The sequence below is a fragment of the Carcharodon carcharias genome, chromosome 17, assembly GCF_017639515.1.
Source record: "Carcharodon carcharias isolate sCarCar2 chromosome 17, sCarCar2.pri, whole genome shotgun sequence".
In the NCBI taxonomy this organism is placed as follows: domain Eukaryota; kingdom Metazoa; phylum Chordata; class Chondrichthyes; order Lamniformes; family Lamnidae; genus Carcharodon; species Carcharodon carcharias.
In genome coordinates, this window is record NC_054483.1 from 3,770,650 (window position 1) to 4,059,007 (window position 288,358).

At 45.6% G+C, this 288,358-nt stretch overlaps 3 protein-coding genes and 1 long non-coding RNA gene across 13 annotated transcripts; 1 reads left to right on the forward strand and 3 right to left on the reverse strand.

The window, feature by feature from the left end:
- Positions 1 to 22,381: 22,381 nt before the first annotated feature.
- LOC121289860 (transmembrane protein 150A-like) lies at positions 22,382 to 64,405 on the reverse strand. The gene is made up of 7 exons (XM_041209767.1): positions 64,307 to 64,405; positions 58,596 to 58,643; positions 54,424 to 54,510; positions 51,701 to 51,768; positions 49,092 to 49,219; positions 43,754 to 43,931; positions 22,382 to 27,829 (listed from the first exon to the last, which is right to left on the reverse strand). Exons 1-7 carry the CDS (start codon positions 64,369 to 64,371, stop codon positions 27,591 to 27,593), a joined length of 813 nt encoding a protein of 270 aa, XP_041065701.1. The 5' UTR covers positions 64,372 to 64,405; the 3' UTR covers positions 22,382 to 27,590.
- An 8,174-nt stretch (positions 64,406 to 72,579) lies between these two features.
- Positions 72,580 to 79,475, reverse strand: LOC121289804 (peptidyl-prolyl cis-trans isomerase-like). 2 transcript variants are annotated; one of them, XM_041209642.1, is made up of 6 exons: positions 79,260 to 79,475; positions 77,517 to 77,547; positions 76,902 to 76,990; positions 74,701 to 74,797; positions 73,785 to 73,860; positions 72,580 to 73,029 (listed from the first exon to the last, which is right to left on the reverse strand). In XM_041209642.1, exons 1-6 carry the CDS (start codon positions 79,326 to 79,328, stop codon positions 72,894 to 72,896), a joined length of 498 nt encoding a protein of 165 aa, XP_041065576.1. In that variant the 5' UTR covers positions 79,329 to 79,475; the 3' UTR covers positions 72,580 to 72,893. The 2 variants fall into 2 exon arrangements, with proteins under 2 accessions (XP_041065576.1, XP_041065577.1); XM_041209643.1 differs by lacking the exon at positions 76,902 to 76,990 and having other exon boundaries at positions 79,260 to 79,422.
- A 944-nt stretch (positions 79,476 to 80,419) lies between these two features.
- Positions 80,420 to 99,836, forward strand: LOC121289879. Its single transcript, XR_005945667.1, has 3 exons — positions 80,420 to 80,478; positions 98,180 to 98,261; positions 99,635 to 99,836. It is a non-coding gene; the product is annotated as an uncharacterized LOC121289879 (long non-coding RNA).
- A 3,238-nt stretch (positions 99,837 to 103,074) lies between these two features.
- LOC121289994 (zinc finger MIZ domain-containing protein 1-like) lies at positions 103,075 to 242,922 on the reverse strand. 9 transcript variants are annotated; one of them, XM_041210093.1, is made up of 19 exons: positions 242,823 to 242,922; positions 192,474 to 192,627; positions 184,614 to 184,731; positions 181,527 to 181,735; positions 167,207 to 167,405; positions 160,319 to 160,591; positions 153,999 to 154,181; positions 151,440 to 151,520; positions 149,566 to 149,737; positions 146,692 to 146,833; positions 140,356 to 140,566; positions 138,504 to 138,609; positions 133,898 to 134,058; positions 132,942 to 133,009; positions 128,605 to 128,673; positions 126,903 to 127,150; positions 119,437 to 119,597; positions 111,477 to 111,722; positions 103,075 to 104,082 (listed from the first exon to the last, which is right to left on the reverse strand). In XM_041210093.1, the coding sequence occupies exons 2-19, from the start codon at positions 192,521 to 192,523 to the stop codon at positions 103,975 to 103,977; spliced, it is 2,805 nt and encodes a 934-aa protein (XP_041066027.1). In that variant the 5' UTR covers positions 192,524 to 192,627; positions 242,823 to 242,922; the 3' UTR covers positions 103,075 to 103,974. The 9 variants fall into 9 exon arrangements, with proteins under 9 accessions (XP_041066027.1, XP_041066030.1, XP_041066026.1 ...); XM_041210096.1 differs by lacking the exon at positions 242,823 to 242,922 and adding an exon at positions 242,308 to 242,390 and having other exon boundaries at positions 153,999 to 154,178; XM_041210092.1 differs by lacking the exon at positions 242,823 to 242,922 and adding an exon at positions 242,308 to 242,390.
- Between the last annotated feature and the right edge of the window lie 45,436 nt (positions 242,923 to 288,358).

Here is a 288,358-nt window from a genome sequence, read left to right on the forward strand (position 1 = left end):
ATTTCCAGCACTTTCTCTCTTTATTTCAGATTTCCAGCATCTGCAGTATGTTTGCTTTTGTGCAGAGCACGGCCTGAACCAGGCTCCTATATATGTTTGATAAGACTTCACCACTTTGTCTACCTTATCTAAACCTGCCATAATCTTGTCCACCTCTATGAAATCTCCCCTCAATCTCCTTTGCTCCAAGGAGAACAACCCTATTTTCACCGTTCTAACCTTGTAGCTAAAACCCCTCATCCCTGGAATCATTCTTGCAAATCTCCTCTGCACCCTCAAGGACCCTCACATCCTTCCTAAAGTGTGGTGACCAGAACTGGATGCAATACTCTAGTTGTGGCCTAATCAGAGCTTTATAAAGGTTCAGTATAACTCCCCTGCTTTTGTGCTTAATATCTCTATGTATGAACTCCATATGCTTTGCTAACTATCTCATTTTGTCCTGTCACCTTCAAAGAAGTCCCAGGTCCCTCTGTCCCTGCACACTCTTTAGAGTAGCTCACTAAGGCTCCTTTCGCAGCACTTTCCAAACCTTTACCATCTGGAAGGACAAGGAAAACAAGTGCATGGGGAACACCACCACCTGCAAGTTCCCCTCTAAGCCACACACCATGCTGACTTGGAAATATATCGCTGTTCCTTCACTGTTACTGGGTCAAAATCCTGGAACTCTCTCCCTAAGATCACTGTGGGTGTGCCTACACCACATAGACTGCAGCATCTCAAGAAGGCAGCTCACCACCACCTTCTCAAGGGCAATTAGGGGGTGAGCAATAAATGCTGACCCAGCCAGAGATGCCCATATCCCATGAATGAATTTTTTTTAAAATAGTCCATTCCGATGAAAGGTCATTGGCCCCAAATCTGCTTCTCTCTCCATAGATGCTGTCTGACCTGCTGAGTAGTTTCAGTATTTTCTGTTTAGATGGATCACACGGTAGGCCGTACGTGGTATCACAAGATTATTTTGTGCCTCGTTATAGTGAGAACTGTTTTGCTTTCCTTTCAGACAGAGGCCTTAAGTGTCCAGTGTGTTTGTTAGAATTTGAGGAAGAGGAGAAGGTGAAGAAAATGCCATGTGAACATTTCTTTCACTCTGGATGTATTGTGCCCTGGTTGGGAAAGGTATGTGAACACAAATATGTTGTCTTACAACCTGGGACTTCTCCATTGAATTTACAATTTTCTTACTTTTCTATCCCTCAAACTTTCCTTTCTGGGGGCACTGACTCTTATTAGCCAATCTCTAGTAGTAATCCCTCTTGTCCCTTTGTGGTGACCCTCAGAGTGTGACAAGGTTCTAACCTTTGCATTCACGTCTTTACCAGTTGCCTCTTGCCTTTTCTCTGCAGACATGGGGTCAGTTTGCACACGAGTTCTGATCACCTTGAGCTCTCTTCCCTCCTTTCGATTTAGTGACCACTTCTTTGTTGTCCTGGCTTGGCCACCATCGAGTTGTGGGTGAGCCAAAGCTTTCTCAGTCGACAGCGTCGCATTTGGTTCCGGTTTAAAACCTCCGGCTCCCACCTGGCTGAAGCAGGTTGTGTCTCAGTTCAGTGTTCTGTTGAATCCCAAATTGAGCTTCAAACCCATATCTTGCCCACTGTGAAGATTTCCTACTTCCAATTTGGCTGCACTCACCCATATCTTATTATCATCTTAATTCACACTTTTGTAATTAAAAGTAATGTTTCAGGTGGAGATCCTTCATCAGAACTAGGCCACACACTAATGAAAGCTCCCATAGAATTGTTACAGCACAGAAGAAGGCCATTCTGCCCATCGTGTCTGTATTGGCTCTCCTAAGGAACAATTCACATACTGCCGCTCCCCTGCCCTCCCCACATCCCTGCACATTCCTCCTTTTCAGATATGTAGAAGATTTAGAAAATGTAAAAAAATTATGGTACAGAAGGCCCACCATGTCTGCACCCACTGAAAAACGAGTCCCCAGCCTAACCCCCCATTTTCCAGCATGTGATCCATAGTACTTGAGGTTTTGGACTTCAAGGGCATATCCAGGCACCTTCTAAATGAGTTGAAGGTTTCTGCCTCTACTACCCTTTCAGGAAGTGAGTTCCAGACTCCTACCACCCTCTGTGTGAAAAAGCTTTCCTCATCTCCCCTCTAATCTTTCTACCAATCACTTTAAATCTATGTCCCCTAGTCACTAATCTCTTTGCTAAAGGAAATAGGTTCTTCCCATCCACTCTAACCAGCCCTTCCACAACCTTGTACACCTTAATCAAACCTCCCCCCAGCCTCCTCTGTTCCAAAGAGAACAACCCCAGTGTATTCAATCTTTCCTCATAGCTTCAATTTTCCAGTCCTGGCAACATCCTTGTAAATCTCCTCTGTACCATATATATATATATATATATATATATATATAAAGGATTCTATATACCTTCTTAACCACCTTACTGTTCTGTTCTGCTACCTTCCGGGATCTGTGGACATTCATTCGAAAGTCCCTCACTTCCTCTACATCTCTCAGTATCCTCCCATTTATCATGTAATCCTTTGCCTTGATTGATCTCCCCAAATGCATCATCTCTCACTTCTCTGGCTTGAATTCCATTTGCCAATTTCTGCCCATCTGACCAGTCCACTGATATCTTTCTGCAGTCTACAGCTATCCTCCTCACTATCAACCACATGGCCATTTTTGTGTCATCTGCAAACTTCTTCACTTCCCTTACATTTGTGTCCAAATCATTAATGTGTACACAAAAAGCAGGGGACTTAGTACTGAGCCCTGCGGCACCCTGCTGGAAGCAGCCTTCCAGTCGCAAAAACACCCTTCAACCATTACACTTTATTCCCAACCGTTGAGCCAATCTTGTATCCAACATGCTATATTCTCCTGGGTCCCATGGGCTTTTATTTTTTTAACCAGTCTGCCATGTGGGAGCTTGTCAAAAGCCTTTCAAAAAATCAACGTAGACCACAGCAACTACGACTCTCATCAGTTCTTGCAATCCTTTTGAGATACCTCAAAATTCAAACAAGTCAGACACTGAATCAAAGTGTCGGTCTTTCACTTTTAGATGCTGTTGTGCATCTCTTGCATTTGTTTTTTTATTTCCATACCCATCATTTTATCCTGTTCTGTTTCCTTCCATTCTCTTACTCTTATTTGAGGTGAGCCCTGGGATTCACTCAGTCCCTCCCCTAACAGTATAGGTGAGATTGGGAATGTGGCATGTATTTAGGGCTTTTCTGTCAATCTAGGCGACACCAGCTCACTGTCTGCATCACTCAATAAGGAGCAAGTCTCAATTTAAAACAAAAACAGAATTACCTGGAAAAACTCAGCAGGTCTGGCAGCATTGGCGGAGAAGAAAAGAGTTGACGTTTCGAGTCCTCATGACCCTTCGACAGAACTGTTCTGTCGAAGGGTCATGAGGACTCGAAACGTCAACTCTTTTCTTCTCCGCCGATGCTGCCAGACCTGCCGAGTTTTTCCAGGTAATTCTGTTTTTGTTTTGGATTTCCAGCATCCGCAGTTTTTTTGTTTTTAAGTCTCAATTTAATATTGTTCTATTTTCTTAGACTAATTCCTGTCCATTGTGCAGACTTGAGTTACCGACGGATAATGAAGAGTATGAAGAGTACAAACAAGACAAGGTAAGACAATTCCATCCTAACTCTCAGAGCAGTGTCAGAGTTTTGACTGTGCTACGTTTACTCCTCTCAGAGTTGATATGCATTTTATTGCTCTATTGTGAGGGTATTCTAAAATGTCCTTGTGCTTGAGGAATCCAGTTGTGGTAAAAAGCTTTTTCTGATAATTCCCATTATGTGAAGCCAGTTGCTCTATTTGTAAATCCATGCAGACAAACAAGGTGGCAGTGTATCCCTTCAGGCCATTTCATTGCATTGTAATTTACAGAGAGACAAATGGAAGGATTCTGAACTGCCTCGTTCTAAGCATGGAAGCCAGGTGAAGATTCAGTGGATAAATGCATGATGTGCACTGAGATTCTCAGACTTGCATCGTGAGTCAGCTCATCTCAGTGTGTGTGCCTCACCGCACCTTTGGATGAGGGAATGGATTAAATACTGAGTCATCAGTTCGAGAAAAGCACATGTCCGTCCTGGCAGAAATCACTATGTAAATGGGAGAGGAACCCTTGTCCTCGTTCCAGTTATCTAGAGATTTCTGCTGTCTGAGAATACATTGGGGTTGGGAGTTGGCATGTTTGATTCCTTATCTTTGATTCGGCTTGGAAGTAGTGCTTAGGCAATTGAATAACTTGCTGACGTTCACTATGTGCACTTGAAGAATAGCCTCTTGAGTGAGGTACTGGATGGTGCCTGACATTCATCCAGCGAGAACTAGGAAATAGGAAGCAGAGAAAAAACTTGCTGTCTCACCTCTTACACCAGTGAGCAAAGAACTTAATGTTTCTGTCCTGAATCATCAGCTGATGAGATTAACACGGTTGTATAATTATTAAACTAACATTTTGTTTTATTTCATGGTATCCTTTTGTATAATAAAATCCCAATAATATATTAAACTGCGCTGAGAAAGTAACTTCTCAACACATTTATGTAAATTCTGCTACTTAGAATAAAGTTGACTGACTTTCTTGGTTGTGACATATCCTAGAAGCCTACACTGAGGATCTTTCATAACTTTCTACATTTCATTAGCAATGTGCATTGATAGCATAGAAGTTGTTATTAAGCACGCCAAGCAGGGATGTTGGCTTGGGTCTTGCTAAGTGAATGGTTCCTGGGTACACACTGCAGATTAATGCCTCTTTGTTCATCTGTCAGGAGGAAGCAGAATGTGGCATTTGATGGAGGAGTGGCTGCCAGTAGGCAGGACTATGTCACCTAGTTTTTCCATTCCTGCCTGGTTGTTTAACATTGGCTTGTTTTACTGTTGACTTTGCATCTGAGGAATACATACTGGAAGCAAGAGCTGTGGGGAACCTGTGAGCTGTGGAGAGACCCTCTCTCTTTCGCTCTCTGCAGTGAGCTGATAAATATATAAATATTCTAAAGAGAAGCTTCAATAAAGGAAGACCCTTTGGCCCATTTGAACTCGCCCTCCCAGAGTACCAGCCATCTTCTCATTACAGAATCTGTCTGTGTGTTAAATGAATTCATTGCCCTGGCCTCAACTGCACTTGGCGAAAACTATTCCAGCTGTTGAACAACTTGTAGGTTTAAAAAATGACTAGCTGCGCTTATCTGCCCTGAAGTTGCTTGGTCTTTTTATCATGCAACATCAGTGTATCTGGAATTATAACTGTGACCATACCTTTTCTAGTTAAGGGTACCATATACTGGTGCATAGTCCCCTCTGAGGTGGACCTTTTTGTGCCTAGAGAACGCGAACTTAATTAGAACAAAATAAAGTTGACAATGGAAAAGACAAGTATACAACAATTCTGAGTAAAAGACTGTTACATAAATTGAGGATGTAAAACAACTGATCGGAAGATGTCAGATTCCAAACTAACCACCCACTGCAGCCTAGAGAAAGGAAAAAGACAACCAGCTGCAAAGGAAGCTGTTTTTTTAAATATTCCTTCATGGGATGTGTGGGTGTCGCTGGTGAGAAGGTGGTGGTGAGCCGCCGCCTTGAACCGCTGCAGTCCATGTGGTGTAGGTACACCCACAGTGCTGTTAGGGAGGGAGTTCCAAGATTTTGACCCAGTGACAGTGAAGGAACGGTTGATTTATTTCCAGGTCAGGATGGTGTGTGGCTTGGAGGGGAACTTGTAGGTGGTGGTGTTCCCCTGTGTCTGCTGCCCTTGTCCTTTTGGGTGGTAGAGTGGGTTTGGAAGATGCTGTTGAAGAAGCCTTGGTGAATTGCTGCAGTGCATCTTGTAGATGGTACACACTGCTGCCACTGTTCGTCAGTTGTGGAGGAAATGAATGTTTAAGGTAGTGGATAGGGTACTGATCAAGCAGGCTTTTCCTGGATGATGTCAAGTTTCTCGAGTGTTGGTGGAGCTGCACTCCTTCAGGCAAGTGGAGATTATTCTGTCACACTACTGACTTGTGCCTTGTAAATGGTAGACAGACTTTGGGGGATCAGGAGGTGAGTTACTCACTGCTTACCTGGTTTCTGACCTGCTTTTGTAGCCACTGTATTTATATGACTGACCCAGTTCAGTTTCTGGTCAGTGGTAACCACTGATAGTGAGGGATTAGTGATGGTAATGCCATTGAATGTCATGGGCAGATGGTTAGAATCTCTCTTGTTGGAGATGGTCATTGTCTGGCAATTGTGTGGCGTGAGTGTAACTTGCCACTTATCAACCCAAGCATGAATGCTGTCCAGGTCTCACCGCATTTGCCACAAACTGCTTCCGTATCTGAGGAGTCGCGAATGTTGCTGAACATTGTGCAATCATCAGCGAACATCCCCACTTCTGACCTTATGATGGGAGGAAGGTCATTGATGGTCGAGGGATCTATTAGGCAGTCTAGGACTAGTTAACCACATCTAGGTGCAGAGAGTTTTTTTTTAAAGTAGATTGGTGAGACGCTGAAGCTTGGAAATGTAATTTTATTTTATTGTTGCTCCAGGAAAGAAGAAAACAGAAGGAGCAGCGCCTGGAATATCTGCACGGTGCCATGTACACGTGACCACCAGCAAGTGGCCCTACTGGGAACGTTACAAGCATTACTGTGCACTTTTCTGACTTCCTATTAGGCTCCCTGAGCTTCTCATTGTCTTAGCAGACTGTGCTCTACTTGTAGTTCCTTTCTCTTTGAAACAAAAGCAGAACAAGGATGCGGTGCAGTGTGCTTCCCACACACACATTGTTCCCCACGTTTACGCAAAAACTCTTGCTACTGTTCTTAACATTTGTTCTGCAGTTTGGCTGGTCCAGTAATGAAGTCTCATCTTCCACTACCTGTTCTTTATAAACTCAATTCCATTTTAAAATTTAATTCAAAAGGTTATAGTAAACAATGCTTTTGTAGGACAAAGTGGGACAAGTATTAAATGCGTTGTGTGACAGAATCCCTTTGCTGCACTAAAAGAAATACTCACATGTACAGAGCACCTGAACATGTTTTTGTGACTTCTTGCTGTGTGGGATGAAAGTCTTTTGTATTGAAATCATATCCAGCAATCCATTGTCCAATTTTTTAATTAAAAGTTATTTGATATAGTTTTCCCCTTCCTCTCCTGAAGCCACTGATTCTTGCTGAGGTATGTTGCTGCTGCTGCTCTTGCTTAAGCAGATGTTTCCAAGGGAGAGTGTATAGTGCATGTTTGTCAGTTGGTCAGTTGACTGATATAATATGACCAACTTACATTTACATTAACATAGGTAACCATTCCAAGCCACTTCACAAGAAGGTGAATAAGGCAACCATTTATAATGGGGTAATAGTGCTGGAGAAGCCGGTTGATAATATTGTAGCCGGAAAACTGCAAGAGAAATTGCATTTTTAAACTCATAACTCAAAACTATCCTCGTCTTAGCCTTTGGTGCTTTGCTTTATAACGTTTTTAACCTTGCAAAAGTAATTTAAATCACTTTTTCTATGCAAAAATCTATCCTGGTTGTAAATCTCTGTACTACTTTACTGTGACTCGCAATAAGTATACTTAACCAGCAGTATCTTGCACTGGAATTTTGTTATATTATGAAACACTTTCTGTTGGAAATGAACTGTTTAACTGAGTGTTGGACTTTGGATTTTGTAGGGAAAGAAATTAACTTGTTTTGTTCCTAGAAGCTAACACTGGTCCCCACAGCACCGCAGACTAGGGTTGTGTACAGTGAGAAGTGCTAGATCTATTTCTAATAATAGAGTATTCCCTCAACAGATTCCAGTAACTTGGAAAGTACTGAGGGAATAGTCCTAGGATCTACAAAAGCAAAATACTACCAATACTGTAAATGCTAGGAAAAATCAGCACATCTGGCAGCATCCATGGAGAGAGAAACAGAGTTAACGCTTCAGGTCCAAAGGCCTTTCATCAGAATAGGGAAAACTTAGAAATGTAACAGGTTTCAAGTAGGTCAACTAGAAGAAGGTGGAAAAAGATCAAAAGGAAAGGTGGGTGAAGACATTAAATGTGAATTTTAGTGGCTATCTATCAAACACTATCTATAGCTAGGATCTGTGTACAGGGAAATGGACCAGGAAGGATCTGGCCAGTGTTGAGCTCAACAGACCTCAAGTCAATTTGACTTGAGGAAGAGCATTTGGTCATCTTTGACTCATCCACCTAGAATGACCCCAACATTCTCCCATTTCTCCATCCATTAGTTTGATTACAGGATCTTCACCTCTACTGCTTTATCCAGGTGTCCATTCCAAGCGTTGTTCATCCTGTGTGAATAGGACCTCCTCATGCACACCTAGAGCCCAAGTTTTACTTAACCTGATTTTTACTTTTGGATCGGGATAGCAGTAGCGTTGTCTCAGACACCTCAGGCTAAAGGGGAGGAATCAAGTTTACTGCATAGTGCACAAGCACGGATTTCAGACAAGAATGGGATGTCTTTGGTTGTGATGTCTATGTTTAATGTCCTTTTAACACCATCAAGACTCGGTTAGGAAGGATGACCCACCCACCTTGGGCAAGGCATTGGAAGATGTTGGCACTGGGACCTGTACTCAACAAGGAGCCAGCAGCTACAAAGAGAAAATTAGTAGGGAGACAAAAAAATATCAAACAGCTATGTTTCTGTTGAAATTCCACTTTACCTGATGATATTTTGTTGTATGATGCAGGATAGGATATTCCTATACACTTTTAACTGCAAATAAAGACATTTAACCTGCATTATTGAGTTGATTATTTATTTTTAAGGTCTGTTTCCAATTTTAGAAGATAATATTCCTCCCTGCAGCAGCTGGACAGACGTGGGACTGTTTGTAACTTGTACTGGCTGTCAGTACGGTAATCTGGATCAGGACGATTCACTAATTGTGAAAGAGCTGAGGAAATGGAATTGGACCAGAACCAAAAAACTGTTTCAGGTGTGCTAATATAACCAACTCAAGCTAACTTCTATCCTCGCTAATTCGGGACACTGATTGATGTTTTGATGGCTCATTGATTAATGAAGACCCAGGAAGTTCCAGGCTTTGGTCTTTAGATCAGTAGAAATGGATCTTGGTCCAGCGGAATGCTGCTGCTCTAGGTTCTTTGAGTAGGCAACACCCAAAAAGAAATCAATCAGCCAGAGCTTAAACCAGAAAATGGAAATACTCAGCATAGCTGGCAGCATTTGTGGAGAGAGAAAAACTGGGCTAATGTTTCAGCTTAATGACTTCTCTCAGAACTGCGATCCTGCTAAGTAAGTATTCCTTGTAGGATACCGCGTGAGGGCATAGACATGTTGGTGGATTGGGCAGACAGGTGGCAAGTGAAAAACAAAAACAGAATTACCTGGAAAAACTCAGCAGGTCTGGCACCATCGGCGGAGAAGAAAAGAGTTGACGTTTCGAGTCCTCATGACCCTTCGACAGAACTTGAGTTCGAGTCCAAGAAAGAGTTGAAATATAAGCTGGTTTAAGGTGTGTGTGTGTGTGTGGGGGGGGGGGGGAAGAGAGAGAGAGAGCGAGAAGTGGAGGGGGGTGGTGTGGTGTGGTTGTAGGGACAAACAAGCAGTGATAGAAGCAGATCATCAAAAGATGTCACAAACAACAGAAAAAAGAACACATAGGTGTTAAAGTTGGTGATGTTATCTAAACAAATGTGCTAATTAAGAATGGATGGTAGGGCACTCAAGGTATAGCTAGTGGGGGTGGGGAGAGCATAAAAGATTTAAAAATATTTAAAAATAATGGAAATAGGTGGGAAAAGAAAAATCTATATAATTAATTGGAAAAAAAAGGAAGGGGGAAACAAAAGGGGTGGGGATGGAGGAGGGAGCTCAAGACCTAAAGTTGTTGAATTCAATATTCAGTCCGGAAGGCTGTAAAGTGCCTAGTCGGAAGATGAGGTGTTGTTCCTCCAGTTTGCGTTGGGCTTCACTGGAACAATGCAGCAAGCCAAGGACAGACATGTGGGCAAGAGAGCAGGGTGGAGTGTTAAAATGGCAAGCGACAGGGAGGTTTGGGTCATTCTTGTGGACAGACCGCAGGTGTTCTGCAAAGCGGTCGCCCAGTTTACATTTGGTCTCTCCAGTGTAGAGGAGACCACATTGGGAGCAACGAATGCAGTAGACGAAGTTGGGGGAAATGCAAGTGAAATGCTGCTTCACTTGAAAGGAGTGTTTGGGCCCTTGGACGGTGAGGAGAGAGGAATTGAAGGACAGGTGTTGCATCTTTTGCGTGGGCATGGGGTGGTGCCACAGGAGGGGGTTGAGGAGTGGGGGCTGATGGAGGAGTGGACCAGGGTGTCCCGGAGGGAGCGATCCCTACGGAATGCCGATAGGGGGGGGGTGAAGGGAAGATGTGTTTGGTGGTGGCATCATGCTGGAGTTGGCGGAAATGGCGGAGGATGATCCTTGGAATGCGGAGGCTGGTGGGGTGATAAGTGAGGACAAGGGGGACCCTATCATGTTTCTGGGAGGGAGGAGAAGGCGTGAGGGCGGATGCGCGGGAGATGGGCCGGACACGGTTGAGGGCCCTGTCAACCACAGTGGGTGGAAAACCTCGGTTAAGGAAGGAGGAGGACATGTCAGAGGAACTGTCTTTGAAGGTAGCATCATCGGAACAGATGCGACGGAGGCGAAGGAACTGAGAGAATGGGATGGAGTCCTTACAGGAAGTGGGGTGTGAGGAGCTGTAGTCGAGGTAGCTGTGGGAGTCGGTGGGTTTGTAATGGATATTGGTGGACAGTCTATCACCAGAGATTGAGACAGAGAGGTCAAGGAAGGGAAGGGAAGTGTCAGAGATGGACCACGTGAAAATGATGGAGGGGTGGAGATTGGAAGCAAAATTAATAAATTTTTCCAAGTCCTGACGAGCGCATGAAGCAGCACCGAAGTAATCATTGATGTATCGGAGAAAGAGTTGTGGAAGGGGGCCGGAGTAGGACTGGAACAAGGAATGTTCCACGTACCCCATAAAGAGACAGGCATAGCTGGGGCCCATGCGGGTACCCATAGCCACACCTTTTATTTGGAGGAAGTGAGAGGAGTTAAAGGAGAAATTGTTCAGTGTGAGAACAAGTTCAGCCAGACGGAGGAGAGTAGTGGTGGTGGGGATTGTGCGGGCCTCTGTTCAAGGAAGAAGCTAAGGGCCCTCAGACCATCCTGGTGGGGGATGGAGGTGTAGAGGGATTGGACGTCCATGGTGAAGAGGAAGCGGTTGGGGCCAGGGAACTGGAAATTGTTGATATGACGTAAGGTGTCAGAGGAATCACGGATGTAGGTGGGAAGGGACTGGCCTCCATCCCCCACAAGGATGGTCTGAGGGCCCTTAGCTTCTTCCTCGAACAGAGGCCCGAACAATCCCCGTCCACCACTACTCTCCTCCGTCTGGCTGAACTTGTTCTCACACTGAACAATTTCTCCTTCAACTCCTCTCACTTCTTCCAAATAAAAGGTGTGGCTATGGGTACCCGCATGGGCCCCAGCTATGCCTGTCTCTTTATGGGGTATGTGGAACATTCCTTGTTCCAGTCCTACTCCGGCCCCCTTCCACAACTCTTTCTCCGGTACATCGATGATTACTTCGGTGCTGCTTCATGCTCTCGTCGGGACTTGGAAAAATTTATTAATTTTGCTTCCAATCTCCACCCCTCCATCATTTTCACGTGGTCCATCTCTGACACTTCCCTTCCCTTCCTTGACCTCTCTGTCTCAATCTCTGGTGATAGACTGTCCACCAATATCCATTACAAACCCACCGACTCCCACAGCTACCTCGACTACAGCTCCTCACACCCCGCTTCCTGTAAGGACTCCATCCCATTCTCTCAGTTCCTTCGCCTCCGTCGCATCTGTTCCGATGATGCTACCTTCAAAAGCAGTTCCTCTGACATGTCCTCCTTCTTCCTTAACCGAGGTTTTCCACCCACGGTGGTTGACAGGGCCCTCAACCGTGTCCGGCCCATCTCCTGCGCATCCGCCCTCATGCCTTCTCCTCCCTCCCAGAAACATGATAGGGTCCCCCTTGTCCTCACTTATCACCCCACCAGCCTCCGCATTCAAAGGATCATCCTCCGCCATTTCCGCCAACTCCAGCATGATGCCACCACCAAACACATCTTCCCTTCACCCCCCCCCATTCGGCATTCCGTAGGGATCGCTCCCTCCGGGACACCCTGGTCCACTCCTCCATCAGCCCCTACTCCTCAACCCCCTCCTACGGCATCACCCCATGCCCACGCAAAAGATGTAACACCTGCCCCTTCACTTCCTCTCTCCTCACCGTCCAAGGGCCCAAACACTCCTTTCAAGTGAAGCAGCATTTCACTTGCATTTCCCCCAACTTCGTCTACTGCATTCGTTGCTCCCAATGTGGTCTCCTCTACATTGGAGAGACCAAACGTAAACTGGGCGACCGCTTTGCAGAACACCTGTGGTCTGTCCGCAAGAATGACCCAAATCTATCTGTCGCTTGCCGTTTTAACACTCCACCCTGCTCTCTTGCCCACATGTCTGTTCTTGGCTTGCTGCATTGTTCCAGTGAAGCCCAACGCAAACTGGAGGAACAACACCTCATCTTCCGACTAGGCACTTTACAGCCTTCCGGACTGAATATTGAATTCAACAACTTTAGGTCGTGAGCTCCCTCCTCCATCCCCACCCCCTTTTCTGTTTCCCCCTTCCTTTTGTTTTTTTCCAATAAATTATATAGATTTTTCTTTTCCCACCTATTTCCATTATTTTTAAATATTTTTAAATCTTTTATACTCTCCCCACCCCCACTAGAGCTATACCTTGAGTGCCCTACCATCCATTCTTAATTAGCACATTCGTTTAGATAATACCAACTTTAACACCTATGTGTTCTTTTGTTCTGTTGTTTGTGACATCTTTTGATGTTCTGCTTCTATCACTGCTTGTTTGTCCCTACAACCACACCAGCCCCCTCCACTTCTCTCTCTCTCTCTCTCTCTCTCTCTCTCCCCCCCCACACACACCTTAAACCAGCTTATATTTCAACTCTTTCTTTGACTCGAACTCAAGTTCTGTCGAAGGGTCATGAGGACTCGAAACGTCAACTCTTTTCTTCTCCGCCGATGCTGCCAGACCTGCTGAGTTTTTCCAGGTAATTCTGTTTTTGTTTTGGATTTCCAGCATCCGCAGTTTTTTTGTTTTTATCTCGGTGACAAGTGAAGGTCAATGTAAAGAAGTGTGAGGTGACTCATTCTGGCAAAACGAATATGGAGAGACCGCAGTATAAAATAGAGAAGCTCTAAAGGAGGTGCAGGAACAGAGGGACCTCAATGTACATATACATAAGTTGTTGAAGATAGCTGGGCATGTTGAGAGAGCAGTTAATAAAGCATATAGTATCTTAGGCTTTATTAATAGGGGCATTGAATACAAGAGTAAGGTGGTCATAATAAAAACAAAAAATGATGGAAAAACTCAGCAGGCTTGCCAGCACCTGTGAAGGGAGACACAGTTAACGTTTCGAGACCGCATGACTTCTTCAGAGCTAAAGAGAGGTAGAAATGTGATGAATTTTATACTGTTTAAGAGAGGGTGGAGCAAGATAGAAGGTCAGAGACAAGTGGGAGCCAAGGAGAGATTGACAAAGATGTCATGGTCGCAAGACAAAGGGAGTGTTAACGGTAGTGGTAAAGACTAAAGAAGGTGCTGAAAGTGGCATAAAGATAAGGAGGCAGAATGTGTTAATAGTAGAACAAGGATATGTACTCTGTGAAAGCACAACATAGAAACCAGTGACAGGTGGCCCTGTTTGGGGTGGGGGGAGGGAGGTGGTTGAGGGAAAAGGATTTTAAAAACTTAATAATGAAAAAAAGTAAAATAAAAAAACCCAAAATATTGGATTAAAAAAAATGGGGTAAAGATGGAGGAGAGTTCATGGTGTGAAGTTATTGAACTCAACGTTAATTCCGGAAGGCTGTAAAGTGCCTAATCGGAAGATGAGGTGCTGCTCCTCCAGTTTGTGTTGGGCTTCACTGGAGCATTGCAGTAGGCCAAGGACAGACTTACAGGCATGAGAGCAGGATGGGGTTTGAAATGACAAGTGACAGGAAGGTCTGGATTATGCTTGCGGACTGAGTGAAGGTGTCACGCAATCTGCATTTAGTCTCCTCAAGTAAGAAGGTCATGTTGAACTTGTATAAGACACTAGTTAGGCATCATCTGGAGTACTAATTTCAGTTTTGGGTGCTATACTTGAAGGATGTGAAGATATTGGAGACAGTACAGAGGATATTCACAAAAATAATTCCAGGGATAAAGAACTGTTGCTATGAGGATAGATTGGAGAGGTTTGGACTGTTTTCCTTGGAGAAAAGAAGGCTGATAGGAGACTTGATAGAGGTATTCAAGATCCTGAGAGCTATGGACAAGATAAATGGTGAGAATTTTTTCCCACTCAAGAGAGCATCAAGAACTAGAGGGCACAGGTCAAAATAGTTTCCGAAAAAAGTAAAAGTGATGTGAGGCAAAATTTTTTCACCCAGAGGGTGGTTGGAGTCTGGAACGAACTTCCTGAGAGTGTGGTAGAGGCAGGTTCGATCGAGACATTCAAAAGGCAATTAGACTGCGATCTGAAAAGAGAGAATGTGCAAGGTTAAGGGAAAAGGCAGGGGAATGGGATTAGGTAGAATGCTCTTTCAGAGAACCAGTGCAGACTTGATGGGCCAAATGGCCTCCTGCACTGTAAGGATTCTGTGAGGACAGGATTGGTTTCAGCTATGGCAAGGCATGGCATGGTGGAATAATCTGTCCATATTTCCTATGAAAGCTGATACATCAATAATGATCAATTGGGACACTGACTTGGGATTTACTTGGGTAAATGATGCCATGGAATCATACATTGGTCTTTGGGAAGAGGAATTGGTAACCAAAGAAGCAATCTGCAGTAGACTCCTGCTTATAAAATGCTGTTTCAAGGTTATTTTGGAGAGCTCCCACAACACTCAAGAAGCTCGACACCATCCAGGACCAGGCAACCTACTTGATTGGCACCCAATCCCAAACATTCACTCCCTCCACCACCGATGCACAGCGGCAGCAGTGTGTACCATCTACAAGATGCACTGCAGGAACTCACCAAGGCTCCTTAGACAGCACCTTCCAAACCCATGACTGCTACCATCTAGAAGGACAAGGGCAGCAGACACATGGGAACACCACCACCTGCAAGTTCCCCTCCAAGTCACTCACTATCCTGACTTGGAAATATATCGGCCGTTCCTTCACTGTCGCTGGGTCAAAATCCTGGAACTCCCTTCCTAACAGCACTGTGGGTGTACCTACACCACAAGGACTGTAGGGGTTCAAGAAGGCGGCTCACCACCACCTTCTCAAGGGCAATTAGGGAAGGGCAATAAATGCTGGCCCAGCCAGCGATGCCCACGTCATATAAATTAAATTACTTTCTTGTTGACGGATACAAAGAAAGATATGCATTTTTGTAGCGCTTTTCATGACTGTCAGACGTCTTGAAGAGCTTCACAGCCAATGAAGTACTTATGAAGTGTGGTCACTGTTGTAATGGAGCAAACAGTTTGCTGAATATTTGAATATTCCTTGGTCTGGGTGGCTGCGATTGAGTGTTAATGTATACTATGGGTGGCTGTGATTGAGTGTTAATGTATACTATGGGTGGCTGTGATTGAGTGTTAATGTATACTATGGGTGGCTGCGATTGAGTGTTAATGTATACTATGGGTGGCTGCGATTGAGTGTTAATGTATACTATGGGTGGCTGCGATTGAGTGTTAATGTATACTATGGGTGGCTGCGATTGAGTGTTAATGTATATTATGGGTGGCTGTGATTGAGTGTTAATGTATACTATGGGTGGCTGTGATTGAGTGTTAATGTATACTATGGGTGGCTGTGATTGAGTGTTAATGTATACTATGGGTGGCTGTGATTGAGTGTTAATGTATACTATGTTGTATGACTGAGGAAACCCTTATCTGATGCTTTACAGTGCCAAATCAAGGTTCTTTGTGCCTTAGTTTCAGCATTACAATAACTTTGTTGTGTGAAATGAGGACAATTGTGATTGTGCTCCATCCAAAAACCATCTACAATCCACCCTATTCTGCCCTAACCATTCGCACACTCTATCCCGTATGTTTAATCTCCCAAGGGGAATAAAATCCGGCAATCATTATTTAAAATAACATTTCTTATATTTGTTCATGTAATACTGTTGTTATTCCACTAGGCAGCACCATTACACTTTGCCGACCAGGTCAGTTAAGGACTCTCAAAGTTCAAATGATGACGTATTCTCCAACCCCACTCCACAAACCCTCCCTTACTACGTTATTTCTCAACTACATCATTTAGTCTTCCAAGGCTGTGTACTATTCTCCAGGGACAAAGTCACAGATAGACACATCTTTTATTGATGCTGATACCTTGTGTTTTAGCTGGCAATATAATCATTTTTATAATCTTTGTTATTCTTATTGAGCCTCATTATGGCAAAATGTCTCAAAGTGTTTTTACACAATTAACTACTTTGCGAGCAGTTATTTAGATGCATGCATCAGCCATTCTAAATCAGCAGCATCACTGCATTGAGGCTTTAATGTGTCTGGTAGTGTCTCTTAAGGGAGGAATGCCAATAAGGACACCGCTAAAGCTCTTTGAACAGGCAAAGTGCTATTCAAAATAGTATTTAAAGTAGAACATCTCTGACTCTGCAGCACTCCCTCAGTGCTGCAGTGGAGAGTTGGCCTAGACTATTTGCTTCAGCTCAGTTTAGAGTTCAAACCAATGCATTTCTGACCCAGAAACAATATGTTAACCACGCAGCCAAACTGTGTGTTCCTTTTAGAGTGGAAAAGGCATGAAAATGCTCGTGCGTTGACCTGTATCTGCAAGGCTCATGTTGAGATGCTGAGACACAATGAATTTCTATTGTGACCGAGGGAGCATGGTCCCTGGGGATGGAGGGAGCCCGTCCCTTTTGTGTCACCTTTTGACTTGGGCTCGGTTCATCTTTGTGTTCACACAGGGCAGTCAGGACCTACCTGGAAAATATTTCCACACCCCAGTGTTCTCTCTGCTTTGGGTTTATAACTCCACTTCCTCGTCCAAATGGAAATTCATCAAGTATTTGCAAGCTGTTTGAACTAGCGGACATCCTAACGGAGCCTAATTCTGCTGTCATCGCTGTCCACATAGGCAGGAATCCACTGGTCACAACCCGGCTGATCATTCCCCTTCTAAGTCTGAAATACTGAGATCAATTATAAAAGCCCTGTGTCCCCACTGGCTAGGTCTGTACAGTGCAGGGTTCTAATCTGCTCCTTTTAGTTTCACACGGCTTTGTGCTACCCAAAATGGTGCATTTGCACACTGAGGAGTGATATTTGCGATCAACAAACACATTTAGGCACACATGCACAGGTTCCATGGTGAGCCAGATTTACAGTTAGAATTTCCTTTGAAACAATTTGGAAATGTATTTGTAAGTGGTCCCTTTGGAGACGATGCAATGTTTTTTGATTAGCTCCTGAAAGATGGTGTTTTGCTTACAGAAGGTACACTAATAAATCTCAGTTTCACTGTCTATCTCTCACTCCTCACTCCCTCCCTTTTCACTCTGTACATAGAGCCATAGAAAAGTTACAGCACAGAAGGAGGCCATTCAGCCCATCTTGTCCATGCCAGCCCAAGGACACCCGGGTGCCCTTTCTAATCCCACCTTCCTGTAACCGGCCCGTAGCCCTGCAGTTTACAGCATTTAAGGCGCAGATCTAGGTACTTTTTAAAAGAGTTTAGAGTTTCTGCCTCTACCACCAACTTGGGCAGCGAATTCCAGATACCCACAGCACCTCTTTTTCTCCATTCTGCACTTGATCTGCTTGCTGTCTCCATTTATCTTCTCTTTGCTTAGAAATAAACCCCAATAAAGCTCAACCATTCATGCTTTACCCTGTTTTTAAGAAAAATAATGTCATAATCTGACAGATTGTACACAGTCCAGTGAGGCAAGCTCACCATTACAAGCATAAATGCACTGGAAGTTTAGAGCTTGCTAGCTGATTTGACTGGCTGAAACTGGGAAGCAATATGAGTTCAAACCCTAGGTTTTATAGGGAACCACAGGCCAATGGCATGAGTAAACTATGTCAATAACTGGTAAACTCTAGTATTTTTAATACTTGTATTATGTTACAAATCTTATCTCTAGGAATAGGTTTCCTTTCCAGCCAGGAATTCAAGAGTGTGGCTGGAATGATTTTCATTAACTATTTGGAACAATTCCATTTGTTTTCTACTTTTATTGACCATCTTTCCTCACTGCTTTTGGTTGATTGGTTTTCTTACATCTTTAGTTTTTCATTAGAACTTTAGCTACTTTGCCTGATTTTGATTGGTGCATTCCTTGCCTGTTGTGATGTCCTGCAGCTTTATCAATGAAAGATTTGAGCTTGCCAGGTGCAACTGCAACACAGAGATGTCCTACATGTTGCCAATTGACAGGTAGAAATTTGCCTTAGATGCAAGACGTTTATGGGGCATAGTTCCCAGGATTAAACTGTTGCATGAAGCAAGCAATTAAGTCAGTCCCATTTCCCCCGCTCTATCCCCGTAGCCCCTGCAAGTTTATTTCCCTCAAGTGCCCATCCAATTTCCTTTTGAAATCATTCATTGTCTCCTCTTCCACCGCCCTTGTAGTCAGTGACTTTCAGGTCATTACCACTCATTGCATAAAAGCAAGTTCTTCTTTACATCTCCCCTGCATCTCTTGCCCAAAATCTTTACTCTGTGTCACCGAGTCCTTGTACTATCAGCTAATGGGAACAGTTTTTCTTTAGGATATGGCTTGTACTGATACCCAAGCATTACGTAGCACTAATCTTCAATAGTGTTGTGCATGGGACATCAAGATCAAAAGTAAACTTTGGGTTGAAGCAGTGTTGGGGGCTGAGGGATAATTGAACAAGTACATGGATGTAAAGCAGTTCAATCCCTATTTTAAGCTACAAATATTTGGTCCTTTAATATTGTCCTGACAAGTTCCTTGTTATACATTTATAATGGAAACTACGTCAACATGTCACAATTACAACCTCCAGCCACTGGAAGCACTGTAGCCAACTCTTCCACTGTGTGGGTAAGAGTTGAAATTACAGCTTAATAAGTCTTACACAGACAGTTTCCATTATGACTGCGGAAATATGAATTTAAAATGGGAAAAAAGGGTGACAGGAAGTGCCTGCCAATACCAAATTTTAAAAATATAGCTTTAGTTTAGTCTTTTATTTAGTCTTCAGTTTGTTATTTTCCAAATGTCTCTGTGATGTTATTAAGCAGAATATTTGAGGTAAAATATTTGAAGTTAAGAGCTTTTATTCAACATTTCCTCCAAATTTGAATACAATCTTTAATCAATTTTGTTTAAATGAATAATCATTGTTTTTCATGTTCTCAGGATAAAGAAATAAAATGAAGTTGGCTGGTATAATCATTTAGAGTCCATTACAAAATATAAAGGTTCTTCTTTCAAATTTGACATTGTTTAAAGTTCATATGTTTGGTATAAACAGTCACTTGAAGATACCATATTTTTCAGGAACATGATCTCAGAAAAAGGTAAAGAACTCATACTTTACCTCATTTGGTAATTTATACAAAAAGTTCTGATTAATTTCACCATTCTAAAAGTGGTATTATTGTCAGTACTTTTCCATCGGAAAGTGCAGTAAGTCCAACTTTCTATGGATGAACTGACCTTGGGATGGTTACAGCACAAAAGGAGGCTCTTTGGCTCATGTCTGTTCTCTGCAAAAGCCTTTTCCCCACAGCTCTGCTAATTTTCTCCCTTCAAATAGTAATCTAATTCCTTGTAGAAAGCCGTGATTGAGTCTGCCTCCCTTTCAAGCAGTCCATTCAAGATCATGACCACTCACTGAAAAAAAATAAGCCTTTTCTCATGTCGCCTTTGGTTCTTTTACCTTAAATACGTGTCCTGTGGTTCTCAACCCTTCCACCAATGGGAACAATTTCTCCTTATCTACTCTGTCTAGACTCCTCATGATTTTGAACACCTCTATCAAATCTCCTCTCAACTTTCTCTGCTCAAAGGAGAACAAGCCCAGCTTCTCCAATTTATCCACATAGCTAAAGGCCTCCATCCTTTCTAGTAAATCTTTTCTGCACCCTAAGGCCTTTCTAAAGCGTGGTGTCCAGAACTGGACACAATAATCTAGTTGTGGCTGAACCAGTGTTTTATGAATGTTAATCATAGCTTCCTTGCTTTTGTACTCTCTGCCTCTATTTATAATTCCCAGGATCCTGAATGCTTTCTCAACCATTGTTCCGGCATCCCTTGTAGATTTGTTCCTTTTAGTTTATATTACCTCTCATCTTCATTTCTTCCTGCCAAATTCTGCATTTCATTTCATCTGTCACATGTCTGTCCATTCCACCAAGCTGTCTATGTCCTCTTGAAGTCTATCACTATCCTCCTCGCAGTTCACTACATTTTCAAGTTCTGGGTCATCTGCAAAGTTTGAAGTTGTGCCCTCTACACCTCAGATTATAGTTTCTAAAAGCTTCTCCACCACAAAGGTTAAACTGACTGGTCTGTAGATGCTGGGTTTGTCCTTACATCTTGTTTTGAACAATGGTGTAACGTGCCATTCTCCAGTCCTCTGGCGCCCTTGAATCTAAGGAGAATGGGAAGATGATGGCCAGTGCCTCCACAATTTCCACCCTTGCTTTCCTCAGCAACCTAGGATGCATTCCATCTGGTGCTTTATCAACTTTTAGGTACAGCCAGTCCTTCCAGTACCTCCACTTTATCAATTTATAGCCCATCCGGTCTCTCAACAACCTTCTCTTTCACTATGACTTTGGCAGCATCTTCTTCCTTGGTTAAGAGATGTACTCATTTAGTCCCTCAAACTTTGCCTCAGCCTCCTTTTTGGTTCCTAATAGACCTCTTGCTATCCATCCACTATTGATATGGCTATGGAAAATTTGGATTCCCTTTTTTGTTACTTCTTTCCACTCATTTCTCTTTTTGTTCCCCCTCTGAACTATGTTCAGCCTGGTTCTCACTTGTATCAACAACCTGACATTTGAGAAGCCCTCTTTTTTCTGTTTCCCATATTCCTACATGGCCTTTTCACCTACAGCTCACCAACATTTTTTACTGTGCTTTGTGCATTTACACAGATGCACTGCAAACTTACCTGAGACTCTCTTGTATTCTCTCCTAATCTGATCCTACCCAATACCTTCCTACTTATTCCCATAGTGCTATCCATCTCTCCCAAATGCTTGTGCACCTTCCTTCTTCCAATACTATGTCCCAGTGCCCAAACCCCTGCCACATTAGTTTAAACCCTTCTTATAGCACTAGTGCATCTCCCTCAAGGACACTGGTCCCAGCTCTGTTGAAGTGCAACTATCTGGCCTGGACAGGCCTCAATTCACCCAGAACTTTCTGCATATTTGGTTACCCAGGAAATGAAAAGCATCCTGAAGTTCCCACATGGAACAGGCTGTGCATTCAATGGGACCGAGGTGCCCTGCCATATCTCTAGTTATTAGGCTACTATCTAAACCTATCAGACTTTAGACTTCGGAAGAAAAGGTTAAAACTTGAAACCTCAAACTTTATAATCCAGGTTTGATTATTCTAGTTCCTAATCTTAGATTCCTATCTCAATACTTACCTTAGATCATGAACTTTGTTCCCTTGGCTTCTGCCACTCCTTCCTCTCTGCACTAATTCTGATGCCATTCCTTTAGTCGTGGTCGGCTGCCACTCTGTGTTCTTTCATCTCTAGTCACGGCCTCTCCCAAGCTAGCTGCCACTCAAAATCATTTCTCAAACTTCCATGCACAGGTGTCTAGTTGGAGGGGAAGCTTCAGGTTTTAGTCCCCTCCACCCAAAGGAAACCTGCATGAACTCATGAATGGCCCCTTGAACAGAAGACATTGTCAGACAGAAATTGTTACTCTGTGGGTGAATTATGCAGCAAGTACTAAGAAGGTTTGCCAGGAAATATTTGATTAGCTCAACTTTTTTTTTTAAGTTGGTAGATTTCTCTGACCATGGGCTCTGTTATTTCTGTATGATATAGTTCTTCCTCTTTGGGGGCAGGCGGTGGGGTCAGCTGTAATGCCGGACTATCGGAACAGGCAAATCTGACAGAGGGATGAAAGAGGGACGTTTAGTGAAATACTGACCATAGTTGCCCAAAGGGATGGTGCTAGTTGGACTGTGCCCCACATTCCCTGAATGTGATGTAGGTGCGACGAATTCATGTGAAGAGCGGACAACAAAGAAAGAAACTTACAACATTTAAAAATGTTTATTTAAAAAAAATTAAAATCCTGATACATGATTTAAAGTTGTGGTTCATCGCAAGGCTATGAGGACAATTTCTGCAATAGTATTGAACGTTTTTGTTTTCTGTAAAACCTGGTCAAAATACAAGGCCTCTTTTACGCACAATGTCAGACAGAAGAATTTAAAAATATTTGTTAAAAATCTCACAGTCGACAAGTATTTCCCTTTTTAAAATAAATTAATTAAAAACATAAGAAGCCAAAGTACATGTTGTTCTCAGCCTTGTTCTAATATTGAAGGTTTGTTTCTTAAAATGTAGCTGTGGCTGGGAGCACAGAATGCCCTCAGACAGCCAGGAAACCTTCAATTGTGCCACCCTGGTTGTACATGTAGTTTCCCTTCAGTTTAACATTCCTTGAGCAGCTGAAAGACTCCAGGCATTTTCCCCAGTGTAAACCCATCAAGGTAACAGCGTTCTTTGTAATTTCGACTGAGCACATTATTTCTCACAGCGTTTAAAAACCCCGGCTTCATCCAGCTCTGTTCACTTCTGCTAAAATTTCTGCTGCTGCCCAGGGGCTCCTAGGCGGAGCCTGCAACTTGGCTAGTGGAGTCCAACTTGGTTTTAAGTCAACCACTCAAATTTTACACTTAGTGTAAGACTGCAAGAGGCCCCATCGTTTCACTGCTAATTCTGCCACAATTGGTTACCCACAACTTCCTTCACTGTAAGTAAAGAAAACCCTATCGGCCGGAGAGGCCAGGGCAGTTTTGAGTTCGGTGATGATAGCAATGTGAAGGGCGGAAGGGGAAGTGCCTCATTTGGCCTCTTTAGGTTTGGCATGTGGGGCTCTAGGAGTGTGGAAATCAGTCAGGTTACCTGCTGTTGACAGGCAATATATATATAGATTGAGCTCAACTGTGCCACCCCCTCCCTCCACAGCTTAATAGCCTCTCTATACTCACTGTTGTTGAGGGGGGGAGGAGGGGTGGTCTTGTGCAGTGGGTAACGTCCCTGCCTCCTGATCCAGAAGCTCCATATTCGAGTCCCACCCTCAGACTTTGTGGCCAAGGAAGGTGCGTTCATATCATGGCCCAACAGGTCAAGTATCAAACTGGAAATCCTTCCAGTTGGCGTCAATAGCGGGTGCTAAGAGTGGGAGATTCCTGGTCAGCCCATGTGATGGGAAGAACGTTGGAGTTTCCACCATCACTATCCATAGCTCCAGAATACAACATGCACGTAAAAGTGCCTGTTGCCACAGCAACTCCCTGAGTGAATTGTAATAGACCACTACTACTCACCGTTGGCTCCCAAGTGAATAGCATTTGGCTGAGCTTATTGAGGAACCACAACCCAGAGTGGGGGAGGAAGGCAAGTTATCTTAAAAGACACTGCACAGCTAAATAACATTTTGAGGGTATGGGGAGCATTTGGTTCATGAACAATTAATCCTACAAATGTAGATACCTTGCTGGAATGCTTTGTTGTACAATACCCCACGAGTGATTAATGACTGCACTCAGTGGTACAGGTCACACCGTGTTCCTTGTTGCAAAAACAGAAAAAGGCAACACCTCATTAAGGAATCTGACCACCTTTAGCAGAGCAAACAGTTCATAAATTTCTGTCACTGGCATTTTTGGCAATAATGCAGGGATGTGGACAAATGTGAATTGATGTTGGATGAATGAAAAACCACCTGTCCCAGGGTCTAACCTCAATTTGGCAAACTCCATCTCCACAAACACAATTGTTGCTACTCAATCATGTTTGTGTGCACCAGCTTTTCATAACATTGAGCTATATAGTACAAGGTAGCTTCAGACAGTCTGTACCCTTCAGGAGCTGGTCCATTGAAAGGGTGAAGTGTCTGCATCTGGTTAGATGCACAATGGCTATACTATGGTCACCTCAAAGTGGCAAGTAAGCAAGGCAGACCAATTTTCCTACAGTAGATACAATCCATGCACTAATCTTTCTGCTGCCTTCTATGGAGCAAACTGTGGCACAGCATCCTTTGGTGACGAGAGAGTCATTTAGGCCACATTTCACACTAAGCAACCAACGATATGCTAAAGATCTAGGATGTTTTGTTTTCTTCTTAGGGAAGCCTAGTCAAATGACTGCAAATCCTGGTTCTGGTGTGTGCAAATAACTGAGAAATCTGAACAGCCATAATATTTCACTTGACACACAAACCGTTACAAACAGATCTGAATGTTGGTGAGCAGTGTGGGCTCATTTTATACTCTGTCTTCATTTGGCTTTAAAGCAATTCAAGATGTCTGGTGATCATGAAAAGTGCTATATAAATGTAAGTCTTTCTTTCCGTCTGAGACTTACGTGTTCATTTTTTTTAAACTGTACTTCTCAAGGGCAGACGTGTCAGTGCTAGAAGCAGTTATCTTCCCTTTTTGCCCCACACCTTGGTGATATTTATTCCTCCAGGATTATACTCCAGCTCTGCTCCAGTTCTCTGTGATACCACTTGGAACCATGGTCCTAACTGAGAGCTTCTAAAGGTCTTTTGTGAGGAAATTTCTCAATTAGCGTTATGATGAGGGCGTTTTCTGCATTTGGAGCCTTTCCCCCAGCAACAGAATTCAGGCCAGCGAACTGATTCATTGAGGACCCTGATCAGCCAGCAGGCAGACAGAAGATGCTATAACACATCATCCAGGCTCCTGTCAGCCTTCATTCTTAGCAGAGTTCAAACCCTTCAGCGTGACATATTAGACCAGTGTTTAATACATAAAGACACCTATTCCTGGATTCAAGGAGAGAGATAGGAAAACTATTCCTGCTGCTTTGGGGGTCCAGGACCAAAGTCTAAAAAAAAGAGCCAGACTTTTTAAGGAGTGAAATTAGGAAACACTTCAACACACAAAGGGTGGTAGAAGTTTGGAACTCTCTTCTGCAAATGGCAATTGATATTGAGTCAACTGTAAATTTTAAACCTGAGATTGATAAAATTTTTGCAAATGCTAGGTATTAAGGGACATGAGGTGAAGGTGGGTATATGGAGTTAGATTGCAGATCAGCTGAGACTGAATGGTGGAACAGGTTCAGAAGGGCTAAATGGTCTTCCATTTTCCTACAGGGTCCTCACCCAATTTACCCACCATAACAGCTGGCATGGGCTCGACAGGCTGAATGGCCTCCTCCTGGGCTGTAACCATTCCATGATTTCTCTGAAACCAGTCCTGTCAGAGAGGGCATGCCTACCAGTCCTTTTTGAATGGATTTAAACACTGGAAGGCTGATTAGGACTCTCGGCAAAGAGACCGTGAGGGTAATATTTCTTAGACTGCAGTATAAAACAGGTGACAGTAAATCAACACCATCCCCTTTTCCAGTCCACCCAGTTTGCCTCATCAGTGATTTCACTGGATCAGATTACTGAGCCAATGTTGCTCACTCTGTGCTACCTTTTTTGTCCGTTCCATGAGACAGAAGTGAAAGGGGACAGTATTCCAACCCACTGCACACATCACCATCCTGGCATTTGCCCCTGTAGTAAATAGGTTGCCCCTTATGTCAGAGTGGTATGCTCACTGACTCTTTTGGCTTCACTGTTGTGAAAGTACTTGGGATATATCCTTGTACCTCAAGGTGGGCAAGAGGTCAGAAATCGTCACTGGCTCTCCCTGTGTTTAAGCATGTAGTGTTTCTCCTAGCTTATTAACAGTGATTGAAATGCTAGCTACGGATTTGGAGTATTACTGCAAAAAGAGACGTCTAAACAACGACATAGTTCCATGGCAACTTCACTTGCCAACCAATCAGCACTCTCTTCACATACAGTATAAATTGTTGTTTTCCCCCTTATATTGGTATTCTTGCGAATGTCCTGAAGAGTGCAAGACAAAAAGCTTAGACATGTCTCTTTCTTCAGCAATACTCTAGTTGTGTACTACTGAGCTACAGAAGTCTATCGTGGCCTCTGCATATATGGCAGCGATCAGCAAACACACTGGGGTAATCTCCTGTTCCCTTATAAGACCAATCATCTAGCTTCAAGGGGAGGGAAACACCTAGAAATTTCAACGATCCAAAGCCTGACAGGAAAGACCTGATCGCTTGGGTTAAAAGAAATGCGCTTGGCCTATTCCCCCCTCCACCGCAAGTAGCCCCTTCTTTTTTGCAGAGGTGAGCAGACTAGGGCTCACACCAGAGGACTCTCTCTTTTCATTCCTAGATGCAACAGAAAAGTCACAAACTGAGCCTACAGAAACTAAAATCTCCCACGTGAATTTGAAAACCGTATAATCCAAACCCACTTCTTTTAAATTTAACCCACTAAAGTATCACTTGACAAAAATAAGTGAATAGGGGAGAAATTGCACAGTTGAATGTGTTGTGTATCGAGAGAGGGGCTGGCAGTGCTATCTATCCTCTTTCTCCAGCCCTGTGCATAAATCCAAGGCTGAAAAATGCTCGTGACCCGTTCAATTTATATTTATGGATGATCAGCCCTCTGGGAAGTAGCGCCTGTTGATTTAAAGGGACCGTGCCACTCGCCCACTCTTGTTTTGGTAAATTAAATCTCAAACTCACACCAAGATTTACCGCAGTAAAGAACAGCCTTCTGTCTGGTGAAACAAGGCTTGCGTACCCTGGTGGTCAACTCTGTAAAGCATTGCCCGGTGTGGCTCAGGCACCCCACTGTGGCATTTTTTTGTCTCCGCTGCATTCGCTTCTGAGGAAGATTAGGGATTTTTTTTTCGGTTTCTTTGTAGGGAGCCTAGTAAGAGGGTTGCAATGCCCTGTTTCTGGTGCGTGGAACAGGTGGAGAGTCTGAACATTGCTGAAGAGACATGTTGCTGAAGTTTTTCTCTTTGCACTCATCAGGACAAATGCAAGAATGACAAGTTTCAAATGATCACAACAATTTATACTACGGGAGAACCCAGGTGATTGATTGGCAGGTGGACTCTGATTGGCTGAGGTATTGCCATGGAGAAAGCAATGAGGAACTATAAGCTCCCTGTTATATTATAACATTTGGCTTTCTTGCATTTGTCCTGATGAGTGCAAGATGAAAAGTTTTGGCAACATGTCTCTCTTTACAGCAATATTCAAGTTGTGTACTACCAAGGTGGAGTTATTTATAAAAAAAAAGGGAGAGTGGCACAGACACAAGCCAGTAATCCAAATTAATTCAGACTTCCTGTGTAGCTGAGGGGACTACTCCATTTCGCAGCAGCTCCAGTTAAATCATGGCGATGCTCTCCAGGTTACTGTTCAGGTGTGCAGATGTGCTACTCCCTGGTGATTTCAAAGCCTTGCTCTTCCCTCTCCTCATAATGGCCAGCACGGTCTCGTTGGTGATGGAGGCAAAGTCAAAGGAGAACGTCCCATAAAAAACCAGAACGTCGACGGTAAAAATCCACTCGCAGACAGCGGCGGCATGTTGGAACAGAGCGCTCTCATGAATAAAGAAGATGCCACCTGAAGACAGCTTTTAAGGAAATCGCTCGCAAGGAAATGACTTTGCACACAAAGAACACATACAGTTATTACTTTTAGGCTCCTGTCTTTGTTCCTTCCTCCCTATATGGGCACTGATTCCTTTCAAGGTACAGTTCCACAGGCAGATCTTCTGCATATGGCTCAAGGGGCTACTCTTTATGTTGGCATCTAGACACTGAATATCAGCAGATTGTGCTGATAGGGGCAAGTAACATTCCCACCACACAAATGTCAGGCAACAACTATATCCAACAAGAAATAATCAAGCCATTGCCCCATGACATTCAATGGCATTACTAAGGCTGCATCCCCGCCCCCCCCCCACGATCAACATCCTAGAGTTCACACAAGAATTAGGACCAGGAGTAGGCCATTTGATCCCTTGAGCCTCCTCCTCATGGCTGATCTGATCGCCTCAACTCCACTTTCCTGCCTGTCCTCCATAACCCTCGATCAAACCTCGTCGATCAAGAATCTGTCTAACTCAGTCTTAAATATATTCAATGGCCCAGCTTCCACTGCTCTCTGGGCAAGAGAATTCCACACACTAACAACCCTCAGAGAAAATATTTCTCCTTATCTCAGTCTTAAATGAGAGGGGTTACCATTGACCAGAAGGTTATAAATTCTGTGGTGTACAAGAGCAGATCAGAAGCTGGGAATTCTGTGGCAAGTAACTCACCTTCTGACTCCACAAAGTACATCCACCATCTACAAGGCACAAGTCAGCAGTCAGTTGGAATACTACTTGCCTGGATGAGTGCAGCTCACACAGCACTCAAGAAGCTCGACACAAGCCAGGGCCAAGCAGCACGCTTGATTGGCACCCCATTCACCGCCCTAAACCCAAACTCCCTCCACCACTGGCAACAGTGTGCATTGTATACAAGATGCACTGAAGCTACTCAACCAGGCTCCTTCGACAGCACCTTCCAAACCCATGACCTCTATCATCTAAAAGGACAAGGGCAGCAGAAGCATGGGAACACTACCACTTGCAAGTTCCCCTCCAATCCACATGCCACCCCGACTTGGAACTATAACGCTCTTCCTTCACTGTCGCTGGGTCAAAATCCTGGAACATTCTTCCTAACAGCACTGTGGGTGTACCTACAGCGGTTCAAGAAGGCAGCTCACCACCACCTTCTCAAAGGCAATTAGGGATAAGCAATAAGTGTTGACTTTGACAGTGATGCCCACATCCCATGAAAGAATAAAATAAACTAATGGATGGATGGTATCAACCTCAAACATCTCCACTCTGACAATCCTTGTGCTCTTTTTAAGTGGGGAGGTAGTGTAGAAATTGTGGACGTAAGTCGATTTTAACCTCTGTCACCCTGGAGACTAAATCCAATTTCAGTTCCTTATTCTGGTCCAGCTCAGTTAAGTCAGCAGGCAGAGGGGATCTAACCCAGCATTTTCCTGCTCAATGCCAGTGAAAGAGGTCGAGGTAGCAATGGAGATGCTAAACAACCTGTGTTCAAATGGCACTTTTCTTGGACTCTCTGTAGCAAGGCAAGTCGATCCCTGCCCTTTATGCTGCACTAAAGGGCATAGCTATGGAAAGTTCCTTCCCGATTCCTCAAAACTAACCCAGGAGACCACAATGATCACAATTTGTATTATTTGGTACCTACCTCGTGTATGGCCCCAACTCTGGCCCAGTCAGGAACCTGACCAGCTCTCTCTCCCTCTCAGTGGTACACGGTGAATGAGCTACCAACTTGTGTCATGGGGCCCCCTATTCTCTCGGAAAAGAAGCTCCTAACATCTAAACTATTTCCTCCTTTGCCCAATTTATGTACATGACCCTGGGTCTTCCACAACCTATCCAATTGAAATGAATTTTCTACTTACACACAATCTAGTCCTTTCATTATTTTATAAGATCTCAATCAAATCGCCTTTTAGCCTACTCTCTAAAAGAAATACAGTAGAAATTAATCTTACTTGGTAAGGAAAATGGGTGGTTTGCTCAGCTGACTGTAATACTCACCTCCCAATATTCAGTTCCATTGACTCCATATAACAATAATTCTCATTTATATAAGGGCTTTAACATGATAAAATGTGCTTTACTGACACCTTATAGAATAAAATTTGATATTAGATGGCCAAAAGTTTGGTCAGAGGGGTAGCTGTTAAGCAGTCTTAAATGAGATAGAGAAGCATGTACAGGAAAATAATTCCAGAGCTTAGGGCCCAGGCAGCTGAAGGCACGGCCACCAATGGTTGAGCGATTAAAATTGGAAATACTCAAGAGGCCAGAATTGGACTGCTGACATCTCTGTGGAATGGAGGAGATTACAGAGATAGGGAGGGATGAGGCCACGGGGGTAGGGGGACTTGAAAACAAGAATAAGCATTTTAAAATCAAGGCATTGCGCAATGGTAGTCCGTGTAGGTCACAGAACTGAACAGGACTTGGTGAGAGTAATGGCACACAGGCTACAAAGTTTTGGATGCCCTCAAGTTTACGGAGGCACAACGTGGGGGTGGAATGTTAAGAGGCCAGCCAGCAGCGCACTGGGAATAGTCAAGTGCAGAGATGACAAAGGCTAGAGGTAGAGCTTAGAGGTTAAAGGTGGCTGATGCCGTATTGCCTGTTCTACTCGATCCTCTCTGTATGTCTGAAGGTAATAGCAGGACAAAGTGGTGACGTGACCTACAGTCACACACGCCACTGACACCCCTTTCTGGCCCCCACAGCATAAACCCTGGGCAGATACCTTTGAAGAGGTAACGCCCTCATGTAGATTATCTTGTTCTTTGCTCATTTTACAGATCACACGTTATCAGACTGCATCCTTGCTTTTAAAATAAACAAATGCCTTTGAAATAAAAAAAACTGGGAAGGCAGCCAAATACTAAAGTGCAGTCTGGACGGAAATCGTGTGAAAGGCGAGGACACTGAACATCCTTCAACAGCAGGAGCAGTGCCTGGTGATTTTGTTTACTAACCAGCAACAGGAAGCTACCTGCCCCCACGTTTTGCTGTTGTCATAGTAACAGATTGACCCCTTGTGCTTCAATGGGCCAGTTTGTGAATAGAAATGAGATTTATTGGCAGACTGAAGGCAGATTAATGACTCCAACTGCATAAGCGCTCCAACAAGAGTCTTGTTATCAACCTTTGAACTGAAATACCCAGGCTAAACGTTAAACAACTCCTCCTCCGTGAATACTCTCAATGCCAATCTCAAACTCGCTGCATTGCCTCTGACTCCAGCATCTTCCTCCCAGGTACTGCACGACTGTAACATGCTTCCTCCCCGTCAGCTTCTTCATTCTGAACAATCGACAGTCCTTTAACATTCTACGCTTGGTTCCTCAGTTTCTCTCCTCCCCTCTTTTCCTCATCATCTGTCGTGGCTGCAAAGGCCAATTCGTCAGCGGCAGTCCCTTCCACAGCTGGCATAGATGAATAGCGTTGGCCCGAGGTTGATTGATGTTTTTTCCCTTCAGCAGGCTCTCTTTTCCACCATCTGCTCATTTCTTTTGTCCTCTGCTTTTTCCACGCCCTTCCTGACTGCTCGTCTCCGGGCGCTCCGGTCAGCAGTGAGGACTTCTCATGCATCGATTCCAAACCCAGCCAACTTGAAGTCTCGCTTGCAGACGTCCTTCTCTTGCAGATGTGGGCAACCAGTCAGTCTCGTGCCAACAGCGAGCTCGCCGTAGACCATATCTTTGGGGATTTGGCCGTCATCCATTCGGTTCACATGACCCAGCCCTCGGAGTCGCTGCTGATTCAAGAGGGCAAACATGCTGGGGATCCCCGCACATTAGTGTACATTCATATTTGGCACTATGTCCTGCCAGGATATGCCCAATATTCGTCCAAGACAGCAGAGGTGGAAACTGTTTTCCTTGACTTGCATAGGTTGTCCATGTCTTACTACTGTAAAGGAGGGTGCTGAGAACACAAGGGTGTACACACGAGGCTCAGTATTTTTGGATAGTTTAGTTGTTGGTCCTCACTCAACCGCTCAGCTTTGACAGGACAGCTTGTGGCCTTGGCAATCCTGATGCTGATTTTGGCATCAAGGAATAGGTTACTGGTAGTTGTTGATCCAAGGCATGAGAATCTATCGACAGTCTCCCGAGTGAGGTTGTCAATGTTGATGGAAGCTAGTGTCTCTATACAGCCTGGCCTTTCACTCTGGTCTTCCTGATGCTGATTGTCAGTCCACACTCCTTGCAGGCCCAGGAGAACCAACCTATGAGCTGCTGCAAGTGAACTTCAGTATGGAATACCAGTGCTGCGTCATCAACTTTGATCTTAGTGTGCAGTCTTGCCAAGTTGAACAGCTTGCCGTCAGTTCTGGCGTACAGGTGGACACCCTCATTCGAGTTGCCGAAAGCCTATAATAGCAGCAGTTTAAAGAGACTGTCTTTCTAACCATGACGATATCCTGGCTGTGGAAACCTTTCACTTGGGTTTCTCAATATGTAAAATACATTAAAGCTTAAAAATTACGGGCAGTGACGCTACTCCAACAACAGTTAATCAAATTTTTTTCCATAATTTTGACAAAACAGCTTGTATTTTTATAGCCTGTTTAATGTAAGTAAAATATCCCAAGGCACATCACAGGAGCATTATTACACAAAATTTGACACCAAGCCACCTATTACATGCCTGAAAGCTTAGGTAAAGAGGTAGGAGTTTTAAAACAAAGTGCAATGCAATTGAGTAATATCGTTTAGCCATCCCCAATAATAAGACAAGTAATGGCTGAAACCAAGTTCACTCTAAGGAAGCGTTTACCACCTATATCACTGATACGTCATCTGGTTGCCAGTTCTTCAATTTATGGGAGTTTTCAATGCGCACACACCTCATTTCTCTGTGGCCATCATCTGGAGGGGTAGTCAGCATCATCTGCACCTACACACCAACTCTGTATACCGGCATCTCAGACGATGAGCATTACTATGACTCCCTAGATGACATTCTGAGGAACAGTCCAAATGGTGAGAGGCTGTTCACCCTGGGTGACTTCAACGTACATGTTGGAGCAGACATGGCCAATGTGCCTGTCGTTATGGGGTGGGCAAGATCAACAATAACGGACAATGTCTTCTTGAGCTTTGTGGCCCGAATGAACTCGGCATCACCAACACCTTCTTCCAGGGAAGGCATTTCCATAAAGTATCATGGCGTCAACCAAGCTTTGGACAATGGCACCAACCAGACCTGGTCATCACCAGAAGGCGCGATTGGCCGTGATCTCCACACCCAGACCTGCCACAGCGCAGATTGCAACACCGACTACTTTCTTGTCAGCAGCAGAGTGAAGGTGCAGCCTCAACTCCAAACTTGATGGCCTGCCACTTAACCATATGCCTTGCACAAGCAATGACGCTAAACACCAGCACTTTACACTGTTGCTAGAATAACTGCTACCCACCAAAGATTTACCAGGAAGCTTGGAGGTCCCTAAGCTCAATTATCTCAAAGCTGCAAAAGCATAATTTGGTAAATCCACAACAAGGACTGGTTTGAGACCTACTCAGCAGAGATGATATTTGTCATCGATGCAAAAAACAAAGCCTGCACGATGCACTCCACAAGCCTGTAATTCACACAGGAAAGATAAATGTGGAAAGCTTCATTTAACTTCCCTACATGAATCCCAAGCACTAAATGCTATTATTCGAAACTGTTGGCAGCACTACCGGGAGCCATCAAAATTATACAGTGCCTGAGATAAATAAAAAAACCCGCGACAGGAAATACTGGGTACACACAGCAGTTCACAGCCAGTGTCCGATAAGAGGCAGAAGGTCACTTGGGGCCAGTTTACCCAAATGCAATATCAGAATGTGATCTTCACCCAAGTCTTTTCAGTTACTGATGCTGATGGAAGTGCCACATGTTGCCAACGTTTTCTATTCTGATTTGATACTCGAGAGCTGCAACTGTATCTAAGTCAGTTAGTGACCTGCTATGAGTGATGAGGCTAACTTTAGTTCACTTGCCTGCAATGTACACTTAAACTGTGCTGCTCATGCAGGTTTTTTGCCATGTGGCATCAGAAAGAGCCAGAAAATAGGGAGGCGTAGGTTTGTGCTGTCTGAGAATCCATGGAGCAGGCCACAATGATGCAGGATGCAAAAGCAGTTTCCTATTTAGCAAGCTCCCCTATGTTACAAAAGAATAGTGTCTGGTTCACCTGATTCATTCACAACAGTTCAAGTCGAGGCTTTTGGGTGCCCAGTCAGTTAAAGGAGGAATGTTTAGTGCATGGGAACCTGAAATAGTAACAGCTAAGAAAAATGAGAATTTATCCCCAAGAGCTTTTTTTGAACTGACTGAATTTTTCTGAAGAAGTGACCATTCTGAAGCAGTGGACAGAGAAATACCTACGGATGTTATTTATGTGGACTTCCTGAAGACATTTTATAAAGTCTCTCATAAGGGACAGTTAGTTAAAGCTGAAGCCCATGGAATTAAAAGCAATTTATTGACCTGGTTAGGAAATTGTGGCTTTAGGAGACAGAGTAGGGACAATGATTATTATTGGCAGGATGTGACTAGTGGTGTCTTGCTAGAGCTCTGTCAGGGCCTCAAGTATTCACTATATTTACTAACGATTAGATGATGGGGTAGAAAGCCACCTATCCAACTTTTCCAATGACGCAAAGATAGGCAGCACTGTAAGCAGTGTAAATAGATGCAGAAAATTACAAAGAGATATTAATAGATTAAGTGAATGGGCAAAATTGTGACAGATGAGTTTTAATGTAGGCAAATGTGTAGGCAAATCCATTTGGACCGTAATGGATAGAACAGAGTACTTTCTAAATGGTGAAAAATTAAAAACAAGGAGGTCCGGAGAGACTTGGGGTCCAAGTACATAAATCATTAAAAAGTCATGAACAGAAAATAATCAGAAAGATGAATGGAATGCTGGCCTTTATATCTAGAGGATTAGAATACAAGTTGGTAAAAGTCATGCTTCGGTTATACAAAGCCTTGGTTAGACCACATCTGGAGTTACTGTGAGCAGTTCTTAAGCAGCATATATCGGCCTTGGAGAGATTGCAGCGTTGGACCTCCAAGAGTCAAATTACACAAACTAGGGTTGTATTCATTGGAATTTAGAAGGCTAAGAAGTTCGAAGTTTTAAAGATATTAAGGGGAACAGATAGAGACCTTTCAAGAGTGAAATTAGGAAACACCTCTACACACAAAGCGTGGTAGAACTTAGGAACCCTCTTCTGCAAATGGCAACTGATGCTAGGTCCATTATTAATTTTAAATCTGAGATTAATAGATTTTTGTTGACCAAAGGCATTAAGGGATATTGGACAATGGCAGCTATATGAAGTTAGGTTGTAGATTAGCCCTGGCCTCACTGAATGGTGGAACAGGCTCAAGGAGCTAAATGGCCTCCTCTTGTTCCTAGGTATCTTTCCCATTTATCAGGATCCGTGCTTTTTTTTGCATTTTTGTATGCTTTGCCTTTAGTTGTGTGTGTTGGGGGTCTTACCTCTTTAGTCATCCATGGCCCTTTTTTTTTGACAAGGGCAGCTCTTGCTTCTTAGCGGTATAAACTGGTTCTGTGTAATATTAAGTTTCTTTTTGACCTTGCACTGATCTACTGTCGTCTTACCCATGAACAGACTTTCCCAGTTTACTGTGGACAGTCTCGGTCTCATCCCATTGAAGTCAACCGTACCAATATCTGGAATCTTAGTAGCTGTTTTATGTTGCTCCCTTTGAAATACTATTTTGAACTTGATCATAATCATTAGGTAACAATAATGCACTGTTGGGCTGTTAACTAAATCTGGTTCGTTACTAAATCGAATATGGCATGGCTCCTTGTTGGCTCTACGAAATAATGTTGCTGAAGATTATCCCAAATACATTCAAAAAATTTAATAGCTTTCGGACATGTGCTAGTCTGCTTGTTCCAATCTATATGAAAGTTAAAATCCGCCATTAAAACCAATCTGCCTTTGCTACACGCTTGTCCAATCTCTGCATTTATACAATCTACCATTTACGAGTTGCTATCATGGGTGCTATTGCACAACTACCACCACAACCTTAAATCACTTTCTATTTCTTAATTCTACCCATAAAATCTCTATTACCAGCTCACATCTCATTATATCCTCTCTCATCATTGAAGTGATTTCATGCTTATTTCCCTTTACCATATCCCCTATCTTTTCTGTGGATCTTATAACCTGGCATATTTAGTTCCAGTCCTGACCATCTTGCAGCCATGTCTCATGTCATACCCTCCAAGTTGAATTTGCGCCTGCAATTCATTAAATTTGTTCATTAGACACTGGGTTTGCATAAGAATGTTTATTTGGGCCACATACCCTAACTTGTCCCTCAACCTGACACTAGGTGGGTAACATACTGGCTCAATATTGCTTACAAAGGATGTTATCCCTCCCCCTGATTATTGAGTCCTGTACAACCACATTGCACTTCCCTCCTCCTCCTCCCCTTCCCCATATTTGACAGTCTTGAGCTCCAAGGTCCACATTCTGGTTGTCCTTCAGGCAGTCTTTATCCTTGCCCTCAAAGCAGGTTCATTGTACTTGAATCTTGCTGAATAGAGAGATGTGTTGCCGAAGCTTTTTGTCTTACACTCATCAGGACCAGCACAAGAATGCTAAATTTCAAAAGATTACAACAATTTTTATACAAAAGAAAATGGTGCAAATTGGTTGGGAAGTCAACTCTTATTGGCTGAGGAGTTGCCATGGAGAAATCAATGGGGAACATCGGCTCCTGTGTAATTCAAAAAAGGCACAAGGCCTGAATATATTCCTTTTGTTTGCAGAGAACAGGTCCCTGCATATGAATGTATACCACTTCTAGCAAGTGTAAAGGAGCCATGTTATGGGCTCGACTGATTATATTATTTAAATGGTTGTTAGTGTAGCCATTAGCACACTCAGGATAGTTCAGCAAGTGCTGCTCAGTTGCCTCGGTCAGAGTCAACTTGTCAACCAATCAGCACCCTTTTTTCCTGTAGTATAAATTATGATTGTTTGAAATTTGGCATTCTTGCATTTGTCCCAAGGAGTGCAAGATGAAAATCTTCAGCAACACGATTCTCTTTTCAGCAATATTCAAGTTCTGTACTATTAAGCAACTGTTTACATTATACTTGTTGAATAGGATTAGCTTCTGTGGATCCTCATTCTCAGCTGGGTTCCCCTGCACACTATGGGTCACGCTAACCCCATTCTGCTCTGCCATATCTCAGTGTATATTATTTATATCTATGCTTTAGTTTGTTGTTTTTTTATTTCTACACACTAACTTGCACTAAGCACCAAAACACTGGACACAAATTTTAAGTTGTTATTGCCTCAAGCTTACATGAACCACTGTAAGTATCGGAGGCAAAAAGCCTCCTTCCCCCTCTACATCAAATTTCCAACTTTTACACTCCCTTTACCCAGTGCTCACATTACACATATTTATTATTAAAAACAAAATTACATCAAATCATTTCCTTGCTGGTCCAGCCCAGAGACTTAAGCTTTGATCATTGGTCTGTGTCAAGTTCAGTGATCTCAGCTGAGATGGGATGCTACAAGTCCCCTGGGCTAGGGAAGGAAAGCACGTTGGGGTATTGGGAATGAGGACATTATTGGGCTAGACTGCTGAATACTGGCTATGGTGGAACTGCCCGTCTATGCTCCCTGTCTAGGGATCACACTTAAAGGATGAGCCAAGGACAATGCCAGAAAGCGTCTGTCACTTGTGCAATTGTACTCCAGCAGAGATAGAAATAAAAGTGAAGGGAAATATTGATAGTATAGGAAGTTGATGACACAATGCTGGCTTGTATATTTAATTGTGTGCTTTTCCCTCTTGTCAGTTGTTGTCAATACACTAAAATAAGTGCACTAACACAGTAATATTGACTGAAGCCCCCTGCCCTGGCTGAACAGAAACAGGCTGAGATTTCCCCAGGGAGTCCAGAGTCAGGGCAGAATGAGGAGACAAAGTCTTTAATGTGCCAAGGGGTTACCGTCCAATCCAGACATCTCTTCCCCTAATCTCCGACTCTGACTACCTAATGCTTTCCCTGATCAGTTAAGGCGGACAAGATTGATATTGATATCACCATCACAATTTATTCCTAGGTTGCATAACATATGAATCTTCAACATTAAAGCAGTTCATTTCCTCTCTCTCAACCACCCCCCACCTCCCGAGAGTAGGGTTTTAAAATGTAACTGAAATAAGATTATTTAAATAAGGTTGTGTAGCTTTAAACAACCTGCCAACACGGAGATTCTGAAAACACCCAGCTCTTGAGCATTGCCTTATTTGGTGAGGGTTCTCCTGCAACTGCCAGCCCCGAGTCAGCATTCATTTTCTTGTGCAGAGATCTGCATTAATTGTTTTCTCTGCCGATGCCAAATCTTCTTCCCTTTAAATAAATAGTCTTGCAGCATTTCTGGCTGCAGGAAAGGCTGGAGAGATTCACTGAGCTAAGGGGATTTTTCTCTTCCATGAACAACTTCTGTATTGTGCTGCGGAGGATGTACTGCTGAGAGTGAGGGGGCGCTGGTTATGGTGATCGTGTACCCCAGCTTCTGCAGTCATAACAGCTGCAAAACCCAGCAGCGCTCCTAATAAGCAGTTATTTTACTATTTAAAAGATGTGAAATTATGATCCCACTCCCACCATGGATCAACCAACACACATACCCAGCTTCTTTCACCAACTGGTAGCAATCGGACTCTTCACTACCCGACTGGATGATGGTTCATTGTTGAACAATGTCCCCAACCCTACTATCTCCAAAATCTTTATAACTAAAACATTTTTCCACGCTGCTATGTTTTCCCTTCCCTTCCAGGTTGCCTAGGAGATTAATATTTAATTGCTGGAAACTCCAGCATAACCCTGGGGGCATTGGCAAAGACCTTATTAAAATAAGACGGTAAAAGATCTGCTGCTACTCGAAGAGAAGCATGGGAGGAAGTTCAGTCAACCCCAGTTCCTACATTCCAACAGTGACTCCACTGACTGCAAAGTATTCAGTGACATCCTAAGGGTGTGAAAGACGCTATATAAATGCAAGTCTTCTGTACCAAGAACAACTTGCTCTGTCATAGCATTGCCAGGTTTGGCAGTCGAATGTGAACTGACGCTACATGCTGGCTCTTCCGTTGCCCCTCTACACTCGTGCTTTCATAGAAAACAAAAGACACATGCACACACAGCAAGCACACAAGGAGGAGGAGCAGGGGTACACCATTCAGCCTGTTGAGCCTGTTCTACTATTCAGTATCATGGCTGATCTTGGGCTTCGACAGTGTTTTCCTGTCTGCTCCCTGAGAGATGAAAAATCTGTCTATCCCAGGCTTAAAACGTACTCAACCATGGAGCATCCACAACTCTCTGGGGGTAGAGAGGGTAGTTTCACCCAACTATACTGTCTCCTATCCCTACCACATTCCTTTTCACTACCCTCACCACATCAGGATGCCAGGGCCAGTTTCCTCCTCCACCCTGCAAGTCCTTCTCCTCATTATCAGGTAGCAAGCACCTCGTGCCTGTTGGATAAACTCAGGGGCTGAATCTCCTCCATCGCTACGTGCTGGTTCCCCACACCAGCCAGCCTCAGAGTCTCACCCTCCTGCCCCTGGCTATCGACAAACTCCAAAGTTCTGCCTAACCTAAGGTGTGTGGCTGCCTCCTGGAACAAAGCATCCAGGTAACTCCCTCCTTCTGCACTGCCCCACAATGTCTGCAACTCCGACTCCAGCTCAGCAACACGGAGCCAAAGTTGCGCAAGCTGCAGGCGCTTACTGCAGATATAGGTGTCCAGGATTGCAGTGCATTCCACAGATTCCCACATGCTGCAATCACCGCACACCATCATCCCTGTCATGACTGTCTAACCTTATTTATTTAATCCATCAATTAGTTATTAATTTACACAGCTAAAGTAATAGCAAGAAACCAATTTTGTGCACAGTAAGCTCCCATAAACAGCAACATGATAATGACCAGTTCCTCTCTTATAATAATGATGATGATTGAATATCAACCAGAAGACTTGGGGTGAGTGGCTCTAATCTTCAACTCGGTGCCACGGAATCTTTTACATCTAGCCGGAAGGCAGATGGGACCTCGGTTTAATGTCTCATCTGAAAGGTGGCACCTCTGACAGTGCAGCACCCCCTCAGTACTGCATTGGCGTACCTGTGTAGATTTTTCTGCTCGAGTCCCTGGAGCAGGACTTGAACCTGGAACCTTGTGACTCCGAGGCTAGAGTGCTACCCACTTTAAAAAAAAGTGAAAAAAAGACTGGCACACAGCGAGACCAGCTTAGATCTGTTGGCTTAGTGCAGAAGTTCCGAAGCTCTGTGTTGCTGAACTGGAGTTGGAGTTGCAGATATCGTGAGGCAGTGCAGAAGGAGAGAGTTACCTGGATGTTTTGTTCCAGGAGGCAGCCACACAGCTGGCCTACTGGTTGAGTAGGCGTGATAGGAGCATGAGGAGGATGCTTGGATGAGGTTAGAGTCGAGGAGAATGCTAGCTGTAACTCGCTCATAGGTAACGGCCACCATATAATTTCTCTCTGTTACCGGCACTGCAGCACGCCCCTGATAATTGACCCTGCTCGCCCCAAATGTCAGGCAACCCCTGGAAACTATTCCAGGTCCCCAGTTTAAACGCCTTTGATGCAGTTGAAAAAACAAAGTTGCTTTCTGTCCGGCCTGTAGAGAGTCAATTTATTTTTGCAAGTGCTTGCAAGCCCCGGGGTCTCTGCTGCCTTCAAGAAATAAATCAATCGCAGCCCGTGACCCTACTTTTAAAATCTGTTAAAAGGTTCTTTGGCCTGCAGTCTGGGACTCTGTGAAATCTCTTGTCTTTTTCAATCCCTGTATTAAAGTCCTCGTGATGAGTTTAATTGCTCTCCTTTAAAAAGTTCCTTCATTGCCTAGTGCTCTGCCACTTTGAGGAACCTTCCTCTTGCCCTGCTTGGATTCTGTGCTGCTACTTCTTTGACACCACCTTAAACTGGCAACTGAACAAATAATGTCATCAGCGCTCACGGGTGGGTCTGCAAAGCAGCCCAGCGTTTTGACTCATGCTGCCCTGTTTCACCTGGAAATACCCTGAGTTCAGGCCCATTCTGGTTCTGCCTGGGGAGGATCATTCACCCTGCTCCAGCTCACGTCCTCAATCCGAAGGAGGGACACCATCATTTTCCTTTCAGTGAACTGTCTTGCACTGTCAAAGTGGCTGGAAAATTCCTCAGATCGGCCCAACCTGCGCTGGGGTCACTTTTCCAGAAGCATAGCGGATGCTCCGTTTAAAATGTGTAGGCAGGACTTCCACTCCCCTTCCGGAGAAGTCATGGCAGTGAAAGGGGAACAAGCTCCAAGGAATTTCCCAGTCAGTGAATACCAATGATATCCTAAAACGTAAGGTAGCCGAATCAGAACAGCTGAAGTGGCAGTGCCTCTGGGCAAACTTGTGCTACCAGTTCTAACTACACAAACATTAATTAGGCAAAAAATGTTTTCGAGTGGGGACATGTGTGGGACATGAAGGGAGCTCAGCAAAACTAGCTTGTCATTCTCTGGTTTAACAGAATTTCTAGCTTACAAAGTGGAAATTCCTCATAACAATGGCATTTCAAAATGCAAGCCCGAGTCGTTGCTACAAGTTGTTGCACAATGTAATGGCCACTCAAGCAAGGAGCAGCATTCCTGCTGACTGAACAGAAAGTATTGCTTACCTTTTGTGTTGTTTGCCCATTCTCTTGCCCATCTCTCTCAAATTTGCTGACTCTCGCTGAGCTAAGGTGTTGCTAAGTGCTGTAAAAGACCTGAAATTAGCGCCAACGCAGCACAGGCCAGCAATCGTGGCTGGGTCTGTAATAATCAGCGGCATGCTACCTTTATCGAGCGAGCCCAGGTTTTGGGATTTGCATTATTGAGTTAGTGAAGACTCTTTACCGTTGTCAAAGACAACATAACCAGAGGGAACATATCCGCCAATGGAAGAACCTCTGACAACAAGACAGGATGGGTCAGAGAGCCAAACTTCCAATTAACTCCCATCCATAATGATTTAATATTTAAAGATAGAGCCTCAGAATCAGTGTCTCGCATTTACAAAGCTAGCTTTCCTAAGCTAAAGTTCTGGGGTTGAAATGCAGCTTAGAAATTGCCCTGGGAATGCGGTCAAATTCAAGGAGTTGCTTCAGTTCAGCACAGGCGATGCTGGGAGCACCATCCACTAGGATTAACATTCTAGGGGACAACAGCACATTTGTGTACCAGCCAAGATCACAATTCCCTGCCGCAGCATTCATTCACTTAAACTATAGCGCGAAGCCAACAGAGATCAGAAAATCCCGGGGTCGATTTCTGTTTATGCAGAATGTGGGGTTGGGGTGGTGCAGGCACTATTCCAACTGGTCTAAACAAACCATCAGCCGGGGATTTCCACTATTCTGTGATCGCTATTAAGAAATATTGACAGAATCTACAGGAGCGAGCTTGGCTCCAGCAACCCTTGCAACCACACAGCGCACTGCCACTCCCTGTTGCTTACACATAACAGACAATCATTAGACTGAGGTATGGGACAGATTCCCCTCCTCATGGAACCAGGCCTCAGCAAGAGTCTCTGCACAAGGACACAATGTTTTTAAGTTATCAGCTAGAGTTTTGCTTCCAGTTCTGGTCACCACACTTTAGGAAGGATGAATGTACAGGGCAGATTTACCAGAATGACTCCAGGGGTTTTAGCTGCAGGGTTAGATTGGAGAAGCTGGGACTGTTCTCCTTGGATGAAAGGAGGTTCAGGGAAGATTTGATAGAGGTGTACGATAGGTTTAGATAAGGTACAGAAAGAAAAGCTGTTCCCAGAAGCCAATATTTGTAGGCACTAGGGGGGCACTGATTTAAGGTTTTGGGTAAGAGGTACAGAGGCTGATGTGATGAAGAACTTCCTTTTAACACAACAAGTGGGAATGAGCTGGAACTTGCTGCCTACAAGGGTAATGGAAGTAGAGACAATGAATGATTTCAAAGGGGAATTGGATGGACACTTGAAGTAAGCAAACTTGCAGGGCTATGGGACTGACTGGGTTGCTCTACAGAGAGCTGGCATGGACTCGATGAACTGAATTGCCTTCTCCTGTGCCGGGATGACTCCATGATTTTTCACTGTTCCTTTCCTCCAGCTACATCCGGGTGAGTTGCTGGGTCAGCAATCACTCCCAGCAGACAATGATTTCCAGAGTCCCAGTGGCTTGCCTGGAGATTCCCCACAACAGCACGTAGGGAACTCAGTTCATGGCAAATGTTGAGCCAAATGAGTGCCAACTCGGAGACATGCCAAAGATTTAAATTCAGATTCAGATGAAAATTTAGCCTCACTTTACAAATCAGAAATTGAAACAAAGCTCCCTCTGAGGCTCATTTTCCAGTCTCCATAAATACTCTTGGGGGAAGAGGGGGTAAGGAGGGGATTCAAACCGCATGAGTAAAGGCACCCAAAAAACTCAAACGTACCCATTTTGCAGGCTCTGTTGGTAGCAGCAATCAGGCCCTCAGAGCTTTCAATTAGCACAGGCCCACTGGCAAAGAAAAAGTCACGTGCGCACGTTTGAAGGGGCCTCGGCACCAATTCTAGGACTGACACATCTTGAGTTCTCGCTCCACAGCCACCGTTGGCTGCTTCGGAGTTCACCGCCCCAATTCCCCATCCCACGGCCCCAATGGAGGTCATGACCCACAGCTTGGGAACCTCTTGCCTGAGCAACGAAGACCCCAGCAGCACGGGCGCTAAGGCACCTCACTCAAACATTATACCCGCCACCACATCACTGATAAAACCGATGCATGTTTGGACGGAGTACCGGACAGAAGGATACTGAGGGCAAGAGAGATTAAGGCCAGTATGGCGAGGATGACCCTGATGTGGCCGATCCAGTGATCCAGAAGTGATATTGCGACTTTGTACGTCAGAATGCACTGTAGGCAGATAAAAACCATACCCGCAGGAAAGGCCACTCCAGCACCAATGTAATGCAAGCTTTTAACATGGTCAACCTGGAGAAATAGGAACAGGTCTTAATGCATGGCCAATAATCAAACACACTAGCTTTATACAAAATAAAAACAAAGTGCTGAAAATACTCAGCGAGGTCTGGCAGCGTTCCCTGGAGAGAGAAACTGAATTAACATTATGAGCTGGATATGACTCTTCAGAACTGAAGGGAGGTAAAAATGTGATGGGTTTCATGCTGTTGAAAGCGGGGACTGGTAGAAGAACAAAAGGGAAGGTCTCTGATAGGGTAGAGGGTGGGAGAGATTAAATAACAAAGATGTCATTGGAACAAAAGGCAAAGGGAACGGTAATGGTTGCAGTAAAGAAACAAAGCATTGGTCCAGACTGAGTGTAAATGGCAGAATAAAGACCAATTCTGTCTGAAAGTAGAAACATGAAAACAAGATACAGGCTGGCACTTGGCAGATAAAAAACAAAATGGAGGGCAAGGTTCATGGTCTGAAGTTGTTGAACTCAAAGTTGAGTCCAGAAGGCTGTAAAGTGCCCAACCAAAAAATGAGGTGCTGTTCCTCAAGCTTGCGTTGAACTTCACTGGATCACAGCAGCAGGCCGAGGACAGTAATGTCAGCATGAGAGCAAGGCGGTGAATTAAAACGGCAGGCACCGGAAGGTCAGGGGCGTGCTTGCAGACAAAGCGGAGGTATTCCGGCAAAGACTGCATTAACCATTCAACAGTAAAATTCCCTAATTGCAAAACACAAGTATAAGTTTTTTTGAGTCCCAGAACATTACATATTATTCAACGTATCATGGATTTGAAAATCCAGAGATGAAGAGTTCCCACCTGGGGCAGCTATCCCAATAACTTTGGGGACCCATATCTCAACAAGGTGTCAGCACTTTCAGGAGAAAATTAAAAGACTCATGTCCCCTCCCCTGCTCAGGCACTGGTGCCCTCTAGTACTTCAATCAAACAGCCAGCATTCACGTGCAAGCCTGCTTATTAATTATTCAACCATAGCTGACTTTGAGCTTGGTCCCTCCCAAAATTCACATCTGCACCCTTTCTAGCAGGAGATATAGGACAGCCATCAGGTGCAGGAATCACCGGGAGGTCTGGCCCCTCCCTAACTCAGGGACGTTGAGCCTAACTAGAGAGACAACCCAGCTGAAATCAACCACTAAGCTAACCTGGGTTTGCATCAGGCCTGTACAACCCAGAACCACATCAGCCTCTGAACGAACAGGGCAACCACTTTATCTTAACACACCCAGAGCATGAATAAATGGTGCAGTATGGATGCTGCTCTTAGGGGGTTTGATTTGAGCCGCATTGTTGGGCAACCTTTTCTTTTTAACCTGAAGAGCCTTTCTACAAAACAAAATTAAAACTACTGGGAACCACAAGACAAAAGTTCAGCATTTCTAAGCCAAATACTTGGCAAATCCCATCACGGCTGCTGGTAGAGTTTAAATTTAATTAACAAATCTGGAAAATAAAGCTAGTCTCATTAATGGTGACCATGACAACTATCGTCAATTGTCGTTAAAAACCCATCTGGCCTACATGTGACTCCAGACCCACAGCAACGTGGTTGACTCTTAACTGCCCTCTGAAATGGCCGAGCAAGCCACTCAGTTCAAGGGCAATTTAGGGGTGGGCAAGAAATGTTGGCCTTGCCAGTGACACCCACATCCCACGGAAAAATAATATATTTTTTTAAATTGCCAAGCGTCCCTAGTAGAAAACATAACTTTCATTATTATAAATAAAATGGTATTGAATTTATTTAATCAAGGGAAAGAAAAAGATCAAAATTAAAATAGGCTGACCTCTGAATTACCATGTTTATTGACCTTACTGTAATTTTGTCAGTAAAGTCATCTTTAAAACAAACTTTAACTTCACATGAGTAGAGTTAAGAACATTTTTTTGGCTTGTTGATTCTCGTGATAAAGCTTCTAGTAGTACATTCAGAATAATGTGTCATCTCTGCTATATTTGAAACAATATAGATCGCAACCTTAAAACCTTTTCCTTGAACCAAAGCCATTATCTATGGCGTGTTGTTGCCATGCTGTGGCCTGTGCCGTTCAAACAACTTTATTTGGAGCACAAGGAGGTTTTTCATTCAAAGAATCATTTGGAGTGGTAAAGTGCAGCATAATGATTAGGATTTTTTTTACCCTCACAATAAAATCACAGCTGTTAATTTTTTTTTCTTGCTTTATCTTTTCATGTTAATGCAATCGAACCAGGAAACGGTGGCAGTCGCAAATGAGATGTTAAAGAGTCACATGAGCTTCAGGAGCCGCAGGTTGCAGAGCTCTGCGCTAAGTGAAGGGAGCTTTACTCTGTGTAACTCATGACGCACCTTTCCTGGGAGTGCTGAGTGCCTGAAATGTGAAGTGTTCCATTCTTTACAGCACTAAACAGCTTCTGACGAGCACTAAAACTTCACAAAGTAAAACTCAACGTGCTCTGCTGACAAGCAGGCCTGGCAAATGAAAATCCCAAGAGCAAATTGCAGGGATAACATTTCTCTAATTAGATAGAAGGCAGAAGTAGTTTATGTAACGACAGACCACAGGAATGGAATATAACAGGAATGTAATTGAATAATATTTGGGAAGTGCAGCGTTGTAAACAGGCCCACACCTGATCTCACCCAGCCACACTGGCTGTCTGCCAACCTGCTGGGTCTGTTTGAAACAGAAAGTGATCACTCCATAATGGTGCCCGAATCCCCCAAGGCCAGGTTTTGGAAATGGTTAAAAACAGATGAGGAAGGAAGCTAAAGCATTTAAATTGTCTTTCTCCTTAATAACAACTAAAGATGGCTCCATTCAGCAAATCTGGACGTCACACAATCACCAACATCTGGCAAATTTCGGTCTCAGACACCAAAGCGACACTTTAAGTGACATCCAAAACTCTGCTGCCAGGTCTTAACTCACACCAACTCCTGTATCACCCGCTGTGCTCACTGATCTACACTGGCTCCCAGTTAAGCAACATTTTGACTTTAAAATTCTCATCCTTGTTTTCAACTCCCTCCATGGCCTCTCCCCTCCCTATCTCCTCCAGCTCCACAACCCTCCAAGATATCTGAGCTCTTCTAATCCTGGTCACTTGAGCATCCCTGATTTTAATCAGTCCATCATTGGTGGCCATGTGTTCAGTTGCCTAGGCCCCTCTGCCTCTCTACCTCACTTTCGTCCTTTAAGACGCTCATTAAATCTCGACCAAGCTATTGGTCATCTGACCTGATATCTCATTATGTAGCTTAGCAACATACTTTGTTTTATAATGCTCTTGTGAAGCGCGTTTCATCATGTTAAAAGCCCTATATAAGCTGTTGTTGGCCCCTGATGGAACATGTAGATGTTAGGTGATGTGGGCAAGATCAGGCTCTTTCTTGTTCCTCTCCTGCCACTTCACACAAACTCTTCCAGTCAAGAGTGGACACATTGCCTGGAAACTGGACACACAGACCCACACGGACCGGGACCCAAGCAGAGTGTCAGCAGCTTTAGGAGAGGGGACAAAAATAGGGGAAAAGCACACCAAAACATAAAAATCAAAATTCCAAAATCCACAGACCTCCTTTGCCCAAACAAATGATGTGTGCTGACTCCTGCAAATAGTGTTATCTGAATCCAAGTCTCATCGAGATGTCAACATCTTTTGTGCACAAAATTACAGTTTGTCAGCTCCAGCTAGAGTGTAATTTTTTTTTGAAAAAGCAGTATTCATACATCAAGCTAAAATCTAATAATTACTCACAAAGGTCACCTTTTCTTTTGCTGGCTTTCTCACCAACAGGTAAGACGGGGAGGTGTTGGCAGGGTCATAGGTCCAAAAGTGCCAGTCAGCCACTAGCACTTTGACCAGTTGGAAACTGGACAGTGTCAACCAGGCAGCAACTGAAACTCTGGTCACCAGGTTTAATAACAACATTTAATACACACATTAATTGCTTTTCTCCTCATTTTGGCCTTCCCAATACCTCAGAGTCATTGTGGCACAGGAGGAGGACATTCGGCCCATTGAGTGCATGTCGGTCAATCTCTGTAGGTCAATCCAGTCAGTCCCATTCCCCTGCTCTATCCCCATTTATTTCCACAAGTTTATTTCCCTCAAGCGTCCGTCCAATCATCACCTCCGTGTAGGCAGCGAGTTCCAGGTCGTTACTACTCTCTGTGGAAAAAAGTTCTTCCTCACAATCCCCCTCTATCTCCTGCCCAAAATATTAAATCCAAGCCCCGTAGCCCTTGTACAATTAGCTCATGGGAACAGCTTTGTCTACCTTATTCAAACCTGTCAGAATCTTGTCCACCTCTATCAAATCTCCCCTCAATCGCCTTTACTCCAAGGAGAACAACCCCAGCTTCTCCAACCTAACCTTGTAGCTAAAGCCCCTCATCCTTGGAACCGTTCTGGTAAATCTCCTCTGCACCTGGTAGCCATCCTTCATTTGAAAGCCGTTGGACAGAGGGTTTGTGGCAAGCTATTCAACTTGTGTGGCAACACATTCTTCAGGTAACGATGACCCAAGGATACTGAGTAGCGCCAAGGAAGTGAGAAACCTGGATCATTATCCCTCTTCCTAACTCATCGGTGAGCTTCTAATTGTGTCATTAGACAAGAGCTAACAACAGCAAGGCCAGCGACTGAATGCTAAGTTGTTTGGTCCATGTGGTTTAATGGTTTTTACTTTCATGGGATGTGGGCATCACTGGCAAGGCCAGCATTTGCTGCCCATCCCTAATTGCCCTTTAATAGTGTGGCTTGCTACGCCATTTCAGAAGGCAATTAAGTGTCAACCACATTTCTGTGGGTCTGGAGTCACATGTCGGCAGGTGTCCTTCCCTAAAGGGACATTAGCAAACCAGGTGGGTTTTTACAACAATCGATAGTTTTATGGTCACCGTTACTGAGACAAGCTTTGTATTCTAGATTTATTAATTGAATTTGAATAGCTGCCATGGTGGGATTTGAACCCATGTCCCCAGAACATTAGTCTGGCCCTTAGGATTGCGAGTCCAGTGACATTACCACTACGCCACTTTCACCCCTTATTTAGTCGCAGGATAATCACAAGAAGTGCTCAGAAAATTAATCCCCATGCTTTTGTAAAAAGGGTCCAGCACAAAGATTTGTTAACCTTGGCACGAGGAAAAATAGAACAGGGCCTTACTTGGAAATTTCCGACCATGATCAGGCCAACCGCATTAATGCAGCCGGTGACCAGGGCTCCCGTGTTGATCCACATGGGACGACATCTCTCCAGAATCTGACCGTAGCGTAGGACACAGATCACCACCACTGGATGGACACAAGAAACACAGCCGATCATTAGCAATGACAGGCACAACACTAGACACATGCAGAAATTAGGGCCATTTCTATCGCTGGGCACAGGCTGCATTTAGGACAGTTCCTATACTTAGGCTCATCAGATAAAGATTTTTTTTTAGGTGAATTTTTGCATTAGTCAGGGTGAGTCATATCAGGCAAGGATTTGAAATATTTTGGGCTCTCACTGTCATCACCAAGCACTCAGACTCTTCGGCAGCCTTGTACGTATGCAAATCAAAGCTCCCTCTGCAATGCCCAATCAAGTAATTATGCAGGTAACTAGCACCGACAGATGGGCAATAAATGCTGGCCTAGCCAGCGACACCCACATCCTGTAACCAAATTTTAAAAACGTAACACCTGCACCTCCAATCCAGATACAAATAGAGTTAGATAGAGAGTAAAGCTCTCTCTATACTGTCCACATCAAACACTCCCAGGACAGGTACAGCACAGGGTTAGATACAGAGTAAAGCTCCCTCTGCACTGTCCCCATCAAACACTCCCAGGACAGGTACAGCACGGGGTTAGATACAGAGTAAAGCTCCCTCTACACTGTCCCCATCAAACACTCCCAGGGCAGGTACAGCACGGGGTTAGATACAGAGTAAATCTCCCTCTGCACTGTCCCCATCAAACACTCCCAGGGCAGGTACAGCATGGGGTTAGATACAGAGTAAAGCTCCCTCTACACTGTCCCCATCAAACACTCCCAGGGCAGGTACAGCACGGGGTTAGATACAGAGTAAAGCTCCCTCTACACTGTCCCCATCAAACACTCCCAGGGCAGGTACAGCACGGGGTTAGATACAGAGTAAAGCTCCCTCTGCACTGTCCCCATCAAACACTCCCAGGGCAGGTACAGCACGGGGTTAAATAAGGAGTGAAATTTCCTGTACTCTACTCCTAACAACACTTCTTAATTTTGTTACAAATATGGAATATTTGTGACTATATTTAAAGATCATAAAAAATGAAGTTGAGCTGATGACGAAGGAATGAAGAATAAAATATAGCAATGCTGCCAAAGCAAGCAGTAGTATTTCCTGTCGACATTTTCTCATTCCTGTTGATGACAGAGACAAATGCTGAGGTAGTTTTATGGGTGCTTTCTACAACTTATCCAAGTGTGAATTCTTTACTTAGACTGGACATTGAATGGTAACCATGAGGTGAGCACACTACCTGACACCAATACCCAGATCAACTACAACCGTATTTATATAGTACTTTCAACAAATTTGAGCCAAGGTGCTTCACAAAGACATAATCTGACAAAAACAGACACAGAGCCATTGAATGAGTTATTAGCAGGGGAATATCTAAACTGGTGAAAGAGGTGAGTTTTAAAGGAGGGTCTTAAATGAGAAATGGGAGGTGACGAGGTAGAGGGTATGAGGCAGGAAATTCTAGAGCTTAGAGTCTAGACAGCTGTAGGGACTGCAGGCAATAGTGAAATGATGTGGCAGGGGAGAGAGAAGGCAATGGGGAGAGTGCAATGAAGCTATTGTCAAAGAAAGAAAGAGCTCAGGTGGTTAGTAGAGCTGAAAGGTATAGAAATGAAGGGCAAGGCCAAGATGGGATTCTAAAACGAGGAAGAACCTTTCAGATTTGAGGCTTGTCACCTTCCAGAGGAAGTCTCAGTGGAAAGCACCTCCAACATGGCCCTGTCTGAAAACACGAAACTCAGCACTGTTTCCGCTCATGGGTGTCCAGTATAAGAGGGGACTAATATAACACAGTTACAAACAGATCTGATCCAACAAATCAGAGGTATTTCCTTACATAGTGTAAGGTGGGAATGAGGAACTTGTTGCCACATAGGGTGGTTAAAGCAGATTGTCACACTTAACAGGATGCATTCATGAGGGAGAAGAGAATATAGGGATATGGCCGCAAGGTAGAAAGAGGTAGTTTGAGTGGGAGGAACCAGCATGGAACCAAATGGCTGTTTCTGTGATGTAATTCCTTGAAGCACAGGATTCAGACCAGAGATCTGCTGTGTTATTTAGGTATATATTACATAGTGTGTTACCAACGTAGCCATTCAAGGTTGTTGCTCCTCCTCACCCTCTCGCTCTAATGGCTCGGTGCACTGTGCATGTGGTACTAAGGGACACAGATGAGGAAATCTCCCAAACTCGATCTGTGCTTACCTATTCCACTTCAGATTAAGTGTTATTGAAGCTGCTACCATTGGGTTTTGTTCTGGACTGGGGCAGAATGTTTGACAATACACCTCATTCTACGGTGAAATTACTGGCCAGTATTCAAAAGCACCAAGACAGCTTAGCAAGAGGCCGACTTTTAAACTACAGCCGTGCTGCTTTTACACAAAAGTGGCAGGAATAACTGATTCCGAACGGAAGCAATAAAGGTTTATGCCTCTTGTGAAGTAATCCTACAGTCCAGTTGCTACTTCCAGTAATGAATCAGTGGATGACTTACCCATAAAAGCCCCCACATTGCCAATTAAACTGAAGAAGCAGCTTTCAGGAGGGTACGAGCCACATTTACTGTCGAGGAAATATTAAAAGCAAGTTAGTAAAGAGGTTTGATTCGATAGCTGCTCCCCAGTATTCTCCGCTCCTGAAGGCACTTATCCGGCTGGGTTACAGTTCCCCAGGGGCTGCAACCTATCTAACAGCCTTAACAAATGGGCCATTTTACACACAAGAGATTAGAATTGAGTATCACTGGACTTTTTGACCGCAGAATTGTCAAAATTAAGCTTAGTTCAATCTTCCTGGGGCAAGGTTATCCAGTAGAGATGTAAAAGAAAAGGGAGGGGTAGGGAGGGGAATTGGCTAATAGGGTCCTCTTCTTGGATCTGTTGCCTTGTGTGTGCCAATTATTTACCTTCCTATTATATGCCCAGTGATTATCTTACCCTTTGGGGAGCCAGGAGGTGAATTACTTGCTGCAGAATTCCCAGCTTCTGACCTGCTCCTATAGCCACAGTATTTATATAGCTGTGCGTATAATTCAATAAATGTACATGTAACTCATGGAGGTGCTGCAAGAGAACTCAAATATGAATGCAAATATGTTTGAAAGTGGGGAAGGAAGCAGTTTATAAGTATTATCAGCTGGTACGGTCTAGTGCTACAGAATTTAGCAATGTTTTTCCAACATTTTAGGAATAAAAATGTAACTCCAATTTAACCTTTACTGATTATTTTTTGGGAGAAAACAGTTTCCTCTGGCAGGAGGATTAGTAACTAGAGGACAAATTTAAGATAACTGGCAAAAAAATGCAGGGAGAAGAAAATGAAGATTGTTTTTACACAGTGAGTTAGGGACGACTGCCAGAGGACTAGTGACCAGCTATAATGATTGCTATATTTAAAATAGGAGATAACTCCTATTTATATGGAACAACTATGACCAATTGCCTTAATGACAGTGGCAGGAAAAATAATGGAATCCTTACTCATAGATGCAACAGAAAAACATCTAGAAACCCAAAATATAACTGAGAAATCAGTACAGATTTCAAAATGGAAGGCCGTGCTTGACCAACTACTGAATTCTTTCAAGAATGGACAGAAACGATGGATAGAAATACTGCAGTGGACATAATATATTTGCATTTTTAAAAATCCTTGGATAAAGTACTGCATACTTTAGACTTATAGCAGACTAGTGACCAAGGTCAGACTTGTGGAGTTAGGGGACAAGTAGCAGAATGGACAGCAAATTTGGCTACAAAACAGAAAACAAGGGCTAAATATGCTGATAAGGTGAACATTGGAGTGTGCAATTGACACAGAAGAGGCAACAAAATACATTAATAAACATGCAGCATAGATGTGCAACTGGCAAATGATTTTCAACATAGTTAAAGTGAGGTGGTACATTTTAGTAGGTGGAATAAGGTGGTGCTGGGGTAGGGGGGGTGTGTGTATGCATGTGTGTGTGTGTTCTCTAGGTTTTGTGAAAAAGCCTATATTAAGGAAAGACTGGCTCCAGATCCCTCCTTTACTCAGTGAATGAGCAGCAAATTATAACTGTGCTGTCCTCACTTCTTGCTTTCTCTCATCTCAAGGTGACTCACTCTCCCTCCATTTCACCAAAACTAAGCAGAGGCGTTCACGAGTGCGATTGGAGGTTAGTGAAAAATATATCCCGGAATAAAAGCAGAAAATCTGGAAGTACCCAGCCAGTTTGTCAGCATCTGCGGAGAGAGAAACAGAGTTAACTCTGTAGCAGTTCACAGATGCTGCCAGTTGCTAAGTAATTCCAGTATTTTCCATTTCTATTTCAGATTTCCAGCACCTGAAGTACTTTGCTTTTATAATATATTATTGGAAATGGGCCAAGTGAACCTACTGGAGCTGAAGTTTCGATGGAGTCATTGCTTTACTGCATTGCTCAATGCAGTCAAGTTGTTGTGTTGTGGTTTTACTTGCTGCCTAGCCATTGCAAATCCCTTTTCTCCCAGAATTGCTCTCGAGAAGGCGATGTTGAGCCCCCCCCCACCCTTCTGGAATTACTCTGGTCCACGTGGTATAGGTCCAACCACGGTGCTTATTCTGTGACAGTTTGATACAACTGGGTGGCCATTTCAGTTAAGAGTCAACTACATTGCTGTGGGTCTGGAGTCACATGTAGGCCAGACCGGTCAAGGATGGCAGATTTCCTTCCCTGAGAGAGGGTAGTGAACCAGGTGGGTTTTTAATCCAGTAGTTTCAAAATCGTTAGCACCTTATGAGATTTATTAATTAATTGAATGTAAGTTCCCCCCGCTGCCCTGGTCGGATTTGAACTTGCGTCCCCAGAGCTTCTGGATTATTTGCCCGGTAATACTATCACCACGTTACCACCCAAACTTTTCTGAAATAAAAAGAAACCATACACGCACATGGTAAAGGTCAAATCAAACAAGGGAAGCTGGAAAGCAGAAATCAGTACAAATGTTGCTGGAATTCAGGACAATGCTGAAAACAGATGGCAGATTAAAATTAGCCTGACAAGGACTAGTTTATAATTTAGGCAGAAATCATTCAATTTAGGTCCTTATTGAAAAGAACCAATGAAAGGCCTGACTTGAGCTATTGACCAGTCTTCTTGTTTTGCTGCATCAATGGACATGCTGCATAATTTTTTGCTCCATGGGTCAGACGACTATTGGGTGCATGCAGCCAAATCGATTAAAAAGTCTCCCCTACCTGACCAATGGGATATCCTGAACTGTGCAGCAGCTTTTCGGATAGCCATGCTTAGAGGTGTCCTCGGAGCAGGACTCGTTATATAACCTTGGGAATAAAAGAGAGAGCTCGTCAGCAGCAAACTAGCTTCAAATCATTCTCGTGTGGAAACTGTGCGCTTTCGTTTTCGAGGGCACCGAATCTGCAATCAATGTGTGTGGGCTGTAACACCCAGAATAATGCCCTAAAAGCAAGGGTCTGTCACAGGGCTGGGAAATACTCGGAATGGCGGGGGGGAACGGTTAGCAGACAAATTCAAGAAAGGGCACTTTCCCCCATACAATAATTCCATATATTATCTGGGGCCCAACAATTGAAGGGACACATGGATTGGGAAGAGAGCATGCAGTTTGATTGGCAGAGCAACAAGCGAACATGGGAAACAGCATCTGTGAGAAGCTGCTCTTCCAATCACAGATTCTGTCTCTCCCATACTCCAGCTCCTCCAATCACAGATTCTGTCTCCCCCATGCTCCAGCTCCTCCAATCACAGATTCTGTCTCCCCCATACTCCAGCTCCTCCAATCACAGATTTTGTCTCTCCCATGCTCCAGCTCCTCCAATCACAGATTCTGTCTCCCCCATGCTCCAGCTCCTCCAATCACAGATCCTGTCTCCCCCATGGATCTAACTCCTCCAATCACAGATTCTGTCTCCCCCATGCTCCAGCTCCTCCAATCACAGATTCTGTCTCCCCCATGCTCCAGCTCCTCCAATCACAGATTCTGTCTCCCCCATGCTCCAGCTCCTCCAATCACAGATTCTGTCTCCCCCATGCTCCAGCTCCTCCAATCACAGATTCTGTCTCCCCCATGCTCCAGCTCCTCCAATCACAGATTCTGTCTCCCCCATACTCCAGCTCCTCCAATCACAGATTCTGTCTCCCCCATGCTCCAGCTCCTCCAATCACAGATTCTGTCTCCCCCATGCTCCAGCTCCTCCAATCACAGATTCTGTCTCCCCCATGCTCCAGCTCCTCCAATCCCAGATTCTGTCTCCCCCATGCTCCAGCTCCTCCAATCACAGATTCTGTCTCTCCCATGCTCCAGCTCCTCCAATCACAGATTCTGTCTCCCCCATGCTCCAGCTCCTCCAATCACAGATTCTGTCTCCCCATGCTCCAGCTCCTCCAATCACAGATTCTGTCTCCCCCATGCTCCAGCTCCTCCAATCACAGATTCTGTCTCCCCCATGCTCCAGCTCCTCCAATCACAGATTCTGTCTCCCTCATGGATCTAACTCCTCCAATCACAGATTCTGTCTCCCCCATGCTCCAGCTCCTCCAATCACAGATTCTGTCTCCCCCATGCTCCAGCTCCTCCAATCACAGATTCTGTCTCCCCCATGCTCCAGCTCCTCCAATCACAGATTCTGTCTCCCCCATGCTCCAGCTCCTCCAATCACAGATTTTGTCTCCCCCATGCTCCAGCTCCTCCAATCACAGATTTTGTCTCCCCCATGCTCCAGCTCCTCCAATCACAGATTCTGTCTCCCCCATGCTCCAGCTCCTCCAATCACAGATTCTGTCTCCCCCATGCTCCAGCTCCTCCAATCACAGATCCTGTCTCCCCCATGGATCTAACTCCTCCAATCACAGATTCTGTCTCCCCCATGCTCCAGCTCCTCCAATCACAGATTCTGTCTCCCCCATGCTCCAGCTCCTCCAATCACAGATTCTGTCTCCCCCATGCTCCAGCTCCTCCAATCACAGATTCTGTCTCCCCCATGCTCCAGCTCCTCCAATCACAGATTCTGTCTCCCCCATGCCGGCTGCGCCAACTCCTCCAAAGACAGGTTCCCTCCCTTCCAGCCCTTGCTGCTCTTCCAGAATCTATGATTGGAGAAGCAGCAAGGGCGGGAAGTAGGGAACCGGTTACTGGAGGAGCTGCAACAATTATCGTAGGTGAGGATTCATCCAGCTGGAATTTTTCACGTTCTTTGTGATGAGGCCTAGAAAAAAAATAACAGAAAAGGAAAAGGATGGAGGGGGCTGGAAACTCAAACGAGGCCAGGAGCAGGTCTGGAGGAGTCGCCAGCACCAAAAATGAACAGGGGCAGCAGCCAGCAGAGAGAAGGTCCGACACAGCTTAATTTTGTGTGGTGGAGGGTGGAGGCTGGGAATGCAGTGAGCAATGGGAAGAGAAATGATCAACCATTCCGATTCATTTGGTCTTATATTAACTTACCGAAACTGCTAATGCCTGTCTGATTTCGGTGTCCTTGCATCAAATAGTTGGAATTTGAGATTAATCAGATCTTAGAATATGATTGTAAACTGGGAATTGTATTTAGGTAATGAACAGAGACCTTTCAGAAGGCAGGGTAGGCAACCTTAGCTCATTGATGATGACAAGAAGAGATGTAATGACAGACACTGAGAAAATGATTGATAGACATAAAAATGTGAGCAAACCATGTTTATTTTTTGATCTTACAAACAGTTTATTGTGAACATAACATTTTCATGAGTAAATAATATATATTATTAATAACATATATAGATATATTCTATCGATAAGTATTTGCTACTTTTGGCTATAATGGAAGCTTCAATTTTGATCAAAACCATTACCCCTTTTCCATATCTTTTCTCTGTTCCGGTTTTGTTTGAACCACTATTGCCAAATAAAGCTGTTACATTGCAAAATAAGTTTTTTTTTAAATCTAGCACTGACACATGGTTAGCACACTATTTTGATCCCATTAATCCTTGGCTTGAAATTGGATGACTTGCAATACATTATAGAGTTGTTCCCATTGGTATTTTCTTGCTACCTTGTCTATCTAAAGAAGCAAACCCTGAAAAGAAAATTCAACACATATACAGAAGGTAAAGCGTGACTGCAACGCCTGATAAAGGAATTAGTGAGAGTAAAACAGGAACCCAGAAAACCAAGAAGTAGCCCCTGAGAAAATCTCAAAAAAGAGCCCTTGGAAGAAAGTTGTTCTGACCCCTGGTTAATCATAGGAGCCAAGTGCAAGGAAGTTCTACTCAGGACAACCAGTAAACAGCTTATTAACAAGGGCAGGAATTAAACACCAGCTACCAGTCCGGATCATATCAATGTGGCAAAAATATTACATTGAATCAACTCCTTGCTGAGCCAGTTATCACAGGATTGCAATATGTGCACACAAACACAAATATTAAAAGGAGGTTTTGCGGCCCAGCAGCGATAGCGACCCTGCCTGTGAGCCAGAAGCTCCGGGTCCTCGTTCCCATTCTGGGCTTGATGGCCAAGGAAGGTGCGTTCATAATGGGGCCAAACAGGTTGAGTGTCAACCAGTAAATCCTTCCAACAAAGGCATGCGGGAAAGAGTGGGAGAGATTCCTGGCCAGCCACTACCATCACTATCCACAGCTCCACGCTACAAGATGCAGATAAAATGTGCATGTTGCCACAGCAACTCTGACTCTGAGTGATCTGTAACACACCACCGCCACACATTAAAAACTTAGCGAGGTCCTAACTCCTGACTTGCTAGGGGCACAATTTGATGGCTATGATAGTCCATTTTGACGCAAGTGGAAGGAGGGATGGGGAACGACAAAAAAAAACACACACAATTGTGTATACATAAGCTACACACTACTATGTATACACACAGACACAAGGGTCAGGCACTTGATGCAGCTCCAAACCTACTTAAGCAGAAAATATTTAAAGATATTCCTTGAGGGTTATTTGCTGCTCATTTAATATTTAAACAGACTACAGGAGGCCAAGGACAGAAACAGATTTCAAGCCAAAAGATTGATTCCAGTGTTGGGTGGGAGAAATCAGAGAGACACAGGAGCTGATCACTGTTAACTCCCATGTGCCACAATGCTCCAAGTTCTGTCAACCTCTGAGATGGGCTCTCGAAACATTGCATTACACTCCAAATCCCCTTCCCAAGTGAGGATTATTTTGCTGCCACTCCACCACATCTAAACGTTTACACAGTTTGCAGAGGACATTTTCCCAGCTGTTCTTATCCTACTCCCAGCAGAGGCTGACGTATTTTCCACCAGGAAATGGAAGCCTGACTGTTTTTTTGTAAGAAAAAAATAGCTTCCCTAGCACAGAAACCATTCACACTGCTGCTGCAACGAAGATTGATGATGGAAAAATAAATTGTAAATATCGTACCAGTTCCCGACAGGACAGACGTGGCGGTTCATCACTGCCATTGCGTATCTGAAAGGGAGGAACCAGGAGTTAGGGTACGCAGTGGATTTAGAATGGTGTGGGTCAGTTAAGCTGGTTAATCAGATCAACATTGCCAATTCCTGTTAAGAATTACACTAATCTCATCATTTTTGGCTGATTGCATTGGATTATAGACTTAAATACCAATGACAACAGAATTTCAGACTTACCGTTGGGAGGGGGGATTTTTCCCACTTGGTTTCAGAGAACCCTGTAGGTTGGTGTTTCTCCAATGTTTTTTGTCCGTGGACCACTGAGACAAAAGATCTATGCATCTACTTACCCGCTTTCACAGAGTGGTTACAGCACGGCAAGGAGGCCATTCGGCCCATCATGTCTGCACCAGCTCTCTGAACAAGCAACTCCCTTAGCGCCATCCTCCCAAATTCTCCCCGTAACCCTGTGCATTGGTCCTTTCCAAATAACAGTCTAATTCCCATTAGAATGCCTCGATTGAACCTGCCTCTACCACACTCTCAGAAAGTGATCCAGGCCTAAACCACTCGCTGTGCGAAGAAGTTTCTTCTCATACTGCTTTTGCCAATGACTTTAATTCTGTGCCCTTCCCCCTCTTGCTTGCCACCGCAAAAAAAGACTCAGCAGAATCGATGGGAAGAATGGTGTCATTTTTAATGAGACACAAATATTTGCATTCAGGTTGGAGAGTTGCCACCTCACGCCAGGATCCACGTTCAGCCGGTTCCTGGTGTTTCACAGTCCTACAGGTGTTGAAAAGCCTACCTGGGTGTTGGGACAGTGACATAAATCTTGCCCATCAAACTACATGATTGTCACTCGCACTCAGGACAACTGGTGTCCTGCATGCGGAAACCAGTCTGGTCGTGTTACGTGAGTGGTATGGGGGGAGGGTGGGGGAGATTCTGGACTGTTCTCTCATTTGACATAAGTCACGGTGTTGTGCGTCAGCGACTTGCATTTTGGACCAACCCACAAACCACCTGGAGGACCCTCACGGACCAGCAGCGGTCGAGAGGCGACTTGATTGAAACTTGTAAGTTCCTGAGGGGTCTTGACAGGGTGGATGTGGAAAAGATGTTTCCTCTTGTGGGAGAATCTAGGACCAGGCGTCTCTGTTTAAAAATAAGGGGTCACCAATTTAAGGCAGAGGTGAGGAGAATTCTTTTCTCTCAGAGGGTAGTGAGTCTTTCTTACCCTTTCTCACAAAAGGAAGCAGAGTCCTTGAATATTTTTAAGGCAGGTGGTAGATAGATTCTTGATAAAGCAAGGGGATGAAAGATAATCGGGGGTAGGCGGGAATGCGGAGTTGAGGTTACAACCAGATCAGGCATGATCTTATTGAATGGGGGAGCAGGCTCGAGCGGCCTCACTCCTGTTCCTAATTCGTATGGTCGTAATGGACCCCACTTTGAGAACCACTGTAAGCAAACAGATACCACAAGTCTACATTTCTCAGCACTTCGGTTCGGTGGTACTCGTATATAGTGACAGACTCCCAAAAGTCAGATGTATGTCAACATATAAAACATCAGGTCTTAAAGCCTGTAGGCATAAAAACCAGACAGAACCAGCTGATGAGAAAAATAGCAGACAATTGTTAAGCTCCATTTGTAGGCTGCTCAGACACAAAATCTCTCCAACATTCTTTTTTTGGACATCATCTGTTTTGTATTTCTACTCATAGCTGCGATTTCAGTAGTAACGGAGGCCACTGCAGTCCTGAGAAATAAACAGAATCATAGTACAACTGGCGGAGGTGACCCAGGATAAGGGAGAGAACATTAAAGCAAATTATATTCAGCATTGGCATTAGATGACCAGATGATTCAGCAGGGTTTTAAGCCTGCCAACTAGGTTCACACATGATCAATGGGCAGGTGGAAGAGGCGCCTAACGCAGCTCATCTCTCTACCATTGATACAATCGACCACTCCATTCTCCTCCATTTCCACACTATGATCACCTGCATGACTCTTAACCCCTACCTATCCATGTGTAGACAACAAAAGTCTTCTTGACCCCTTGCACCCATTTCAAGGGTGCCCCAAGCTTCCACCCTTGTTCCCTCCTGTCTACATCCTTCACCTTCGAGGCACCATTCACAAGTCTATCAAGTTCGAGAAGGACCTCGTACTTAGCGTTACTCCTTCATCACCACACTAATCTGCTTAGCAAAGCAGGTTGTAATTCTGCTGGCATTGTTTTCTCTGGAAAATGCAAAAACAGAGCCACCAGCTTCAGCTCTAGCCAAAACCTCCATATTCTTAATCCCAGCCTCTCCCTAGCTGTCTCCTGCTAAAACAAAGTGCTTGAGCTTTGGGCTGTGTTACCTGTCACTATGTTTGGGGCTACTAAATGCAACCAGTTGTCAGTTGTGGATCCACCACTTATTTTCTGTGACGTTAAGTTGCTCTGGCTGAAACCATACTTCCAATAAAGCACAACTTGTTCAAAGTTGATGGTCCCACTTCACAAGAGTAAAGTACTTCTGCCTAGTGCATCAGGACTATCACTGCACACTCCTGTTTTTATATGTATCAAAAAATTATCCACCAATAATTAAAGATCCAGTGTCACCTCTCATTTTAAACTGGGTAATTCTAATGCCTTGATCAGGAAAGCAAAATAAAAATGCATAGTTTCATCAACAACACAAAAACAACCCTCACCCTCAGATCTAAAGCAGTCCATGTCCAAATGCAGCACGACATGGACAATATCCATGATTGGGCTGACAAGTGGCAAATAACATTTATACCACACAAGCACCAGGCAATGACCATCGCCAACTAGAGAGAATCTAACCATCATCCCTTGATGTTCAATGGCATTACCATCACTGAATCCCCCACTATCAACATCCTGGGGGTTACCATTGACCAGAAACTGTACTGGACCAGCCATATAAATACTGTGGCTACATGAGCAGGTCAGAGGCTGGGAATCCTGTGAAGAGTAACTCATCTCCTGACTACCCAGTGCCTGTTCACCATCTACACGGCACAAGCCAGGAGTGTGATGGAATACTCCCCACTTGCCTGGATGAGTGTAGCTCCCACAGCACTCAAGAAGCCTGACACTATCCAGGGCAATCTGCCCGCTTGATTGACACCCCTTCTACAAACATTCACTCCCTCCACCACTGACGCACGGTAACAGCAGTGTGTGTACCGTCTACAAGATGTGCTGCAGGAACTCACCAAGGCTCCTTCAACAGCACCTTCCAAACTCATGACCACTACCACCTAGAAGGACAAGGGCAGCAGATACATGGGAACACCACCACCTGGAAGTTCCCCTCCGAGTCACTCACCATCCTGACTTGGAAATATATCACCGTTCCTTCACTGTCACTGGGTCAAAATCCTGGAACTCCCTCCCTAACAGCACGGTGTGTGCACCTACACCACATGGACAAAATCCTGGAACTCCCTCCCTAACAGCACGGTGTGTGTACCTACACCACATGGACAAAATCCTGGAACTCCCTCCCTAACAGCACTGTGGGTGTACCTACACCACATGGACAAAATCCTGGAACTCCCTCCCTAACAGCACGGTGTGTGTACCTACACCACATGGACAAAATCCTGGAACTCCCTCCCTAACAGCACGGTGTGTGTACCTACACCACATGGACAAAATCCTGGAACTCCCTCCCTAACAGCACTGTGGGTGTACCTACACCACAGGGACAAAATCCTGGAACTCCCTCCCTAACAGCACTGTGGGTGTACCTACACCACATGGACAAAATCCTGGAACTCCCTCCCTAACAGCACTGTGGGTGTACCTACACCACATGGACAAAATCCTGGAACTCCCTCCCTAACAGCACTGTGGGTGTACCTACACCACATGGACAAAATCCTGGAACTCCCTCCCTAACAGCACTGTGGGTGTACCTACACCACATGGACAAAATCCTGGAACTCCCTCCCTAACAGCACGGTGTGTGTACCTACACCACATGGACAAAATCCTGGAACTCCCTCCCTAACAGCACTGTGGGTGTACCTACACCACATGGACAAAATACTGGAACTCCCTCCCTAACAGCACGGTGTGTGCACCTACACCACACGGACAAAATCCTGGAACTCCCTCCCTAACAGCACGGTGTGTGTACCTACACCACATGGACAAAATCCTGGAACTCCCTCCCTAACAGCACTGTGGGTGTACCTACACCACATGGACAAAATCCTGGAACTCCCTCCCTAACAGCACTGTGGGTGTACCTACACCACACGGACAAAATCCTGGAACTCCCTCCCTAACAGCACTGTGGGTGTACCTACACCACATGGACAAAATCCTGGAACTCCCTCCCTAACAGCACTGTGGGTGTACCTACACCACATGGACAAAATCCTGGAACTCCCTCCCTAACAGCACTGTGGGTGTACCTACACCACATGGACAAAATCCTGGAACTCCCTCCCTAACAGCACTGTGGGTGTACCTACACCACATGGACAAAATACTGGAACTCCCTCCCTAACAGCACGGTGTGTGCACCTACACCACACGGACAAAATCCTGGAACTCCCTCCCTAACAGCACTGTGGGTGTACCTACACCACATGGACAAAATCCTGGAACTCCCTCCCTAACAGCACTGTGGGTGTACCTACACCACATGGACAAAATCCTGGAACTCCCTCCCTAACAGCACGGTGTGTGTACCTACACCACATGGACAAAATCCTGGAACTCCCTCCCTAACAGCACTGTGGGTGTACCTACACCACATGGACAAAATCCTGGAACTCCCTCCCTAACAGCACTGTGGGTGTACCTACACCACATGGACAAAATCCTGGAACTCCCTCCCTAACAGCACTGTGGGTGTACCTACACCACATGGACAAAATCCTGGGACTCCCTCCCTAACAGCGCTGTGGGTGTACCTACACCACATGGACAAAATCCTGGGACTCCCTCCCTAACAGCACGGTGTGTGTACCTACACCACATGGACAAAATCCTGGAACTCCCTCCCTAACAGCACTGTGGGTGTACCTACACCACATGGACAAAATCCTGGAACTCCCTCCCTAACAGCACGGTGTGTGTACCTACACCACATGGACAAAATCCTGGAACTCCCTCCCTAACAGCACTGTGGGTGTACCTACACCACACGGACTGCAGCGGCTCAAGGAGGCAGCTCACCACCACCTTCTCAAGGGGCAATTAGGGGTGGGCAATAAATGCTGGGCCCAGCCAGTGACGCCCACATCCAGACACAGGTTAGGTAGGTATGAAGTTGGAATTGGTCAGATAAGCAACCCTGGGAAATGGGCAATGGCATCTGCTGAAGTGACAGGACAGCTCCCTGGGGTGTCAGACATCCTCAGCCGGCGGCCGGCACGAGGAGCAGGCGCAGTGTCAGGCACCGTGCAAGAGCAGGCGTGGGTGGTTGACGGGCGGCAGCAGAAGGAGCAGGCGCAGTCCCAGTCCCAGTCCCGCGGGTTGTCAACGCCGGCGGCCGGGAGAAGGAGCAGGCGCAGTCCCAGTCCCGCGGGTTGTCAACGCCGGCGGCCGGCCGGAAGAGCAAGCGCAGTTGGTTGGTTGGTTGGTGGGTGGGGGAGGGGGTGGAACGGCAGGCAGGGCGGCTGGAAACGGAAAGAGCGGAGCAAGCCAGCGAGGAAAAAGCCCGTACTCACACGATCCATATGCCGGTGATGGAGAAGGCGGACAGGCTGACGGGGAGGACGAGCCACGCAGTCATTGGGAAACCCGCAGCCCCTTAACCTGAGACCCGGAGGGAGGGGGGGGGGGGGGGGGGAGGGGCGGGGGGGGAAGAGGTGGCCTCCGCCTCCCTCCCTCCCTCCCTCCCTCACAGACAGACACTCACTGCCGCCCAGAGAAAGCCGCTTCCCCCTCCTCCTCCTCCTCCTCCTCCTCCTCCCCCTAACCCACCCCGCAGCCCCGGCTCCACTCGCCGCCTCACACGCTGCCCGCTCATCGCAGCCCGGGCCGGCTTTCACCGCGCACGCGCGACGCCCGCGGGGCCCAAAGACTACAACTCCCGGTAGGCATTAGGAAGGAGGCGGGGGGCGGGGGGGCGGGGAGAGAGAGAGAGAGAGAGAGAGAGAGAGCGGTGTGCTTTACGTCATCGGAGTGACGGGGTGGACCCAGCCAGTCAGGGAGCGCGAGGCGCTGGGGAGGCGGGGCAGCGCGCAGCTGCAGTCTCAGTGCTTTAGGCTCAAGAGTGAATCCTGCAGCCTCTCCCAAGTGCATTGGTAATGCTGCAACTTTTTGCATCAAAAAATAATAAAGTAATAGGTAATGCTGCAACTTTTTGCATCAAAAAATAATAAAGTAATAGGTAATGCTGCAACTTTTTGCATCAAAAAATAATAAATTAATAGGTAATGCTGCAACTTTTTGCATCAAAAAATAATAAAGTAATAGGTAATGCTGCAACTTTTTGCATCAAAAAATAATAAATTAATAGGTAATGCTGCAACTTTTTGCATCAAAAAATAATAAAGTAATAGGTAATGCTGCAACTTTTTGCATCAAAAAATAATAAAGTAATAGGTAATGCTGCAACTTTTTGCATCAAAAAATAGTAAAGTAATAGATAATGCTGCAACTTTTGCATCAAAAAATAATAAAGTAATAGGTAATGCTGCAACTTTTTGCATCAAAAAATAGTAAAGTAATAGATAATGCTGCAACTTTTTGCATCAAAAAATAATAAAGTAATAGGTAATGCTGCAACTTTTTGCATCAAAAAATAATAAAGTAATAGGTAATGCTGCAACTTTTTGCATCAAAAAATAATAAAGTAATAGGTAATGCTGCAACTTTTTGCATCAAAAAATAATAAAGTAATAGGTAATGCTGCAACTTTTTGCATCAAAAAATAATAAATTAATAGGTAATGCTGCAACTTTTTGCATCAAAAAATAATAAAGTAATAGGTAATGCTGCAACTTTTTGCATCAAAAAATAATAAAGTAATAGGTAATGCTGCAACTTTTTGCATCAAAAAATAATAAAGTAATAGGTAATGCTGCAACTTTTTGCATCAAAAAATAATAAAGTAATAATAATAATAAAAATAATAATAATCCCATTGCCCTGTCATTTTTTTCCCCTTCAAATATTTATCTCCAATTCCCTTTTGAAACTCTGTTGAATTTGCCTTTCAGTTTAAGGCAGTCCAGATCACAGTTCAAAACTGTCCTTTTCCCCTGATGTCACCTCTGGCTCTTTTGCCAAACATGATTGATTTTTAATCATGAATGATTTTCAAACTTTGCAAATGACAAAATTCGGGAGCAAAGTGAGGACGGTGTTAAACGCCCAAAAGGAGTTGCAGAATGGGCAGGGAAGTGGGTTAAGAAATTTATTGCAGAGAAGTGTGAAGTAATTCAATTTTGGTAGGGACAATGAGGAAAGGCAATATAAAAATAAAGGGTACAATCCTAATGTGGGAGGGTGCTCAGTAACAGAGGGGAAAAAAATTATTGAAGGTGACAGGGCAGGTTGAGAAAGTGGTTAATAGAGTATACAACATCCTGAGCTTTATAAATAAAGAGAATAGAGCACAAAAGTGAGGAAGTTATTAAAAACCTGTACAAGCTACTGGTTCGGTCTGAACTGCAGTACTGTGTCCATATCTGGACACCACACTTTAAGAAAGATGTGAAGGCGTTAGAGAGGGTGCAGAAAAGATTTGCGAGAATGGTTCCAGGAATAGGAACTTAAGTGATATGGAGAGGTTAGAGAAGCTGGGGTTGTTCTCCCTAAAGAAAATTGAGGAGCTGTAATAGAGGTGTTCAAAATCAAGTAAGAGTTTCTATAGATATTTAAAATAGAGTTAACAAACTCAGCGTTGGTCCAATAGAAAGTGAGTCTTCAGAATTAATAATGGAAAATAAGGAGATGGCAGATGAATTGAACAGGTATTTTGCATCAGTCTTCACTATAGAGGATACAAGTGACATCCCAGAAATAGCTATAAATGGAATGAAGGAGACTCAGAAAAATTAAAATCACCAGGTAAGTGGTACGGAGAAAATTGTTGGAGCTACGGGCTGACAAGTCCCTGGGTCTTGCTGGACTTAATCCTAGGGTCTTCAAAGAAGTGCCTAGCGAGTTTTGGTTTTAATTTTCTAAAATTCTCTAGATTCAAGGAAGATTCCATTTGATGGGAAAATAGCAAATATAACACCTTTATTCAAAAAGGAAGAGAGACAGAAAGCAGGAAACTACAGGCCAGTTAGCCTAACATCTGTCATAGGGAACGTATTAGGAACTATTATTAAAAACACTATAGCAGGGCACTTGGAAAATTCAGGGTAATCAGGCAGACTCAACATGGTTTTGTGAAAGGAAAATCATGTTTAACCAATATATTGGAGTTCTTTGAAGAAGTAACATTTGCTGTGGATAAAAGGGAACCAGTGTATGTGCTAAATTAGGATTTCCAGAAGGCATTTGATAAGGTGCCAAATCAAAGGTTATTGCGAAAAATAAACATTCATGGTGTAGTGGGTAACAAATTGGCGTGGGTAGAAGATTGGCTAACTAACAGGAAACATAGGGTATGCAAAAATGGGTCTTTTCCTGCTTGGCAAGATGTAACAAGTGGTTTGCCACAGGGGCCTTGACTTTTTACAAAGGTAGGATAATAAGATGTGAAGCATACATAAGGAGGCTGCAAAGGGATATAGATAGGTTAAGTGAATGGGCAAAGACCTGACAGATGGAGTATAACATGGGAAAGTGTGAAATTTTCCATTTTGGCAGGAAAAATAAATAAAAAGCATATTATGCTTTAACGGTGAGATTGCAGAGCTCTTGAGATGCAGAGGGATCTAGGGGTCCTAGTGCATGAATCGCAAAAGGCTAGTCTGCAGGTACAGCAAGAAATTAGGAAAGCTAATAGAATCTATCATTTACCGTGAGGGGAATTGAATGCGAAAGTTGGAGGTTATGCTTCATTATAAAGGACACTGGTGAGACCACATCTGGACTACTGTGTACAGTAATGTTTCCCTTCACATATGGAAGAATGTAAATGCGTTGGAAGCAGTTCAGAGAAGGTTTACTAAACTTAAATCTGAATGGGTCTAGTTGTCTTCTGAGGAAAGGTTGGACAGGTTAGGCTTGTATCTGCTGGAGTTTAGAAGACTAAGAATCAAACATATAAGATCCTGAGGGGTCTTGACAGGGTGGGTGTGGAGAGGAGGTTTCCTCTTGTGGGAGAATATAGAATTAGGGGCCAACGTTTATAAATAAGGTTGTTGGGGGTGGGGTGGGGGGGGGGTGTCACCCATTTAGGACAGAGATGAGCATTTTTTCTCTCTGAGAGTTGTGAGTTTTTTGAACTCTCCTCCTCAAAAGGCAGTGGAAGCAGAGTCTTTGAATGTTTTTAAGGCAGAGCTAGATAGATTCTTAATAAGCAAAGTGGGTGAAAAGCTATTGGGGGTAGGCAGGAATGTGGAGTTGAGGTTACAATCAGATCAGCCACGCAGAGCAGGCTCACGGGGCCGAATGGCCCAATCCTGCTCCTAGTTTGTATGTTCAGGAGACGTTTGAGGTTTTTGCGTTCCCTACGATGCCTTGACTTTGCCTCTGCCTGCTCCCAACTAAGCCTCCCGATGTGTTCGGTGCCTTCCCAAATAACCTCTTCCAATTTGGTTGGTCACAAGCCAGAGACCCCCAAGTCGGTGGAGATATTTGACCTCTTCAGGGGTGCTTTGAGGACATCCCTAATGTTGTTTCCTCCTGGGAGTCCCCTGCCGAGTTCCAAGTAAAGCAGTTGCTTCAGGAGTTTGGTGTCAAGCATACGAATGATATGCCCGCCCACTGGAGCTGGTTTTGACTGATTAATAGTTGATACTGGGCATATTGGCTTCGGAAAGGTTGCTGCTTTTGGACCACCTTTCTTGTCACCGGATATAGAAAAGCTTGCAAAATCGCTGCCGATAGTACTCCTTCAATGTTGTGAGATGCCTGCTGTAGGTTGTCCAAATCTCCGAAGCATATATATATATAGGAGTTCAGGATCACTGCTACCCGGTAAACCATAACCTTAATCTGGACAGAATACATAGGAAGAAACAGTTCCCTGTGACAGAAGGATACAGAACCAGAAGGCACCAATGTAAGGTGAATGGCAAACAAAGCAATGAGGGAAAACATTTTTACGCAACGAGTATTTAGAATCTGGAATGCACTAGAATGTGGTGGAGTCAGATTCAATTACAGCTTTAAAATGGCAATTGGATAATTATCTGGAGAGAAAACACTTACTGGGAACAAGCTGAAGAGTGGGACTAGGCGAGAGGCTCTTGCAGAGAGCTGGCGAGCACATGGATCCAATGGCCTCCTTCTGTGCTGTGACCATTCTACAGTTCCAAATCTGTGTCCACTGATTACCATACCTTCTGCCACTGGAAAGAGCTTTTGCTCAATTACCCTGTCAAAACCTTTCTTGATTTTGAACACCTCCATCTGATTTTTTTCTTTCCTGCTCTCAGGAGAACTGCCCCAGCTCCTCCACATAACTGAAATTCCTCATCCCTGGTACTGTTCTAGCCAATTTCTTTTGCACCCTCTCTAAGGCCTTGCCATTCTTCCTAAAGTATGGTGCCCAAAATTTGTCAGAATACGCCACCTGGGGCGAAGCCAGTGTTTTCTAAAGTAAAACTTAAAACAGAAATCTGGATGTTTGCTGCGGTAATGACTGTGAGCGTTTGCTGTTGAAACTCCATCAAAGCCGACAGTAACTTTGCAAGTCTGGACATGCGCAGAATTAAATGAAAATGCAGAAGTTGCTAACAGTGAGCCTATGCTCCTCCAGAGGGTGCACTGGAGAGGTTCCCACAGACTGCAATCTCTGTTGCAGTCATTATTTGGCAACACTTTCACTTCTACACTGTTAATCACGCTGCAGAGACCCTTGAAAAAGTTGCACCTTGCCTACACTTTCTCCCACCTTACCTCCTACATGAACTTTTATTTTATCCTCTCAGTTTCATCTGTTATAACGGTGCAATCTTCCATACCAGTGTTTCTGATATCTTCCCTATTTTCTCAATTGAGAATTCCCCTCCACCTAGGTTGAATTTTCCCTCAATTGTGTCCATTCCATTTCCTGTGGTTTTGCTCTCACCTTCCCCCAGAACCACGATGGTGTTCCACCTGTCCCTCTCCTTCCAATTCACCAGCCTCCACATTCAACAGATCATTCTCTGTCACCTCCAGCGTGATGCCAGCACCAACTGTTGGATGTGATGCTGCAATCAGGCAGCACTTGAAGAATCCCGAGTGCTGGAATCACTACACTAACAACCATCTTAAGATAATCAGTCAAACTCAAAACGTGGCTCATTTACACTTGCTATAAGTGACATTCATACACAGAGACCTATCCTTTGCAAACAAAAAGAATATGTTCAAGACTTGCATCATTTTTGAATTATCTGGGATCTTGGGGAGCCTATAGTTGCCTGTTGCTTTCTCCATAGCAATGCCTCAACCAATTAGTTTCTGTGCCAACTAATCAGCACCCTTTTCTCCTGTAGTATAAATTGTGGTGATTGTTTGAAATTGGGCATTCTTGCATTTGTCCTGATGAGTGCAAGACAAAAAACTTCAGCAACAGATCTACTACCAAGGGATTGTTCTTTCAATTTAGTGTACCATATTTGCTGCTTATAATGCAACCTATACATTGGGAAAATGCAAATACAGATTAGGTAGTTGTATGGCTGAATGCCCGTCTGCAAGCGTGACTTCAATTTTCCAGTCTCCTGTCATTTTAATTCGCTGTGCCACTCCATTTAATGACTTTGGCATCCGACACTTCCAATGAAGATCAAGGAAAAGCACCTCACCTTTGGGATAGGCACTTTACAGCCTTCAGCTCTCAACGCAAGTTCAACTTCAGATTACAACTGCTGCCCCCCATTATTTTTGGGCTTTGTTCCTGTTTACACCTTTGCTGCATCACCATCTCCTTTCATCCCTTGTCACACCTGCCTGCCACTCTTAACCAAGACCTTTGTATTTTATTCTTCCCTCCATTTCACTCATTTAAAACCTGTAACATTTATCAGGTCTGATGAAAGGTGAGCAACCCAAAACAAACTAATTTTTCCCCGCAAGTGTTGCCAGACCTGTGTATTTCGTTGGAAAAGTTCAAATGTCCAGCAATCCGTTTTGTTTTCCTTGCTTTTATACTGCACAATAGCCTTCTCAACTTGTCCTGCCACCTTCAAAGATATGTACACACCTACAGGCATCACTTGAAACATTAACAGTGCTTCTCTCCACAGATGTTGTCAGACCTGCTGAGTTTTTCCAGCATTTTGATTTTTATTTCAGATTTCCAGCATCCACTATTTTGCTCTTACCATCGAGTTTATATTGCCTCTCATTCATCCTACCAGATTGAATCTCACTACATTGTTAAATTCCACCTGCTGTGTGCGCGCATGTTACTAGTCTATGGCCTCAAGTCTGTTACTATCTTCCTCGTTGTTTACTACATTTAAACTCGGTTTCATCTACAAACTTTGAAATTATGCCATGTGACCAAAGGCTGATCATTCACAAAAATCAGTGCTCCTAATACTGACCTCCAGGGGGCACCACTATACCCCAATTTGCCCTTAACCAATTGTGTATACACTGGCTTCAATCCTGCAAGTATGTTGTTAAGTAGCATTTTAAAGTCCATGTACAGGATCTACTGGGCCTGCATTTACTTTTTTTAAATCTAAAATTTACACTTTTAGAACCACTTACCACCTCTTGTGCTAGTCTACTTTCATAATCTCAAATTCCTTGGTCTTTTGTTAACTTCTTAAGTTAGAGTCTGCTTTTTAATAACTTAAGCCTCTTCCTTTGAATTAGTGTTTTAACTCATTAGCCACACTTTTGAGGCCTATGGTGTTTTTTGGGCCTTAAGAGGAATTCCTATTTGTTGCAAATTCATTCCCCATTGCCACCAAATTAAATTGTCTGATTTGGCTTGGTTTGCTAGAACTTGCTATGTTTAAAATTGACTGCATTTGCCAATACATCCCTCCTCTAGAAAACCAAGCTGGCTGTCTAGCTGACCCAAGTATTTAACTTATTCTTTCCTGGGATGTGGGCATCATAAGCAAGGCCAGCTTCATTGGCCATCCCTAATTGGTCTTTAACTTATGCAGCTGGAGACCTCTGCAGAGGGCAGTTCAGAGTCAACCACATTGAGGGTCTGAAGTCAAATGTAGGCTAGTGAGGATGGCAGGTTTCCTTCCCTAAAAGGATATTAATAAATCAGTTGGGTCTTTAAGAGTGATAGTCTGATGGTCATCTTTTGAGATATTAACTATATTCAGGATTCATTAATTGAACTTAAATTCCACCAGCTGCCATGGTGGGATTTGAACCAGTGCCCTCAGCATTAACCTGGGTCTCTGGATTACTGGTCCAGTGACATCACCACTAGGCTGCCATCTCCCTCCACCCTATTCAATTATGGACAGCATACCATGTTGAATTTTCCTACCTTAAAAAGGAAAATTCTGATTGGAACATTAGATGTCATAAACTATAACCTTTGATGTCTCCATTACTATTACCTTGTTTGTATTAATTGAATCCCCAAATCAATACTTCAGGAAGTCTGGTATGCTGACCTCGGACTCTTGCTGGAGCTTTTGCACAAGAGACCAGTTGCCTTAATATTAAACAAAATGCTGAAAAAACTCAGCAGCTCTGAAGTCATACAGACATCAACTGAGCTCTCCACAAATGCTGCCAGACCTGCTGGGTTTTTCCTGTCTTTATTTTAGATACATCTGCAGCTTTTGCCTTAAAAAGATTGCCACCACACCTGAAGGTTGTTAATGCTACCCTCATTAGGAAACTTATCTGTGGTGAAGTACACAGCATATTTCTGGAATTGCAAAAAATGCATAAGCAGTAGGTGACAAGTGTTCACTTTATTTGAATGAAGTGATTTAGTACAAGGTGACAGTAAATAATTACATCTGGATGGTTGTTCCCATTACAAAACGAGCATCAGTTCAGTAATTAAATGAAGCAAAGCACTGCCATAATACTTCTAAGTACTTTGTGGGTTACACCTGTCCAACTAAGCCACAGCATGAATGATTAATCATGACAAACAGATTTCAATTTGACAATGATCTTTGAATCTTGCTGTTTTTCTGACAATGAGAAAAGAGACACCAGTCATTAGTTAGGCTACATGCAGTAGCTATTGCAGGAATGCTTTCATTGCAACTCTCCACAGTCAGCAATGCTAACAGTAACATTTGTCTGCCCAGTTCTTGATCCTGTTGCTTCCATTGATTTCACAACATTCATGCCTTCTACAACTTTTCCAAACACAACATGTTTTCCATTTAACCTGAAAAATATGAAACAACAGCTCAACTTTCAGAAATTCCATATTGAGCCAACTACCTTTAGAAGTAGATTGTGTGCCCAGACTCAATGCTCAGCTTTGAGGTCTATGGTGACCAACAAGGAAATTGGATAAATGTACAATAAAATGGAGGTACAGGGAAATAGCAAGGGGGTGGATTAACTGAATTGCTCATTTCAAGGAGCAAACACTCCATGGACTGAATGTTAGAATTTACACAGCACAGGTCAGTGCTGAGGAATCAAAAATTGAACAGTCACTACTGTCAAGTCCCCCAGTGACAGAACATTCAGACTGACAGTCTCAGCCATACCACAATACTTTAGCCCCAGTGAATTACCAGATAGCCACACAATTAGGCTTATGAGCTGCTTTCAGCATTGTAACAGTGGAACTTCATTAAGGCAAGTCAGTGACTGAAAGGCAGTGGCAAGACCTGGGTAAAAATGTCAGCTAGGGTTTGTGTCCCAGATCACTTCAAAAAGCTGCTGCCTTACGTAGATCCCACAATCTCAGTCCAGGGAAGGTTAACTAGCAAAAATTTCACAGCTGCATTTGTTCATTCTATCTGGTGTTTTATCCTCTGGCCTGAACATGCTCAGCTATGGGGCAACCATATGATTGGTTTCCTATATTATATGCTATTCCATTTATGGACCCAATTTTTTGGGGATCAAGAATACTTGCAAAGCAAAATGCAATGAGCCCAGCACCAGACTAAAGATAAGGATTCTTACCAATCAGTAGCTGCAGTGCAGATGAAGAATTGTGACCCATTTGTATTAGGCCCAGCATTGGCCATTGACAGAATACCTATAATTAAAACAATATTAGCCCTATGTTTTCATTTTGGTAACTATGTCATAAAAAAATCAAGTACTCAAAAGCTACACAACTAAAAGACCAAGGTGGCCTGAAGATGCTTTATCCATAGGAACACAGGTCTGCAGTTCCTAACTGCAATGCTTCAGGCAAAGGAGGATCAAACCCCTACCACTTTCTTGACTACTCCAGGCTGCTCTTCATGTAGTTAACTAACATTTTACAAACTAAAAGGCAAGTTCCTTGAAGTATTTGCAGGCCTGTACAGTCCTTTCTTCCCTGGAGAATAAGGAAAGAGATGATATCATTCCAACACAATTCTTACAGGGTTCAATGCTTAAAGGATGTTTCCCCAGCTGGGGGGGGGGGGGGTCGAGAAACAGGGGACACTCTGAATAAGGGGGAGGCCATTTAGGACCTGAGGATTTTCTTCATTCAATGGCAAACCTTGGAATTCTCTGCCCGAGGACTGTAGTGGCTCAACTCACTGACTATGTTCAGATTGAGATCATTAGATTTCTGCATATGAAAATCAAGGGATATGGGGATAATGCAGAAAAATGGTGAAGAAGATAATCAGTCATTGAAGGGCACAGCAGCCTTGAAAGACTGAATGGCCTACTCCTGTTTTTATCTCTTACATCAAACACTCCCTCCGTGGCAATTCCTGGAGTCAGACTTGAACACAAGCCCTGGCCCAGACACAGGTGCTGTTATCTGAGTCAACTCCAGTTTAGACAGGGGATACCAGCTGACACCCATGAAAAATCAGAACAAATTCTTCATTTTGCACCAAATGTTCAGTTGCAGGTTGTGCAGAAGTTATTTTACCTGGGCCATCATGCTTAAGATGGAAGTTCTCATCCTCAAATTTTGAACCATAAATGGACTTTCCACCAGTGCCATTGCCATTTGTGAAGTCACCGCCCTGTGGAATGCAGAGACTAAAATCATTTCCAGAAAGTTTTAAACCCAACCTTTCTGCACTTGAATTCAAGTCAACCCCTGGTAAAAATACATGAACATTTATTCCACCATACTGCAGTGTCATTTTAAAGAAGCCTCAGAGGCCAAGGATTGGAACTATTGCATACAAAATTGTGCAACAAGTTGTGGGTTCCAAGCTCCTCTAAACTTGCTTGACACCCAGTGTGTCATTCAAAGACTTCTGCACTGATAGAGATGCCATTTTTCAGATGGGATTTTAAACCAAGGCCCTATTCTGCGTCCCTCTGATGAAATGTAAGCACCTGTTAGACTACACTGCCTCACTATATTGCAACTCACTGCCTACTGTCCAGTAGGAAAACACTTATTCACTGCCCCAAATGTAAATTTTTAATGCCACCACTATCTCTTGTGAAAGATGGCTCATTTCTACCTCACAGCTGCTGCCAAATGGTGATCCATATTCTACTTTTCAACCACCAAAATCTACTTGGTCATCCAGTTCCTCTTCCTCCATGCCCTCCAGTCCATTTCACTCCACCTTGCCTAAAGATTTAAGGTCACTCAGCTTTAAAGCTTATTAATGCAACTCCCAACCTCATCTCTTCTATAACTGAAGTACGGTCAACCAACAGAAATAGTATATGGAAGCACTCAGCTTTGGAATAAGTGGCCTGACCAGTGTTGTGCTATTGTTTTTAATCCCTTGTAATTTTTATTCAGAATGTGGGTGTTGCTGGCAGGGTCATTATTTAATGACCATTCCTATTTGCACTTAAGGCATCCTTCTTGAACTGCCAGTCCATGTGGTGTGGGTATACCCTTGTTAGCAATTTTGCCCAACAGTGAAGGGACAGCAAAATAGTTCCAAGTCAGGAAGTGTGGGGCTTGGGAGGGGAACTCTCAGGTGGTGTTGTTTCCAAGGGTCAGCCACCCTTGTCCTGCCTGCTAGGTGATCAAGGACCAATTTTGGAAGACTGTCAAAGAAGCCTTCATGAGTCTCTGCAATGCATCTTGTATATGATCACACTGCTGCCACTGTGTGCCAGTGGTAGAGGGAGTGCCAACCAAGCAAGCTGCTTTGTCCTAGATGGTGGAGCTTCAATGTTGTTAGAGCTGCACTCAAGTGGAGAATATTCCACCACACTCCTCACTTGTGCCTTGTAGATGAGGGAAAGGCTTTAGGAGTCAAGTGATAAGTTCCTTGCCACAACTCCCAGCCTCTAATCAGCTCTTGTTTTATGACTGGTCCAGTTAAGATTCTGGGCAACAGTAGCCCCCTGGAATGATGGTGGAGATTAAGCAATGCTAATGCCATTGAAGTCACAGGGAGAAGTCACTTAGCAGGCCAAGCCTGAAAATATGGACACAGACTGCTTCAGTATTGGAGGTGTCACAAATGGTGATCAAATTTAGTAAACATCACTTCTGACCTTATGATAAAAAGGTCAGTGATGACAGCTGAAGATGGTTAGGCCTAGGACACCACCATGAGAAACTATGGGTAGTACCACCTGCCATTATTGATCAGTGGTACATTACACTGCCTTGGTTCAATTGTCTGGAATCCACTCCCAAACAAGTGTTTAAAGGCTCCTAAGCCCCTAATTCTCTTCTTCACTTTGGCTTAACATTTCCTGGCTAAAAATGAATAAAGGCAGTATATATTGAAAGTTACTAAAAATACCTCTGTTCCAATCAATTTAATAGTTTACCAAATTGACCTTGGAAAGCTAGCTTTCAACAGCTCCACTTGTTCATTGTAAGACACTGAGCAAGACTGTAACTGACTAGTGGCCAGAGACCTTTTATAGATAGGCTTGGCATCTGAAGAGCTAAATTTCAGACTAGAATTGGCTAGGCATTGATACACTCTGCAGCTGCCAAGAGATTTACTACCTAGCTGGGAGCAGTTCAAGATGGTTCCGTGAATGAATTCACAGGCAATTTATTTGGACCAACCCCCGCTAAACTATTCATGTAGGATGTCAATTGTGGCAAGAGATCATATAGTATTTCAATTCACTTGGCCACAAATCACTGCTTTAAAGAAACAATATATATCCAGTTCTTGAAGGACTTACCTGGCACATAAAGTCAGGAATTATTCGGTGGAAAACTGATCCTTTGTAGCCAGCACCTCGTTCCCTTAAGCACAGTTGACGGAAGTTCTCTGTTTAAAGAGAAGACTTGAGCAAACCTCCACCCTTCCAATGGAAGTGAATAGGTGAAATGCAGTCACTGCATTCCTTAACTGCCTTCAATATTCTACTGCACCTTCTGTAAGCTGGACTTGCCACTTTACATTATATGTGGAAATGCAAGTTATGGCTAGAATTCAGGAATGTTCCAAACAAGTTGGTCCCAGATCCTGTTGATCTGCACTCTAACATGAACCATTTGATGTTTTGTTCCGAACAGCAACTGCAAACCACTTGCCGCAGGAGACAATAGATCCAGCAGGTGTAGGCTACCAAAGTTCAATCAAATACTTCATCTTATTACCACTTGGCCCAAATTAAGTTTAACATCCAAACACTCGTTTTACTGAGATTCAACAAATTGTTCATTCTTTCGATTTTAAAGTTACAACTAAATAACTCACTGGCTGAAAACCTAAACTCAAATGGCTCTCCAGTTTTTATTTTACAATTGTGACCGCATTCTCATGCTAGAAAAACGAAAATTAATTTGCTCACCTGCAGTTTTTGGAACCACATCTTTTCTTAGCTAAATGGGCAGAAATAAAAAGAGTAAAAATGAATGGAAAAAAATACTTGATCTTTAATTCATTCAAAAGGCATATTCAATCTTACAGGGATAATAACTAGCTCAGGCACTGACTGACGACTGCAGCTTTATTCTAGGCAGATCTTTTTGGAGGTTGGGGGGGTTGCAGAGAGACACATTCTACAGAACGAGGCGGCAGCAGCTAGAGGCTTTTTCCATAAGCAGCCACCCTGAAGGGAGCCTAACCCACTACAGATACCTCTGCCATTTCCCAGTGGGGGAAGAGAGATGGGCAGCTGGGGGGGGGGGGGGGGGGGGGGGGAGGAGGGAGAAAGCGAGAGACATGATGTCAAAAACAAGGCCATTTCAGGAGGGTACACATCTGTAAGATGTCGGCTGGGGCAAACTGACTCTCTTCCCCCTACCCCCCCCCCCAAAAAGCAGCAAAAGGTGGCAAACAGGACCAAGGGGTTTTCTTTCCACGAACTGGTCCCAGAGGGGTCGGATTACCCAGGGACCCGGGAGGAGAGGCTGGGCTGGAGCCGCCTGACATGTGGGGCAGACCGGATCCATCACCCCCACACCACCAACCCCCCCCCCCCCCCCCCCCCCCTTCAGGGAGGATACTTACCCCCTTGCCCCATTCCATACAACCCCCTCACCACCCCCTTTCCCCTCTCAGGGAGGGTACTTACCCCCAGCCCTCCTCCCACCCCTCCCCCCCCATAGGGTACAACCCCCCTCCCCTCAGGGAGGATACTTACCCCCCCCACCCCCTCTCAGGGAGGATACTTACCCCCAGCCCTCCCTCCCCCCCCCCATAGGGTACAACCCCCCTCCCCTCAGGGAGGATACTTGCCCTCCCTCCCCCCCCCCATAGGGTACAACCCCCCTCCCCTCAGGGAGGATACTTACCCCCCCCCCACCCCCTCTCAGGGAGGATACTTACCCCCCCCCACCCCCTCTCAGGGAGGATACTTACCCCCCCCCACCCCCTCTCAGGGAGGATACTTACCCCCCCCCCACCCCCTCTCAGGGAGGATACTTACCCCCCCCCACCCCCTCTCAGGGAGGATACTTACCCCCCCCCAACCCCCTCTCAGGGTGGATACTTACCCCCCCCCACCCCCTCTCAGGGAGGATACTTACCCCCCCCACCCCCTCTCAGGGAGGATACTTACCCCCCCCCCCCACCCCCTCTCAGGGAGGATACTTACCCCCCCCACCCCCTCTCAGGGAGGATACTTACCCCCCCCCCCCACCCCCTCTCAGGGAGGATACTTACCCCCCCCCCCACCCCCTCTCAGGGAGGATACTTACCCCCCCCCCCACCCCCTCTCAGGGAGGATACTTACCCCCCCCAATAGGGTACACCCCCCTCACCAACTCCCCCCCCACCCCCCCGGCCCAAATACGGTACTCCACCCACACCACACCCCCCTCCCCCACCATTAACACCAGTCCTCTTCCCTCCCGGGTCCGCATTATTTTGGCGGGGGGGGGGGGGGAAGGTGGGGGGAGGGGCGCGCGAAGCGGTGACAATCAATTGAGAAAATGGCGGCCACCCCCTCTCTCCCCCCCCCCACACCCACCCACCCACCCCGGGGGGGGGGGTGGGGCAGGTCCAGCTCGGCCCGGCCCGGCCCGGCCTGGCGACCGGACACAAAAGGGAAAGGAAAAAAAAAATAAATAAATCAACGAAGCCTCCTCACCTCGAAAACTACGCGGCCAGCCGGCTTCTTGTCAATATTGATGTCGAAGTAGACCCTGGGATTCGCCATTGTCAGCCACCCGCACGGGACCAGACAGACAGAGAGAGAGAGAGAGAGAGAGAGAGGGGCGGCCTCTCACCCACTAACACACACACACACACCGGCTCCACCGAGAGCTGCCACAGCAGAAAACAACGGTGCGTTATCCCATTGCTTTTATAGCTGCGCCGGAGCCGTCAGTCCCGCCTCTGGCCTGATTGACAGCCGATTGGGGCAATCAGCGGCCGGGAGGTGGTGGTGGTGGTGGTGGTGGTGGTGGGTGGTTGGTTGGTTGGTTGGTTGGTTGGGGGGGCGGGGCGTGGGGGGGGGGGGGGTTGGTGCTGATAGTTGACAGGAGCCTCAACCGATAGCCGCGCGGCAGGCGTGGGGGGGGGGTGGGGGGGAGGAGGGGAGGGGTGGGGTGTGTGTGTGTGGGTGTTGACCGACCGTTAGGTATTTAAATGGCAGCGAGTGGACCAATCCCGCGACGAGGGGGGGGGGGGGGTGGGGGAGGGGGAGGGTGAGGTGGCCGCCCGTTAGGTATTTAAATGACAGCGAGTGGACCAATCCCGCGACGAGGTGTGGGGGGGGGGTGAGGTGGCCGCCCGTTAGGTATTTAAATGACAGCGAGTGGACCAATCCCGCGACGAGGTGGGGGGGGGGGGGGGGATGGGGAGGGGGAGGGTGAGGTGGCCGCCCGTTAGGTATTTAAATGACAGCGAGTGGACCAATCCCGCGACGAGGTGGGGAGGAGGGGGGGGGGGGGTGGACACCCGTTAGGAATTTAAATGGCAGCGAGTGGACCAATCCCGCGAGGAGGTGGGGGGGGGGGGGGGAGGGAGGTGGCCGCCCGTTAGGAATTTAAATGGCAGCGAGTGGACCAATCCCGCGACGAGGTGGGGGGGGGGGGTGGGGGAGGGGGAGGGTGAGGTGGCCGCCCGTTAGGTATTTAAATGACAGCGAGTGGACCAATCCCGCGAGGAGGTGGGGGGGGGGGAGGGAGGTGGCCGCCCGTTAGGAATTTAAATGGCAGCGAGTGGACCAATCCCGCGACGGGGTGGGCGCGGGGGGGCGGGGCGGGGCGGGGCGGGGGCACAATGATTGACATACGGGCGGACCAATGAGAACACAGGGCAGCCAGTCATTGCTCGGAGGAATGAAAGCCGACATGTGAATAAACGTAAGAAAGATAGAAAAAAGGGGCTTGATTATCCTCACTTTTATTATTATTATTATTGTTATTCCTCATCCAGCTGCAAATAAAGTGCGAATCAGGAAAGGACGGCGGAGGGAGCGACCGACGGCCGCTCACCAAGTAGGTGGAATGCTGGAAATTGTCGGCCCGCGCTCTGGGAAACGCTGTCAATGTGTGTCCGCGGCTTCCCACAAACCACTCACTGGCTGTCACAGGGGATCAACCGAAGGAATCGCCCAGCGCTGAAGTTTGTTGTCAATTTGCGGTCTGCGTCCTTATTACGGCGATGGGCGGGGGGAGGGGGGAGGGAGGGGGGAGGAGGAGGAGGGAGGAGGAGGGAGAGGGGAGGAGGAGGGAGAGGGGAGGGAGGGAGGAGAGGGGGGAGGAGAAGGGAGGGGTAGGGGAGGAGGGGAGGGGGGAAGAGGGGGGGAAGGGGAGAGGAGAAGGGAGGGGGTAGGGGGAGGGGGGAAGAGAGGGGAGAGGGGGGAGGGGGGAGGAGGGGAGAGGAGGGAGGGGGAGAGGAGATGGGGGAGAGGGGAGGGGGGAGAAGGGAGGGGGTAGGGGGAGGGGGGAAGAGGGGGGGAGGGGAGGGGGTAGGGGGAAGAGGAGGGGAGAGGAGGGAGGGGGAGGAGGAGGGAGGGAGGGGGAGGAGGAGGAGGAGGGGGGAGGAGGGGGAGGAGGGAGGAGGAGGAGGGGGAGGAGGGAGGAGGAGGGAGGGGGGAGGAGGAGGGAGGTGGGGGGTGGGGGGAGGGGGAGGGAGGGAGGGGGAGGAGGAGGGGGAGGGAGGGAGGGGGAGGAGGAGGGGGAGGGAGGGAGGGGGAGGAGGAGGGAGAGGGGAGGGGGGGAGGGAGGGGAGGGGGAGGAGAAGGGAGGGGTAGGGGAGGAGGGGAGGGGGAAGAGGGGGGAAGGGGAGAGGAGAAGGGAGGGGGTAGGAGGAGGGGAGGGGGAAGAGGGGGGAAGGGGAGAGGAGAAGGGAGGGGGTAGGAGGAGGGGGGGAAGAGAGGGGAGAGGGGGGAGGGGGGAGAGTGGGGAGGGGGGAGAGGAGATGGGGGAGAGGGGAGGGGGGAGAGGGAGGGGTAGGGGGAGGGGGAAGAGGGGGGGAGGGGAGGGGGTAGGGGGAGGAGGGGAGGGGGAAGAGGAGGGGGAGGGGAGAGGAGGGAGGGGGGAGGTGGGTGAGGAGAGGGGGGAGAGAAGAGAGGGGGGAGGGAGAGGAGGGAGGAGAGGGAGGAGAGGGGGGAGGGAGAGGAGGGAGGAGAGGGGGGAGGGGGGAGGGAGAGGAGGGAGGAGAGGGGGGGAGGGAGAGGAGGGAGGAGAGGGGAGGGGGAGAGGGAGGAGAGGGGAGGGAGGAGAGGGGAGGGGGGAGGGGAAGGAGGGGGGGAGAGGGAGGTGAGTGGGGGGAGAGTCTCTTGTTGCCTTCGTACCTGGTGATTCTGGCATTCCTGCTAGAGGGATTCGTCTTTATTTTACAGGGAGTAAACCTTCACCTTTTGCAAAAAAAAAATATACTTTATTCATAGAAATATCTTCAACAGCATTTCAAACCATTTCACGATCACCATCACAAAAATACAGAGGTAAAAACAAAAAAACTGCGGATGCTGGAAATCCAAAACAAAAACAGAATTACTTGGAAAAACTCAGCAGGTCTGGCAGCATCGGCGGAGAAGAAAAGAGTTGACGTTTCGAGTCTTCATGACCCTTCGACAGAATTCAGTTCTGTGGAAGGGTCGTGAGGACTCGAAACATCAACTCTTTTCATCTCCGCCGATGCTGCCAGACCTGCTGAGTTTTTCCAGGTAATTCTGTTTTTGTAATGAATATTACAATCATCGGCAGACATTCATTTTGAGCTGGACGTCCCGAGGGGCTCTTCACAGTTCCCAGCCCCTCGGTGCCCTGTGGCAGAAAGGTCTTAGGCAGCGACCCTAAGAGTGGAGGGTCCTTCCAACTAGGCACTTTACAGCCTTCCGGACTGAATATTGAATTCAACAACTTTAAGTCTTGAGCTCCCTCCTCCATCCCCACCCCCTTTCTGTTTCTTCCCCCTTCTTTTTTTTTTTTCTTTTCCAATAATTTATATAGATTTTTCTTTTCCCACCTATTTCCATTATTTTTAAATCTTTTATGCTCCCTCCACCCCCACTAGAGCTATACCTTGAGTGCCCTACCATCCATTCTTACTTAGCACATTCATTTAGATAATATCACCAACTTCAACACCTCTGTGTCCTTTTGTTTTTTTGTCTGTGACATCTTTTGATGATCTGCTCCTATCCTAACACCACCCCCTCCACTTCTCCCCCCAACCCCTTAAACCAGCTTATCTTTCCCTCTCCTTGTAAAGAAAGATCAGTTCTGTTGAAGGGTCATGAGGACTCGAAACATCAACTCTTTTCTTCTCCACCGATGCTGCCAGACCTGCTGAGTTTTTCCAGGTATTTCTGTTTTTATTGTGGAGAGTACTTGTCTGCTCAAGCCATGGATCCCCATTGAATTTCTCCACACAAAACCACCCCCCCCCCCCCCACCCCCCAATTCTTTAGCCAAGCTGTCACCCTCACACCCTTCCTAGGTTGGCCTGGCTCGAATTTTAAAAACCCACAACCGATTCTGAGGTGGAAAAGAGAATTAAAGGCAAGTGCGTGCCAAGGAAACGTGTAAGAAAACACTGCAAGTGGAACAGGGCTGAGCAGATGGACAGAGCAGAATTCTGCTTCAGGGCATTTAGGCAAGTGCCAACAATGATCAAATCCTCTGTCGCTATGTGGCCGTGTTTTCCTGATGATGCCTGGCACAGGGGCTCAACAGCAACAAAAGAAAATATCAGGATAGGGGTAGGGCCCGTAAGGGAATACACAAGATAAATTTACAGGAAATGACAGTAAAATTAAGTAATTACTTCGCCACAGTATTTCTTTATCAGAGAAACCTAACTTAATAGTTGAAGAAGCCACAAAGGATATAATTAAAGATGAGGAGAAAAAGAAACATGAGTAAAACATTAGAGCTAAAGGGCAACCTTTTTTTTTGCCTGAAGAGTGAAAATTAAGTATTTCTAACCCCAAAAAATTCTCAAATTGTCAAGTGTCTCTGGTGGAGTGCATAATCTGCACATATTTTGAAAAGATGTTTTGAATTTGTGTACCAATCTAAAATCAAAATTAAAGTAGATCTAACTCTGAATTGCGTTTGTTGACTTTTTAATGAAAATTTTGACATCTTTTAAAGGAAACTTAAGATGCATAGATTTAAGACAACTTTTTCAGCTATTGATTCTCATGATGAATTAGCTTCTAAAAGCACATTCAGAGTAATTAATCATTTCTGCCATATTAGAAACAATAATGGTCGCAGCCATAAAACCTGTTCCAAGAAGCAAAGGCATTATCTATAACCATGGTTTAGCTATAACACTGGAATATGTTTATTGAGAGCATGATTTTTTTTCATTAAAATCAGCTTTTGAAACCGTAAAGCACAGCATAATGACTAGCCTTTTATCACCACGTTAAAAGCACAGCTCTAACTTTTCTTAATTTAATTTTTTTAGGTTTTACTCATGTTAATGCAATCCAACCGGAAAAAAGTTGGGAGCTGCAAATGAGATGTCAAAGAGCCACACCTCAGGCTGCAGACTTCTCAGTTAGGGTATGTGGCCCAAATAAGCAATCTCTATTCAAAGGTGAGGAGTATAAGGAATAAATTGAATGAATTGCTGACACCAGTTGGACTTGGAGGGAATGACTTGGCAGCCATTACTGAGACATGAGGCAGGCTTTTTCCTGTGGACTTCAGGACCTCGGCGTCAGGCTCAGAAGCACACATTGCATGGGGAACAATTATTGGCAGTGATTTTCCCTGAACTTGACAATTAATGGCCAGAGGATGGGCTCCCCATCCAACTAAGGATGGCGGGCTGGCTCTTGAAGCTGGAGGATGCCCTCACAGTGGCAAAGTGGAATCTCCCTCTCCAGCCGTTTGAAATCTAAGAAAAGGCCTTGGCAGCTAGGCCAACGTCATAGGAGAAGTTCTACCACAGGATGGCCTGTGGCCACAAGGGACATTGGACAGGCAGGAGAGCCCGCTAAGTCTAAGTCTGCCTAGGGCACTGCCCCATCCCTCCCCTACCCTCCTTGTCTGCCGCTGGGCAACTGGCCTAAGGCTGTTCTGCACTGCCTCCTTCAATAAGCCTTAAAAGGGTTTAATTGGCCACCTACTGTTTGCGTGCAGCTAGCCCTGCCAACCCCTCATCCCGACTCTGGCAAAATGTTCTGGGGACAGGATGGAGCCTGGAAATTTCTGTGCCTGCTCACCCTTGTGCCCGGCTTCACTGGTGACTTAAAACTCAGCCCATGGTTACAAGATAGTCAGAACTGGGACCTAAATTTACAAAGTTACAAGGTCTACAGGAAAAATAGGAAGAATGATGGTGGGGAAGGAGTAGTTACTAAGGATGAAAATACATCAATGATGAGAGGGGATATAATGAGGCATAAGCAGGCAGTGGAGACTTTACTGGTAGAATTAAGAACTAGAAAATGATTTAAGACTTTAGTAAGAGTTATGTACAAGCCCCTTGGTAGCAGCTGTGAAGTGGTAGATTGTATAAATGCAGGGATTAGACAAGCATGTAGCAAAGGCAGAGTGCTTTTAATGGGGGGATTTTAACTTTCATAAAAATTCGGACAAGCAGACTAGCAAATGGCAGAAAGTTAATGAATTTGAGTATATCTAATATAGTTCTCTGTGACAATGAGATGGATTTTCAAAGCAGGGTCAGGCATCTGACCCCACACCTACCCTAAGGGGAGAGGGTCCAGCGGTCCCGGTCCACATCGGTACGAAAAACATAGGTAAAAAGACCGATGTGGTCCTGCAGTTAGAATTTAGGAAGCTAGGTAGGAAATGAGCAAGCAGGACCTCAAAAGTAGTCATCTCTGGTTTACTCCCAATACCAGGGGCAAGTGAGTATAGAAACAGAAGGATAGAGTAAATGAATGTGTGGCGAGAGAGCTGGTGCATCAGGGAGAGCTTTAGATTCTTGGGATGTTGGGATCAGTTCTGTGGGAGATTGGACTTGTTCAAGCTGAATGGGTTGTACCTAAATAGACCAATTTCCTTGTGGGGCGATCTGGTAGTGCTATTGGGGATGGCCTGAACTAACTTAATGGGGCATGGGAACCAGGAGGCAGGAGGTTATCCTAATGAGGGATACCAAGGTAAAATATTGGCAGAGACAGACAGTACTACATTGCTGGACCTGGTTCTTGGGAATGAGGTGAGCCAAGTGGATCATGTGTTAGTAGGGAAACATTTAGGGCACAGTGATCATCAACCTTAGGTTGCCTATGGAAAAGGACGAGGAGCAATCCAAAGTAAGAATAATTAACTGGGAGAAAGCCAACTTCAACAGGGTAAAAATGGATCTGTCCCAGATAAATTGGAGTCAAAGATTATCAGGCAAAACTGTAGCTGAGCAACAAGGTGCCTTTAAAAAAAAAATAGTTCAAGTAAAGTAAAGTTACATTTCCACAAAGGGGAAAGATTGGACAGACAAATCCAGAGCTCCCTAGATGACAAAAGAGATGGTGATTAAGATGAGGCAGAAAAAGTGTGCTTATGACAGATGTCAGGTGGATAATATAATTGAGAACCAGGCTGAATATAGATGGTTCAGAAAGAATTGAAAAAACAAATAAGAGAAGTTGAGAGAGAGTATGAGAAGAGATTGGCAGCTAACATAAAAGGGAATCCAAAAGTCTTGTATAGGCATATAAATTGTAAAAGAGTGGTAAGAGGAGGAGTGAGGAGGATTAGGGGGCAAAAAGGGGATTTATGCATGAAGGCAGGTGGAATAGCTGAGGTATTAAATGAATATTTTGCATCTGTCTTTACCAAGGAAGAAAATGCTGCTCAGGTCATGGTGGAAGAGGAGGTCATTCAGATACTTGAAGAGTTTGGAAGTGGGAGTGGAAATTGCAGGGGCACTGGCCATTATTTTCCAATCTTTTATAATCAGGGGTGATGCCAGAGGATTGAAGAATTGCAAATGTTGCACCCTTGTTCAAAAGGTGTAAAGATAAGCCCAGCAACTCTACCAGTCAGTTTAATTTTGGTGTTGGGGAAGCTTTTACAAATGATCAGTGGAGACAAAATTAATAGCCACTTGGACAAATGCGGGTTAATTAAGGAAAGCCAGCATGGATTTGTTAAGGGCAAATCGAGTTTAACTAACTTGCTTGAGGTAACAGAAAGAGTTGATGGGTGTCATGATGTTGAAGTGCTGTACCTGGACTTCCAAAAGACATTTGATAAAGTGCCGATCAACTGACTAGTGAGCAAATTTAGAGCTTGTGGAATGAAAGGGACAGTAGAAATTGGCTGAGCGACAGCAAACAAAGACTTGTGGTGAATGGTTGATTTTTGTACTGAAGGAAAGTTTATAGTGGAGTTCCCCAGGAAATGGTGTTGGGACAGCTGCTTTTCCTGATTATATATTAATGATCTAGACCTTGGCGTATAGGGCACAGTTTCAAAATTTACAGATGATACAAAATTTGGAAGTATTGCGAACCATGAGGACTTCAAAATCATGGGGATGTTTGAACAGAGTACATAGGGAAAAACTGTTCCCATTGGTAGAAGGATCAACAACCAGAAGGCACAGATTTAATGTGATTGTCAAATGAAGCAATGGTGACATGAGGAAATATGTTTTCATGCAGTGAGTGGTTAGGATGTGGAATGTACTGCCTGACAGTGTGGTGGAGGCAGGGTCAATTGAGGCTTTCAAAAGGGAATTGGATCATTATCTGAAAAGAAGAAAAAACTTGGGAAAAAGCAGGAGAGTAGCTTGATGAATTGCTCTTTCAGCGAGCCAGTACAGACATGATGGGCCGAATTCCCTCCTGCACTGTAATCATTATATTTAGATAAGGCTGACTTCAGTGGGATGAGACATAGGCCTGAATTTTCAGAGAAACAGAAGGGTTCTGTGCCTTAGCCAAAATGGCACTTGAGCCTGGAATCCCCTTATCCAGCACCCACCATTTCATAAGGGAGTGGTGGTGAAACAGAGACGGGATGTATTTCACATGTTCGCAATTCCCAGAGGCAGTGGCGCATTTAAAAGTTCTGTCTTTGATCAAAAACAATTTTTGCCATTGGAGTTTCTAAAACACGACTCGTGGGCTTTACAAATTTGGGGAAAAGGTCTAAACCTACTGTAGTTCTTTGGAGCGGTCAGGTAGCCCTTTTGGATTGTTAAGAGTAGACATGAATGTGCGTAAAAGGTGGATAAAGTCTGTGAAATGTCATGTCATTTAAATACCTTGCCCTTTAAATTTTGAAGAAAAACAGCCTACTCTGACTCTCAGCTGAAAAAATGGATGCTTGAAATTCCAATAGATGTTTATTGACACAAGCCTGAGGATTATCATTATAGTATTAGCACTACTTGACTGCTTCCACAATCTATCATCACATTGGGATCCTGGAAGTTCACAGCTCAAGTGGTTATAAGTGGATTTCAAATGTCTTTGATGTGGGGCTATGAATACAATCTTTGTCTTTATAAGGGATTAATTACTTGAAAGTATTTAAATGTATTGAACAGGCTTTTATCAATGAAAGTGTTTTTTACTACATTGAAGTCTGTAAATGTATGTGGAACTTTATTTTATTTCATCTCAGCGTGGCTCCTGTAGTCTACCATAGCGAATAGTGGCTGAGTTGGCATGAAGGGTGTAAAAGCAAAGGGTAGTGGGTTGGTATGAGTTGGCACAGTTTGCATAGGAACTATAAAGGACAATGGGGTTGGATAGAGGGGCATAGGTTGGCATGGAAGGAATGAGTTGCCATGGCATTGGGTAGAGTGGCATAGAGTTTATGAGGGGCTATCGGGGTGGGTAGAGGGGAATAGGTTGGCACAGAGGCTATGAGGGGCCATGAGTTGGTATGGATAGGGCGTATGGGGGATGTAAGGGGTGAGGGCTTAGAGGGCCTTACTGTTTTTATTATAACTGGGATGACATCACAGAGCATCAAGGCTGACTTTTTAACCAGTCTGCGTCGGCATTTGGCAGCCCCTGTGGCTGCCTCCACACTATTTCTGGGGGTGGCAGGCCCAACTCCAGTTGGCACCCAACCCCACCTCCCACCCCCCCCCCCCCCCCCCCCCCCCACCCCCTCCCGAGTGAAAATCCAGCTGCTTGGAGAAGTTTCTCCAGAGTTGGATTTATGGGGTTAGGAATTCTCCTGATTCTGCACACCCAATTCAGGCCATAGATTGTCCATGGTAAACTGGGGAAGTCTGACAGAACATCAGTGAGAGGAGTTCAAGGAAAAATTTTAATATGACAGTTTATACCCATAAGGGACAAGAGCTCTTCTTGCCCAAAAAAAAAAACCAGCCATGGGCAACTGAATAGGTAAAAGGCAACATAAACTAAAATAAAAGCATGTAAAAATACAAAAAAGCACAGATCCTGGCGTATGGGAAAGATGCAAAGACCAGCAAAGGGTGACAGAACAGGTTGTGAAGAGCTCCAAACAGCGGAGCAGGAGAAAGAACTTGCAAGGAGTAGTGAAATCAGCATCAGTATTTTTACAATTAAGGAAAAAAAGGCAGTCAGGAGCAATAAGGGCCCCTTAAAAAACCATAATGGTGATATTGTCAGTGAAAATAAAGAAATGGCTGTCACATTGAATAATTATGTGTATTTACAGTAGAAGAGGTCAGCTTGCTGGAAATCCCAAGGAAACTAATTTTGAAACAGGGACAGGGATTCACCAAAGTTAACGTAAGCAAAATCACGAAAAATGAAGCACTGTGAAGAGTGACAAATATCCAGGACCAGATGGTTTCTAATTATTTTAGATGCTCTATCATCTTCCAGAGTTATTTTGGTTCAGGAAACATTCCTTTGATCTGGAAAATTGTGCATGTCACTCCAATGTTTAAGAAAGGTGAGAGACGAAAACAGGGGACTTGTACACCAGTTAGCCAAACTTCTATCAACGGAAAATGGCTTGCCTGAACTGGTTTAAAGCTGAAACATCAGCATCAGTACTGAAAAGCATTTCATATTAGTGCATCCCCTATTAACACCTGGATACATGGCTTGCCATTGTCAACTGCAAGCTGTATGAGGACCACCACTGAGGCCTGAAAATGTCATTCTTAATGTGGACAGGACTCAGACCTCCCCAACTTGCTCACACAGCGATGGACTTAACTGATCAATGTGGTCCTTGATGCAAACTAATTTCTCAACAGGTTTTTGAAGGTCTTTTTCTGAGGTTTTCCTGGCTTTGGTTCTTTACATTCCCTGGTTGGGCCTGCACAATTTCTCCCACAAACATTATTCCAACAAGAATTATGAGGGAATGAATAAGAGCTCCTTTCCTTCGAGTTTTCATTCTTATAGGCCTGCTCTACTAGTTGATGTGTTCTCTTGGGGTCTTCCAAAAGCAGGCACCTTCTGCAACATAATCTTTATTGTAAGTCAATGGTTCCCAGACTGAGTCATGACCCCAATTGGGGTGTGAGCTCCCCATCCTCTGAGAGTGTGTCCCACACTGGCACTGAGGTCCAGGTGGCATCCAGCAGTGCCCTTGCCCTGCTCATCTCTCTTTCTCTGTCTCTTATGGGCTCTTGTCCATAGCCACTATTGCTATCTGAGTCTTCAGTCATCAGGAAATATGGAGGGCTTGACTTAGCGGCCAGTAACTGTTGCACGTCCATGTTCAGAAGCATCCACTTTTCTCATAAAGCCTGGTCCTGACAATGAACCTGCCTGTGATGCCTCCGCTACTAAGCTGTGACCTGTCCGAGTCCAAGTCCGCCACCCTGACTTTGCAGAATAACCTGGGCTCCAACATTAACCATCTTGACGCTTCATCCTGTACTTGCACTGCTTCCTTGTCAAGGCCCATCAGCTGGAAAAGCTCAGACAAAGTAATGGACTGGTGGGTGCGTAAAATAATAATTTTTTACAAAATACTTTATAAATACAAATTTTCATATTTGTATGTTGATCAATAATATGTGAACTTTAATAATTATATACTGAGTGTTACTATTCTGCTTTATTGTTTTGTTGATGTCTGGGGTCACTTTAATTTACATGTGTTAAAATGGGTTGTATTGGAAATTAGTTTGGAAAGCGCTGTGTTAAACCCTTGAAGGAAATAGACAGCACACCAGGGCTAAAGCAATAGGATAGGAAGGTGGTCATGCAAAAAAGGCCTCACACTTAAACAAATGGTCCATGCGCTCCAGCAGCAAATTAAAGTGAATATTGATTGCTACCATATTGTAGGGTATATTATCAGACCTCCGGTTAATGAAGATTTATTAGTTGTTAAAGGTGGTGAATAGCTGAACTGTACAGACTAGAAGATCTGGTCTGTGATAAATTAGTTGATATGGTTAAGTTTGAGTTAGGAGAATGAGTTAGTCCCAGCACCTCTGGGGTTAGGATGGGAGAATAATAAGCCAATAAACCTTGCTGGAAGTGTGTGTACATCAGGTAAGAACAGGCTCAGCTGTGACTCCCTTCCCACCACTGCTGGCGCTAAAGCCCACATTTCCCGATTAGCCTTTTTAAACCCATTGTGGGCTTATCACTGACATTAAAATCAATTCGGCTTCTTAATCTTGGATCCCACCTGAACAGTGATCACTTGGACGTGATCCTCTGGAACAAGAACTCAACCAGGAGTTGACTTGTCTTCTGGAGAAGAAGGGAAGAGAATTGAGGTTGTGTTTCACTGGTACCACTCACAGTCAGGAAACCTGTAACTAGATGGTGTGTAGGAGAAATACATCAAACAGTTATAGTTACAAACAAGACAAGTGTGGATGAGATTTTTTTTTTAAAGTTGACACAAAAAGTGTTTACATTTCAGACAGCAGTTTTAATGAAGGTGAGAAAATACATGCAAAGTTATATGAATGGACATTTATTAGATAAGTATGTAATATCATCTACCTACGTACAATTTTCTCTGGACTTAAAAACATTCAACAGTTACATGCGAGACACGATTTTTTTTTACTCTTTCACTTATTGTACAGAAATGTTAAAAGAAGCAAAGATTTTTTTTAAATTATGAAATTTATTTACCACTCTCTTTCCATCCTAATTTACATGACATGTCGTAGCACCTTAGAGATACATAGGGCGGGATTTTCCGACCCCACCCGCCGCCGGGATCATCCGGTCCCGCCAAAGGTCAATGGGATGGGATTGGGGGAGGAATTTTGCGGTCCTGCTGAAACCAGTGGACTTCTTGAAAGGCTCGCCGCATTTTCCGGCCCCCCGCGACGGGGCTGTTAAAAGTCTGCCGAATCTCCCGCAGCGGGTCCCGCTGCTACGGGGCTGGAAAATCCCGGTCATAGAGTTGGTGAGTCATGAGTTCATTTACTGAATGGACTTGCGACATCGTTCAAGGCTGAATAGCAATTGCTGGTTCACCGTGCCAATGGTTGAATTAAAGTTTAGGCAGCTGGTTATTATACCAGAGTACGGACACCTTGTGCCAAATTGCATGAACTAAATGTGATACATATTTACGTGCAGATATATACACACACATAAAGGCAAAAACAGCATAAACTAGGTAAAATCAAACATGAAAAGAAATAAATAAATGTCATACAATTAGAAATAATATTCATTAAAATATTTAAATTTTCTCTATCTGTAGACCGTCAGAGCAAAGGCTAGCAAGAATTTAATTATGACTTTTTAATAATGCTGTTTACCAGACATATTCTCACGTATACATTCTGAGGTGGCTTTAATAGAAACATTTTGCCAGAGTGTGCAATTATCTCTTATCAAGACATACTCAAAAGCTTTTGACTAAAGCTGTCTTGGTCTGTGGTATCTTCTCCGAGAGAAAACCCATGCCTTTACTGATTTATCCTCACCTCGACAGTAAATGAGGAGGATTCTCAGAAGCAACGAAGCTTGAATGTCCGCCTGTTAGCTTTTAAGGCGTTTTATCTGATTCTCAGCGTATAAATGCATATCATTGCGGCGCAGTTGCTAATTCACCCCTAATTTAATTTTCCCCAAATTTATATACCCAATTACATAAATCGGAAACTGCCGTGTGTCAACTGTGTGCACTAGAAAATAAAATCTCTTGGGATTGTAGGAAGACTGACTGCAGTTGCCCTGCGGAGCAGTTAATGGCCCTTGGTGGGTAAGGTGAGTGGATGGACGCTGGTGTAACTGCAAACTTGGGTTAAGTTATGCAAAAAGGCTGTTCTGCATTGAGCTCCTACACCTCTTAGCAGGCTGCCACTAGTGCATCAGCAATTGGTCATATAATTTACAAAGGTTTTGGTGTGAATGTATTTTGATGGCTGTGTTCATATTCCTGTTGGTTTCCTTCTTGTTAAAGGCTAAACAAGAATGAAGAAATTAACCGCTTTTTCAAATTTTTCTAAACCTACCGTAAATATTCAGCTCAAAGTTCTTAGAAAATCATTTTTAATGACTTTTTGCGCTGAAGCGCTGTTTATTTTGAAAGTTATTTAGTTCAGGTATCAGTAATCATTTTAACCTTTAGGAATCTGAACAACCAAACTTTCAGTACATGTTCATGCTAGGTTGTACAAAATCTGTAAACGATATTTAGTTTTCCTGACCATTTTTTTACCCTGTGTCCTGGAAGACAAGGTTCTGTTTACCCTCCAGTACCTCACTTTAGTGGCTGTTCTGCATTGACATTCAGCATAGTATGCTATTTGACTATGAGGAATATTTGAGTGACCCAGATCTTAACCTTGCCATGGTCAGTTTACCTTACTTAGCACAGGAGCACTGACATCCTTTAAATCAGCAGAGACATGGAATCGAGAGTGGGACCTTCTGGGCTATATGGCTTAGTTTGTGATGCCTTTAGCAATGCAACAATCAGAGGAGAGGAAAAGCAATTTAAAAAACATTCTAATGACAAATAGAGCAGAGAAACATTTCTACAATGTGGGAGTCTATATAGGGCAAGGATATTCTCGCAGTCTTCAGTTGTATTTTCTCACAGTTTGGAGTGTGCAGATGGAAAGCTGTTCTGGCTTTGCATTAACACAAACTAAGTACCGATATAATTTACATGCAGTTAACCACACTTGTGAAGAAAGGGGAGATCGCTCACATTTTTGCACCACTTGGGCTTGCATCACACCCACTGAAGTATAACTGCAACCTAGAGTCAGTTAAATAAAAAAAGTTCTCAGCTGGCCTATCGGATTGCCTGGGAAGTTATTAAAATTCATTGTTAATGTTAATGGAAAGCCTGTCTTTCAATGTTATTTGTCTTTGTGATATTGGCAGCACTTGCAGTGTCCATTGCTAAAAGCATTAAGAATCACGTGTAGGCCAGATAAGGTCAGGGTGGATAAACCCTTCCCTGAAGTACAATGAACCAGTTAGTTTTTTTGCAAAAAATAGTTTTTGTTACTATCATTTTCTGGTGACTTTAATTTCAGAATTTACAATGGTGGGATTTGAACTTGCAACCTCTGAGTTGCTAGTTCACTACCATAACCAATAGGCTACCTTACCAGCTAGTGAAATTATGAGCAGGCATAATCTATCTTAAACATTAGTCTTGATTCCAATACTGTATATGGAACGAGTAAATTATCTATTGTTAAATTTGATAATTTTTCTCTCATCACCTGACTCACACCATTTTCTTCACTTTGTAAAATGCTTAAGACATTTGACTGGAAATGAATTGGGTCACACCTCTTTAAAAGTTAGAAAACTATTTACTGATTGAGTTGGAGTTGGCCTCTTAAAGCTGTAGAATATTTGGAAGGTTTGGGTAGTGTAGTAGGTTTAGATGTGAATTTTCATTTCCACAACCTGTTTTGTAATAAACCCCGATCAGTGTTAGTTTTGTGGTTTTTTAAGGACTCATCCATGAAATGAATTTGGAAAGTTTCAATCCGATTCCTAGTGGACACAGGCCCAAGGCACAAAATTGCTCCTAATTCAACACCACTTGCCACTAAACTAACAATTTCACTTAGTGCTTACAGGAGACTGATCTGGGAAATCCAGGAAATCCAAGGAGGAAGGGCAAAATAAATATTTTAATACATTGTAAAAGGAACCTAAAAATGCAGCATTTCCAGAACAAATTTCAATTTTATTAATGCAAGGACATACAGACAAGAAATGTTCCACCTTTATTCTGAAAACTAAAATCACATTATTATTCCACTTCAGGTCTATAATGTTGAGCCTTTGATACATGGTGTAAATGTTTGACAGACTCCAAAAATTCCGACATTCTACACACACTCCAGTAAACCCAGATTCAAACACCAGGGAAGACTTCCAAAGAAATTTTAATCTGGAGTAGGTGGTTTCCAAGCTTTAACTAAAAGAAGTGTTTTTAGGATTCCCCCAGCGGCTCAACAATGTGCAGCCAAGCCATACAGACCAGAGTGTCCCAGGTCTAATTCCTGCTCTGTACTGAGTTAACTAATCTCAGCCAGTGCAATGGCTGGATCATTACAATACTAAAGATCTGAGGCAAGAGAGGGAAGAAATAAAATAGCCAAAATTCCCCTTCACTGTTAACTATCTAGTATCTCTTGGTAGAAAGATTGTGTTTGTGGTTACCGGGTGAAATTAAGATGAAGCTTGGCTAAGACTACCCTAGTGGTTGGATAGCCTATCAAGACTTACTGTGAAGTCTCATGTGTTAAGAATGGTCACTTGAAAATGGTACATAAGGGCAGTCAGCGCTCATAGACTATACCCGAGAGAAAGTCCACATCTTCAAGAAAGGAAAGACAAAAACGGAAATAAAAAAAACATTTGAATAGAATGCAGACCTTGGGATAAATCTGCAACGTAAAGATGGCTTTACCAGCCCTTCTGGTGCTGAAGCATTTGGAACATGTATTTAAACAGCAACAGTACATCAGAACAGAGACTACCACAGATCAATATATACAGTGTGAAGCAGGAGCATGCAAATAAGACAGAATTGTTTTGGTACTTAAAAACAGAATTGTCTCAAACTTTCAATAGATAATTTAGTCTAATATTTTAAAGCACTCCAAGCTTAACATGAGCAGTGTAATAAAAGAGGAACATTCATATGTATATATATATAAAAAAATAATTTTCCCAAAATCAGAAGGTTTACTGGCACTTGTAAAGAAATTATTTTCTTCCAAAGCATTGTTCTTTTGAAAATACCAAAGGATTTTATCTGCACACAGCATTTGGTATATGTTCTACAGCAAGCCACATATTAGAAACCATGTCCAGCACGAGCATTTCCTTGTGGTTACTCTCAGACAGGAATTATGGTGGCATATTTCTTGCATTTTCTTGACTGTAATTATATTATGAATAAATTACACAGTGATATGTGTTGACAGACTGATTATGGAAACAACTTTGTTTTGTTGACAATTATCAGCCACAGAACCATTAGTGAAGGTGTGCTATATCATTGTTGGTTTTAGGTTTGATTATTGTATTGATGATAACATTAGCAACATTTTCGAGCACACCTTGAAACAGAAGATTCATTGTGAATGGAGCCTGTAAGCAAGCTGGACAGCGTCCACATCAATATGAAAATAAGGAGCGCTGGCCTCAATTAATTAGCTTAAGGAAGACAGGAAACATCCCTGGATCCTTGGAGAAATAAAGAATAAAAAGTTATATTTTGGGTGGTAGGAGGTTGGGTAGTTACTCAGACTAATTGGAAGTGGGTGGTTCTGATCCACTTATGTTCACTGTGTATGTCAATAACTTGGATGTAGGCCCAGAGTTTCTATGGCATCCAAATTTGCAGAAAAATAGGCATAGTAAATGGTCCTTAGGACCAAGAGAACTGCAAGAGAATGTGATGATGGAATGGGCAAAAATATAGCAGAAAAAATTCAGTGGCACGTGTGAAGTGGTACACTTTGGTTTTAAGTCAAAAGTAATTATTATACTTTGATTGAAGAAAAAGCTGGATGATAAGGAAGAGCAGAGGGATTTGGAAGTTGAGGTTCACAAAATATTAAAAGTAGCTCATCTAGTGAATATGGCCATTAAATAAAGTTAACAGAACGCTGGATTTTACAGCAAATGCAATAGAATGTAAAAGTTGAGACATAATGAAATCTTAGTGAGACCACATTTGGAGTATTGTATGCATCCTATAGAAAAGATGCTAAGGCAATGAAAGGTACAGTGCAGATTCACTAGGATGCTAGCTTGTATGAGAAAATCCAAATACAATGCTGATAATGTTACAACAGAGGAGATGAAGGGGCGATTTGATAGAGATGTTTAAAATCTTGTAGGGTTTTGAAGACAGACTTCCACTCACGGAGCTGTTTAGACAGGAGTATAGATATATTATTAAACATAAGAGAAAAAGACAGCAGCAGAAACTTGTTTATACCAAGGATTGTGAGGCACTGGAAGGCAATACTGGAATTAGTGCATGGACCAAAGTCCATTTCAACATCTAAGAATAGGTTAGATAGGTGGTTAAAGGAAGTGGGAATGTAGGTTTAGGAGATCAGGGCAGGCATTGCAATAAGAACTACTTGTGTGGAAGATAAACACCAATATAGATTGGCAGGGTTGAATGGTCTCCCTGTGTAATTCTACATACATGGAAATGCAACCATTCAAGTACAGCCTGACTCACTTTTCAGAATGTGGGAAAGCTCCAGAATGATACAGATAATTATCACCACCATCAACACCTCTTTGTCCTTTTGTCTATGACATCTCTTGGCAATCTCCACCTATCACTGGCTCTCTATCCAGCTCTACCTGTCCCACCACCCCCTCTCCCTTTAAACCAGTTTATATTTCACCTCTCTCCTATTTTTCCTTAGTTCTGTTGAAGAGTCATATGGACTTGAAACGTTAACTGCATTCCTCTCTGCAGATGCTGTCAGACCTGCTGAGTTTTTCCAGGTATTTTAGTTTTTGATACTGATGGGTCTCTGTCATGAGCGTTAGAAAACCCTGATAAAATGGTAGTTGAAGTTTAATCAATATATCTGGTTGTGTCAATAATGTTTCACAAAATACATGAAAACTTGTCAGTATAGCACAGTAATTCAATGCAGCTATTGGTACATTATATGTTTTAGTGCAACGGTGCAGTGTCAATACAGCACTGAAATTCATCACAGCTGTATTAGATCAATATTATCTTTCCATACCTGAAAAGGTGCCAATACCTAAAGTAAGATTGAAACACTAATGAAATTAAATATAAATGAAATTATTAAATTTTATGAACCAATTTCACTTATTGCCAATCACTGAGCTATAAGATATTTATTAGGAGACAATATATTGAAAGTTATTACGTCTGATGAAGTCACCTAAATTGTCCGTGAAAAATTGGTAGCCAACTTAGAAAGGCTATTGTCCATTTTGGCCCATCACCCATCTGGCCTTGTTGTGTCAAAGTTAAATGAAAGCAACATGTAAGAAGTGACCTGTACTCTATTTTTACAATGTTTGATGACTAACTAAGATCATGATAGAGTCTTTATCTTCAATTACGTTAACCGAAAGAACCTTTACCAATGCTCAAAGATCAGGATATCTAAAAAAAAAGTTGCATGATTTTTGTCACTGTTGTTGAACTGATTTTGAATCTTTTTAAAACTGAAACTCAGATGAAGCGCTAAGGGCCATGGTTCAGCAAAAGTTGGAAAGAGAAAAAGCCTGGAGATTTTCAGAGGAAGAAGACAGAGAGAGGTATGGAATTCCAGTTTTGTGGTCCAGGGAAAGAATTAGTTGGAAGAGGCAGCATAACGAGTTGATTTCAACAGTAGTGATGTTAAAGAGGAAAAGTATTTTCCTCTTGCTGTCTTGGTCCAAACAATGCTTTCCCTTTATAATTATTGCTCACCTGTTGGGACTAGGAGAATCAAGCTGCAGAGATATGTTTTAATTTCAGGTTTGCTAATTTATATATTGGCCTATTCCAGGTGAGATCACACATCATTTCCTGAGCAAACTGGCCTCCAATTTTGTCACATTATGCTGAGCCAGTACTAGTAGACGTGTGAAATCAGACTAGGTATCCAACCTGCCCTTCCACCCTCCAAAGATGCATCTTGTCTCGGCCTCTGTAACTTACGATAGGAAATTTGAGATAAGAATCTGGTGGCTGAGTAGTGCAGCAGGGTCTGGCCTACACCTACATAGTGCTACCAGGCTGCACTCCAGCCCAGCATCTTCAATGCTGTTGAATGGTCAAGTTCCACCCTCTCTATTGTTTTCCTCTGTTCTGACATTTGGTTACATGTGATTTACAACTCTTTACTTGTGAATAGTACTGGACTACTTGTGAATAGTACTGGACCTGGCCAATCTGGTTAATTGTAGCTAGCCCCACAAACAAGCAATGAGTTGAAAATCAGCCTGTACTTCCAACTCAAATCTAAAATACTTGCACAAAGAACCTGCTACCAGAAAATAAACGAAACAGTTTGAAACCTGACATTATTTGTGTGGCATGTGTTACTGCTGTGCTTGAAGCTCATGTTCTATGCAAGGTTTGCAGCTGAAGTTTATTAAAAATTAGGTCAGTTATCATAAACAAGTATTAATTAAAATGTTGCTCTTAAAATGACTAATGGTAAAATCAACAATGGCCATTTCCAAGCCTAACCTTCCATTATACCATTTCGATTCAAGCCCTCATATAGGAATCCTGACCCCACCTTTTTTGACAAACTAAATGAATGACCAATTTACTAATTTTACAGGGAGGTTACAGATCTAGTGGCTAAGGGCGATGCCAATTATCTGGATTTCAGGAAGGCACTTAACAATGCCCCATGAAACAGACAGATTCACAAGCTATGACCACTGGACAGGTGGCAAATCATTAGGCTGTGTTGAGGAGTGACTGAAAGATGGAAAGCAAAGAGTGATATATGTTCCCTACCCTCCCCACCTTTTCCTGCCTCTGTACTTGCTTAAAACCGGTTACGTCTCTCAAATTTTTCCAGTTCTGATGACAGATTATCAACCTGAAATGTTAATTCTAGTTCTCTTTCCACAGATATTGCCAGACTCACTGACTATTCCCAGCATTTTCTCTTTTTTTTTTAATTACACAGACAGCTTCACCAAAGCCAGATCCCACTTCAACATGTAGAAAAGATGTAGATGGAGGAAGCCCAAAGCAGGAGGATTCCTGAACTTTGAGATCTGAGCTGTAAAGAAAGACTGTCTGCCCTGGATTTTCATAGGTATGGAGAACCTAGCTTCAGGAAGGGTCTTTTGTAGGGACTATGGTAAGAATTAAATTTAACAGTTTAATGTATGGAGAAATAGCAGAAAATGAAGGCCTTTAAGCAAAAGGACATTAGGATTGTGGACTGAAGGTGTGATACAACAGAAATCCTGGATGAATTCTTGATGGGAAAGGGATGCAGAGCCACAAACACGAGGAGGAAACTGTTGGGTAATTTGAATTAGTAGACGGGTCAGTACCAATACTCCTGCCAGAAACATCGTGCTGTGTTTATTTAGTTATCAAGCAATCTGCTTCATAGAAACTGAACGGAAGATAAAGAACTTCTCAGGGCATGTTATGTGCGGTGTATATGTGCTTGTGTGCCCTTTTCTGTGTTTTAGACAAACCTGAGATACAAACAAACAAAGAGAAACACTCCCATATCTCAGTTAATAACCTGCACAAAGGCTTCATTCCACAAGTCATGTTATTACTTGCTACTGTTAAATCCCCCAAGTGCACACTGTTTGGTAACATACTGTAGAAGGGATAGGCTCAATGAGGAGACAAGCATGCACACACAAACAGGCATACAAACATAAGCACATATGGGCAATAAACAGTGATGCTGAAATCCCAGTAGCCAGGGGAATCTTTAACTCTTGTTAAGTTTGTATGGAGCAGAAATTTTAGAAAATTTCTTTGAATGGAGTCAATCTAAAAGTAGAATTCAGCATTTTTTAAATTCTTTCATGGAACATTGTTGGCATTGCTGGCAAAGCAAGCATTTGTTGCCTATCCCTAATTGCCACAACTGAGTAGCTTGCTAGTCCATTTCAGAGGGCAGTTAAGAGTCAAACACATTGCCGTGGGTCTGGAGATATGTGTAGGCCCAAATGGATGGCTCTTTACAACAATCAATGATTGGTTTTATAATCACCGTTACTGAGACTAGCTTTCAATTTCAGATTTATTAATTGAATTTAAATTCCACCAGCCATGGTGGGACTTGAACCTATGTCCCCAGAGCATTGAACTGGGCCTCTTGATTGTTAGTCCAATGACATTACGACTATGCACCATCTCCCTATGTTTGCTAGAATGGGAGTATCAAGCATCAGACAATAGATTCTGCATTGTTAGGTTAAGGGCGGTCCCAGGTATTTTAAGCACAATGTGATAAGGAAATTTGGAGAAGGAATTCCAACAGCAAGCTCTGGTTAGACTCCATTGAGATTCTTTGCAGTTCTGGGTACTGCATCTCTGGAAGGATATATTGGCCATGAAGGAGTGCAGCGCAAATTCACCAGAATGTCACTGGGGCTAAAGTGGTTAAATTTAGAGACAGTCTAGGTTTGTATTCTCTTGGGTATAGAAGATTGAGAGGTGCATATAATTAAGGTGTTTCAGATGATTAAAGGATTTGATAGATAGAGTGAAACTATTTCCTCTGGTGGGGGAGTCTGGAACAAGGGGGGCTTAACGTAAAAATTAAAAGGTAGCTTCTTCTCAGGTGATGTCACAAAAGGTAATGGCAGTCTGGAACCTTTCCCATTTTGTTTGATAACTCAAAGTCATGGAATAACAGGTGCCTTAATGTACAAATATACTGGGTAAACAGCTAATCAGAACCAAGATTGCTACGTGATTTCCACACATTAATTAATAGCTGGCACTGCAGGGCAAACACAAGGCAGAAACTAGTTGAGAGGGAGAGAATGTTAGAGATCGAGTTATTCTATGTGACCCTTAAACATTTCTTGACGATGACGCAGCATTGATGGGCCCATGAGTTAGTTAGCTGCCTGCTTGAGCCTTTGCACAGGAAATGGTGCTGGTTAATTAAAAGAAAACATGGGAGAATTAAGAAAAACAAAACCTGAGAATTATACCGATGCAGTCTCTTTTGTATTTTACAGTTCACACTATCCATCTGGACAGTGTCTCATCTTCCACCCAGGCACAACTGATCATCCCTTCAATACGAACAATAACTCAGCTACTTCTGATCCCAGCTCTAATCGCCCCCCCAACCCCATCCCACCCCACCCCATAATTTTTTCTCTTATCCACATTCCATTGCTTTCTCCACTGTTTGGAGATATTTAATTCCACTTTCACCTGTCATATGCCTGACCTTTACACAGTCCGAGTGCCCCACATTCTCTTTTCTGGCAACTGAACTCATTTGCTGCACTTTCTGAAAATTGCATATTTGCACCAATTCGTCTCCTCGCTTTGTTTTGCTCAGGCCTATAAAAGGGCTTCCTCCTCTTGTCTGCATCAGTTTAGTTGAGGAGTTCCACCTAAACGTCAAGCTGCCTTTCCCTTTTCAGACACTCAGGGCAGGAATTTTCTGCACCCGCCCGCCCGCTGCCCCAATCTTCTGGTCCCACCGCAAGTCAATGGACTTCTGGCTGGGGGTGGGGGAGGGGGGGGGGCGGCGTGGGTGGAGGGGAGGGGGACGCGCGCCTTACCCACGGCGGGTCCCACCCACAACGGGGCAAGAACATCCCGGCCTCAGTCACTCTCTGCGTATTTTCTTTGTATCTCATTTATTTGTTTTGGATCCAAATTGAATGTATTTAAAAGCAGCAGTCCAGCTCTTCATATCCTGGAACTGATGTAGAAGCAAGACTTTCAGTGGATAGTACCGATTATTGTATTAAAATTTAAGTTCCTCTATCAAAACAATTGTTTTAAAAAAAGTTATCGAAGTTAAACAAAGGACAATGAGCTTTTATTGTCTCACAGGTTTCAATACATCCCTAGAAAATCCTAACGAAGGAAATAGGTTCAATAAACTTAAAACCCAAACCTACACAAATATTGATTTACACATCTAAGCCATCTTAAATAGTTCATGGATATCTTGAACTGCTGTAGCCCAATAGAACTGGTGAAATATACATTTAACACCTCCCCCCCTATCCCCGCCAAAACAAGTGACCTGCATATACAGAAAGCGAGGACAAAGATTATTTTCAGTAATGACTGTATGGTTTTGAACCATCTCTCTCACTGAAAGGTGTATAAAAATGTTGCCTTTCACCTGCAATGGTCAGCAGCATTAAAATGAATGACATTTGTAGTGTGCTGTTGTCAATTGCTTTGCCAAAGGTCACTGCCACCCTTTTTCCATAGTACTTTAAAAAGGAAGAAAGCTGATTTTTTTGGTGCCACATGGACTTGGTACAAAAGCTACAGCATGTAGAACAGTATTGGTGTGTTCAGATAAGTCTCCATTAAGATCAGGGAATGGTCTTTTCTTTCAAATATACAAAAAAACAAAAATGGTCAAAAGGAGTGAGGACATCAAAATGGAATAATAACACAGTATTCTGTCATTTAATCACCTCTGTGTACTCCTTTTATATTACAATGATACGATGTCCAACATCTTTACTCACAGGTTGTGAAATGTAGGCAGTGATAATGTTCCATTACAGTGTAAAAGAAGAGATCTCTTTCCTTTCAGTGCTGTAGTCTCCCTACATTGCACACTTAGAATCTTTTGTGCTTTATTTTAGTAACTGATCATAATTTTTTTTGCGTTCTATTCAATAATTCTGAAGTCAGTGTTAGTGTCCATCCATTCCTTCTACACAGGAACTGTAGGGATCCAGGAAAGCCACTGTACTTGAGAAGGAGGTTTTTCAAGTTCCCTTTTATTTTTGTTTTTCAGCTTCCTCCTGTACAAGGCATTTGATTCCTAGGATGTCACAGTCCTCACTTCAACGGTGAATGTGGAGAATAATCCTCAACATTACTGAGTTGAATTTAAAAAAAAAACTTTTGCAATTAGTGGCCCAGGACTAATTGCTGTGTTGAAGTCTTTCTCATCATTTGCCTTCTAACGCCTTGAAATCCAGGCAAGATTTGTGGCATTAGTAGCAAAAGATTATTCTGCTGATTCTTTGACAACCATTGGTGGTAGTTAGACAATTCCTAATATCTGCTTTCTTCTAGCTTGTCAAACTTTCCAACCTGGTCCGTATCCTAGTGTTCTAAAGATGTTTAGAACGCTAAAGGTGCAAGATGACATTTTACAATGGGTCTGGGTGGGAGGATCTCCTACCAGTACTGTCCACACAGGCATCTGCAAATAGGTTTTCACTGCCAACAGTGCAGGACAGTGCGCAGTCTCAGCCGAGCTTCAGTGGAGGTGGAGCGAGGGATATTGTGGCCGTGTCACCCATTGTGTAAAAAAAGGGAAGCATTTCAGTTGTTCTCAAACAAGGAGAGGAGATCATCATTGCTGTTGTTTGGCATGTCTGGAGGCCCTAGATAGGACAGCAGTTCATCTGGGTTTGTGATCTCTGGAAGAAGCTAGAAAACAGAAGGGAACAAAAATTTAAAAACAATTCTGATTTTATTCTTTTGCAACATATTAACTGAATTTGACGATTGAGTTAAAACTATTTAAAATGACTCAGCAGAAAAAATACTAAACAAATTCCGTCTAGAAATTAATGCCCAGGGGTTGGCAGCTTTGCAGAGACTTAAGAATAATGACATCCCCCAGGTCATTTTACAAGACTAAAGGACATGATCTTAATTTTTTTCACTTATATTCTCAAACATATTGGCCCAAATCTTCCAGTCAATGTTGGGAGCCCTGTGTCCATCGCTAGTCAGACAGAAAACTGACTTAAATGGTCACTTAAATAAGGAACTGTCACTCCCCTCAGCATTCATGGCTCTACACCCAGAAATCGGTCAGTTCCGGGGATGTGAGGGAAGGGAGGAAAATTGGCAGAAAATGAAAATGTTTTTTGAAACAAGCACAGTTGATGGAGTTTGATAATTGAAGGGATTTGGAATGCATTTCATGCGGTGATTTTTTTCAGTGGTTGGAACAGACAATCATTGCCATGGATAGGACAAAGTGATAATTGCATCAAGAGTTTGTCACCTTCAACAGAAAAGGGGAAGAGGTGATTAATGGATGAACTGTTCTGGGATTATGTGTTTAGACTATGGATGGAGGATAGACTATTCAATGAAGGATCCACCACCTGCTAGCAGGTGGCTTTCTAGCGTGCTCAGAGGAGTAGGTTAACTAGCGGAGATTGGGCATCAGCGACTTAGTCACCAAAGTAATTTTAACTGACTACCCTCCCAGTTTTCTGTTGGGTAGGCAGGTTAATATTGGCCCTATAGTTCTCAGCTGCCATCCTCTGTATCATTTTCATTTCAGCACGAGTAAGCTTCACAGAGATTAAACAGCAGCTCCAATAATTACAAAGCATACAACAATGTACATTTCTCTATTTTGTCAGTACGATGACAATATTTACCATTTCTTTGGCAAAAAACATGCAAAGAATTTAGCTTAATCATCTTCACTGAGGGACAGCCATTTTCTTTTTCACTGCAACAGTACCATAGGACACTTCTTGTAATTGGTTTCAAATCCAACTTCATTCAATACTAATAATTTATTGCACTTACCACTGTGAATTGTCCAGGGAATGTTTACATGATCCCAACTTTTCTGAAAGCTATTCACCAATGATATACTTTGCTCCTACAAAACTACTTCACAGTTAATGATTTTTAAACCCAGCACTTTTTCCCCTCTCTTTTTTTAGGAACTGGGCAAAGCCATTCAGTCCCTGAAATCTGTTCTATCATTCACTTAGACCATGGCTGATCTGTACCTCAACTCCATTTTTGCTCCTTATATCTCACTCAACAAAATTTCTCTCTCTCAGTTTTGAAATTTTCAGTTGACCCCCCAGCTTTTCCAGCAACAGAGTTCCAGATTTCCACTACCTTTTGTGCGAAGAAGTGCTTCCTGACATCACTCCTGAAATCACTATGCTTCTTTGTTCTGGACTTGCCCTACCAGAGGAAATGGTTTCTCTCTATCTAACCCATCAATTCCTTCAGTCATTCTAAACGCATTAATTACCTGTTAATTTTTTATACATCAGGAAATGCAAGCCTAACTGGTGAGACATGTCCTCAGAGTTTAAAACTTTAATCCCCAGTGTTGCTCTGGTGAACCTCTGCTGCACCTCCTTCGAAGCTAAAATAGCTTTCTGAGGTGTAGTGCTCAGAACTGAATGCAGTACTTCACATGGGATCTAACCCGGGCTTTATATAACTGTTATATCCTTTGCAGTAAAGAATTTTAGTAGCTTTTTAATTTTTTTTTGTACATGCCCACTACCTTTACGTATATAGATGTTAAATCTCTCTGATCTTACACAGTTCCTACTTTCTCATCATTTAAAAAATACTCTGAATTACTTTCTTAGACCCAAAGTGGATGAAGACACATTTCTCCACATTGACCTCCACTCATTTAACTCCATCAACTTTCCATTGTAATTTTCCACTCCCCCCCCTTACACTATTTACTGTGCTACCCTACCTAACCGATTATTGTCAGCAAACTTGCATACATGGTTCTCTATTTCTTTGTCTAAGTCCATGGCTGGGATTTTCCATGCCCGCTGGCATCGGGCGTGTTCGGTGACGTGAAACCGGTTTGCGATCAAACGCTCATCCTGCCAACAGCGGGCCACATTCTCCACCATCGGACGTCGGGAACTTCATTGTAATACATCAGCATATCATTATAAGGCCAGCCTGCCGGACTCACCCCCCACCCCGCTGGATCGTTCGTCCATATCGTAGGGAAGACACGCTGACGTGTTTCGCAACAGCACTAAAGCGGTGTGCACCTGACGGGCTGCGCTTCACTTGGGACTTCAAGGTTTGTTTGCCTTCCTTGCTTCAGTCAGCACTAACAGTCAGCAGCACCCAGACTTCACAGGCAGTACCACATCACTTTTAGGGGGCTCACGGGTAGGTCTCTACCTACCAGATCGTCATATGTGGGTGGCTTTCAATGCCTGCAGGGCAAGGTCTTGCTTGGGGGGGAAGACATCTCCCTGCAGTAGTCATGGGCTGGAAGCACTGAGGTGTGTTCGCATGGCTGTACTTTGAATATGGTGTCCAGCGTGATGAAGCGGTGATGTGATGGCGTGGCGGGCGAATGAGAGCCCGCCCGTCATGGAAAAGGTGTGTTTCCTGGGAATGCATGAGTATTGCAACGAGTTTGGACGATACGTCATCGGCCGGTGGGTAAAATGAGATAATGAGTATGCGCTCAAATTGTCAGTCGTGTCCCTTGGGGATCCATATTGGGGCCTCAGCTTTTCGCTTTTTATACATAGTGCAAATCTGGGACAATTCCGCCCTATGCATAAATATAATGAAAAGCTGAGGCTCTAATCTGGATCCCCAAGAGACACTACTGACAATTTGAGTGCAAATTCATTATCTCTACTCTCTGTCTCCTACTCCCTAATAATAAATTCCTTATCTATGTCAGTAGGTTAGCTCCATTGGATGGATTCTCATTTTTATTCAAGAACATAATGTTTCTGAAAACGCTTGCAAATACACAAGAAATTTGTTGCTTCATGCTGCTCTACTCCCGGACTATGTGAAAATTCGAGTCTCTCTTATTATAACCACTCTGCCTTTGCAACAAGCCTTTTCTTGAAAATGTCCATTTGCTGCTGTACCTGAATGGGTCCCAAGTGGACATTCTTTTTGTATGAACCTAAACAGGATTGACAGACTATTCTATAAACAAATATATATATAAAAACAAAAAAACTGCGGATGCTGGAAATCCAAAAAAAAACAGAATTACCTGGAAAAACTCAGCAGGTCTGGCAGCATTGGCGGAGAAGAAAAGATTTGATGTTTCGAGTCCTCATGACCCTTCAACAGAATTAGGTGAATCCAAGGAAGGGGTGAAATATAAGCAGGTTTAAGGTGTGGGGGGAGAGAGAAGTGGAGGGGGGTGGTGTGGTTGTAGGGACAAACAAGCAGTGATAGAAGCAGATCATCAAAAGATGTCACAGACAACAGAACAAAAGAACACATAGGTGTTGAAGTTGGTGATATTATCTAAACGAATGTGCTAATTAAGAATGGATGGCAGGGCACTCAAGGTATAGCTCTAGTGGGGGTGGGGGGAGCATAAAAGATTTAAAAATATTTAAAAATAATGGAAATAGGTGGGTAAAGAAAAATCTATAATTTATTGGAAAAAACAAAAGGAAGGGGGAAGAAACAGGGGGTGGGGATGAAGGAGGGAGCTCAAGACCTAAAGTTGTTGAATTCAATATTCAGTCCGGAAGGCTGTAAAGTGCCTAGTAGGAAGATGAGGTGTTGTTCCTCCAATTTGCGTTGAGCTTCACTGGAACAACGCAGCAGGCCAAGGACAGACATGTGGGCAAGAGAGCAGGGTGGAGTGTTAAAATGGCAAGCGACAGGGAGGTTTGGGTCATTCTTGCGGACAGACCGCAGGTGTTCTGCAAAGCGGTCGCCCAGTTTACGTTTGGTCTCTCCAATGTAGAGGAGACCACATTGGGAGCAACAAATGCAGTAGACTAAGTTGGGGGAAATGCAAGTGAAATGCTGCTTCACTTGAAAGGAGTGTTTGGGTCCTTGGATGGTGAGGAGAGAGGAAGTGAAGGGGCAGGTGTTACATCTTTTGCGTGGGTATGGGGTGGTGCCATAGGAGGGGGTTGAGGAGTAGGGGGTGATGGAGGAGTGGACCAGGGTGTCTCGGATGGAACGATCCCTACGGAATGCCGATAGGGGGGGTGAAGGGAAGATGTGTTTGGTAGTGGCATCATGCTGGAGTTGGCGGAAATGACGGAGGATGATCCTTTGAATGCAAAGGCTGGTGGGGTGATAAGTGAGGACAAGGGGGACCCTATCATGTTTCTGGGAGGGAGGAGAAGGCGTGAGGGTGGATGCGCGGGAGGTGGGCCGGACACGGTTGAGGGCCCTGTCAACTACCGTGGGTGGGAAACCTCGGTTAAGGAAGAAGGAGGACATGTCAGAGGAACTGTTTTTGAAGGTAGCATCATCGGAACAGATGCGACGGAGGCGAAGGAACTGAGAGAATGGGATGGAGTCCTTACAGGAAGCGGGGTGTGAGGAGCTATATTCTAGGTAGCTGTGGGAGTCGGTAGGTTTGTAATGGATTTTGGTGGACAGTCTATCACCAGAGATTGAGACAGAGAGGTCAAGGAAGGGAAGGGAAGTGTCAGAGATGGACCAGTCCTACTCTGGCCCCCCTTCCACAACTCTTTCTCCGGTACATCGATGATTACTTCGGTGCTGCTTCATGCTCTCGTCGGGACTTGGAAAACTTTAATTAATTTTGCTTCCAATCTCCACCCCTCCATCATTTTCACGTGGTCCATCTCTGACACTTCCCTTCCCTTCCTTGACATCTCTGTCTCAATCTCTGGTGATAGACTGTCCACCAATATCCATTACAAGCCTTCTAACTCCCACAGCTACCTCAACTACAGCTCCTCACACCCCGCTTCCTGTAAGGACTCCATCCCATTCTCTCAGTTCCTTCACCTCCATCGCATCTGTTCCGATGATGCTACCTTCAAAAACAGTTCCTCTGACATGTCCTCCTTCTTCCTTAACCGAGCTTTTCCACCCACGGTCGTTGACAGGGCCCTCAACCGTGTCCGGCCCATCTCCCGCGCATCCGCCCTCATGCCTTCTCCTCCCTTCCAGAAACATGATAGGGTCACCCTTGTCCTCACTTATCACCCCACCAGCCTCCGCATTCAAAGGATCATCCTCCGCCATTTCCGCCAACTCCAGCATGATGACACCACCAAACACATCTTCCCTTCACCCCCACTGTCGGCATTCCGTAGGGATCGCTCCCTCCGGGACACCCTGGTCCACTCCTCCATCAGCCCCTACTCCTCAAACCCCTCCTATGGCACCACCCCATGCCCATGCAAAAGATGTAACACCCGCCCCTTCACTTCCTCTCTCCTCACCGTCCAAGGGCCCAAACACTCCTTTCAAGTGAAGCAGCATTTCACTTGCATTTCCCCCAACTTAGTCTACTGCATTCATTGCTCCCAATGTGGTCTCCTCTACATTGGAGAGACCAAACGTAAACTGGGCGACCGCTTTGCAGAACACCTGCGGTCTGTCCGCAAGAATGTCCCAAACCTCCCTGTCGCTTGCCATTTTAACACTCCACCCTGCTCTCTTGCCCACATGTCTGTCCTTGGCTTGCTGCATTGTTCCAGTGAAGCCAAACGCAAACTGGAGGAACAACACCTCATCTTCCGACTAGGCACTTTACAGCCTTCCGGACTGAATATTGTTCAACAACTTTAGGTCTTGAGCTCCCTCCTCCATCCCCACCCCCTTTCTGTTTCTTCCCCTTTTGTTTTTTCCAATAAATTATATAGATTTTTCTTTTCCCAACTATTTCCATTATTTTTAAATATTTTAAAATCTTTTATGCTCTTCCCACCCCCACTAGAGCTATACCTTGAGTGCCCTACCATCCATTCTTAATTAGCACATTCATTTAGATAATATCACCAACTTCAACACCTATGTGTTCTTTTGTTCTGTTGTCTGTGACATCTTTTGATTATCTGCTCCTATGACTGCTTGCTTGTCCCTACAACCACACCACCCCCCTCCACTTCTCTCCCCCCACCACCCCCTTCCACACCTTAAACCAGCTTATATTTCACACCTTCCTTGGATTCACCTAGTTCTGTTGAAGGGTCATGAGGACTCGAAATGTCAACTCTTTTCTTCTCCGCCGATGCTGCCAGACTTGCTGAGTTTTTCCAGGTAATTCTGTTTTTGTTTTTACAGACTATTCAACTGTGATTTTTCTCTTGCTTAGTTTCTGGGCACTGAAACCAGTTGCAGCATTGTCCTCGTCCCAATTGATTACAATAGCCAAGGGCTTCATTTTCAATCGGGGATCGGGAACCCAACAACTGGAGCATTTCCGGGTCCTGACCCTGGCTGGTTCACTGATGTGACATGTTTTTTTAAAATGCCGATCCCCTAATTAGGCCGGAGGTGAGCTCGGCATCACCAGGAGGTAGGAACTGACTCCGAAGTGCAATCCTCAAAGGCAAACAATAGCTATTGATGGACTTGCCATTGCCTTGCAGAATAAAGGAGGCAGAAGATTTAAAGGGCTAGCAGCCTCATGGTGTAGACAAATGACCAAACAGTCAATGAAAAAGCGCTAAACCCGCTCTGTGTTTAAGCAGAAATAGCACTAAATGGCTCCCTGTATTCGTCTAACGTGCAACATACTGTTGCGTTTTCCTGATCTGCAATTTGAAAACCATCTTCTGGCCCTCCTCAGCCTGTTAATATGCTCTTCCAGGAGCTTAACGGACAGTTAACAGAGGTGTGCAGGTTGGTGGCTCTATCACCCTTGCCCTATCTTTGAAAATTGCAGTCCATTCCTGAGACGTTGGAAGACTGACACACCATCCGGGGTGTGCTTTTTCAAAGCACGGCTGCACCCAACCTCACCCCCACAGCTGATTGAAAATCAAGCCCCAGGAATGAAATCTGGGACCACATCAAGTGGAGTTGTGATTTTTGTGTAAGATTTTTCAGGACCAAAATCAGTCAAAGCTATGGATTAGTACAGGTTCCTTTAGAGAACTGTGGAAATGCCCAATCTTACTGAAACCACAATTCCAAGATAAAGTCTGAAGGGGTTGGATAGATTCACTGTATAAAAAATTCATGACCATTCAGTTAGAAGTTAAGATAAAGCCAATATTCCTGTTACATGAATAGTCCTGTGGTTACTATTCACTTAAAGGAAGCTGAGAATACATGAAGAGATGGTTAAAAAAAAATGCCACACTTACTTCCAGAGAAGGTTCTGGAACATCAGCTGCTCCTTGGCCACTTGCCTGACCTTCCATAACCGAAGATGGGTTGAAAGACAATTCGCTATGTGAATGAGCACCGGTGCCTGCCTGTTGCAGTTGCCGTGGGTGCTGGGAGGGGCTTCTGTGGTGCAGTGACTGCCCAGGTTGTGTGCCAAGGTGAGAGGCATGGACTCCTTGCTGCAGAGTATTGTGAGATTGATCCATTGTTCCAGAATGAGGAATCTATCGACAAAAGATAAAAATAGAATGGGATCAAACAATGGGACAACCATAAGCATGCAAACCTCTTCTAGGCCACATATACAGATATATACATATATATTATATATATTTATATTACAGTTGTTAACATGCTTCAACTGTCATTACACTGTTGTTTGTGGGTTAATTTACCCTTGAGAATCATTAACGTGGGAGTTGCAGTTTACATGCTTAGAAAATGCTACAAACATTACAAGTGAATGGGAGGTGGAAGTGTAAGTTCAAAAATGTATTACAATAAAAAAGAGATTCACAGCAGACACACCAACGTTATATTACTAGGAATGGATAGGGTGGGGACACATTATGCTCACAATGACATCAGACAGATAGGATGTGTGTGACAGTCTCCAGGGTTGTATAGTGCACTGATACTCATTATGAGGCTCACACATTTAAGAAGTCTGACTGGGCTGAGGTATTGTAGCCGTAGGTGTGCCAAGTTCAGTGCCTTCAGCACTGAGAGGTAAGGAAAAGAAACTCAAACAAACCATCTCGTTAACTTCACCACACTCCAAATGCCCTCTGGCTCACCTTGATCTCCTTTCTCTGGTGATATTTTATTAAGATGTCAGAGGCCCGATTCCTCATACAAGGAGAGATTATCACAAGGAGCAGTGACCAAGAAATCATGGGCCTGCAGCCTGTGATTGTTCACTATTAACTAAGTAATCTGAAAATCAAGGGTTGCAAGCTCACAATATTCCAACCAGCACTCCCTGCAAACTTTACTGCTTGTTCTTTTTGGGGTTGCAATGCCTGTTTTATAGCACGACATGTGAGGTCAGGTTCCAATTAATCTTGTGCGTTGTCAAATGTTGAAAAAAGTCAGTGTGTTATGGTTATTTCCAAAATATAAAAAGAAATGTTTGACCATTATTCCCATTAGAGGTGCTGATTCAGGGGAATGAATTGTACAGTGAATTAGACAGGAAGTCTATCACACTGCAATCAAACATAACCATAAATGATAGAATAAAACTCTCATCTGACTGATGTAAGTATCCTCTGGGCATTTCCTAATTGACGTGGAGGAGGTGGTGGCATAGTGGTATTGTCACTGAACTAGTGTTCCAGAGACCCAGGGTAATGCTCTGGGGACCTGGGTTTGAATCCCACCACAGCAGATGGTGAGATCTGAATGCAATAAAAATCTGGAATTAAAAGTCTGATGAAGACCACGAAACCATTGTCGTAAAAACCCATCAGGATCACTAACGTCTTTGAAGGAAGGAAATCTGCTGTCCTTACCTGGTCTGGCTTACATGTGACTCCAGACCCACAGCAATGTGGCTGACTCTTAAATGCCCTCTGAACAAGGGCATTTAGGAATGGGGTGATAAATGCTGGCCTAGCCCACATCCCATGAAGGAATAGAAAAATCAAACATGGCCATAAATGATAGAATAAAACTCTCCTCTGACTGGTGCAGGGATCCTAATTGGCATGGAGCCCCCAAAACAAATCTTGTCGCTGATTTTGCATTAATTTGACAAACTCATTCAGATGATAAAGTAATGATATTAATACCAGAAGATATTTATTTTCTTCTAAGGTTGGAGCTGAGGAAGGAAGAGGCAACTCTACTCTTTCTAATCTATTCTGTTCCTAACCTCAGAATGCTGAATGTTGGCACTGCTATCTGAAATGGAAAATTTTCCCTTCATTAGCACCAAGATCCCTCTTTGTGATGAGCATAAGATTCACAATAAAAAAGAACCTAGTTAGTTTTATGATCCCCAGCTGAGATTACCCCTGGACAAGCCTGGTCCCAGGGTGGAACCTGGCCTGATAGATACTAACTTTTATTTGTTTGATTAAATATGTGGAGAGTAGCTACTGAACAGAGTCACAGGAGTCAGCTGATGAATGTTTTACAAAAGAGTAAAACATTTATTCGACAAGAAAAGATGAACTATATTACGATTCTCCTTCACCCACGACTATACCTCTACAGATATACACAGATTTGTAAGGATAACACAAGTCACAAAAGCCACCTTATATTTTAAAGTACGCAGTAAGTACCCAATCCACGTAAACCTATGGCACCCTGTGGTCAGACATATCACACTCTGACCTCAAGTGACAGATGCCACCTCAACCAGATGCTATGGATCTCTTCTGAACTCCCCCCAGACGCTTGTCACCCCGTGAGCTAACCAGTTTCACTGAATTCCATCCTTCACACGAGGGTTTCCAATCTCCACTCTCTAAGACCTCACCTTGGAAGCTTTTCCCAAACTGACGTTTTCACTCAGATGCCTTCCACAAGGGCTCACCTCTAGGGTTTTGAACTCTCCTTCTAATGTTCCTCTTCCCTGGATGCATTCAAGCTGTCTTTCATGCGCTCTCTCTCACCAACTCAGCCTTAACAGTACACCATTGCTTCCAAAGCAAAGAATTATAGACCTTCAGTCGTCTCTTTGAACCTTCTTACAAGCTGTTCTCAATTTAAATCTGAAGCTTGGAGCCTTTCTCTCTGTCCCTCACTCTTAACTTCACTTAACAGGACCCTTTCCCAGGTTCCTGTCCTTCCTATGACTACAAGGTCTTCTTTGAACTTTCCCCTCTTCCACTCCCTTGGATTTTTGGGGTTTTTCTTTAGCTTGGGACTTCTATTTGTCTGCTTTGCTGCAGCAACTCCAAATCCAGCTGAACTCCAACAGCTTTCAAACCAAACTGCTGTCTTCTTCTGTCTGTATGTCTGTGGGAGGAACTTGCCTAAGTGGCCCCCTAGGCAACAGCACTGTTTTTCTACTCTCGTGTATTTACCTTTACTTTACAGCAGTCATAAACTCCTTATTAGAAATGCAAGCAGCCTTTTAAAGTGAAACTAAAACTCCATTTGACCTCCCTTAACACAGATACAGAAATACAAATCAAACTTAAACTTTAAAGCTAAAACTCATTCCTAATACCCACAAATATAAATATAACACTTAAACAATCTCTATTTCTTAATGTTAGTTGTTTCAGTAAGCTAGGGGCACACCATTCACTAATTTTGGAGAATGGGAAGTAAAAAACAACTGGGGAGCTTCAAACCCAGACTGTAGATCCCTGACCACACTGTAAATCAAATCTTCAACAGTTTGGGTTCCAACTCTTGACTTCAGACAACCTTCTAATGCCATGATGTCAAAATGTCACAGGCTTGGAAACCAGCTACAGAAAAAGGAAGAATGATTGGATTTTGAGGAGCAGCTGTATTGGGTATATTATTATATATTGCATTTATTCTGTAGTAACAAATTCAGTGTTAAATGAAATCACTTTATTCTTCCACCTGAAGCTGCTGGATACTCACCCCATCAGATACAGTGAGTGAGATTCTAACTCAATCAAAACCTATTCACTTACACAGCAGCTAGCTTGTCCTGAAGCCATTTAATGGCTGGTGCCTTTAATTGGCTTGAGGTGGGACCTCCACCTGCAGTTCTCCTGACCCAGCCGCGCCACCGAGAGCACTGGCCACTGCTGGGACTACAGTGAGTCCCCTGAAGAAGAGGCGCCAGGGAGTCTGGAACAAGCACAGAGTGACCATTAATTGAGCATTTAAAGGTCTGAATTTGCCGATGGGTGAGGGGCTGACTGATGCCTCATCTGGGGTTGGGCATGTGATGAGCATAGCCCTGCTGCCATGATGCCCAATTTTATGTACCCACTGCCCCCGCCCCTCCCCCCACCCGGCCACCCTGCCTCCAGGGTCTGTAAAATTCAGCCGAGAGCAGTATGTGCAAACAATTTGAACCTCTTATTAAGAGACACGTTTCCTACCGACCTACAGTGTAAATGACTTGTTACTGTTGTTGCTTGTTGACCCTCTGTCAGAATGCCAAATACAGATTTTGCTGAATGAGGTGTCAGATACAGCTGTAACAGAGACAGTAGAAAGCAACAATCTGAGGCGAATGTTGCAAGCTCAATTTTCCTTGGAAATATTTTTTTATTATTTTTCCTGGGATGTGGTGTTGCTGGCAGCGCCAGCATACATTGGCTAACTCCTAATTACTCTTGAAAAGGTGCTGGTGAGTCACCTTCTTGAACTGCTGCAGCCCATGTGTTGTAGGAACACCCACAGTGCTGTTAGGGAGGAGTTCCAGGATTTTGAAGGAATGATTATATAGTTCCAAGTCAGGATGGTGTGTGCTTTGATAGGAACCTTGCAGGTCATAGTGCCCTGCTATCTGCTGCCTTTATCCTTCTAGATGGTAGATGTCTTGGGTTTGGATGGTGCTTTTGCAGGAGGCTTGGCAAGTTGCTGCAGTGCATCTTGTAGATGGTACATACTGCTGCCATTATGCACCAGTGATGGAGGGAGTGAATGTTTGTGGATGGGGTGCCAATCAAGCAGGCTGCTTTGTCCTGGATGGTGTCGAGCTTCTTGGGTATTGGAGCTGCACTCATCCAGGCAAGGGGAGAATATTCCATCACACTCCTGACTTGGGCCTTGTAGATGGCAGACAGGCTTTGGGGAGTCAGGAGGTGAGTTACTCACTGCAGAATTCCCAGCCTCTGACCTGCTCTTGTAGCCACAGTATTTATATGGCTGGTCCAGTTCAGTTTCTGATCAGTGGTAACCCCAAGATGTTGAGGATGGGAGATTCAGCAATAGTAATGCCATTGAACATCAAGGGAGATGGTTAGATTCTCTCTTGTTGGAGGTGGCCATTGCCTGGCACTTGTGTGACATGGATGTCAATAGCAAGGTCAGAGGCATAGGTTAATTGCTATCTTCTGCATAGCAACAGCCAGCTAGAAACAGCCATATTAGGACTGTTACCAAACATTATTTCAAGATTAATAGTCTTGTGATAGAGATTAAAGTTATCTTTTGCTGAGGAACATATTAGATTTTTGGAATAGATTTTATGATTGGTTTTGGCCAATTAATAGAAAACATAGAAACTAGGAGCAGGAGGAGGCCATTTGGCCCTTCGAGCCTGCTCCGCCATTCATTATGATCATGGCTGATCATCCAACTCAATAGCCTGCTCCTGCTTTCTCCCCATACCCTTTGATCCCTTTCACCCCAAGAGCTATATCTAACTCCTTCTTGAAAACGTACAATGTTTTGGCCTCAACAACTTTATGTGGTAACAAATTCTACAGGCTCACCACTCTCTGGGTGAAGAAATTTCTCCTCATCTCAGTCCTAAATGGTTTACCCCATATCCTCAGACCATGACCCCTGGTTCTGGACTGCCCCACCATCGGGAACATCCTTCCTGCATCTATCCTGTCTAGTCCCTTTAGAATTTTATAGGTTGCCATTAGATCCCCCTCATTCTTCTGAACTCCAGCGAATATAATCCTAATCGACTCAATCTCTCCTCATACGTCAGTCCCACCATCCCAGGAATCAGTTGGGTAAACCTTCGCTGCACTCCCTCTATAGCAAGTACATCCTTCCTCAGATAAGGAGACCAAAACTGCACACAATATTCCAGATGTGGTCTCACCAAGGCCCTGTACAACTGCAGCAAGACATCCCTGTTCCTGTACTCGAATTCTCTCGCTATGAAGATTCTAGTCAATGAAAGTCACAGACTAGAATCATAGAGTGGTTACAGTACAGAAGGAGGCCATTCGGCCCATTGTGGCTGTGCCAGCTCACTGCAAGATCAGTTCACCTCAGTGCCACTTGACTGCCTTTTCCCCATGGCTTTGCAAATTTTTTCTCTTCAGATGATTATCCAATTCTCTTGAAAGTCACAACTGAATCTGCCTGCACCACACTCTCAGGCAGTGTATTCCAGATCCTATTCGCTGATTAAAAGAGTACCTGGGTGATTCATGTACCATTCCAAGACACACAACAACCTTCAGCACAGCATACGCAGGCTGATGTTTGACATCCCTGTTCTAGACACATAATTCCTTCCCCCTCTGGCAAACTCCTAATGACTGGCAGATGCTGAGCATTCACAGCTTTTTGTTTTTATCTCCTAATGACTGGCTCACACAATGTAAGTGAAACAGAGTTCCTAAAATAAGACAAGGTAGGCACATTAATGGTTAATAACACACCACTTGAGTAACAGCCGATTGGAGATCCAGCCCTGTGTCTCTTCACATGTGTGTTCACATGTGTTGCATTCACAAGGCAACACAACAGATTCCAGTGGAACTGGTTGCAGTGGATGTTGAGCTGCGGGTATCCTGAATCAGCCATCTTATGCTGTGAACAGGTCAAGTTGCTCAGAATTGACTACGCATCTGGTCATGGACCTTTTAAAATTTTCTTTTTATTCATTCACGAGATGTGGGCTTCACTGGCTGGGCCAACGTTTATTGCCCATCCCTAATTGCCCTTGAGAAGGTGGTGGTGAGCTGCCTTCTTGAGCCGCTGCAGTCCGTGTGGTGTTGGTACACCCACAGTGCTGTTAGGGAGGGAGTTCCAGAATTTTGACCCACTGACAGTGAAAGAACGGCGATATATTTCCAAGTCAGGATGGTGAGTGACTTGGAGGGGAACTTCCAGATGTTCCCATGTATCTGCTGCCCTTGCCCTTCTAGATGGTAGTGGTTGTGGGTTTGGAAGGTACTGTCTAAGGACCTTGGTGAATTCCTGCAGTGCATCTTGCAGATGCTACACATCCACTGCTGCTACTATCGGTGGTGGAGGGAGTGACTGTTTTTGGATAGGGTGCCAATCAAGTAAGCTGCTTTGTCCTGGATGGTGTCGAGCTTCTTGAGTGTCGTGGGAGCTGCACTCATCTAGGCAAGTGGGGAGTATTCCATCATACTCCTGACTTGTGCCTTGTAGATGGTGGACATGCTTTGGGGAGTCAGGACGTGAGCAGGTTATTGCTAAGCAAATGCCGCTTGATAACACTGTTGATGACCCCTTCCATTGCTTTACTGATGGTGGAGAGTTGACTGATGGGGCAGTAATTGGCCGAGTTGGATTTGTCGTGCTTTTTGTGTACAAGACATAGCTGGGCAACTTTCCACATAGCTGGGTAGATGCCAGTGTTGTAGCTGTACTAACAGCTCGGCCAGGGCCCTGGCAAGTTCTGAAGCACAAGTCTTCAGTACTATTGCCGGAATATTGTCAGGGCCCGTAGCCTTTGCAGTATCCAGTGCCTTCAGCCGTTTCTTGATATCACGTGGAGTGAATCGAATTGGCTGAAGACTGGCATCTGAACAAACCTACAGGCCAAAACTAATTCAGCCATAGCAGTCAAATGCATTTACATATTTCCACCCACACACCTCTGAAAGTATGTACTTCAACTTGTTTACGTTGTAAGCTGTCTTCTAAACAAAGATATAAACTAACAGACTATTAGAATTTGGCTGCTTTCTTAAACCATGAGATTAAAATTATCTTGATAAACTTCATGTTGACATTAACGAGATTTGATATTCCCCAAATTGAGAATGTTAGTTGCAAATATCACATGAAACTAATATGAATTTTAACATGGATGAGCAGGAGGATATTTAAATGGACAGAAATTTAGAACGCTCTCACACGTTATCAGTCCCTCTCTGCACCACCCTTCCTCCCTGCTCCCAGCACATCAGTAAGTAAAAATTTTCCCCCTTGGTCTCTGGTGCAGTGGATTGCTTCATTGTTTTTGTAAGGTAACTACTCAGCTCCCTCTGTGAGTAATTGAGGACACAGCAACTGATACAAGAAACATTCCAAGATACAAAGCCTTACCTGATCTGGCATAGAGTGCCCGAGGGGCTTGTCAGGAGTCATATTTGGGATGTCTGGTGGGTAGGGCATAGGTGGTCCATGAATAAACTCATTAATGGATGTGTTGGTAGGATTGCCATGGGGGAAATCAGGAAAGTTCCCCTGCCCAGAATAAACAGAATCTGTTGAAAATAAAAGCAGTGCCGTCACCAGGTTTCAGTGTATTACACTGACAGGGAGAAAACACACACTTAACCAACTACACCTTAATGTTCATTCATCCCTCAAACTGTTCCTGCCCCAATGATGGGCCTGTATCAACCAGCACTTTGTCTAGTGTTAAACAATTCAAGATACATCTCCAAACAGCATACAAATCCAAGGGGACGTAAACGACCTATGTCAAAAAAAGGTCATCGCCGTATTGGCAGCTGATATTTCAACGTGCCGGTTTTTACTTTCCAGTGAACTGCAAAATATTGCCAAGATTTTTAAATTTCAAACCAAATGAAAGCGATAGCAAGACCAGGAATGAATCTCCAAATAGAGTTTGAGCTATCTTTCTGTGAACTTTAGTGAAAAGAAGATCACGTACAGCGAAAAATCAGCTACTGATGTGACATGAGCGCATTTTGCGCTGCTGCCGTGGACAAGTTTCATCCCCCATATTTGTATTCCTGGTGCTTTTTACAGTCCACGGTAACAGCATGAACATTTCACACCTTGTGTGATACCGTATTGAATTCCTGGAATGTCTTTAAACAATCTAATAGGTAACCATCAGTCCTTGATTTTACATTCGCAGTCTTGGCTTAACTGTTGAAAGGAGATGTTGGACATTATCACAAAGAGGTAAGTCTTTACATGGAACCTGATATTCCCCATTCAGGGATTTTTCTATGTTAGGTATTCTTCTGGGATGCCCTAAGCAGAGGCTTAGCAAGGCAGATTAACTAGGTACCATGTCACTAATTGGTTACACAATATCACTTAGTGCGGCCCCCAAACATGTACTTGTCCTTTAGCTTGGACTGATTGAGCATTGTGAAAAAGAAAATGTGTTAAAACCATAATAAACCAGTTAGTAGGCCTTGCAGTTATATAACCTCACACTCACCTTGATCATCACCATCGAAGACCGACTGGTGGGGTATTAAAAAAAAACTCTTATTTTCAATGTACTATATAATTTTCTACCAAAGTACTTGTCATTTCTAAAGTTGATTACAAGGTTGAATTTGATAAACCCCAGTATATTACATTTGTAATATTCTTCCAATAAATAAAAGCTAGGAAGCTTACAATTCCTATCGTTGTGCAAATGTAATAACTTAATAAAGCAAACTACCTAAAAATTGCTGCAAATTCAATTTTCTCCTATTCTGGTACTACAATACAGTAAAGTCTCGGAGTTAGACAAAAGCTTACGTAAATTGGGAGGTTCCTAAGCCCTGGATATCCAGTTCTCAAAATGCAGGCAGTTCAATCCTATTACAAAAGTAAAATACTGCCGATGCTGGAAAACTGCAATAAGATCAAAAAATGATGGAAAAACTCAGCAGATCAGGCAGCCTCTGTGGAGAGAAACTGAGTTAACGTTTCAGATCAATGTCCTTTCAGCAGGACAGGTTCTTTGAAAGATCATCAACCTGAAATGTTAACTCTGTTCCTCTCCACAGATGCTGTCTGACCCGCTGAGCTTTTCCAGGACTTTTTGTTCATTTTTTCCATTTTTTAAAAATCTTATTTACTGGCTTGTTTTTATAAAATTTGAAGAGAGTTGTGTCCCTTGATGCTTGGTAGTTCCTCAAACAGAACACCAAGATAACTTCAGATATCTGCAAATTAATGGAAATAGAGATGAATATGGTGAGGCTGAGGTACTACTCCCTAAGCAGCTCACAAGGACATAATGCTTGGACACTCATGTCAGAACTGATTAACGGCCTCTATATGAGCAGTTGTACAATGTGTACGTCTCCTTTACCTATAATTTACCTGTAACGTTCAGCACCTCAGACACTGAAACCGTCCATGTCCATGTGCAGCAAGACCTGGACAACATTCAGGCTTGGGCTGACAAGTGGCAAGTAACATTTGCGCCACACAAGTACCAAGCAATGACCATCTTCAACAAGAAGGAATCTAACCACCTCCCTTTGACATTCAATGGCATTACCATCGCTGAATCTCCATCTATCAACATCCTGGGGGTTACCATTGACCAGAAACTGAACTGAACTAGCCATATAAATACTGTGGCTACAAGAGCAGGTCAGAGGCTGGGAATCCTGCAGTGAGTAACCCACCTCCTGACTCCCCAAAGCCTGTCCACCATCTATAAGACACAAGTCAGGAGTGTGTTGGAATACTCCCCACTTGCCTGGACGAGTGCTGCTTGACTCCATCCAGGACAAAGCAGCCCTCTTGATTGCCACCCCATTCACCACCTTCAATATTCACTCCCTCTATCATTGATGCATTGTGATAGCAGTGTGTACCATCCACAAGATACACTGCAGCAACTCGCCAAGGTTCCTTCGACAGCACCTTCCAAAACCACAACCTCTACCACCTAGAAAGGCAAGGGTATCTATCAGACATATGGGGAACACCACCACCTGCAAGTTCCCTTCCAAGCCAATCACCATCCTGACTTGGAAATATATCGGCCGTTCCTCCACTGTCACTGGGTCAAAATTCTGGAACTCCCTCCCTAACAGCACTGTGGGTGTACCTACACCACATGGACTGCAGCAATTCAAGAAGGCAGCTCACCACCACCTTCTCACGGGCAGTTAAGGATGGGCAATAAATTCTGGTCTAGCCAGCGACGCCCACATGCAGTGAAAGATTTTTAAAAATCTCCCTTGTATTTTGGACAGTCCTACGCTGGAGCTTCTCCTCCCTGACCAGGCTATTTCTGTGGTGTAACCTTGTCTTTAATCTTTCAAAAAACTGATTGAAGTAATAGCTGCAAGTGCACATCTCATCATGTGTTCTATCAATGTGCCTGGTGTGGGAAGACGGGTGCAGCTATGATTCTGATAAGAGTGAAGGACAAATAAAGGTGCACATTCCCTGTTCTCAAACACACAGCCAAGTCTCCAGGGGTTACAGACGAACAGGAAATGCTGCTTGACACCATTCCAGGAGTGAAACTTCATAGAGAGAACCTTATCTGGGGAAAGAGACATTCACCGTCTAAAACAAACAGGGACAAAGAAGTGTTGTCACAGAACTCAATTTTCCTCGGTTTGGGCTGCTGCCAGGAATTTGCTTGAAATAGAAGGCAAAAGGGAAGGGCGGAGATAGAGAACAAAAAAGGGCAGGAACTGAGCTGTGTACCAGAAGCAAACACTGGGTCGGGAGTTAAAATGTTTAAAATCTCAAAGCGGAACCCAACCTACTCACTTCTCGTCTTTTAATAGAAATCAGCCCTGCCTCACTCCCAGGGTAGCAGGTGCCTGATTTAAATGTTTTAATGAAGCTGTGTGTCTCAAGATTTCATCTCTTTTCCAGCTTTAACCCCGGCCAGTGGGGTTTCCCAGGCCCCAGGAAACCTGACAGCTAAAGAGACATGAGAACTGCTGCATGAAAGAGGCAAGTGCTTTTCTGGCACTGCCTGTGAACCCAGGAGAGCAGGAGTGCTTTTTTTTTTTAATAATTCGTTCATGGGATGCGAGCATCTCTGGCGAGGCCAACATTTATTGCCCACCCCTAGTTGCCCTTACTCCGAGGCCATTTAAGAGTCAACCACATTGCTGTCGGTCTGGAGTCACATGTAGACCTGACCCAGGTAAGGACAGCAGATTTCCTTCCCTAAAGGACATTAGTGAACCAGATGGGTCTTTGTGACAATCAGCAATGGTTTCATGGCCATCACAAATTCCAGATTTTGATTGAATTCACACTTCACCATGGTGGGATTTGAACCCACTGCCACTGCCTCCCCAGCTTCCTCCACTTCACCACCCCCCCTCACCCCCACTGAAGTTAATCTGCTTCTTTTCCCATCATTGGACCTGTCCTGCAATCACCAACACCACTCCACCTATCTCTGCCCTGGTAGTTCCCCTTCACACCACTGTGGATCCACTTCCTCACCATTGCGATCTCTAACCCGAGGAGCAGGAGCGCACCTGCAGTGTTCCTGTCCAGCAGGGAGCCATGCCTGTCAATCAGGCTGGCTTCCAGGGTGGAGGAGCATCTTAAAACAAAAACCCAATCAGGCTGTGGTGTTAGAACTCCACAGCGTTGAAGGAAACCCTGACTTCCAGACAGGAACTTCTCCCTTCCCCTGCTTGGAAATTCTGCCTCAGAAAATATCAGGACCACTGTGTTCTGGACAGGATAAGCTAGATCCTGCCAACCTTGCTGTGTCTGTTACTGCCTTTTGCAGACTATTCCCGTGGTTTATTAGCCTCATAGTTGAAAAGGCATTGCTCCATTCTGTCTGCACCAAGTGCAGTTATCAGCAGCCAAAGCCCTGTAAATCAGCAGTACTGCACAGTTTAAGTGCCTGCTTCTGATTTGACAACTGCAAGTGGTTCCTTATGTCTCTGACATGGGCCCACAGTTTCAACCACGTACTCTGTTTAATGCCTCTGACCCTGCTTTACATCAGATGCATGTACAAAATGCTGTGGATAATATGAAAGGTTAAGAGCCTTTAGCAGCTTTCTCTTTGTTCCTCTTAAGCTTGTAGTGCCCCCATCTGCAAAGCTCTCCCTTCTCCCTCTGTCCTCACCATTTGCAATAAGATTCATTGAGCAGCCTTATACTTCAACTCATTCTCCCTCACAGACCTTCAGAACTGTGGAACTCCTCCTTTCCCTCTGCCTTCTCACCCACCCTCCTCACCTGTTTGGTGGAAATGAGGTCAATAAGTGCTGGATTGCCATTATACATCCTGTCTGATTTTAATGAAAGTTAACGTTGGGTACAATTGTGTGGGTATCAAACGGGCCTTTGATTGCTTAAAAATTGGGGTTTACATCCCAATTTACCATGTCTGTTCTCTAACATTTCAACCTTGGTTAAGAACCACGCTGTAGTATTAGGGGCTGCACAGTATCCATTGAATTGTTACATTAAAAATCAAATATGACAAGGATACTGTGAAGGGAGGAGAAAAGCATTGTTCTCGCAACATATATAATTACAATGTGAATTACTGTCATATCAAATCCAAACTGCTGGACTACATGGAGCTTATCAGATCCCAAGGGGAAGAATGGAAATTATTTTAAAATAAATTGAGAACTTTTGTGACTTAATTTGTGACTCCATGTGCACCTAATCCACTGATGAAATTCCATCATATGAAAGGTAAAATTCAGCAGAAAATATTTCCTAATCCTGTGCACTCATGTACTTTCTCAGTATTGCAAACTCTTCGGAAAAAAAAGTGATATTTCATACAACATTAGTGCGATTAACTTAGTGTGAAAGCAATCAGCTGGCCCTGGATATAAATATGCATCTATTTTTAAAAGCCGCTTGCAGTGAAGAGGAGAGACAAAGGGACCGAGCAAGAAACACAATGGGCAGAGATTTTAACCCTTGTCGGGCAGGCCCTGGGAGCGGCTGGGAAACGGCCTGTCACCCACAATTGGCCTCCGGCTGTGCGATTTCAGGCTGGCTGGCCAATTACCAGGCAGCCAGTGTGAAAGGCACGCTGCTGGGGTGAGGGTGGGAGGAGCGCTCAGTGACAGCTCCCTGAAGGCACCGAGCTGCCTCACGGAGCTGAAGATTTTTTAACATTAAAAGGAAAGATTTCCCGAAATAAGGAAAACATGACCCTTCGTGTGACTCTTGTCACCTGTTCAATAAAAATGAGTTCTAAAAATCTGTCTTGGTTTTTTTTTTTATTTACTGTCCGAAACCTCATCCCGCCCGTGGATGAGGTTTCGTTAAAAACGCGAAGGCTTATTCACCCGCTTGCCAGCCGAACTGTTGGACAGACAGCGAAAAGTTTAATTTAATTAACTGACTGAGGGTCTTAGTAGGCCTCTTAATTATCGGCGGGTGCACTACCGCCTCTTGCACACGCCCGCCGAGCGAAATATCGCGAGAGTGCGCGATGACATGGGGACGCTCACCTGACATCGCCGCGCACTATTTTACTCCTGTCTGATGAGAGAAAAATTGTGCCCAATATACACTGGGGTTAGGACCTGGTCAATCGTGATCCTGCCAAGCGAAAGAGGTTCGTTCAGACACAGCCTAGTCACCAGTTATGACTTACTACTCAAAAAGGGAGAAATGGACACCCCTGATATGGATAGCCTACCAGAGATAAAGCCTACCGGAGCAGGGAACAACTCTCTTATAAATTATGGAGCATGAACAAGAGCGTTATCAGAAATATAATGAGGAAGAAGTCCACTGCAGGACGCTGAGAGAAAGCAGAGCTATTATTGACGCTTTCGTTTGCTGAAATTAAAAACACTTCAAATCAGAGAGGAAAAAAACTGGAGAATCTGTAAAATGAAATTTGTACTTAAATAAACACATTGTTGTCGAGACAGCTTCAACTTGAAATGCCAAGATGCCAAAAAATCCAGCTAAAGATAAGGAGTAACTGTAGATATCTTCACTCTTTAGTTACACCCATTAAATCCTACAATAAAGTAAACATTGGAAACCCGTGAGGAATTTTCAGAAAAAGCTGACGTTCTGTGGCTCAGTTGGTCGCATTCTTACCTTTGGAGTCAGAAGATTGCGTGTTCAATCTCCACACCAGGGCTTGAGCACAAAAATCTAGGCTGACATGCCACTGCAGAACTGAGAGAGTGCTGCACTGTCAGAGGTCCTGTCTTTTGGATGAGGCATTGAACTGAGACGTCCCTTCTCATGGAACGTAAAAGACTTTGTTGCACTATTTTGAAGAGGAGCAGAGAAGCTAAGCCCTGTGCCCTGACCAGTATTTATCCCTCAAACACTTATTTATCCCTCAAGCAACTCAACAAGGCTCCTTAGGCAGCACCTTCCAAACCCGTGACCTCTACCAGCTAGAAGGCTAAGGGCAGCAGATGCATGGGAACACCACCGCCTGGAGGTTCCCTCCAAGCTACACACCATCCTGACTTGCTGTTACTTCACTGTCACTGGATCAAAATACTGGAACTCCCTCCCTAACAGCGCTGTGGGTGTACCTACACCACATGGACTGCAGCGGTTCAAGAAGGCAGCTCACCACCAAAGGCAATTAGGGATGGGCAATAAACATCCCGTGATCGAATATATAAAAAAAACCACACCAACAGATTATCTCGTTACTCGTGGGAGCTTGCTGTTTGCAAATTGGCTGCCAGGTTTCCTATGTATTATAACAGTGACTACACTTCAAATCACTCAATTGACTGTAAAGTGCTTTGTGATGTCTTGTGGTCATGAAAGGTGCCATACAAACGCAAGTCTTTCTATTAGACAATATGCTACAGTAATAGGTAGAGGCAGCACAGCCTTGTTGATGTACTTACTCTGATGAGCATATTCAGTGTTATTACTGCCCCCTGGTGGCAGTGACAGAGATGGGTAGGGAGATGTTCCTGGACCCAGTGCTGCAATCATCTCCATTACATTCGGCATGATCATCTGGCTGGGGCTCATTGTCTTACACCTCTTGGCCATGGGCCCATCCGGGTCATCCTTGATGTGAATGTCTGACTTCACTGGTACTGGCCTCCAGCTGCATGTAGGGTCGATTGTAACCTCTTCAAACTCCGTGCTGGGGAAATTGAACAGAAATGTGACCTTTGCTCATCCACATGCTTTCAACCCTTCTGTGTTCATTTAGCTTTGTATTGCATGTGAAAGGTCTGTTTTTCACTCTAATTCATCTCAGTGCCCTGAGCGAGAGGGGGCTGTACACTTTGAAATCAGCCAGGGTACCAGCGCCCAAGCAGTGTCCAGCAACCTCCGCTGAAGGACACACATAGATAACCCGTCCACAGCGCAACACAGCCTGCCACTGCTCATTGACGAGGCTCATTTTATGAAAAAAATAGCTGTTTACATGGACTTCTAGATCCAACATAGCCAGGTTTCATGAAAGAATCAGGAGTGGAACCTGTGGCCAGTGTATTCCCACCATTGCCAGAAGCCCACGTTTTGTACCATGACCCACAAATGCCCCCATCTGTTGAAGGTACATATCAATTCTGCCTGAATATCTCGCAATTTTAGAATGACCTCCAAGCACAGAGCTGTTTCTTTTGGTTTAGAGTTAGAGGAGTGAAGCAAGATTGAAAGATGTTTTATATTTTACCTTTTCTCAGTTCAAGGGATCACTGTTGGGGGAATGGCTCTTAGAAACTATCTTCTACCACATGGACACAGCCACTCACAAAACCAAGTCAAGAACACCAGTTTACCTTATTCTTGCCTTATGCTGTGTAAGTTCCCATTAACCTCACTATTTCTCCAGGTAACAAACACAAAGTACAGCTTGCAGGTCCTTTCAGTTTTGTACTTGTAAAGCTAACTTTGAAAAACAATGTAAAAGGTGCCTATCCCTAAAAAGTAAATCAATTTACTGTTTGAAGACTGTTCATGGTCAGCCACCAGCTTTATCCAGTCACAGCCAAGGTTGCAAGCAGCTATCTGCAACTGGCCTCCAGTACATTGTCTATGTCAGCCTGTCACCATCTCTCAGCTCGTAGCCAATCATTAGCTCGAGGCAAGTCAAAGCCATCAGTTTGCAGAAAGCCACCTGAAGTTAGTCTGCACCAAGACAAAGGGGGAAGAGAAGTGGAGGTTGGGAGTTCTGTGCTTCAGGTTCTCTTAACTTCCAGGTTGTAGAGTTCTACTTCAAGCAGGACATCAGACTGTATATGTGTGTTGGCCAGTTATTGAGCATTATGATTGATATGAGGAGAAATTTCTTCACTCAGAGGGTTGTGAATCTTTGGACTTCTCTACTCCAGAGAGCTGTGGGCACTCTCCACAGTATATGTTGTGGTTACAGCTGAGTAGATTCAAAAATAAGACTGATGGATTTTGGACTAAGGCAATCAAGGAATTAGGGAGGAGAGTGGAGCTGAGGTTTAAGATCAGCTATGATCTTGTTGAATGGTAAAGCAGACTCGAGGGGCCATATGGCCTAGTCCTGTTTCTATTTATGTTCTTACTGATGTCCACACAGCTACAGAACGAGCAAAGTCACATGATATATTCACTTACTTCTGAATGGCTGCCAAGATACCCCACATATACTGGTCTACTTCCAGCCCTTCCAGCAACGCCGTTTTACTGTTAAAAGTGAAAGGGAAAGAGAAATGTATTCAAGGCTAAAGTCAATAAATCACAGTGCAAGACAACAACTCCAAAGTAACACCGCGCGCTAGGGGTGAATTTTCAAACTCTGACTCCCAGCATGGAGCTTCGATTGGAGGGCCTGACACTTACACACAGAACAACCAAAAAGACCAGCTAAGCACATTTCTCAGCTGAAGCTCCAGAACCTCAGGCCTTGGAGCCTCCTGTTCTTTAGAACACGTCCAGGGAATTATAGACCAGTCAGCTTAACATAGGTGATAGGAAAAATAAGGGAATCCTTACTAGAGAAGAACACCTAGAAATTAAATAATAAAGAATAGTCAGCATGGATTTCAAAAGGGAAACTCCTGCTTGACCGAGCTTACTGAATTCTTTGAGGAAGTAACAGAGACAGTAGACAATGGCAATGCAGTAGATGTAATTTATCTTCAAAAGGATTTTCAAAAGGCCTCCAGTAAGGTGCCCCATGATAGATTTCATGTATAAAGTCAGAGCAGTGTTTCCAAAAAGTTTTCCCGATGTGACCCCATTTTAATGCTTCAGACTTGGTGCGATCCCAGAGTGAAAACTGCAGAGCGGGGAAAGAGTTGTTGACAGGGAGTATGGGGCGCCGAGGGGGCTGGCGGAGGGATAGTGGGAGGGGGTCTGGAGATGGTTGATGAGGAAGAGAGGGGGATTCGAATAGCAGGGTTACACAAAAACGAAACACCTATTTTACAGGCTGTGTTAGTGGCAGCAATTGATCTCAGGGCATTAAGATGCCCCCATCAGCAAAAAAAAAGTCAGGCACAACCAAAAGGCTCTCACAGCCAAAACTCAGTCTCCGCTCCACATCCGCCATTGTTGCCTCAGAGCTCGCAACCCCAATTATTCGCCCTGTGACCCCCCCTCTCCCCCCACACAGGGGGTCATGACCCAAACTTTGTGAACCCCTGAGTTAGAGAATTTGGATTCAGGAGACAAGGGGCCGAATGGGTTACTGGTTGGCTTCAGGACAGAAAACAGAGAGTGGGAGTGAGGGGTAGTTTTCCCAGAGTGGCAGGAGGTGTTACACAAGGATCAGTGCTGTTCACAACTTACATGAACGATTTGGACTTTGGAGTCAAAGATACCAATTCTAAATATGCAAATGACACCGGATTGGATGGAAGTATCAATTGGGAGGAACAAGAGAGAGGACCTTAGATCTTTACGGCCACAAGTTGGGAGGGCTGCCCTCCTCCCCTCTGCTAATGACCCCCCCTCCTCCCCCTGCCCCCCCCCCACCCCCACCGTAAAATATGGAATGATGCATGATGATTTTGGGTTGACAATCCAATATCATCCTGCCAGGCTCTGATAAGAAGGAAGGCGAGCAGGTGCTGACATCAGAAGCCCACCCTTTCGAAACAGTCAATGGACAAGCTACTGAGCTCGTTAGAGAGGCAATCGGCTGCAAACGTTTTGATGTCCACTCCATTTTTCACCTGTGGTGTGGGAAAGCATTGGGAGTAAGTTATGCCAGGTAATGAGGAGCTTGCAACAAGGCCTGCAAACAGGACCTTGGCTGCATGTAATGGCGCAGTCTGCTGCTGTAGGTGGCAGCATTTGGCTGTTAGTAGACTTTATTTGTCCAGTTTTTTTCAATAGGCTGACACAACAATTAAGGAGACAATAAACTGCTGGCCAGAACTGACAGCCTAACCCCTCTCCCGTCTGCCCTAGATATCCCGCTGGGAGCAGAGGCCCCCAATTCACAATGCCGATTGCCTGGAATTCATGCCAGCCGGCTGATGCTTGATTTGATGTGCTGACCATGTATTTCCCAACTCTGCCTCTCTTACTGCACCGGAAAAACCATAAAATCCAACCCGTGGTTGATTAATAACCTTGTAGTAAAGGAGCCTCTGGGGAAGAGTGATCATAATATGATAGAATTTTATATTGACGTTCTGAGTGCTTTAGTTAAGAGTCTTGAATCTGAGCAAAGTAAACCACTTGGGTATTGAGGGGGCAAGTTGATGAAGGTAGATTGAAAATTACCATAATTTATAATTCGCGATGATTATATATTCCTTAAAGGAATAAAACTCTCATGAGAAAAGTGGTCCAACCATGGCTAATGAGAAGTTAACGATAGTATTAAAGGCAGCAGCTTACAAAAGAGTAGCAAGTCTGAGAAGGATTTTAAAATTTAGCAAAGGGTGACCAGGAAATTGATGATGAAAAAAAGAGAGTAAACTTTCTGCAGATTGTAAAAGCTTCTATGAGTTTGTAAAAGGGAAGAGATCAGCAAGGGTAAACATGAATCTCCTAGAGGCAGAGACAGGATGAAGTACAACAGGACCTAAGGAAATGGCAGAGATGTTAAACAAATATTTTGTATCTGTCTTTACAGTAGAAAACACAAAAAAACACTCTGGAGGTAGCGAGGAATAAAGAACTTGAGGAAGTTGGTATTAGTAAAGAAATAGTGCTGTAGAATTTAATGGGACTAAAATTCGACAAGAATCCTGGGCCTGAGGCCTACATCCTAGGGTTTTTTAAAATTGATGCTGCGGGGATAGTGGGTGTATTGGTTTTGATCTTCCAGTGCTCCATAAGCTCTAGAACATCCCCATGGATTAGAAGGCAGAAAACATAACTCTGATATTCAAGAAGGGAACGAGAGAGAAAACAGGGGATGATAGGACAATTAGCCTGACATCAGTCGTAAGGGAAGTGTTAGAATCTCTTATTAGGGGGCATGACAACAAGGCACTTAGAATTTCATAATATGGTACGCAAGGGCAAACGTGGATTTATAAGAGGGAAATCACGTTTGACAAGTCTGTTCAGAGTTTTTTTGTGGCTATAACACATCGGGCAGGATTTCCGGGTTGTCGGACAGGCCCAAGGAGCAGCTGGGAAATGGCCCACCGCCCACGATCGGCCCCCGACTGCGATTTCACGCTGGCTGGACAACTAACGGGCAGCCAGCGTCAAAGGTGCGCTGAGAAGCTCGGCGCTGCTAGGGTGGGGGCAGCGAAAAATTGCTAAGTAATACCTTAATGGCTCTTCATTGTCGGTGGGCGCACTGCCGACCAAGATATCGCGCAAGGTGCACGATGACATCGAGACGCTCGCCTGACCGTCATAGCAAGCGATGACACCCATGGACGGGCAGGTGGGAGTAAAATTCCGCCCATAGGGTGGATAAGGAGGAACCTTATCCTTATAGTGTTGTGTATTTGGATTTTCAAAAAGTGTTTGATAAGGTGTCAGTTTGCAGTGCATGGAATTAGGGGTAATACATTGAGGAATTGAGGAATATAAGATATAGAAAACAGAGATTAGGAATAAATGAGTCATTGTCAGGCTGTAACTAGTCAGGTATGGGAAGGATCAGTGCTTGAACCTCAGTTATTTGATTTAACAGCTCAGCTATTAATATCATTAGAGACGAAGGGACTGAATGTAAAATATCCAGGTTTGTTCGTGATACCAAGTTAGGTGGAAAAGTAAGCTGTGAGAAGGACACAAAAGAGGCTGCAAAAGGATACAGGCAGGTTAAGTGAAAGGGCAAGAACATGGCAGGTGGAATAAAATGTGGAGAAATGTAGAGTTATCCACTTTGGTAGGAAAAATAGAAAAGCAGAATGTTTTTTCAAAACGGTGAGAGACTGGAGAACGTTGATATTCAGAGGGACCCAGACAGTGGTGGAGGCTGGGTCAATTAATATCTTTAAAGCAGAGCTAGATAGATTCTTAACTAACAACGGAGTCAAAGGTGATCTGGGGTAGGCGGGAATGTGGAGTGGAGACCACAATCGAATCAGCCATAATCATATTCAATGGCGGAGTAGGATTGAGGGACCAAATAGCCTACTCCTGCTCCTAATTCGTATGTTAGTATATAAATATGAAAATTCTTAAGGGATTTGTCAGTAAATACTGGGAAGCGATATTTTCCTGAGGTGGGGAGTCCAGAACATGGAGTCGCTGTTTCAGGATAAGAGGTCAGCCATTTACAACTGAGATGAGGCGTCATGTAATCACTCAAAGGGCTATAAACCTTTAGAATTCTCTACCCCAGAGAGCTGTGGATGCTCATTTGTTGAGTACGTTCATATCAGAGATCGATAGCCTCCAGTGGCTGCAGTATTGTTTCCAAGTATATTAGGAGACAAAGGGAGCCAATTAAGGAGCTTCTGTTAAAAAACAAAGCTTTTGCAATGCTTTCCCACAGCTTTCACTCATGACTCTACAAATGAAGAACTCACTTGCACACCGGACATCTCCACGTCCCTCTGTCGCAGTTCAACTGTAAATAGGACTCAAGATCGAAACACTGGTAAGGACAAAAAAGCATTGTTAGCTCATTAATCCAATATCACAATTGTCCACTTTTGAACCCTTTATAATTGACCCAATTGATTTCCTGAATTGAAACAAGACTGCCTGTAACCAGAAAATTGGCAGAATAGTCATCATCGGCTGAATACTCTGAATATAGGTCCTGATCATTTATATTGACTCAAGTTAACTATCTTCTGCTCTGCACACTTAAACACCACTGGTTAGGAGCCAGTGTTCACAGATCATGAGCTCTGTTTTCTTGCACTCTGATGGCTTCCTGAACACACAAACATGCGTTCTCACCCCAGGTCTATCAAGGAGAGCAGAGGATCAACAGACAGAAATCGCAAGTTCCACAACATGTCTCATGCCTGCTTTACTCTCTTGTTTTTGGATTGTTCCTCTCTCTGTACCTTGCTCCTTGCTGAAATAATGGGGCCTAATTGCCAGCGCTGTCTCAAACAGTTAACTTTTAATCTCCTTTTGTTCCCCATGTAAGATATTCACTTGGGTGGGATAAAGTGAGCACTGCATCATTACCCTGAGTGTACAAATCCACAGCAACCTGCACAACTGTATCCCCAGTCTAATTGGCAGCTCTTCTGTGTGAACCTAGATAATGACCTGGATTTTCTGACCCGCTAGGAATTCTGCCACATGGTTGCAGTTTATAGCCTTTGCATCTGCCTCTCCCCCCCTACGCCCTGAATGTGGCAGATCTGCGAGCTCAAGTTTGTGGGATACTCCTGCCGAAATATCTGGGTGTCCGACTTCAAGAGGATAGGGGGAGAGAAATCACCAAGGTACCTACTGAAGCATTGAAGGAGTCGAGCACTAGTAACATGACCGGGGACTGTGCCGGTTTGTCAGTCCAACTGACCTGTATGTGTTTACAATCATGTCCTCGGGCTGGGAGCTGGATTCGTCTGAATGTGATCGGACATTTCAGGGACACTTTAATTGCGGTTTGTTCAACACCATCCTCTCCGTTCAGTCCAGGGTTACCCGACGACACCGCGCTGCTGTTGAAATTCCGCTTGACTGTTTTGAAGAAAAGTTAAATGTTTACAAGATTATGTCAAAGCAGACTACACCCTGCAGAACGTACAGCAGCTTTAACGAGATGAATCCTGCTTGTATATTTTTCCCTGACGGCATTGATTATTAATAGATTGCTGCAGTCCTGCAGCATTCCAGTGCATCATCCAAGTCCCTATACTGTAGATCGTGGCGTCTAAATAGACCTTTAAGCTTCAAAAATCCTTCCTAAAATAGGGGTCGACTTATACACTGAGTATAAACTGTGAACCGCCAGTGTTGGTGTAGGTGGTCGCCATTTTGAAATGGGAAATAAAAAACATAACACTGGTAAATCAAATCAAATCAGTGTGACATGTTTTATGCAATGAATTAATTCTACAAGGACACTTTTAACCATAGTCAAAACATTTTAAAAACCATCAAATTCATTGTCTTCAGCATCCGACGTAAAGAGTTCGTCAAATTCATCCTGTGTCACTTGGGCTATGGCACCATCGTGCGGATCCCACTCTGGATCAGATGTGGTGCCTTCAGTTTCAGAATCATCTCTCCACAACAAGCCATATTCCTCTCTATCTACTCCACTGGATATTCCACATTTTGAATAATCTGATGACAGTGCATTAAGAGCATACAACAATTTGATGGCAAAACCACACAAAACATCAAACAGGGCACCGAACAGACTTCCACTTTTTGTGAAGGCTTTTCCTGTCAACCATTTAACTTTGCCATTTGACATGAACATGATCCTTGAATGGCTTGTTGAGGTGCACATCCAAGGTTGATCTGGAGACATTAGACTGCCTGGTGTTTAGACTGCCCTCGACCTGACATTAGACCACCTGCAATTCGGGCGCCTCTTGATCTCAACAGTTACCTGGGATCTTAACACATCCCACTGCATTCTTTACAAAGGCCACCGAGTCACCAATTTTACACATTATCGTCCCACAACTTCACTCAATCCTCATCCACCCAATCGTTGTCGTGGGCAGGCACAAAACCTGGACTTGATTCTCGGCATGGTTTTACATTTAAAGATGTAAATTTTGTTCAGTCAGCCATGCAGGTTCCTACCACCATGAATCTTGTCTTCTCATGTCTTGTGGTTTTTACTAAACCTTTTTTTTTAAAAAGAACATTTCCACTCCACATTTCAGCTGCTGGGCATGTTGAAACTCATGGGCATTTCATCCATGTTTCCGACGTGGCATAATGAGCACTGGTGTTTGCTGCCGTCTGTTGAAGAATCATTGGAAGCTCGTCATTTTGGCATCCAAGTCCCTTGGTAGTCTCTGAGAAATTTTGGCCCCCCTGCCACAACACCAGACATTTTCATTCTGTGAAGCGGCTACACCAACTAGCTGTCGCTCTTCGCTGGACTTGGCCCACTTACGTGCCTCGATCTGCATTGCATTTCTGGTGACGATGTGACCATTCTGACGATTGGAGGTCTCATTCTGATACCTGCTTCTCAAGGTCAGGTCAGTCCTCCTGGCGCATTTGGTCTCGGGCATCTTCCTCAACCTCCCATTCTCACACCAGTTCCTCACTGCTCCCAGATTCCTTTGCTGCAGCACAGTTGTCTGACTCGTTACCAAACGTTATGACTTGAAAACAGCTTTGTGCTTCATTCTTTTTGTTTTCCTTCTGTTCGTTGTTCACCGCGCTGTGTGGGCGTGTCTTAAATTCCCATACATCTTCTGGGTCACATGCGCCGACTTTTAAGGGGATACACGCACTTCTGAGGTGACAAATTGAGGCCTACTCCTAGTGCAAGTACAGCATTTCTTAGCAGAACAGGAAGGGGGACTCGACTTATACACCAATTATAGGCCCAAACAGGAATTTTGGCCCCCCAAAAATGAAGCCATTTAACACGCTGGGTCGACTTTAAGGCCACGATCGATGGGACTTCATGTGCGGGTCTAGACAATAAGCCATCAGAGTAATTTACCAGACAGGCTTTCACTTCAAGCCTGCTCCTACCCTTCACCAAATCCACATACAACACTTGCAATAAGGATTTATTAGATTATGGTCACCAGACAATCCTGCTGGTTCATTTAGATAAAAGCGAAAAAACTGCAGATGCTGGAAATCAAAAACAAAAACAAAAATACCTGGAAAAACTCAGCAGGTCTGGCAGCATCGGTGGAAGGGAGCACAGTTAACGTTTCGAGTCCGTATGACTCTTCAACAGAACTAACAATCCCCCCCTTAAACCAGTTTATATTTCACCCCTTTTCTATTTTTCCTTAGTTCTGTTGAAGAGTCATGCGGACTCGAAAAATTAACTGTGCTCCTCTCCGCAGATGCTGCCAGACCTGCTGAGTTTTTCCAGGTATTTCTGTTTTTGCCGCTAGTTCATTTATTCACTTCAACGCCCAGTGAAGCCCTGTTACCAAGAACACTTTTTATTTTGATTCCCTTTGTGCCAGGGCGATTTTAATTTAACAGGAACTGCCTGAAGGAGATCATTTTTCTCAGAAGAAACAGGTTTTAAAATTTATAAACAAGAATATCTGTTACATCTTGAGCTTTCTCTCAACGCTCTTCGCTCGTGCTCACCATAAACACAGCTTCCAAGGGCAAGCCTTCAGTTGCTATGAACCAAAGCTTCAACTTTATCATTAATTGGGGCAGTGGGCCGTGGACAAAATAAATAAGATCCCAAAGATGCCCCCAGTCTGCCAGGGAATTGGCATTAATTGGTTACCCGCAGCTGCCGGGCAGACAACCACTTGTGGAACAACTGGCTGAAGGCGGGAACACACTGCGCTATTCTCAAGCGTTTCCCCCTCTGTTTGCCACCGAAACTGCAGCTGCATGGCTGGTAAGATTCTGCCCCTTGCGTCTGGATTCATTGTCGACCAACTGATGGAGAACGATTGCAGAGATTAGTCAACAACTCCATTAGCGTTGTACCAAGAAACTGCCAGGGTGGTTGAAGGTGAACTAGGTGGAGCCTAGGATAAAAGCAAAAAAAAAAACTGCGGATGCTGGAAATCCAAAACAAAAATAAAAATACCTGGAAAAACTCAGCAGGTCTGGCAGTATCTACGGAGAGGAACACAGTTAACGTTTCAAGTCCGTATGACCCTTCAACAGAACTAGTAAAAATAGAAGAGAGGTGAAATATAAGCTGGTTTAAGGGGGCTGGGGTGGGGTGGGACAGGTAGAGCTGGATAGAGGGCCAGTGATAGGTGGAGATAACCAAAAGATGTCACAGACAAAAGGACAAAGAGGTGTTGAAGGTGGTGATATTATCTAAGGAATGTGCTAATTAAGGGTAGAAAACTGGACGAGCAAGGTACAGATGGACCTAGTGGGGGTGGGGTGAAGGGAAGGGATCGAAATAGGCTAAAAGGTAGAGATAAAACAATGGATGGAAATACATTTAAAAATAATGGAAATAGGTGGCAAAATAAAAATCTATATAAATTATTGGAAAAAAAAGGGGAATCGGAAAGGGGGTGGGGATGGAGGAGAGAGTTCATGATCTAAAATTGTTGAACTCAATATTCAGTCCGGAAGGCTGTAAAGTAGGTTAATTTTCATCCAGCAATTCCTGTATTATGTAATTAAAAGCATGGTTGAAATCCTGCAGTCCATATACCTTGTTTGGGAGCTTCTGACACCGCAGGACACAGGCAGACCTTCCACAATAGGCAAATATCTTTAGAGGAATCCCTAAACAGATTGGTCATGAATGTTAATTGGGGATTCTTTTTGGGGTTCTTTGGAATTACTGCCATCCCATTGGCAAAACCCTTGGGGTATCAGAATATATAGCCATATTTAGCCATCTAAACCGGGGGTTCCACCAAGTTATGGTGGGAAAACCCAAGGAAATTCCAGGCTTTTATCTCTCTCATTCAGGTGAAAGGACAGTGAAGGGCTTCTGGTGCATTGTTCCAGCTATTAGCATTTCACCCTCTTTGAACAGAGTAATCACAGACCAGCAGTCATGAGGACTCGAAACGTCAACTCTCTTCTTCTCCGCCGATGCTGCCAGACCTGCTGAGTTTTTCCAGGTATTTCTGTTTTTATTTTGGATTTCCAGCATCCGCAGTTTTTTGTTTTTAGCTCGTTCCTACCTCAGCCAAAAGGGACGTTAAAAACCGACTATTTACGATTACTCCTGAAGATGGCAACACTGAAGGGAGTGGGGTTTAGGAACTTAGGAGTAAGAGGGACTTTTAGGTGAGACTTTTAAACCTATGAAGTAATAGACTATGACCGTAGAAGGACATTAAAACAGCGCAAATAGGCTCAATTAGACAAGTTTCTGGGAAGAGAAGGGATTGGAGGATATAGTTAGCAAATGGGGCTGTACTGTAAAAGAATCAACGTTATGGCCATTTCCTACTGCTAAAAATTAATTTGTTCCTGGAAGATTCTTCTTCCCCTCCCCACATACCCATTTGGTGAGTACTTACTTTTTGTTATACAGTGCTCCGCGGGCAGGAGTCTCTTCTTCAGGAGGCCTTGCAGCACTGATCGAACTGAAGGCCTGTGCACTAACTGTAGCACAAACAGATGTGACTGCAGGGAAGACAACAGAATGTCATTCAGGTCAACAGTAGGAGAATTACTGCAGACTCCCCAAGATGGAACTGCAATTAAGAGCCTGTTCTTAAGGCTATTTTGCTTGCAAAGTGCCTCCACAGAGGAACTTAAGGGCGGGGTTTTCTGGCCCCCACCCACCGCTGGGATCATCCAGCCCCGCTGAAAGTCAATGGGCTTTTGACAGGGCCGCCGAATCTGGAAAATGCTGGCCCTGGTTACCTTGCTGGTGTGACCAGATAAATCCCAGGTCTCCCAACCGATGCCTACAGCTGCTGAACAGGCACGTTTTCAAATCTGTGCTATTTTAACCCTTCAATGGATCAACAGCAGCATTAAAAAAAAGCCTCTAGGAACTTAGTTCAAGCACGTTAAGTGTTTGACCACGAACTCTGTACTTTTCACATCTAGATGTCTGTCTCTTCAAACATTGAGAAAGATGCAGGTACTCAATTATATGCAGGTCACAAATGGACAAATATTGGGGATTTCATGGGTGGAATTTTATGGGGCGCCCCCCCCCCCCTTCTATAGGGGCGGGGCCAGGAAACGCGGCGAGCCGTTCAAAAGCCCACCGGCTTCGACAGGAACTGAAGATCCCACTGGCGAGAGGGGCTGTAAAATTCTGCCCCATATTTTTTTAATGAGACTTAGTCAAGCTGAAACAATTAAATCCCATGATGACTGAACTATTCCTGTCATAACTATTAAAAGTGACCCGATTACAATGTACCGAAAGCCTCAACATTTCAATGAGGCTACTGGGAGGTAATGCTGAGCTCAGGCAACACAGATCCGGGCTTAAGAGAGACAACTGGATGAATCAACATACTCCTATTGATTAAAATTGCACTGTGTGATATGAGAAACTGACATACTCATAGGGAATTCCTTTCTCGGTATCAACCAGCTGAATGTAAAACAATTCTCTCGTGCTCGGCTTAAAAGAGGTGATGACAAAGGTTTGGGAGCATGTCAGCAATCTCCTGTCTAGAATGAAGAATGGTGTGATATGTAAAGGATGGGCTGAGGAATGAAAACACAGAAGCAATTTGCACGATGTACCTTCAGTACAGGAAGCACTTCAGAGTGCTGCACAGAGGAGAGAACAGCGCCAAACAGTAGTGGAGCAGTTAGGAAAGATGACCAAAAGCACAGCCAGGTATATAATTTTGGAGGAGGCTCTCAAAGGGAAGAGACCAGACAGTAGCAGCAAGACATCAGAAGAGTCTGCAAGTGTTGGTGAAACAAAGGGAAATAGAGTATGCACGTTGTTGTATTATCTGTAAATATCTATAATTAGCTAGGAACTACTTAGCTAGGCACTAATGTGTTATGTGTAAGTGTTCCAGGTGCCGCATTTCACAGCTGCAATGGAGACTGAAGTGATGCGTACGTAGACAGTGCAATCCAGTTTGATCCAGGCAGCATGGAAAGTGAAACAGAAAGAGTTTCTGATCTGTACAAACTGACAGTGTGACTATTGACGATATCTGGAAACCAAAAAAAAACCCAATAAATTAGCATAAAACAGTTCGGATGTGGAAGACCTAAGGATAGAGGAGAGGTCTGGAATGTCCAGGTGAGATCTGGAATGGTCAGCAAGGATTGTCAGGTGAATGTGTTGCGGGAAGAGGGGCTGAGCACCAGTGAAGTGTGGCAGGCTCGATGGCGAGCAGTGAAAATACAGTAAAACCATCACCGTCAGACAGCAGTTATACTCACACAACAGCAGGCAGTCACAGTGATCTGAATGGTGTTCCTTCCAGGCTGACACACGTGCTTCAAGTAGAGAGGCTTGTGGGAAGTTTTGTTGTCCCCTCGTTCTATTGTGAGGGGCGTAGCGTTCACGCTAACCTGGACAGAGGCTGGCCAGTTTGTGTTCATCTGTCTGTCTTCGTGATGATAACACTTAAACTGAAGCTCCAGATCTGGCCTGAAGAAAATAGTTGGAGCAGCGTGCATTAAAATAGACCCCCTTTTCCTTGGGCTTTTTTAATACTGAAATCAGAAAACACAATGCCATACCCGCCCTGCCCCTAATTTCAATAGTGGGAATCCCTTTTTAAAGAAACCGATTTGGTGACTTAAGCTGATGGATGTTAGTACCAGGAATAGAGCTCCAGTTCAGACACTCAGCATGGGTTCTGTACTGACGAAAGCGCCAATTACCCTATCTCCATCAAACACTACCATGTTAGGTACAGTAAAGATAACCTTACCTCACCGGTGCACCTCATAGCAGTGCTCCAGTGTGATCATTTTATATTTTTATATTTTAGAGTTGCTAGCTTTCTGAGTGGCATGATCAATTTAACATTGAACCTGTGCCAACTTGCGGCCCTTGCTCAGTGAGAACTTGTTTGAAACTAGTCAAACTTATTTCATATGGAGTCCTTCCACTCTCCAGGGAGGAGCTCCTTATCTTGTCGGACCGAGCTGCATTCAGTGATCTCTGCACGAGAGGGCAGATCTACTCCCAGGCCCTTGTTAAAGTATCTCTGAGTCAGTGCCCAATTCCATAACCATCAGGGGTCTTGACTGTTTGTGACACAACTCACATAAAGGACTTGGTGAGTTACTGAAAACACAGCCATATTCAGCAGCATTAATTCTACTCCAGGACTTGAGCACAAAAGTCTAGGCTGACACTTGAGTGCAGCACTAAGTGAGTGCTGCACAGTTGGAGATGCTGTCTTTCAGCTAACACGTTAAACCAAGGCCCTGTCAGGTGGATGTAAAAGATCCCACGATACTATTTCGAAGAAGAGCAGGGCATTATCCCCAGTAGTCCAGCCCAACACCTATCCCTCAAGTAACAGCACAAAAACAGATTATCTGGTCGTCATCGCATTGCTGTTTTTGAGAACTTGCTGTGTGCAAATTGGCTGCCATGTTCCCCATATTACAACTTCAAAAACCTCATTAGCTGTAAAACAATTTGGGGCAAAGCGAGGTCATGAAAGGCACTCTATAAATGCACAACATTTTGTCTTTCATCCACCCTGTCCCAATGACGATCCGATAAGCGGTGCTGCCATGCCACCTAAACTTTTACACTGTTTTTCTGTGTATAATTTTGCTTGTTAGCATTATGAAGATGTAACTCTGCTGGCAATGTATTGAGTGTCACCTTCTATTGGCATTAAGCCCCACAGAACGGAGTACTCCAAGTCCAAATTGCCAGGTGATTCAGGCGGGAGAGCAGTAATAATTGAACTGGATTGAGGGATGAAAAGTAAAATACCAGGGTTTCAAGTGTGAGACAAATGCTAATTTTCCATGCTCCCATAAGGGGAATGCCCTGTGGCTGAAGGGGGGAGGTGCGGTGGTGCACTGAGACCCGCGAATCTATATCCAAGTGGCAGTCGACTTCCTTAAGGGATCAGGAGAGAAAATTGGAAACGAAAAGACATTTGAAGGCAGTTCTGTTCCTGAAAGTACAGAATATGCAGGCTACTGCAAAACCCAGGTGCCTGCAGGTAAATTAATCTGGGATTTGTAATTCAGACTCCTAGATTTCAATAAATTCAATTCCTTTCTTGTTAGTGTCAAACTGACGTGCACCTCTGCACCAAGTACTTTTGGCCGGCAGCTTTTATGGACTGGATGCTTTTTTTTTGCAAAAAAGATGCCAGAAATATACACAATGGCAGTAACTCCTACACCTCCGGATGCATCTCCCTGTCATCTTTGATTATTCAGCCAAGTCAAGATTTAGCTCTTGCCTTTCTAATGAGCGCATCACCGTGACTGCAATGCAGCAAGGAAAAGGAGACACCCAAAACAGAACAAAATCAGTGCAATAATGAGGCTCCAGTACTGGCGCCACAGTACTGATACCACCGTGCTGGGCTCCATCATACTGGCTCCCTGCTGCTGCTTCCACACAATGCACGTGCAAAGCTCTGAGTGCAAGTTTTTTTCAGGAAAATGTGTATGGAAGGAGGCATCAATATTATACAACATTTGGGCTACAGTTACATAGTGGTTATAATATTGGACTAGTAAACCAGAGGCCTGGACTAATAATCCAGAAACATCAGTTCAAATCCCGCTCTGTCCTCCTATTTTGTACTTTTCTCCCCCGCCCCTCCCTCCAAGCACCAGCACCGGCCCTTATTCTGCTATTAACACCTACTCTAGACCAATGCTTTTTTCCTTTACCACCACCATTCCCACTCTTCTTTGCCTTTTGTTCCATGATATCTTTTGTGATTTTATCTCCCCTGCCCTCTCACCTATCCCTGACCCTTCCCCTTTATCAACAGCACAAAATCCATCGCATATCTGCCTCCCTTCGATTCCCAAGGAGAATCATATCGAACTCAAAACGTTAACTCTCCCCACAGATGCTGCTAGGCTGGTGAGTTTTCCCAGCACATACTGTTTTTATTTGAGATTTTCGACATCCGCAGTATTTTAGTTCAAATCCCACCATGGGTGCTGGGGAATATAATTTTAGTTAATTAAATAAAGCTGGAATTTTTTAAAAAAATGACTCCAGACTAACAGCAATGTGGTTGACTCTGAAGTGGCCTAGCTAGCTACTCAGTTTTGTAAGGTTGGGTAATAAATGCCAGCACTTTCCACATCCTGGGAATGAATATAAATTATAATTTGGAATGCTCTTGCAGGTAGGAAATTGGGAGTTAAAACATTAGATTCGTTCATGATAAAGTTAGATGAAGCCATAGGGAGGGAGTAACTATCTCCCCCCCACCCCTCCGAAAGGTAAGCTAAGACTGGTCATGCGATCAAGACTAAATTAATTATATAACTTTAATGATATCATTAGAGGAAACAACCCTACAGATAATAACCAAGATAATGGGATAGAAAGCCACATATCCATATTTCCTGATGTGACAGAGATAGGCAGCATTGTAAACAATGAAGATGGAAATGTAAAACTACAAAGTGATAACGATAAATTAAGGGAATGGGCAAAATTGTGGCAAGTGGATTTCAGCGTGGTCAAATGTGAGGTTATCCACTTTTGGACCAAATAGGATAGAATAGGGAAGTTCCTAAGTGGTGAAAAGCTAGAGCTGGAGGTCCAATCCAAAGAGACTTGGAGGTCCAGATACATAGGTCATTAAAATGCAATGAGCAGGTACAGAAAACAATCATGAAGGCTAATGGAATATCTAGAGGACTAGAAGTCATGCTTCAGCTAGACAAAGTCTTGGTTAGACCACACCTGGAGTTACTGTGAGAAGTTCTGGGTAGTACAATTTAGGAAGGATATATTGGCCTTGGAGGGAGTGCAGTGTAAGCTTACCAGAATACCTGAGCTCCAAGGGTTACAAGGACAGATTACACACACCAGGGTTGTATTCCCTGGAATTTAGAAGAAGTGATGATTTGACTGAAGCTTTCAAAATAGTAAGGGAACAAATATGGTAGATAGGGTGAAGCTATTTCACTGGTTGGGGAGCCTAGGGGACACAGTCTGAAGATAAGAGCCAAACCTTTCAGGAGTGAAATAGGAAACACTTCTACACACAAAGGGTGGTAGGAGTTGGAACTCTCTTCCACAAATGTTAATTTTAAATCTGAGATTGATCGATTTTTGTTAACCAAAAGGTATAAAGGACATGGGTCAAAAACGGTTATAGAGAGTTAGGCCGCAGATCAGCCGTGATCTCGTTGGATTATGGAACAGGCTCGGGTGGCTAAGTGGCCTCCTGTTGCCATGTTCCTATGATAGTAGGGCAATAAAACAGGTTTGGCTTTACAGATGTCAGAGACTGTGCAAGCCTAATAGTATGTGAGCTCAGATTAAAGTGCAGTATAGTGAATTATACACACTTATGCATCGCAGGCAGGTGGAAAATTTGACAGACCATCCAAAAGTCTGTTGACTTCAGGTGAGAATTTCCAAAATCCCAGCCTTAACCTCCCCAGTTGTAGGTAGATGCGCCATCCAGTTTTGGTTTGCATCTTCTCACGCACCTTTTTTTACCCCTCTTGGGGGAATAGTGGGGAAGTGTTACAAGGATCAACTTGTTTGATACATGTCAGGAATATGCCTTCTATGGCCAACAAGTCCTGGAGTGGGATTTGAACCCAGAGGCTTCTAGCTCAAAGGCAGAGGCACTACCTACTGAGCCACAAGGCCCCCTATTTAGCCAGTGTGATGCTGCATCACAAAGGTCCCTAGCATTCCACAATAAGCCTCCATGCCCTTTACTGAGGATTGTAGGGATATTAACTTGACTCCTATTCAGTGACCATGATAAAATATGTGTACATCAAATAGTTGTTTGGTAGCACAGAACTTGGGCATTGCTGAAAAAAGAGACATGACAAAGCTTTTCATCTTGCACTCATCAGGACACTTGCAAGAATACTAATTTAAGGGGAAAACAACAATTTATACTGTATAAGAGAGTGCCGATTGGTAGAGGCGTTGCCATAGAGAATGTACCAGTGATGGTGACTCACAGTTAATTGCCAAGTATTGTTGAAAATTAAACCAGGCAGCTTGGCCCTGATTGGTCAAGACATTGCCTTGAGGAACGAGTCAGTGAATGGCTGCCACTTATTTTGTTTAGCTGTTTAGTTGTTTTCCCCTTGTATTGGCATTCTTGTGAAGTGTCCTGATGGGTGCAAGATGGAAAGCTTCAAAATGTCTCTTTTTTCAGCAATGTGTGTGTCAAATGAGAACAGGTTAGAGTTGGTTATGCTACCCTCTCATGCTTGTGCAGCCAGCTGACAGTCACTCTCCAGGCTGGCATACTATCATGGCTACTTGGACAAAGGAGATGGTGGATGATGCCAGTCCCTGGGGAATTGTACTGCAGTAAGCGTTTTAGCTGCAGAACGTCAGGAGAGATGGGGAGAATATTAGAAAAAAAAGTCATTCCAGTCACAAAGCGACCCTGCCAGTGTGCAGGCAAGTCAAGTAAAGCTCCAGGATTCAATACAGATGTTATCTCTGACAAAGTCAGCAACGCGGAGAAACAACAATGTTTGCTGTGACGGGCACACAGTGAGATGGAAAAATCAGTAAGTGATCTTTCTTCTCTTGCCCTCTCTCCGACAGGGATGCTCAGTATTGCTGTACTATGTCACAAGCAGTGGTTGCAAACAAGGCTGTTGACTGTGGAAAGAAGTGCACCAAAGTTCAGCGCTGCTCTGCATACATGCACGTTCCATGGGTATTGCTGAAAGGGTTTAGCTATATTCCAAGTGTAATGTCACTTGCTCTGACTTCAGAGAGAAGCAGTGCCAGATACAGTGGAGGAGCACTTGTGTTATCACCAGAAAGGGTGCAATTACAAAGTATTCCAACAGGCAGGTATCCATCGACAATTTAGCTGTAAGCAGTGGAAATGTACTCTCTGCACTCTCTAAACACTTCTTTGGACACTTAGAAAAAGAAAAAGCAAAATACTTATATTTATATAGGACTTTTCACAACTTACCAGGAATCGCAAAGCACTTTCCAGCCAATGATGTACCTTTGAAGTGTGGTCACTGTATTATAATGTAGGAAACACGGCAGCCAAATTGTGCACAGCAAGCTCCCACAAACAGCAATAATGACTCGATAATCTGATTTTATTTTTTTGTGATGTTGATTGAGGGATAACTATTGTCCAGGACACCGGGGAATAACTCCCCTGCTCCTTCTTCAACATAGTGCCATGGGATCTTTTAGATCCATCTGAGCAGGCAGACATTTATAGCTTACATATATTTGTAGAGTTTTTACTCAGTTTAACGTCTCATCCAAAACTTTGAGCCTCCAACAGTGCAGCACTAGTACTGCGCTGGAGTGTCAGCCTTGATTTTTATGTTCAAGCCCTGGAGTGGAACTCAACCCCAGGACATTGTGACTCAGAATGGACAGTGCTACTCACTGAGCCATGTCTCACACCTAAATGAGATGAGTTAACTAGGAGTAATGAATATATACTAATGGACAGGTTCTCCTGGAGTGAAAACACTTCAACTGACAGGTTCCAGCAAAGTAAAATCTCCTACCATTATTTGGATTTCCAACCATCCTGTCTCTTTGAGAGAGTTGTTCTCTTTTTTCCCCCCACTCACCTCCACATTAGAGTCTGATGCACAGAATGGCGGAGGTGAAAGACGTGGTTGCTGACGGCAAGGTTGTGCTCTAACCGAAATGGTTCCAATACGACGCCATCGCGCACTGGGAATGTCAACCGCAGCTCATCCGCGGGGTTTGCTGCAATCAAGAAAAGTCATCGAGTCAGACTCTGTTCCTGCCTTTCCATTAACGCTCAAGAACATTAGGATTAGGAGCAGGAGTAGGCCATTCGGCCCCTTGAGCCTGCTCCGCCATTCAATACAATCATGGTTGATCTGATCATGGCCTCAACTTCACTTTCCTGCCTGTCCCTCATAACCCTTGATTCCCATGATGATCAAAAATCTGTCTAACTCAGCCTTGAATATATTCAATGATTCAACCTCCACTTCTCTCTTGGGGAGAGAATTCCACAGACTAATGACCCTTTGAGAGAAGAAATTCCTCCTCATCTCCATACTTAATGGGAGACTCCTTATTTTGAAACTGTGCCCCTTAGTTCTAGATTCCCCCATGAGGGGAAACATCCTCTCAGCATCTACCCTGTCAAGTCCACTCAGAATCTGATATATGTTTCAATAAAATCACCTCTCAATCTTCTAAACTCCAATGAGTAGAGGTCCAACCTGCTCAACGTTTCCACACAGAACAACACCTTCATCCCAGGATTCAGCCGAGTGAATTGTCCCTGATCTACTTCCAATGCAACTATATTCCTCCTTAAGTAAGGAGACCAAAACTGTACACAACACTCCACGTGCGGTCTCACCATGCCCTGCACAGTTGTAGCAACATTTTCCTACTTTTATACTCCGTTCCCCCTTGCAATAAAGGCCAACATTCCATTTGCCTTCCTAATTTCTTGCTGCATCTAAATACTAACTTTTTGTAATTCATGTACTAGGACACCTTGGTTTTCCCATTACAATACAAGGCACTAAGCATCACTCTTCAATATAATAATGCTTTCAAAGACTTTTGCTTCCAACAGGTTGCTCAATGTCTCCCACTTCAGTTGGTATAGTAATTCCTCACTTAACATTGGGAGTTGTGTCCCTGAAAAGTGCAACTTCAAGAGAAACAACATTAAGCGAATCAGATTTTCCCCATAGACACTCATGTGTAAACTGGAGTTAGGTTCTATTGGACATTTATCGTCGGAGTTAGAAAAAACATTATGAGTTGAAACACTGTCCATGTACAGTGCATGAAATACCTTATATCCTAAATGAAATATCTTCATGACAGTGAGAATAGCATCATTGAATACGGGCTGATGAACAGAATGCAGGCGCAGGATGGGAAAAGGATCTTGGAGAATGAGATTGCAGAGAGTGAGTACTTCTGACAGACAGAAGGTGGCAGAGAGTAATGGAGGGAGCAGGGAGAATGCCAGAGAGAGAGAGAGAGAGAGAAGCAGCAGCATGAATAATTCAAATAAAACTGCTGAAATGTCCAGAACAGTTCATGAAAGTGAGAGTCAAAGTTGTTATTCGGTTGTTGTCAGTTTGGGTGAGTTTTAACACACAGGCGTGCTGCCTGTGTGTTTATCCCTGTCAGTCCTCAAGTCTGTTTTGGAGGAAATTCATTTCCCTAGAGACTGAATAATAAAAAGGAATCAGTTATTCGCTGATGGTAATTCGTTATTTAAATACTGTGCCTTAAAATTTCTGTGACTGCTGAATTCAATAAAGAATGAGACAATGTCATCAATACATTTAAATTCTCCTCACTGTAGATGGCTGGCAAATGACATCAAAGTGAATACTGCAACATTAAAAAGATATATGTTCCCAACTGTATCTGTTGTAAGGTGTTGGACGTTGTTTGGTGGGTCTTATTTGTAGTCTCAGGTAGTTCAACAGTATTTATTAACCACTAGAAACTAGAAGGACAAGGGCAGCAGATACATGGGAACACCACCACCTGGAAGTTCCCCTTCAAGCCACTCACCATCCTGACTTGGAAATATATCGGTTCCTTCACTGTCGCTGGATCAAAATCCTGGAACTCCCTCCCTAACAGCACTGTGGGTGTACCTACACCACATGGACTGCAGCAATTCAAGAAGGCAGCTCACCACCACCTTCTCAAGGGCAGTTAAGGATGGGCAATAAATTCTGGTCTAGCCAGCGACACCCACATCCCGTGAACAAATAAAAAAAAATGTACATAGATACAATAAAGGTCCAAACTAGGAGCTGCCTCCATGCTTGCTTCTACCCACAACTCTGTCCAACACTGCACTGACTCCTAGGTGTGGGTCATGTGTTCTCTTACATCACTGTGTGGGTGGTACTGTACTCAGTCCCACATTAACCCTTTATGTGCCAGACCCTAATACTACAGTATCAATGACGTTATAACAAAACAAATTTGAATCAGTGTCAAGTGAGGAATCCCTGCACAGTCCCCATTGTTGCTTCTTAACATTAGATGACTGACAAACTGCAGTGTACCTATTGCGTTACAGGTCCAGCCATTCATCCTCAGACTGGCTCAAGAAACAACGATCAACACTGTACCTTACTTTTCAGTCAAAACCGTGCTACAACTGCAGCATTATCCTCTAGGCAAGGACAACACACAGCTCTTTCTATCAATGACGAACAGCTTCTTCAAACTCCTTTCTCCTGCCACCTCACCTCCGGTATGAGTTACAAAGTCTTGTGGATTTCTTCAGTCCTAAGACTGGGACTATTTGTGCAGCTATCTCTCTACTCCTACCTTTCTCCAGGTTTTTAACCTGCCTTGATTCCAATTCCTCTCCCCCTCCCACCCCGACCTCACTATCGGTCTGCAGTTTCTCCCCCAGGCTCAACTCTTCTGGTCCTGCCGTGCGCGATTTAGTGACAGAAGCTCATAATTACCTGAAGGGGGTGGAGGAAGACTATTCAGGTTGGGCTTTATGTCCGGAAGAAAGGGCGATTTGACATCCTGGTTGGGTGACATGTATGGAGCAATATTGCTTCCTGGAGTCATTGGAGGTGTCGGATTTCCTGATATGGGAGAGTTGGGGTAACCAGGCATTGACCTTGCAGGCTGGAACATAAGTTTGCGGATTATTTCCAGTTTAAATATGCAACCCAGGTTAACATTCAGCAGTCACAAACCCTCAACCCCTCTTCAGAAGCCCACTGAGTTCAGTTAGAAACTGACAGTCGCGATTGTGATTTCTTGAAGTTCCCGCTCCTGATGTGTCCCCGACTGGAGAATGTACACGCGGAGCCAGGATCAGGTTTGACCTGCAGACCCACAATATAGCATCTAGTCAGCGGTCCTGGGATCCCCCTGGTGAGGCCCTGCGTTTGAGAATGGTTGACTGTGGTGTACTATTACAACAACAACAAGTACTTATATTTATATAGCACCAAATGTGCCAAGGTGCTTCACTGGAGCATTATAAAACAACATATGACCCCGAGCCACATAAGGACATATTAGGTCAGATGACCAAAAGCTTGGTCAAAGAGGTAGGCTTTAAGGTGCATCTTAAAACCAGATAGGGAAGGTGGAGGGATGTAGGGAGGGAATTCCAGAACTTAGGGCCTAGGTAGCTGAAAGCACGGCTGCCAATGGTGGAGTGATCAAAATCGGGGATGCTCAAGAGGCCAGAATTAGAGGAGCACAGAGATCTCAGAGGGTAGTGGGGCTGAAGGAGATTACATAGATCATGAGGGGGCGAAGCCATGGTGGGATTTGGAAACAAGGATGAGAATTTTAAAATCAAGACGTAGCTTGACCAGGAGTCAGTGTAAATAAGAGCTGGGTGCGGCGTACATATGAAAATTAACACTGTGCCCAGCTTGATGTTGCTGAGCATGTAGATGAGGTATAGGAGGGGCCAAAGTAAGATCCTTGGGGGACTCCAGGGGTAACTGTGTGGGAGCAGAAAGAGAAACCATGGATGATGATACTCTGGCTCCAATTTGATCGATAAGAATGGAACCAGGTGAGTGCAGTCTCACCCAGCGAGGTGACAAATGGAGAGGTTTTGGAGGAAGATGATGTTATCAAGCATGTCAGAGGGTGCATACAAGTCGAGAGGGATGAAGAGGGTTAGTTTACATTTGTCACAGTCGTATAGGATGTCATTTGTGACTTTGGTAAGAGCTGTTTCTTCATTGTAGGGGCTGGGAGGGAGGGCGGAAACCTGACTGGAGGAATTCAGATGTGGAGTTCCAGGAAAGATGGGATTGGATCTGAGAGGACTTTAGAGAGGAAAGGTGGGGGGTCAGAGACGGAATGGTAATTTGCAAGGATGGTGCAGAGATCAAGGGTTGGATTTTTTTTGAGGAGAGGGGTGGTGGTGGCAGATTTAAAGGACAGAGGGACAGGAGCTGAAGGGAGAGAACCATTTAAAATAGCACTGTGCCTCCATTAAACCTCATTGGCTACTGTACTTCCACTGTGTAAACTGATAACTGATTCGCAAACAGACTTTCATAGGTTACGTTGGTAATTTTGTACTTGCCTTTACCGCAGTAACTAATACTAATTATCCTGAAAGAGTAAACATTTGCAGGCCTGTTGGGTAAAAGCAACAGAGTGGGACTAGTCGAGTGGCTCTTACAGACAGCCGGCACAGACCTGATGGGCCGAATGGCTTCCTTTTGTGCTATAACCATTTTATGTTTCAAATTACAGAAAAGATGTTTCCTTGAAGGATTGCATGACATGCACAAATCTCGTCTGTCTTATCCAGTGTCTATACTCAGAGGTGGAATGCAGAATCTGTACATACCCCATTAACATTGGCCTGAGTGTAGTTACTGTAGTTGACCCCTGCAAAGCTGTTACTCTGGCCATTGTACTGTTCTGATGGCTGTGAAAGAGAAAAAGGCACAAGAGATGCTGCCATCAACAGCTCCAAACATCACAGGACAATTTATTACCAGCACAGTTTCTCAGTCAACAGTACGAGGGGAAGAGGCAAGGGCTTTGCTCCTGTCTAATTTCTCCCTGCTACCTCTTCTCAAGGTCTGTAGACACTACTCAGCCAGTTGCTCGTCCAAATTGCTATTCTCCACACACAAACCTGAGCACCGAAGCCCTGAGTTGAACTCGGATGGGGATCGGATGGGTGGACAACCCTTCCCTGTCCTTGGGAGATCCCAGAGATTTCAACTCCTGAGTCTGGCCACATTTTCCTGACCTCAGCTCCTCCACTGTCTCTAAATGATCAGACTGCTTATCCAGTGCTGCATGAGCAGAAATTTCCTCCAATTAAATATTGGGAAGACTGGAACCATTGTTTTCAGTTCTTATTCCAGGCTCCATTCCCTAGATATTGACTCCATCCCTCTCCCTGGCAACAGTCTGAGATTAAGCCAGTCTGTTCACAACCTTGGGGTCACACCTCATATCTGTGCCATCACTAAGACCGCCTAATCCCACCTCCGTACCATTGCCCAATTCCGCCCATGTCTCAGCTCTTACCCTCAACCCTGCCTTTGTTACCTCTGGACCTGACTATTCCCATGCACTCCTGGCTGGTCTCCCACATTCTACCATAAACGTGAGGCCATCCAAAGCTCTGCTGCTCATGTCTTAACTCACACCAATTCTCTATCACCCCTGGGCTCAGTGACCTACATTGGTTCCCAGTCAAGCAATGTCTTGATTTTAAAATTCTCATCCTTGCTTTCTAATCCCACCATGGCCTCACCCCCTCCCTATCTCTGTAATCTCCAGCTCCACAAACACTCTAATCCTGGCCTCTTGAGCAACCCTGATTTCAATCGCTCCACAATTGGTGGCTGTGCCTTCAGTTGGCTGGGACCTAAATGCTGGGATTTCCTTCCTACACCTCTCTTTTGGACCTTGCTTTTGGTCATCTGACCTAATCTCGCCTTATGTGGCTCGGTGTCATGTTTAGTTCTATAACGTTCTGTGAAGCACCCTGGGATGTTTCAATACGTCAAAGGCACTATATATATATATATATATATATATATTTATATATATATATGTAAGAGGTTTTCTTGCTGTTGTTTTGGGGTTCAGCGCAGACAAAGTTCAATCCTGTCCTCAGTGGATCCACACATTCACGCTGGCCAGCAGGAGTTAGCTGAATAGTGACCAGCAATGGGGAACCCCTGACTGAATTTTCCTCACTTACACCAGCTCGCCAAGCACATTCTGGGCTTTCTGTTCACTTCCATCGCTTTCCGTTTTTACTTCAGATTTCCAGTTTTCAGTAACTTGGTAACACAAGCGGTGGGAAAGTGACAAAAAATCTGACATGAGTTCCACAGGATTGTAGGATGTAGAAGCTTTATTTATTGTCACAGGGAAACCCTCGTCTCACTGATCAGGGGCCATGACGATGTGGCGACACTCGGAGTGAGGTGATGAGCTACTGCCACGCAACTCTCCAAAAGATAACCGGTCCAATTTCAAAACTTTAAAACAATATAATCTGGGTTAAAAACTGAAGATACTGGAATTACTAATGACCGAGGGAGATATCAAATCCACTGGAGGGGACTTAACTCAGTTAATTAAATAAAACTGGAATGAAAAGCCACTTTCGTTAATGAAGGTACTGGATTTTTGTGAATCTTTCTCACAAGCGAGTGGAGTGCAGTAATGTGAGAAAGTTACATTGTTAAGGGTGGCACTTTTTAACGACTCGATTGGACGTTATAGGTCCCCTGGCACCATTGGAAGAATTTGATTATTGATAGCTGTGGTTTTAAAGGATAATTTCACCACGTCTGTGCCCTCAATGGAGAGCTGCACTCAAAAGGAAACATGAGCCAGAGACAAGGGTTACAACCTTGTCTTACAAGAGTAAGGCTCATTCTCCAACAGTAAACTCTACAATATTTTGCACAATAGCCAATTCCTATAAAGGGCGGTGATGCCCTTTCATTAACCTGTCGGGTAAATTAATCAATTCCGTGCTTCCGATGAGGAGCCAAGCTTGACGGAGGGGGGGACGTGGGGGTCAAAAAAATGTCATAAGACCTCCAGTTAATGTCCCTCAAAAGTAATTCATAGGAAGCGCTCTGAAATGTTTTAAAGTGATTATACATTAACGTAAGCATTTACAATTGCTAAAAATCAAGAGCTTGCATTTTAAAATGTCCATTCTCGTGATGCAGAAGTACCAGCGTCCTTATGACACTGCTGCAGTTGGTCTGTTGGTGGTCAGGGGGCAGCACTTCACCCGTCAGGTCTTCCTAGCAAACCACCTGCTGTTGAAATATTGTCACTGCTTTTATACAGGGCGAGTGCAAGAAGCCAACTTGCAAGTGAAAATGAGGGTTGCCATATTCAACGCAGCGTTCGTCCTTACCTTGTAATACTGCCCCATCGATCCGGGGGGCATGGGGTACTGCCCTGTGTTTTGCTGGCCTGGCGTCCGATGTGCAGGGTAGTTTGGAGAAGGAATGGATCGCTGGGGGTTCACGGGAGCGTATTGACTGGGTTGGCTCGGGTACTGACTGTTAGGACCATACTGCTGCCCCGGGTAGCTCTGCTGCCGGAGGTTCAAGAATAGAACTGCGGGTTAATTACATTAGCAGGCTCCCCCCCCACCACTCACCACAACAATCCCGCCGCAAAACCGCTTTCTAAATAGAGAACAACCCTCTCAAAGTCCAGGCAGCCCCACGGGTGAAAGAACTTGCAGTCCTGAGCAGGAGATCTGCAGCTTTCGGATGACAATCCCCAAAAGAAAGACTTGCATTTATATAGCGCCACTCCAGACCTTACTATAAAGAGTTTCACAGCCAATGAGGTACTATTTTAAAGTGTAGTTACTGTTGTAATGTAGGGAACACAGCAGTCAATTTGCACACAGCAAGCTCCCACAAACAGCAAAGTGATAATGACCAGATAATCTGTTCACTCTGTGATGTTGATTGAGGGGTAAATATTGGCTGGGACACTGGGGAGAGCTTCCCTGCTCTCCTTTGAAACAGTGCCACGAAATCTTTTACATCCACCTGAGCTGGCAGATGAGGTGGTGGTTTAACTTCTTATCTGAAAGAACGGTTAACAGCATAGTAATATGTTCAGGCCATTTCTCCGTTGCACAGTAATCTACCAGTTCTGTGTGTTACTCCAATATCAATCAGTCTTACGAGGGTTACAATTAACTTTGTGTATCACCATTATCGGACTATTAGAATATTAAACAGTATTGATCAATTTAGTGTATTTCCTGACAAATGGACAATTCTTTGGTTTGTCTCTTCTTAGTTATTCCGGGATGTGAACATTTATCTCCCATCCTTAACTGCCCTTGGGATGATACCAGTCCATGTGGTGTATGTAGTACAACCCGCGGTGCTTGCTCTGCAACAATCTGATGCAAACGAGTGTTTTGCTCAGCCATTTCTGAGGGCATTTAAGAGTTAACCACAATGCTGTGGTTGTGAGTCACATGTAGGCCAGAATGGGTAAGGGTGGCAGATTTCCTTCCTTAAAGGACATTAGTGAACCAGATGGGTTTTTTTTTTAAAAACAACAGTTCAGTAATTTCATGATGATTAATAATGAGACTAGCATTTCATTCCAGATTTATTAATTAATTAAATCGTTGCAGGCGGGATAGAAAATTTGACGGACCAGCCAAAGGTCCATTGACTTCGGTGGGAATATGAAATCCCGGCAGCTTACAGCACAGAAAGAGGCCATTCAGCCCACTGTCTTCGTGCCACTTCTCTGCACGAGGAATTCACCTGGTTCCCATTTCCTCCACCTTTTAGCCGCAGCCCAGAGAAGGATCCAATTCTCTTTTGAAAGTCACGATTTGCTCTCCTAGTTTCTTGAACCCAGTCAGGGGATGGGAAGTTCCAACTGGAAAACGCACATCCAAGTTTTCAAGAAAACACACACCCAGACTAAACCGAGGTAAGTGATTAGGTGGCCTCACACTATGTATTGACTGCAGACGCAGGTTTGTGTGTCTGCTGGACTCCACTCTGCATTGTAGATCCGCAGCATTAGGGGCTCCGGAAACGTGGGCAGGGTTGATTAACTAAAGGAGATGTGGGGAATTGCTTGTGTGCGTCGTTACCCCAGGGTCCTATATTTACAGTGGGAGCTACAAGGACAGAGGGAAAAGGGGGGAGAGTGACGGGCAAAGATAACTCTCCGGAAACCGACCAAAAATCCTTGTATTAAATATAAAAGCACCCTAGAGCTACAAAATACATTGCAAAACTTTACTACATACTGGTCGGCAAGCTAACAGTGACGGCATTCCTTCATAGTGTCAAGCTCACTAATTTTGGACATTCACAGAGAAATGGATAGATATGCACCACTGAATTGCTGAAACAACAGAAAAATTCCCTAAAGTCAAGTCATCAAAGCAGAATTTGTCTTATTTAATCACCGCTGATTCTCTGATCAATGCTGACTTCCCAGTTGGCAGGAACATTTTAACACTTTGGAAATAGTGGGGCTTAAAGTGCTCCCAGCTTCCATCTGACCTGGCAGACAACAATTTAATTTAATATTTAAATTTCACAACAGAAGATCTTTTTTCGGGAAGGTGGAAGCCCATCGTTGGACAACAACTGGTTCAATCACCCAGCTTCAATCTTCTCAACTACAAAAATAACTTGGTTTCTGTTGCTCTCTCCTCCCCCTGTGGCTCAGTGGATAGTGCTCTCGCCTCTGAGACCGAGGGTTGTAGGTTCCAGTCCCGCCCCAGAGCACTGAGTGCAACGATCATGGCTGACACTCCAGAGCAGTACTCAGGGGGCGCTGCATTGTCAGAGGAGCCAGCTTTGTATGAGATGCTGAAACCAAGGCCCAACTGGCCTCTGAGGCGGACATAACAGATCCCTACAACGAAGGAGAGCAGGGGAGTTCTCCTTGGTATCAACAGCCAATGTGTATCGCACAACCAAAAATCGCAAGAAACAGATTATCTGGTTATCATCAGATTTATGTTCGTGGGAGCTTGCTATGCGCAAAGCTCCAGTGTTTCCTGCATTACAACAGTGACTACACTTCCAAAGCACTTCGTTGGCTTTAAAGCACTTTGGGATGTCAGGTGACCGTGAAAGATGCTATATAAATGGAAGACTTTTTTTTTAAAATCAGTTGACTTACTGCTACGGTAGAGTTGCTGGATAGCTGCAGTATGACTGTTCTTTACTTGCGAACTAAGACAATGAAGGAAATTTTCTCCCTCTGGGCAAGTGCGCGGCTCTGATTTCCAACTCCCCTGACACATTCAGAAATCACCATATAAATCACGTCAGACCGCCCAGCCTATCGTGGAATTCTGGAGCTCCACATAGCTGCTCCACCATTTTGATACCAGGTCTCAGACAGTTAGAGTGATACTGCTCAAATTATAACTAAACAAGAAAGGGAGTTGGCTGTTTCTCCTGAGGGAAGCAGCCTTTTCCTGTTGGACACAAGAAAAGTAAGTCACCCGGAAATGACAATGGGCGACCCAATTGTACAAGTGGTCTTTTAAAACAGCACTGTGAGAAATTTGGCACGAGTGCATTAGGTATTCGTCACTCAGGCAATTAAGCATAAGTAGCTTTTCACGTTACCTGTTGTGGGACAAGGTTGCCATAGTCATTACTGCAGCTTTAATGAATCTTACTTCAGCTGTGGGCATTACATGATTCGGCAGCAGAATGTAGCGAGATGTGGATGATCCTCCAAAGTGCTCTGGCCAGCATTCTGCTCTTGGATTCACAAAGTTCCAGGTTCAAGTCCCACTCTAGGTCTTGAGCACAAAAATCAAGGCTGACACTCCAGTGCAGTACTGAGGGGAGTACAGCACTGTTGGAGTAGGTGTCTTCCAAATGAGATGTTAAACCAAGGTCCTATCTGCTTGCACGGGTGGATCTAAGAGATCCCCTGTCACTATTTTGAAGAAGAGCAGGGGACTTCTCCCTGGTGTCCTGGTCAATATATATCCTTCGAATCAACGTCACAAAAGAAAACAGAATACCTGGTCATTATCAAATTGCTGTTTGTGGGAGCTGGCTGTGTGCAAACCAGCTGTTGTGTTTCCTACATTACAAAAGGGTTTACTTCACTGCTGTAAAGCACTTGGGATGCCTGGTAGTTGTGAGAAGTGCTTCATAAATGCACCTTTCTTTCATATGCTAAATTATCACTGATCTCAGATGTGCTGTACTAGTGAATAGGGAACTAGTGAATAGGAAAAGCCACTTCAACAAGGCGGCAATGTACAGAGGAAAAGTGACAAAGTGGTTACGTAACTGGACGTTAAATTCAAATCGCATCATGGAAGTCGGGAAATTTAAATTTGTTAATTAAATAAAGCTGGAATAAAAGCTGGAGTAATGGTGAGCTCAAGCTACCATATTGTTGTAAAAACTCATCTGATTCAAGAATATCCTTTAGGGAAAGAAATCTGCTGTGCTTACCTGATCTGGCCTACAAATGACTCCAGACCTACAGCAATGTGGTTTACCCTTTAACTGCCCTCTGTAATGGCCTAGCACAGTTGTGTAGAGATGGGCCGGCCTTGCTATTGACGCCCAAATCCCATGAATGAATAGAAAACAAAACAACAACCATCTCCTAGCATTGGTTTCTTGGAGGAAAGGCCTGGTAACAAGTTGCCAGCCACTTGCAAGTGGTGCATAGGTTCAGCTAAGATCGAAGAAAGCGGGAATCACAATTTGAAAATAAATATACAAAGAATCGCTTGATAGTACAGTACTTGAATGTTACTGAAAAGAGACAGATGTTGCTGAAGCTTTCCATCTTGCACTCAGGAACAAACACAAGAATGCCAAATTTCAAATGATCACAACAATTTATACTACAGAAGAAAAGGGTGCTGATTGGTTGGCAGGTCAATGCTGGTTGGCCAATGCTGGTTGGCCAAGATGTTGCCATGGAGAAAGCAACAGGAAACTATAGGCTCCCTAAGCTCCTGGGTAATTTGAAAAAAGCAAAAGGCTTGAACATATTCCTTTTGTTTGGGAACAGGTCCCTTCGTATAAATGTATGTTGCTTCTAGCAGGTATAAGTGAGCCACATTATGAGCTCGACTGATTATCTTAAATCGGCTGTGTAGCTATTAGCGCACTCAGGATTGTTCATCAAGTGCTGCCCAATTGTAGAATCACATCTAACAGTAGATGTTTTGTTTTGGGTTTTGTAAGCATGGGCTGGTTGAGTACAGTCTGTACTCTGCCTATTACAAACAACTGAAGGAACATCCAATCAATGGGATGTACAGCCTACATACCTGGGATCGCACTGGCACTGAGATTTTTCTTTATTTGTTCATGGGATGAGGGCGTCACTGGCTAGGCCAGCATTTATTGCCCATCCCTAATTGCCCTTGGTGGTGAGCTGCCTTCTTGAACCGCTGCAGTCCATGTGGTGTAGGTACACCCACCGTGCTGTTAGGGAGGGAGTTCCAGGATTTTTGCCCAACGACAGTGAAGGAACGGTGATATATTTCCAAGTCAGGATGGTGTGTATCTTGGAGGGGAACTTCTGGGTGGTGGTGTTCCCATGTATCTGCTGCCCTTGTCCTTCTAGGTGGTAGCGGTCATGGGTTTGGATGGTGCTGCCTAAGGAGCCTTGGTGAGTTTCTGCAGTGCATCCTGTTGATGGTACACACACTGCTGCTACTGTATGTCGGTGGTGGACGGTGTGAATATTTGTGGAAGGGGTGCCAATCAAGCAGGCTGCTTTATCCTGGATGGTGTCAAGCTTCTTGAGTGTTGTTGGTGCTGCAGTCATCTAGGCAGGTGGAGAGTATTCCATCACACTCCTGACTTGTGCCTTGTAGATGGTGGGCAGGCTCTGGGGAGTCAGGAGGTGAGTTACTTGCTGCAGGATTCCCAGCCTCTAAATTGCTCTTATAGCCATAGTATTTATATGGCTAGTTCAGTTCAGTTTCTGGTCAATGGTAACCCCCAGGATGTTGATAGAGGGGGAATTCAGCAATGGTAATGCCATTGAATATCAAGGGAAGATGGCTGGATTCTGTCTTGTTTGAAATGGTCATTGCCTGGCACTTGAGCGGCATGAATGTTACTTGCCATTGTCAGCCCAAGCCTGGATATTGTCCAGGTCTTGCCGCATTTGGACATGGACTGCTTCAGTATCTGAGGCGTCGCGAATGGTGCTGAACATTGTGCAATCATCAGCGAACATCCCCACTTCTGACCTTAAGATAGAGGGAAGGTCATTAACGAAACAGCTGAAGATGGTTGGGCCGAGGACACTACCCTGAGGAACTCCTGCAGTGATGTCCTGGAGCTGAGATGACTGACCTCCAACAACCACAAACATCTTCCTTTGTGCTGGGTGTGACTCCAACCAGCAGAGAGTTTTCCCCCTGATTCCCATTGACTCCAGTTTTGCTGGGGCTCCTTGATGCCACACTCGGTCAAATGCTGCCTCGATGTCAAGGGCAATCACTCTCACCTCACCTCGGGAGTTCAGATACAACGCTGCTCACTTGTTTGAAATTTGGCATTCTTGCATTTGTCCTAAGCGTAAGATGAAAAAGCTTTGGCAACATGTCGCTCTCTTCAGCAATGCTCAGATATACAATGGAGAGCGCTAATGATGTGTACCTTTACTGATTCTGGGAGTAGCACCAACAGGTATAGAAGGTTAAGAATGATTCAGCAAGCTTACCTCACTGCCAAATGGCCTCTTTACTCCTTGTCCAGGTATGTGCTGTGCTGGACGGGATCCCAGGTTCCCATGCTGAGGCAGCCGCTGGCTTTGCGCACTGAACATGGCGTTGATGCCGGGAGGCCTCGAATGGTTCATGGACATGTGTGATATACCTGATGGCCCCATGGCGCCAGCCATTCCTCCTGAGGTCATTCCAGTGGACATCTGGGGTGGGCCTCGAGGGCCTGAGTGAGTCATGTACTGGTTGCTGTAGGGCTGGGCTGCACTTATCTGGAAAAGGCAACCCAAAAAAAAAAGCGGGATTAAAAAGCAAAATCGTATGATGCGTTTCGCTAGAATTCACAAACTCTAACGTCTAGACCAACTAAGCCATACAGACGAGGAGGGTTCCAGCTTTAACCCTTTGTCTCTATTGGATTAACTCACCTGCAATGAGGCAGGAGCAGGATTACTAGAATCAGCCTCAGAAGGCTCATCCCCAGCTTCTCCAGGACAAATAGGGATGGGTATTAAATGCTGGCCTGGTCAGCCACACCCATATCCAGTGAAAGAATGTTTTAAACATTCCTGGGCCAGGAGGATCATGCGTGTTTCCTGCTCCTGATGTTTATTGCAAGTGCTTGCTTCTGACTCTTGGTGGAGGAAACCAATTTTTTTCTCCTGCAGCCCCAAAGCATACAGGCACTCACTTCCTGGACTCGCAGATGGGGAGCAATCCGCACGGGTAAGACATCAGAGGCCACAGGAGATGTGAACAAATTGCAGAAGGAGGAATTGCTGTTTGATGCAAGCTGATGGGATTATTTGGATCAGGAAATAGTTACAGCACAGAAGGAGGCCATTCAGGCTGTCATGTCCATGCTGGCTCTCTGGAAGAGCAACTCAGCTAGTCCCACCCCCCCCCCCCCACAAAGCCCTACAAATCTTTTCTCTCTGGATAATGGTCCAATTCCCTTTTGAAAGCCTCGACCGACCCTGCCTCCACCACACTCTCAGTCCAGCATCCTAACCACTCGCCGCATAAAAACATTTTTCCTCATGTTTTCTCTGGTTATTTTGCCCATCACTTTAATTCGGTGTCCTCTTGCTCTCCATCCTTCTGCCCAACGGGAACAGCTAGTCCCCAACTACTCCGTCCAGACCCCTCACGATTTTGAGCACCTCTATGTAATCCTTCACTCTCTTTGAAGAATTCACATCCTTCCTGAGATGTGGTGCCCAGAACGGGACAGCCTCATGGTTAGGGTGCTAGTTACAAACTCGAATTTGAGTCCCACAATCGACCAACAGTCACACGTGAGTTACACTGAGGCACTGCATTGTGCGGCGTGGATGGAATCTAGCCCGACAGGCATTCCAAAAGAAATATGTTCCTCTGAATTTAAAAACAGAAAGTGCTACAAATAGTCAGCAGGTTTATGGGCAGTATCTGTGGAGAGAAACAGAGTTAACGCTTCAGGTTGGTGACTTCTCATTAGAAAATATTTTGGCCCAACAGCTTCCAATCTTACCTCGAGATCAAAAAAAACTGGGGTTCCAAGTCACACTTCGAGACTTGAGCACACAATCTAGGCTGACACTATGATTCCGAGGGACTGCTGAGTGGTCAGAAGCATTGTCCTTTATGTCGAATGTTAAACCTAGGTTCAGTTAGCTTGAGAGAGGGGCGGGGGGATGTTAAAGATTCCATGGCACTGCTTGGGTGAGCAGGGGAGCTATCCTGAACGACATTAATCCCTCCATCAAATAAAATAAATGAAGCTTAATCGTTCATCTCTTATTGTCTGTGGGGGGTCACAGCATTATTCGGGTAACAACCTGTTATTGTCCTTCAAAAGATAATCACGTAGAAGGTGCGGAGATGTAATGCGCTGTATCAAAGCAGATATTTATAGACAAAACTACAGTGAAATTTGATGTTCTAACTCAGGTAGATGATACCTGATTAAAATGGCTGCCCTTGCACATATTGCACAGTGAGTTACCCCGGCATCCATTCACATACACAACTTAGATACCTCTCCACCCCAGAGCCCATCACTTCTATTGCCAGATTTTTCTCTCTCTATTTTTTGATTTGTTTCTCTTTACCTCTCCTAGATCCATCTCTCCTGTCATCGTGTTCTGCCCTCCTCTCCCAGGTACTCTGCCCTCCCAAAGCCCTGCCCCAACCCTTCAGTACTCCTCTACTTTGCTGCTCTCTATCTGATGACTCTCTATTAGATAAGCCTACAGCTTCCCTCTCTGCCTCTCCTGGCATCCTCCGAAGGGCCCATTGTTCATCCCAATCTCTTTACAAGCAGCAATCCCAACTGCCCCCATTCTACTCTTTTGCCAACCTTCCTGCCCAGCATTCCCACTGGGGACTGGTCTTGCCAACCTCCTTCCCAGTGCTGACCCTGTGGACTCTGCTGCCTCTCTCTACACCTCCCTCCAGAATGTCCGTTCACTTACAAACAAGGCCTTGACCACCCATGGCCTGATTGTGGGTTGTTGCATCAACATTGTGGCCTTAGTGGAAACCTGTCTAAATGGAGATGACATCTCTCCTCTAAATGAAGCCTCTTAGTTTGACTATACCTCTCACCATTTGTCCCCACCCAGACTGTCACAGTGCTGGTCTGCCTGTTATCATCAAACCACATCTTAGCTTGTCCTCTACTCCTCTGAGCATCTCATTTGATTCCACCCCCTCACCTCTCATTTACAATCCTTGTTCTCTACAGTCCACAAGTACCATAAAAATGTTCTCACTGGGATATCTTCACTGCTTTTCCTCCCATAGCTTCCCACTGAGTGACTTCTCATCTTTGGTGATTTCAACCTCTATCTCAACTCCATCATCTTCTCTCTCTTCTGCGTTCACTGCTCTCTTATCCCCTCCCTAAATCTCTCCGTCCATGTAAACTCCCTCACCCATATTCACAGCCACCCCCTTGACCTTGTCATCTCACACGGTCTCACCACTACCATCTTGTCAGTCACAGATCACAGAATTTTAATGGCACAGAAGAAGGCCATTTGGCCCATCGGGTCTGCAATGGCTCTCCAAATGTGCATTATGACCTGGTGCCATTGTCCTGCCTTTTCCCCATACCCCTGCACATTGTTTCTATTTAAATAATCATCTAACGCTCTTATGAATGCCTTGATAGAACCTGCCTTTTGATTTTCTAGATGTCCTTGCACTACCTCTTTAATAATGAATTCTAGTATTTCTCCCATGACAGACGTTAGACCAACTGGCCCATAGCTTCCTGCTTTTTGTCTCCCTCCTCTCCTAAACAGTGGTGTTACGTTTGCAGTTTTCCAAACCGCTGGGACCATTCCAGAATCTTGGGAATTTTGGAAGATTACGGCCAATGCATTCATCATCTCTGCAGCCACTTCCTTTAAGACCCTAGGATGCAAGTCATCAGCTCCAGGCAATAGTCAGCCTTTAGTCCCATTAGTTTTTCTAGTACTTTTTCTCTAGTGATTAAGATTGTTTTAGGTATCTCTATTATTTTTGCCTCTTGATTTCCACTGTTCTGGAGGTGCTTTTCATGTCTTCAACTGTGAAGACAGACACAAAATACATGTTCAAAGTCTCTGCCATTTCCATGTTTCTTATTATTAATTCCACAGTCTCACCCTCTAAGGTGCTTTTGCCTCTCTTTTCCTTTTTATACCCGTCTAAAAGCTTTTACTGTTTTTTTTTAATACTACTTGCTAGTTTTCCTCTCATACTCCATTTTCTCCCTCTCTATATTTGTTTTTAGTCTTCCTTCGCTAAAATTTTCCCAATCTTCTGACCTACCACTAATCTTTGCAGCATTGTACATATGTTCCTTCTATTTGATACCATCCTTAACTTCCTTAGAAGGATTGTGCATCCTTCTCATAGTGTATAAAGCCATCTCTCATCACTTCCTTGTATCGCTGTCCACCCCCAAACTCCTTCCTCCTCCCAACCATTCTCCCCTCCTTCAGTGTCCACCCCTGGGAAAAAAAACTATTCCCAAATCCACTCACAAATGCACTTTCAATACCCCAACTATCTAGCCTTTGGTCCCCCATTTGCCACAACATTTCTGCAGCTACTCATTTACTCAACCCTACATCCACCTTTGATACCCATGTCCCAGAGAAAGCCATTACACTCTCTCACCCTGGCTGTCCCGCCCTGGTATGGCCCTCATCCAAAACATCCTTAAGTCCAAGGGGCGCAGACTTGAAGGGATATGGTGGGTAACTTTTAGCCGTTCACCACCAGATCTGGCTGGACCACATAAAGCACTATCTGCTGAAACTGTTCACCACTCCAGAATCATCCTGGAACGCAGGTTTCTTTTCTCTACGGCAAACTGTTTCCTTAAACCCCTCTCCCCTGCTCCATTCATGCTTACTTCCAAAAACAAGTACAAGGAGCTTCATGAGCTTCTTTGTCACTGAGATCGAGACCATCCAACCAGCAGCTTCTGCCACCTCTCTCCCTTTCACTAGCCCAACTGGCCAAATTCCTCTAAAGTTACCTCCCACCCCCAAATGGTGCTCTATTACCCCCTAAAAAGGTGCTATAAAAATACAAATTGTTGTTGCATAATTCCATTCGCTTAGCACTGGGCTGCCCCCATCTCTCCCAATTAATCCCCTGCCTGTCTTTATGCAGTGAATTCACTTAGAACCCAGCAGACTCCTCGCAGTCCCTGTTGGTGGATGTGACTTCTCTAGCTAAGAGTGAACACACTATCACTGTTGAGAAGTCATTCCGAGAAGAAACAGAAAAATGTGTCAAAATTTACACTAAAAAAAAACCCAAAGCGTCACTGATTTATTTTAAAGAAGACTGGAAGAGAGTTATTTCCCGGCAAACTGAAGTACATTAATTAAATCCCACACAGTGCTGAAGGCCTGGTATTTAAGGCATGGCAGTCTCACACCATCCACATCAGAAGGGTCCCAGTTCGTTAGCGAGGACAGTATTTTAGATTTTGGGTTGGGAACCCAACCCCAGGTTCAAATGGGGGTCACAGCCCCCGCCATTGTCTGGGGAACAGTCAACTGGCAGTGATTTCCTCAAATTGGCCAAGTTATGGCCAGAGGGCGGTCTCTGAAAGCCGGAGGACCAATAGGAGGCCTTCTAGCTCAGAAGCAGCAGCAGGCTGCAGTTCAGGTAAGAGAGAGAGAGAGGGGGGGCGTTTCCACCTCTCACTAGCTTTTTTAAATTAAGTTAGAAAACGCCTTCATCAAGATGGCCACCATTGTGGAGGGGGCATGCTCTGAGCAGGAGGACCTCAATGAGGACTCCAAATGAGGTGGCACAAATGAGCTACCAGCCCCTTAATGTTACAGACTGGGGGGGAATCGGACAAGGTCCCTGATAACCCTGGTGGTTTTATAGTGACCCCTGCTGGAAGTGCCTGTTGGGCAAGACAGATTGGAGCACTCCATAGCCTGGGTGTGCTGATTTTTACTGGCTACCTGAAGAGGTAAAACGACTTGCAAATTTTTTTAAAAAGTATATAATTTCAGTCCACTCCATCCACTAGGCCATTCAGCTTGGCAATTTCAAACATGCAACTGATAACTCCAATCCAAGTTCCGAATGGGTCAGTTAAAAAGGAGCGAGTGAGTTTGGAGTGGGTACACGGGTCGGGATAAAGAGTTTTGGGGAGGTTTTGGACACAGAGGGAGGTGACGAGGCAAAGAGAAGCCTAGAGATGCAGTTGTAGAGGCAAGCAGCCACTAATGCTGGGAGTGGAAAGCATGAAGAAATCAGTATCATGGAGGATATAATGTTGGATGAAATCAAAGGATAAAAGTATAATGGCAAATGGATATGGAGGGATTTTAAAATGTAGAGATTATTCCACATATAAATAGAAGCAACACTTCCCATTGAATAATGTACCCTGACAATACCCAGCTCCACCTCACTCTCTCCTCCAACGTTGCTCAATTGTCAGACTGCTCATCTGACATCCAGAAATGGATGGGTAGAAGTTTCCTCCAATTAAATATTGGGAAGACTGAAGCCATTTTTCTCGGGGGGTGGGCAGAAGCGGGGGGGGTGGGGGTCGTTGTCAGGATGGAGTCCACCCTGAGAGCTGTGCCGAGGTGGGCTGGTTAGTAGGCCCGCCTCAGTTCCCTGGGTCATTATCTCTGTGGTTTTAGAAGTTGTTAGGCCCTCTAACCGTCAGACTCCCTCATTCCCCCACCATTCTCACTCCCCTATTCATGCCCCTACCCACCCTCTATGCCCCCCACATACCACCCGTGCCACCCAGCTCCACAGCCACTCACCCAGTATCCGCCATGGGCCCCATCACCCCCTGCGCTCGCTGACCCACACCGGCTCCCGGTCAAGCAACACCTTGATTTCAAAATTCTCACCCTTGTTTGCAAATCCATCCACGGCCCCGCCCCCCCCTCCCCTATCTTTGCCGCCCCCTCCAAACGCAACGTCTCCGAGGTAACCGCGCTGCGCTAATTCTAGCCCCCTGAGCGGCGCTGATTTTAATCTCTCCGCCACTGCTGTGCCTACAGCTGCCTGGGCCCCAAGCTCTGTAATCGCCTCCGTACACCTCTCCGCCCACCACCCCCCCCCACCTCATTTCCTTCCTTCAAGGGTGCTCCTTAAAACCTCCCTCCTTTTAGGCATCTGACCTAACACCCCCTTCTGTGGCTCGGTGTCAGTCCAGCACCGTTTTATAACGCTCCCGTGCAGCACCTCGGGGGTGTCACGTTACAGTAAAGGTGTTCTTGCACAGCGGTCCATTGCCCAAATTGACCTCCCCTCCCCCAACCCCCCCCCAACCCCCTCCCCCCCCCAACCCAACCCCCCCCAATACTGTCCGGTTAGTGCACCGCGACCATTCAAAAAAATTGAAGGTGACTCCTTACCGGTCCGTACTGACTCATCTCCTGGTTTTGTTTCTCCTGCAGGGCAGCGACTGTGGCCGTGGCCGTGGCCGTGGCCGTGGCCGCAGCAGCGGCGACTGCGGCGGCGGCCGCTGCGGCGGCGGGCTGGGCGAAATGCGTCGGGGGCCTGGAATGTGACGGGATGCCGATTCCACCAGAGCCGCTCGGGCCGCCGGGGTAGCTGCGAGCAAGAAGACCGGGAGCAAGAGTTAAACCAGAGGGACCGCAGGGAGACATCTCAAACCCTTGAACAGAATGCTCGCTGCTGCACTGGTGGATCAAAGGGCTTCCGATTCGCAAAGGAAGTCTTGGCCACGGTTTCCCCCCCCCCCTCTTTTTTCACCGTCAAAACCGCGGCGCAGCAAGAGGCCATTCAGCCCATGATGTCGGTGCTGGCTGTCACCTACTCAAGCTCTTACCTCCTTATCCACTTATATTCTCTCAAATATCCACCCCCTTCCCTTTCTGTGATAAAGCATTCCACGCTCTTAATGACCCTGTGTCAACACATAATCCCCCCCCCTTTTGGTTAATTAAGTGATCAGCAACAGTTTATGCTCCCCTGACTCCTTCACTGCGATGCAAACAAGCTCTCACATTTTACCCTTTCACAATTCGAACCCCGAACGTCCCATTGCCATAGAAATGTTGTGACACTTTTGCCTCTGCCTTTGAAGATGGGCGGAGGTAATGTTTTTGCCTCTGTTTATTGACGTTTGTCCACAAACTATATATCTCAAAAATTGATGGATGGATTTCAACGAAACTTGGTACAAAGTATGGCCCAAGGAAGAACTGATCCATGAGATGCAGATCAGGATCTGGGAGTTTTTTTTAAAGGATCCTTTAACGTCGAGAGATTGGGCAAGTTACTTATTTTTTCCAGAATCTTGTGGGTCGTTTGATTTAGGATTTTGTCGATTGTTTTCGAATGCGGTGGATTGTCCCAGCTGCTGTGGTGCCATTTGTCACAGCTGTCAAAAATGAGAGCAGAGTTTCCACAGCAGGTTGTTGGACGTGGATTGACCTGAAGCCTCCCTCAGTAAGAGTGAGGCTTTTACTAATCAATCAGGCAGGGACAGGCCGTAAGGAAGAGCTGCGTAACTGCAATAACACTGAGTTAACAAAGTGTGGTGGAGGCATGCGCTCTAGCGGGTACCCGCTTCAACTAGTTTTCAACGTCTTTGTCTGTATGCAACCCATGTACTTGGTTGCACGTTTTGAAAGTCATGTCTTTCATGTTGTTGCCACCCTGGAATGTAGGGGTTAGAACCGATAAGATATTAGGGCTTTATAAAATCCCCACGGCAAAGGTGAATCGATCAAAATTCTGAACGTTAATGAAAATGCAATGAATGTTGCAACACTGACAAATTGCACTTCACGGATGACACTTTGCGTACTAGAAAGGCCTAGAACTATTCTGCTCACCAGTATTTGTCCATTGCTGTCTACTTATGCTTAAAACCTTCAATCCTCTTCTTAATCGTATACCAGTAGTTATTAAGTTCATTTTTAAAGGAATTTAGTCAAAAATAGTGGGCTGCATATTACAGGTTGGGAGGGGGTTGGGGGGGGGGGGACAAACAGCCATTACACGCTGCGGATGGGCTGAATATCCTGCTGGTGGGACCACTTCTCCTCACTGAGGAGGAAGTTCCGCCCTTGAGAGCTGCCGGCCAATGGGAGCAGGCCCAAGCAGGAGGCGCAGTGGATCCTGGAGCAAGGTAAGTCCATGGTAGTGGGCGGAGAGGGTTTGGACAATTTAGGGAGGGGCGAGGGGTTTAGTGGCATTTGGCGAGCTGGTGTGTAGGAAGAAAGGGGGTAGTATCTTTTGATGGGGGGGGGGGGGGATGTCCCCCAATGCACAAGGGGCACCTCCAAAGATATTACCCCTATCGTTCTGCCCTTTCAAAAGTTTTTGAAAAAATAACAGCCTGCTCACGCCAATCGTATTATGGCGTCGGCAGAGTATAATCGGGGTCAACTGGCTTGTTAACAAGACCGATTTTGGCACCCACCCACCTACCGTGCTATGGGGCTGAGCTTCAGGATGGGCAGGAAGGTGGTGGGGTTGGCACCTCCCCTATTTTACATGCCCAACCCCCCCTCTCCCAAAATCATGCCCGGTGGGGGCAAGTAAAATCCAGGACTGTATTTCAATTTTTGTCAGGTCTGTTCCATCGGCACACAAAATTCTGGGAAATAAAAAATGTTTGATCTCAGTTGAAACTTGTTCTTGCATATTCATGTGCTCTAATGATGCAACAACACCAAGTTAAATAATGTACTTCTAGTTTCCATAACTCTGGTCACATTAGAGACTGTTCTCTTGTTCATGACATTAGAACATAAGAAATAGGAGCTGAATTAGGCCATTTGGCCCCTTGAACCTATCCACCATTCAGTAAGATCACAGGTGATCTTGCACATGAACTCAACCTTTCTGCAGTATTCCCATTTCTTTTAACACCCAAAAATCTATTGACTTCTGTCTTGCTCAACAACTGAGCCTCCACAGCTCTCTGGGGTAGGGTATTCCAAAGATTCACAACCCTCCTGAGGGAAGAAGTTTCCCCTCATCTCAGTCCAAAATGGCTGACCCCTTACCCTGAGGCTGTGCCCGTGTTCTAGATTCCCCAACCAGGGGAACCGACCTCTCAGTGTCTACCCTGTCAAACACCCCTCCAAAATTTTATATGTTTCATATATGAGCTCACCTCTCATTCTTCTAAACTCCTGGGAACACAGGCCTAGCCTACTCAGTCTCTCCTCCTAGGACAATCTCCTCATCCCAGAAGACAAAGCCTGGAACTTCCTTGATGCTTTTCTCTAAATTTGCTCTGATACCCCCTTGTGCTTTTGGCAGTCCAGGGCCAAAACTGCGCAAAGTATTTTAAAGCGACAGTTTAAATCCTTTCTGACTTGTAATAAATTGTCCAGAAGTAGCCTCATTGCTCATTAAAGTGGAAGGTGAACTGGTTACAATGGGAATATGTAAAATGTTGCCTACAGTGCTTGGTGACTGAGAGTTACTTGGTATTCCAATGTTTGGAGCAGGAATCTGTGGTGGTCTTCTGGAGGGCTGTAGCCTTTATCAGCTAGCTTTCAGGATTACCTTGATTTATGCTTGATCGGCACCCCGTTCACCACTTTAACCATTCACTCCCTCCATCACCGACGCACAGTAGCAGCAGTGTGTGTACCATCTATAAGATGCACTGCAGCAGCCCACCAAGGCTCCTTAGACAGCACCTTCCAAACCCATGACTGCTACTATCTGGAAGGACAAGAGCAGCAGATAGATGGGAACACCACCACCTGGAAGTTCCCCTCCAAGCCACCCATCATCCTGATTTGGAAATATATCACCGTTCCTTCACTGTCGCTGGGTCAAAATCCTGGAACTCCCTCCCTAACAGCACTGTGGGTGTACCTACACCACATGGACAAAATCCTGGAACTCCCTCCCTAACAGCACGGTGGGTGTACCTACACCACATGGACTGCAGCGATTCAAGAAGGCAGCTCACCACCACCTTCTCAAGGGGCAACTAGGGATGGGCAATAAATGCTGACCCAGCCAGCGATGCCCACATGTCATGAATGAATAGAAAAAAAACCTAAGCCAAATGTGATGATAAGTCAGTGGGCGAGAGTCTTTGTAATTTGTGCTCTGACATCAGCCATGTCTCAGTGTGCAGCATTCTCAACTCCAAGTCAGAAGATTGTGGGTTCAAGTCCCACTCCAGAGCACAGAAATACAGGTTGACTCTCCCATTATGATACTGAGGGAGTGCTGCAGTGCAACAGTTTTTTCGATAAGATATTAAACCGAAGCCCCATCTACTCTGTCAGGTAAGTAAAAGAAAACCTGTGGCTCTATTCTGAAGGAGAGCAGGGGAGTTCTCCCCAGTGTCCCGGCCAATATTTATCCCTCAATCAACATCACAAAAACCAAATTACTGGCCGTTTTCACATTGCTGTTTGTGGGAGCTTGCTGTGCACAAACTGGCTGCTGCATTTCCTACAACAGTGACTGCATTCCAAAAGTACCCCAATGGCTGTGCAGCATTTAGGGATCTTCTCTGGTCACATAATGCGCAATAGAAATGTAAGTCATTCTTTGTACAACAATGCAAATTAAATAATTGCAAATGGCTTAGATCTTCCAATCTCCGTTTCGTCGGAGATGGGATGTGTGATCCAAGATGTGTGTTGGGACTCCACAGAAGTGGTGATGCACTTTGTGGGGTTGCCTGGGAAGTATCAGCATTTGATGGGCAATTCCCCTGCTCCATAGGAGGCTACGCAAATGTCTCCAACCCTGAGTTACAGTTAGAGACTTGGGATAGTTCCAACTTTCTTATCTGAGTAGTTATCCAGGAAATGTTAGACAGAAAAATCCTAGTCTAACTCCTGGACAACTGCAGAACTGACCACCCCTAGTCATTCACACTGAAACCCCCCTGAATCATCAGCTACCCCATGAACCCCTCCCTGGTTACCTCCTGAGCCACCGACCACCCCTCCAATTACACCCCCATATACACCGACCACCCAAATTCCCATCCATTCCCTCCAACCTGATCCTCTTACATCCCCAATTACCTCTCCCGATCATGCAATCCCCCCCCCCAACCGACCAGACCTGAGTAGCACCACCTCCCCCAACATCTGACTACCCCTCCTGACAAGACCCGTCTACCCACTCACCCACCTGCCACCTCAGATACCTGCTACCTCACTCACCTACCATCTCACCCACCTGCCACCTCACTCACCTACCACCTCACTCACCTACCACCTCACTCACCTGCCACCCTAACCATTTGCCACCTCATCCACCTACCATCTCACCCACCTACCACCCTACCCATTTGCCACCTCAGTCATCTACCACCTCACCCACCTGCTACCCCATTCACCTACCATCTCACCCACCTACCACCCTACCCATTTGCCACCTCAGTCATCTACCACCTCACCCACCTGCTACCCCACTCACCTACCATCTCACCCACCTACCACCCTACCCATTTGCCACCTAAGTCACATACCACCTCACCCACCTACCATCTCACCCACCTGCTACCCCACTCACCTACCATCTCACCCACCTACCACCCTACCCATTTGCCACCTCAGTCACCTACCACCTCACCCACCTGCTACCCCACTCACCTACCATCTCACCCACCTACCACCCTACCCATTTGCCACCTCAGTCACCTACCACCTCACCCACCTACCATCTCACCCACTTGTTACCTCACCCACCTGCCACCTCACCCACTTACCTCACCCACCCTACCCATTCACTCATTCATCCGTTCACCGGTTACTAACATTCACACCGGACATTTAAACTTACCATACGGCAGCCCATGCCATAAAAAGGGGGCGTGTTGCATCATTCCCGGCCTTTTAGTGCAATCCAGTGGAGTTCTCCGAGGGATGCTGCGCTCCATGTTTCTGGGGAAGCTCGGAGCCTCGGAAGACTTGGCAAGAAATGCAGAGCAGCATCGAGGTGGGATAAAGTTTGAGCAGAGCAGCCATCCGATGATGATTGCTGCTCCACAGAAGGTCCGGGCCAATGTTTCCATTGATTCACGGGGCCCTAATGTAATCTTCATAATTAATGAGGGCTCAATGAGACTTGTGGGTGGAATCATCTTTCAGTGGGAATCCGAGTGCTTGCTTGGTATTTACAGTTGAGTAATTATTTTGTTATTCACCCTGCTCTTGGTGTAATTACTCCAAAATTGTATTTTCTATAGTTAATTCACAGAAATGTGTTTTACTGAATACTGAATTATTCATCACCTAAAGTAATTGTTGTAAGTAGAATAAATTAGCCAAACTGCAATTTTTCAGAACTTGTTTTTGTGGTTCAGACATGTGCAGTGTAAAGAACAATTGAAGCAGTATTTAATTTCTTCTCTTAGTAAAGAACGTATTATATGATTGGAGGGGATGGGAGCATGGCGATAATGTTACTGCAGTAAAGCTGCGGAGATGCGAGTTCAAATCCCACCACAGCGCAGGGAGAATTTAAATTCAGTGAATTCATAAATCTGGAATAAAATAGTCGTCTCATTAATAATGACCATGAGTCTCCCGGATTTTCGTCCAAACTCATCTGGTTCACCAATGCCCCTTAGGGAGGGAAACCTGCTGTCCTTACCCGGTCTGGCCTACATGTGACTCCAGACCCACAGCAATGTGGTTAACCTTTAACTACACTCTGAAATGGTCGAGCAAGCCCCTCAGTTGTAACAAACTGCTACAGAGAAAAGCACCATGGTTGTACCTGCACCAGATGCACTGTGGCCGTTCAAGAAGGTGGCTCACCACCAACTGCTCAGGGGCAATTAGGGATGGGCAATAAATACCAGCCTTGCCTTTGACACTCGAACCTCAAGATGTTAAAAAAAATCTTCCTATACAAATACGCAATATGAAATGCTGATGATTAACAGAAGTGTTGTGATTCATCATCATTCACTATGATTGCTGCCACACAGGAAATTTAGAACATTGAATCAATCTAAATATGAATAGTGATTATCTTACATTAAACAGTTGACATTAAGCAACTACAAATAGAAGAACTCAACTCAGGTAAACACCTTCTTCCTACATAAATAAATTAGTAGCTAGATGCTAAACATAGAACACAGTCTCCATAGAATTCAGAAAGTAAAAAGAAAGCAAAATAGCAATCAGCTTTCTGGCATTGAATGAAAAGAGCAGGAGAGACAGGCGCAACAAAACCACTTTATTAAGTAAGCTTTCAGTGGAAAGGTAAATTGGGTACTGCTGAAGAAAGACAAGTTTTTCGTCTTGCACTCATCAGGACAATTTGCAAGAATACCAAATGTAAAGTGAAAAACAGTTTATACTGCATGAGAAGAGAGTGCTAATTGGTTGGCAAGTGGACTCTGATTGGTAGAGGCATTGCCATGGGGAATGCAAATTATCCTAAAGTTTATAAATTTATAAAGTATTAGTAGTTATCTTCACTACTTTATAGTTAACATCAAGTAGAACGTGGGGAGGAGGATTCAGCGCATAGGGCCTCCAGTGCAACTCATTCGCACTTCACAATATCAGAATACTCGGGAGAATATCTGGCAAGGTGATGTACAGAAGAGTGTGCCTATAGACAACTGACAATAGAACTCAACCCAGGCCATCTCCACATTGTGCAATGGGGGAAACCACCTCCACAAAGCATTAAAAAAACCTTCCAGGGACCCTGAGCCTTCAGCATGTTGTGTGGACATGGGGGTTGCTTGAATTGGTGACTCCAGACTCCCATAACTGAAGTCACTCTTCCCATTATCAAGCTGGAAGCTGGATAGGAAGGCCCTATTCCCCATGGTTGAGTGGTAAGAGGTTGAAGGTTTCTCGTCGAGATTTTTTTTTACTCAGAGGGTGGTGGGGATCTGGAACTCACTGCCTCGTAGGGTGGTGGCAGCATCACCTCTCAACATTTAAAAACATGTGGATGTGCACATGCAGCGTCATATCTACAAGGTTAAGAGCTGGAAAGTGGGATTAAACTGGATGGCTACTTGTCAGCCAGCATGGACATAATGGGCTGAATGGCCTTCTTCCATGCTGTGAAGCTCTGTGATGATTCTAGATTGTGTGAGGTGCTTCTGTGGAATATCCTGCAATTGAAATATTAACCTCCAGGCATTCTCTTTGACTAATTAATTTCTGGTTGTTGACTGTTGGATAGCATTCCACGGACTCAGTGATGTGCACCTCTTCATGTCTTTTTCCTCCCACTCTTACAATGGCGCTTTCTCTGGCAGAGCTGACTATGACTTGGCATGTCAACAGTGATCTTTGAACCCATAATTTATGGGTATGAGATTTCTTTCGCTTCACACCATCGGAGCAGTTTTATAACATTAATCTAAGTATTTGCTCCGATAAATTTAATGGACACAGACAGAAAAGGTCCACGTAGTTGTATTTTGATGTGCTCACGCTCAATCACGTTAGCATGTTTTTCTCAATGGCTCAGTCAAATCTGCGCAGTACCAGAACCCTGATCTCTTCTGTCCTCACTCTGCCACATTGTTCCAATGAAGCTCTACGTATGCTTGAGGAGCAGCACCTCATCCTCCAATTATGCTCTTTGAACCTTACGAATTCAGCATTGATTCAACAAATTGAGATCATAACCTCTGCCCCCATTTTGTTTCGTTTTCCTTTGCATATTTCAGTTTTACTCCTGTTTGTCTTCGAGTGAATGCCGTTTATCATTCAGCGATTTACACCTCCTCTAGACACATCTTTCGTTTCTTTACTTGTCGCACTATCACTCCCTTTGGCTCTGTCCCACCAAACTTTTGTCATTTAATCTCTCCCCTGTCTTCCACCTTATCACAGAGCTACCCATTTGTTTCTTTCCCACTCTCTCCCTGTCCCATCCCACTTCCTTAAAACCCATTACATTTCTAACCTCTCCCAGTCCGAGTGAAAAGTCACCAACCTGAAGGATTAACTCTAGTTTCTATCTCCGCAGATGCTGCCTAACCTGCCCAGTTTCGATCTCAGATTTCCAACATCTGGGCCAGGATTTTCTATTCGTTGGGGGCGGGCTCAGTGGGCGCGGTCACAGAGCAGGCCGCCTCCCATAATCGGCTCCGCACCGCGATTTCACGCGGATGGGCCAATTAAGGCTTGCCCTGCGCGGATTGTGAGCGGTAGTGACCTGTGTGTGTTGGGGGGGTTGGGGGGGGGGTGGTGGGGAGGGAGAGCTGAGCCTAGCACACAGTTTGCGCACGCGCGCCAAAGAGCACTTCAATCTCCCCGAGGCACAGAGCTGCCTCAGGGAGATTGAAGCACTTGCTGGAAAAATTAATAAAAGAGCAGAAAAATTCAGTGAAACACGTCACATGAGATGGGACATGTTTTTAAGTTCAAATGAAACTTTTTATTTAATTTGTAATAGCTTCCGGAAACCTCATCCCACCCGCGGATGAGGTTTCCTGAAAAACGTAAAGGCCGCTTGGCCTTTTTACCTGCCCGACCACCGTAAGATTGCACAAGGCAGGGTAAAATTCAAGTTATAATCCGATTAAAGGCCTTAATAGGCCTTCCAATTATCGGCGCGCACCCGGTGAATGAAACATCGCGCGAATGTGAGATGACATCAGGACGCACGCCCAACATCATCCCACGTCATTTTATGTTCCGGCGTGTTGGGGCATGCACCCAAGCGGCAAGTGTAAAACTCTGCCCCTGCAGTATTTTGCTTTCGTGTTGTAGCTTGGGCCTTGAATTGTTTTGCCTGCTTGCTGGTGACCATGCAATATAGTTCACACTCAGCAGTGAAGGTCAAGTAACTCATATCTGGTTGCTGAGCTGTTGCAACATTGGATGGCTTCTCTCACTACTGGTACTCTGCATGTGGCTGCTAAGCGGAAAAATGGCACTTTTAACAGTTGGACGTTAAATAGCTTATAATCACTCAAACTTCAGCCCGGCAAATATCCGCAGACAGGATCATTCTGGTTTGCATTGCTTTTGAACCAGAGCATCCTTCAGCAAACACCAGCACTTCACAGAATGTCCTGATGCCAATCTTACGTCAATAATTAATTAATGATTAAACAATGATTTATTTTCTTGGTTTCTGGCTATTTAAACAAAAGATACGGCAGCGCTGACTGAGTACTCTCGGTGGTGAGACAAAGGCTTGCAGAAAATAATATGATCAAACAAATGATTGATAAGTATACAGTCACAGTGGCTATCTCCTAAAGTAGGCCAGATTAAGTTGTGACTGTATATGTCAATTATGAGTCCATAAAAAAGTAAATGTCTATAAGAACATCAGAAATCAGAGCAAGTGGAGGCCATTCGGCCCCTCGAGCCTGCTCTGCCATTCAATAAGATCATGGCTGATCTGATTGGGCCTTAACTTCACTTTCCTGCCTGCCCCCATAATATTTGAGTCCCTTGTAGATCAAAAATCTAACTCAGCCTTGAACGTATTCAAAGACCCAGCCTTCACTGCTCTCTGGGGAAGAGAATTCCAAAGATTAACAACCCCCTGAGAGGCGAAATTCCTCCTCATCTCCATCCTAAATGAGAGATCCCTTACTCTGCAATATGCCCCCAGGTTCTAGATTCCCCCACAAACAAGGGAAAACATCCTCTCAGCATCCACTCTGTCAAATCCCTTCAGAATCTTACATGTTTCAATAAGATCATCTCTCACTCTTTGAAACTCTAATGAATATGGGCCCAACCTGCTCAACCTTTCCTCATAAAACAACCCCGTCATCCAGGAATCAGCCGAGTGAACCTTCTCTGAACTGCCTTCAATGCAAGTAAATTCTCCCTTAAATAAGGAGACCAAAACTGTACACAGTACTCTAGGTGTGGTCTCACCAATGCTCTGGACAGTTGGAGCCAGGCCTCCCTCTGTGACGAGAGCCAACATTTCGTTTGCCTTCCCAATTACTCGCTGTACCTGCATGCTAATTTTTTGTGACTCATGTACAAGGACACCCGGATCCCTCTGTACCTCAACGTTCTGCAGTCACTTTAATATAGTTAATGTGGGAAATCGTCATTCTTGATTCTGCAAATTGGTTGGACTATTTTATTTTTAAAATGAGTACAAAATGTTACATCTCTGCTATCTATCCTGTATAAATATATATATATATATATAAATATATAGTCCAAAACTGAACTTCCACTCTGAAGTTCCAAAGGTCTCCTAACTTGCTTTATAAACTAATGCCACCACACAAGCACATTTGACATTCACATGCTTGTCTTAAAGACACACAAGCACATTTAGTGACATAAATACAGTTTCACTTTCAACCAGCCAGCAAACAGCTGCTAAGACAGCTCTGTAAAAAAGAACTTTCAAAATTGTACACGTCTCTGAATTTTTAAATCGTTATTCAACATATAAGAACATAAGCAATAGGAGCAGGAGTAGACCACTCGGCCTCTCGAGCCTGCTTGGCTGTTGAATACGATCCTGGCTGATCTTCTGCCTCAACTCCACTTTCGCGCCTGCTCCCCGTATCCCTTTATTCCCGGATTGAGCAGAAATCTGTCTGTCTCAGCCAAATATATATTCAACGATGGAGCATCCACAACCCTCTGGGGTAGAGAATTCCAAAAATTCACAACCCTCTGAGTGAAGAAATTTCTCTTCCTCTCAGTCTTAAATGATCGGACCCTTATCCTGAGGATGTGCCACTGTGTTCTAGATTCCCTGAGCAGTGGAAACAATCTCTCAGTATCTACCCTGCCAAGCCCCTTCATAATCTTGAATGTTTCAATGAGATCAACTCTCATTCTTCTAAACTCCAGAGAATGTAGGCCCAATTTACTCAACCTCTCATCTGAAGACAACCCTCTCATCCCAGGGACAAATCGAGTAAATCATCACTATACTACCTCCAATGCAAGAATATCCTTAAATATGGAGACCAAAACTGTGCACAATAGTCCAGGTGTGGTCTCACCAAAGTTCTGCACAATTGTAGCATGACTTCCTTATTCTTGTACTCCAATACCCTTGCAATAAAGGCCAACATAACTTTGCTTTCTTAATTACTTGGTGTACCAGCATGCTAACTTTTTCTTATTATTTGTACAAGTAAACCTAAGTCTCTCTGAACATCAACAGTTACAAGTTTCACATCTTTTTAAAATATTCTGCTTTTCTATTCTTATGATCAAAGTGAATAATATCATGCTTCCCCACATTATACTCCATCTGCCATCTTGTTGTCCACCCACTTAACCCTGTCTATATCTCTTTTCAGCCTTTTTGTGTCCTCCTCACAGCTTACACCCCCACCTAGCTTTGTACCTTCAGCAAACTTAGATAATTACTCTCGGTCTCTTCGTCTAATTCTAACCAATCCTCTGTCCATGCTAATATATCACCCCCAACTCCATGAGTCCTTATATTGTGTCTTAAACTTTTGTGTGGCTCCTTACTGAATGCCTTTTGAAAATCCAAGTATACTACATCTACTGGTTCCCCTTTATCTACCCTATTAGTTATATCCTCAAAAAACTCTAATAAGTATGTTAAACAGGATTTCCCTTTAGTAAAATCACGTTGACTTGTTCTAATCATATTAGACTTTTCTAAATGCATTGCCAAGACTTCCTTAACAAAAGATTTCAACATGTTCCCAATAACTGATGTCAGGCTAACTGGCTTGTAGTTCCCTGTTTTTTTCTGTAGTTCCCTGTTTTTTTCTGTAGTTCCCTGTTTTTTCTCTCCCTCCTTTCTTGAATAGCGGTGTTACATTTGCTAACTTCCAATCTGCCAGGACCATTCCAGAATCTAGGGAATTTTGGAAAATCATACCCAGCACATGCACTCTTTCTGCAGCTATCTTTTTTTAAAACCCGAGGATGTAGGTCATCAGGTCCTGGAGATTTGTTGGATTTTCGTCCCTCGAGTTTCTCCAGTATTTTTCTCTACTGATATTACTTACCTTATTAGCCCCTAGGCTACCCTCTATTTCTGGTATGTAACTTATGACTATGAATACAAACACAAAACAGTTGTTCAATGTTTCTATCATTTCCTCATTCACCATGATAATTTCTACTGTCTTTGCTTCTAAGGGACCAATGTTTACTTTATCTACTCTCTTCCTTTTTATATACTTGTAAAAGCTCTTACAATCTGTTTTTACATTCCTGGCTATTATATCCTTTTTTTTCTCCTTTAATCAACTTTTTGGTGGCCGCTCGCTGGTTACTAAAACACCCCCAATCCTCAGACTTACTACTATTCTTTGCAACATTATAAACCTCTTCATTTAATTTAATGGTGTCTTTCCTTTCCTTAGTAAGCCATGGATCGATCTTTCTCACCTGATTTTTTGCTTTTCATCAGAATGTATTGTTATTTTGAATTGTTTCTTTAAAAGTTTCCTACAGTTTATTTCCCTCCATACCTTTCAGTCCAGTTACCCTGTCAACCTTAGCCAGGTCTTCCCCCCTTACCTATGTTTATGGCTTTGGTTAAGTTTAAGATTCTTGCCTGTGATTGGAGTATGTCGTTTTCAAGCTTAATGTGGAATTCAATAGCTTTATGATCACTATTTCCCAATGGATCTTCTATTATGACATTACTAATTAATCCTGCCTCGTTGCACAATACTAGATCTAAAATATCTTTATCCTTAGTTGGTTCTACAACTTATAGCTCCAGGAAACTGTCACAAAAAACATGCTACAAACTCATCTTTCAAATACCTGTTGCCAATTTGAATGCTCCAGTCCATATGAAGATTAAACTCCTCCACAACTATTAAATTGCCTTTATTACAAGCTCCAATAATTTCTTGCTTAATGCCCTGCCCGATGGTATAACTACTGTTAGGGAGCCTATAAACTACTCCCAACAGCATTTTCTGAGCCTTGCTATTCCTAATCTTCACTCAGACTGATTCTGCTTCCTGAGTCATTCAAGAGGGATTTAGATGACCATTTGAAAAGAAACGATCTGCAGGGTTAAGGGGAGAATGGCACTAGGTGAAACGCTCATTCGAAGAGCCGGTGCTGACACAATGGGCCGAATGGCCTCCTTCTGCGCTGTAACAATTCTGTGATTTTCTGAACCAAGATCCTTTCTCCCTAATGTCATGTCGCCCATTATTATCAGGCCTACTCCCCTTCCTTTTCCATTCTGACTGCCTTTTTGAAATGTAGCGTTCCCTGGACTATTTATTTCTCACCCTTGGCCATCTTGTAACTATGTCTCCATAACGGTGATTAGATCCAAACCATGTATATCCATTTGTGCCACTAGTTCATCTACCTTATTGTGAATGCTCCGTACATTCAGATAAAGTGACTTCAATTTTATATTTTTATTACTCTTCCCTGCATGGACCTTACTCTCTGATGCACAGTTACCATTAAACTCTCCGCCCCATCCTTTTCCACTCAGTTTGTCTTTGCCTACATCAATATACTTTTCCATTGCCTCAATGCTCATCCATGGGTTTCTAAATCTCCTTTCACCCACACCCTCCTATTAGTTTAAAGCCATTTTCCCCCTGCTCGGACCATATCTGCTGGTGCATTCTAATGTTTGTACGCTCTGTCCCTTCCTGTCACGGTCTGGCTATCATTACCCGTATGGCTACCATGCACTATAGCCTTGACCTTTCTCTTTAACTTTCCAAATCACCCCTCAAGTGAACCCTCCCCCTGAGGGTTTAAAACCCTCTCTACAGCCCTGGTTAGGTGAAGGCCCGTCCTGTTTTTCAGTTACCTTCCTGCATATCCTGATCCTCCAGGGTAGTTAGGCCGTCCGTACACATTTGGCTGCACGTATCCCTTGCTCGAACTGGTTTCTGTGGCTGGGAACGGTTGCTGTCCCATGAACCGTGGAGAGTTCATTCCTGGACCGTTTCCCGGTATCCCAGATGACATGTGATTCCCACTGGAGTTGCCCCCAGGAGCCATAGGATTTCCCAGGACCTGTGAAAGGGGCAGGAGAGGGGGTACAGATTCAAAACAGGAGAAAGTAATACTTGTTTTGGAATTGTGCACTTCAGTTCAGAAGCACTTGCACAAAAGTCCTTTAAGAGGTACTCTCCAGTTTATCCGTACATTTACCCCATTTTTCTACTCGATTGCTCCTCCTGCTGGCACACCTCCTTCATTACCTGTAACTGGGAAGTTTTCTGAGGCTACTATCCAGCACTGACGACTGATGGCAAAGGAACTTTGGGGGAAGGTGGTGGAGGAGTGGCGATGTTACTGGGCTATTAATCCAGAAGCCCAGACTGTTGCTTTGGGGGGCACGGGTTCAAATCCCACCACAGCAGTTGACATATTTCAAAATTGATCAATTAATAAATACAATTAACGAATAAAAAAGTAAACTGGAATTGAAAGCTAGTCTCAGTAATGGTTCCCATGAAATTGTTGTAAAAACCCATCTGGTTTACTAATGCCCCCTTAGGGAAGGGCATCTGCCACCCATACCCGGTCTGGCCTACATGGGACTCAAGACCCACAGCAACGTGTCTGACTCTAAACTGCCCTCTGAAATGGCCTAGCAAGCCAGCTAGCTGTACCAAACCGCCACAGAATGGACTGCAGTGGCTCACTGCCACCTTCTCAAGGGCAATTAGGGATGGGGCAACACACATTGGCCTTGCGACACCCACATCCTGTGAAAGAATAAAAAAGGAATAGCAGATGCATCTTAAAAATCAGAAATGTAAGAAAACACATACTTGTACTGTACATGAAATATTCTTGCATAATGAATGCGCACCCAAAAACATTAGGGGATCGTTATCAACTGTTCACTCCTGAATACTGGTCGACATAATGCGCCTTATGAAACCTCACCCAAGCAGTGTAAAACACCACATACGCAGTCAATAATCTGAATAATCAAAGTGACCGTTCTGGAGGTGAATGCAACGGTTGTTTGGGGGCACAGGAAGATTCCACAAACAGCAATGAGATGAATGACTAGTTCATCGGCTTTTGGAAAGTTCATCGAGGGAGGAATGTTGCCCAGGACTCGGGAAGTGGGGAGGGGGGGTTAGGGGGAAATCTCCTTGGTCCCTTTCAAAAGATCCTTCCAAGGGAGCCTTATCATCCAAAACCAGAACACTAGGGTCTAAGTTAGGCGTCTCAGCTGAAGGACAGTCCTCAACAGAGTTAACAATGGTATTTTGGAGGCTGCACAGGGATCGTTCAGTGAAAAGTAACAAGAATAATTTCGGCAAATTTGGAATTGACGAAGTTAATGGGGATAAATGTACAGATACCGTATACTGGAGCTGGTCTTCACTGTCATGAAGATGACATTGTGGGGGTGGCAGTCCAGGAGTTGAGTGACTGAGTGACATGGATATATAATAAGCCATAGTCACAGATGTAAAGGGCGACTCGGACAGAACTAGAGATAAGAATCCATCTGTCACAAGCAGAAACTAGTGGATGTGTTGAATCAGATCACAAAATAAGAATAAGCACTGACAAGGTGAAAAAGAAAATCCTCTCTGAAGCATAATTGTCCAAAGATGCTTTATCTTTGGAATGCAACTGGATAGGGTGGGATAATGTTGGTTATAATGTTGTGCTCATTTCCAAGGAGGGAGTCAAAGACATGTTCCAGAGAACTTTTCCTTGGAAGGACTTCCCCGTGTTGAAATCCTCAACAGGAAAGCAGATCGATGGACAAAAAGGGCCTCCCATTCCATTCTTAACCTTGTGCCTGCTGCATGTAGGTCCCAGCGGGCGACTCAAGAGTGACATTGGCAGAGTGGCAAGTAGGGCTGTCTCTTCTCAGAGAAATTCCACCTTAAAGTGGGAGCAACGGGGGTTGGAGAAGAGTGAAGAAACCTGGTAGCCATGCTCCTCGAAATTCAGTGCTCGACCAGGGGGCTAAGTTCAAATCGAATTCATGATTGAGTTTGTGCATCTCAGGCAAATGGGCTGGGGAAGAAAGGAACATTGGTCTTGTGTGACATCTCTTCCTGCATACGTTTCACCCTCTCCTTGTGCCAGGCGCACTAAGTATTGCCGTCAATCTTGCTGCTTATTTGAACAGAAAGTGATGGTCACAGGCAGGGAGAAAATGACTTCCTCCAGCCTCAATCGGCTGAAACGTGGGCCAATGACCACTGCACCCACCAGCCTGAGAAACATGGGATTGACAGGTCTCTGAGAACATGAGAGAGAGAGAGAGAACAATAGGAAAAGTGGGGAGAAAGTCAAGCAGATTTTACACTTCTTCCACGTGTAATATCTAACCCGAGCACGACGAGCGTTCATTTTGATTAGCAAAAGGTGCATTTTAAATGCTTATTAAAACGAGCCATGGTCCGTGACATCGCAGGTTTGTTAACCAACATGCAGCCGTAGGGAGAGAGGATCTTCAATGACGAGCTTCTGCAAGGAGCAAGTCCTGTTCCTGTGGACTCTACACAAGGCAGTTACTCCCCTCAAAACAAAGGGAGCAGCCAGCACAGAACACTCTCACGCTGCGAATTAACTGCACACGGCGCTGGACTCCTGGCAGTTGGGAAATCTACTGTGCTGCTGGGCGAACGAGAGAGATGGGGGGGGGGGGGGCGGTGGTGGGGCGTATGGAGAGGGTGGGAGGAGGGGGGGATGGGTGTTGCGGGGAATACAGTTTGTCCAAAAGTAAATGTACAACTGCACTCCGCAGAGAGGTGCAATCGATTCCTCCCCTCGCTCCCAGCACCATCGACAACATATCTTAAACAGCCTATGGTCCCTGAGAACTGAAAAATTAGGTGACAATAACACTGGAAATCACATAAGCTGCAGGAGCTGAACCGAGCAACCCTGGAAGTGGAATGAGTTTTACCTGACTCTGGGATGTATTATTGACTCCCCATACTGTAGTTACCACAGAGAGCGAACTTGGAGGCTGACTGGTGTTCTGTTGCCAAGGAACAGAATCATTGTATGTGAATGACCCATCACTGAGGAAGGAAAAGACAAGCAGCAGTCAGTGTGGGAGAAAATGTTTGCTCTCTTGTGTTGCAATTAAGAGACAGAGAGTGAGAGAGAGAGAGAGAGAAAAAAACAATTGGTTCTGGCAGGATTGTGAAAATCCAACTCTCATGCATTTAGTTTGGCTTTCCCACCTTCATAATTCCTTCCGGTGTAGTGACAGCCCATTAAAATAACGTAACAATCAGTAACCTTTAAGAGCAACACTTGTAGACCTATTGTTGAGTCATATGTTCTGTTACTATCATCTGGAACTGATCAACTAGAGAAGGCATGGCTTTGAAATGCAGGGACACAAAAAGTAAGCAGAGGGCAAGCCAGCATGTCCCAGCAGTGTCCTTTCATCTCCGGCTGAAATCTGAACGTGGCCAAGAGATAAGAATGTCTCCTTTCTTGCTGGGCTGTTAGGGGAGCTCAAATGGTTCAGGCAGCGTGAGCCCTGTTCCCAGTGCAAGCACAAGTCTGGAATGAACGGGCAAATCAAATTTCCCTGCTGATTACATAAAGATCACCAAAATGTCGACTTGGCTTTCATTACAGCATAAATCTGAGCAGGTCTGAGATTCTGACAGCTAAAAGAGGAGGATCAAAAGTGACCAATTATGTGTGAGTCTGTATGTGTGTGCGAATCTGCGTTTGTGTGTGTGTGTGGCTTTTAAAGTGCGTGTATGTATGTGTGTGTCTTTGTGTATGTGTGTGAATCTGTGTGTATGAATTTGTGAGTACGCACGTGTGTGTCTGTATGTGTGTGTGAATCTGTGGTGTCTTTGTGTGTGTGTGTGTGTGTGTGTGTGTGTGTGTGAGAGAGAGAGATTCTGCGTGTGTATAGAACAGCCCTGACCAATGTTACCCTACCTACTCCTTCTTTCCTTGTAGTTTAATTTCCTTTCTTACAGGTAAATACACTGATTGTCACACATCCTTTTTAACTTTCTTTGTGTCCTTTATAGCAGATGGCACTGGGTTAGAGGGGTAGAGCAGGTAAGGGTGCTGAGTAGACAGGGTTCTTTGTGATTTCTGGAACATGGCTCCAAATCCAGGCCTAGCAGATACAATGAAGTTTCTGACCCTCAGTTCAGACTTTGGCTAGTCACTTGGCATTCACACATAAACACACACACGTACAGAGACACATACTCACACACACATGCATACACACACACACACACACCCACCAATGAGCCTGGCATGCGGAATTATCTGATTGTCTAATGACACATGAGCAACGGCTGAAGCCATCCAGTGGAAAGTTGGTCAAATTAATTAAATATATCATTCGAACCATTAGAAATGAGGCTGATGATTCTCTGCAAATGGAGATGGTTTGGAGTGGAGAGGAACAGAAGGACCAAAGGGGGAAGGATGTTGATTAAAAAAGGAGAGGCACTAGCCAGAGTGAGCTGGTCATTTTAGTGTTACAATGCAATGTACGTCTTCAAAATAAAAGAATAGCTCCAAAACAAGGGCTATTAAAAAGGCCTACCAATTACAGAGTAAAAAATATGAACATTTCCAAACAGCTCTCCCAACGCAGAGGCCGGTAGAAACCGGAATGGTTTGAACAGCTGCAGCTTGGTTCCCTATTGCGCTCCATAAACTACAAAGGACTGTGAAATAAATACATCTACAGCTCCCCATAACCCCATCGCCAATCACTGACTGACCCCCCCTCCCCCAAAACCCCCTTCAAATCCTTAAAAACAAGAGGAAATCATGCCTACAGTCTCCTAATCTCTTGGTTACAGAGACATCGGACTCCTCCACACCACCAAGTTATAGGTGCAGTATTTTGCTTTTAAATTATGAGGTGCGGTTTGTTACACGTAAGCAATAAAACAATATTTAAGTCATCATGATAGTGATACTGCCAGGGACATTTAGCGTATCATGTATAAGATTTTGCTCCTGTCGATGGGTTGGAAGCAAATTAATTCCCAATCTGTCATTCTCCTAAAACACCTCCTTGTAAAAACATATGCGGCTCATTAACGGAAGAATATGTCTTTCTGATCGGTCCAGAAGATGGTTCCGTTGAGAATGAAGGCGACATAGCGTTGGACAATCCGTGGGAGGTCAAAGCCTCAGTGGGAAAAGGTCATCCACCATGTTGCTGACCCATGGGAGGAGGTCATCCCTATAGCAATGAGCCTCCAGCCTCTGAGTTTAGTGTCATGGGCGCAGGCACATATCAGTCACATGCAAGGCAACGAGTCCTGTTACACGCATGTGGGGGGGACAAATATTTTCAAAACACACGAAACCATCCAAAGTGCTTGTTAACTGATCGCAGCCAGGTGCACAGTTACAAGCCATCGCTGCATCAAATTACGCAATTTTCTTGGGCAGAGACTAGATTCGTTCCATATTTAATCAAACCACACTGGTCACTAGTTTGCTAATGATGGTCACTCGAGCCGGAATCTTCCATTTGGAAGTTTAAGTTCAGTAGTGGGCGCGGGAGTAGGAGTGTTTTCCACTGGGCGGGGCGGGGTGAGTCGGTTGACCTTGCAGGATCTTGCGCCGTTCAGCTCAATACTCATGAATCTGTACGGATCACGGAGAATCTCATGGAGGGGCGGGCAGGGAGTCACTGTCTGTGCCATTACCCCGTTGCGGGGGGGGTCAAAGGTCTGGGCGCCATATTTAAAGGGCACCTTGTGATGACTGTCACTTTAAGACCAGTTCGACTGAGTAGAGGAGGGGGGGTCACGTGATTGCAGAGAGTCGTTCACTCACTGCGGGCCAGGAGCGATCAGTCCGGCGGTCCCTAATGTCCCAGAGAAGAGGACAATGTGCGGCCCCACCGTCCAGCGAAGCCTCCCTGGAAATTCTCCTCCGGGCCACAGGAAAGGTGGGAGCTGCTGTTTCTCCGGGATGACAGCAGGGGGCCTCTCCCACCTGACCACGGCGGCCTGGACGGGGGTCGCAACGGAGGTTAACCCCCACGTGGGTCCCAGCACAGAAACGTCCAGGAACGTCGGGAGAGGATGTGTGATCAGCTGCGCTCCGCCTGGGTATGTGCTCTGTTTACTCTCCGTGCAAACTGACACTCATAAGGGCATCAGGCAGTCCAATTGCGCACATGCACAGGGATGTCAGACAGGAGTCTGGGTTGAGGCACTCACCAGCAGGTGGGACGCCAACACCAAACGGGTGCCAGCCACTTATATCAGCTGCAGGACATCCTGCTTCTTAATCAGTTACTGGGGAAGGCTCTGCAGCTCCATACGCTCCTCAACTGCTCATACATCCATTGGGACGACAACCAATCCTTCTGCAGGAGAAGCACAGACCCGAAGCAGAGTTCCAGACATTAGAGTCCTCACCCCTTTTGAGGAGCAGGAGCGGTGAAGGACCGTGCCTGTGCTGAAGGTGAGATAAGACTCTCCAGGAAGCAAGTGAGGATGCCTCCAGTCTGCACTTGTCAGTGTGAGACTCTGATTTCATGAAGGCTCTCGCTTAGTCAATCACTAGATCTTCCTCTTCTCTATTCCAGGTACCAACAAGAAATGGGGGAGGCCAACAAGGGAGACCAGCCACAGCCCCATCTCCAACCCCACCTCTGAGGAGGCTGCCTCAGCGGATGCACCATCATGGGGTTCGCCTGCACCCTCCACCAGCAGATGATAGTTACCCCAGTGGGCCCACCTTCTGGAGTAGGCTCGGGGGTCACTATCTGGTGAGCACATCACTGACACGGGTCCACGGCTGACGGGGGAAGTGACAGCCGAGGTCTCTGAGAACCTGCTGCAGACCACGCCCCTGCTCGGCCCCATGTAGGTGATGACGCTCTGGACTCTGCCCTAAGAGCCATGTTGGAGATGCAGAGTCAGGCAGGGGAACAGCATGCAGAGCTGCCCTGAGCCCAGACTGAAGGCTGGAGGAGTCCGCCCGTGTTCTGTCTGTCTTGGCTCCACCTCCCCTCTGCCAGTGACCCCATCGCCTCCTGCAGGTCAGCACCTGCACCTGCACCTGAGCAGGAGACCCTTAGCAGACCCTAATATGAGTCAAGGTGGGAGCGGTTCCCAGGAAGGTGAAAGCATTGTCTACACACCTCAAAACATCATGGAAGAAGTCAAGCTCACCAGCTGCACGCCACTTACACACAGTCGTAAAAGTGAACACTCTAAATTCCCACTGGCGGGAAAGTTCACTTGGAGGGGGAGCTGAAGCTTTTATTGAGTGTGCAGGACATGCGAAAGGGACCCCCGACATTGTTCGTCAGCAAGCTCGACCAGCCTGGATAGCCCGAAGCACAGAATTCCTAACGTTCATCCCAACGTCGGCAAACTGACTTTAGGCCCCACGCCAAATTAAGCTCCCCCCGCCGCGCCGCGCTTGCCGCTGCTGGTGGGCCCGAAAGGTTCCGCCCTACCTTCCCGAAAGGCAGTTCGCCACGTGGGGTACTCTCGAGAGGTTTCAGCGCGGCAAAAACGCTGTATGGATACAAGTTGTTGCCAAGCAACGGTGCCTCTCCTCACTGGTTCAGGGGAGGTCCTCCGAAGGCTAGTTCAGGGTGGGATGGGGAGTGCGGGGTGGGGGAGAATCGTCCGTGCGGCGTACAAATCCATTTTGCCTGACTCGGCAGGCAGCCCCTCAAGGGGCTGAGCCTTCCCAGAGGTCACCAACCAGCCTGTTGCAAGTCCTGAAACCAGAAAATATCCCGAGCGAGCTGTGTGTGACAGTAACATCTTTGCGTTTACTCGCTCCGTGGTGCGTTCAAAGAAACAGGACTTTGAAAATAATCGTGCTTAAAGATGAAGTGAGTTCCATTTCGTTTATGAGTCTTGAAAATGCAGCAGTTCGACATTTACCTGTGACGGTTAACGCGTTTCGATTTTACAAAACCAACTGTGTGCTATTTTTCAGCTTTGCAACACGGGCAGAACTGCTTCAACCACCCCCACTTTCCTGACCTCCTTGAAGAACTCCGAAAGTCTCGGGGCCCGATTTTCCAGCCCCACTGGCGTCGGGCGTCATGGCAGGTGGGGGGTTGGGGGTGGTGGGGGGGTGGCGGGGGAGACACCATATGGCAAGAAGGCCATAAAAGTCAGTTTCACCCCCGTCGTGAAACCAGTTTGCGATGGTCCCCTCCACCTGTCAGTGGTGGGCTGTGTCTCTCACCGTTACACGTCGGGAACCTAATCTCAATACTTTAGCATCTGATTATAAGCCCCGCTCGCTGGAATCACCCCCCCACCCCCACCCCCCCGCACTCACTGGATCATCCAGGCTCACCGACGGGTTTCACAACTCAACATGAGTGACCTGCACCTGGTGGGCTGGTCCTCGCTCAGGACTTCTGAAGCTTGTTTGCCTACCTTGCTTCGAGCAGCACCCACGGGCATCAGTGCCACCACCACATCACTTTTAGTGGGGGGGGCTCATGGGCAGGTCTCTACTCACCAGACTAGCTGTGAGGTGGGGGGGTGGGGGGGGGGGGAGGGTGACTTTTCCATGGCTGTTGGGCTGGGGCTTGCTAGGGGCAGAGGGAGAAGTGGCACCTCAGACAAGGGAGGAGGCTGCAGGGCGAGGGCTGTACTGGGGAAGGGGGAGCAGTGCGGAGTTGGGGGGGGGGGGTATCCCAGAGTGTGCGTTGCCACACATGTTGACCTGTGCAAGTGGTCTCAAGAGGGTGAGGGCTGAGGAAGCAGTCTCCAGAGGAGATGAGGCCAGGTGGAGATGTGAGGGTGTGTGTGAGAGAGTGAGTGGTGATGCCCCTTGAGCTGGCAGTGAGTGAGATGTCAGTCAATGTGTGATAGCCTTGTGAATGTGTGAGTTTAGAGTGATGAGATGGTTGCCTTACCCTGGCGGCACAGATGAGGTCATTCAACTGTTTTCTACACTGGATGGCCGACCTCTTGTGAGCAGCATTGGCACTGACCACCTCTGGCACCACCTCCCAAGCCGGAGTGGTGAGACTGATGGGCCTCCTGCAGTCAAAGCAGGGGTAGAGGACTTCATGGTGGGCCTCCACGATGTCCAGAAGGTTTCCCAGGGATGCGTCTCTGAATAGGGGGGCTGCACTCTTCTTGGCTTTTGGGGCCATGTCTTTACCAGAGTAGTCCTGGGCTACAAGCATTGAGAAGTGTGCGTGCGGCTGCAGTTTAAACATGGTGCCCTGCGTGAGGAAGCAGTGAGGTAACAGCACGGTGAGCCAATCAGAGGCTGCCCGCCAGCGAGATAGCGTGTTTCCTGTGGCTGCATAACTGGCGGGAATGGGTCGATACAGTGTGAAAACCCTCCATGGCAGCCGGCAGGTCAAACGGCTTTTTTCCCCACCTGCTACCACACCTTGTGCAAATCTGGGACGGTTCTCTTTCACCCTGCAAGCTTCTTGGAACTCCGATACATCCCAAGACAACTCAGCTCACGTCAGATTAAAGCTTCCACACAAAGGGAATAGAATGGTTACATTTTCCTCTGTCTATTCAGAGTGCTACCTTAATGCACACCAAACCAGAGAGTATTTACACATCAAAGAAACATATCGGTCACTGGGAACACATAATTTGTATTGAGACACGATGAACTGCAATTTGCCTGTGGAGTTTCAGAGCACATTGTAACTACGTACGACAAAGAAACCAAAGGAAAGCACCAACACATTGGGGACAATCTACAAAACTGATTCTGATTCCTAAAGTGTGCCATAAGAAATTCCAGATATTAAAATGTTGATGGGTCTAACCATTAACTGGCTAAACCAGTGACATTTGCTGGAAAAGTAGTGAGGGCCAACTGCGATAATTAAGAATATTGATAGGGCTATATGAGGTGGGGGGGGGTTGGGGGGGGGGGTGCAGTTGTGGGAGCTGGGTGGGAGAGAGGGCAGCGATGCTTTCTTCCAGATGCCCTACGAATGAGGGCAAGGGAAGAAAACAGTGCATGCTGGTGCCATGGGACCGCTGAGCCAATCACAGGTCTGTCCTGCCTTGGGCCTCCACTCCATGATGGTCACTGCTACCTCAGAGGAGGGCGAACACGCAGCCTTAATCATAATACAGCATGGAGCACCGCAGGAAAGAAACAAGCAGGTCAAATGCAGCTCACATAGTGAATACCTCTGGGATAAACTGGTGCTTATAATTCTCTGTGCAAATATTTAATGCTCAATTAATCCTGGAGGGTGAACACCCTCTTGTCACCTCCCTCTATTCTCAACATATCGAAAGCAAACTCCACTTGCACCATTTTCTACCTTGGTCCATTCTTTCCCGTAAACTCAAAATTCAATACGCGTGGACATAAAATCTCCAACACTCCAAGGTGGCTTTGCCAGAATGCGCCTGAGAAACCCACATATCATCAAGCGGTCCGCACAGATGCAATCCATTTTGCAACCGGCCCACTGAATGTTACCCAAAGCTGCCTTAAGAGGAAACGCAGTAAGGAACGAGAGAGTTCTGCTATTGCAGTAAAGATGCCGAGGTTGAAATCCATTGGCAGAGCGACGTCGAAGGAACTCTGAATCCGAAAGATCCTTTTACTGGGGCCAGATTCACCCTAAGTGCAAACTGGAAACTTAACATAATCCCCCAAAGCGTCCTTCAACGCAACATGTAAACGCCCACAGTTTATAGCGCAACCCGAGAGACAGAGAGAGAGAGAGGGAGGGATGCTCTTTGCTCGAGGAGAAGTTGGGACACAAGCTCAGTCCTCGACACTTGAGGCCCACTTCAGGGTGGGCCCACTCAGTGCTCACACTGACCTGTGAGGTGTGGGTGGAAGGGAAGGCTTCATAGGATTCAGCGAGTTCATGGGTGCCTGCAACGGCAGTTTGACCGCGGAGTTGCTTGGATGGCTCGTCTGATGCCGCAGGAGGAGGAATCTTCCCAAATCCTCACACCACGACGCGAGGAGGGCTAGAGGCAAAAGAATAAGATTCTTAAAACTCTGGACGAAACACAAGGCTAAACCCAATCAACATGCCGTCAGGGCCCCGCTGTATAATGCACTGAGATAAACTGGCCCTCAGATATACAGTGGTGGTCTTCGGCCTGCTCACTTCAGTACACAACATGCAAATACTTCACAATAAAGTGCTTTTAAACTATCCCTCTGAGAAAATAGTGACACATTTTTGTCTTCCTGCCACACTCTGGCTCGAGCTTCCTTTCTGCATTTTTGATACGCCCTTTATAGTCTTTATCCAGTCAATTTGAAAGCTCTCACCCACCCTGTTACTTTCGGACACTTCAGCATTTTGTACCCACTCCGTCCACTTATTTCCCCCCCAGTTTTCTGCTCCTTGCCTATTTTGTCTTGTGTGGGAGTAAAAAAAAACCACACAAACTGCCTCTGCATTGCAAAGGAAAAAACTACTTCCTTAAAGCACTCCCGTTTCTCCTTTAAACAGCCACGATTATTTTCATACGTTCGGGCAACGCGTCAGAGTCAGTCAGTTCGCCTGAAAACCAAATTTGTCATTGTCGTTACCTCATTTAAACTTTCAAACGAATAATGAATTCACTACGCCTTCCTCTTTTGTGGGTTCCTGCGCCCACTCCCTAAAAAGATTCTTGCAGTACCACAGCGAATTCAGAACTGACTGTCCACACACTAAATACCAATCTATTTTAGGATGATTAAAATTTCCTTCAGCACAAAGTTTTTTTATTATCTTCCCCCAGCAGTACATTCCCCCTCCTATTCGGAACATTAGCTTTTTGGCCTTTCCTATCTCCCAGGTCCACCCAAAGGGACTTTGAGCCAATTCTTAGTTCCTTCCTCTCACTAATGTCTAAATCTTTCCTGACAAATAGTGCCAACTCCACCCATTTTCCAGCCTTGTCTTTCTTGAAGCACACTTAGTCCTGATTAGCTCCCCCTCTGCTCTGCTTTCTTTATTAGGTTTCAGTACTTTCCGAGATATCTATTAGCTGACCACTTACCAGCCTCGAAGCTGCTGGAATTGAGGTTACATGCTTAGAATCACAGAATGGTCACAGCATTGGAGGTGGCCATTCGGCCTACCATGTCCATGCTGGGCCCCATGTACCAGTGGCTTTTCCTATCACAGGGTTTATGCATCAGTTAGCCACCAAACTGAGAGATGTGCGGTAAAATATTGTGCATTCCCTCTGCCTTGTTAGCCCTTCCCCGAATGCAATATCTCCCACTTCTCCGGACTGAACTGCATTCGCCACTTTTCTGCCCACCTGACCAGTCCATTGATATCCTCCTGCCTTTTACAGCTTTCTTCCTCGCTATCAACCACGCAGCCAATTTTCATAACCTTCATCGTGCCCCCCCACCCCCCACACTGAAGGCTAAAAGTGGTTTATACAGATCAGCGAAACTGGCCCCAACGTTAGCACTCCTCCAGTACCACAGGCAGAGAGGATTGGAAAATGAAGGTAGGAGCTTTCAAAACTTCCTCTCTGGTTTTTATTAAGAGCCAGAAATAAGTTGCCAAACCCAGATGAAACATAGCATAGGATCGTAGGAAATAGCAACAGGACTAGGCCAGTCAGCCCCTTCGGCCTGCTCCACCATTCAACTAGACCATGGCTGATCTTCTACCAGAAAGCCATCTTCCTGCACTATCCCGGCACCCCTTGATGTCTTTCATGTCTAGGAATCTGTCGACCTCTGCTTCGAACATACTCAGTGACTGAACCCCCACAGCCCTCTGGGGTGGAGAAGTCCAAAGATTCGCCACCCTCTGAGTGGAGAAATTCCTCCTCATCTCAGTCCTAAATGACCTACCTCTTATTCTGAGACTGTCTCCCCCACCCCCCTGCAGTCATAGGAAACATTGTTCTTGCATTGACCCTGTCGAGCCCTGTAAGAATCCTGTATGTTTCAGTGAGGTCGCCTCTCATTCTTCTAAACTCTGAAAGGGAATACAGGCCCAGTCTCCTTAATCTCTGCTCATAGGACAATCCCACCATCCCAGGACTTAGTCTGATGAACCTTCATTGCAATCCCTTTATGGCAAGTATACCCTGCCTTAGGTAAGGAGGCCAAAACTGTACACAATACTCCAGGTGGAGTCTCACCAACGCTCTATACCATTGCAGCAAGACTTCCTCACCCCTGTACTCAAATTCCTTTGCAAAAAAGGCCAAAATACCATTTACCTTCCTAATTGCTCACTACATCTGCATGTTAGCTTTCAGTGACTCACAAACAGGACACCCAGGTCCCTTTGAACATCAACATTTCCCAGTCTCTCCCCATTTAATAAATACCCTGCATTTCTGGTTTTTCCAAAGTGGATAACTTCACATTTTTCCACATTGGATTCTATCTGCCATGTTCCTGTCCACTCACTTAGCCTGTCTAAGTCCTCTTGAAGCCTCTTTGCACCCTTTTCATAACTCACATTCCCACCTAGTTTTGTGTCACCAGCAAAACTCGACTTTCAAAGATGCTAAATCCCTTAATATTTCCCCCTCTCACTATGTTTATCCCCATCCAATATTTCACACTCCTCGTCCTTAACTACAATATCCACATCATTTCCCCTTTTCTGGGAACACAGGTACAAGGTATTCATCAAGCACCATGTCCATGTCTTCCACCTCCACACACAGGTTACTCTTTTGGGTATCTATTAGGCCCTCCTCTCTCCTTATTTATCCTCTTGCTCTTTATGTATTTATAAAACATCTTTGCGTTTTCCTTGATTTTGTTTGTCAATATTTTTTTTACATGCTTTCTCTTGCTTTCCTAATCTCCTTCCTGAAACTCGCTGCCTACGAGGGCAGTGGAAGCAGAGACGATGAATGATTCAAAATGAAATTGGATGGTCAGTTATGGAAACAAACTTGCAGGGCTACGGGGATAGAGCCGGGGAATGGGGCTGACTGGATTGATCTACAGAGAGCCAGCATGCACTCAGTGGGCCGAATGGCCTCCTTCTGTGCTGTAATGACTCAACGACCCTGATATCTGGGAAACAACGTGGCACTGGGACTCCAGACTGTGAATGCAGAATATTCTATTAGACTGGAGCCCCCGGGGGCTGCAGTACTATATTTAATCTGATTTGTCTCTAGCTTCCTTTGAGCAACCACTTATTGCCTGGTGCCACTAGCCAGCATGTGGTTAATATCCCTGAATCTTGAAATTATCCGTCTCCTGGAATTAGAAATGAGAGACAACTTGTTCTGAAATCTGGAGCAGAACCACATTCAAATCTCATCACCCAAAGGCACAGTGTTAACTTTCACATGTACACTGACCACACCCAGCTCTACCCAACCACCACCTCTCTCAACTACTCCACTGTTGCTAAATTGTCAGACTGCTTATCTGACATCCAGTACAGGATGAGCAGAAATCTCCTCCAATTAAATATCGGGAAGACTGAAGCCGCTGATTTCGGTTACCATCCCACACTCTGTTCCCCAGCTACCCACTCCATCCCTCTCCCTGGGAAGTGTCTGAGATTAGGGCAGCCTGTTTGCAAGATTGATGTCACATTTGAGCCCGAGATGAGTTCCTGGCCTCATATCTGCGCTATCACTAAGGCCTCTGTAACACTGCCCGACTTCAACCCATGTCTCAGCTCCTCTGCTGCTGAAACCTCATTCCTGCCTTCGTTACCTCTAGACTGCACTATTCCAACACACTCCTACCTGGTTTCCCATGTTCTACCCTCCGTAAACTTGAGGTCGTCCAAAACTCTGCTGCCTGTGTCTTAACTCACACCAAGTCCCATTCCCTTCTCACCCCCTGTGCTCGCTGACCCACACTGGCTCCCGGTCAAGCAATGCCTCCATTTTAAAATTATCCTCCTCCACCCACTCGCCCCCCCCCCCCCCCAACCCCCTCCCTATCTCTGTAATCTCCTCCAGCCCCCACAACCCTCCGAGATCTCTGCTCTCCTCTAATTCTGGCCTCTTGAGCACCCCCTGATTTGAATCCCTCCACCACTGGCGGCCGTACCTTCAGCTGCTTGGGCCCCAAGCTCTGGAATTCCCTCCCTACACCTCTTCCCCCCCACCCCCCCACCACCCTCCCCCCCTTACCTCATCTTCCTCCTTTAAGACACTCCTTAAAACCTGCCTCTTTCAGCAAGCTTTTTTGTGGCTTCTTATGTGGTTCGGGGTCACATCTTGTTTTATAATGTTCCTGTGAAGCACCTTGGGATAATTTACTGTGTTAAAGGTGCTATATAAATTGTTATTACGATATGTAAATATAGTCATTATCATGACTCCATCCAGACTTTACAACAATATCACTCTTATTTACTGAAACTAGTTTATTTAGACTGGGCTAATTTTGGCTTGCTACGGCTTTTTAATTCAATTTTGGCAACCAACAAAGGGACAGCAAAATCCTTTTACACAAGGTAGATACTGCATGCGCAGAATTTTAATAAGCGTCTACTGAGTTAAATTTTTCCCTACTGGGGAGCAGCTGGGAGAGTTTGAAGGCGGGGGGGGGGTGGGGGGTGACTAGATGGAACACTTTGGGCACCTGCGTCATGAATTCTGTTAAAGATTTATGCTGGCCGATTGTGGTATTAAGCACCCACAGTCCGAGAATGACCCTAAAGTGTTTCTCCTCCATCACAGAGGCAACTTGGATTTGTAGCTCAAGTGATTTACAGTGGTGTTTGCATAACGTCTTATATTCTGTTTTCTAGCTGATTTTTCTCTTTAAGTTGCAGTACTCAAGAGGACGACAGTGGTTGGTAAATTAGAGGCTGTTGGAATGAAGAGGTTAGTGCCAATGGGAGGGCAGCAGCAGTGGGAACTGAGGGTGAAACATTTGGGCTGCATGCCAGTTTATACTGGCCGCCTTCCAAATTCCTCTGGTTATGTTCTGGAAGAGGGACATTGTCGACTTGTGCCTTGGTAGCTTGGAAGGTTAAGGACCCTCAGCTTTTTTTTTTTTAATGCCCTGAGGGTTTCTGTCTCTGTCACCCTTTGAGTTCCAGACCCCCACCACCCTCTGGGTGAAAAAGAAAAAAAATCACCTCAACTCCCCCCGCAACCCCCTCCACCCTGCCCCCCCCAACCAATCCTTCCACCCATTGTTTTAAATCCCTGTCCACTGGTCCCTGACCCTCCACTCCATCCCGGCCCCTCGATTTTGCCCACTCGATCGAGCCCACTCTGTTCCAAAGAGAACGACCCTGGCCTACCCAGTCTTTCCTGGTGATCCGCTGTTGCGCAAAGCCTTAGGTTTTAAAACCCAAAATGATAGAAGCTCGGCTCCAATGACGACGTGGAGTCGTCGGCTATCCCGCACACTCATTTCCTCGGTTAGCCTGACTGACGGTTTGGGAGGTCCGTGGGCACAGTTCCCCACGTCTGCTCAAGTACCCAGCAGCAGAACTCTGACCGCCTTCTCACACTGGCTTACTGCCGGCCCTGTCTTCAGGCTGCTCGTCCCAATCACAGACCCGAGGGGCTCCTTCAAACTCACCTCACTGTTCTCAGGCAGCACAGAGTGGCTAAATCATCACCCCCCCCACCCCCGGCACTTGGTCAATGCCCCAGCGGCCCCTGGACGGAAGCTATGCGTTGGATTCAGAGCTGGTGACACGGGGTCCAAGGAGATGGTTGCTGTCAGGGCTGCTGCCCTCACTGAGGACCGACCCCCCCCAACCCTCACAAGCTCTGCCAGCGAAAAATCGGCATTTCAGGAGCGCAGGGGCCGCTGCTGGGACTGCACCTGGACGAGGAGCAAGGCCCATGGATGGGTGGCTGGCCGCTCTTGCCAACAGGCAAGTGGGCTCCGCGGGGGCTGGGGCCAATAGCAGGCCTTGGCGAGGTTGGCTGTTGAGGCCAGGTGGGATCATTGCTGCAGGGGAGGGTGGGGCTGTGGGGGTGGGTGGGGGTGGCGATGGGCAGCCTTGCCACCAGAGGGCTCCTCCCTGGGTCAAAGAGTGCCCAAGATAAGAGGTGAGGAGCCCACCGCACGTTCAATACCAGCGGAGGCCGACCAACATCCTGAAGAGCTCAGACAGGTGGGGAGAAATTGTTCTCATTGGTGGAAGGGCCAAGAACCAGAAGTCACCGATGTACAGAGGACTGGCAAAAGGACCAAAGGTGACTTGAGGGAAATGTTTTGTTTTCTCACAGCGAGCGGTTAGGATCCTGAACGCATTGGCCGAAATACTTGAATCGGGGCTTTTAACAATGGGGTAAGCACCCGAAGGGTGTGGGGCCACGAAGAGAGGGCGAGGGAGTGGGACTAGCTGGGGATGTGCTTGCAGAGAGCCAGCCCAAGGCTCGACTGGCCGAAAGGCCTCCCCTTCAGTGCTACAGTGAATATAAAAAGGAGGTCTGATCAGAAATGAAACGGAGGGCAGCTCCATGAGGTGGAATAGCTGATTCAGGGGAAACTTCCACTCTGTAGCAAACCGAAAACACAAACGCAAGTCTGGAGTTCAGCTGCCCTGCAGCATTTCTGACTCCCCCCCACCCAGCATCTATTTGGTCATCGCTCCCAACAGGTTAAGTCGATTTTGTTTTCCCCCTCCCCCAGCAGGCAGCCTGTTACTCAAGACTGTTTTAGGTCATCGTACAATCAGTTCACCCTGTTCAGCTTGTCAGTGCAGAACATGGAGTGCTGCCCAGAGCAAGGAACAAAAAAAAAGGGACTGCAACACAGGTCATCTCTGGCTGCGATCCATCCTTTGTCTAATTAGTATAAAGGAAACAACTTCACATTCCAAGGCTGAAAGTCCTGTCACTGTTTGCTGGCCCTGTCTACTTCACATTTAATGACAGATCCCCAATTATTATTGCCTTCTACATTCGGGCTTAACAGTCACAGGTTTGATGTTGATGCTTGACAAATAGATTTGTACTCACAAATATTAGTCATGATGTGAAAATAAAATAATTGCACATGGGAAAGAACATTCTGTTCCCTTTGTTTCCTGAGTGTTTGAAACCTGTATGTTAAAGGTAGGGGGATGTGCTGGCGTACTAGGTTGGGCACTACGCTCTGATCTCTGTCAAACGGGTAGGCTGGATCAAGGATTCAAGATGGTAAAAGGTGAACTGAGTTTCTGCAACTCGGGCAAGATTAGCACTAAAACATTAACACTTTTGCTTCCATTCCTATCTGTATTACTAGCTTCACAGTCAAGACAGTGTGCGCTTACAATAGCAATCTCCACAGAATCAGGCCATTCAGCCCATCCAGTCAATGCTGGTGTTTATGCTCCATCTTTCCTCATCTAAATCTACCATCCTAACCCTCTGTTCCCTTCTCCCTCATGTGTTTGTCTAGTTTCCCCTTAAATACATCAATACTATTCACTTCAACCACTCCCTGTGGTAGCAAGTTCCACATTCTCACCACTCTCTGGGTGAAGAAGTTTCTCCTGAGTTCCCCATTGGATTTCTTGGTGACGATCTTATATTGACGGCCTCTAGTTCTGCTCTTCCCCACAAGAGGAAACATTCTCTCTGTATCCACTCGATCAAAACCTTTCAGAGTTTTAAACACCTCGATTAGGTCACCCCCTCAGTCACCTTTTTTCGAGAGAGAAGAGACCCAGCCTGTCAATCCTTTCCTGATATGCAACCCCACACATTTCTGGGATAAAATTGTAAATCCCTGCACTCTCTCCAGTGCATTTTATAATATGGTGACCAGGACTGTACACAGAGCTCTCAATGTGGTTTAACCAAGATTCAGTACAGGTTTAGCGTAACTTCTCTACTTTCCAATTCTATCCCTCCGGAAATAAAGCCCAGTGCTTGTTTTTTTTCCTAATGACCTTGCTAACCTGTGGCGTAGATTAAGTGATTGATGTACTTGTACTCCACGATCTCTTTGTTCCTCTACCCCACCTAGACTCGTACCTTCCGATTAATAAGTCACCTCCCTGTTCTTCCTGTCCTGAGATTATATTTACTTGCACTAATGCTGCTGTCAGCGTTCAAATGACACTTTAGAGCTGTTTCATTAGCTGGATAGTTAGATCCCGCACACACTCCCCTTCTCTCTTGTGGAAGTGGGATATATAAATTTTTGTGGAACACTCCATCAGTATGAGGTAAAAAACAATGTTGTAAAACACTAAGAGGGTTACACAATTTTGAGAAACATCGCAAACATGCTTTTATCAAAATACTTCATGAGTGGGGAACTACTTCAAAGTGCAAATGCAGAACTCCAACTAACAGCAATGGGATAAAAATTAATCCTTTTATTGTTCGTCGGCAGGATGTGGGGACCATGAACACTTACCACCTATTGCCTGGGTTAAGCAACGAGCCGCCTTCTTCAAGGTACCTGAATGGCTTAAAGGCCATTTCAGGGGGTAGTTCAGGGTCAGCTACACTGATTCTGCATTGGAGTCACAAGTAGGCCAGACCAGGTAAGGATGGCAGATTTCCTCCACAAAAGGACATTCAGGAATCAGGTGGGTTTTCAAACAATTTCATACCTACCAGGTAGCTTTTTAATTCCACATTAATTTGATTAATTGAATTTAAATTCCCCTGAACTTCTATGTGGGATTTGAACTCATGTCTCTGTACTATTAGCCCAGGCCACTGAAAGACTAGCCCAGGAATATGGCCGCTACATTACCGTCACCCACTCTGCTTTTAGTAGCTTTTATTGAGAGAAAGAATTTGAAGATTTTATCTTTATTTTCATACATTTTAACAAGCATGGTAAAATTCAAAGTCGGCAGCCGATAGATCAAACAAAAGCCGCCACGTTTAATTCACGGTACAATTTACCTCAATTCTGGCAGCGCAGAAATACCTGGAAAAGACCTGCACTTCACCTGGTGGTTTTGTGTTGTAAACGCATCTGGCACCATCAGAAAGCAAATAGCCTCCCCCTGAATTTCCAGATGTTTATTACAGGATCGGAGGATGAGTACAGCACAGAAGGACTGCAGCAGTTCAAGAAGGCAGCTCACCACCACCTTCAAGGGATGGGCAATAAATGCTGGCCCAGCCAGTCTGCCCACATCCCATAAATCAATAAAAAAAAGAGGCCATTTGGTCCATCATCCCTGCTAATTCCCTTCACCTCGTTTCATTCCCCCCTGCCTTTCCCCTGTAGTTCTGTAGATCTTTTCTATCAGATAATAATCCAATTCCCTATTGAAAGCCTCGATTGACCCTGCCCCCTCCACACTCTCAGGCAGTGCATTCCAGATCCTAACCACTCGCTGCATGAAAAAGTTTCTCCCCATGTCACCATTGCTGCTTTTGCCAATTAGCTTGAATCAGTGTCCTCTGGTTCTCGATCCTTCCACCATTGGGAACAGTTTACTAAACATACGAATTTGCAGCAGGAGAAGGCCATTCGGCCCCTTGAGCCTGCTCCGCCATTCAATAAGATCATGGTGGATCCGATTGTGGCCTCAACTCCATATTCCGCCTACCGCCTATAACCTTTGACTCCCTTGTTAATCAAGAATCTATCTATCTCTGCCTTAAAAATATTAATGGACCCAGCCTCCACCGATCTCTGGGGAAGTGAGTTCCAAAGATTCATGACCCTCAGGGAAAAAAAATTCTCATCTCCATCTTAAATGGGAGACCCCTTATTTTTAAACTGTGTCCCCTAGTAGTTCTAGTCTCTCCCACAAGGGGAATCATCCTTTCAGCATCCACCCTGCCAAGACCCGCCCCCCCCAGAATCTTATATGTTTCAATAAGATCAGCTCTCAATCTTCCAAACTCCAATGAGTACAGGCCCAGCCTGTCCAACCTTTCCTCATAAATTACCGTGCCCCCCGCCCCCCGCCCCCCATCGCTTCGCATCCTGGGTATCAATAGTGCCAGGTTTCTCCCTATCTACTCTGTCCAGACTCCTCGTGATCTTGAGCACCTCTATCAAATTTCCTTTCAACCTTCTCTCCTCCATGAAGAACAGTCCCAGCTTCTCCAATCTATCCTGGTAACTGAAGTCTCTAATCCCCTGAGCCATTCTCGTGAATCTTTCCTGCACCCGCCCTAAAGCCTTCACATCCTTCCTAACGTGTGCTGCCCAGAATTGTTCACAATACTCCAGTTGAGGCTAAACCGATGTTTTACACAGGTTTATCTTAACTCCCTTGCTTTTGTACTCTGTGCCTCTATTAATAAAGCCCTGGATCCTGTATACTTCATTATATTGAGGAGATTTTGTCATGGGCTCAGTTATAAATAGCAACGCTTCAGGCACAGTTCTCACTATTTTAAAAATGGAAGGCTGTGGAACTCTTTTCAGTAACAGAAAGCAGGCACTCAAGAGTTTGCAATCTTTCATCTACTTCAAAGGGATTAGAAGTTTTATTCCAACATTGGTGCTACTATAAATCATTCAGCTCTTGGAATACTGAAGGATACAATAACATCTTGTTCGGATAGGAATTTGGTTACCTCACTGTCCTCCGTACTTTCTTACTGTGTTACTGTATTTTTTCTAATATTACTGTGGGATACTTTAAAGCAGGCTTGTGGGGGCTGTGTGTGTATGCATGTGTGTGCGTGTATCTAGTTTAATTAAACTGCAGACAGCCAGACTGCAAGGTTGGAATCATCAAAAGGGATAAGGTGTAAAACAGGCATTTGAAATGGATATGGATATGGCAAGGTGAAGTCTCAGCTGATACAGTGTGACTGGGATTTGCATTTTTAGATAAGTTGAGAGGTTCAAAGGGACATGATAAGATGTTTACAACTGGCAAGGTAAATAAGGCAAAGATATTAAGTTTATTTTTCTCGAAAGTGCTGGCCATAATGGCAATATGAAAGATCCTTATATTCTGGGAAAAGTAACTTCCAAAGACAGGTTGGAACAATGGGATTTACAGATGAAAAGGGAGAAAATCTATTTAAAGAAAGATGAAAAGCTGTGTGGGGAGTGGCCATGTGAGATCTTGGAAGGTGCGCTGTGTGAAATAGACCGGTAGAAAAGCCTCTAGCCACCCTGGAGAAGTTTGCTGTTCCAGTAACCAAGGTTTTCTTAAAAGCCTTTGAAATTCCATTGTCGAGTGAGGGAGAGAGAAGCTTTGAAATACCACCCTTACAATAACAGTGGGTACTAGGGGTAATATTGCTGGATGCTTTAAAGATTATGAATCTATTTGGACTGTTGCCTGAAAGGGGTGTGCAGTTGAGAGGTCAGTTAAGCAGAAATCTAGTGAAATTTAGTTATAAAGCTAAATATAACTGTGTAACTGTAATCTTGTGTGTTTAAGTTTTCTTTTTTCAACAAATGTTTTAATTAAATCTTTAAAATCTCTAAAGGTAGTAGTGGACTTTTTACTCCTGACTTCAGTGCACAAACTTTCTCATAATAAATAAGATTGCAAAGTTGTGGTGATAGCATGGCCCAGCTAGTTTCCCTTAGGGATTTGGTCAATCTGGCAAATACCACCTGCCATATCATAACAACTGATAATAAATAGGGTGCTAGAATTCAACGCATGCTTTATAATGTTTCAAATCCAGTTACCTGATGAAGTCTATTGAAATTAATCTTTTAGACATGATCCCCAAAACAGTTACGCTGTGAAAGACTCACATGCAAACATTTTACGCTTTCACAATGGAGCCATTAGCCCTTTTCTTTTAGCTCCTCTGTCAGAATAGCAAAGAGAGGAACCTTCAGCACCTTCGTTATGTGTTCATTCATTTGTATCCTAGTATTCTTTATTCTTTCATGGGATGTGGGTGTTGCAGGCAATTAAGGCCAGCATTTGCCTCGAACTGACTGGCTTGTGAGGTCATTTCAGGGGGCAGTTAAGAGTCGACCACATTGCTGTGGACCTGCTGGCCAGAACAGGTAAGGACAACAGATTTTCCTCTCAAGGGCATCAACGAACCAGATGAGTTTTTACAACAATCAGCCCAATGGTTTCATGGTCACTGTTACCAAGACTAGCTTTTAATAACAGATTTACTAATTGAATTTTAAATTCCACCAGCTGCCATGGTGGGATTTGAACCCATGTTCCCAGAGCATTAGCCCGGGCGTCTGGATTACTAGTCCAGTGACATTACCACTACACCACTGTAGCGCAGCTTCAGTGCCCTAGTCTAAAGGAGATGCTTTGGGTAAAAGATTAACTGGTGCCAGACTCAGGCATCTCTGGTAAATGCATCACTCTGCAATCATCTCCTATATCAGTGCCCTTAAACTGCAGCTTGGACTTTAACCCAGGAGGAAATCTAACCTCTCTTCTAAAAACCAACCAATGGCTCAGAGAGTTCTAGTTTGCAAACGTTCATCCAGTTTCGCAATGGAAATCTGTGACAGCAACATTCCTTGGAGGAGTTTTGTTTCTTTTTATCAAACCTTTTGTTTCTCATCAAGGTGAGCGATGTCAAGAGCTGGAGATGGAAATCTTCACATTTCTGCCCTTGGGTGTCAGAGGCAAACACTCCCAGGACAGGTACAGCGCAGGGTTAGATACAGAGTAAAGCTCCCTCTACACTGTCCCCATCAAACACTCCCAGGACAGGTACAGCACGGGGTTAGATACAGAGTAAAGCCTCCTCTACACTGTCCCCATCAAACACACCCAGAACAGGTACAGCACGGGGTTAGATACACAGTAAAGCCTCCTCTACACTGTCCCCATCAAACACTCCCAGGACAGGTACAGCACAGGGTTACATACAGGGTAAATCTCCCTCTACACTGTCCCCATCAAACACTCCCAGGACAGGTACAGCATGGGGTTAGATACAGAGTAAAGCCCCCTCTACACTGTCCCCATCAAACACTCCCAGGACAGGTACAGCATGGGGTTAGATACAGAGTAAAGCTGCCTCTACACTGTCCCCATCAAACACTCCCAGGACAGGTACAGCACGGGGTTAGATACAGAGTAAAGCTCCCTCTACACTGTCCCCATCAAACACTCCCAGGACAGGTACAGCACGGGGTTAGATACAGAGTAAAGCTTCCTCTACACTATCCCCATCAAACACTCCCAGGACAGGTACAGCACGGGGTTAGATACAGAGTAAATCTCCCTCTACACTGTCCCCATCAAACACTCCCATGACAGGTACAGCACGGGGTTAGATACAGAGTAAAGCACCCTCTACACTGTCCCCATCAAACACTCCCAGGACAGGTACAGCACGGGGTTAGATACAGAGTAAAGCTGCCTCTACACTGTCCCCATCAAACACTCCCAGGACAGGTACAGCACGGGGTTAGATGCAGAGTAAAGCTCCCTGTACACTGTCCCCATCAAACACTCCCAGGACAGGTACAGCACGGGGTTAGATACAGAGTAAAGCTCCCTCTACACTGTCCCCATCAAACACTCCCAGGACAGGTACAGCATATATGCAGTGTAAAGCTACACAGTCCTGACAATATGTCCCTGAAGAGCATGCTGTTTACATCAACCATCCTCCTACAGCCATGCTCAATAGGAACTGGATGCAGACTGCCCAAACTATATATCCACCGGACAATATTATGATCTGATCTGCATGGGGTGGATGTGTGACCTGGTTTTGGACATTGAAAGGCCACTGTCTAACCCACAATGTGACCCTATTCTCCTTCAGACTCCATTTCCTATCCCACGATGTAATGCTGTTCCAGGTATTATAATTCCCTCAGAGAGTGTCCTTCCTGGGACGTCTTCACTGGTGACCATCAATGACCTTACAGCCATCTTTTGAGCCTGGCTGCTGTTTGGCTGAGCTTTAAGCCTGCCTCTACCGATCAACAGTACAGCGCGACGCCAATGGTTGCTGTGGGCCTGCCCCTACATTGGGAATAAGGCTGGCTGGAATGAAAAGATGTACCCTTGTCCAAACTGTATTCTGCAGTTTATGTTGGACAAGCACCTCTGCATCCAGGACCAGGCTGCATTCCGGGGCACTTTCACAGAATCACAGAATGGTTACAGCACCGAAGGAGGCCATTCGGCCCATCGGGTCTATGCTGGCTCTCTGCAAGAGCAACCCCGCTAGTTCCATTCCACTACCATTCCCCCATAACCCTGCCAACCTCTTCCTACAGTTTCAATTACAGCCACGCTTAACTTGTGGTGCCGATTATATAAATATCAAGCCACTGCTGGTCACCTAGTGACCATCGCAGGACAGAAAGACTGTTGAATTCACAATTTTTATGAAGGCACAGCTCAGCTTGAAAGCAACAAAGTTAAAGAGTTTAAGCACTGGAGCCATGAGCAATGTGAATTAAATGTGAATTAACTCGTATTGCCCAAGGAGACAACACAGGCTCAAACAGAGGCACCCATATTGCCAATTTGCACACTATTTGCCAATATAAACCAGGTCGGCAAGAGGTTTCAATCTCAGGGATTCCGCCATTTGTATTTGCCTCCCACGATCTGGGTGGCAGCGCCACTGCCTTCGAGAAAGTTCAGGGCACTCGCCCGAGAGCCTCAAGTGAGTTCAGGCACAACCTCGGATTCCAGGGGTGATCATTCAGGGTTTCACTCCGGCCTGTCCGAAGCTGAAACTCTGAACGCCGTGCCCCACCCACGTCAGGGATGTTTCACTCCGGCTGCTCGGCCTTTTATTTCCGGTTTTGCAGCCACGCCCATCGGCAACCAGAGAACAGTCGAAGGTGGCTGTGGAGATGGACCGCATCTCAGGTCAGTTTACCCCTGGCACTTTAACTGGGGTATCAGTTCCGAGCCATCGCAGGTCACTCCCTTATTTTCTGCAACTCGCCGGCCCTATATTCACAAAGCCCAGTCCGCTCTGTATTGCACCAGTTTAAGGCCTTATTTGAAAGGCAGCACCTCCGGCAGTGCAGAACTCCCTCGGCGCTGCACTGAAATACCTGCCCACGCATTTTTTTGTGCTCAGATCACTTAAATGGGGCTTGAACCTACAGACTTCTGACTCAGAGGTAGCAGCAGGTACCACTTAACCACAGATTTACCACACCAAATTTACCTTTTCCAAAAAATCTACTGTCTTATATCAGGTCCCTGTTGATTGAGGAGGTGCGCTTTGGCAATTATCCTGCAGGGGAGGTGGGATTGGCTGCCGATGTTTTTAGCGAATTAGTTAACATTCACGCATGGTAATAAACCCCTTCATAATTTTAAATGCCTCTATCTAGCTGCCCCTTCACTTTCTCCGCTGTAAGAGCAACCCCAGTTTCTCCAGCTTCTCCACGTAATTCCCTCATCCCTGGTGTCATTTCTAGGACAACCCTTCTGCGCCCTCTCCGAAGGCCAAAGCCTCCTTCACCTGCAACCTGTGACATCCTGCCCAGCTCATGAAAACATCTGGAAAGCAGCAGTGGTCCAGAGCACGAGGGAGGGCGCAGAGGGGACTTACGAGGGTGTTGCTTGGTCTGGAGAGTTTTATGAGGAAAGATTGGACGGGTTGGTGCTGCTTTCTTTGGAACAGAGGAGGCTGAGGGGAGTTTAATTGGGGTGTATAAAAATAAGAGGGGTCTAGGTAGAGTGGTCAGGAAGGTCCCTATTCCCCTTAGCCGAGAGGTCCATAAGCAGAGGGAAAAGATTTAGCGGGAAACGTGGTGAGTTTAGAGGGAACTTGAGGGGAAAGTTTTTCACCCAGAGGGTGTTGGAGGTCAGGAACTCGCTGCCTGAAAAGGTGGTAGTGACTGAAGCCCTATTAACATTTAAAAACGTTCAAAAATATTTTGGATACTCACTAACCTACAAGGCTACGGATTGAGGTGGTGGCACACAGTGGTAATGTCACTGGACTAGTAATCCAGAGGCCCAGACTAATTCACTGGGGGTCACGGGTTCAAATCCCACCCACGACAGCCGGTGGAACTTAAAAATTCAGTTAATATTAAACTAATATGAAGCTCGTCTCAGTAACGGTGACTGTGACAACTCTCGCTGATCGTCGTCAAAAACCCATCTGGTTCACCAATGCCCTTTAGGGAGGGAAATCTGCTGCCCTTACCCGGTCTGGCCTACACGTGACTCCAGACCCACAGCCATGCGGTTGACTCTTAACTGCCCCTCTGAAATGGCCCCAGCAAACCGCTCAGTTCAAGGGGCAATTAGGGACGGGGCAACAAACACTGGTCAGCGATGCCCACATCCCGGGAAAGGAAGCTGGAAAGTGGGATTAAGCTGGATGCCGGCTTGCGGGCCAGCACAGATACGATGGGCCGATGGGTCTCCTTCCATGCTGCGTACGCCTACGACTCTGTGATGACACCGACTCTCGGGAGACACCGCTGCTCACTTCCCTCCAGTCTGAAAAGCAAGCGTTTGCCACCAATCTCTTCTACCCTCCGTGCCCACACTGCGACCACCCCCTTTAATCCCGTGCTCTTCAGTCAGGCTGGGGGAGGGTCCGTGCCTCTGAAGCTGTTCAGAAAGAGGGGGGTGGTGGGGTGGGGTGGGGTGGGGTGGTGGGGGGGTAGAGAGAAAAAAACCCACTGAAAATCCACAGTGAGAAACCCGCAGCGCATCAGCGCTACATCGCCTGGCTGTCACAAGCTCGAATGGTACAGAAAACTACACGGATCAATAGACTAATCTTCTCGGTGCCTAAGGTCATGAGAAGCAGACAGGCACTTTCTGAACATCACAGCAATCATAAATCATAACCGCAGCGAATTCTAACTCCGAGGCTTTTCTGAGTGTGGCTTGACCTGTTTTAGCAGATTCCTTTCCGTCTGCGATCCGACTAATGGCAGCTCCTGACGGACAAACCGGAATAATTATTAACCGATTGCAGCCCAAAGCGAGGGGGACGCAATCTTCAAATCAGATCCCGGCCGTTCAGAGCTGGGACAGAGGACACTTTTCGCGCACAGAGTGCCGGAAATCTGGAACTCGCTCCTTCAAAGGGCTGCCCTGCTGAGGCTGTTGGAAGTTCCAAGGCTGAGGCTGAAAGAGTTTTGGAAAATTCAGGGAATCCAAGGATATTCCTTTGACTAGGAACTTCTTCCACTCTGTCGATGCCTTTAGACATTTTTCTATATTCAAATACTACATAAGCGCTTTATAAGCCACACTAGAGGAAGGCAAATTGCGTGAGGGGAATGTGCAATGAGACCTGGGTGTCCTTGTACACCAGTCGCTGAAGGTAAACATGCAGGTGCAGCAGGCGGTAAAGAAGGCAAATGGTATGTTGGCCTTCATAGCGAGAGAATTCGAGTACAGGAACAGGGATGTCTTGCTGCAATTATACAGGGCCTTGGTGAGACCACATCTGGAATATTGTGTGCAATTGTGGTCTCCTTATCTGAGGAAGGATGTACTTGCTATAGAGGGAGTGCAGTGAAGGTTTACCCGACTGATTCCTGGGATGGTGGGACTGACGTATGAGGAGAGATTGAGTCGATTAGGATTATATTCGCTGGAGTTCAGAAGAATGAGGGGGGATCTCATAGAAACCTATAAAATTCTAACAGGACTAGACAGGGTAGATGCAGGAAGGATGTTCCTGATGGTGGGGGAGTCCAGAACCAGGGGTCACAGTCTGAGGATACGGGGTAGACCATTTAGGACTGAGATGAGGAGAAATTTCTTCACCCAGGGAGTGGTGAGCCTGTGGAATTCGTTACCACAGAAGGTTGTTGAGACCAAAATATTGTATGTTTTCAGGGAGGAGTTAGATACAGCTCTTGGGGTGAAAGGGATCAAAGGGTATGGGGAGAAAGCAGGAGCAGGTTATTGAGTTGGATGATCAGCCATGATCATAATGAATGGTGGAGCAGGCTCAAAGGGCTGAATGGCCTACTCCTGCTCCTAGTTTCTATGTCAGGTTTGATTTCAAAGGGACTGGAATATAATCGTGAAGAAGTTTTACTACAAGTATACAGGACCTGGGTGAGTCCACGCTTGGAGTACAGTTACTGTGAACAGACCTATGGAAGACCTAAGGAAGGACAAGCTTATCCCAGAAGGAGCACAGCGAAGGTTCACTAGGCTGATTCCTGCGATGAGGAGATCGTCCTATGAGGAGATCGAGTAGACTAGGCCCAAAACCCCTGGAGTTTCAAAGAACAAGAGGTGATCTCATTGGAACCCTGTCAAGCTCTGAAGTGGCTCGATAGGCATCGAGGAAATGTCTTGGCCGGGGGCGGGGGGGGGGTGCCTAGAACACAGGGTCACAGTCTCCAAATTCCTCGAGGTTCTCTACCCCAGAGGGCATGGATGGTCAACAACTGGGTATATTTAAGACAGAGATCGACAGAATTTTTGGAAGCTTGGGGGGGGGGCGGGATTAAGGGATACGGGGACAGCGCAGGAAGGTGGAGTTGAGGTGGAAGATCAGCCACAAACTTGTCGCATGGCGGAGCAGAGCTCGAGGGGCCGAGCAGCCTACTCCTGTTCCTATTTCTTATGTTCGAGGCTGTCGTGGTGTATAGGCTGGTCTATCAACCCAACAGCAAGTCTGAGGCACAAGTACGACACGGTGTAAATGGGACAAAGTCAAGCCTGAGGTGCTGCCGGCACTTGGGTCCTTCCAACCATGGCATCAGGCACGGAACCAAACAACCCTGGAATATTAACCTAGATACCATTGCCATGGAAAACCCCTCCAGTATAAACACAGCAGCTTTCGAGTGGAACTGGCAGCACTTGGCACACCAGCTAAATGATATTAATAGCCCATTAGTTGGACACATAGTTGGAAGGGAAACATTTGCAAGGGCTACAGGGACACAGCAAGGGAGTGGGACTAATCGGAGAGCTCTTTCACAAAGAACTAGGACACACACGATGGGCCAAACAGCCTCCTTCGGCACGGTGGTTTAGCTGCGGCTGCAGCATTCCACACTCACGCTGCTTTCAGTGAGCGGGTCCCGGTTATCGTACGATATCTAACAAAACTGCTTGGCAGCCACTTTATCTTTAAAAGCTGGTGTTGGGTGGAGAGCACATGCTTAAAGCAGGGTCGCTCTCTGGAGATTAGGGGCTGTTGCAAGGTGTGAAATGTAATGCGCTCCCCAGTGACGTTTTTAACAACTGGCCCCGGCGGATGATTTAGTGCTTCCGAAGGGGGCTGAACAAATCAGGACCTTATCCTGGCAGCCCAGTTTTCTCTCCTCCTCTCTTTGGCCCCTCACTGGATTCCTCCGCCATGCACCACTCTTTAAGCGCCAGGCTTGGCAGCTGATCTGAGCATGCGGGGGTATCACAGCTAACCTGGACCATCATCTTATTCTACATTCACACGATCGGTAGCAGTGGTCACTGCTCTCAGTCCAAACTGGCCGAGACTGCCCCTCCCCCGCACCCTTGTTCTAGTTTCCCCAGAAACTATTCACAGTACTCCAAAGTGTGGCCTGATCGAGGCGCTATATAATTGCAGTAAAACGTTATCACTCCAATCCCTTTGCACTGAAACTAATATATCATTTGTCTTCCTAAGTGGTTGTAGTACCTGCATGTTAATGTTTTGATTCATGTAACAGAACACCCAGCTCCCTCTGAATACCAATATTTCCCGGCCTCTCACCAGTTATTCTGCTTTTCTATTTTTCCTTCCAAACGGGATAACTTCACATTTCTAATGTATGATATTGCGCCTGCCACCTTGTTGGCCCACCCACCTAACCTGCCGACATTTCTCTGCAACCTCTGTGTCCTCCTCACAGCTTACTTTCCCGTCTATCCTTGTGTTGACAGCAACCCTGGACACATGACACCCTGTCCCCTCATCCAAGTCATTGATATAGATTGTAAATAGCTGAGGCCACAGCACTGATCCCTCTGGCACTCCACAGGTCACAATCTGCCAATGTGAAGATGCCCCGTTTATTCCTACTCCCCATTTTCTGCCCATTAACCAATCCCCAATCTGTGACAATCTATAGCGTCCGAAGCCACGAGCCCTATTTTTGTGCAACGACCTCTTGTGTGGCACCTTATCCATTGGTAAGTGGTTAACACGTGGCCCATGTGATTATTATTTTTTGGACTGGTTTCGATTGGCGGAGTGGGAGCGAGCGGGATTTTCCAGAACGTTTCCTCCCCTATTGGTTTTTCCGCTTCTCTCAGGAGGTGACATGGCTGTGGGAGTGGGAGACTGTCACATTCAGTCACCATGCTCTGGTTATCACGACATGAAGGCTGGCTGGCGTAAAGGTACAGCTAAACCTCTTTGCCTCTGTCAACTTCGGATGCTTTACTAACATTGACTGTTGCTTGTCAATGTATCACACAGGCCCCAATTACATTCTGCTGCACTGAATGCTGATTGGAGCTATCTCCATTGTCCTGATTGCATAAAGAAATCACTGAACTGGTTAAAGTATCTACCTTCTAAGGGGCTTGCTTCTCAAATCAACTGGACAAAACTGGAGCAGAAATCACTGAACTGGTTAAAGTATCTACCTTCTAAGGGGCTTGCTTCTCAAATCAACTGGACAAAACTGGAGCAGAAATCACTGAACTGGTTAAAGTATCTACCTTCTAAGGGGCTTGCTTCTCAAATCAACTGGACAAAACTGGAGCAGAAATCACTGAACTGGTTAAAGTATCTACCTTCTAAGGGGCTTGCTTCTCAAATCAACTGGACAAAACTGGAGCAGAAATCACTGAACTGGTTAAAGTATCTACCTTCTAAGGGGCTTGCTTCTCAAATCAACTGGACAAAACTGGAGCAGAAATCACTGAACTGGTTAAAGTATCTACCTTCTAAGGGGCTTGCTTCTCAAATCAACTGGACAAAACTGGAGCAGAAATCACTGAACTGGTTAAAGTATCTACCTTCTAAGGGGCTTGCTTCTCAAATCAACTGGACAAAACTGGAGCAGAAATCACTGAACTGGTTAAAGTATCTACCTTCTAAGGGGCTTGCTTCTCAAATCAACTGGACAAAACTGGAACAGTGTTCCAACAGCACAATAATGGCAACGTTAATATATTCAGATTAAAAGTTAAAACGGGCCATTGTGGTAGGCATATAAAATGGGACAGCCCTGCTGTTGGGGGTCCCGGTTCCGAAATGTAGTATTGTCATCCAGGACTAACGGAGGGCAGCTGAGTTTTAAGAGTTTCTCAGCACCTCCTCATATGAAACAATGGAGTCTGCCTGGTATTCATATACTGTTTAGCATTAGCATCTCCTGAAGAAAGCCTGCAGCCTCCGTTTGTCTCCTCAGCCATATTAAATATCTCACTCCGTGCAGAATGCAGCTTTCAACCTTGTTGCTCTCCCTCCAGCAGGTTTTTATAATTGTCAGAGACACCACCGGGGATTAGGGGAGCAGGTAAATCAGTAACAGATCAGTCTGACGCCGGCGAGATGAGAGTTTGAGCAGGCACAGGCAAGCAAGAGGCGCTTCCAATGGAAAGGGTATTCTACAGACAAAGCAACCAGCCCCACTGCAACTCAGGGACCCACAGTCACTGGTACACTGGCTCCGCATGGACCGGGCTGAAGTCTCAACCCGGGCTGGCTCCTCGATCAGCATCGTTTACCCATTCCAACCATCGCGCCTCCTAAAGATTTAGCTGGGTTTTCCTTTTCAAACCCTATTTGACTTGTGCACACATGAGCTTCCTCTTTCCCACTCTACGATGTCACTAATATTATTTGCCCCCCCACTCACCACCCCCCCCCACCCCCCAGCCACGTTCACTCACATGACCTGCACGGCACTGGCAAGGCCAGCATTTATTGCCCATCCCTTACTGCCCTTGGGAATCCACCCTCTTGAATACAACCGAGCAGCTGACTAGACCGGTTCAGAGGGCCACCACATCGCTGTGGGTCTGGAGTCACCTGTAGGCCCAGACCGGGTAAGGACTGCAGATTTCCCTCCCTAAAGGGGCATTAGTGACCCACGATGGGGTTGTACAAAAGCCATCATGGCCACAATACTGATACTAGCTTTTCACCCCAGATTTTACTTCATTAATTTAAATTCCCAGATGTTGCAGGATTTGAATTCACATCATCATGCGTAGTTTTCCCCCTTCTGGGGAATAGTGAGGACCCCCAGAAGGAAAACACAGTGAAAGCTGGGAAATAAAGAGTACTGGTCCGAACTGAGCTTGTATACCTTAAAAAGGAACACAAATAAAAACTGGGAAATAAGGGTACCGGTCTGAACTATTTTTTTTTCCTTCTGGAAAGTGGTAGAAGTGATTACCAGCCCATCGAACTGCGTCACAAACACTCCTTCCAAGGCTAACAAGTTCTGGCAGGGACTCGAACCAGAAGCTGCTGGCCCAGAGATAGGGACGCTTACACACTGTGCCACAAGACCTCCCTTCAGTAACATTAATACCATGCAATAGACGCTTGGTAGCACAGAGCTTGAACACTGCTGAAAAGAGAGATATGTTGCAGAAGCTTTTCATTTTACACTCATCAGGACAAACACAAGAATGCCAAATTTCAAACAATCGCAACAATTTATACTATGGGATAAATTGCTCAAGGCTTGAACATATTCCCTTTGTTTGCAGAGAACAGGTCCCTGCGTACGAATGTATCCCTTGCGCCTTTTTTGAATCACCGCAAGCTAGGTGAGCCTATAGTTGCCCATTGAATTCTCCATGGTAACGCCTTGGCCAATCAGAGTTGATTTGCCAACAATCAGCATCCTTTTCTCCTCTAGTATAAGTTGTTGCAATCGTTTGAAATTTGGCATTCGTGCATTTGCCCTGAGTGCAAGACGAAAAGCTTCGGCAATACGTCTCTATGCTAGCGTACCCACACAGTCATTGGCTGATGGCCAAGTGTCTAATAAAGCTCGACAAAAGCAGTTCACTCGATTCCCAGAGACAGTCTAAAGTCAGGGGCCCTCTGTGTTAAAATAACCTGCTTCAGACTGTTAGGTATCAGGAAGTCGGAGCACAGCCTGAGACAGGGACAGCATTTACATTTTTAAATACTATTTCACCCTATAAACAACGGGAGCACTTCAAATAAAAATTACTTCCTCCAGGCTCATTTGCCTCTTTCACCGATTTGGTGTAACTTTCTCTGCATCTTGTCAAAGATTAAATATTAGTGTTATTTTGTTAAATAATAAATATGGCTTCTGTTATTTCATAAGCAGTTATTTATTATTCAGCAAACCTGTACTACAAAGTATCGCATTAAACATAGAGTCAGTCAAGTATAAAAGGCCCATAAAAATGTAAAACTGCTAACAGTTTTCAGGCTGGCCCATACATTTCAATAACTAACTGTTTCATGTTTTTTTTATTGCAAACTAATTAGCTCTACAGCTCATTGCAGTGCTGTTCGTATTGGGATTTCAGTGAAGTGTAATGGTATCTTCATACAAGTACTATGCACCTAGGAATAGAATTTTGCATTCTGCTCTTCTAAACTGGGGCCAGGCCTGACATGAACACTCAAAGCTGCTTAACACTAGGGTGAAGGACTTCTGAGTACATGTCCGCCGCTGAGCGCTCGAGCAATCAGATGGCTTCCATTAGAAACGCGCGTAAGTGGACGAGACAGAGCTAAGCTCTATGTCCTTGCCGTTCCCCCCCCAGCCCCTCCACCATGTGTTGGGACCAATGCACTAACCACGTTAGTAACACTAACAACGTTAATATCAACGGATTCCCAGGGTACCATAGGAACAAGCATTTTCAAGGTCTCTGCTCTCTCACAAATTAAAGCAGAGTTTCTGGAACGAGCTGAATTAAAAGCCCCCTGTTGCTCCCCCCGCCCCACCCTCGCAACAAGCTTCCCCACACATTGCTTTAAAATGTAAGTAATGGGAGCTGAAGTACGCCATTCAGCCCCCTCGAGCCTGTTCCGTCATTCAATAAGGTCACGGCTGATCTTCTCCCTCAATTCCACCTTCCCCCACTACCCCATAATCCCTTAACTCCCAAGAATCTATCGCCTTGAATGTTTTCAATGACTGAGCAAACACAGCCCCTTCGGGTTGAGAATTCCAAAGATTTGCACTTTTTGAATGAAGAAATTTCTCCTCACCTCAGTTCCTTCTACTGAGACCGTGTACCAGTTGCCCCCAGGCAGGGGCAACATTTTCTCTGCATCTTACCCTATCAAGCTTCGTAAGAATTTGATATCAGTGAGCTCGCCTCTCAATCATCTAAATTCCCGGGAGAGTAAGCCTTGCCTTAACCAAAAATGACTTGGAACCATAGAAAGGTTACAGCACAGGGGGAGGCCATTCAGCCCATCTTGTCCATGCCATCTTGAGGGCAGAACCTTGGCTGTACGTCAAGAGCAGCGCCGAATACCCTTCGTACAGAATGAGCTTCTTTCAAACTGAGTGACTGCACGGTGGGAGAATGGGGCTGTTAATTATTGCACAGCGAGTGAGGTGCTGTGTCACTGACTGTCCTGTGTGTCGCTGCTGCATGAGGTGTCAGGCCAGGACTATGGAAGACAGTCAGCTATTCTTCAATTGGTGCCTTGGGATCTTTAAAATCCACCCAAGCCCCTTGGAAATATTAAGATGAAAAAGCAAAATGCTGCTTTAACTCTGAAGAGGGGTCATACGGACTCGAAACATTAACTCTGTTTCTCTCTCTACAGATGCAGCCTATGTTTTTTCTAGCATTTTCTGTTTTCATTTCTCTCGGAAATATTGGTGTCTCCCGCTTGATTCCCACTTTGAAGAGAAGAGGATCAATATTGGGGTTGGGGGGGGAGGGGGGTTGGGGGATGTGGGATGGTGAGGGTTGAGTAGAGTTTGGATGCTCTGCTTTCGGTCCTTTCACTTACAGCCCCTCTAAACCTCTGCTCCAAGCCTCTGCTTAAAGCCCCTTCTGCTTTCATTTCTTTTTCTTTGAGTATTAACCAAAAGGGCCAGGGATCTCCCGGCGTGAGCCTGTGCCAGTTGTTTGAGGCTGTCCAACAGAGTTTCCCATCCAAGGGTTGAGAAGAGTTGGAAATGGGTGGTCCAAATAATTGCAAAGTTAATATGGGGTTCGGATCTGTAAAATTGCGGAGCGTTTATCTTTGCCTGTTCAATCTAAATGCATGGAGGCCTCAATGGAAAGGCCAATGGGAATAACTAGGGAAACAGCTCCATCAACATGTTTTATGCCCCAAACAGGTCAGTTATGCTGGTAACCAATGGGATTTGTACATGGGTCTCAAAAGAAAACATTGATTCTGGCAAATGTAACACTTGTACCTCCCAGAGTTTTCTACAACACAGCTTTACATTCAGGGTATAATTCCCGAAAAGTCAATAGAAACGCTACAAGAAGCCATTAGCTCACGTCGTTGGGAGCCTCTGCTGTGTCCCACTTGAGAGCTCTCCAGCTCCGGAGTCACGAGGTTCTGGGTTCAAGACCCGCTCCAGGGCTCGAGCGCCATCCAGTCTGACACTCCGTTGTCACAGTGAAGGAGTACTGCACTGTCGGGAGTGCTGTCTCCTCAGTGAGATGTTAAACTGAGGCCTGCTGGGGTGGGCATAATAGATCCCAGGGTGCTAATCTGAAGAACAGCAGGGGACTTAACCCCAGTGCGCCAGTCAATGTTTATCCCTCAACCAACATCACAAAAAACGGATTATCTGGTTGTTATCCAAATGTAGTTAGTAGGAGCTTGCTGCGCGCAATATACTTCGAAAGTATATTGGCTGTAAAGTGCTTTCAGATGTCTGGTGCTCATGAAAGATGCTATATAAATGCAAATATTTCTTTTTTTCTCAAATCCTTCCAAATGTTTTCTGGCACAGAAAGCTTAGTCATTGTCAATTTACATGCTTTAAACGTGCCTGTAGTGTGCATACAAATCCACCTGGAAATTCGGTGTTTTGTGTGATGTAAACTGAGTAATCACTTTACAGATTACAGTCAAAGGTATCTCATGATGCTCGATGCTCAAACAATATTTTCAGTGCCAGTTCTTTCCCCTGTATTTCAAATGCCATATCCTTATGGCAAAACTGAAGTGATAAATGGGACATCACCAGCTCACTAAAATGTCTAAGATAAAGGCAGAATACTGCGGATGCTGGAAATCTGAAACAAAAACAGAAAATGCTGGAAAAACTCAGCAGGTCTGACAGCATCTGTGGAAGGAATGACAGAGTTAACGTCTCGAGTCCGTATGAGTCTTCTTCAAAGCATTAAAATGTCTACCTTGCAAAAGTGAACTTTCAGGTCACTGATCTCACAATGGGGAGCCACAGTGGAAAATGCACAGGTCATTTTCAGCTCATTGCTCCCTTTGATTTCAAAGTGACGTGTCAGTGGAACGAAGATGAAAGAGGAACGAAAGACTTGCATTTATATAGCACTTTTCACAGCCACTGGATGCCTCAACGGACTTTGCATCCAATGAAGCACTGTTGAAGTGTGGTCCTTGCTGTAATATAGGAAGCGCAGCAGACAATTGGCTGGCAGCCAAATGCATTGATAATGACCAATTAATTCTGTTTTTTGTGATATTGATTGAGGGATAACCATTGGCCAGGACACCAGGGAGAACTCCCCTACTCTTCTTCAAAACAGCACCATGGAATCCTCTACTTGCACCCAAGCAGGCTGACAGGCCTCGCTTTACACCTCACCTGAAAGACAGTACCTCTGGCAGTGCAGCGCTCCCCCAGTACTGCACTGGGTTTTGCGCTCAAGTGCTGATGTGGGACTTGAACACAGAACCTTGTGGCTCAGAGGTGAGTGCTACCCACTAAGCCACAGCTGACAGCGACTTTTGGTATTTGGAAGTAGCTCAGAAGCAGGGATGTCTTACTGCAGTTAGACAGGGTCTTGGTGAGACCACACCTGGAGTATTGTGTGCAGTTTTGGTCTCCCTACCTAAGAAAGGATATACTTGCCATAGAGGGAGTGCAGCGAAGATTCACTAGGCTGATACCAGGAACTGCAGGTCTATTGTATGAGGAGAGATTGGTTCGACCGGGCCTGTATTCACTAGAGTTTAGGAGAATGAGAGGGGATCTGATTGAAATGTATAAAATTCTAACAGGGCTAGCAGACTAGATGCAGGGAGGATGTTTCCCCTGGTTGGGGGAGTCTAGAACCAGAGGCCACAGTCTCAGGATACGGGGCAGGTCATTTAGGGCGGCGATGAGGAAAAATGGCTTCACTCAGAGGGTGGTCAACCTGTGGACTTCTCTACCACAGAAGGTTGTGGAGGCTGGGTCACTGAGTATATTCAAGAAAGAAATTGGTACATTTTTCGATATTCGGGACATCAAGAGGTGTGGAGGGAAAGTGGGAATACAGCGTTGAGATGGAGGATCAGCCATGATCATATTGAATGGCGGAGCAGGTTCGAAGGACTGAATAGCCTACTCCTGCTCCGAGTTTCTGTGTGTTCTACGAGGGAGAACATGTGCTGTGACTGCAATTGAGAAGTTTGCAAACAGAACACATTTATGATGAGAAGCAACAATCTCTGGTGGCTGGTAAATCTCGAGTTAATTTGGAAGGGTCCTGCTGTGGAAATGTTGTGAGATGCCGTTGTGGATCAGTTTTATCCAACCACTCGAAAGATTTGAGCAAGATCATCACAATGGGAGCGGAATGGATTTCTCTTTATTTTGAAAAAAAAAGTCACTTTTAATATTGTATTTTCACAGAAATACAGTTCAGCTGTTTCCCCCGAAACTATTCAATCCTGCTCAGCACAGTGAGTTTATTACATAGTCGGGTTAGCTATTAACGAGATGACTGTACACAGAGAGAAGACAGGAGGCAATTGCCTCAAAAGGATTGTGGTGATGAGTAAAAGGCATTCTGGCAATAGAAACAGAAACCCCCGATTGTGATGTGGTGTCAACTCCTAAACAAGCAGGAGGTTTATAATATAATATAATATTTTGGGACTGTACCTTTAAATTTAGGGTAGGTGAAAATGGGTCACGTGACCTGTTCTAAAGTCTGCCTGACATTAAAGGCTGGGTTGTTTGACTGTTAGAGACCAATTAAAGGAGGGCTCAGATTGTTTTACTGAGAGGAATGCGCAAGGTATTTACACTTGGAGACAATGACAGCAGTTTCTGAGTATACCATGAGTAGACTCCAAGTCTCCCAAAGTTCCAGAAAGGTGTTGAAGGGCCCAGGTTGTAAACAGTTGTGCTGTAAACTATCCATTTATTTCTAAAATGAAAAGGAGTTGGGATCAAGGATAACCAATCAGCATCTCTACTCAGATACAAAGCTAACGTTGTTTCCCATTGCCATGGGAAAGAGGGTAGAGAAAACCATTTTTCAGATCAGGTTACAGGCTTCTGTACAAATCAGTGAATATCACAGACAGCAGTTTGCAGTTTTGTTTTGTGTGGTCTGCAGCCAAATGAGAGGCAGAGAGCAGGAGGTAGAAGCAACCAGTCCTGCACCTGAAGCAGAGAAAATGCTGACTCTAATATTGTTCACCATGCAAAATGTGAGTGGGAGCTCACACTCTGATTGAGGACCGAGTTTGTGAAGATTTAAGGGACGCTGGAAGATTCGCCTAGCTTAGAGCTAGGGGAAGGAAGCTACAGCGTAAACCTCACAGTCAAATTCAGTTATGGGGTTGGAAGTTACCCAGCTGGGAAAGTAAAAGAGAAACAATCATTGGAAATTGGGAGTAACTGTGAACTGTTTGCCATAAGAACTGTAACTCTGTGGAGAGGGCCATGTCTGATAAGTAAAAAGGAATTGTTTATTTCCGTAGTTTAAAACAGAGGTTGCCTAAAAAAAGGGTCCTGCTGTGGAAATGTTGAGAGATGCCGTTGTGTAAATGTGAGTAATGCTTTTTTTCAGTCATTTGTTACAGTAAAAGTTTTAAAACATGCATCTTGATGACCATCCTTTCAGCTATTAACTGGAAGGTTGAAATTCTTTTTCAGTTACATTTTTAAATATTATATATATATATATGGTCTGGAATCCTGTGCACATTCGCCATCTCAAAACTGTACAAAAATATTTCTAAAAAGCAAGTAATTTTCTGCTTGTTTTTCTGACCGTGATGAAGTACCTTTGTCCCAGAGACTAGGAGCCAGGGATTTACAAGAAGCTACCAATCAATGGAAACTCCCATTGACCACAAATCCAGCCTCACAATGTTCCAATGTAGACCATGCCCCCACAGGGAGAACCTCAAAAGAGCCATAGGGAGTTAACCAATGCACCACATCACAAACTACCCAGGAGCAATCACAGAATAGCATCATAGCATGGTTTCAGCACAGAAGGAGGCCATTCAGCCCACTGTGTCTGTGCCAGCCCTCTGCAAGAGCAACTCAGAGTTATACTTATAAAACACAGGATCATGTAATTCCACTAAGATCAATCAGTTTTTAACCCACAAAGTCCAAAATCAGTGTATGTTATCCATCACACATAAAGCACCACCCAAGAAGGTGCAGTATTCTTGCAGCTGATTGGCTGACATTTCATAAACAAGTCAACTAAATTGGCAAGGACTGATCAGATCAAAATTAAAGGAATCCAATACAGAAATACGATTCAGCTATTACAACAAAGGAACAAGCAAATTAAAATGCCCCAATACAACAGTATTTTACACGTTTGAATTACTAAAAAGCCAGAGCGTATTTGTTAAGACATAGCCTGGAGTTCAAGCAGGGTCATGAATGTCATCGCCGCTGGCAACATAACAGGAAACAGCTCCCAGAATGCACTTATTCTAACATCTTCCAGAAATGTTTATCTTTGACAGCTGGATTGATCATTTATTTAACATGCCAGAAGTTGCCTTTTTCAAATCTGTTCATGGTAGGTGGGTGTCGCTGGCTAGGCCCAGCATTTATTGCCCATCCCTAGTTGACCCTTGAGAAGGTGGTGGTGAGCTGCCTTCTTGAACTGCTGCAGTCCATTATGTAGGTACACCCACAGTGCTGTTAGGGAGGGAGTTCCAGGATTTTGACCCAGTGGAGGAATGGTGACATATTTCCAAGCTTGGACGGTGAGTGGTGAGTGGGAGGGGAACTTGCATACAGCTGCTGCCCTTGTCCTTCTAGGTGGTAGCGGTCGTGGGTTTGGAAGGTGCTGACGAAGGAGCCTTAAGTGAGTTCCTGCAGTGCATCTTGTAGATGGTACACACACTGCTGTTACTGTGCGTTGGTGGTAGTGGGGGTGGATGTTGAAGCTGGTGGATGGGCTGCTTTCCCCTGGATGGTGTCAAGCTTCTTGAGTGTTGTTGGAACTGCACTCATCCAAGCAAGTGGGGGGTATTCCATCACACTCCTGACTTGTGCCTTGTAGATGGTGGACAGGCTTTGAGGAGTCAGGAGGTGAGTTACTGACCAGTCACCACAGTATCTTACGTGACTGAACCCACAGCCATTCCAACAGAAAATGAGTAAGTGTGAAAACATGCTGGGAAACTATTTTTAGCAGCAGTGAAGATGTTAGTGGAAAGAGAGAGATTTTTTTTTGCTGTTAAATATCGAAACAAGGCATGGAATCCAGATACCGTAAATGCTGGCGTATAAGTCGATTTTTGAAGCCTTGAAAAAATAAATCCCTCCAAAATTAGGGATCGACTTTTACGCTGAGTATAAAAGTGAACCGCCTGCAGGGGTGTGAGTGGTCGCCACCTTTGTCATTCACCGCACAGGAGTCTGCTCCACATAACCCTATGTGAAACTCCAGAGCACCTTCATAACACAGCCCTTATCGATTTCTGGTGCCCCGTTATAAAGGTACCAGGAAATGAAACATGCATTTGTGTGGTGAAAACTTGAGGCTGACTACTAATGCGAGTGTAGCATGTCGTGACTGAATAGGGGGGAGTTGGGAGGGGTGGTGGGTCGACTTATACGTATATGCAAAAATGTGGTTTTTGGGGCCGAAACAAAATGGGGTCGCCTTAAACGCTGGGTTGTTTTATACACCGGATTTACGGCATTTCTGATCTGTTGACCAATCCCCATAAGCCAAGATGAAACTGCACAAGAGGGCTGAATAAAAGCTAACTGGGGAACAGAGGAGGAATTGGATGACAACAGTTTGGGTGGGGCAGTTATTAGTATTTAGCAACATATATTAAATATGTACATCCACTGCACTTCTTTTTAAATTGATGCTCAATATCCAGAATTTATGTTTAGCCGGCAGATCACAAGCTCTGGATCAAATACACCTTTCATTGAGTAGGGAAGGAGATTCTAACCAGAAGTCTTAAACTTTGAACTTTTTTATAAGCAAAACATTTTGGTAGCAGAGGGTGCTGTTTAGTAAATGATGAAAAGTACAACAACTTGCATTTATGTAGCGCCTTCAACATACTTAAACATCCCAGTGCTGCACAGGAGCAAAGTTTGACACATAAAGAGATATTAGGTCAGTTAACCAAAAGCTTGATCAAAGAGGTTGGTTTTAAGGAGTGTGTTAAATGAGGAAAGTGAGGTAGAGAGGGGCGGAGAGAGGTGTAGGGAGGGAATTCCAGAGCTTGGGGCCCAGGCAGCTGAAGGCACGGCCGCCAATGGTGCAGCGATTCAAATCAGGGGGACGCTCAAGAGCCAGAATTAGAGGAACACAGAGATCTAGGAGGGTTGTGGGGGCTGGAGATTACAGAGATAGGGAGGCTATGGAGGGCTTTGAAAACAAGGATGAAAATTTTATACTCGAGGTGTTGCCACGCCGGCAGCAAGTGCAGGTCAGCAAGTACAGGGGCCATAGTGGAACGAGACATGGTGCGAGTTAGGATATGAATAGCAGTCTTGGATGAGCTCAATGTGCACAGTGGAAAGTGGGAGACCAGCCAGGGGTGTGTTAGAATAGTCAAGTCGAGAGGCAAAAAAGGCCTGAGTGAGGGTTTCAGCAGCAGGAATGAAGATTGGTGATATTACCTGCAGGGAATAGGCAATGACAGACAGGATGTGGGGTTGGAGATCTGGCTAAGGAGACAAGCCTTGTGAACAGTCTGAGACAGCCAAAAGGGAGCAGGATGGAGTCAGGAGCTAGGGTGGGAAACAGAGTTTGTGGCAGGGACCAAAAAACATTGGCTTCAGTCTTTCCAATAGTCAGTCAGAGAAAACTACTGCTTGTCCAGTACTGGACATCGAACAAGCAGTCTAACAATTTAGACACAGTGGTGGAGACGAGGGAGGCGGTGGTGAGGTAGAACTGGATATCGTCAGCGTACATGTGAAAACTAACACTGTGCTTTTGGATGATGCTGCGGAGGGCCAGCATATAAATCAGAAACGGGGGAGGGGATGCGCACCGAGGATAGATCCTTGAGGGACACAAGAGGTAATGGTGTGGGAACAGGAAGAGAAGCCATTATAGGTGATTCTCTGGCTATGATTAGATGGATAAGAATGGAGCCAGGGGAGAGCCGTCCCACCCAGCTGGACGACAGTGGAGAGGCGCTGGAGGAGGATTAGGCTGCGGACAAGTCGAGAAGGGTGAGGAGGGATAATTTACCTTTGTCACAAAGTCACACAGGGTGTCATTTGTGACTTTGATTTGAGCCGTTTTGATACTGTGGCAGGGCAGAAACCTGATTGGAGGAATTCAGACAAGGAGTTCCGGGAAAGATGGGGTCAGGTTTGGGAGGTGATGACACGTTCAAGGTCTTTGGAGAGGAAAGAGAGATTGGAAATGAGGCAGTGTTTGCAAGGACGGTGGGGTCAAGGGAGAGAGAGAGAGAGGGATGATGACGGCAGGTTTGAAAGGGAGGGTCCAGTACAAATGTTTAGTACAAATGTTTAATCTTTTATTAAACTTAATTTTTGGCCTTTACTCTAAAATGGATATAAAAAGATCTGCTCCTCCACATTACAAACTGAGATTGGTTTATTCATGTAACTCCAGTATGTGATGATAATAGATACTTACACGTATATCTGTCACAGCCAATGATTTATTTAATTATTTCTGGTAACTCATTTACAACCTTCCTTCTGAACCCTCTCAATTGGGGTGAGCATCTCCTCCCCAATTCACATCTCAACAGTCCCTAACCTTCCCCCCTACAGCAACCCCCACCGCACACCGTGTATGGCTTGCATGAGACAGTAAGACAGGTCATGGAAGGTGACAGGACAGGTTGGGAAAGTGGTTAATAAAGCACACGGGATCCTGGGCTTTATAAATAGAGGTGTAGAGTACAAAAGAAAGGAAGTTACAGTGAATCTTTAAAATACATTGGTTTGACCTCAATTGTAGGCATTGAGTCCAATTCTGGGCACTGCACATTAGGACGGATGTGAAGGCAGAAGGGATTTAATAGAATGGTTCCAGGGATCAGGAACTTCAGTTACAAGGAGAAACTAGTGTTGCTCTCCTTGGAGGAGAGGAGGGTACGATAGAGGTGTTCAAAATCATGAGGGGTCTGGACAGAGTAGATTGGCGGAAGGGTTGCGAATGAGTGGGGATAGATTTAAGGTAATTGGCAAAAGAAGCAATGGTGACATGAGGGGAAACTTTTTCACGCAGCAAGTGGTTAGGATCTGGAATGTGCTGCCTGAGGGTGTGGAGGAAGCAGATTCAATGAGGCATTTAAGAGGGAATTGGATTAACACCTGAGAGAAGAATTGCATTTGTACTGGACCCTCCCCTTCAAACCTGCCGTCATCACCCCTCTCTCTCTCTCTCTCCCTTGACCCCACCGTCCTTGCAAACACTGCCTCATTTCCAATCTCCCTTTCCTCTCCAAAGTCCTTGAACGTGTCGTCACCTCCCAAACCTGACCCCATCTTTCCCGGAATTCCTTGTCTGAATTCCTCCAATCAGGTTTCTGCCCTGCCACAGTATCGAAGGGCAGGGAAGCGGGGCTACTTAAACTGCTCTTGCTGAGAGCATTGCATGGGCTCGACAGGCCAAATGGCCTCCTTCTGAGCTGTGACCATTCTTCACACAGTGGATCTATTGATGTTTTTAGGGGAATGCAAAACAAGGACAAATATGTTTTATAGGCTTCATGGGATACGATGTCGCTGGCTGGGTCAGCATTGCCCATCCCTAGTTGCCCCTTGAGAAGGTGGTGGTGAGCTGCCTTCTTAAACCACTACAGTCCCATGTGGTGTAGGTACACCCACAGTGCTGTTAGGGAGGGAGTTCCAGAATTTTGACCCAGCGACAGTGAAGGATCAGCGAGATATTCCCAAGTCAGGATGGTGAGTGACTTGCAGGGGAATTTCCAGGTGGTGGTGTTCCCATGTGCCTGCTGCCCTTGTCCCTCTAGGTGGTGGTGATTGTGGGTTCAGTTTGCTTCGAACGGGACAGATTCCACCCGGTCCCTCGGAGATATGAAGCTAATTTTTAATGTAGACGGTGCGACAGCATTCAAAGCTGTGTAGACTCTTGCCATTTGCTTAGCAGATGTGATTAGAGCTCTGCTGTTCAGTAATGACACCGTGGGCAATCAGGGAGTGGCAGTGCGTCAGAATTGTTGTACACACTAACTATTAGCACAAGAAGTATTTGGTGCAGCCATGACCTGCCAGATTCTCCGCAGGGAATTCAATCCATGATTAAATAAAATCCCTTTGTTTGGGAAAACGTTTTAGCACCATTAATTATTTCAGAATGTTGCAATTTTAACCCGTCTGCTTGTATTGCAAGCAACGGCGAGGGGCGGCGGGGGGGGAATGGCGGGGGCAGGGCACACATATCACAGCAAGAACTCTGAAACCAGTCTCGCCTCTCGTTCATCTGCTTACACTTTTTGACAAGGGTTTTACTGTCTAATGATCCTGAGCACTGACAGTGTCGAAGCACAGCATTGGGCTGCTGTGTGGGCTTAACCCAGACGGAGGATCAAACCCGGAGCCTTTCGGACGTCTAACTGGCTGTCACTGGCAGGTAAACTTACACAGCTTACGGAGGGAATGGGAAACAGACCCTGCACCATGGAAAGAGGCCCCTTCAGCCCATCCTGCTGGTGCTGGCTCTTTGAAAGAAAAGGGCAGGATTCTCCCTCCCAGGACTGAAGCCCTGAGGCGGGGGCGAGGACGGGAATGGGGAGTGCTTCCCGCCGCTGAGGCCGCTGGGAGTTTGCGCCATATCACATGACCCCAGCCTCATTAAGTATGCTTGGGGGGAGGGGAGGGGGGTGGTGGGGGGGGGCAGGGCTGGTTTGCGATGTATCATGCAGCGGGGTGGGTTGGATAGGCTCAAGCCCTGCCATTGTATCCGGGGGCCATTTTTAAAAGGGGTCCAGGCATCACTAACCCACCATTGAACAAGGTAGCTGGACCTCCCGGAACATTCTGAATCTGAAAGATGGACTCCCTTGAAGTCGCTGAAGCTGGAAGATCCACCTGATAGATATTCTGCAACCCCACCCCCCCCCCAACCCCCCCCCACCGCATCTTCTAGGGTCCATGGTCACTGGAAGCCTCCATCCCGTATTCTAGATGCAGCCCCAGGCCTTCTTCAATTAAGTGCCGATACATACTCCGGACGTGTTCTGGACAAGTGTGTTTCCCGGCTGGTGGTGCACAGGATTGGGGGGGATGGTGGGGGGCTTTCCAGTCAGGCCTTCATATGCGTCCCATTAACCAGCAAGTTGGCTTCCCACCTGCCCCTGGCAGGAAACGGGACCTTAAATCTTCAATCCGTGTCCCCTAGTCCTTGCACCATCAGCCAATGGGAACAGCTTCTCTTTGCCTACCTTATCCAAAACTGTCAGAATCTTGTCCACCTCTATCAAGTCTCCCCTCGATCTCCTTTGCTCCAAGGAGAACAACCCCAGCTTCTCCAACCCAACCTTGTAGCTAAAACCCCTCATCCCTGGCACCATTCGGGCAAATCCCCTCCTCACCCTCTCAATGACCCTCACATCCTTCTGAAAGTGTGGTGACCAGAACTAGACACAATACTCTAGTTGTGGCCTAACCAGAGTTTTAGAAAGGTTCAGTATAACGTCCCTGCTTTTGTACTCGGTACCTCTATTTATGGAGCCCAAGACCCCGTAAGTTTTACTAACGATCTCTCAATGTGTCCTGTCACCTTTGAGGGACATTCAGCCACTGGCTCAAAATGAGCCCTGCCAATACTGACTGCAGAGTCGAGATTGAGGGACCAGCACAGCCTCCCCATTCTCTGCATCATTCCCTCATGAATGAGTATCATTTCCCACCTGAAGATGACCAGCTGGGGTGGTGCCTTCAATCGGGGACATTGCTGAAGGTGACTTTGACCCAAGCCAGCCTCAAACTATAAGCGGTTGGAGAGCTGGGCACAGTTAGACGGCAGTGACACCTCTGAGGTTGGAGTGAAGATCAAGGGGAAACAGTTTTCAGGTATTCGAGATTCTTAGGGAAGAGATAAATTGAACCCTAATATCATCGGGACTGTCTTAAACTCCAGATCCACAGCACGCGGGCTTGTGCTGAGAAGGGGCAAGGTGCACAGACGCTTTATAGTGAGCCACTTTACAGGCACATAAGAAGCATGAGGATGGGGCTGCCTGCAGAGGCAAACAAAGACTAATCCTGCCTTACCAGGAATGCCTGAACTAGTGCAACTTCAAAATGTGAATACAGGCAGCCTTTTGGTCACACCACTCTAATAATATATTATCCAACACCACAGCAGGTACACTTTACTCAATGTACAGGCCAAAGTAAATACGCTGCCACCCATTTGGAATCATAGAATAGGATTAGCACAGAAGGAGGCCATTCAGCCCATCATGTCCATGCTGGCTCTAAGAGCAACTCAGCTAGTCCCACTCAACTTTTCCCTGTAACCTTGAATATTTTTTCTTTCCCATTTAATAATCCAATTCCCTTTTGAAAGCCTCGATTGAATCAGCCTCCTCCACACTCTCAGGCCAGCGAATTCCAGATCCTAACCACTGGAAGAGTTTTTCCTCATGTCTCCCTTGTTTTTACCAATCCCTTTAAATCTATCCCCTCTGGTTCTGGACCCTTCCACCAATGGGAACAGTTTCACCATATCTACTCTGTCCAGGTCCCCCATGATTTTGAGCACCTCGATCAAATCTCCTCTCAACCTTCTGTTCTCCAAGGAGAGCAACCCCAGCTTCTCTAATCTATCCACGTAACTGAAGTTCCTCATCCCTGGAACCGTCCTAGTGAATCTTTTCTGCACCCTCTCCAATGTCTCCACATCCTTCCTAAAGTGTGATGCCCAGAATTGGACACAAATACTCTAGTTGAGGCCGAACCGGTGTTTTACACAGGTTTATCACAACTTCCTTGCTTTTGTACTCTATGCCCCTATTTATATAGCCCAGGGTCCCATGTGCTTTATTAACCACTTTCTCAACCTTCAGTGATGTATGCACATATACCCCCAAATCTCTCTGCTCCTGCAGCCCCTTTAGAATTTTACCCTTTATTTATATTGCCTCTCCTTGTTTCTTTCTACCACAATTCTCTGCATTAAATTTCATCTGCCACCAATTCCACCAGCCAGTCCACATCCTTTTGAAGCCTATCACTATCCTCCTCACAGTTCACAATACTTCCAAGGTTTACTGCAACAAAACTACTTAAGTAGACAAGGTGATCCTCCGAGATATCGGACACAGGTATTGGATCTTAGATCTCACGATTAGCTCAGATTATTTAACCTGGTCTCTCTCCTTAAAGTATTCCCAGTGGCAGACAGATCTGAATGGACGCATCCCGTGATCAACTGGACTCATTGTTTCAGGAATTTCCGATAGATTAACGATTGCCTGTAAGGCACTGGCTCTTATCTTTGAGAAGAGGCCATTTTATCAAAACCCCATAACCTGCTCTGTCTTATCTCCAGACTTAGGACTCTGTGACCTGCAACATTGGAAATGTGGCACTATTGGATAGAAGACTCGAAAGACTTCAGAAAAACATTATTCACTGAAAGTCACTCCACATGAAAATGTTAACAGTGCAAACTTCAAAATCAGGTTTAGACCAGCCTGAAGGCTCAAAATTAACTTGCCAGCCCGTGATGTCTAATAGCCCAACGCTGGATGTTGTATGCATAACATTTTAACACTGCAGTCCATCTATTTGACCAGACGGGTAGAACATTAATCAATGGTAGAGGGAGCAGTGTTACTGACTAAGTTATGTAGAGAACACTGAAGTACAGTCTAAATACTAGCAGAGACTAGATGGACTGAATGGCCTGATTCTGTGCTTACGTATTCTAGGTAATTCTATGTACACGGGATCAAGAAAGACTGGAGACATGTTTCTGCAAAGAGATGGGGAGGAGGATAGAGAGAGAAAGTTTGTAGGTGGAGTTGCTTTATGTAACTGGGTTTGTGCCTGATGTTTTTTCACGGTTTTATCAATGTAATAAATCTTGTAAATCTTTAAATATTATTTTCGGATATCATCAGGTGGCATTTTTTTTTTCTGCAAATGATACAAGAGGTATTGTTTGGAAAGAAACAAAGGTCTCCCTCTACGTTGAAATAATGCCAATTCCATTCACTCCACACGTGCAAACAGCAAAGACTATAGTCCCGACAACATCCTGGCTATAGTGCTTTGCTCCAGAACTAGCCGTGCCTCTAGACAGGCTGTTCCCCTGTAGCTACAGCACCGGCACCTACCCGACAATTCAAAACATTGACCAGGTATGTCCTGTCCACAGGAAGCAGGACCAGTCCAATCCAGCCAATTACCACCTCATCAGTCCACTCCCAAATCATCAGTAAAGTGGTAGAAGGAGCGGCCAACAGTGCTGTCAAGCGGCACTTACTCAGCAATAACCTGCCCATTGTTGCTCCGCTTGGGTTCTGCCAGGACCACTCAGCTCAGATCTCACGACAGCCTTGGTCCAATCATGGACTAAAGAGCTGAACTCCCGAGGTGAGGTGAGAGGGACATCAAGGCAGCATTTGACCGAGTGTGACATCAAGGAGCCCTAGCAAAACTGGAGTCAATGAGAATCAGGGGGAAAACTCTCTGCTGGTTGGAGTCATACCCAGCACAAAGGAAGATGGTTGTGGTTGTTGGAGGTCAGTCACCTCAGTTCCAGGATATCACTGCAGGAGTTCCTCAGGGTAGTGTCCTCAGTCCAACCATCTTCAGCTGCTTCATCAATGACCTTCCTTCCATCATAAGGTCAGAAGTGGGGATGTTCACTGATGATTGCACAATGTTCAGCACCATTCGCGACTCCTCAGATCAGGCTGAGGAAGCAGTCAATAAAGCATACGGAATCCTGGGCTTTATAATTAAGGGCATAGAGTACAAGGAAGTTATGATTAACCTTTATAGAACACTTAACTGGAGTGTTGTGTCCAGTTCTGGGCACCACACTTTAGGAAGGTTGTGAAGGCATTAGAGAGAGTGCAGAAAAGATTCACGGGAATGGTTCCAAGGATGAGGAGCTTCAGTTTTGTGGGTAGGTTGGAGCATTTGCGACTGTTCTCCTTGGAGAAGATTGAGAGGAGATTTGACAGTGTTCAAAATCATGAGGGGTCTGGAGAGAGTAGGTAGGGAGAGACTGTTCCCATTGGTGGAAGGATCGAAAACCAGAGGGCACTGATTTAAGGTGATTGGCCAAAGAAGCAATGGTGACATGAGGAGAAACTACTTTTAAGCAGCGAGTGGTTAGGGTCTGGAATGTGCTGCCTGAGAGTATGGAGGAAGCAGGGTCAATCAACACCCTCAAAAGGGAACTGGGGATTTACCTGAAGAGAAAAAATTTTCTGGGCTACGGGAAAAGGGGAATGGGGGTGGGTGAGTTGTTTTTGCAGAGAGCCAGCATGGACATGATGGGCCAAATGGTCTCCTTCAGCGCTGTAGCCATTCCATGATTCTATGAGGCAGTACGTATGCAGCAAGGCTTGGACAATATTCAGGCTTGCACTGATAAATGGTGAGTAACAATCGCCATACCAAGCAATGACAATTTCCAACAAAAGAAAATCTAACCACCTCCCATTGATGTTCAGCAGCATTAACATCGCTAAATCCCCACATCAACATCCTGAAGGTCACTATTGACCAAGAGCAGCCATCTGTGACTAGAAGTCAGAGGCTAGGAGTTCTCCTGACTCCCCAAAGCCTGTCCACCATCTAAAAGGCACAAGTCAGGAGTGTGATAGAATACTCCCCACATGCCTGGATGAGTGAGGCTCCAACGACACTCAAGAAGCTTGACACCATCCAGGACAAAGCAGCCCGCTTGATTGGCACCACATCCAGCATCTTAAGCATTTACTCCCTCCACCACCGATGCACAATGGCAGCAGTGTGTACCATCTACAAGATACACTGCAGCAATTCACCAAGGCTCATTCGACAGCACCTTCCAAACCCATGGCCTCTACCATCTCGAAGGACAAGGGCAGCAGACAAATGGGAACACCACCACATGCAAGTTCTCCCCAAGCCACTCACTATCCTGACTTGGAAATATATCGCCGTTCCTTCACTGTCACTGGGTCAAAAACCTGGAACTCCCTCCCTAACAGCACTGTGGGTGTACCTACACCATATGGACTCACATAGCGGCTCGCCACCACCTCTTCAAGGGCAATTCTACTAAGGAGCCTGTATATTTGCTTTATGAGATCTTCGCCATATGGCTTAGTTCAGATGAGGACCTGGGAGAATTGGAAATCTAAATCCAACAGGATTTAGATGAACTAAGCTGCAAAAACACCCTGAAAGTTCTCTGCTATTTTTGCAAATATTCAGACATTCTGAGCAGAAATGTATTTGCCTGCCAAACATTGGTATGGACTTGTCAAAATTAAAGACCTAACTTTCATTGCTCCCAACAGTAATTTTATAGGCCAGAATTGTTTGGTCACCTGAAAAAAAAAAATCCTGCAGATGCTGGAGGTCTGAAATAAAAACAGAAAGTGCCGGAAAAACTCAGCTGGTCTGGCAGCATCTGTGCAGAGAGAAGGAGAGTTAACATTCCAAGTCAGACAGTACTGACTTTTATTCTATTAACACCTACTCTGGACCAAGGCTTTGTGTCTTTAATGCTATCATTACCACTCCCTTTGACTCGTTTTCGATGAAATCTTTGTCATTTAATCTCCCCTACCCTCTAACCCATCCCTGGCCTTCCCCAGCTGCCCCACTCCCCTTTTTCAACAGCATTAGACCCATCACATCCCACCTCAGTTCTGAAGCAGAGTCAGAGTTTTCCTATAATTTATATTTTTTAAATATATTTTTCTTTTCCCACCTATTTCCATTATTTTTAAATTTATTTCCATGCATTGTTTCATCTCCACCTTTTAGCCTATTTCGATCCCCTCCCCCAACTAGGGCTATCTGTCACTTACTCATCCTACTTTCTGCCCTTAATGTCACCATTAGCACATTCCTTAGCTAATATCACCACTGTTAACACCCCTTTGTCCTTTTGTCTATGACATCTTTGGCAATCTCTCCTTTGCCTCCACCTATCAGTGGCCCTCTACCCAGCTCTATCTGTCCCACCCCCCTCAACCACCTTATATTTCGACTCATTTCTATATTCCCTCAGTTCTGATGAAGAGTCATATGGACTCGAAATGTTAACTGTGTTCCTCTCCGCAGATGCTGTCAGACCTGCTGAGTTTTTCCAGGTATTTTTCTTTTTGTTTCAGAGTCATATTGGACTCAGAGCGTTAACCCTGTTTCTCTCTCCACAGAGGCTGCCAAACCTGCAGTTTTTCCAGCACTTTCTGTTTCTATTTGCTCACCTAACTAGACTTCCAATGTTGTCTCCTCACTTCGTTTCCCAATCACATTCTGGGCAGACAACATCGAAATCTTCCTTCAACACTTAATTTACCATTAACCACATTACCATTTGCCAACACACCTGTCTACTCACACTCCCTTGTATGCATTAGAGTTTCATTAGACTCGGGTCGTAGTTTTACACAAACCAACTCAAACGCAATGGAGCATTTTCAATTGCATTTTTTCCTTCAGATTCAGGCTCTTGATTCAGCAGTTACACGGATAGACTGGAGAAGTTGGGGCTGTTCTCTTTAGGAGAAGGTTTGATAGAGATGTTCACGAGGAGTAAATAGGAAGAGACTGTTCCCATTCCTGTTTGGTGGAAGGGTCGAGAAACAAGGAGATCAATTTAAGATAAATTGGGAAAAGCACCAGCAGTGACATGAAGAAAAGATTTCTTTTTTTAAACAGAGCAAGTGGTTAGGATCTGGAAGGCGCTGCCTGAGAGAGTGTGGTGGAGGCTGCGTCAATCAAGGCTTTCAAAAGGGAATTGGATAATTCCCCGGACTACGGGGAGAAGGCGGAGCTAGCTGAGTAACCTTTGGAGAGAGAGAGAGAGAGGGAGGGGGCAGGCATGGTTATGATGGACCCAGCTGGGCTCCTTCCGCGGCTATGAGCTTCTGTCAGTCCAGCATCTGTAGAATTGGTTCTGGTCTTCCGGTCTGGAAGCAGCAGGAGTCAGGTTAGGAGACTGAGTCAGGTTCCACTTGTGGGAGACCAGTGAGAGAGTTCAGATCAGAGGAGGCCCACAGGCATGAGAAGGAGAGTGCGAAGCTTGATCTTGGGTTGTGCGGTACACTCTGGCAGCTGATGAGCTCCAGGTCATGTCTCTCCATTGGTTTGATTAGCTGGTCTTAGTTTTGTGCTGAGGTGCCTATGGGTATATCCGAGTATGTAGCAATGATCTGACAAAAGGTCATTGACTGAAACATTAACTCCGTCTCCCTCCCCGCCGATCCTGCCAGACCGATTGAGCGCTGCCAGTGTTTCTGGCTTTCCTTTCAGATTTCCAGCATCTGTCATACTTCACTTTCGTATATATAAATGGGGGTTGCATGTTCTCTGCTTCTGTGAGAGAAATTTCTGCTGAAGTGCTGGGGCCTCTTTCTTTCTGGTTTGGCCACACCATGGTCAGCCACAGCTCTGAAATGTCAGAGAAACCATATTCTGGCAGTGGAGTAGCCGATCAAGATCATGGGTCTGCAGAGCTTCCCAATATTAGCCACCCACAAGACTTTGCCTCCAACTGTCCGAAACAAGTCTTCAATGTTGTTGTGTTTGTTGAACAATGTTATTGCCAATGGTGCCAAGCATGAGCCAACTTTGTTGAGAATCCAACCGTTGTCTTTTGAAGTTACTTCCCTGCAGCCCCCAACCCCACCCCAGGCAAAGGTCATAGCCACTGGTTTTTCTACATAGGATTCGATCAGATATCCAACACAGAATCAGGCCATTCAGCCCAACCAGTCCATTCTGGTGTTGAGCCCCACTCACGCTGCCTCCCATCTTTTCTCATCTAAATCTACCATCCTAACCCTCTACTCCCTTCTCCCTCGTATATTTCCCCTTAAATACATCGATACTATTCACTTCAACCACTCCCTGTGGTAGCGAGTTCCACATTCTCACCACTCTCTGGGTGAAGAAGTTTCTCCTGAATTCCCTACTGGATTTCTTGGTGACGATCTTATATTGACGACCTCTAGTTCTGCTCTTCCCCACAAGAGGAAACATTCTCTCTGTGTCCACTCAATCAAAACCTTTCAGAGTTTTAAAGACCTCGATTAGGTCACCCCCTCAGCTGCTGTTTTTCAAGAGAGAAGAGACCCAGCCTGTCAATCCTTTCCTGATATGTAACCCCACACATTCCTGGGATCATCCTTGTGAATCTTCCCTGCACCCTCTCCAGTGCCGCTATATCCTTTATGGTGACCAGAACTGCACACAGTGCTCCAAATGTGATCTAACTATACTCAAAACTACACAAACACAGGATATTTCTGTGTTGATCTCAATTGTTTATTTGGGGAGATGCAGTCTGTTGCTTACATTCAAGTTTATATTCTAACTGACCGCTTTAGTGCTACAGTAAACTCAGGGAGTCCAAGTTGCTATGGCAACACACACACACACACACACACACACACACACATACTTTTACATGCATGTTGCAGTCTGGAGCTGTGGATAGTGATGGTAGAGGCTCCAGTGTTCTTTCCATCACATGGCTGACCAGGAATCTCTCCCACTCTTACCGCCTCCCATTGGAGTGTGTTGGGAAGGAATTGCAGGTTGGTACCCAACCTGTTTGGCCGCGTTTTGAACACACCCCTCCTTGGCCATCAAGTCCGGGGTGGGAGTCAAACCCAGAGCTTCCAGCTCAGAGGCAGGGACACTACCCACTGTGCCACAAGACCCCAACCTACCCCCTTACCGTTTGGTCCACCTCCTTCTCTCCATTCAGGCAGCTGCCACTTGGGTTCTGAATCGGGACAGACCCTGGTGCAATAAACAATCCATTTCCCTCACACACACACACACACACACACACACACACAAAAAGTGTGGCCCACACACAGTGTTCCAAAAACAGGTTATGCCCACTCTCAGTGTTGTTGTCATCTCAGGTGCCCCCTGAGGAGAGGGCAAGGAGATGTCATGCCACTGCCCCTACAGACTCCCTTGGCATTAGCAGGCTGGCGGGGAGTTGGGGGAGTGGAGGGGGGAGGGGTGGTGGGGTAATTCTCCTGTCAAATTCTCCTCTCCCCTGATCACTAGAAGGGGTTTCGGGGCAGTGTCATGTTTCCTGTTGTGCCTCCCTCCTTTTCAATGATTTGTTACCCTCGGCAGACATGGGAGGGGAGTGGTGGTGGGGCGGGGGGGGGGTGTAACTGGGGGTTGAAACTTGCAATGTTGGGAGGGGGGGTAACTGGGGGTTGAAACTTGCAATGTTGGGAGGGGGTAACTGGGGGCTGAAACTTGCAATGGTTGGGGGGGGTTAGGTTTTGGGTGGGTGGTGGGGGGGGTGGTTAGGTTTTGGGTGGGTGGTGGGGGGGGGTTAGGTTTTGGGTGGGTGGTGGGGGGGGGGTTAGGTTTTGGGTGGGTGGTGGGGGGGGGGTTAGGTTTTGGGTGGGTGGTGGGGGGGGGGTTAGGTTTTGGGTGGGTGGTGGGGGGGGGTTAGGTTTTGGGTGGGTGGTGGGGGGGGGGTTAGGTTTTGGGTGGGTGGGGTGGGGGGGGGTTAGGTTTTGGGTGGGTGGTGGGGGGGGGTTAGGTTTTGGGTGGGTGGTGGGGGGGGGGTTAGGTTTTGGGTGGGTGGGGGGGGGGGTTAGGTTTTGGGTGGGTGGGGTGGGGGGGGGTTAGGTTTTGGGTGGGTGGTGGGGGGGGGGTTTGGTTTTTGGGTGGGTGGGGGGGGGGGTTAGTTTTGGGTGGGTGGTGGGGGGGGGGTTAGGTTTTGGGTGGGTGGGGTGGGGGGGGGTTAGGTTTTGGGTGGGTGGGGGGGGGGGGTTAGGTTTTGGGTGGGTGGTGGGGGGGGTGTTAGGTTTTGGGTGGGTGGTGGGGGGGGTGGTTAGGTTTTGGGTGGGTGGTGGGGGGGGGGTTAGGTTTTGGGTGGGTGGGTGGGGGGGGGGGTTAGGTTTTGGGTGGGTGGTGGGGGGGGGGGTTAGGTTTTGGGTGGGTGGGGGTGGGGGGGGGGGTTAGGTTTTGGGTGGGTGGTGGGGGGGGGGTTAGGTTTTGGGTGGGTGGGGTGGGGGGGGTTAGGTTTTGGGTGGGTGGTGGGGGGGGGGGTTAGGTTTTGGGTGGGTGGTGGGGGGGGGGTTAGGTTTTGGGTGGGTGGTGGGGGGGGGGGTTAGGTTTTGGGTGGGTGGTGGGGGGGGGGTTAGGTTTTTGGGTGGGTGGGTGGGGGGGGGGTTAGGTTTTGGGTGGGTGGTGGGGGGGGGTTAGGTTTTGGGTGGGTGGTGGGGGGGGGGGTTAGGTTTTGGGTGGGTGGTGGGGGGGGGGGGGTTAGGTTTTTGGGTGGGTGGGGTGGGGGGGGGTTAGGTTTTGGGTGGGTGGTGGGGGGGGGGTTAGGTTTTGGGTGGGTGGTGGGGGGGGTTAGGTTTGGGTGGGTGGTGGGGGGGGGGGTTAGGTTTTGGGTGGGTGGGTGGTGGGGGGGGGGTTAGGTTTTGGGTGGGTGGGGGGGGGGGTTAGGTTTTGGGTGGGTGGTGGGGGGGGGGGTTAGGTTTTGGGTGGGTGGTGGGGGGGGGTTAGGTTTGGGTGGGTGGGTGGGGGGGGGGGTTAGGTTTTGGGTGGGTGGTGGGGGGGGGTTAGGTTTTGGGTGGGTGGGTGGGTGGGGGGGGGGGGTTAGGTTTTGGGTGGGGTGGTGGGGGGGGGGGGTTAGGTTTGGGGGGTGGGGGGGTGGGGGGGGGGGGGGGGGGGGGGGGGGGGGTGGGGGGGGGTAGGTTTTGGTGGTGGGGGGGGTGGGGGGGGGGGGTTAGGTTTTGGGGTGGGTGGGGGGGGGGGTTAGGTTTGGGGGGGTGTTGGGGGGGGGGGGGGTTTGGGGGGGGGTGGGGTGGGGGGGGGGGGTTAGGGGGGGGGGGGGGGGGGGGGGGGGGGGGTTAGTTTTGGGTGGGTGGTGGGGGGGGGGGGGTAGGTTTGGGGGGGTGGGGTGGGGTGGGGGGGGTGGGGGGTTAGGTTTTGGGTGGGTGGGTGGTGGGGGGGGGGGGGGGGTTTTGGGTGGGTGGGTGGGGGGGGGGGGTTTGGTTTTGGGTGGGGGGGTGGGGGGGGGTGGGTTAGGTTTTGGGTGGTGGTGGGTGGGGGGGGGGGTTAGGTTTTGGGGTGGGTGGGTGGGGGGGGGGTTGGGTTTTGGGTGGGGGGGTGGGGGGGGGGGGGTTTGGGTGGGGGGGGGGGTTAGGTTTTGGTGGGTGGTGGGGGGTTAGGTTTTGGGTGGGTGGGTGGGGTGGGGGGGGGGGGGGGGTTGGTGTGGGGGGGGTGGGGGGGGGTTAGGTTTTGGGTGGGTGGGGGGGGGGGTTAGGTTTTGGGTGGGTGGGGGGGGGGGGGGGGTTAGTTTTGGGTGGGTGGGGTGGGGGGGGGGGGGGGTTAGGTTTTGGGTGGGGGGGTGGGGGGGGGGGTTAGGTTTGGGTGGGTGGGGTGGGGGGGGGGGGTTAGGTTTTGGGTGGGTGGGTGGGGGGGGGGTTAGGTTTTGGGGTGGGGGTGGGGGGGGGGGTTAGGTTTTGGGTGGGTGGGTGGGGGGGGGGGTTAGGTTTTGGGTGGGTGGTGGGGGGGGGGTTAGGTTTTGGGTGGGTGGGTGGTGGGGGGGGTTAGGTTTTGGGTGGGTGGGGTGGGCGGGGGGGGGTTAGGTTTTGGGTGGGTGGGGGGGGGGGGTTAGGTTTTGGGTGGGTAGGGGTGGGGGGGGGGGTTAGGTTTTGGGTGGGTGGGGTGGGGGGGGGGGTTAGGTTTTGGGTGGGTGGGTGGGGGGGGGGGTTAGGTTTTGGGTGGGTGGTGGGGGGGGGGTTAGGTTTTGGGTGGGTGGGGGGGGGGGGTTAGGTTTTGGGTGGGTGGTGGTGGGGGGTTAGGTTTTGGGGTGGGGTGGGGGGTGGTTAGGTTTTGGGTGGGAGTGGGGGGGGTTAGGTTTTGGGTGGGTGGGTGGGGGGGGGTTAGGTTTTGGGTGGGTGGGTGGGGGGGGGTTAGGTTTTGGGTGGGTGGGGTGGGGGGGGGGGTTAGGTTTTGGGTGGGTGGGAGGTGGGGGGTGGTTAGGTTTTGGGTGGGTGGGGGGGGTTAGGTTTTGGCGTGGGTGGGTGGGGGGGGGTAGGTTTTGGGTGGGTGGTGGGGGGGGTTAGGTTTTGGGTGGGTGGGTGGGGGGGGGGGTTAGGTTTTGGGTGGGTGGGGGGGGGGGTGGTTACAGTGCATTAGTCTGGCTGCTTGCACCACTCACTGGGATTGAACATCGCGCCCGCCTGGGAAACACATTCAATTCGATTCGATTGTTGCAGGGGCTTCGCGTTCTGGTTCCAAACTGCAGCTGCCAATTCGCACTCCTGAGCCCTCCGATGCAAAGGGAAACCCAGTTTTTTTTAGATATCGTTTGCCCCCTGCAACCCCTCAACACCCCTCTCAACAACACCCCCCCCCCACCCCACCCCATCTCCCCCACCCCCACCACCCGGACGCTCTTTCTAACATCGGAATGAAGCCGCCAAAACAAAACAGTTTAAATCGCACAAGCCGAACGGCTTCCCCCAAATCTCGGCGCCCCCACCCCCCAACCGGGTAAAAGGTGACCCACGGGCTCCCACCCTGAGATCCCAACCCCCACCCCCCCCCCCCCCCCACCCACACACACACCCACACACCCACCCACCCACAGGTTCCTGTGACCAGGACCCTCTGTTCCTGGGGACCAGCCAATAATGTACTTTGGCTCTTTTTGTGTGTGTGTGTGTCCCAGTCTTGGAAAGGGTGTTCGCAGCCGCCCCCCCCCCCTCCCTTTACCCCAAACCACCCCCCTCCCCCATACCCCAAACCACCCCCCTCCCCCATACCCCAAACCACCCCCCTCCCCCATACCCCAAACCACCCCCCCATAATACCCCAAACCACCCCCCTCCCCCATACCCTAAACCACCCCCCTCCCCCATACCCCAAACCACCCCCCCATAATACCCAAACCACCCCCCTCCCCCATACCCTAAACCACCCCCCTCCCCCATACCCTAAACCACCCCCCTCCCCCATACCCCAAACCACCCCCCCATAATACCCCAAACCACCCCCCTCACATACCCCAAACCACCCCCCTCCCCCCATACCCCAAACCACCCCCCCTCACATACCCCAAACCCACCCCCCTCCCCCATACCCTAAACCACCCCCCTCCCCCCATACCCTAAACCACCCCCCTCCCCATACCCCAACCACCCCCCCCATAATACCCCAAACCACCCCCCTCCCCCATACCCTAAACCACCCCCCTCCCCCATACCCCAAACCACCCCCCCATAATACCCCAAACCACCCCCCTCACATACCCCAAACCACCCCCTCCCCCATACCCCAAACCACCCCCCCCATAATACCCCAAACCACCCCCCCATAATACCCCAAACCACCCCCCCATAATACCCCAAACCACCCCCCCATAATACCCCAAACCACCCCCCATAATACCCCAAACCACCCCCCTCACATACCCTAAACCACCCCCTCCCCCATACCCCAAACCACCCCCCCATAATACCCCAAACCACCCCCCCATAATACCCCAAACCCACCCCCCCATAATACCCCAAACCACCCCCCTCACATACCCTAAACCACCCCCTCCCCCATACCCCAAACCACCCCCCTCCCCCATACCCCAAACCACCCCCCCATAATACCCCAAACCACCCCCCCATAATACCCCAAACCACCCCCCCATAATACCCCAAACCACCCCCCATACCCCAAACCACCCCCCCATAATACCCCAAACCACCCCCCCATAATACCCCAAACCACCCCCCCATAATACCCCAAACCACCCCCCCATACCCCAAACCACCCCCTCCCCCATACCCTAAACCACCCCCATACCCCAAACCACCCCCCTCCCCCATAACCCAAACCACCCCCCATACCCCAAACCACCCCCTCCCCCATACCCTAAACCACCCCCCATACCCCAAACCACCCCCCTCCCCCATACCCCAAACCACCCCCCTCCCCCATACCCTAAACCACCCCCTCCCCCCCATACCCCATACCCTAAACCACCCCCCCATACCCCAAACCACCCCCCTCCCTTTACCCCAAATCACCCCCTCCCTTTACCCCAAACCACCCTCTCCCCCATACCCCAAACCACCCCCCTCCCCCATACCCCAAACCACCCCCCTCCCCCATACCCCAAACCACCCCCCTCCCCCATACCCCAAACCACCCCCCTCCCCCATACCCCAAACCACCCCCCTCCCTTTACCCCAAACCACCCCCCTCCCCCATACCCCAAACCACCCCCTCCCACACCCCCCCAATCCATGCACCACTGCTCCCCTCACTCAGTAAACCCCTGAAAAAATAAGGAAGGATGGAGCTTGAAGGGGCTGCTGCAGCCCCCCCCACCCCTCCACCTCCACCTCCTCCTTCTCACTTACCCAGCGAGAGCCCCTCTTCTCCCTGGCTGCCTTCCCTTTGTCGATCCTCTTCAGGCCGTCTTCACCCCCCACCCCTCCCCTCCCCTCCCTCAGCCAGGGACAGGAACCTGCCCCAACATCTCCATTTTCCTTTCTGCTCCAGCCACACAACAAAGACCACCAGGGTTGACCGTCCCTCTCTGGATCCAGCAGCAGAACTCTCCGTCAGTCTCTGTCTCTCTGTCTGTGTGTGTGTGTGTCTCCCCAGCTTATTGCACAATACATATTAATGATTCATTATCCACCACCCCCCCCCCCCCCTCCTTTAGCTTCTAGACAGAAGCAGCTAAGTGCAGATTCAGCCAGCTGATCACTTGGGGGAGGTGGTGTTAGACAGACAGAGACAGAGAGAGAGAGAGAGAGGAGAAAACCTTCACTTCATTCCTTTCTGGCTCTGCAATGCCAACCCTCCTTGAGGACACGGGCCTTTTTTATTTGGTTTTCTTTTTTTTGCAATCGCCTCGACCTTGACTGACCTTTCCCTCCCCGGGCAGCCGATGCTTGGTTGCAGTCTGTCAGCAAGAAGTGAAAGGCATCCTGAGTTCAAGCTCCTCGGTGATCTTGTCTGTGTTCCAGTAATCCACTGCTTGCTTTCTCTCTCTCTCTCTCTCTCTTTCTCTCTCTCCTTTTTAAATCCCCCCCAATGCATTGCTGAGACACTTAAGTCAAGGGAAAGGAATGGGCTGGTTCATTCTTCAGACTCTGGGCAGGGGAGGCCACTTCTGACACAATAACCACCCCTGGATCAGTGCCAAAGGGTTTTCCTTCATATTTTTTTTTCCCAGAGAAGGCACACCACTCTCGATGAATCCCTTTGCTAAAACTCGGGTCTCAGCAAAGGGGAGAGCAAACACATCTAAAGCATTTTATAAATCTTAAAACTTACAGACAGGGTGGAAATCGCCTTCTCCCACCAACCCCCCCCCCCAACCCTTCCTCTTCCTCCTGGTGTTCTTTCTTCACCGCTCCCCACCCGCCTCCCCCCCAACATTCCCCAAAAAGACGTTATGCCAATCAGGATCAGAGCAAATGGAGTATGCATCCCAGCTCCCAGGGCAGGGCTGATAAGTGGGGGGTGGGGGGGGGCTAACAAAATTGGAACGAGCCATGGTCCTCCTAGACAAAGCGTGGGTCCTTCGGCGTGCAATGAAACCGGGATCAAATCGTGTGTGGCCACTGCTGGTCACCACACTTTGGGGATGATGCGAGGGTCCTGGGTTGATCCTGGGTATGGAGGGATTTTCTTATGAGGAGAGGTTGAGTAGGTTAAGCTTGTGCTCATTGGAGTTTAGAAGAATGAGAGGCGACCTTATTGAAACAGATAAGATTCTTAGGGGGCTTGACAGGGGTAGGCGCTGGGAGGTTATTTCCCCCTGTGGGAGAGTCTAGGACCAGAAGGCATAATCTCAGAGTAAGGGGGGCCCATTTAAAACAGAAATGCAGAGGAATTTCTTCTCTCAGAGGGTAGTCAGTCTGTGGAATTCTTTACCACAGAGGGCAGTAGAGGCTGGGTCATTAAGTATATTCAAGGCTGAGATAGACAGATTTTTAATCAGTAAGGGAATCGAGGGGTATGGGGAAAAGGCAGGAAAGTGGAGTTGAGGATTATCAGATCAGCCATGATCACATTGAAAGGCGGAGCAGACTCGATGGGCCGAGTGGACTACTTCTGCTCCTATGTCTTATGGTCTTATCTAGAGGGTGCCAGAATGGTTCCAGGGATGAGGGGTTTTAGCTACAAGGTTGGGTCGGAGAAGCTGGTGTTGTTCTCCTTGGAGCAAAGGAGATCGAGGGGAGATTTGATAGAGGTGGACAAGATTCTGACAGGTTTGGATAAGGTAGACAAAGAGAAGCTGTTCCCATTGGCTGATGGTGCAAGGACTAGGGGAACACAGATTTAAGGTTTTGGGTGAGAGATACGGGGGGGTGATGGGTGTGAGGAGGAACTTTTTTTACAGTGAGTGGGAATGAGCTGGAACTCGCTGCCAATGAGGATGGTGGAAGCGGAGACAATGAGCGGTTTCAAAAGGGAATTGGATGGTCACTTGAGGGGAATAAACTCACAGGGATACGGGGATAGAGCGGGGAGAATGGGACTGACTGGATTGCTCTACAGGGGGCTCTACAGACAGATGGACTCAATGGCTTCCTTCTGTGCTTAATGACTCTATTACAATCAAGGTCTCCTAATGATTTATTCATCATGAGTCAGCTTGACTCATCGATGCCGTTCTCACCTGGATCGAAGGGCCATGGGTGAAATAAAAACCCCAGTGAAGGCACTTGTCTGACACTTCAGTGTAGCACCCAGAAAGTTCTGCCCGGGCAGAGTTGACATTTGTGAGATGTGGGTGAGTTTTAAACATATGTCAAGTCTGCCCGTTCAGGTAGGCGTAAGAGATTCCAGGGACATTATTTGAGGGAGAGCAGAGGGTTTGTACCCTGGCGTCTTGGCCAGCATTTATCTCTGGACCAACATCATCAGAAGAAGACCAACCAGTCATTCGTGTGACAGCTGTTTGTGGGATCTTGCTATGCACAGATTGATTGCCACATTTTCATACATAATATTTTAATCCCTCCACCATTGGCGGCCGTGCCTTCAGCTGCCTGGGCCCCAAGATCTGGAATTCCTTCCCTACCCCCTCTCCCCCTCTCTACCTCATTTTCCTCCTTTAAGACACTCCTTAAAACCCACCTCTTTGACCAAGCTTTTGGCCAACTGACCCGATATCTCCTTCCATGGCACGGGGTCAAATTTAGTTTGACAAGGATCCTGTGAAGCGCCGAGGGGCGTTTGGTATGTTAAAGGTGCTACAGAAATGTAAGTTGTTGTTGCACTTCTGGCCCTCAGGGGGTCCTTAGAAGACACAAGGGACCACCATTGGCGCTCCTGAAAAGCCCAGATTGTGGGGTGAGTGAAGGGATTGGGTTCCCAACGCCACGTGCTCTCTGATTACCCTCTCACTGGGGCCAACCTATCGCTATCCGAACCCTTCACAACACTGCAAGGTCATCTCTTAACCTTCTCACCTCCAGCGGAAAAGGCCCAAACAACTCACTCCTCACTCGGTAACTCGAACCCATCACCCTGATAATGTCTTCCCCCACCCAACCCCTACCCCTCCCAACCACCACCCCCCCCACCCACCCCACCAGTGAATCTATAATGCGTTTTCCATGGCTCTCATGAATGCTCCTTCCGTGGCCAACTAGTCCTGGAATGGGACTCGAATCTGAACTACTAGACCCCCTTTGGGCTCAGCTCATTGACTGGTAGTGCATGAGGCACGGGTGAAAACTGAAACACCAGCCTGCTCCAGGAAAGCCCCCATCTGCAAAGCCCAAGGTGTCGGTCCTTACCCAGGATCTGTCGGCAATGGATAAGTTCACTTTGCAGCAGCAGCCTCTCTCCCTCAAGCCGTCGATATCGGTGTCGTGACACGTGCGAGAATTGCCAAAGCGAGTGTAGCTTTCAGCAGACTTTGAACATCAGCCCTGAGACCAAAAAGTGCTACGAGGACACGCTGAAGGGCTTTGCTCAGGAGTTTTGAGGTTGGCCCCTAGACCTGAGAGAAGCTTGCCCAGGATCGCTGCAGTTGGCGCAACCAACTGAAATACGGCGCCTGCCCACTACCCCCCCCCCCCAACCCCGGCTTTCAAAAGCGAACACGTATCAGAGGCAGAGAGAGTGAGGCCACAAGGAGAGGAAATCTCCAGCCAGCAACTCGTCCACAACTCCACGGTCTGTGCTGCATCCTGTCCGATTTGCAGCAGAGACCACCGCCCCCCCCACCCCCCAACCCCGCCAGGCACAGGTCAGCCTCATCCGTCACCCACGTACCCACCGGAACCCTACCAAGCAACCCAGATGACGATTGTGGTCATCTGTGCCCTGGACAGGCGAACAGGAGTTGGATGAGATTGCTGGCGGGGAAGTTTTACAACTCAGCCGCTGATACCAAGTGTATCGACTGTCACAAGCTTTGCTACATCGGTGTACCGTGGCTTGGTTAAGGGGAAAGTACTCTCTTTGTCTATGAAAAACATGTGTCTCTTTGTATCTCTGCCCTACCCATGTGCTTCAATTCTCTCTGCCCTCCATTCACCTGTTGCTGCTGACTAGCCTCTTTTTATTCTTGCCTCGGTGCCGGCCGGCACTGTAAATGGTTCCCACGCTCGGGCTACGACAAGCCCTGCCTTTTAAAGATTGCTATTGCCAGCCTGCCGAGAAACAGTGCACCCTTCATCCTCTGTCCTGACCACTTATCCACTGTTGTTGACCTTATTTCCTCTCCAAAGTCCTCGGATGTGCTGCCACCTTGATCCATCAACGTGCAAACTGACCCCAAGCGGCGGGACATTTGTGGTTATCATGAGGTGACAATGGAGAGGTTGGTGCCAACGGGGCCGACGGATGGGAATGCCGGAGGCGACAGCACAGTTCTGCAGGTTGTAGAGAACAACAGGGCAAAGTGACAATTGAAGAACAGCTGTTCTGCTTGGCGAAGGGGAGATTTGACAGAGGCGTCCAACATCATAAGGGATCAGAGTAGGTAGGGAGGAAGCCTATCTTTCTCTTCCCATTGTCAGAATCAGAAGACTCCAACTTAAGGCGATTGACGAAAGAACCAAAGGCATCATGAGGAAAATCTTTCTCCACAGAGCGAGCAATTAGGATCGGGAATGCTCTGCTTGGGAGTGCAGTGGAAGCAGATTAAATGGTGGCTTTCAAAAGGGAATTGGATAAAGACCTGGAGAGAAAACATCTGCGGCTCTATGGGGAAAGGGCGGGGGAGGGGGGACCGTGGTGCGTTGCTCTTGCCGAGAGCCAGCACAGATGCGGCAGGCCGAATGGACACCTTCTGAGCTGTAGCCGTTCTATGGTTCCGCAAGAGGCAATTCTAGCCCAGACGGCCTGGCAGAAGCTGGAGGGTTAACATCCCTTGTGGCTTGGACCGCCTCTCTGTGTGAGCAAGAAAAGATGCCAACAGGAAGCGGATGGACCCTTTAAATATGCAGATCAGGGCCCAACGGCTGTTTTAAGCCTTTGAACAGAGGAAACGGTTGCAAAGTGAGCGGGGAGAGGGGCCAGGGCCAGAAGGAATGGTTGACACCTCTCCACTGCCTGGGGCACCCTTCCCCCTGCCCACCACTCTACAATCCTGAGGCCTCCTCGAAATCCTCCCTCCACAATGTACCTGAGTCGGAGGGAGGCAGGTGGTGGGGGTGGGGAGGGGGTGGTGAGCGGGTGCAGTTCCCTACTCATGCCCATCCCCATGGGATTCTGCTGGGCGAGGGACAGGAACCTGCGGGCGAGGCTGGTGAGCTTAAAGCCGGTCTAGGCCTCAAGTCCAGGGCTGTTTGGGCTGCAGCCGTCTTGGATTAAACAGGCTCACTGGAAGTCCAGTTTGGGAAGGCAATGGCACAGGGGTAGGAATAACGTCCCCCTGTCCCCCTGTCACCATTCCATCCCACGTGGGCCTGCGACAAAGGGCACTCCACGTGAAGGAAGGTGTCAACAGTAATCACGAGTGGAAAGTAAGAAAGTAAATCAGAGAAGGCAGAAAGAAACAAGTCTTCCGTTGTTATATATCAACATGGGTGGAATTTTACAGCCCTGTCACAGCGGTGGGGGGGAGGGATGGCGGGGAGGGGAGAGGAATGGGGGGGGCAGGGTCCGGAGGAGCCGTTCAAAAGTCCACTGATGTCGGCGGGACCGGACAATCCCGCTGGTGGGAGCAGCCGTACAATTCCACCCTGTGACCAAACAATGTTCCTGTCTCCCAAGAAGGAGGATGACAGCCTGTGTTTCCATCCACCACCACCCCCCAACACGCCCCCCCCCACCCTCCACCCCCCACCCCCCCCCCCCTCCCCCAACCACACACCACCCCCCCCCCCCCCCCCCCCCCCCAACCACACCATGATTTCAAAGTAGAGCACGAGCAAACTAAATGTGTCCGGCGATGTACAGCGGAAAGTGCAGGTGGTGGGAGGATTTTCAGACGTTTTCGGAACAGAACCGAGCGAGGGGCCGAGTTGCAGCGAGATCCGCCTGTTCGGTAATCCCCCTTCCTGACAGACAGGGCTGACACGAGGCAAATACATGACCTCGCTTTGCAGAGGCAGCTTATATTTCACAACTGCCCCTAGCGATACAGAGACCTCATGCAGCCTGAAAAGGATCCTCCCACCCAACACATTGCTTTTCTTTACAGGGACGCCTCCCTGCGGAAGCCCACGGAACAGTTACAGCAAGGGGTGGTGTCCATTCGGCCTGTCGTGCCCGTGCTGGCTCTCCCTCCCCCACCCTTTCCCCTTAGGACCGCAAATGTTTTCTCTTCAGGGCCTTCCCCTGTTCCCCTTTCGAAAGCCACGACTGACACTGCCTCCATGACACTGTCACGTGGAGCGTTCCAGATCCTCACCATTCGCTCTGTAGAAAAGGATTTTCCTCACGTTGCCTTTGGTTCTCTTGCCAATCGCCCTCAGTCGGAGTCTTTTCCGATTTTCGACCCTTCTGCCAATGGGAAGGGAAGGATAGGTTTCCTCCCTATCTACATGACGCTGAACACCTCTATCAAATCGCCCCTCGGCCTTCTCTTCTCCAAGGAGAGCAGCTGTCGTTTGGCTGTAAAGACTTCATTTTGTCAACTGGCATTTACTCGGCATCTCTAACATGGTCGAACAATTCGCGGAGGGAATTCCAGAGCTCGGGGCCCAGGCAGCTGAAGGCACGGCCGCCGATGGTGGAGAGATTCAAATCGGGGGACGCTCAAGAGTCCGGAATTACAGGAGCGCAGATATCTCGGAGGGTGGAGGGGGCTGGAGGAGATTACAGAGAGAGGGAGGGGGCAAGACTGTGGAGGGATTTGAAAACAGGGATGAGAATTTTTAAAATCGAGGCGCTGCTGGGCCAGGGGTCAATGTAGGTCAGCGAGCACAGGGATCGATAGGGGAACAGGTGACTTTCAAGGTAAGGCAAAGTGTGGGGTACGGTGGGTGAGAACTCCTTACCCAATAGGGATTGATGGAGCCTGATTGACAAGATAAGGTCTAAGGGCAAATAAGAATGCTCTAAGTTGGGATGAAGACAAGAGGGCAGCTTGCTTTCTCAGATCCAGTGGTTTAGCAATGAGTGCAAACCCTGCCTAGAAGATCAAGTGGAGGCAACTGCAATGTCAGGCAATTTGCATAAGTCGTTCAGATCTCTGGCAGCCAACTGTCCTGAAGGATGCGAGCTGGTTGGGAGCCAAATTTCAAACGAAGGAGACAATTAAAGACAGACAACAATTCTGAAGGTCATTTTTTTTTTCAAGGATCGAAAAGGCAACTTAAACCAATTTGCAACCATTGATGTGAGAGAGAGGCCAGAGCAGTCAGGCAGGGCAATTCAAAAGGAAGGATTCCACTGGAACAACACTGAGCCCAGTTAACCTGCACCATTAAGCTAATCAACTGAAGCAATCAAGCAATGCAAATAGCTATACAAACAGGAAAAAGGACATCAGATGAAGCGAGCCTGTCTCCTTCTCGCTGTTCAACCCCACCCAATAGCCCTCATGCAACAGGCTACATACAAAGGACTGCATTTCACGGAGGTCTGGCACTCCGTACATTAGGGGCATAGCTCAGAAGACACATTTTTAAGACATCCAATTGTCCAAAGCCGAACCAGACTCTTTGTAACCTCAATGCCATGATCCAAAGTTGGGCCTCCAACATCATTTTTGCTGCATCACTGAGATGGTCTAATTTCACTTCCGCCTGACCCCCGCCCTGTCTCGGCTTTTCGGCTGCTGAAACTCTCGTCCATACCTTTGTTGCCTTTAGACTCGGTTATTCCGATGCGCTCCTGCCTGGTCTCTCACACTCTACCCTCCGTAAACTTGAGCTCATCCAAAACTCTGCTGCTCGGATCTTAACTCACACCAAGTCCGGGATTTTCCGGCCTCGTTGTAGCGGGACCCACCGTGGGAGATTCAGCAGCCCAGCCAAAAGCCCATTGATTTCCGGCGGGACCGGATGATCCCGGCAACGGGCAGGGCCGGAAAATCCCACCCCAACTCCCGTTCCCCAATCACCCTCACGCTTGCTGATCTACACCAGCTCTCATCCTTGTTTTCAAATGCCTCTATAGCCCCACCTTCTCCGTATGTCTGTAATCCAGTCCAATGCCACAACCCTCTGTGCTCATCAAGTCCGTCACTGGATAACACTGGTACGGTACTGGTGCGCACAGATCTATCACTGTACAGCACTGGGGTACAATACTGGTGGGTAGAGGTTTATCACCGTATAACATCTGTCACTGTATAACACTGGGGTACAGTATCTGTTACTGTATAACACTGGGGTACAGTATCTGTTACTGTATAACACTGGCGTACAGTATCTATCACAGTAGAACACTGGGGTACAGTATCTGTCACTGGATAACACTGGGGTACAGTATCTATCACAGTATAACACTGGGGTACAGTATCTGTTACTGTATAACACTGGCGTACAGTATCTATCACAGTAGAACACTGGGGTACAGTATCTGTCACTGGATAACACTGGGGTACAGTATCTATCACAGTACAACACTGGGGTGCAGTATCTGTCACTGTATAACACTGGGGTACAGTATCTGTTACTGTATAACACTGGGATACAGTATCTGTCACTGGATAACACTGGGGTACAGTATCTGTCACAGTACAACACTGGGGTACAGTATCTGTCACTGTATAACACTGGGGTACAGTATCTGTCACAGTACAACACTGGGGTACAGTATCTGTCACTGTATAACACTGGGATACAGTATCTGTCACTGGATAACACTGGGGTACAGTATCTGTTACTGTATAACACTGGCGTACAGTATCTATCACAGTAGAACACTGGGGTACAGTATCTGTCACTGGATAACACTGGGGTACAGTATCTATCACAGTATAACACTGGGGTACAGTATCTGTTACTGTATAACACTGGCGTACAGTATCTATCACAGTAGAACACTGGGGTGCAGTATCTGTCACTGGATAACACTGGGGTACAGTATCTATCACAGTACAACACTGGGGTGCAGTATCTGTCACTGTATAACACTGGGGTACAGTATCTGTTACTGTATAACACTGGGATACAGTATCTGTCACTGGATAACACTGGGGTACAGTATCTGTCACAGTACAACACTGGGGTACAGTATCTGTCACTGTATAACACTGGGGTACAGTATCTGTCACAGTACAACACTGGGGTACAGTATCTGTCACTGTATAACACTGGAGTACAGTATCTGTCACTGTATAACTGGGGTACAGTATCTGTCACAGTACAACACTGGGGTACAGTATCTGTCACTGTATAACACTGGGGTACAGTATCTGTCACAGTACAACACTGGGGTACAGTATCTGTCACTGTATAACACTGGGGTACAGTATCTGTCACAGTACAACACTGGGGTACAGTATCTGTCACTGTATAACACTGGAGTACAGTATCTGTCACTGTATAACTGGGGTACAGTATCTGTCACAGTACAACACTGGGGTACAGTATCTGTCACTGTATAACACTGGGGTACAGTATCTGTCACAGTACAACACTGGGGTACAGTATCTGTCACTGTATAACACTGGAGTACAGTATCTGTCACTGTATAACTGGGGTACAGTATCTGTCACGGAACAATACTGGGGTACAGTATCTGTCACTGTATAATATGGGTACAGTATCTGTCACTGTATAATATGGGTACAGTATCTGTCACTGTATAACACTGGGGTACAGTATCTGTCACTGTATAACACTGGGGTACAGTATCTGTCACAGCACAACACTGGGGTGCAGTATCTGTCACTGTATAACACTGGGGTACAGTATCTGTCACAGTACAACACTGGGGTACAGTATCTGTCACTGTATAACACTGGGGTACAGTATCTGTCACAGTACAACACTGGGGTACAGTATCTGTCACTGTATAACACTGGAGTACAGTATCTGTCACTGTATAACACGGGTACAGTATCTGTCACGGAACAATACTGGGGTACAGTATCTGTCACTGTATAATATGGGTACAGTATCTGTCACTGTATAATATGGGTACAGTATCTGTCACTGTATAACACTGGGGTACAGTATCTGTCACTGTATAACATGGGTGCAGTATCTGTCACGGAACAATACTGGGGTACAGTATCTGTCATGGAACAATACTGGGGTACGGTATCTGTCACTGTATAACATGGGTGCAGTATCTGTCACGGAACAATACTGGGGTACAGTATCTGTCACGGAACAATACTGGGGTACAGTATCTGTCACTGTATAACACGGGTACAGTATCTATCACTGTAGAACACTGGGGTACAGGATCTGTCACTGTATAATATGGGTACAGTATCTGTCACTGTATAACACTGGGGTACAGTATCTGTCACAGTACAACACTGGGGTACAGTATCTGTCACTGTATAACACTGGGGTACAGTATCTGTCACAGCACAACACTGGGGTACAGTATCTGTCACTGTATAACACTGGAGTACAGTATCTGTCACTGTATAACTGGGGTACAGTATCTGTCACGGAACAATACTGGGGTACAGTATCTGTCACTGTATAATATGGGTACAGTATCTGTCACTGTATAATATGGGTACAGTATCTGTCACTGTATAACACTGGAGTACAGTATCTGTCACTGTATAACACTGGGGTACAGTATCTGTCACAGCACAACACTGGGGTGCAGTATCTGTCACTGTATAACACTGGGGTACAGTATCTGTCACAGTACAACACTGGGGTACAGTATCTGTCACTGTATAACACTGGGGTACAGTATCTGTCACAGTACAACACTGGGGTACAGTATCTGTCACTGTATAACACTGGAGTACAGTATCTGTCACTGTATAACACGGGTACAGTATCTGTCACGGAACAATACTGGGGTACAGTATCTGTCACTGTATAATATGGGTACAGTATCTGTCACTGTATAATATGGGTACAGTATCTGTCACTGTATAACACTGGGGTACAGTATCTGTCACTGTATAACATGGGTGCAGTATCTGTCACGGAACAATACTGGGGTACAGTATCTGTCATGGAACAATACTGGGGTACAGTATCTGTCACTGTATAACATGGGTGCAGTATCTGTCACGGAACAATACTGGGGTACAGTATGTCACGGAACAATACTGGGGTACAGTATCTGTCACTGTATAACACGGGTACAGTATCTATCACTGTAGAACACTGGGGTACAGGATCTGTCACTGTATAATATGGGTACAGTATCTGTCACTGTATAACACTGGGGTACAGTATCTGTCACAGCACAACACTGGGGTACAGTATCTGTCACTGTATAACACTGGGGTACAGTATCTGTCACTGTATAACGTGGGTGCAGTATCTGTCACTGTATAATATGGGTACAGTATCTGTCACTGTATAACACTGGGGTACAGTATCTGTCACTGTATAACATTGGTGCAGTATCTGTCACGGAACAATACTGGGGTACAGTATCTGTCACGGAACATTACTGGGGTACAGTATCTGTCACTGTATAACACTGGGGTACAGTATCTGTCACTGTAGAACACGGGTACAGTACTGGTGGGTAGAGGTTTATCATTGTATAATATCTATCACTATAACACTTGGGTACACTACCGGTGGGTACAGGTCTGTCATAGTATAACACTGTGGTTCAGTACTGGTGGGTACAGATGTCACTGTATAACACCATATAACAGTGGGGTACAGTACTGGCACACACAGTATCACTGTATAACACCATATAACAGTGGGGTACAGTACTGGTGGGTACAGATGTCACTGTATAACACCATTAAACAGTGGAGTACAGTACTGGGACACACATTATCACTGTATAACACCATTAAACAGTGGGGTACAGTACTGGGACACACAGTATCACTGTATAACACCATATAACAGTGGGGTACAGTACTGGGACACACAGTATCACTGTATAACACCATTAAACAGTGGGGTACAGTACTGGGACACACAGTATCACTGTATAACACCATATAACAGTGGGGTACAGTACTGGGACACACAGTATCACTGTATAACACCATTAAACAGTGGGGTACAGTACTGGGACACACAATATCACTGTATAACACCATTAAACAGTGGGGTACAGTACTGGGACACACAGTATCACTGTATAACACCATATAACAGTGGGGTACAGTACTGGGACACACAGTATCACTGTAAAACACCATAGTACAGTACTAGTGGGTATGGGTCTATCACTTTGTAACATTGGGGTAAAGTACTGGTGGGTACAGGTATGTCACTGTATAACACTGGGGTACAGTATTAGGGAGTTAGGTATATCAATGTATAACACAGGGGTGTATTAATAGTGAGTGTAAGAATGTCACTGTATAACACTGGGGTGCAGTAATAGGAAGTGCAGGTATGTCACTGTATAAGTCTGGGATACATTATTAGGGAGTGTGATATGTCATTGTATAACCCTAGGATCCAGTATTAGGGAGTGTAGGTATGTCACTGTACAACACTGGGGAACAGAATTAGGGAGTGTAGGTATGTCACTGTACAACACTGGGGTACAGAATTAGGGAGTGTAGGTATGTCACTGTACAACACTGGGGTACAGAGTTAGGGAGTGTAGGTATGTCACTGTACAACACTGGGGTACAGAATTAGGGAGTGTAGGTATGTCACTGTACAACACTGGGGTACAGAATTAGGGAGTGTAGGTATGTCACTGTACAACACTGGGGTACAGAATTAGGGAGTGTAGGTATGTCACTGTACAACACTGGGGTACAGAGTTAGGGAGTGTAGGTATGTCACTGTACAACACTGGGGTACAGAATTAGGGAGTGTAGGTATGTCACTGTACAACACTGGGGCACAGAATTAGGGAGTGTAGGTATGTCACTGTACAACACTGGGGTACAGAGTTAGGGAGTGTAGGTATGTCACTGTACAACACTGGGGTACAGAGTTAGGGAGTGTAGGTATGTCACTGTACAACACTGGGGTACAGAGTTAGGGAGTGTAGGTATGTCACTGTACAACACTGGGGTACAGAGTTAGGGAGTGTAGCCGTGTAAATTGTACAATCATGGGAGACAGTATTAGGGAGTGAAGATAAGTCACCGTATAAGACCGGGGTACAGTATAAGGGAGCGTAAGTATGTCACTGTATAGCACTGGGATACAGTATTAGGGAGTGTAGGTATGTCACTGTATAATACTGGCGTACAGCATTAGGCAGTTTCAGCATATCACTGTACAACACTGGGGTACAGTATTAGGGAGTGTGTGTATGTCACCACATAAAATGGGTACAGTTTTAGGGAGGGTAGGTATGTTAAGGTGTAATACTGGTGTACAGTATAAGGGATGCAGGTATGTCAATGTATAACCCTGGGGTACAGTATCAGGAAGTGTATGTATGTCACTGTATAACACTGGGGTATGGTATACAGAATTGTAGGTATGTCAATGTATAACCCTGGGGTACAGTATCAGGAAGTGTATGTATGTCACTGTATAACACTGGGGTACAGTATTAGGGAGTGTAGGCATCTCACTTTAAAACATTGGGGTACAGTAATAGGGAGTGTAGGTATGTACTGTATAACACAGGGGTACAGTGTTAGGCAAGGTCAGTATGTCACTGTACCACACTGGGGTACAGTATTAGGGAATTTAGGTATGGCACTGTACAACACTGGGGTAGAGTATTAGGTAGTGTAGGTATGTCACTGTATAACCCTGGTGTATGTACAGTATTAGGTAATGTCGGTATGTCACTGTACAATACTGGGGTACAGTATTAGGGAGTGTAGGCATCTCACTGTATAACACAGGAGTACAGTAATAGGGAGAGTAGGCATGTCACTGTATAACATTGGGGTACAGTGTTAGGGAGTGTAGGTGTGTTACTGTGTAACACTGGGGTACAGTATTAGGGAGTGTAGTTATGTCACTGTACAATCCTGGGGTAAATTATTAGGTAGTCTAGGTATGTCACTGTATAACCATGGCGTACGTACAGTATTAAGCAGTGTCAGTATGTCATTGTACAACACTGGGGTACAGTATTAGGAAGTGTAGGCATGTCACTGTATAACATTGGGGTACAGAGTTAGGGAGTGTAGGTGTGTCACTGTGTAACACTGGGGTACAGTATCAGGCAGTATATGTATGTCACTCGATAACACGGGGACAGAATTAGGGAGAGTAGGTTTGTTACTGTAAAACATTGGGGTATAGTATTACAGAGTGTAGGAATGTCACTGCGTGACATTGGGGAACAGTACTAGGGAGTGTAGGTATGTCACTGTCTAACCCTTGGGTACAGGAATTAGGGAGTGTTGGCATGTCATTGTACAACCATGGGAGACAGTATTAGAGAGTGAAGATACGTCACAATATAAGACAATGGTACAGCATTAAGGAGTGTAGGTGTAACGGTATAGCACTGGGGTACAGTATTAGGGAGTGCAGCAATAGCATGGTATATCGCTGGGACTTAGTATTGGGGAGTGTAGGAACGTCAATGTATAACACTGGGGTACATAAATAGGGAATGTAGGTATGTCACTGCATAACCCTGGTGGACAGTAGTAGGGAGTATAGTCATGTCCCTGTATAATGCTGGGGTACAGTATTAGGGAGTGTAGGTATGTCAATGTATAACACTGGGGTACAGTATTAGGGAGTTAGGTATGTCACTGTATAATATAGGGGGTATTATTAGGGAGTGTAGGAATGTGACTGAATAACACTGGGGTACAGTATTGAGTGTATGTGTGTCACTGCATAAAATGGGTACAGTATTAGGGAGTGTAGGTATGTCACTGTATAACCCTGGGGTACAGTATTATAGAGTGTAGGTATGTCACTGTATAACCCTGGGGTACCGTATTATAGAGTGTAGGTGTGTCACTGTATAACCCTGGGGTACAGTATTATAGAGTGCAGGTGTGTCACTGTATAACCCTGGGGTACAGTATTATAGAGTGCAGGTGTGTCACTGTATAACCCTGGGGTACAGTATTATAGAGTGCAGGTGTGTCACTGTATAACCCTGGGGTACAGTATTATAGAGTGCAGGTGTGTCACTGTATAACCCTGGGGTACAGTATTATAGAGTGCAGGTGTGTCACTGTATAACCCTGGGGTACAGTATTATAGAGTGCAGGTGTGTCACTGTATAACCCTGGGGTACAGTATTATAGAGTGCAGGTGTGTCACTGTATAACCCTGGGGTACAGTATTATAGAGTGCAGGTGTGTCACTGTATAACCCTGGGGTACAGTATTATAGAGTGCAGGTGTGTCACTGTATAACCCTGGGGTACAGTATTATAGAGTGCAGGTGTGTCACTGTATAACCCTGGGGTACAGTATTATAGAGTGCAGGTGTGTCACTGTATAACCCTGGGGTACAGTATTATAGAGTGCAGGTGTGTCACTGTATAACCCTGGGGTACAGTATTATAGAGTGCAGGTGTGTCACTGTATAACCCTGGGGTACAGTATTATAGAGTGCAGGTGTGTCACTGTATAACCCTGGGGTACAGTATTATAGAGTGCAGGTGTGTCACTGTATAACCCTGGGGTACAGTATTATAGAGTGCAGGTGTGTCACTGTATAACCCTGGGGTACAGTATTATAGAGTGCAGGTGTGTCACTGTATAACCCTGGGGTACAGTATTATAGAGTGCAGGTGTGTCACTGTATAACCCTGGGGTACAGTATTATAGAGTGCAGGTGTGTCACTGTATAACCCTGGGGTACAGTATTATAGAGTGCAGGTGTGTCACTGTATAACCCTGGGGTACAGTATTATAGAGTGCAGGTGTGTCACTGTATAACCCTGGGGTACAGTATTATAGAGTGCAGGTGTGTCACTGTATAACCCTGGGGTACAGTGTTATAGAGTGCAGGTGTGTCACTGTATAACCCTGGGGTACAGTGTTATAGAGTGCAGGTGTGTCACTGTATAACCCTGGGGTACAGTGTTATAGAGTGCAGGTGTGTCACTGTATAACCCTGGGGTACAGTGTTATAGAGTGCAGGTGTGTCACTGTATAACCCTGGGGTACAGTGTTATAGAGTGCAGGTGTGTCACTGTATAACCCTGGGGTACAGTGTTATAGAGTGCAGGTGTGTCACTGTATAACCCTGGGGTACAGTGTTATAGAGTGCAGGTGTGTCACTGTATAACCCTGGGGTACAGTGTTATAGAGTGCAGGTGTGTCACTGTATAACCCTGGGGTACAGTGTTATAGAGTGCAGGTGTGTCACTGTATAACCCTGGGGTACAGTGTTATAGAGTGCAGGTGTGTCACTGTATAACCCTGGGGTACAGTGTTATAGAGTGCAGGTGTGTCACTGTATAACCCTGGGGTACAGTGTTATAGAGTGCAGGTGTGTCACTGTATAACCCTGGGGTACAGTGTTATAGAGTGCAGGTGTGTCACTGTATAACCCTGGGGTACAGTGTTATAGAGTGCAGGTGTGTCACTGTATAACCCTGGGGTACAGTGTTATAGAGTGCAGGTGTGTCACTGTATAACCCTGGGGTACAGTGTTATAGAGTGCAGGTGTGTCACTGTATAACCCTGGGGTACAGTGTTATAGAGTGCAGGTGTGTCACTGTATAACCCTGGGGTACAGTGTTATAGAGTGCAGGTGTGTCACTGTATAACCCTGGGGTACAGTGTTATAGAGTGCAGGTGTGTCACTGTATAACCCTGGGGTACAGTGTTATAGAGTGCAGGTGTGTCACTGTATAACCCTGGGGTACAGTGTTATAGAGTGCAGGTGTGTCACTGTATAACCCTGGGGTACAGTGTTATAGAGTGCAGGTGTGTCACTGTATAACCCTGGGGTACAGTGTTATAGAGTGCAGGTGTGTCACTGTATAACCCTGGGGTACAGTGTTATAGAGAGCAGGTGTGTCACTGTATAACCCTGGGGTACAGTGTTATAGAGTGCAGGTGTGTCACTGTATAACCCTGGGGTACAGTGTTATAGAGTGCAGGTGTGTCACTGTATAACCCTGGGGTACAGTGTTATAGAGTGCAGGTGTGTCACTGTATAACCCTGGGGTACAGTGTTATAGAGTGCAGGTGTGTCACTGTATAACCCTGGGGTACAGTGTTATAGAGTGCAGGTGTGTCACTGTATAACCCTGGGGTACAGTGTTATAGAGTGCAGGTGTGTCACTGTATAACCCTGGGGTACAGTGTTATAGAGTGCAGGTGTGTCACTGTATAACCCTGGGGTACAGTGTTATAGAGAGCAGGTGTGTCACTGTATAACCCTGGGGTACAGTGTTATAGAGTGCAGGTGTGTCACTGTATAACCCTGGGGTACAGTGTTATAGAGTGCAGGTGTGTCACTGTATAACCCTGGGGTACAGTGTTATAGAGTGCAGGTGTGTCACTGTATAACCCTGGGGTACAGTGTTATAGAGTGCAGGTGTGTCACTGTATAACCCTGGGGTACAGTGTTATAGAGTGCAGGTGTGTCACTGTATAACCCTGGGGTACAGTGTTATAGAGTGCAGGTGTGTCACTGTATAACCCTGGGGTACAGTGTTATAGAGTGTAGGTATGTCACTGTATAACCCTGGGGTACAGTATTATAGAGTGTAGGTATGTCACTGTATAACCCTGGGGTACAGTATTATAGAGTGTAGGTATGTCACTGTATAACCCTGGGGTACAGTATTATAGAGTGTAGGTATGTCACTGTATAACCCTGGGGTACAGTATTATAGAATATAGGTATGTCACTGTATAACCCTGGGGTACAGTATTAGGGAGTGTAAGTATGCTGCTGTATAACAATGGGGTACTGTATCAAGGAGTGTACGTATGTCACTCTATGAATTGAGGAACAGTATTAGGGAGTGTAGGTATGTCACTGTATAACACCGGGGTGCATATTAGGGAGTGTAGGTACATCACAGTATAACATTGAGGTACAGTATTAGGCAGTGTAGGTATGTCACTGTGTAACACTGGGGTACAATATTAGGGAGTGTTGGTATGTCACTGTATAACACAGGGATGTATTATTAGGGACTCACTGTATAACACTGGGGTACAGTATTGGGGAGAGTAGGACTGTCACTGTATAAAATGGGTACAGTACTGGTGGGGACAGGTCTCTCTCTATACCACTGGGGTACACAACTGGTGGATACAAATCTGTCACTGTATAACACTGGGTTACAGTACTGGTGGGTATAGGTCTACCACTGTGTAACATTGGGGTGCACTACTGGTGGGTAATATATCACTGTATTGCACTGGGATACAGTACTGGTGGGGACAGGTTTCACTGTATAACACTGGGGAACAGTACTGCTGGTTACAGCTCTAGCACTATATAACGCTGGGGTACAGTGCTGATGGCTATAGGTCTGCCACAGTAAAGCACTGGGATACAGAACTGATGGGTACAGATCTGTCACTGTATAACACTGGGGTACAGTATTAGGCAATGTAGGTGTGTCACTGTATAACCTGGAATACAGTATTAGGGAGTGTCAGTATGTCACTGTATAAAACGGGTACAGTACTGGTGGGGACAGGTCTCTCTCTGTATAGCAATGGGATACACAGCTGGTGGGTACAGATCTGTCAGTGTATAACACTGGGTTATAGTACTGGTGGGTATGGGTCTACCACGGTGTAACGGGGTGCACTACTGATGGGTAACATATCACTGTATAGCGCTGTGATAAAGTACTGGTGGGGATAGGTCTGTCACTCTATAATACTGGGGAACAATACTGGTGGGGCCAGTTCTGTCACTATATAACACTGGGGTACAGTACTGATGGGGACAGGTTTCACTGTATAACATTGGGGTATAGTACTCGTGGGTACAGGTTTGTCACTATAATACTGGGATACAGTACTGGTGGGGACAGGTCTATCACTGTATAACACTGGGGTACAGTACTGATGGGGCCAGGTCTGTCACTGTATAACCCTGGGGTACAGTATTGTAGAGTGCAGGTATGTCACTGTATAACCCTGGGGTACAGTATTGTAGAGTGCAGGTATGTCACTGTATAACCCTGGGGTACAGTATTATAGAGTGCAGGTATGTCACTGTATAACCCTGGGGTACAGTATTATAGAGTGTAGGTATGTCACTGTATAACCCTGGGGTACAGTATTGTAGAGTGTAGGTATGTCACTGTATAACCCTGGGGTACAGTATTATAGAGTGTAGGTATGTCACTGTATAACCCTGGGGTACAGTATTATAGAGTGTAGGTATGTCACTGTATAACCCTGGGGTACAGTATTATAGAGTGTAGGTATGTCACTGTATAACCCTGGGGTACAGTATTATAGAGTGTAGGTATGTCACTGTATAACCCTGGGGTACAGTATTATAGAGTGTAGGTATGTCACTGTATAACCCTGGGGTACAGTATTATAGAATATAGGTATGTCACTGTATAACCCTGGGGTACAGTATTAGGGAGTGTAAGTATGCTGCTGTATAACAATGGGGTACTGTATCAAGGAGTGTACGTATGTCACTCTATGAATTGAGGAACAGTATTAGGGAGTGTAGGTATGTCACTGTATAACACCGGGGTGCATATTAGGGAGTGTAGGTACATCACAGTATAACATTGAGGTACAGTATTAGGCAGTGTAGGTATGTCACTGTGTAACACTGGGGTACAATATTAGGGAGTGTTGGTATGTCACTGTATAACACAGGGATGTATTATTAGGGACTCACTGTATAACACTGGGGTACAGTATTGGGGAGAGTAGGACTGTCACTGTATAAAATGGGTACAGTACTGGTGGGGACAGGTCTCTCTCTATACCACTGGGGTACACAACTGGTGGATACAAACCTGTCACTGTATAACACTGGGTTACAGTACTGGTGGGTATAGGTCTACCACTGTGTAACATTGGGGTGCACTACTGGTGGGTAATATATCACTGTATTGCACTGGGATACAGTACTGGTGGGGACAGGTTTCACTGTATAACACTGGGGAACAGTACTGCTGGTTACAGCTCTAGCACTATATAACGCTGGGGTACAGTGCTGATGGCTATAGGTCTGCCACAGTAAAGCACTGGGATACAGAACTGATGGGTACAGATCTGTCACTGTATAACACTGGGGTACAGTATTAGGCAATGTAGGTGTGTCACTGTATAACCTGGAATACAGTATTAGGGAGTGTCAGTATGTCACTGTATAAAACGGGTACAGTACTGGTGGGGACAGGTCTCTCTCTGTATAGCAATGGGATACACAGCTGGTGGGTACAGATCTGTCAGTGTATAACACTGGGTTATAGTACTGGTGGGTATGGGTCTACCACGGTGTAACGGGGTGCACTACTGATGGGTAACATATCACTGTATAGCGCTGTGATAAAGTACTGGTGGGGATAGGTCTGTCACTCTATAATACTGGGGAACAATACTGGTGGGGCCAGTTCTGTCACTATATAACACTGGGGTACAGTACTGATGGGGACAGGTTTCACTGTATAACATTGGGGTATAGTACTCGTGGGTACAGGTTTGTCACTATAATACTGGGATACAGTACTGGTGGGGACAGGTCTATCACTGTATAACACTGGGGTACAGTACTGATGGGGCCAGGTCTGTCACTGAATAACACTGGGGTACAGTACTGGTGGGGACAGGTTTGTCACTATAACACAGGGGTATAGTACTGGTGGGTACAGGTTTGTCACTATAACACTGGGATACAGTACTGGTGGGGACAGGTCTATCACTGTATAACACTGGGGTACAGTACTGGTGGGGACAGGTCTATCACTGTATAACACTGGGGTACAGTACTGGTGGGGACAGGTCTATCACTGTATAACACTGGGGTACAGCACTGGTGGGGACAGGTCTATCACTGTATAACACTGGGGTACAGTACTGATGGGGACAGGTTTCACTGTATAACATTGGGGTATAGTACTCGTGGGTACAGGTTTGTCACTATAATACTGGGATACAATACTGGTGGGGACAGGTCTATCACTGTATAACACTGGGGTACAGTACTGGTGGGGACAGGTCTATCACTGTATAACACTGGGGTACAGCACTGGTGGGGACAGGTCTATCACTGTATAACACTGGGGTACAGTACTGATGGGGACAGGTTTCACTGTATAACATTGGGGTATAGTACTCGTGGGTACAGGTTTGTCACTATAATACTGGGATACAGTACTGGTGGGGACAGGTCTGCCACTGTATAGCGCTGGGGTACAGTGCTGCTGGTTACAGCAGTTTGTCACTATAACACTGGGGTACAGTACTAGCAGGTACAGGTCTGACACTGTATAGCGCTGGGGTACAGTGCTGATGGCTATAGGTTGGCGACTGTATCGCACTGGGAGACAGTACTGATGGGTACAGGTCTGTCACTGGATAACAGTGGGGTACAATAACACAGTATAACACCGGGGAACAGTATTGGTGGGTACAGTTCTGTCAGTGTATAACACTGGGGTACAGTATTAGGGAGTGTAGATATGTCATTGCATAACACTGGGATGCAGAATGAGGGAGAGTAGATATGTCACTGTATAACACTGGGGTAAAGTATTAGGGAGTGTAGGTATATCACTGTATAACACTGGGGTAAAGTATTAGGGAGTGTAGGTATATCACTGTATAACACTGGGGTAAAGTATTAGGGAGTGTAGGTATATCACTGTATAACACTGGGGTAAAGTATTAGGGAGTGTAGGTATATCACTGTATAACACTGGGGTAAAGTATTAGGGAGTGTAGGTATATCACTGTATAACACTGGGATAAAGTATTAGGGAATGTAGGTATATCACTGTATAACACTGGGGTAAAGTATTAGGGAGTGTAGGTATATCACTGTATAACACTGGGGTAAAGTATTAGGGAGTGTAGGTATATCACTGTATAACACTGGGGTAAAGTATTAGGGAGTGTAGGTATATCACTGTATAACACTGGGGTAAAGTATTAGGGAGTGTAGGTATATCACTGTATAACACTGGGGTACAGAATTAGGGAGTGTAGGTATATCACTGTATAACACTGGGGTAAAGTATTAGGGAGTGTAGGTATATCACTGTATAACACTGGGGTAAAGTATTAGGGAGTGTAGGTATATCACTGTATAACACTGGGGTACAGAATTAGGGAGTGTAGGTAGATCACTGTATAACACTGGGGTAAAGTATTAGGGAGTGTAGGTATATCACTGTATAACACTGGGGTAAAGTATTAGGGAGTGTAGGTATATCACTGTATAACACTGGGGTACAGAATTAGGGAGTGTAGGTAGATCACTGTATAACACGGGGGTAAAGTATTAGGGAGTGTAGGTATATCACTGTATAACACTGGGGTACAGAATTAGGGAGTGTAGGTAGATCACTGTATAACACTGGGGTACAGAATTAGGGAGTGTAGGTAGATCACTGTATAACACTGGGGTACAGAATTAGGGAGTGTAGGTAGATCACTGTATAACACTGGGGTACAGAATTAGGGAGTGTAGGTATATCACTGTATAACACTGGGGTACAGAATTAGGGAGTGTAGGTAGATCACTGTATAACACTGGGGTACAGAATTAGGGAGTGTAGGTAGATCACTGTATAACACTGGGGTACAGAATTAGGGAGTGTAGGTAGATCACTGTATAACACTGGGGTAAAGTATTAGGGAGTGTAGGTATATCACTGTATAACACTGGGATAAAGTATTAGGGAGTGTAGGTATATCACTGTATAACACTGGGGTAAAGTATTAGGGAGTGTAGGTATATCACTGTATAACACTGGGGTAAAGTATTAGGGAGTGTAGGTATATCACTGTATAACACTGGGGTACAGAATTAGGGAGTGTAGGTATATCACTGTATAACACTGGGGTAAAGTATTAGGGAGTGTAGGTACATCACTGTATAACACTGGGGTAAAGTATTAGGGAGTGTAGGTATATCACTGTATAACACTGGGGTACAGAATTAGGGAGTGTAGGTATATCACTGTATAACACTGGGGTAAAGTATTAGGGAGTGTAGGTATATCACTGTATAACACTGGGGTAAAGTATTAGGGAGTGTAGGTATATCACTGTATAACGCTGGGGTACAGAATTAGGGAGTGTAGGTAGATCACTGTATAACGCTGGGGTACAGAATTAGGGAGTGTAGGTATATCACTGTATAACACTGGGGTACAGAATTAGGGAGTGTAGGTATATCACTGTATAACACTGGGGTACAGAATTAGGGAGTGTAGGTATATCACTGTATAACACTGGGGTAAAGTATTAGGGAGTGTAGGTATATCACTGTATAACACTGGGGTAAAGTATTAGGGAGTGTAGGTATATCACTGTATAACACTGGGGTTTCAGAATTAGGGAGTGTAGGTAGATCACTGTATAACACTGGGGTAAAGTATTAGGGAGTGTAGGTATATCACTGTATAACACTGGGGTAAAGTATTAGGGAGTGTACGTATATCACTGTAAAACACTGGGGTACAGAATTAGGGAGTGTAGGTAGATCATTGTATAACACGGGGGTAAAGTATTAGGGAGTGTAGGTATATCACTGTATAACACTGGGGTACAGAATTAGGGAGTGTAGGTAGATCACTGTATAACACTGGGGTACAGAATTAGGGAGTGTAGGTAGATCACTGTATAACACTGGGGTACAGAATTAGGGAGTGTAGGTAGATCACTGTATAACACTGGGGTACAGAATTAGGGAGTGTAGGTATATCACTGTATAACACTGGGGTACAGAATTAGGGAGTGTAGGTAGATCACTGTATAACACTGGGGTACAGAATTAGGGAGTGTAGGTAGATCACTGTATAACACTGGGGTACAGAATTAGGGAGTGTAGGTAGATCACTGTATAACACTGGGGTAAAGTATTAGGGAGTGTAGGTATATCACTGTATAACACTGGGGTACAGAATTAGGGAGTGTAGGTATATCACTGTATAACACTGGGGTAAAGTATTAGGGAGTGTAGGTACATCACTGTATAACACTGGGGTAAAGTATTAGGGAGTGTAGGTATATCACTGTATAACACTGGGGTACAGAATTAGGGAGTGTAGGTATATCACTGTATAACACTGGGGTAAAGTATTAGGGAGTGTAGGTACATCACTGTATAACACTGGGGTAAAGTATTAGGGAGTGTAGGTATATCACTGTATAACACTGGGGTACAGAATTAGGGAGTGTAGGTATATCACTGTATAACACTGGGGTAAAGTATTAGGGAGTGTAGGTATATCACTGTATAACACTGGGGTAAAGTATTAGGGAGTGTAGGTATATCACTGTATAACGCTGGGGTACAGAATTAGGGAGTGTAGGTATATCACTGTATAACACTGGGGTACAGAATTAGGGAGTGTAGGTATATCACTGTATAACACTGGGGTACAGAATTAGGGAGTGTAGGTATATCACTGTATAACACTGGGGTAAAGTATTAGGGAGTGTAGGTATATCACTGTATAACACTGAGGTAAAGTATTAGGGAGTGTAGGTATATCACTGTATAACACTGGGGTTTCAGAATTAGGGAGTGTAGGTAGATCACTGTATAACACTGAGGTAAAGTATTAGGGAGTGTAGGTATGTCACTGTATAACCCTGGGGTACAGTATTATAGAGTGTAGGTATGTCACTGTATAACCCTGGGGTACAGTATTATAGAATATAGGTATGTCACTGTATGACCCTGGGGTACAGTATTAGGGAGTGTAAGTATGCTGCTGTATAACAATGGGGTACTGTATCAAGGAGTGTACGTATGTCACTCTATGAATTGAGGAACAGTATTAGGGAGTGTAGGTATGTCACTGTATAACACCGGGGTGCATATTAGGGAGTGTAGGTACATCACAGTATAACATTGAGGTACAGTATTAGGCAGTGTAGGTATGTCACTGTGTAACACTGGGGTACAATATTAGGGAGTGTTGGTATGTCACTGTATAACACAGGGATGTATTATTAGGGACTCACTGTATAACACTGGGGTACAGTATTGGGGAGAGTAGGACTGTCACTGTATAAAATGGGTACAGTACTGGTGGGGACAGGTCTCTCTCTATACCACTGGGGTACACAACTGGTGGATACAAATCTGTCACTGTATAACACTGGGTTACAGTACTGGTGGGTATAGGTCTACCACTGTGTAACATTGGGGTGCACTACTGGTGGGTAATATATCACTGTATTGCACTGGGATACAGTACTGGTGGGGACAGGTTTCACTGTATAACACTGGGGAACAGTACTGCTGGTTACAGCTCTAGCACTATATAACGCTGGGGTACAGTGCTGATGGCTATATGTCTGCCACAGTAAAGCACTGGGATACAGAACTGATGGGTACAGATCTGTCACTGTATAACACTGGGGTACAGTATTAGGCAATGTAGGTGTGTCACTGTATAACCTGGAATACAGTATTAGGGAGTGTCAGTATGTCACTGTATAAAACGGGTACAGTACTGGTGGGGACAGGTCTCTCTCTGTATAGCAATGGGATACACAGCTGGTGGGTACAGATCTGTCAGTGTATAACACTGGGTTATAGTACTGGTGGGTATGGGTCTACCACGGTGTAACGGGGTGCACTACTGATGGGTAACATATCACTGTATAGCACTGTGATAAAGTACTGGTGGGGATAGGTCTGTCACTCTATAATACTGGGGAACAATTCTGGTGGGGCCAGTTCTGTCACTATATAACACTGGGGTACAGTACTGATGGGGACAGGTTTCACTGTATAACATTGGGGTATAGTACTCGTGGGTACAGGTTTGTCACTATAATACTGGGATACAGTACTGGTGGGGACAGGTCTATCACTGTATAACACTGGGGTACAGTACTGATGGGGCCAGGTCTGTCACTGAATAACACTGGGGTACAGTACTGGTGGGGACAGGTTTGTCACTATAACACAGGGGTATAGTACTGGTGGGTACAGGTTTGTCACTATAACACTGGGATACAGTACTGGTGGGGACAGGTCTATCACTGTATAACACTGGGGTACAGTACTGGTGGGGACAGGTCTATCACTGTATAACACTGGGGTACAGCACTGGTGGGGACAGGTCTATCACTGTATAACACTGGGGTACAGTACTGATGGGGACAGGTTTCACTGTATAACATTGGGGTATAGTACTCGTGGGTACAGGTTTGTCACTATAATACTGGGATACAGTACTGGTGGGGACAGGTCTGCCACTGTATAGCGCTGGGGTACAGTGCTGCTGGTTACAGCAGTTTGTCACTATAACACTGGGGTACAGTACTAGCAGGTACAGGTCTGACACTGTATAGCGCTGGGGTACAGTGCTGATGGCTATAGGTTGGCGACTGTATCGCACTGGGAGACAGTACTGATGGGTACAGGTCTGTCACTGGATAACAGTGGGGTACAATAACACAGTATAACACCGGGGAACAGTATTGGTGGGTACAGTTCTGTCAATGTATAACACTGGGGTACAGTATTAGGGAGTGTAGATATGTCATTGTATAACACTGGGATGCAGTATGAGGGAGAGTAGATATGTCACTGTATAACACTGGGGTAAAGTATTAGGGAGTGTAGGTATATCACTGTATAACACTGGGGTAAAGTATTAGGGAGTGTAGGTATATCACTGTATAACACTGGGGTAAAGTATTAGGGAGTGTAGGTATATCACTGTATAACACTGGGGTAAAGTATTAGGGAGTGTAGGTATTTCACTGTATAACACTGGGGTAAAGTATTAGGGAGTGTAGGTATATCACTGTATAACACTGGGGTAAAGTATTAGGGAGTGTAGGTATATCACTGTATAACACTGGGATAAAGTATTAGGGAATGTAGGTATATCACTGTATAACACTGGGGTAAAGTATTAGGGAGTGTAGGTATATCACTGTATAACACTGGGGTAAAGTATTAGGGAGTGTAGGTATATCACTGTATAACACTGGGGTAAAGTATTAGGGAGTGTAGGTATATCACTGTATAACACTGGGGTAAAGTATTAGGGAGTGTAGGTATATCACTGTATAACACTGGGGTACAGAATTAGGGAGTGTAGGTATATCACTGTATAACACTGGGGTAAAGTATTAGGGAGTGTAGGTATATCACTGTATAACACTGGGGTAAAGTATTAGGGAGTGTAGGTATATCACTGTATAACACTGGGGTACAGAATTAGGGAGTGTAGGTAGATCACTGTATAACACTGGGGTAAAGTATTAGGGAGTGTAGGTATATCACTGTATAACACTGGGGTAAAGTATTAGGGAGTGTAGGTATATCACTGTATAACACTGGGGTACAGAATTAGGGAGTGTAGGTAGATCACTGTATAACACGGGGGTAAAGTATTAGGGAGTGCAGGTATATCACTGTATAACACTGGGGTACAGAATTAGGGAGTGTAGGTAGATCACTGTATAACACTGGGGTACAGAATTAGGGAGTGTAGGTAGATCACTGTATAACAGTGGGGTACAGAATTAGGGAGTGTAGGTAGATCACTGTATAACACTGGGGTACAGAATTAGGGAGTGTAGGTAGATCACTGTATAACACTGGGGTACAGAATTAGGGAGTGTAGGTAGATCACTGTATAACACTGGGGTACAGAATTAGGGAGTGTAGGTAGATCACTGTATAACACTGGGGTACAGAATTAGGGAGTGTAGGTAGATCACTGTATAACACTGGGGTACAGAATTAGGGAGTGTAGGTAGATCACTGTATAACACTGGGGTACAGAATTAGGGAGTGTAGGTAGATCACTGTATAACACTGGGGTACAGAATTAGGGAGTGTAGGTAGATCACTGTATAACACTGGGGTACAGAATTAGGGAGTGTAGGTAGATCACTGTATAACACTGGGGTACAGAATTAGGGAGTGTAGGTAGATCACTGTATAACATTGGGGTACAGAATTAGCGAGTGTAGGTAGATCACTGTATAACACTGGGGTACAGAATTAGGGAGTGTAGGTAGATCACTGTATAACACTGGGGTACAGAATTAGGGAGTGTAGGTAGATCACTGTATAACACTGGGGTAAAGTATTAGGGAGTGTAGGTATATCACTGTATAACACTGGGATAAAGTATTAGGGAGTGTAGGTATATCACTGTATAACACTGGGGTAAAGTATTAGGGAGTGTAGGTATATCACTGTATAACACTGGGGTAAAGTATTAGGGAGTGTAGGTATATCACTGTATAACACTGGGGTACAGAATTAGGGAGTGTAGGTATATCACTGTATAACACTGGGGTAAAGTATTAGGGAGTGTAGGTATATCACTGTATAACACTGGGGTACAGAATTAGGGAGTGTAGGTATATCACTGTATAACACTGGGGTAAAGTATTAGGGAGTGTAGGTATATCACTGTATAACACTGGGGTAAAGTATTAGGGAGTGTAGGTATATCACTGTATAACACTGGGGTACAGAATTAGGGAGTGTAGGTAGATCACTGCACAACCCTGGGGTACAGAATTGGGGAGTGTAGGTATATCACTGTATAACACTGGGGTAAAGTATTAGGGAGTGTAGGTATATCACTGTATAACGCTGGGGTACAGAATTAGGTAGTGTAGGTAGATCACTGTATAACGCTGGGGTACAGAATTAGGGAGTGTAGGTATATCACTGTATAACACTGGGGTACAGAATTAGGGAGTGTAGGTATATCACTGTATAACACTGGGGTACAGAATTAGGGAGTGTAGGTATATCACTGTATAACACTGGGGTAAAGTATTAGGGAGTGTAGGTAGATCACTGTATAACACTGGGGTACAGAATTAGGGAGTGTAGGTATATCACTGTATAACACTGGGGTACAGAATTAGGGAGTGTAGGTATATCACTGTATAACACTGGGGTACAGAATTGGGGAGTGTAGGTAGATCACTGTATAACACTGGGGTAAAGTATTAGGGAGTGTAGGTATATCACTGTATAACACTGGGGTAAAGTATTAGGGAGTGTAGGTAGATCACTGCACAACCCTGGGGTACAGAATTAGGGAGTGTTGGTATATCACTGTATAACACTGGGGTACAGAATTAGGGAGTGTAGGTAGATCACTGCACAACCCTGGGGTACAGAATTGGGGAGTGTAGTTATGTAATTATACAACCATGGGAGACAGTATTAGGGAGTGAAGATATAAGAGTTGAGTGCAGTATTAGGGAGTGCAGGGATGTCACTGTATAACCCTGGAATACAGTATTAGGCAGTGTCAGTATGTCACTGCACAACACTGGGTACAGTATTAGGGAGTGTAGATATGTCACTGTATAACTCTGGGATACAGTATTAGGGATACACAGTGATATTCCTAAACTCCCTAATACTGTTCCCCATGGTTTTACAGCAAAATACCTACACTCACTATTTCTGTACCCCAGTGCAATACAGTGACATGCCAACATGACTATGTGGGGGTTTAGGATTAGTAAGTTTGCAGATGACACAAAGATTGGCCGGGTGGTTAACAGTGAGGTTGAGTGTCTTGGGCTACAGGAAGATATAGACGGGATGGTCAAATGAGCAGATAAGTGGCAGATGGAATTTAACCCTGTAAAGTGTGAGGTGATACACTTTGGAAGGAGTAATTTGACAAGGAAGTATTCAATGAACAGCATGGCACTAGGAAGTTCTGAGGAACAAAGGGACCTTGGCGTGTGTGTCCATAGATCTCTGAAAGTGGAGGGGCATGTCAGTGGGGTGGTGAAAAAGGCATATGGGACACTTGCCTTTATCAATTGAGGCATAGGTTACAAAAGTAGGGAGGTCATGTTGGAGTTGTATAGAACCTTGGTGAGGCCACAGCTGGAGTACTGTGTGCAGTTCTGGCCACCACATTATAGGAAGGATGTGATTGCACTGGAGGGGGTGCAGAGGAGATTCACCAGGATGTTGCCTGGGATGAAACATTTAAGTTATGAAGAGGGTTGGATAGACTTGGGTTGTTTTCGTTGGAGCAGAGAAGACTGAGGGGCGACCTGATCGAGGTGTACAAGATTATGAGGGGCATAGACAGGGTGGCTGGGAGCAACTGTTCCCCTTAGTTGAAGGGTCAGTCATGAGGGGGCATAAGTTCAAGGTGAGGGGCAGGAGGTTTAGGGGGATGTGAGGAAAAACTTTTTTACCCAGAGGGTGGTGATGGTCTGGAATGCGCTGCCTGGGAGGGTGGTGGAGGCGGGTTGCCTCACATCCTTTAAAAAGTACCTGGATGAGCACTTGGCACCTCATAACATTCAAGGCTATGGCCAAGTGCTGGTAAATGGGATTAGGTCGGTAGGTCAGGTATTTCTCACTTGTCGGTGCAGTCTTGATGGGCCGAAGGGCCTCTTCTGCACTCTGTGATTCTGTGAATCTGAGTGTAGGTATGTCGCTGTATAACACTGGGATACGTAATTATGGAGCATAGGTACGTCACCGTATAACCCTGGGTTACAGGTATTAGGGAGTGTAGCTATGTCACTGTGCAACCATGGGATACAGAACTTGGGAGTGTAGGTATGGCACTGTACAACACTGGGGTACAGTGTGAGGGAGTGCAGGTATGTCATTGTATAACCCAGGGATACAGAATTAGAGAGTGTAGGTATGTCTCTGCATAACACAGGTACACTATTAGGGAGAAAAGGTATGTTACCGTATACAGTTTCAGGGAGTGTAGGTATGTCACTGTATAACACTGGGGTACAGTATTACAGAGTGTAGATGTGTCACTCGATAACACTGGGGTGCAGTATTAGACAGTGTAGCTATGTCACTGTTTAACACTGGGATACAGTGTTGGGAGTGTCGGTATATTATTTTTTAACACTGGGGTACAGTATTGGGGAGTGTAGGTATGACACTGTATAACATTGGGATACAGTATTAGGGAGTGTCGGTATGTCATTCTATAACCCTGAGATACAGTATTAGGGAGTGTAGGTACATTACTGTATAACATTGGGGTACAGTATTAGGGAGGGTAGTTATGGCATTGTATAACATTGGGGTACAGTATTAGGGAGTGTAGGTGTGTCATTGTATAACACTAGCGTACAGTGTTAGGCCATGTAGGTATGTTACTGAAAAACACTGGGGTACAGAATTACAGAGTGTGGGTGTGTCACACGATAACACTGGGGTGCAGTATTAGGGATTATCGGTATGTTATTTTATAACACTGGGGTACAGTATTGGGGAGTGTAGGTATAACACTGTATAACATTGGGATACAGTATTAGGGAGTGTCGGTATGTCATTGTATAACACAGGTACACTATTAGGGAGAAAAGGTATGTTACTGTATATCACTGGGGCACAGTATTTGGGAGTGCAGGTATGTCACTGTTTAACACTGGGGTACAGTATTAGGGAGTGTCAGTATGTTATTTTATAACACTGGGGTACAGTATTGGGGACTGTAGGTATGATACTGTATAACATTGGGATACAGTATTAGGGAGTGTCGGTATGTCATTGCATAACCCTGAGATACAGTATCAGGGAGTGTAGGTATGTCACTGTATAACATTGGGATACAGTATTTGGGGTGTCAGTATGTCACTGTATAACACTGGGATACAGTATTAGGGCACGTAGGTATGTCACTGTATAACCCTGGGATACTCTGTTAGAGAGTGTAGGTATGTCACTGTATAACCCAGGGGTATAGTATTAAGGAACGTAGGTATGTCACTGTATAACACTGGAATATAGTATTAGGTAGAGTAGGTATGTCACTGTATATCGCTGAGGTATGGTATTAGGGAGAGTAGGTATGTCACTGTATAACACAGGTACACTATTAGGGAGAAAAGGTATGTTACCGTATATCACTGGGGCACAGTATTTGGGAGTGCAGGTATGTCACTGTTTAACACTGGGGTACAGTATTAGGGAGTGTCGGTATGTTATTTTATAACACTGGGGTACAGTATTAGAGAGTGTCGGTATGTTATTTTATAACACTGGGGTACAGTATTGGGGACTGTAGGTATGATACTGTATAACATTGGGATACAGTATTAGGGAGTGTCGGTATGTCATTGCATAACCCTGAGATACTGTATCAGGGAGTGTAGGTATGTCACTGTATAACATTGGGATACAGTATTTGGGGTGTCAGTATGTCACTGTATAACACTGGGATACAGTATTAGGGCATGTAGGTATGTCACTGTATAACCCTGGGATACTCTGTTAGAGAGTGTAGGTATGTCACTGTATAACCCAGGGGTATAGTATTAAGGAATGTAGGTATGTCACTGTATAACACTGGGGTATAGTATTAGGTAGAGTAGGTATGTCACTGTATATCGCTGAGGTATGGTATTAGGGAGAGTAGGTATGTCACTGTATAACACAGGTATAGTATTAGGGAGAGTAGGTATGTCACTGTATAACACAGGTATAGTATTAGGGAGAGTAGGTATGTCACTGTATATTGCTGGGGTATAGTATTAGGGAGAGTAGGTATGTCACTGTATAACACTGAGGTATAGTATTAGGGAGAGTAGGTATGCCACTGTATATTGCTGGGGTATAGTATTAGGGAGAGTAGGTATGTCACTGTATATTACTGAGGTATAGTATTAGGGAGAGTAGGTATGTCACTGTATATTACTGAGGTATAGTATTCGGGAGAGTAGGTATGTCACTGTATATTACTGAGGTATAGTATTAGGGAGTGCAGGTATGTCACTGTATATTACTGAGGTATAGTATTAGGGATAGTAGGTATGTCACTGTATATTGCTGGGGTATAGTATTAGGGAGTGCAGGTTTGTCACTATATATTGCTGGGGTACAGTATTAGGGAGAGTAGGTATGTCACTGTATATTGCTGGTGTATAGTATTAGGGAGAATAGGTATGTCACTGTATATTGCTGGGGTACAGTATTAGGGAGAGTAGGTATGTCACTGTATATCGCTGAGGCATGGTATTAGGGAGAGTAGGTATGTCACTGTATATTACTGAGGTATAGTATTAGGGAGAGTAGGTATGTCACTGTATATTGCTGAGATATAGTATTAGGGAGAGTAGGTATGTCACTGTATATTGCTGGGGTATAGTACTAGGGAGTGCAGGTACGTCACTGTATATTGTTGGGGTATAGTATTAGGGAGTGCAGGTATGTCACTGTATATCGCTGACGTATAGTGCCAGTGAGGATAGATTTCACATCGAGTGGCAGTTTTTGGCAGAGGTGAATTTGCTGTCACAAATGAAGCATATCGTGCGGCGTTAAAGGGTGCTCGCTTGTCCTAGAGTGACACTGCACAGAAGGAGCCCATTCAGCCCAACATTTGCCGGCATTCGAATGAATTCCCGGATGAATCCCATTGTTCATGTAATTATTCCATTCCCTTTGAAAGTGATGATGAAATCCTTTCAGGCCCTGCACTGCAGATCCTAACAAAGTTCTAAACAAGTCTTTCCTGATGTTACCCCTCCTTATTTTCCTGATCCATGTGCGACCTGCCTATCAGGTCTTCTCCACTGGAAACAGCTTCAGCATCGTGTTCTCGCAAAACCATTCGTGATTTTGAAGACTTCTCCCAAATCTCCCCTTCACCTCCTCTGCTCCATGAGAACAACCCCAGTTTCTCTGGCTGCTCCACCATGAACTGAATCCCTGCCCCCACTTTGAGGGCTCAATAGTCTTCCTGAAGTTTTCCGATTAGCCACAGTTCTCCAGATGGGGATAAGCGGCGTTTTTTAGAAATGCTTCAGCATACTCTCCTTATTTTTGTACTCAGTTCCTCTGTTTGCTCATGTGCCTGTTGAACAGCCTTCCCAACCTGTCCTGCTACCTTCCAAGATTTGTGTACACACAGGCCCAGGTCACTTTGTTCCTGCGTGCTCTTTAAAGCTGCACCATTTAGTCCACCTTGCTCCTGCTCGTTCTTCTTACTGAAATGCACCATTTCACACTCCTCAGTGTTAAACTTCACCTTCAACGTATCTGCCCCTCTCTCCAGTCTGTCTGTGGTGTCCTTTCCTGTCCTCATCACTGTTTATACTGGATTCGGTACAAATTCACAGCCCCGCACCAGGCCTATTAATGGGCATCAGTGGAGTATATAAAGCCAATGAGGATCAGCTCATTTGAAACCTATTCTTCCCCATGCTACATTCATGCTTACAAAGCAAATCTCGGCTGGGACGGAGTTTGAGGTGAGTAAATGTCCCTTACCTGATGATTTTGGAGTGAACTTTTCTCTGTGAGCAGCACAGACAGCGAACAACCGATACCCAAGCTTCAAATCAAAATCTTGTTGGGTCGAAACACAACTCACAACCTGTAAGACAGAAGCAAACCAGATTAACACCTAACTGAAAGCTGCACTGGACCAGCCATATAAACACTGCGGCTACAAGAGCAGCTCAGAGGCTGGGAATCCTGCGGCGAGTAACCCACCTCCTGACTCCCCAAAGCCTGTCCACCATCTACAAGGCACAAGTCAGGAGTGGGATGGGATACTCCCCACTTGCCTGGATGAGTGCAGCTCCCACAACGCTCAAGAAGCTCGACACCATCCAGGACAAGGCAGCCCCGCTTGATCGGCACCACACCCACAAACATTCACTCCCTCCACCACCGACGCACAGCGGCAGCAGTGTGTGTACCATCTACAAGATGCACTGCAGCACTTGCAGACTGAGCTAGGAAACAAGGGCAGCAGTGAGTGTCAGCCTAGCTTTGTGCTCAAACCCTGGAGGGGAACTTGAACCCACAGCCTTCTGACTCAGAGCTGAGAGTGCTACACACGGCTGGTATGAAGCAGCTTCCTACTATACAGCACATGTGCCAATAAGTGGTTAATCTGTGGAATATTGGCCAAGACACCATGAGGCACAGCTAAGCTCCTTCAAATATTGATGTGGGAACTCTAACAGTCCCCCTGAATCATGGGAAGAGGCAGACAGGGCTTCAGATTCATGACTCATTCAAAGGTCACAGAGTGAATCATAGTCTAAATCCTAACTGTGTAAATCTTCTAATTAACTTGCAATCAACATATGTTCCACTAAGGGAAGGGTTTGATAAGACTGACAAGTGAAAATCCTTTACCTTTGAGATCAGAATCTGTGAGCTACTCCCTAGGTGCCCTTTCCTACTGTGATCTCTGCACCTGAACTGCATTCAACACCCACTTTTCACAGCTTCAGGTCCAAGGCAACAACAATGTCAGTTCTGAAGACACCGGAAACCCAAAATTATGGATCTGAACTATTGGCCACACTCTACAGCATATTGCATTGTGCTTTTGTTAGTGCTGACTCGTCTACCCTGCCACAATGGAAGGGCCGATGGCAATAAGCAAGTGCGCACAGAAAGGTTTACAAGTATGGGAATGTTAATGGATCACTGAGAGGCAACTTCCACAGCCTAACAGCACCAATCTAGACATTGCTCCACAAGTTGTGCCACAGCACTCAAGGATGATACCAGAGGCCAAGATGAATGCAAATGCTTCAGTCTTTTGCACTGATGTGCTGGGCTCCCCCATCATTGAGGATGGGGATATTTGTGGAGCCTCCTCCCCCTGTGAGTTGTTTAATTGTCCACCACCATTCACACGACTGGATGTGACAGGACTGCAGAGTTTAGATCGATCCGTTGGTTGTGGGATCACTTAGCTCTGTCTATTGCATGTTACTTACACTGTTTGGCACGCAAGTAGTCCTGTGTTGTAGCTTCACCGGGTTGACACCTTATTTTTAGGTATGCCTGGTGCTGCACCTGACAGGCCCTCCTGCACTCTTCATTGATCCCCTGGCTTGATGGTAATGGTAGAGTGGGGGATATGCTGGGCCATGAGGTTACAGATTGTGTTCGAGTACAATTCTGCTGCTGATGGCCCATCATGGATGCTCAGTCTCAGGTTGCTAGATCTGTTTGAAAGCTATCCCACTTAGCACAGTGGTAGTGCCACACAACACGATGGAGGGTACCCTCAATGTGAAGGTGGGGCTTTGTCTCCACAAGGACTGTGCGGTGGTCACTCCTACTGATACTGTCACGGACAGATGTACCTGCAGCAGGCAGGTTGGTGAGGATGAATCAAGTATGTTTTTTCCTCTTGTTGGTTCCCTCACCACCTCTGCAGACCCAGTCTAGCAGCTATGTCCTTTAGGACTCGGCCAGCTCGGTCAGTAGTGGTGCTACCGAGCCACTCTTGGTGATGGACATTGAAGTCCCCCACCCAGAGTACATTCTGTGCCCTTGTCCCCCTCAGTGCTTCCTCCAAGTGATGTTCAACATGGAGGGGCACTGATTAATCAGCTGAGGTAGGGCGATATGTGGTAATCAGCAGGAGGTTTCCTTGCCCATGTTTGACCTGATGCCATGAGACTTCATGGGGTCCAGAGGCGATGTTGAGGACTCCCAGGGCAACTCCCTCCTGACTGTATACCACTGTGCCTCCACCTCTGCTGGGACTGTCCTGCCGGTGGGACAGGACATACCCAGGGATAGTGATGGTGGTGTCTGGGACATTGTCTGTAAGATACGATTCTGTGAGGATGACGATGTCAGTTCTCCCAATTTTGGCACTAGCCTCCAGATGTTAGTAAAGAGGACTTTGCAGGGTTGTCGGGGCTGATATTGCTGTTGTCGTTTCCAGTGCCTAGGTCGATGCCGGGTGGTCCACCACATTAAGAGTCAACATCATTGCTATGGGTCTGGAGTCATATGTAGGCCAGACCGGGTAAGGCTGGCAAGTTTCCTTTACCGAAGGACTGGATGGGTTTTTATGACAATCGATGATAGTTTCATGGTCACCATTAATTAATTGAATTTATGAATTAATTCAATTTAAATTCCACCAGCTGCCATCATGGGATTCGAACCCTTGCCTCCAAACCATTAGCCTAGGCCTCTGGATTACTATTCCAGTGACACCACCACTATGCCTCTGTCTCCCCTTGTAAATGTACATTTGATATATGGATTTTTTTTATTATTTGCTCACAGGATGTGGGCTTTGCTGGCTGGGCCAGCATTTATTGTCCATCCCTAATTGCCCCTTGAGAAGGTGGTGGTGAGCTGCCTTCTTGAACCGCTGCAGTCCATGTGGTGTAGGAACACCCACCGTGCTGTTAGGGAGGGAGCTCCAGGATTTTGTCCGTGTGGTGTAGGTACACCCACAATGCTGTTGGGAGATCCAGAATTTGACCCAACGACAGTGAAGGACTGGCCGATATATTTCAAAGTCAGGATGTTGAGTGGCTTGGAGGAACTTCCAGGTGGTGGTGTTCCCATCTATCTGCTGCCCTTGTCCTTCTAGATGGTAGAGGTCATGGGTTTGGAAGAAATAGGAGCTGGAGTAGACCATTCGGCCCTTCGAGCCTGCTCCACCATTAAACAAGATCATGGCTGATCCTCTACCTCAACTCCACCTTCCCCCACTGTACCCGTATCCTTTAATGCCCTCAGTATCCAAACCCCTGTCTGGAATAAACTCAACGACTGTGCATCCCCAGCTCCCTGGAGTAGAGAATTCCAAAGATTCACAGCCCTTTGGGTAAAGGAATTTCTCCTCATCTTAGTCCTAAATGGCCTCATTCTGAGACCATGAGCCCATATTTTAGATTTCCCCAGTCAGGGGAAACATTTTCACAGCATTTACCCTGTCAAGCCCCTTAGGAATTGGACGTTTCAACGAGATGATTGTGTTGTTACTTGCACTGTACAATTGACCCTCATGTAAAAGTGGCAGAATCGAGATGAATAACAGCCTCACTGGTATAATTCCACTGCTGTTGGTGGGGGTGGATGTTCTATAAAAGTACAAACTACACCCTGAATTCAACTAAACTTCTGACCTTGCACATTTTTTAAAAATTCAATCATGGGATGTGGGTGTTACTGGATGGGCCAGCATTTATTGCCCATCCCTAATTGCCCTTAATCAGAGGGCATCTGAGAGTCAACCACATTGCTGTGGGTCAGGAGTCATATGTAGGCCCAGACCAGGTGAAGACAGCAGATTTCCTTCCCTAAAGGACATTAGTGAACCAGATGGGGTTTTTAACAACACTCGGCAATGGTTTCATGGTCATCATTGGACTTATAGTGCCACATTTTTATTTGAATTCATATTCCACCAGCTGCCATGGTGGGATTCAAACCCAGGTCCCTAGAGCATTCCCTGGGTCTCTGGATTACTAGCCCAGTGACAATGCCACTATACCACCACCTCCCCTTTGAGTCCAGCAAAACAGCACTTCTGGAGCAAACCAGAGAGCAGGCTACACTAGACCTGGTATTGAGCAAGAGATAGGATTAATTAATAACTTCCTAGTGAAGGCACCCCTAGGTAGCAGCGATCATAATGTGATTGAATTTTACATTCATTTTGCGGGAGGAACGAGTGCATCCAAGACTAATATTTTAATCTTAAATAAAGGCAATTATGAGGGTATAAAAGCATAGTTAGCTAAAGTGAACTGGTAAATGAGGTTAAGGGATAGGTCAATTGAGGTTCAGTGACAGACGTTTAAGGGGATATTTCAGAATACACAAAATATATACATTCCAAAGAGAAAGAAACATTCCAAGGGGAGGGCCCACCATTTATGGTTAACTAAAAAAGTTAAAGACAGAATCAAACTTAAAGAAAAGCATATAATTACGCAAAGACAGGTGGCAGGTCAGAAGATTGGACAAAACATAAAGAATAGCAAAGAATGACAAAAAGATTAATAAGGAGGGAAAAACTAGCTAGAAATTTTAGAGCTAGCTAGTAATATAAAGACGGATAGTAAGAGTTTCTATAGGTAGAAAAGAGTTAACAAAGTGAGCATTGGTCCTATAGAGAGTGCATCTGGGGAATTGATAATGGAACTTAGAGAGATGGTGGATGAGTTAAACAGGTGTTTTGCTTTGGCCTTCACTCTAGACGACACAAGTAACATCCTGGAAATGGCTGTAAATCAGGAAATGGAAGGGAGGGAGGAACTCAGGGAAATTCCCATCACCAGGGAAGTGGTATTGAGCAAATTGTTGGGGCTGCGGGCTGACCAATCCCCAGGTCCGGGTGGACTTCATCCCAAGGTCCTGAAAGAAGTGGCTAAGTGAGATAGTTGATGTTCCAAAATCTACTAGATTCAGGGGAGGTTCCATGAGATTGGAAAATAGCAAATCTAACTCCTTCATTCAAAAAGGGAGGGAGAGAGAAAGCAGGAAACTACAGACCAGTTAGCCTAACATCTGTCACAGGGAAAATGTTAGAAGCTATTGTTGAAGATGTTATAGCAGGACATTAGAAAGATGCAAGACAATCAGGCAGAGTCATGGTTTTGTAAAAGGGAAATCATGTTTAACCAATTTATCCTTCTTTAAAGGAGTCATGTGTGCTGTGGATAAAGGGGAGCCGGTGAATGTACTTAGATTTCCAGAAGGCATTTGATAAAGTGCCACATCAAAGGTTATTGCAGAAAATGAAAGCTCATGGTGTAGGGGGTAACATATTGGCAGGGATAGAAGATTGGCTGGCTAACAGGAAGCAGAGAGTAGGCATAATGGGTATTTTTCTGGTTGGCAGGATGTGAAGGGTGGTGTGCCACAGGGGTCAGTGCTGGGGCCTCAACGGTTTACAATTTATATAAATGGCTTTGATGAAGGGACCGAAGGAATGGTTGGTAAATTTGCTGATGGCACAAAGATAGGCAGGAAAGTAAATTGTAGCCTCCTTACGTCTCCTTCACAATGTGACATCGATAGGTTAAGTGAGTGGACAAAGATCTGGCAAACGAAGGCAAAGATCTGGCAAATGGAGTATAATGTGAAATCATTCATTTTGGCAGGAAGCATAAAAAAGCTTATTAATGATGAGAGATTGCAGAACTCTGAGATTCAGAGGGATCACATGAATCACAAAAGGTTAGCAGGTCCAGCAGGAAATTAGGAAAATTAATCGAATGTTATCATTTACTGTGAGGGGAATCGAATACAAAAGTAGGGAGGTTATGCTTCCGTTGTACAGGGCACTGGTGAGACCACATCTGGAGTATTGTGTACAGCACTGGTCTCCTTATTTAAAGAAAGATGTAAATGCATTAGAAGCAGCTCAGATGAGTTTACTAGACTAATCCCAGGAATGGGCAGGTTGTCTTTAGAGGAAAGGCTGGACAGGTTAGGCTTGCTTCCAGTAGTATTTAGAAGAGTAAGAGGGGACTTAATCAAAATCTTTAAGATCCTGAGGGGTCTTGGCAGGGTGGATGTGGTGAGGATGTTTCCTCTTGTGGGAGAAGCTAGAACTAGGGGTCACTGTTTAAAAATAAGGGGTCACCCATCTAGGACAGAGATGAGGAGAATTGTTTTCTTTTAGAGGAACTCTCTTCCTGAAAAGACAGTGGAGGCAGAGTCTATGAATATTTTTAAGGCAGAGCTAGATAGATGCTTGATAAACAAGGGGGTGAAAGGTTATCGGGGGTAGATGGGAATGTGGAGTTGAGGTTACAATCAGATCAGCCATGATTTTATTGAGTGGGGGAGCAGGCTCGAGGGGCCGAGTGGCCTACTCCTACCCCTAATTCTTACACTGGTATGTATGTTCGTATGTATGTTCAATCACAGTTCTGCCTGCCGATCTTTGATTCCAATATACCTGGGTCTGATCCATTCTCACCCCACTGAACGTGGCCCTCCCTGATTCGATATTTTTAACTCATGATAGTTTCATAGCTAACCTAAAATTTATGATGCTGTGATCGACTAACCCGTAGAAGATCCCCTACTGATCTTGATCCACTTGACGCGTCTCATTCCACAGAACCAGATCCTGTATTCCCTCCTTTCTCGTTAGACCGGAAACAAACTGCTGTAGAAAATTCTCCTGAACGCACTTCAGAAGCTCTTGTAGTGTAGGAAACATGACCGCTTGCGCACAGGAAGCATCCACAAACAACGACGTGATAATAACCTGGTGAGGTGCTTTTTTTAAACGGCAAAACTCATATTGCTGGAGGGATAAGTATTGGCCAGGACACTGGGGAAAGCTAACCCTGGCCCCTCCTTCGAGATCTTTTACATCCATCCGAGAGCAGATACGGGCTTCAGGTGGAACATCTCACCTGAAAGACGGCACCTCAGACAGTGCAGCGCTCCCTCAGTGCTGCACTAGGCCTAGATTTTTCTGCGTTCTCCAGTGGGGACTCGAGCCCACAAGCCCGTGACTGCCGGTGCTGCCGCTGTGCCACAACTTGCGCCTGTGTTCCTCAGGGCTGTCCGCGGCTGGGGGGGAAAGATTCGAGATGAACAGCCTCGCCAGCCCGAGAGACTGACAGGGTGCCAGAATGTGGCCACTGCCCAGCATGCAGCCAATGTCCCCTCAGGGGAAAACAAACAAACTGGCAGAGTGACAAATCCAAGTCATTATGTAACCTCAGCTGGGCAAAGCTAACAAGTCTAGTACAAGTTGGCACACTCAAATATTTTCCGACATTGTGAACACCATGCTCAGCAACTTAGCTCTTTGATGACTGTTATAACCCTGCTTCTAATTGGCATTTATATTTACCTCAGCGCCTCCATCAGCTGCACTTGTTTTATGCAGCCACCCAGTTCCCAATTTATTCTACTTCAAACGGCCAGCCCCATATGAATGGCATCCTGTTTGTGGGAGCTTGCTGTGCGCAAATTGGCTGCCACGTTTGCTACATTACAACAGTGACTACACTTCAACAAGGACCTTGTTGGCTGTTAAGGTGGGTAGGCCTGAATTTCTAGGCCTTGGCTTCCGGGACTGGATGCACAGTGTCAGAGAGGGGCAGCTCAGGAGTCCAGCCGGAGGGTGTAGGCGGCTTGGTCCAAAAAACATCCCAATTCTAACTCTGAAGAGTCTTGTTGTAGCTACTGAAATATTTCATTCTTAGCTTGCACCTTGTCTGTGCCGTGACTCTAGACTAGAATCCTTGCTCAGCATTTACCTGGAGAGGGTAAGTTTTATGGAACTGTTCCGTATGAAGGCTGGGCAAGTCCATGGGAGGTCATTATGTCACAGAAGTAGGCAATTCGGCCCATCGGGTCCATGCCAGCTCTCTATAGGTCAATCCAGACAGTCCCATTCTCCCGCTCTATCCCTGTATCCCTGTGAGTTTATTTCCCTTGAGTGTCCATCCAATTCCCTTTGAAATCATTTGTCGTCTCCGCTTCCACCACCCTTGTGGGCAGCGAGTTCCAGCCCATTCCTACTCGCTGTGTAAAAGAGTTCTTCCTCACATCCACCCTGTATCTCTCACCCAAAACCTTAAACCTGTGTCCCCCTAGTCCTTGCACCATCAGCCAATGGGATCAGTTTTTCCTTAAGTCTAACCTATCCAAACCTGTCAGAACCTTGTCCACCTCCATCAAGTCTCCCTCAATCTCCTTTGCTCCAAGGAGAACAGCCCCAGCTTCTCCAACCCAACCTTGTAGCTAAAGCCCCACATCCCTGGAACCATTCAGGTAAATCTTTGCAAAGAAACATGTGAATGTGCAGGGATTGCAAAGGTGCATATGCCAAACAGTGGGCTGAAGGGGAAGAGTGGGGAACACTGAGCTTGCAGATCTGTTGATCTGGATTGTGATTGAAGTCCTGATTTACACTGATAACTCAGTGCCAGCATGTCGAGGAAGTGGGTCCAGTTAATGCTGAGCTCAGGGCTTGGAGTTCTCTGCCCATCGATTAACCTCAGATCTTCATGTTGTGTTTGGAGACTTCCTCCATCTTAACTGATATTCAGCTTTCTCATCCCTGTGTTCCTGTGGCTGAGGTGTCCAAGAAAGGGAAAGGGGCCAATCTGAATATGCAGCCCTTACAGAACTAGCCGCGCCCCTAGCCAAGCTGTTCCAGTACAGCTACAACACTGGCATCTACCCGGCTATGTGGAAAGTTGCCCAGGTATGTCCTGTACACAAAAAGCAGGGAAAATCCAACCCGGCCAATTACTGCCCCATCAGTCTACTCTTGATCATCAGTAAAGTGATGGAAGGGGTCATCAACAGTGCTATCATACAGCACTTGTTTAGCAATAACCTGCTCAGTGAAGCCCAGTTTGGGTTCTGCCAGGGCCACTCAGCTCCTGACCTCATTACAGCCTTGGTTCAAACATAGACAAAAGAGCTGAACTCCTGAGGTGAGATGAAGTAACTGCCCTTGACATCAATGTGTGACATCATTTGACCGAGTGTGGCATCAAGGAGCCCCAGCAAAACTGGAATCAATGGGAATCAGGAGTAAAGTCTCCACTAGTTGGAGTCATACCCAGCACAAAGGAAGATGGTTGTGGTTGTTGGAGGTCAGTCATCTCAGCTCCAGAACATCAGTGCAGGAGTTCCTCAGGGTAGTGTCCTCGGCCCAACCATCTTCAGCTGCTTCATCAATGACCTTCCTTCCATCATAAGGTCAGAAGTGGGGATGGTCGCTGATGATTGCACAATGTTCAGCACCATTCGCGACTCCTCATATACTGAAGCAGTCCATGTCCAAATGCAGCAAGGCCTGGACAATATCCAGGCTTAGTTGACAAGTGGCAAGTAACATTCACACTACTCAACTGCCAGGCAATGACCATCTCCAACAAGAGAGAATCTAACCATCGCCCCTTGACATTCAATAGCATTACCATTGCTGATTCCCCCACTATCAACATCCTGGGGGTTACCATTGACAAGAAACTGAATTGGACTAGCCATATAAATACTGTGGCTACAAGAGCAGGTAAGGAGCGGGGAATCCTGCGGAGAGTAACTAATTTCCTGAATCCCCAAAGCCTGTCCACCATCTACAAGGCACAAGTCAGGAGTATGATAGAATACTCTCCACTTGCCTGGATGAGTGCAGCTCCCACAACACTCAAGAAGCTTGACATCATCCAAGATAAAGCAGCCCACTTGATTGGCACCACAACCACAAACATTCACTCCCTCAACCACTGATGCACAGTAGCAGCAGTGTGCATCATCTACAAGACGCACTGCTGTAACTCACCAAGGCTCCTTCAGCAGCAAACCCACGACCACTACCATCTAGAAGGACAAGGGCAGCAGAAGAAGTTTCTCCTGAATTCCCGATTGGATTTCTTGGTGATGATCTTATATTGACGGCCTCTAGTTCTGCTCTTCCCCACAAGAGGAAACATTCTCTCTGTATCCACTCGATCAAAACCTTTCAGAGTTTTAAACACCTCGATTAGGTCACCCCCTCAGTCACCTTTTTTCGAGAGAAAGGAGACCCAGCCTGTCAATCCTTTCCTGATATGTAACCCCACACGTTTCTGGGAGCATCCTTATGAATCTGCCCTGCACCCTCTCCAGTGTCTCTATATCCTTTTCATAATATGGCGACACAGTGCTCTAACTGGCCTAACCAGAATAGAAGTTTACCAGGAATTTCTGGGGAACTGGGAGGAATTACAGACATTCGCCCACAAGACAGCAAAGCAAATTCTTTATCAAACATACTTCAGAAAAACCAAACCCCATTTTGAAAACAGCAAGCTAGTTGCACAACGAACCACAATTACACAAGAAGGCAGCTCACCACCTCCTTCTCAAGGGGCAATTAGGGATGGGCATTAAATGCTGGGCCCAGCCAGTGACGCCCACATTTCATGAATGAATATAAAAAAGCACAATAAATTAGAAAACGGCATCTGTTCTAAGATCACTACTAGTAGATATGATAACATACCGCCAAACATCCCATTAGACTCTGCTCAAAGGCTCGCTGGAATGCCCGAGGATCTTCACACCAGTCAAGAAGTTCTTGTGCTGCTGTCTGGAAGCTGTCTGGACTCTGTAGGTGCTGGAAAAGGAGAAGGGATCATTTCAGATCAAACCGGGAAAATAATGACATTCGATGTATGAAAAAAACTAACAAGAGTCCCATTTTGGATGGTGTTAGGAGATCACAGTATCTCTACCCACAGTGTCTGAACTCATGTTACAGGCTCAGGAATTCTGCAGAGGGTAACTCACCTCCTGACTCCCCAGAGCCTGACCACCATCTACAAGGCACAAGTCAGGAGTGTGATGGAATACTCCCCACTCGCCTGGATGAGTGCGGCTCCCACAACACTCAAGAAGCTCCACACCATCCAGGACAAAGCAGCCCTCCACAAACATTCACTCCCTCCACCATAGATGCACAGTAGCATCAGTGTGTGTACCATCTACAAGATGCACTGCAGGAACTCACCAAGGCTCCTTCAACAGCACCTTCCAAACCCATGACCTCTACCATCTAGAAGGACAAGGGCAGCTGATACATGGGAACATTACCACCTGGAAGTTCCCCTCCAAGCCACACACAATCCTGACTTGGAAATATAGCACATTTCTTTCACTGTCGCTGGGTCAAAATCCTGGAACTCCCTCCCTAACAGCACTGTGGGTGTACCTGCACCACATGGACTGCAGCGGTTCAAGGAGGCAGCTCACCACCACCTTCTCAAGGGCAATTAGGGATGGACAATAAATGCTGGACTAGCCAGCGACACCCACATCCCATGAATGAATTAAAAAAACACAATAAATTAGAAATCAAAAGTTAATTGTTCAGGTTGACACTTGAAGAAGTCGTTCCTCTATAAAGCTGATCTTTAGTCAGTAAATCCGATTGTGTAAATCAGTTGCCCCTCACATTCTCAGAAATAACAGTAACAGGTACACAATTGGAAAATATTTTAAAAGATGCTCGATTGTTCACTGTTGGCCATAGTCTTAGTGGGGTCATTGGCATCATCTTACTTCTTCTATGGCTTTCTTCAAGCCTCCCTCAGTCCATGTCTCAAATGTTATCCACTCATCTGATTTTTAATCGTCC

Excerpts from the sequence above, each read along its gene's own strand:
- LOC121289860 (XM_041209767.1), bottom strand. The coding sequence starts at position 64,371 with ATGACTGCGTGGCTCGTCCTCCCCGTCAGCCTGTCCGCCTTCTCCATC. Across the intron at positions 54,511-58,595 it reads GTCTGTCCTGTCGGGAACTG|GTTATATAACGAGTCCTGCT; the intron begins GTACGATATTTA and ends TTTATTCCCAAG. Across the intron at positions 51,769-54,423 it reads CAGGATATCCCATTGGTCAG|TAAATGTGGCTCGTACCCTC; the intron begins GTAGGGGAGACT and ends TTTCCTCGACAG.
- LOC121289804 (XM_041209642.1), bottom strand. The coding sequence starts at position 79,328 with ATGGCGAATCCCAGGGTCTACTTCGACATCAATATTGACAAGAAGCCG. Across the intron at positions 74,798-76,901 it reads TTCCTGACTTTATGTGCCAG|GGCGGTGACTTCACAAATGG; the intron begins GTAAGTCCTTCA and ends TGCATTCCACAG. Across the intron at positions 73,030-73,784 it reads TGCACTGCAGCTACTGATTG|GTTAAATGGAAAACATGTTG; the intron begins GTAAGAATCCTT and ends CATATTTTTCAG.
- LOC121289994 (XM_041210093.1), bottom strand. The coding sequence starts at position 192,523 with ATGAACTCGCTGAATCCTATGAAGCCTTCCCTTCCACCCACACCTCAC. Across the intron at positions 184,732-192,473 it reads CTTCCACCCACACCTCACAG|TGATGGGTCATTCACATACA; the intron begins GTCAGTGTGAGC and ends TTCCTTCCTCAG. Across the intron at positions 140,567-146,691 it reads CATCAGACTCTAATGTGGAG|GCCAGATCTGGAGCTTCAGT; the intron begins GTGAGTGGGGGG and ends TATTTTCTTCAG.